This window comes from Pezoporus wallicus, unplaced genomic scaffold (assembly GCF_028554395.1).
Source record: "Pezoporus wallicus isolate ANWC-B61680 ecotype Strahan unplaced genomic scaffold, APGP_CSIRO_Pwel_v1 contig_161, whole genome shotgun sequence".
NCBI lineage: Eukaryota > Metazoa > Chordata > Aves > Psittaciformes > Psittacidae > Pezoporus > Pezoporus wallicus.
Window position 1 is genome coordinate 4,889,828 of NW_026642654.1, and position 288,358 is coordinate 5,178,185.

The 288,358-nt window shown below is 40.0% G+C and overlaps 4 protein-coding genes and 1 long non-coding RNA gene across 10 annotated transcripts; 2 read left to right on the forward strand and 3 right to left on the reverse strand.

Moving 5' to 3' along the window:
* The first annotated feature begins 11,490 nt into the window (after positions 1-11,490).
* Positions 11,491-21,900, forward strand: E2F6 (E2F transcription factor 6). Of its 4 annotated transcripts, XR_008975199.1 has the most exons (9): positions 11,491-11,674; positions 13,853-13,901; positions 15,253-15,469; positions 15,772-15,930; positions 16,987-17,101; positions 18,598-18,745; positions 19,497-19,643; positions 20,706-20,815; positions 21,522-21,900. XR_008975199.1 is itself a non-coding variant. In XM_057431830.1 (7 exons), exons 1-7 carry the CDS (start codon positions 11,609-11,611, stop codon positions 19,541-19,543), a joined length of 801 nt encoding a protein of 266 aa, XP_057287813.1. In that variant the 5' UTR covers positions 11,491-11,608; the 3' UTR covers positions 19,544-19,971. The 4 variants fall into 4 exon arrangements, 3 of the variants coding, with proteins under 3 accessions (XP_057287813.1, XP_057287815.1, XP_057287816.1); XM_057431830.1 differs by lacking the exons at positions 20,706-20,815; positions 21,522-21,900 and having other exon boundaries at positions 19,497-19,971; XM_057431832.1 differs by lacking the exons at positions 20,706-20,815; positions 21,522-21,900 and having other exon boundaries at positions 15,253-15,463; positions 19,497-19,971.
* Positions 21,901-35,726: 13,826 nt separating this feature from the next.
* Positions 35,727-138,043, forward strand: ROCK2 (Rho associated coiled-coil containing protein kinase 2). 3 transcript variants are annotated; one of them, XM_057431914.1, is made up of 34 exons: positions 35,727-36,173; positions 80,098-80,179; positions 89,949-90,049; positions 97,627-97,764; positions 100,216-100,476; positions 106,135-106,279; positions 108,738-108,876; positions 110,561-110,652; positions 111,500-111,659; positions 112,260-112,323; positions 114,040-114,119; positions 114,473-114,521; positions 115,247-115,382; positions 115,503-115,594; positions 115,845-116,091; positions 116,436-116,542; positions 117,203-117,362; positions 118,372-118,532; positions 118,943-119,127; positions 120,410-120,479; positions 121,828-121,931; positions 122,047-122,233; positions 122,577-122,670; positions 122,783-122,877; positions 123,526-123,705; positions 123,939-124,107; positions 124,492-124,674; positions 127,127-127,197; positions 128,177-128,265; positions 129,012-129,090; positions 129,300-129,561; positions 130,198-130,411; positions 134,610-134,716; positions 135,931-138,043. In XM_057431914.1, exons 1-33 carry the CDS (start codon positions 36,024-36,026, stop codon positions 134,701-134,703), a joined length of 4,440 nt encoding a protein of 1,479 aa, XP_057287897.1. In that variant the 5' UTR covers positions 35,727-36,023; the 3' UTR covers positions 134,704-134,716; positions 135,931-138,043. The 3 variants fall into 3 exon arrangements, with proteins under 3 accessions (XP_057287897.1, XP_057287898.1, XP_057287899.1); XM_057431915.1 differs by lacking the exon at positions 134,610-134,716 and having other exon boundaries at positions 35,729-36,173; XM_057431916.1 differs by lacking the exon at positions 124,492-124,674 and having other exon boundaries at positions 35,731-36,173.
* Positions 138,044-140,804: 2,761 nt separating this feature from the next.
* Positions 140,805-141,435, reverse strand: LOC130611257 (uncharacterized). The gene is made up of 2 exons (XR_008975200.1): positions 141,385-141,435; positions 140,805-141,340 (listed from the first exon to the last, which is right to left on the reverse strand). It is a non-coding gene; the product is annotated as an uncharacterized LOC130611257 (long non-coding RNA).
* A 442-nt stretch (positions 141,436-141,877) lies between these two features.
* Positions 141,878-152,038, reverse strand: SLC66A3 (solute carrier family 66 member 3). The gene is given in 8 exon segments (XM_057431817.1): positions 141,878-143,154; positions 144,995-145,036; positions 146,495-146,615; positions 147,818-147,875; positions 148,454-148,523; positions 148,974-149,056; positions 151,654-151,948; positions 151,951-152,038. Coding segments are annotated over 8 exon segments (846 nt in total). The 3' UTR covers positions 141,878-143,065.
* Positions 152,039-159,569: 7,531 nt separating this feature from the next.
* On the reverse strand, positions 159,570-163,805 carry CUNH2orf50 (chromosome unknown C2orf50 homolog). Its single transcript, XM_057431818.1, has 4 exons — positions 163,091-163,805; positions 160,892-160,931; positions 160,099-160,270; positions 159,570-159,984 (listed from the first exon to the last, which is right to left on the reverse strand). The coding sequence occupies exons 1-4, from the start codon at positions 163,348-163,350 to the stop codon at positions 159,734-159,736; spliced, it is 723 nt and encodes a 240-aa protein (XP_057287801.1). The 5' UTR covers positions 163,351-163,805; the 3' UTR covers positions 159,570-159,733.
* Between the last annotated feature and the right edge of the window lie 124,553 nt (positions 163,806-288,358).

Consider the following 288,358-nt stretch of genomic DNA (forward strand, 5'->3'; position numbering starts at 1 on the left):
CTGAAATGAAAGTAAGGAACCAATCTGCTGTCATGGTTTAAACTCAGCCACGCAGTCTCTCTCTCACTCCCCCCCCCCCTTCTTCCCCCCCTACCCCCTCCACCCTGCTTCCAAAGGGATGGGGAGGAGAATCAAAAGAATGTAACTCCCATGGGTTAAGAACAGTCCAGTAACTAAGGTATAACATAAACCACTACTGCTACCACCAATAATAACAATGATAAGGGAAATAACAAGGGAAGAGAATACAACTGCTCACCATCCGCTGACCAATACCCAGTCTGACCTGAGCAGTGATCTAGCCTTTCTGGGTAACTGTCCCCAGTTTATATACTGGGCATGACGTGCTGTGGTATGGAATACCTCTTTGGCTAGTTTGGGTCAGGTGTCCTGTCTCTGCTTCCTCCCAGCTTCCCCTCCTCCCTGGCAGAGCATGAGACTCAGAAATTCCTTGGTCAGACTAAACATTACTGAGCACCAACTAAAACCATTGGTGTTACCATCTCTGTTCCCAGGCTGAAAGTCAAAAGCACAGCACTGCACCAGCTACTAAGAAGGAGAAAAATGACTGCTACTGCTGAACCCAGGACACCTGCTCACTGTCATAGTAATCTCAATCACTTTGCCCAGAAATCAAGACTTAAGAAAAAATTATAATCCAGACTTGACAAGTCTTACACATTTAGCATGTGATTCAGCTTTTTATGCTTTCTCATTTGCAGCAAGACTTACAGCACAGTGCTCTATCCCCTCTCCCTCTGAAGGCACAGCAAGTACAGCTCTTGGCAAATGTTTTAAAATTAACCAAATGCATCTGACACTTAAATTCAATGCTCAGAAATAAGCTGCAGTGTTGTGCTAGAGCAAAAGGGAGTGTTGCCTATTTCCATGCTCAAGAGACTTGCACCTCGGTGTGTCTCACCTAGTTTAAAGACCAAAATTAATCGCATGTCTCAAAACCAGTGCTGAGCTTATTCATAAACCGAGGCAAAGTAAAGACCTGAACGCCTGTGTAACTTTTGACAATGAACCAGACTGCCAGCTTCAGGACTTTCCTTCCTGACATGTGGGCTGCAATATGCTTTTTAAGAACTAGTACCATCTTGCAGTATGTACAGAAATATGTTCTACCCACCTTCAGCATACACACTACTTTCCAACAGCCTTGACCAACCCAAAAGGACAAGAGCACCACTCCTAGGCTGTAGCAGAAATACCCTCAGAACTTTGTGTGTGCAACAATGTTTTTAGACCAGAAATAATCCTTACAATCATTAAAGCAACAAGGTCTGGATAAGTATCAGTAACCGTCTCAAACTTATGCTTTTTATGCTGCAGTTGATAAGAGGACTAAGTCAGAGCTCATAATTTGAATGAGCTTTTATTTTAATAACAGGTAAACTGTAAAAATAAGAAAGTTTAAAAAAGGAAAAATAATCAGATTTCTAATTTATTCTGATGCTAAAAGATCTAAAAATCTGCTAATGTTTTTTCTAGAACATTCCAGAGATGGCACACGTCAGCACAATTTCTGAAGGTCAGAACTTCTTCCTGATGGTCAGCAAAGGACACTTTAGAATGGACAGAGCATTTGGAAGTAACATATTTCCAGGACCAGAGGTATTTTAGCCAAATACAAAGCTGCTGAACTACTAGCTATAAGGTAAGTCATGTAATCTATAGCTTAAACCAACTTCAGTAGCAGAAGAGTGGTATGACTGGCATGACCGAGTGGGACACCAGTGACTGACTGATGGACTCTCAGCATATCTGCCAATCACTTGGAGAGGAGGTGAACAGTGCTGTGACAATGCTTGATGCATTGTACAGAGCAGAACAGTGAAATGACAGAAAATTATTCAGGATACCCAATGACTGGAAATTATTCAAGTTCCCGATGACTGGAAAAAGGGGACTATAACCCCCATTTTCAAGAAGGGGAAAATGAATGACCCGGGGAATTACAGACCAGTCAGTCTCACCTCTGTGCCTGGCAAAATCTTGGAGCAGATTCTCCTAGAAGGCATACTAAGGCACATGAAAATCAACAAGGTGCTTGGTGACAGCCAGCATGGCTTCACTAAGGGGAAATCCTGCCTGACCAATTTGGTGGCCTTCTATGGTGGGGCTACAGAACTGATGGACAGGGTTTGAGCAGTTGATGTCATCTACCTGGACTTGTGCAAAGCGTTTGACACTGTCCCACACGACATCCTTGTCTCTAAATTGGAGAGACATCAATTTGATGGATGGACCACTCGGTGGATAAAGAACTGGCTGGATGGCTGCACACAGAGTTGGGGTTAATGGCTCAATGTCCAGCTGGAGACCAGTAACGAATGGTGTCCCTCAGGGATCAATGTTGGGACCAGTCTTGTTTAACATCTTTGTTGTAGACATGGACAGTGGGATTGAGTGCGCCCTCAGCAAGTTCGCCGATGACACCAAGCTGTGTGGTTCGGTTGATAATGCTGGAGGGAAGGAATGCCATCCAGAGGGACCTTGACACACTTGTGAGGTGGGCTGATGCCAACCTCATGAGGTTTAACCATGCCAAGTGCAAGGTCCTACACCTGGGTCGGAGCAATCCCAGGCACAGCTACAGGTTGGGCAAAGAAGAGATTCAAAGCAGCCCTGTGGAGAAGGACTTGGGGGCGCTGGTTGATGAGAAAATGAACATGAGCTGGCAGTGTGCGCTTGCAGCCCAGAAAGCCAACCGTATCCTGGGCTGCATCAACAGGAGCGTGACCAGCAGGTCGAAGGAGGTGATCCTGCCCCTCTACTCTGCTCTTGTGAGACCTCACCTGCAGTATTGTGTGCAGTTCTGGTGTCCTCAACATAAAAAGGACATGGAACTGTTGGAACAAGTCCAGAGGAGGGCCACGAGGATGATCAGGGGACTGGAGCACCTCCCGTATGAAGATAGGCTGAGAAAGTTGGGGCTGTTCAGCCTGGAGAAGAGAAGGCTGCGTGGAGACCTCATAGCAGCCTTCCAGTATCTGAAGGGGGCCTATAGGGATGCTGGGGAGGGACTCTTCATTAGGGACTGTATTTACAGGACAAGAGATAACGGGTTAAAACTTAAACAGGGGAAGTTTAGGTTGGATACAAGAAGGAAATTCTTTCCTGTTAGGGTGGTGAGGCACTGGAATGGGTTGCCCAGGGAAGTTGTGAATGCTCCATCCCTGGCGGTGTTCAAGACCAGGTTGGACGAGGCCTTGGGTGATATGATTTAGCATAAGGTGTCCCTGCCCACGGCAGGGGGGTTGGAACTTGATGATCTTAAGGTCCTTTCCAACCCTAACTATTCTATGATTCTATACCCAAAGACTGACTGTGGCATGTTGCTGGCATATCTCATAGTAGTGGATGATTCAAAAGGCAGATTGAATTAAGTACTAATAAATTAAATCAATGGATGTGCAATAAAATATCTGCCTTATGGCTCCAGCAAGCCATAGTGACACCCAGGGCAAGAAGTCTGAGGCAAGATGCTGACAGTATGGATATACTACAGAGATCAGTGGAAGAGCAAAAGCAGCTGGCCAGAAGAGTCACCTATCCAGAGAGCAGGTGAAGAAAGAACGATACGAAGCTGCTCAGGCAGAAAGCAGCAGCCACCAGCACTGGTCAGGGAACTAAAGCTGGGTCCTGTTCTGCTGTCTCTCCAGTGCAGGAGCATACAGGTGCAATGGATATGCTAGCAGCATTAAGTGCAATCCTTTCCCCTCACAGAAGATAGTTCTTCCTCTTTCAACCAATGCTTTTGCCAGTATTTCAGCCATGAGCAGCAGCCAGAGAAGCAGGCAATCCCAAAGGTACTTCTTCCTTGCTACCTGCTTTTGTTGAAGTTCGGGGAAGAAACTCAGTGTGGGGAGAATGGAGGGATGTTGCTTCTAAAGCCACACTTCACAATATCACCTTTTGATGCTTTTTTCTCTGCTCTTCTCTGCTCTTGCTGCAGCTGCTAACTGAATGTGCATAATGATGGACTCTTACCCACTTAGTAAAGAGGTCCTTGAGCACTGTAGGCTGTTTTCTGAAAACATCAGCTCAGTACTTACTAGTTGTCAAAAAGGTGCACACAGTGTTAGGAAACTAATAGAGAATAAAGAAGAAAAGATCAATTTGACATTTTATGAAGCCTACAAGTGTAAACTTCATTGTTTACTGCAGACTTCATTGTTGACTGCAGACTTCATTGTCTACTGCCTGCATATCTGGTCACAGGATTGTAGGACAATTCAGATTTGAAGGGAGATGTCTAGCCCAATCTCCCCTCAAAGAAGGGTCAGCTATGAGATGTAGCCACAACATAAAAGTCTTCAAATATCTGTGCATCAGCCATGATTAGCACAAGCCTTCTACCTCAGACACTTCTAAGAATCTCTGCTGCTTCTTCATAGGCCTTTTGTAAATCATGTACTACTGCAAACAAGGCACAGGTGTGGTGCTGGATCAAAAATACCCAAATTCTCAACAGAGTTAAATTAGCAAATAAATGGTATTTTCACTCAAGGCTGACTGTTCCTCTCAACTTCCAATGATAAGACCACTAGATCTGGTTCTTGGCTTTGTTAGAACAGCTACATTATGAACTCCAGAAGCAAAGACAGTGATCACCTGTCCAATTTAAACAGCAGAGGCTCAGGTTTCTGAGCAGAGCCTACAGATCTGTCGAATAGCCCAAGGGCTGTCATGGCACCCATCAAATTCTGAGCTAGTCCAGAAGTCTCCTCTGTATGAACAGAGCAAGTACCTCCTTTACACATCTAACACCAAACACGAGCAGGATCATTCCAACTCAGGCATCAATATTAGCACAAGATTTCAATTCAGCTATAATCACTAAGACACAGTGTTCTGTTTTATGCAAAATACACAGAAGGTTTTGTTAAAGTTTACAGATACTCAGTGTGATTAAAATGTTCAAACAAAAGGCGAGTCTGCCTTCAAGAATTCACTTTCTGATACAAGTCAATATTTATTTTGAATTATTGATCACAATTAATCTTTTTAGGTGCCTATCACCTATATTTTAATTTTTATCTGCCTGGGCCTTCAATCTTCTTAAGCCTATCAATAAACTGGCAAGAAAATTCTGTTAATCATGTTACAAATATTATCTGAGTTAATATAAATTATATATGAGTGACAACATTTAAAAAAAATACTAAATATCCAATATATCCTTGACAGATAAAGAAAAGAGTATCTTGGGGATGGGTCTGTGTGAATAGTGAGATATTCTGGTAGTTAAAAGAATGAGGAAATAATTAAATTACACATAATTCAAATATCTATTGGAAATTTAAAAAATCTGCAGGATGTATTCTGAAGTTAGCAATGGACATATTCACAAACTATAAATGACACTAAGCATCAGATTCTTAGTAACTGATGGAATTAACCACCACCTAATCACCACTTTCCTAATTATAAAACTTAGTTGATGTTGAAATGCTAGAAACCAAGCCACCTTTGGCACCTTATGAAAACCACAGAAGGCACTTCATAGCTTTATAAAACATGCTAGTCATTATCGGAAGGAAATCCTGTCCAGTTTTTATGTCTAGATGTTGCATGAAATTCTCAACTTGCTTCTTCGACATCAATCTTTTTAATTATATGAGTCCCTGGTACTGAATATACAGTGTACAGAGTGATCCACCCTAAAAGAACAATTAATTTGGCCCATAGCATTTTCTCTCATTCTAGGATACAGGGGTTTGCCCACTTCTCATCTGAAATAGCACTCATAACCAAAACGCAGTTGTTTTCTGGTGAAGAATGGATACATCCAATCACTTCTTAAAACAAAAGAAACAAACAAAAAAAAAAAACAGAAAAAACCCCAGCAGCAGCAATCACCATATTTTACAGTGACAGTAAAAAGTTAATGTCTCACGCATTTTCAGTCATACGGCATGCTTAGTACATGGCCAAAGTACAGGCATCCCCATGCATGTGACTAAAGGTGACCAAAACTCAAAGCACCTGCCTGCATTTGTTAGGTGGCATGCCAGTCTGATTATTCCTGGAAAAAAAGTCATTAAATATAGCTATAAACAAACATATGTAAGAAGCTGAGTGTGTCACCTCAGTTAGAATGATGGCTACAAGTACTAGAAATTACTTCAGCTGTTCCAGAGTCAAGTTCAGAGACATTGTGTCAAACTACAAAAAGTCAAACTTGTGAAATGTGATACTATCTTTCTTTGATGAAGAAAATAGTCAGAAAACCAGATTTTTGTCTGTTTTAATTAGAGGAATAGGCTAGAATGCCTTTCATGCACATAGAGACAACCCCAGTATCACTGAATGTAGAATCATAGAATGTGCTAGAATATAAGCCTCAGTGCACTCATAAGAGCAAGATACTCTCATTTCAAGTAGGTGCTATAGAAATTTTTCATATTATATTTAATATTAAAATAATAAAACAATTATTAAATTTAAAAAAATGTAGTGGAGGAATCTTCATAAAAAGTGAAAAATAATATGTTTCAAAAATGCTTTGAAACTCAAGACATAAAGATAACCACCTTACGAGGACGTACTTCAGCTTTTCCATACATTTAAAGCTGAAATATACCAGGCAATTTTGCTCCTCCTCTGTAACTGCAAAGATAAAACAAAAATATTCATTCCCTGTTGCAACAGAAATCTTACTCTGTTTATAGACTCCTTAGTGTGGATGAGATTTTCAAGCAAGCTCTGTGAAGACCTTTGCCTAGAAACCCTTAGAGTCTTTCAGATGGGAGATGGCTTACTGCCAAATTTCAAAACCTTATTAAGAACATAACATTCAGCAAACCTTTTCAATAAAAGACAGTAGTGTTCATATGCAGCAAGTGCTTGCTATTTTCATTACCCTAGATTCACCTTAGAGGATACGTTTTCCATCTATATAATTTCTTTTCTGGATTACAGAAAGTGGGAGCTTCAGTTTATATTGTGTCCTAAAACCTATGCCTCCAACATGATACATACATCCATGATTTTTAATCTTACTTCAGGTGTATCATTCAGGACACTACAAAAAAGAATGCTGTTTAGGACTGTGCTGTTCAGATCTGAATAAATGACTTGATCTTCCTCATACTGACATGACAAAGTAAAGAAATAAGATTTGCCTTCTTAAATTAATGGATGACTACTCACCATGTAGTCACAATGGTGTCACAATTGGCACAATTGTTTTAGTCAGGTTAAGCAGAGCACATCAAGAAAGACAGTACTATTACCAGAAAAAGATTTAAATCATTACATTTTGCAGCATAAAAAATTACATAGCGATGTTCTACACCTTTATGCCCAATTGTTATGCAGTGCTGAGGACTTTAGTAGGACCTAAGTAGGACCTCGCTGAGCCTAGGAAGTTTATATAGACAGATTAATATACAAAAATATGGCTATATGGTTTAAACAGATAAAGCTATTTTTGTCTTTCATAATTTTGTATTTTTGTACCTTTGAAGGAAGGTATTTCCTCTGGCTCATCTTTTCAGTAATATTCATGCGCCTAATGGAAGATCCAGTTACAAGATTATTACCATTAAAGGGAAGATTGTATTTGATACAGAATCGTACAGAAGGCAGCCTTGGCTTTAACTGCAGTATGCTGGAACTACTATGTACATAAATAAAAAGATACATATCATATAAGGATATAAAGGCACCCATCAGGTGACAGAATTCCAAATTCAGGATTACATATATAGGATAATAAATATTAGCAGGACATAAGTGTAAAAACAAACAAAAGAAGAAAGTAACGGCTTTCAAAACAGGGTGGTTTTTTTTAATATTACAGTGGCAATATAAAGAACACAAAAAATCCTATTTTACATGAAATCCAAACCTTGCACCACAACTGTACTACATGAGGCTCATCAGTAAGAATTCTTACAAAGCAGTCTAATTTCAGGTGCTGAAAATAAAAGTAAAACCTACATGCCTAAGTAGTGCAGAGTAAAATACTAAATTACACAAGTACAGCATTTCCAAGGAAGTTATGTTTTTATGTTTTGGCTTTCGTATATAGTCCCTCAAAAATTGTAATGAAACCACTTTTCTAGTATGTCTTAATGTTAAAGGATCAGATTTAGGAAATGGAATTATTGCCCCCTGGTGGCAGATTAAAAATCAATGCAATCGAAGAAAACAATTTCAGATAAATAAGCAAATCTTTCATTTTAAGAATCATGTCTTGGACAATCAAAGTCTGAGGATATTAAAAAGCATGCAAAACCAGTTTAATATGCAATAAGATACCAGTAAATGGGGATAATTTACATTTTTATCTACAAGAGTAATAAAGACTGTAGGATAAATTCAATTATCAGCTTTATAAAATGTAAATAATAACACACTAAAATAAAACGTTCTGATCAACAGAATCCCACAGCCAAAACTCCTAATAGTCTGGTCAGTTACTCCAAAATCTAATTTTCATTTAAATGAATAATTAGGCTTTATAATTTTCATGTAAATATAGAAAAAAAATCCTGAATCTGCATTCATGTGAGGCTTTTCTTCACTCAGATATTCAGCAGCCAAAGACAGAGAAGCAGAGGAACAACAGAATTTGATCTTACGACTGGCTGGAACAACAACATAGTTAAAAGTTGATGCAATGTTTTCCACATGGGTTAATACAGAAACTTACGTATCCTGATCCTCAAATTGCAGGTTGTTAGCCTCCTTCCTAATATCTGACTACCCAACAATTATCAAAACCCTATTCAATGATTTCTATTCTGTATGGCACACTCCTTACATCACCCAAAACTAAAGCAGCCTGTTCTAAACCATTCTGCCGTTCCAGCTGAGAAAACAAAAAAAACACCTTTATCACGGTGGTTTTAAACAAACTGCGATTACAGTGGTAACATACATTAAGAGTATAACAAAGGGAGAGAAATATTAGTTCTTTATGGGACTATGTTTATCACCACAGAATAGTTAGCAAGGATCATGCTGCCTATACAAAAATTAGCATTTTTCAGTGATGTGTTGCTTCCATGACAGGAAAACCTTCTACATTTGCAGCAGTCTAAACTCTCAATAGAATACTGACAATCAAAATTTGCATGTTGCTTTTCATTACACAACTGAAAGCTTCATGTCTCCTGAAACAGGCATCACACTTTTGAGCAGCAGTAACATATTTTTTTCCCTTTTTTTTTTCCTTATAAATTTATTAGAGCATGAGAGCAACCCACCTTTGTTCCACACACCTCTTCAAGGACAACTATTACCATCCAAGTAGTTGCCTGAAAATTGGTTACTAAGAAGAAAACTCCATTCTCTATCAAGACATTTGGTGGATCAGTGGTGATGTAAACTACCCGAAACGAATGTCTAATCTGAAGGGGTCAGAAACAGTAGTTTAAACTGAATTTTTTCAAGAGTGTTATCTGACATGTCTAGTCTGGCGTATTAGAAGACGAATGAAGTTCTTCATGGTTTTGCATTCCTCACACTAGACTGGCAGTTTTACATGATGTCCAATGAGTTTCACATTTCTCCAGAGCACCTGCCCTGAGGACAGGGAAGTGACTGGGAATTTCACTGAAGGGGTAGGTGGGATAAGCAAAACAGTTCACAAATTCTTTAAGCAAAAGAATTCCATGGCAAACTTATCTGATGTACAACATGGTAGAGGGCAGTTAACCCCTGTTGTCCTGGGTTCAGCAGTACAGTCATTTTTCTCCTTCTTAGTAGCTGGTGCAGTGCTGTGCTTTTGACTTTCAGCCTGGGAACAGAGATGGTAACACCAATGGTTTTAGTTGTTGCTCAGTAATGTTTACTCTGACCACGGACTTTCTGAGTCTCATGCTCTGCCAGGGAGGAGGGGAAGCCAGGAGGAAGCAGAGACAGGACACCTGACCCAAACTAGCCAAAGAGGTATTCCATACCACATCACGCCCACTATATAAACTGAGGGCAGTTATCCAGAAGGGCTAGATCACTGCTGGGTATTGGTCAGCAGATGGTGAGCAGTTGTATTCTCTTCCCTTGTTATTTCCCTTATCATTGTTATTATTGGTGGTAGCAGTAGTGGTTTGTGTTATACCTTAGTTACTGGACTGTTCTTATCTCAACCCGTGGGAGTTACATTCTTTTGATTCTCCTCCCCATCCCTTTGGGAACTGAGGGGGAAGAAGGAGGGGGGGAGTGAGTAAGTGACTACATGGTTCTAAATTACTGACTGGACTTAAACCATGACAGCTGTAAACAGCCATCAATCAACAGATCAGCTATCTAATGAAGAATTGTGTTTTAAAGCAAGGGTTTTGTCTGACAAGCATTAGATACCTACTAAATGAGAGAATTTAAAACTAAAAGGAGGAAAAAAAAAACCCAAGCCAAACAACCCAAACCAAAACCCAGGTGATGCACAGTACAATTGCTCTCCACCCACTGACCAATACCCACCCAGACCCCAGCAGTGATCAATCCCTCAAAAAACCCTCCCCAGTTCACATACTGGGCATGACATGCTGTGGTATGGAATACCCCATTGGCTAGTTTGAGTCAGGTATCCTGTGTCTACTTCTTCCCGGCTTCCCGTGCCCGTCCTCACCGGCAGAGAAGAAGACCGAAAAGTCCTTGATCAGGGTAAGTGCTACAGAGCTACAACTAAAATATTTGTGTGTCATTAGCATTATTTGGATTGACTAAATCCAAAACACAGCACTGCACCAGCTACTAAGAAGAAAATTAACTGTTACAGCTGAAACCAGGACACCTTCTTACACTACAAAGTTATGACACAATCAGATTCTTTCACAAGAAAGCAATACTGATTATTCTCACACCTATTTAGGCAGGGTGCTCTCTCCTTGCTCACTGTGTACACGGAGTGAACAAAACCCTCTCTCCTCGCAGTAAACATAGCGGTGGGAACTTCCCCGTTTCAACCCACACCAGCCCAGCGCCGTGCTCAGGCCGGCCCTCGCCGGGGCAAACCGTCTCCTCCGTCGCTCTGGGAAGGCGGCAAGAGCGGAGGAAATGCCAGTCCAGGAGATACCCGGAGAAGTCACGCTCCTCCCGGCGTCCAGGGAAGTGTCCCTTGAGGAGCCGCGCGGCCGCCCGCCGTGTGAAGGCGGCACACACCCACGTGTGCGTGCATCACCTGCCCGGGGCCGGGACGGGCGGGAAACCCGAGCGCGCCGCAAGGGCCGGCGGGAAGGGGGAGCGGCCACCGCGCCTCCTCGTGAGGGAAAGCTCGGCGGCTTCACCTCGGCTCGCGTCGCTGCCCGGGCGGGAGGCTGTGCGCCTGCGCGTGCAACGGGGCGGGGGCTCCGCTCTCCCGCCCAACCGTGGTCTGGCGGGAGCGGGACGGGGGTGTCAGGTGGGGTGAGGCGGCCGTAGCGAGCTGCGGTGAGGGTGGGGGGGTCCCGGTCGCTCTCTCCTCCCCGAGGTGGGGTGGGGATGGCGGTGGCGGTGCCTGCTAGCGACATGGGGCTGCAGGCTCGCTGTGAAGGCCTCTGAGCGCCTTTCGTCTGTCGCTGCTCGCCTCGGTGAGAGAGCGCTCCCGCCGCGCTAGGCCGCGGCCGATCGGCCCGCCCGGGGAAGGAGGAGGAGGGGCCGGGCGAACATGACCAGCCCTGCCAAGTGGGAGCGTCTGAGGCCGCTGCGGCCGGACACACTGCGTGTGAGTGAGGTACTTGGCGGGTGGAGAAGGGAGGTGCTGTCTGTGGATGGGGAAAGGGCGGGACGGCACGGCAACGCTTTGATCCCACCGCGGGAGCCTCTGGGGGCATGCCCGAAGTTCCTCCCACTCGCCTGCCCGGCAGGAGATCACCGTGATGGAAAGGTATGTCAGGCCTAGCCGGCGGGCCTTCCATCCCTCGTCTGCGTTGTAGCAGGCTGCCCCGAGAAGGAAGCTGGTGATAGTCATAGTGCTAAAGGGTGGTTTTCTTACCTGTGGCTTGTTCATCGAATTAAGTCGCTTGTTGTAGCTATGTCTGAGAGAAACAGACAACAAATGTGTATTCTGTTAGGCTCTGAAGATCTATGATGTTCAGGTGGTCTTATATGCAGCTTCCACTGCTACCTTTTGTAGTGTTATGGGCTAGCTAACAAAAACCGGGTCCACTTTCAATTCTGTGGAACTTCTTAAAGGTGCTTATTTTTCATTAACCTTGGGCTACTTTTGCGCTAGTTCTTACACTGGAAATGGGAAATTTCTTACTATTTCTTACTAGTACTTGATTGTTGGGCTAAATATTGCTTGGTAGTATTGTCTTAAAGCCATGAAAAAGTTTACAGGCGTTTTTACATTAGTAATAGGAAATTCATTACTGTTGGAGATGATGATTGTAAGAAACAAGGGGTGTATAGGACAGTGCCTTTATATAGGTGTTTAGATGTGTCATGATGCTTTCCTGAATCTTCTCATAAATGGAGAAGTTGAGGTTGTGGTAATCATTAGCAGCCTTGGCTTGGAATACTGGAGTTTAAGACCCAGAGTGTAGTGAGAAAGGCTAGTAACAGAGTACAGAACCTGGATTCTAGCTTATTCAGGCTTCAGATTCTAGCTCAACTACCAACAGGTAGCTGGGATTTTTAAACTTGAAAGCTGGAGGAGCCAAGGAGATGGAGGCCTGTAAGGACAGGGACATCCTGATACTGATGACAAGTAACCTTGTGGAGGGATGGGCACAGCTATGTTTGCACTCTCGGAAGGGCAGAAAGAATACAGAAAGAAGTGCAGAAGACTCTATCAAAAGTCCTGCTAAAGCTCATGTAGATAACGTCCAAAGCTTTGAATCCACATGCCTAGTAATTTTGTCACCAAAGGTAATCAGGTTGCAAAATATAGTCATGTTGGCTATTCCCAATCACATTCTCCTTCATGTGCCTGGAAATAGCATCCAAGAGAACTTGCTTTGTGATTTTTCCAAGGGCCTGAAGTGAAGCTCACCAAGCTGTGGCTGACCTCCAGATTGTCAAAGATCATGAGAGCAACCTCTCAATGACATAAGCCAGCTTTCTCAGGATGTCAGCCACAGCAGACTTCAGTACTTGTGAGGAAGTGAACAAGAAGCTGGTGCTAGATGCTCCACAGCCATGCATAATAGGAGGCTGAAAGAAAATAGTCATGAATTGAAACAAAAAAAGCAGGAAAGGCTGCAACTTGATGTAGCCTGAATTTTTTTCACTATGAGGTTGGACAAGGCAGTGGAAAGGGATGCCCAGAGAGGTGTAGCCTCCATGCCTTGAAATTTTGAGGACCCAATTGGTTTACCCTTGATAGCAGCCTTGATAAGCTGCTCTGATCTAATGGCTGTTCCTGTTTGGAGTGGGAGGTTGAACCAGAGAGCTTGGGTCTCTTCCACTTGGAACGGGTCTGAATTTGAAAATACTCATTTTGTTAAATTGGGGCAAGGGGTAGAATTAAGTACCTGCTTAGGCTTGTCATGTCAGTGTCTTGACAAGAGTAGACTGCTGCCTGTCTTGTATCACAATACATAATTGTGATGCTGTATAACAGTGGCACATCTTCTGTATGTGAGCTGTTACATGGAGTAGCTGAAGCTCTTATTTGTAGAGTTTCTACAGGCATCTGTGTTGTGACCACTGCTTGAGCATTAGGGAGTTCAGTGGTGGTTCCTACTTTCCACGGCAGAGGAAAGTGTTCTGAGATTAAGGGCTGAAAATTCTGATAGAGATTAATGAGCATGTATCCCTTCTATCCAGTGACAGACCTTCACAGTAATACCTGTTGAATTGTCAGCACTCCTTATACCTGTAGCATCTAGAGGTGATTTGGGGATTTCTTCTGGAGAAGCTTCCTGTGTAGGTAGTGTTTTATGTCAGTTTTGTTTTTTTTCCCCAGCCACCAATGATCAACCTGAAGGTGAACAATGGTGGACAGGTTGTGAGAAGTAAGTTGCAATGTTCCATATGTGAAAATTATTCTTGAAGTATTTCATGCTTTTTGCAATGCTGAATACATGTTGTATGCAAGTGAGAAATTGATTTGTATCTAATATAGGCAGAACAGGAGGAATGTTGCACAGTAAATTAAATAGAAAAATATGAAGCAGCACATTCTCCGTAGTTTTTTCCTATGCTGAAAGTATACCTTCCCACTGCTATAAGGAAAATAATGTACAGGAAAAGTGAGTTAGAGAAAACTGGAACATCGTGCTGGCAAATGTTGTTTTCAAGTGGTATTAATAAATGTAAATACAAGCTTTAGTGAGTGTGTTGGTTTTGGGGTTGCTTTTTTCTCCTCACCAATGGAAGTCTCACACATCTCACAGTAGCACACTCCATAACTGAGTTCACCATGACTGGTGAACCTGTCACTTCATGTTAAAGAGTGCAGTCTCGCAGCCATAGAATGCATGGTATGCTGCGAGTAAAAGGGCATGTCTCCTTCATCCTTAACAGCGGGATTTGACAGTCTTTCATTGGCTCTAGCGTCAGATGAGTGCATGTGTACCACATTTGTTTGTGCCCCAAAAATATGTGCTTTTTTATGCTTTATGCATACATAAAAATGTAAAGTGAAACAACCTGTTCACCAATAACATTTCTGCAAATAGGCTGGTAATGGATACACTGGGATCCCTCTTAAATCTGTGGCGGCCTGGTATCTGTAATCTTTGTTGCATTAGTAAATTTAACAGTGGTATGACCAGTTCTTTTGCCCTTAGACCAGATAGTACAACCAGAGTTTGTCTGTATTTTAAGTTCTCATACTCCAGAACAGATTGGTCACAGCCAGGCTGAAACAGTTTCTGAAACCAAGCGAACTCCTGAAGCATGCCTGTATATCATTTGGAAGATCTACTGGTTAATCTAGGCTAAAAAGGCAAGAAAAAATATTTTAAGAGTGATGGAGCAGATGATAGAGCTGCAGTTCTCTGGCAGTGTCCTGACACTATCTGTAGTTAACCAAAGGTTTCATTGGTATTCATTCAGTATTCTGAGCTCATGGCCTACAGAACATACAGTTACACAGCTATTAATACCTATACCAGCGGTTTGAAGTCATGGATGTTGGAAGCATGAAGACGCATGCTTCTTATTTAGACAGGATCATTGCACACCAGTGAAAGTACATGTTGCTAATAGGCTTTATATGATGCCTTTACAATGTCAGTGTTAATAATTGCAGTGCTTTCAGACTCTTATCTTCATTGTTACTTCATCATTATTTTTTTTTTTTAAGGAGTGCTGCATGCTTGTATAGTAGTTCACTGTAAGTATTCTATCAAAACTTTACAGGAACTGTGAAAGTCAGAAAGCCTCGATTTGATGCATCCTTGGTTTATTTGACCCGAAAATTCATGGATCTTGTCAAAACAGCTCCAGACGGTGTTCTTGATTTAAATGAAGTAGCAACAACACTTGGAGTACGAAAACGAAGAGTGTATGACATCACCAATGTGTTGGATGGAATCCACTTAATTCAGAAAAGATCTAAGAATCTTATCCAGTGGGTGTGAGTTGGCTTTGAAACTTCTGATTTCTGAAAGAATGAAACCCAACAACATTGAGTAATGTTTATATCTTTGATAGTATTTTTAAGCATACTGAATTACCTTTAATATATAACAATATTTTAAGTTCTGCTGTATCCTTAAGCTTAATTACTGTGCTAACAATTATCAAGTGCAAAAGCACACTGAAGCATATTTCAGCAAAGTATCCCAGAGTTCCTGGTTGTTTCTGTTAGTATACTTTGTATTCAATAAACAGGCTCATATTTATATAAACATATTAGACAACTTCATGTTTTTCTAGAGGTTCTAGTCTTGACCAAGTTGTTGGAAAAGCACCAGAGCAGCAAACACTTAAAGATGAACTTTCTGACTTGTCAGCCATGGAAGAAGCTCTGGATGATTTAATCAAGGATTGTGCTCATCAGTTATTTGAACTAACAGATGACAAAGAAAATGCAAAATATCCTTTTATCTCTTGCATTACTTTAATGTGGTTTCTGTTGCAAGTACTTGGGTATCTAGTAATAACTGTAGGCTGGTACCACAGGTGTGCAGTAATACTTGATAATGAGTTTTTACGCTAGGAAACCTTGTGGTTATGTTGTATTAGTGCATACTAGTCAGGTGCCCTGCTTTACAGTATCATACGTAATCTAGCCTGTTCTCAGGGAGCCCGTACTTGTGTGACCTTTCCACTGCAGAAGAATGGAAGTGGGGCGGTAGTCTTAGTACCCTGACCATCAACTTGTTCTCTCCATTATAGAATAAAGATGACTATGTGTCAGGTCTTGACTTACCAGTGAGATTGAGTTGCTTAGTGAGATGAGAAAGAGGACCCAAAACAGAGTCCCAGTGGCCAGTTCCCAAGAAGATACAATGGTACGTTGGTTGTGTCCTAATACTGTTCTGTCTCTTGAGAGTGGTTCCAGTGCAGTCTTGTCTTTCAGATGGGCTTTGATAATTGAAAAGGCATTTCTTTTAATATGATATAAACACTGGATTTTTGGCTTGGCTTACAATAAGATGCTCTTTGGCTACCTTATGTAGCAGAATGTTAAGGCCCGTGCTCAAATGAAACGTGCCCATTTTCTTTATGATACCAGGAAAACTTTTCATTACCCTTTACCTATCTTGGTTAAGACAAGAATCCTGTAGTTTTCTAGGGAATTGTTTATGTGCATAGTTATTACAAAACAAAGTAGTTTCTCAAGGACAGTATTCCCTCTGCTTTGTGTACTTAATGACCATATCTGTGAAAACTGCTTATCAAATATGTGTGGTTTCTTAATATTGAATATTTTCATTTTTTTTTAAAGCTCTTTTCTTCCTATAAATAAAGAAAAAAGATCTTCCACTTGTTAGCTAATAGTTTTAGAAAGCCGGTATTAAAGTAACCTCAGCTGAACTATTTACCACTTTTCTTAAGATATGTTGAAGCAGAATATCAACTTAATATCATACTCTTTGCTTCTGCCCACTAGCAAATTACTGTACAGGATCCTTGACCAATGTATACACTAGCTTATGTGACATACCAGGATATCCGTAGCATTCAGACATTTCAAGAACAGATTGTGATTGCAATCAAAGCTCCAGAGGAAACCAAGTTGGAAATACCAATTCCTAAAGAAGTAAGTTTTGCACATTTCTCTCTTAAGGGAACAGAATTTCTCAAATGTGATTTTTGCAGCAGCATTCAGTAATTGTTTTCTTGTTTCTTTGTCACATACAGCAAATATTGGTACTTCATTGTTCTTGTTTCACTAAATAATGCTGTAGGGCTGGTAGTCCAAGAAACTAATTTGCAGTATTTTTCTGCTCACCTAAATTGTTAAACAACATGTCTGAGCTTTAGTTATATGTTTTTTCTAGAGAGAATGGACCAGCTGTAGTAAAAGTTACTTATTTCCACTACCAGTTTGCTTGATAATTACTAGGATAATGAAACTTCTGAAGAGCTGGTAAATGTTTGTATGCTAACATTTACAAATACTGTAAATCTCACTAAGCAAAACAGTAAGCCTGACTTGATAATGATCTTAACAGCGTAGAAATGCTTAATGAGTAGATGGCTATTGTTAGTATAATAATAAAGTATGAAATGCACAGTATGGTTACCAAAAGAAAATCTTTTGGTACTCTAATAGATCATGTCAAGATAGATTTTTCTTGGAGTTTGAGGGCCACTCACCATCCTCACCTCATGGTACCACCCACATCCTCCCACTTGGGTCATGCAGGGGAGCCTTAGCTTTGACCTCTGCACCCAGTCACACTGCAGCTGCATCAGGGATAATGTACTGGGAACACACTGTTTAAAGGAGTGCTGTGAAAGAGAGGAAATACTGTAAGTAAGCTTAAAAAAAAAGCAGCTTTAATTCTGGTTTCCTTGTGTGCATGCATCTTCTATACTGTTCTTAACTGTGTAGTCATCAAATTTGCCTTGCTGTGTGCACAGAAAGGGAGGTAATATTGTAGGAAAAGGAGATACGAATCAATAGAACCAGAAGATGTAGATCCACTGCATAGATCTCCAGGGGTTTCACTGTAAAAGGAGCTGGTTGTCATCCTATGAAGATGGAAAATGACAAGATTTCCGAGGCTTCCTGAAGCAAAAGAAGGCAGCATTTAAAAAGCTGTATTTTAGAGAGAAGAGAATCTTCTCTCTGGTCCATTAAATTTGATTAGCTGTGTGCCTTGCAATGTGACATCTACTGAAGAACAGTAAAAGTAATCCAGTTCTGTTGCTTTGCCATATTATGAAAGGCGCTGTGTGCTCATTTGTTTTCTGACCCTTGGCACTGACTTGTCAAGTATTTTGTCAAATTGTGTTACTCTTCTTAAGCATGTTGTAAATCTTGGTCATATATCTAAAGGTCTGTAAAAAGACTAAATAGATTCATTAAGTGCATGTTCATCCAAAGTGAAACCTTTTTAACTTGATGGTGCTTAATAATCTGCCTGCAAATCTATGTAATAGTCATAATTTATGTAGCACTTGTAATGAAATTTTAAGTGGTAATGGCATTCTTTATTCTTCATCCACTGGCTTTGATATATATGCAGAAATAGATAACTGATGCATATAGACTAAAGAACAAATTTTACGTAAGTTGCTGTTTTGTAGGACTGCATAGCGGTACATGTGAAGAGCACGAAAGGACCTATTGATGTGTATCTGTGTGAGGTGGAACCAGAGAAGCCAGGTGCCAAAACTTTTGAAGATACAGATACAGTCACTTCTGAAACTGAGCCCGCAGGTCCTCCTGATGAAGGTAGTGTCCTTGAGTTACACTTTTATCCCCATTTAATATTTTCTTTAAAGATGGTCATACCGTTCTGATAAAGTTGAAGACTGTACTGCACAAGTATAATTTTCTGAGCATAGTTTATGACCAAGATGTGTAGGAGTAAGTGAGATGCCTAAAAGAGGACTCTGTACTGTTGGGTCGGCTCACAGCAGCAGGAGGTTAGAGCACAGGGCATGTGCACACGCAGCAACGCACTCTTCTACTGTGACCCTTTTCTTCCTTTGCTTGTTACTGGTTTCCTGCCTGAGCTGTGCTCTCCAGATGGAACAGTGTGTGTCAGTTCTCGGCTGCCTCACTGCAGAGTCCAGCAGCTCGCTGATTGCCATAAGAACTAAGATGCTGTTTCAAACAAGAGAGTGTGCTGCTCTTGCTCATTGCTGCCCTGTCTAAGGGAGGGCCAACAGATGGGAGGTGGTATTTTGATCTCCTGAACCAAGATTGGCTGGAATATTGCCTCTCAAGAGCCCCAGTGCTGCAGGATGTTGTGATTTAAAAATAAACATGGCAGGAATTGCAGTAGCTCAGAACACAAAAGATAAATTATTTTTAGCAGTGCTGCTTTATAGTTGAGGGGAAGACCTCACTTTTTAGTCTTAAGCTTTTTTTTTTTTTTTGGTGGTCTTTTTTTTACTTTATTTTGCTTGAAAAATGGCTCGCTTTTATTTCCTACAGCAACACTAATCATACTCCTTTTTTTTTTACTTTCCTTTCAAAGTGAGATCTCTGGGGGAAGAAGAAAAACCACCTGAGCTGACAGATTAGTTACAACTCAAAAACCTAATAGGAAATGTAAATATCTGTATTATAGAGCTGCTCCAAAGCTTCTTGGATCTGCAAACTTACTGACCTGAAATGTTCAAAAGTGAAGTGCTTTCACAGGATTGCTCATCTTCCCAAGTCAAAGGAGGCCAGTTCCTAGAGTTGCTTTTAGGAGCTTTGTTTTCATAATTGCATGTAATCTACACACCTTTGGGAAAATGGTATTTTTAGCTTATGAAATAATTGAAGGAAAATATAGGCAATTAATTACTTCTAAAAATGACAATATTTGGAAGGATCCACAATCCTTGTGAGAATGTATATAATAAAAGCACTTTTCAGTTCTGAGGTTGCACTGCTACTAAGCAGGATTGTTGGATGTGAGAGTAATAAAGAACTGGTGTATCAGAAGCCTTCACTATAAGGAACGCGATGTAGACGCTGTTTGCATTGTTTGCATCCAGCTCTCCATGCAGGAGTGGTATGAACTATATGACCTGTGGTATGAACACTGAAGTTAAGTAACAGCTTTTTGTATATATCTGTACCATGTCTGTGTAGTTACTGATGTAGATTTGTTGAGATAGTTTGCATTTCTGCCTTTGTACAGCAAAGAAATAAAATAAGCTTATAAAAATATTACATAGTCTAATCAGTCTACTGAGATGTGTTGGGTTGTCTTTGACAGGACTCACTGGATAACTACTAACACTCAAATCGATGTGGAACTTTGAGGTCTGTTAGACGTGGTGCTGGCAGCTAGCAGTTAGATCTGATTCTTTTGATGCCACAATACTGTAGCAATTATCAGAAGAAACATGATGATCGACAACTACTTAAATTGGTCTCTTCCAGTTTCTAGAGTTTACATACAGCATAACTTTAGCCTACTACCATTATCTTTGTGTCTTCAGCTGGCAAAAATCTGTACAGTACTTGAGAACCACATCTGTATTCATCCATCTTTAGTATCTGTAAAATGAAGCTTCATAATTTTGGTACCATTATTTTAAAATGATATAACTGTTGCCATACAAATGTTGTATGGAAAAGTGAACTTCATTGTTCTCTGTGTGGGGAGGGGTGGGTGGTGGTTTTTGAATTGGAACTTCAAGTCCTTGTTTTCCCAGACACACAGTATTAACAACTATTCATCTACTCACAGGTGGAAGCAACAAAATTAATAAAGCCCTGAGGGTTTTAACCAGCAATTCTACGACTATTTTAGACAGATGCTGTGAAATTAAATGCCCAGTGTGCTACTGTACAAATAAGGTAGGGCAGTTGGCACTGAAGAGCTTAAATATGCCTAAATACAGATTGATTGTTTACCTGGTTTCTACAAGGTTCATGAGTTCCCCAGAATGCTTAGCATTACACTGTGTGAACTGGGAAATGCACCGAGTGTGAGCTTGTGTCAGGAAGTAATCTTGACTTTGTGTATGTGTGCTGCTGCTAGCTGCAGAATACAGGACTTCAGCATAGAGTGCTATTTTTCTGCATCTCTATAAAACGCAAACTATAGGCTGAGCTGTTACAATAATAAAAGCAAAGTGGAAGCATGTTTCATATGCAGATCACAATAGAAATGGGGAAGGTGTTCCTCAAGTGGAGCTGCAGCAGGGGTTAAATGACATCTTTCTGCAGGAGAAGGTTGTGCTGCTCTTTTAAAGCTGGCTTCTGGCTAGGTGGCAAAGGAGCTGTTTGATTTTTTTGCACTGCTGTTCTGTATTGGTTGGGAGAGAGGTCAGTGCCTAAGGGAAGCCTGGATCCCGCTACTGTGGTTCAACAACTGGGGCTAATATTTTCTGTGAAACATGTAAAAATTCCCAGCACCAAAAACTAATCCCAAATACTGTGCCTAGGGGCAATATTTTGTTCACACTTTTTACTTAAGTTACACAATTAGCCCAGTGAAATTGAATAAGCTGCAATATGGCAGTTATAACTATTTTCTTAAATACATTTATTGTCTTAATAGTGCACCTTTAGCAGAACAAATGGACTTTTGAAGGCTAAACCACTTTGTTGTTACTACTTGGATACAGTATTATGTATTTGCAGTACTGGAAAACAAGGTACTATATGAGGTCAATACACTAGCTGAGAGAACTGGACTTGAGGAAAGGTTCCTGAGTTATGCTGAACTTAAATACAAGTTATGAGCTCACTTCAAAGATAAATGTGATAGGGCCTTACTCTGAATCTGTATTATAATCCTTAATTTTTTTTCCTGAAAGGTTCTGAAAGATTATTTTTGATGAGTTCATATCTGTCCATTTTCAACATATTTGTATGTGTAAGCACTTCACTCAGCTGTTGGAGGACTCTGCCTGTAATAAATGAAAAAGCTCTAATAACGTTTTTGTCTTCCCTTCAATACGAATGGCTGAGCATCTGAATGCCTTAATCAGCAGCAGCAACAGCCAGGATCTGTCATTATAAAATGGTCTGGGTTTGCTGACTCTTTATCTGGAACAAACACCACAAGTTGCCAGTTCAGGCGGTGTTTGGTATGGGAAATGACTTGTCAGGGGTTTCAGATGTGAACTGCAGTTTTTAAATAACGTGATTTGTAAAGAAGAAGGGAGATTGCTTTAAATTATTGTCTTTTAGAAAGCACTTGTAAGACAGCAAATTCCTTCCTTTGAATAATCTTTTTGCTGAGTGTGAAGAGCCTCATTTAGAAGCTTAAATTACACTGACCTCAGAAGTCACTTTAGCTCTTGCTGTTTTCCAAGGTGAAGTTAGCCTGCTTGCTGGTGAGTTGGCTGAGCCTGCAGAGCTGGACTGGCCTGCAAACCACATGCGCTCCCCAGCCTGGCTTGATGGGCCAGCTTCAGCACTGCACTGGGACTCCGCTGACTGCTGAAGTGAACCTGTTGCTTTTGGTTCTGCTTCTGATCCACCAGCAGTCATTTGAGAGAAGCATGTTGAGGCTAGAACCACATAAATTATAGTTGATTGTGTACTGTTTATATAAATCTACATGAGGTTTTTCACATAGGTGTTTATTGAAGGACTAGGATACTCATTTGTAAAAAGTCCAGGTATATGTTCAGAAGGAAATCTTAGTGATGTTTGAAGAGAAGCTTGGATCTTTCCACGCATCCTGTCCATGGTTCTTTCCCTTCCTTCATCCCAAGCTGCCTAAGAGTCCACGGCTGTGCTGTCCAGACACCCCTCATCTATATGGAGGCATATGGTGGCTTCTCATAATGTGATCCCTGGATGAGGTTTATAATTGCCCTTGGATTAAGTGATGGGGCTGGAGGAGATGATCCTAGAAGTTGTAACAGCGCATTCAGAAGACACAAGCTCAGGATGTCATTAGTCTTTAATTGACTTTTATTAGATCTCTAATATTGCACAGCATCCTTCTTCAGAAGGCAAACTTGGCACTTCAGATAAAAACCTCAGGAATCTGAAAATCTGTGAGAAGCTATTCAAATTCCTGGAATAGTTTTGCTTACAGTCTTTTGTAGATTCTAGTACAAATCGTGCACTGAAGTGCTTTTAGATAACGCAGTATTCTTTTCCAAACAGATGCAATTTTGGCGTTGCAGCTGCCTTCTTTTTGCAAAGAAAGTCTGTCTTCAGGTGTTCTCAGGTACTAGGTTGTACTCTGCCTATGCTCTTGTTCAGAAGTGTCCAAAAATACACTGTGTAGAATGACGAATGAATGAACTCCCATTTTCCTGGTGAGATTCATGAATATTCAGACTGTTTCCGCCTGACCATACAGTGGCTATGAAAGTACTCTGATGGACACCCCACTGTTAGCTGGGCACTCAAGGATTAAACCAAGCTTTCCAGAGTTAGTTGTGATCTTGTCGTGATTCCTAAAACACCTGGGAACGCAGGACAATATCTGTGTGCTGCCCCCATCCCTTACACTAAAGCAGGTTGCACAGAATTTGTAGTCAGAAGCAGAGAACTGTGATTTACTTGATAATGCTAATCTCCACAAATCACTTTTTACCAAGCAGCATTCTCACCACCAATGCTGGCAACGCTTTAGTTTTGTGTAAGAAACAAATTCCTTGGGGCAAAAATCCCCCTAGTGTTAGAGACAGATTCAACTTTAACTGCCCAGCAAGGTGTAGAAGGCCTTCAAACTGGTGAAAAGCTATCAGAGTGATGATTTCTACCCTTATTTGGCTGAAGAGAAAAAAAACACCTTCAAAATGATGCAGAATGACCACATCCTGGGAGAGTATTTATGAGGGAAATACAGGGATTTGCTTCAAGAACTGTAGGATCAATTAGGGATTAGAGGTTTGAAAATAACAAAATACTATGAAAACACAAAGCGCTGCCTTTTTTTCTGAGATTAAACAAGATCAGTGGGTTTGATTTGTTTGGAAAGTACCAAAAAAATTGATAGCCCTGACCCACTGCATAGCACAAAAGGCAAATATTAATTACTGTGTATTTATTTATTAATTATGTGCTTCTCTCAGTTTGAAAGCCTCTAGACTGTATTAAACATGTACTGTGGATTGAAGCTCAGGAATCTGAAGTTCTTTTCAAACAGGATTTGAATTTCTGACATTAGATAATTACTCAATAGAGTCATTAAAAATATTATTTTCCAAATTAAAATATCTTTTATTTGCAATCTGTAAAATACTGTTCCTTTATACATGGAGAAAATATAGACTGTTATAATCTGGAGAGGAGGGGTTGGAAGGCTTTCCAGATATTGTCTGCGTGTGATATATGTGTCTCTGAGGATCTGTTGCCTAGAAATGAAAACAAGACAACAATAATTGTTTACGTAGATGTTGCCTGAAAACTTCTCAGGCATTTATGCTCCCTCGGCTGGTTTTATGCCCATTTTTTAAATTGACAAGTGGGAGCTATTTTGGAGGGGGGGGAGAGGGAAGTCTGCAAAACAGTGTTTGTGATTTGGAGAGAAAATCATACAGTTCTAAAGGGAAAAATGAAAAACCCTCCCAATGCTACTTAAAAAGTTTTTTATTACCTTTGAAATCAAAACCCCATTTGGATGGTGTCCAATTAATTGCTTCTGATCAGCTTAACAAAACTGAGGTTCAGCTAGGAATAGTCATTCAGCCATGTGCTTTACTGACAGCTTTGAAAATGACTCAAGTAAGCTGAATAGATTGTACTTGGAGCTGAATTGTTACACTTCCATATTTTGTGTAGGTAATACACAGTTTAAAGATAATAATGGGTTTGTAATACTGGTAGTTCAGTCAAATTATGAGATACAGAACCATGGTTATCACTAGGGTGAGATTTGGGGTGTCTGTTTCTGTATAGAGAGAATCTCAGTGTGGGCTGTCTTCTGAGGACAGTTGTACTCACATATAAGCCATATATCCTTTCAACACCACATCACAATGCTCTCAGGCAGCTTGCTGCCTCTGGACAGATCACTCCTCTGTGCTGTGCCTATTTCCAAAAAGGGGATGACTTTCTTGATCTCCTGTGCCAACTCCTCTCGGTTCTCCTCTGCAATGGCTCCTAAGAGTGTACCAGCTTCCCCAGAAAGGTTGCCCAGCACTAACATGGGCAGTGCCTGAACTTTGCTGTGCTCTGTGGAGCAATCACAGCAGGTACCAGGCCCTCCCAGCTGCTCTAGAAGAGCATTCTCTCTGACGACAGCACCCCAAAACTCCCTGCTGGCTTGGAAGACACTGCCCCAGTGCTTATTGATGCTTTCAGTCTTTAGTGCATGGCCTTTAACAAATTAAATGGCAAGATTAAATTAGCATCTTATTGACAATTTCAAGTGAGAAATTGCCAAAGTGTGCAGATGCACAAATAAATGTTCCTTATGTTTATTTTACATATATTGGATTTTTTTCCCTTTGGTATCTGTCAGTCTTGTATTAAGAGACAGGAAAATCTGATTAACTTTTAGTATAACCTGCATTTTTTTTTTCAATTATGACAAAGTTGTTCCCTCTCTAGGTTAAGTAATACGACACTGAAAAAAAAAAGCTTAGAAATAGGATTAACCCTTTCCTCACCCCCTTTTCATCTCCCAGTATTACAGTTGCCAGAGAGGAACTGAAATGGGTCCATCCTTCCAGCATCGCAGCTTGTGTTAAATAAACACTCTAAACAGCATGAACTGGTGCAGAGTTTCAAAGGCAACTTTGAGGAAGGGGAAAAAAGGGAGAAATTATCTGCTATTTATTATCTGTTTATGTCAGACATGTCCCAAGCCCCACACACTGACTGAAGCTCATAGTGTGCAAAGACACAATTATATGGACATGCTGAGCCAGGGGATGGCCAGAGCTGCTCGCAAACTTCCCAGAGGCTGTGGGGCCACTAGAGGGATGTCTACAACCATCCTTCCACCAGCTCCTGAATCCCAAACCACCACCACACATAAAATCCTAGAATCATAGAATAGTTTGGGTTGGAAGGGACCTTCAAAGGTCATCTAGTCCAACCCCCTGCAATGAGCAGGGACATCTTCAACTACATCTCTGAGCAGCTGCAAATGACACTTGGCATCAAATAGGAATTGAAAATGCTGTAAAGAATGTATCAAAGGGCTGCTCACCATGGCCTAGGGAAAATATTTGGAAACTACCCATCCCAAAGGATGCAGCACAATGCTGGTGCACCACATAGTCCAAGTGAGCTAACCAGAAACCTTCTGGTTGAACAGTTTTCCACCATCAAATTCCAATCTGGTGGAAAGCAAATGGTTTCCCCCCAGCTCCCTAGCTGCTGCTTTCTTTCCAGCACACCAGATATGACCCATACAAGACCTTTTGACAGCCCGAGTTCAAGAACTCCCCAGTCTTGGAAGAGCAGGGGATTTAGGCCATGGTGGTACCAGCTGACTGACTTGGTGAGCTATGCAGCCGCAATACCAGTCATGGGGGAGTCTTGGGTAGCTGCTCAGAAAATTCTGAAATACCTCAATTTTGTTCTTTTGTGTAGTGAAATCTCTGTTCATGTGCTGCTCTGCAGGCTGAGGCACATCTAGTGCTTGCTTCCGAGCTGGAATTCTGTTCTGCTGTAACATTTCCTACCCTTTCAGCACCTACAGCTAGATACATCTTTTTTATTTATGTTTCCTACGGTTTAGCTTGTATCTCGTAGCATGGCATCATCTATTCAAATGATCGACATGTTAGCAGTATGCTTCGTGCAAAAAATACTTTTTTATTTTTTTTTATTAGTTCTAAGCTAGTTGACCAGAAAAGGATGAAAATTTAATAGTGCAGAGCTCCCCCCTCCTACAGGGACCAGCTTGGAACTGATGGGATGAAAGCAGATGAAGAAATAAGCATTATCTGTATATGCTATAACGGGCCTGGTGAACCCCAGAACAGCGTTAAGTCAGCCCTAATTTATTAGTCTGGCTGAGTAGGTGGGTTGAACATTTAAAAGATAAAAATGTGTTTTAATTTAGGTGGAAAAGAAGCAGCATTGATTTTAAAAGTTGTAATAGCTAGAGTTGCATGATTTATTTATTTATTTAAATAGTTAATTCCCCAGGAAATGTGGTTTCAGTCATGTCTAAACTATTTGCTTCAAATTTGCTGAATAGTTTTGTCTGGAAAAAAAACAAAGGAGGGGATAAACTCTGTTGGAGGAAAGTCCCCAGTTACCCAACAGCTCAATGATCAGAGCATTTACTTAGGTAGCAGAGCCCCCATAGCAGAGGCTGTTTTGAAGCAGGCTATGTTCAATCCTTCCTGTTACCACTTTGATTTTGTCCAGACAGAGAGGGATGGGGACACACCTCCCAAGGGATCACACTGGTTCCCAGGGTGAGAAGCCCTGATTCTCATGCTCCTCCTCACTGACCCAACGAACTCGGTGCCTTTGTGCAGGGCAACAGCTTCAGTGCAAGGAAGAATTTCCCCTTTCTCCCACTTCTGGTATCCCCAGTCCTTTGAGAGCTTCCTAAGAAGTAGAACTGTGCTTCAAATTTCCTTGGACAAAAGTAGGATTTCCTTATTCTACATACCTCCATGCTATGAGACTGAAATAAGAGACTGCCTCTCTCCTTTCAAGCATCCAGAGCAAATATTCTATATTGGATCAAACAGAACATTTCATTGTCCACACAAAGAAATACCTTGAGGTTATTTTCTTTCAGCAAGGAAACCAGCCAGTTTGGTTACATCCAAACTGTGCTGTTTTTTATTATCTTCACCATGGGTTTTGAACAAAAACGTAACCTCTACAAAGTCTTTAACTGGTCATGAAATAGTTTGGTTTCAATTTCATCCAGCCTGCACAACGCTTCTTACAAACCATTATATCTGCAGCCACACCAACAAAGAACTGGAAACAGTGCTGAGGGCTTCCAACTCCTGTCCCTACATTGCCAGTCCCCATGTGTATAGCTCCTTCAAAATGCATTGACCACCCCACAGGTAGTTATTTTCTTCCTGCCTTTACTTGGATGAAGGTTGTACAACCCCCCAGCATTTACAACTAGAAACTTCCTTATTTCTCATTTAAGTTTTTTCATGACCACTTTACATGCATATGTCCTTCTGCCAGCACTGTTCTGTAATGTTCAGAGCTCTTAAGTTTTCTTGGTGTGGACTTCCTTGGTGTATCTGCCAACACCACCATATTCTCAGTCACCCTTCTGCTGGACTTGGCAAATTCACATAAAACAGGTTGCTTTGTTCTTTTATCTCTGTCCAATCCCCAGTTTCAGTTCCTCTCCTTCAATACAGATGAGCGATGAGCAGAACTATTTGTGTCCCAGCAGTGTTTTTACTTGATCTTGCCCTTACCCTATCTTACTTGTGTATTTTTCAGTAATTTTTACAATACCATTTACCCTTTTTAACTCCACGTTTCCATCAGCTAATGGAAGCCTGAAGTACTTCTCAGCTGTTTCCAAATGGCAAGTTCCCACATTATATCAGAATTTCTTACTAGTCCCCAAGGGTACATCCCTCTGTCAACTGTACCATTTAATTACATCCTGTCATTCCTGACATTGAGATAATCCAGATCTTCCAAGCAATATCCCAATCCTCAACCCTCTGTTGATGCTGTCTTCGAACTCTGTGTGAATCAGCAGAATGCTCCCTAATTTCATGCTGCTAAACAAAAAGGTTCCAATTTCAAAATGCTAAACAAGATGGACCGAGACTGGTCCTTTGCATTCCTTCCAAACCAAATCTTCAAAGATTCAACTAGTACCCTCTTATTTCACCCCATCAAGCACTGCTGTTTTACCTATCGTCGGCTATTTGTAGTCTAGGAATAGTATGTTATCCTCTGTTTTATATATAGATCTCCTACAAAGAATGTACATTAAAATTTGCCTTAGTAATTCCCACTAACTCCAGCCTTACCATATGACATTATTTGCTGAAGACAAGGTAAATGAGATCAGTGGCACTTTTTCCCCCATTTTTTTATAGTTGTGATTAGTCCAGTATGATGTACATTTAGACTCTTTGATTTTCTTCCATATCTTTGTCATTTGCCAGTAATGTGCTTTTAAACATTGTATGTTACTGAGGTCACAGGAGAAGTTTGGAAGTGCCATACTTGTCTCCTTTTAGGATACAGATCATACTTACTGTTTTCAATCATACGACATCATCCTGGCAATAGGAACTCATTTGAAGATCAGTTGTTACTGACATGAAGATGCAGGTTTAGTAATTTCAGAATTCTGATGCTTATCTGATACCAAATTTACTAAAATCTTTTTTTTCTTTTTTTTTTCTATTTGGTTGTAATTACCATTTCTATGGCAATTTTAATTTTCATACCTTCTGCTTATTCATTCAGTAGCTTGTTTTAATATCATCACCCATCACCAAGATGAAGTATTCATTTGGACTGAGGCAAAACTGAGATCATCTTTATGCTAGTGTCTTCACACAGTAATCCCATTTATTATTTGAGAGTCAAGCCTAGTAATAACAGTTGTTGAATACAACTGTCCTTCTTGTTGGACAAAATGAGAAATAGGAAAACAGTACTTTTTCCAAACAGGAAGAAAAAGATGATAGGGTTCCTGGATATTCCTTTTCTTTCCTTCTTTAGTCCCTCTCTGTGCCAAGTGTTTACTTTGCTGCTCGATTCTGATGTTGTTTACATACTAAAAGATGTAATTTCTCCAAGAGTGTAAACTCTTATCTGCAAAGCTATATCTTCACTAGTGCACTCACAATTGTTCTTATTTTACAGCCTCTGCAAGCTCCCCAAGAGCAGTCACAGCTACCATAGTTTTTTAAACTCCAGTAAGAGCTAGACTGCCTTTTTTTTCCCCACAAGTAACAGTACTAAGTCTTGATGAAAAGCAGATCGTAGGAATGACAGTGCTACTACAGAGACACATTATGTGGGTATTTAGAGATTCACACAGAACTACAGCACTGATCATCTTTATTTAGCCCATTCCATACAAGTCATTTCCCCCCTAATTACAGGGAGTGTTTGGTGGCTAGGGTTTTACTGTCACTTTCCAAGCCAGTTTCTGCATACTTATGGCTAAAGGCCAGATCAACAGAAAGATTTATTAGGTGCCTACAATGGTTCTCACATCAAAATCCAAGACTGCAATCCAAAAATACTCCTGTCAGTAGCCACCTGTGAAAGTTTCACTGTCTACCTTCTTGCCTCCACCCTGCTGAAAGTTCTCATCAACATCCTCCCTGCTTCTTCATCTTCTTCTTGATGCATTTTTACTGCATAAAGACTTCTTCAGCAGAATGCATCCTTAAAGAGGCAAAACCACACACAAACTTGCAAGATAATGGCTAGAAACTTTATCTGGAGGTGGAATACGCAGTATGAATTGCCACAGGATGCAGAAAGGAGAATATGTACATGGGTACTCAGATCAGGATAGATATGCTTGTTCAAACTATCTATAATCTGGGATAACTAGGGATTTGAGTGCATTTCCTAGAACAAGTTTTCTTCAGTACATAGTACAGAGTTTACACAGTACACAGACATCTAACATGTCTGATTCTCCTCAGCTTTTCTATAAGGAGCTTATTTGCACAATTCCAGACTTTGGGAGCCATTTTGGGAAGAAGGTGTTTAAATGTTTGATCTTAAATCAGAAATGCTTGTGTTCATATGGGTACATATTCACTGAAAGAGGTAAGTATTACAGGCACGCAAGTGATGGGATTGAATCGGTCCTTCATCCCTTGTCAGAATTAAAAGGAGGCAGAAATAAGCTCCAAGAAGCTATGGCCAGGACTTCCAAGGGACCAACAGCTTTGTACCCTGTACACTTCCAATTTTGCAGCCTTTACAATGTGTCATGTAAAGGAATTGCTGTGATAAAGCTCACAGCAGAAGTAAGAGTGGCAGAAATCCTCCTCTGCTCCAAGTTTCTGTGAGGTATAAGCAGCCTTACTGCAGCATGACAGGGAGGATTTCATAAATCAGAACAGCCCCTTTAACTTCTGTGACTTATCCCTATGGGCAACAAAGCCCTAAACTTCACCTAAATGCAGAAAGCAGCAAAGGAAAACTGGAGGTCACTTTGTCTTTACTCTCCAAGCTATGCTTACTGCAACTTTCCTCCTGGGACTTGCAGCAGAGAATCTGGCACATCAGCATCACGCAAGCATTTTAATTAACCTACATTTGCAGTTTCCCTTCTGTCTTCCCAATGCACCCAAGAGACTATGAAAACTGCCCTATTAACACAAGAAATGTTAGTTAGCTGGAGAGAATTATATAACAAATTAAAAGACAGGCAAAGACCAAGCCCTGAATTATCAGGACACACCCAGGCATTACCCAGCCAATTTTCACACCTCCTCTTCTTCTTTGATCCTCTGGTATTTGTGTTTAAGACACTGAATTCAACATAGCACAGACCAGACAGTACCAACAGTTCTGCATTGATCAGCTGTCATGCTGTTTTGAAAGAGCAGGAAGCACTGATATCTGTCATACCATACCTATTGGAGACAAAGATATATTCCTTCCCAAGTAGGAACAGCAGATGTAGGCCTTTACCTATAAAGTTTACCATATGAAGACAGTTCCTTTAAAATCCACTTGATTAGTTTGGTTTGAATTTAATTATACAGATGGCTGAGTGGGTTTGTAATTTTATAGCTGGCCTGTGCTAGTGATTGATGTGGTAGTGTCGCTGTTACTGAGGACTGGTTTGGAAATAAATGGGGTTGGAAAAGCTGCTTGTATTTAAAGCCGGTAGTTGCAATGCAACAGATGCTGTACTATGAATTAAATGGAAGACTGTTGAATAGTGTTTTTTTGTGGACTTTACATAACTATAGCATTTGCACCAAGACAACACTGGGATCAGAAAATCAGCAGTGTTGATGAGTATGGCTGACTCTGTGACCCCTTTAAAAACATGTGCTTTTGTATCTCCCAGATACAGAAGTCGTGTACCTTTCTTCCTGTTTTCTTTAACCTAAAATAAAGGGGTATTTTTAATCCAGAAAAATAATTTATTAGCCCTTAGACTGATTAAACACTAGCACATAAGAAAGGAAAATAAAACCCAAACACCACCACAATAAACTTATATTCCTTTCTGTCCCTACTTTATATTCATGAATCTGAAAATAAAGAATCCCTTATGCTAATGAAGTAAATGTAAATTATTTTCTGGAGGTAGAATGACAAACTTCAGCTACAACTTCCAAAGTCTCATTATTTAAAAAAACACCTCTTCTCCTATTTCCATCACAACAACAATGATCAGCTGTGACTGATGTTCAAACATCAGTGCATCACCCTGCAGCAAGGAGGGACAATAGTTACGCACCTTTGCCTGTGTAGCAGTTTGTCGTGGCTTAATTTTGGCAGCTTTCAAAGACTCTGTATTTGTTTAGACAATCTTTTTGTCCTCTTACTCTGCTGTCACGATTTGGTTCTCATTCAGGAAGAGAGTCTCTTCATGTCTCCAGGTAGAGACAGTCCATGGCAACTCACTTTTCCATGCTTCTGTTTTCCAAAATGGTAAACACAAAAACGGACTAAATCCACATGAGATGCTAATCCCAAATTTTAGTGCTCTAATGCTCTCTTTAAAACACCTGCAGAGAGTGGGAGCCCAAGATCATTTACAAAAGCCTTAAGAGTCAGTAGAAAGTGCTAAAAATGTAGCAGCCCTTTCCTAAAACAGATGTGCAGATGGGTAGTTTCTCTCCTTTCCCTTCTTTTGCAACAGCTAGTAGTGAAAGCCTTCCCGAGGTTCTGAGACAAACCCCTCTTCTTCCTGAGAAGGCTTGATCCCTAAGGAATACCCTAAAGCTGATGAGTTTTAATCACTAAGCCCAGTTTACTAATTCCTACAAACCTGCTCATGCATATGCAGCCAGTTCTGAAAATGGCCAACAGCAAATTTCTGACTGCCTTGGGACACCCAAGACATATTTGGACTGTAGACACCTGAAGAGTTAAACGGCATTTCAGGGAGGAGAGAGAAAGGCAAAGGATCCAGCTGTGGACTCACAGGCTTACACCTGCAGCTTGTACACTGGTGGAAAGCTTGGACTTTGCCTCACAAAACACGGTAAATACCATTTGACAATGCACTGCATCGAACTTCAAAACTATCGTGTGCAATCAAGTAAAAACAGTTTTTCCTTAGATGGTCACTGTTAGGGATAGAGGTTACCCTAAGAGACGTATGCCACTACAGGCAGAAAAGGTAGAATGGTAAAAGACTGCAAGAAGGTGGGGTTATTTTTCCTTTAGAACACATTAACTATGGTTTTGCAAATACTAAGGGAAGGATCTGACTTTTAGGTACTCTTTTTGCCACTTACCACTTATAAACCAGCAATAAAGCTTCTGCTGGTGATTTTGTTAAGCATCTGTGTCATGAAAAGGAATTCAGCTGACCGCTGTTGTCAACTTTTCTCTTGCAACAGAGCAAAACTTGTTTCATCAGCAAACAGGTATGTCCTGAAGGCTAGAGGAACAGATCTATTGGGCAAGAATTTCAAGAAGTTACTGCTTCTACACACTTGCTTTTGAAGTCACAATCACACTTGGTTTTGTATGTAAAAAGGGCTGTTACGTTTATTTAAGGATTTGTTACCTTTGTCTAAACAGCACCCTGGACAATGTCACTAAATCACATAAGCTAGATAAAGTAAAGAATAGTTTTTACAAAGCTTATATGCTAGGTAAGAAAAATGAGGAAAAGAGAAGCAACTTGTCTGTAGCCAAGGGGAAACCGAGAAGAGAGCTTAAAACTTCACATCACCTGCTACTTGACTCAAAGCTCATTGAAATCACCCCCAAAATTGCTGTTGACATTAGCAGAACCCAGCATGAGCTCCTTATTGATCACTGGAGACACCTCCTCACACTTGGCCTCTTGTCCAAACCCATTTTAAATACCTTCTTAAAAAAAAAACCACAAAAAAACAAAAAACCAAACATTTCTGCTGTGCCACTTACAAGAAGTTAGCCAGTGAGTAGGCTGTATGTGAAGAAATCCTGTTCTTTTAGGTAATGTAGAGTTTTTAATGGTTGACATGCCAAGCCGTGTAACTTCGGTACCCACATCCTAATCCTAGTAGCAACCCTACTAGCTGTTGCACCTCCTTTTATCTTGTTGCAATGTAAACTGCTCAAGCAAATTATGTGATTTTTCTTTTTGGTAGTGTTACAGTAAAGCAATCTAACCTAAGCAATCTAAGTAAATCTAATCCTACAATATAAATAAAGAGTGCCTCTCCCAAGCAGATTTTCACCAGAAAACTCACAAACGCAATGTGGTGCACTCAAAGAAGAGTGAGTCACAACACTCATCATAACTTCTCAAAATGTTCACGTGTGTGTGTGTTCCTGTCATGTTTGGGGATTTTGGTTCTGTGGACTATAATCCAGATTCCAGTTACGGGTTTTGGGCTGATGCTCAGACCTGATCTACTCTCGAGCTGGGGACTGTTCAGCACCATGGCTCTTACTCAGAATATCGGAGAGTGATCTCACTGAAAACCATGCAAGTGACTCACACATTTACTTCTCTTTGACTCCTCTTCCTTTCAAGTTAAAGTATCAGCCCATTTTTCTGACATCAGCTCACTGACATCCAGCTACCAGTTGAAAGTCAACACAATAAAACTAAAACATTAACCTTTCCTCCCAGAGGTCCCTCCACCTCTGTGGATGGCACTTCCATTGTCCCTGTCATTCTGGTCAGTAACATCAGCTCTGAGCTGCTGGAACCATAGTTTCATCCACAACGTTGGCCTAGGGACCATCCCTGCCATCCGAGTCACCTCCTCCATCCCTGCAGCCACAACAGGCTGGCAACAGCACTCTCCCAGCTACAACGTGCTCTTGCCTGGGTTTGTACACAGCGTCCTACCCCCTCAAAATGCCCACCAAGCAGTGGCAAGGTGGCTGTAACCACGTCCAGCATAGCAGGTTCTCTTACACAGGTGTGTAAGGCGTGTAAGGCGTGTAAGGCGTTCTGTTACACAGCTCCTACATGGTAGCTCTCCATCCTCCCTCTATTACCTGCCCTGAGCACTGCTGAAACACTGCTCACCCACTTTCTCAAGTGTTTTGGGGTTGATTTTGGAGTGCTTTACAGTACGCGGGCAGGATGAAGTCTCAGCCAAGATCACCCAGCCACCACACAGCCCCTTCCCTCTCCGGCTGCTGTGATCAGGCCCAGCCCTTCCGCGAATCCTTGCCCGCAGCAGCTGCCTCGGTGGCTTGCGGAGCAGGCGGTCATCTCGCTACTGTGGCCGCGGCCGGCTGAGCGCAAAGGGGCGGCCCTAGGCCTCCCCTTAGCCGCGGGGAGCTGAGCTCAGGGTTATAGTTAGGCGGTGAGTGAGCGCTGAGCTATGCGGCGCTCGCAGCGCGGCCTTGTGGGTAAGGGAGGCCGGGGGAGGAAGAGGCCGGGCCAGATCGGGTCGAGCCGAGTCGACCAGAGCCGGGCGAGAGGCGGGCGCCGCGGGCAGGCGGGAGTCGCGCAATGGAGTGAGCGGCGGGGGCGGGCCGGAGGGACAGCGGCGAGGCAAGGCCAGGCCAGGCCGGCGGTGCTCGCAGCTCCCGCCCGAGCAGCAGAAGAGGCGGAGTACAAGGAGCCAGAGTCCGAGTCGGTCGCCGCCTTCCCCTTCCCTCCCCGCTTTCCTCCCTCCCTCTGCTCTCGGAGCGGGCGCGGAGCCCGCGCGATGGTCCGGCCAGCGGCAGGGAGCGGGCAGGGAGCCGGAGCCCGCTGAGGGACGCCCCGAGCAGGGGGAGAGGCGGGGGCACGGCGGGAAGCGCTTCCTCCCACCTCTCCCCTCCCTCTCCCCGCGTCCGGGCGGAGCAGCGGCCGCTTCCCCGCGCCCTTCATGCCAGGGCGGTCGCGGGACGGCCAACGGCGGCGCAGTGCTCTCCGCTCCCGCCTCTCTGCCCAGGCCCGGCCCGCCGGGCCCCCGCCCTTCCCCGGCCTCTCCGCCGCGCTAGGCCCCGCGCCGGCCGGCCCCGCTCAGTCCCCTCCTCCTAGCAGCTGGGGACGGTCTCTCGCCGCCGCTAGGCGGGCCGGAGGATGAGCCAGCAGCCGGCGGGGAAGATGTCGGCGGCTCCCCTCGCTGCGGAGGCGCTGGAGCCGGCCGCGGGGATGCTCGAGGGCCGTCAGAGGAAGCTGGAGTCCATGATCCGCGACCCGCGCTCCCCGGTCAACGTGGAGAGCCTGCTGGTGAGGGGGGCAGCAGGGCCGCTCTGCGCCGCACCGCGCCGCGGGGGAAAGCGCTTGGCGGGGTAACAAAGGGAGCACTGCCCTCGCCTCGGGCGGGCGGGAGGAAGGGAGGGGGAAGGAAGGAAGGAAAGGGCTCCCGCGTCCTGGAGGAGCTTTCTTGGGGGAGGACGGAGGCTGCTTCCCCGGGGTTGGGGGGGGCGCCTCTCCACGCCCCCGGGCGGGCCGCCGGCGAGGGGCGCTGGGCAGCGGACGGGGGGCCCCGCCGGCTGGGAGTGGGCTCTTGGTCCTGGGTCTGTTCGGGGGGCACACACGGGACGGACACTGCACCAAGAGGCAGCGCTCTCCCTTTAGGTACGGCTTATTTTGGGGAAAGTGAGAAGCGTCTCTGGAAAAATCTGACCTGGGGAGGAAAGCGCCTTTTTTTCTTCATTTCCCAGCATCGTTTGCATCGTTTGCTTTCGCGCCTCGTAATCCTAACGTGTCCGTTCCCAAAGTACCTGCCTTTGTGTGCGCTGCCAGGCACCCAATCCCCATCTTCTCATATCCCCCTCGTACCCGCACCGTAAAACCAGCCTCTGGTGAAGCTGAGGTTTGCTGTGCGATGTGGAAATAGTCCAGGAAAAGGGCACGCCTAAGGGAGAAATGTAAACTGGGGTGGAGGGGAGTCCTATGGGGTCACTATTATTTTCCATTGGGGCAAATTGATTTGTCTGTCTTCTATTTCAAATAGCATGTTTCTGTGTAACTGTATGAAATAAAATTTCGTTTAGGTAAGAAATCTGTGCCCTCAGGAAGAAGTGGGAAGAGAGTTATATTTCCCCATTTAAAACATCCAAACCCTGGAAAGACAGAGGCTATTATTACTGCTGTTGCTGGGCTTCAGAGTCTTAAAACCTTTTATTTACAAATTTCCAATCTGTCCCAAGATTTCCAATGTGTCCCACTTAGGAGGAGCAGAAAAGGGGGCAGAAATCCCAGTCCTTCTAAGAGCTGCTCAAGGCGCTTCCATTGAGTCTCTTTTTTTTTCTGCTTTCAAATGACTCAGTTCTGTTTGGCCAAGAATACAGGAACTGACTGAACAGTATGTATGTCTGTGCTGTGTGGAGAATATAAGAATTTCCTATAACATCTGAAAAATGTTCTTCTCAAGGCTTGAGTACTGTATTACTTCTCTCATGGATGTTCAGAGGCATAATGACAGCCACAGTAGTCAGTGGAGTGGGAAATAGTGCTGCATATCTAACTGGATTCAGATAAGTTTTCTCCTAGGCCAGAGCAAAGAGAGCTGTCTCTGGGCTTTGCTCCCAGCATTTTCACTTTGGTATTTTGCTAGGAAAACTTTGACCTGTGGCCAAAAAAGAGCAGTTAAAAATAGTACAGTCATTTTGAAAAATGCATCAGGTTAATACTTAACCCCAATAGACTTCTTCACACTCTCTGCTTTTATATTCAACAGTGTTTCTTTTATTCCCTCACCCCCTCTGCCTTGAACATAGATACACTAAATCCCATTTATGTTTCTGAAGAGAAATTCTAATTGCAAAATTGAGACTGGGCTGCTTAGCACTTGATTATTTGTTTGTACTCTTACAATGATGACCACCACTTCATGTAATACACTGGAGAAATTAGCAAACCATGGGAGATTGTAAGCTGGATTCTGAATGTGTATTTTTTTTTTTTTTGGCAAAGTTCATCACTTCGTTCTCTGCGCTCTTCCTGTAAGTGTGTTTTACAGAAATATGATTTCTTTCTGTAATTATATTTTACTGGCTGCTAAAAATTAGCTGCCAGTAAAATATAATGCTGATCAATGAACTTTCCTAGCTTGTGCTTTCTACATGTCTGTGTATGAAATGATGAACTACTTCAGGCGTATCTATTTGTTTTTCTGGTTTAGAAAATTTGCAGCTGAGTTCCTGTAAAAGCTTTTTCTTTTGGGCTTTGGTATAGTTGCTTTATGCTATTTGACATCAGTTTTGTAATGGCATTCTGCTAGGCAGTCCGAGTATGAAAACATATTCAAATGGCAGAATTTACTAATTTACTAAACAGCTCACTTTAAGTGTAAATTATCATGACTGGAAATGTGTTTTCAATTAAAAGTAGAAGTACAGCAACAGAAACGAAGTGTCAAGGAAAACATCTTAAAAAGACTAGCTGGAATGCCACTATTTCATCCTCCAAAAATAACATAACCAAAACTAAAAATGTGGAATGGAATTCAAAATGGAATTCATTTCCTTACACTGCAAAAAGTCATAAACAGCTGCTATTCTGCATTTTGTATGCATGCTTTATTTTTGGGAAGTCGTAAAAAGCAAAAAAGTAACTGTTAATCTGCAACACATGGTGCAAATTTGAAAGACGTGAGAAGCAGAGGTAATAAGCTGCCTTCCTCTAGTTACCAATTCCACAGCTTATCAAGAAAGATTTTATTCAGTGGCTCTAAATTAAAAGACTTTCTTTATGTACCTTACTGAGCACAGGATGGCAGACCACATCCATCTCTTTCTTCAGCAGGAGAATCCATGAAGCCAAATGCATTGATTGATTATTTTCCTCCCATCCCTCTTTGGGCCTTAAGAGAAACCGTCAGATTTTCTAATGGGATTTTTGCTGTATTGTATGCCTTAACTCTTGTCTATTTATGCCTGTGTTGAGCATAATCATTTGTGTTTGATGGAAACATGCCTTTGAAAAAGACAGGTAGTCTCAATTTAGAGGCATTAAGAGATGGAGAATTTGCTACTTAGTTTATTCTGGTAGTTATGAAGGCAGAATTTAAAAACAATGCAAATTGAAATGTGTGGCATGATCACCATCATCCTTTTCCTGCTGGATAACTCCCCCCCCCAAACAAACAAACAAACAAAACCCCCAATATAGAGGACTTTCTGCTCATTAGCATGGGTCAGATGCATAGCCTGTATTTGATGGGTGTCTTCAGCAAAGATACGTACAAAGGGAAGTGGTTTTTGCAGCCTCCTTTAGACATTCACTGACTGCTCTTTTTCTTCTTGTATCATATTAAAAGCCTGTGTAAGGTTGCCTGTGCTGAGATAAATAACACTTCTATTGTCGCAGCTTTTTGTCATATGGTCTCTTACTCTTTTTGGTTGTGTAACATTGCATTAGTGGCTATGAAGACCTGTTTTATGTATTATGTTTACCTGGTGCAGATCACTTCGTAAAACTACTGTATTATTATTTGTTCTTCTGCCAGTATCTGTCATCCACTAATTTAATGAGGTGACATTTTTATGTGTACTGCATGTACACATTGATGGTAGTGCTTAGTGGTATTTGACCTCGGGTAATCTATAAGAAACACTTCTATAAATACATTCCTCCCAAATAGTTCCTAGTTGCTAGCTACATTTAAGAAGAGCCTAACAGTTCTCAAATACATTTGCGTACTTATACTTTTGCATATATGTTCTATCTACAGTATTAACTGTATTACACATGTTATTTAGGGGTGCATTGGTAAGTGTTGGCTGAACGCTGAATGTGTTCTAAAACTAGAACAGATAGGTCAATGTAGGCTGTGCAAAACTAATCCAGACCTCCACTTCCTTGCCATGTGTAATTGTATCACTTCAGCACATGCCGAACTCAACTGTAGAGTTTTATGGTGATGACGGACAGCTCTGATAAACCTTATCATCCTCATCCCTGCAGTTGTCTGCCTGGTCCTTTTGCTGGAGCTGCAGTTGCCTAGAGAAAGGAAATGGTGTCTGCCCTCTGTATTGTTCAGTGCAAGCCTTAGGATTTTAGTGTTAAGCTTAAGTGTTGTCATTATGCCAGAGATGTGAAGTGTTGACTATCTTCTGCCTGCTCTGCTGTGGTTGTGTCAGTGTTTGAAAGAGGGAGTTCTTAAAACTGTTAATTAGGCAGTGCAGCAGCAAAATTGTGGGCACAGTGCTGGGCTAGGCTGGGAATGCATTCATGTACTGAGAAACCGAGAGATGATTAGCAGGAGAGTGGTTAAGCATCTCAATACACATGCCTTAAAACTTAAAAACAAACAAACTGAACTAAATTGCTATTTGTGTCTTTAATAATAAAAAAAAAGCTGTCAGGTAAAGTGTGTATTTATACTAGTTTGAATATAAATAGGTGTTCATCTAAGTTGAACCTTACCATGGAGACCCTAGAATTCCACCCCTAACAAAAGGTGGCCTGCAGATACAGCAGTGACTCTGATCTTTTCAATAGGTGCATCTGTCTGTAGCAATCTCATCAACTGGATAGATAACAACTTTGTGCAAAGAATGTTAATTTAGCAGGTCACTAGACTGAGCCTTGTTAATACAGGGTCTCCAGGTCATCATGGTTATACCCCTACACTGAATTTTGGCCTTGTGAGCTTTCAGAGTGTTTCGCATTTAACATGGAGCTTACAGATTTGGTGTGAAAGTTGTCTCATTTTCCTGAATTTATTGCCATATAATTTTGAATCAGCAAGAACAATCTGTTGTGTTAATGTAAGCCAGCAAGCACAGGGAAGAGCCGAAAATGTAGCAGTTAGCAGGATCTGACCTGAAACTTACTGCCCAGTAAGTAGTTGAAAGGCCAAATGATTTCTGTTCTTGAAGAAATAATTTATTCCTTGTTTGTTATAGTTATTGTGCTGTTATTTCTCTCTTAGCTTCTGACTCTTTCTATAAATTTTCTATCTATAAATTTTTTATTTTTGATCTGTGATTTCAGAACATCTACTGCAGGGTTGAAAAAGACGAGCTTTAAAGAAACAGAATAGTCTTTTGTTGATTGTTCCCATGTGATTGATTTATATATAGCAATATAGTTAACTCAAAAGGGACAGTTCTGTTTTCTGACAGTTTTAACGTGTTCTTATATACTGTGTTATTCTACGCTAGGCTTAAAATACTTGTAGTTTAAGAAAGCAGAGAAGCCAGTTTGCTCAGCTTCAGTGCATTTACCACCACACATGAGATGCATGCAGATCTTGTGTGTGTACTCCCAAGAGTATGTTCACTCCCAGTATTTCATCTGTGTTGATCAGTTTGCAGAGTGGGTCATTTGTTCAGTATCTGTAACAGCTTAAGGGGTGGGGGAAAGAAAAGGGCAGCCATGCTGTCAAATGAGCACGGTTCTCTTCTGCTTTATATGTGATGGAATGAGAATCAGAAACTCTTTACTTTTCCAGATATTAGTAACCTCATTGTCAGTTGGGGATTGTGTGCAAATGCTGATATTGAAAATATTATTTTTTTTTTAAGTACATCTGCTATTTTCAACTAATGCCACAGAGGAATGACAGAGTGTTTGGCTGCTTGTCTAGTAATGCAGTCCATAACAAAAGCTGCCTAATTTAAAATAAAAAAAAAAAATGCTGCCACAGTAACCAATCTCTGCAGCTTTCAGTTGATGATTTCTTGCCAGTGTTTGAGCTACAAAATATGACTGGAATTGTATCACTGCCACAGAGGAACTGATGTTGGATTTTAAGGATGAAAATGATTGAAACTTGCTAGTGGAGTTTTACATAATGAAAGAATATATATATATTTAAATATATGTATGTTTTTATAACCCATACGCATGGGGTGTTTTGGGGGGGGGGGGTGGTTGGTAGGGGTGCTGCTATGTTCTGTCCAAGGTCGGTCTAAACTGTTATAATAAAAAGCACCAAGTGTTTCTGGTAACAAATCTATTTAAAATACTTTTGTCTTGGTACATCACATTGGTTAAGAACAAGAATACTATGTTTATATTGGCAGCCTTTGCTAGTAATAAATTTATTTTAATGAGTCTTTTGCTATGTAAACAGAATGGTGAATGTAATGCTTGGTTCCAAAGCCATACCTGCTGTCATGGAGCTTTTGCTGCTACAGAGTGAAACATCAAAGCGCTCCTCATACTGCCAGCAGCATCTTCACAGCCAGTGGCATTTAAGCTTCTTTAGTGCAGGTGAAGCATCACCTGCATCCTTATTTTGGAACATTATATTAATTACCTGCTAACAAAGTTTTATGACTGTATGCTTGAAGTGGTGATTTGGCTACCCTCTAATATGCAAGGGCTCTATATTTGGAAGATTATGATTCAGTGAATTTTGTCCTGATTTCACTAGGTTGGATAGTCTCAGTCAGTAAAGGCTGCTTATGTGGCGTGGGCTTAGCTTTTTCTTTTTTTCTGTGTTCATCTGCTATGGATACAGAGGGGCGCTTTTTTTTTTTTTTCCCTATTATGAAATATTGTGAATTTAGTTGGCTTGTTTCACATGAAAGGATGGGCAGAAATTCTTTATCAGCTTGTGAAACATCCCTCTTGTTCAACCTCTGCTTCTGTTAGGGGATCTAAAAGGTGATAGGTATGAGAAGAAAAACAATCTGGGTGCCACATACAAGTAATTTTTCATTGTTCCTGTTTTTCATTAATTGTATGTAGAATGATTTACGTAAGACAAATCTTTTGCAAATGATCACTAATTGCATTGTTTGTGTTTTCTGTGTGCCCAGTTGGAGACTTGGGTTTGATGACTGCTGGGATTTGATGTTAGTGTGCAGCAGTGCTACTTTAATACCATAGTCATCTCATTGTTCATTTCTGTTAGCAGGACAGTGTGGTTCAGATGGTACAGGCAGAGAGATAAATAAAAAGGATGGTGTGCAGCAGGATCTGAAGCCTAATATAATGCTGGTGCTGCATGTCATCAGAGAAATCTTTCTTCATTTCCAGCTGTATGAAATGGAGATGATGAAGCTTTTTTATTTGTTTAAACCTCTACTAGAGAAGAATTTAAAACTTAGAACAAACTTATGTGATATAAAAAAGATTGTCACGAGGAAACTTTATATGAAGGTGTTTAATTCTGAACCTTGAGGATTCAGATGACTGCGTGGTTGCTTTATTGCCTCTTGATTGTTCTAAATCACAGATACTGATTTATTAGTCTGTATTTAAAGTACAGAATAACAGGATCCTACATTAAGCAGGGTAAAGTTTGGGTGACTCATCCAAACACAAGAATTTTTTTATACTTTTCTTCAGGAGGAAATGAAGAGGAGGTCACATTCAGACAGGAAAGAAGGTTTGAACCATGATGAAAGAAGAAATGCTAATCTTACCAAATATTCTTCTTATATTTTTTTTTTGTAAATCTTAAAATGAATGTTGACTGACACCATCACCAAATAAATAACTAGAAGGAAAAAATGCTGAAGTTCCATACCTTCTTCTGAAGGTATTTAAAGTTTAACTAAAATCTTGATTACTATTTAAAGGCTTGTAATACATTATTGTTCTTTGTCCATGTCTGTCATTGCTGTTACGGGTAGTTGTCCAAAGTCTGTAGCTTAGTTGTTGATTAAGTATCAAATGTTGCACTCTCAACAGTGTAGATTTACCCTAGTGTGGTAAATCTGTGCTTTTGTTCAAGATGAAGAGTGCTGCATCGCTAAATTCACTGTAGTGTGTATGTACGTATCTGCAAAGAGATTATGCTCTAAAAGTTGTAATAGCATGTTCTTGTTGAGGGGTTTACAGTCGTTTGGCTTACCTATGCTATGAAAATGTTCTATTTCATACGGAAGCTAGTTTTAAACTGGTTTTCCTTGTGGTTTCTGAAACTGGTTTGTTCTGGTCTCTGTTTTCAGTTTAACGTGGATTGTCTTGAGTGTGAGATTAGGGGCACAAGCCTTATAATTTCTTGCATGTATAGGACAGGTTTTTATTTGTAAATTACTTTTAGCACCATCTGGTATACACGGAAGTGTATGTTGGGGTACTTCTAATATGTGCAGCTAAAGTCATTTGGAACAAGTTGTAGTAAGTAGATAGAAGATGTTACGGAGTTACTTAAGACTGTTTCTGGCCCTTCTTACACAATCATATGATCATGCCTGACTACTCAGTGCTTTTTTAGTGGAGTTTTTAAACCTTTGTGATAGAATAGCAATGAAGTCTCTCACTTTAGGAATAGAATTATTCTAACAGTGCAAGAAAATGAAAAGCAGGGAATAATACCATGTTGGAAGCTGTTAGTTTAGTGAATAATGAAAACCTTTCTAATGCCATCTGTATGCACACATGATCTGTTTCCATTAATGAACATTTCAGGACCTGTTCCTCTAACAGTAAAAGTCAGCCTGCTTAGGCATTAAGCCGTAGTTTTTATTTCTTGGCTTATTCAATTTAATGACCTCTTTAGGATGTATAAGTGTGTGTGACCCCTCCCCCCCCCCCCCCTTTTTTTTTTTTATTCTTTCATCTGAAAAGTGACTGAAAACAACTACTTGAATTACGCATGTATTCCCCATCCCTCTGGGTTCTCTGCTGTTCATCTCCCCAGAATTGAACGGTTTATCTCTTCTTTGGAAATGGCATTTATACCAGTGAGGGTGGGGAGCAGCAGAAGACCTGTTGTCAAAATCTTGGTGACAAAACCTGAATGTAGCAGCAAATAAGGTAGCAGAAACACCTGGTATATGTGTAGTGTTCGTTCTGTTTTGGGGATATGTTAAGCTTAAATTAGAAGGTAAATATTTAAGAAATAATAAATATACTAATACAAGCTGCATCTCCTGAGAAATATGCAATGCTGGCGAAGCCTTTTAATTGTAGATATCCAGCTATTATTTGAAAATAATTTTTTTAGGAATATGAAGAAAACCTTGAAATATGGACAGTATGATTAAGAATGGTTTGTACGTGTAGAAGCCTGAAACAGTAGCACCATGAGGCATGAATCACTTCATCTATTTTAATGGTTGGCTGCCTCTGAAGAAAGGCAGTTTAAGTGTCAAAATAAACTATTTCAGTGCTCTTCACTTTCTTAGCAGAAATACCAGTATTTTTCCTATGTGTGTGCTGCATGGTGTTTCTCAAGTGCCAGAAGTCCCAAATGTCCCTTGTCTACCTGTGAAAATATCTTAGACAAAATCTGGTATATTAAAAATGGAAAATAAACTTTCAAACTGGTTCTGTAAGTGACACTGCTCACTAGTAGAAGATTTCCTAGCTTTATTTTATATGACTCTACTGCAGGACTTTCTTCATCAAATCAGAAAGCCAAAGACAATGTTGAGCCCAAGTGTAGAGTTTTCTGCATAGTATGGTATGCTTTGGTTAGACTGTATTGCTTGTAGTATATTTGATAATACAGGATTCATGGTTTGAAATCACACTGGCAAAATTTATGAGGGAAGATGTACAGTATGTCTTTCAGACTTTATGTATATCGGTGAAGTTTCATTATACCTGCAACTCAAGTACTTTTTTATTAAACCAAAACCAAGCAGTGTACAATGAAGTTACTGCTGTTTATCAGCATGTTACATCAAATGGAAGCTGAATGTGAGGGAGGGGAGAGAAATGCCATTTTGTGTAAGATATGGCTTTTTGTAGTATGTAGAAAGCAGGATTGAAGAAAAGTCTTAACATTTCATTCCAAGATAAAACTTTCTAGTTATATTTTGATTTCAAGCTTAATTTGTAGAGGAAATAACCACCAGAAGAGTCTGCCATGTGACTGGACATCTTTCTTGGCACATGAGAATTATTCTTGGTTTTATACACCAAATAATTTTCTGAATTGTGGTATTGTATTTATTGACATTATGCTTTGGTTTATTTTCTAATGTATGAAATCTTACTACCTTTTTGTTAGTTGCCTTCTAAAATGGAAGGTGGGGAGAAACAAACATGCTTGATGCTGTAATAGCGTAGGGTTACTGGTGCTGAAAGTACATGAGAATCGTAACATTTTTTCTCTGTGTTTGATTATATGCAAAATAATCATGAATGTAAAATACTGCTGTGGTCTGTGAGTCTGTATCTATAATGGTAAATATAAAATATTGCTGTGGTCTGCGAGTCTGTATCTATAACGGTAAACCAGAGAGTGCTGGGGTCCTGCTGTGCTGTAGTTGGCATGGTATTGCCCTGTCCCTAGTGTTCTTGACTGTGGTTGTCCAAAAGCTGTGGTTACAGCATAGGGAATGGAGAGCTGATCAGCATGGTGGGAATTGATCTTCTTAGGTCTAATAGAAAGGAGAGACCGGCAGATACTATCAGAACCAATTCTTGCCAAAGCTTAAGGAAATTTTTTGAAACATCAAGTTACTATCTATGGGGAAACTATTTTCCACTTATACAACCGTGATGAACTTGAAATCTGTTTTCTGTTTTCCTTTTTTTTTTCCCCAAGTAACTTGGAATATTCACTTAGCCCTGAATTTCTTCCCACATTTTTGTTTCACAGTCTTTTTTTGTTTTAATCGTTTGTATTCCAAATTAAAATTTACACAAAAAGGGGAAAGTGATCATTTTGGAATAAACACAGGCTAAATAAACTGAAAAATATTCTTCCATTGGCTACCATAATATCATCTTGGATAGCATTGTCATTTAACTGTCTCTTTAGTGGCATTTAGGGATGTGGTTTAGTGGTGGACTTGGCAGTGCTAGGTTAACAGTTGGACTCAATGATCTTGAAGGTCTTTCCCAACCTGAATGATTATATGCTTAAATCAAGACATGGATGTCTTCTGCTAAATGACATGGGGATTAAGGCAACATTTCATTGCCCAATGTATGAAGGTAGTACCACTACCTTGCAAAGCTATTATCTCTTGGTAGAAAACATTTATACCTGTTGTAAGTTTTTAAGTGCCTGGAAGTCTTTCCTTGCAATAGTTTTGTCTTGAAAAGACTTTGAGCTAAGCCTACAGTTCTGAAGATACAAGGTATTTAATTGTCAGATTGAGACTGAAGTTCCTGAGGATGTGGGTTCCTTTGTGAAGATCTCTATCAGACACAAAGACCATTGGGATGTCTTTCTATCTTCTCAGATAAGCTCTGTCGTCATCCATGGGTAGCAACGGATTAGGGAAACCTTCAGATGGTGTAGGATGCAGTATCTGGTTTTGAATTACTTCTAGAAGCAGAAAGAGATGAGATTTTGTAGATAGGAACTTACCGAATAAGCAAGTGTGGTCCTTGGGCCTGCAATGTGGAAGTAAATTAAGCAGTAATTAAGACTAGCCTAGTTATTCTCAGGTAGTCTCAATGCTCTGAAGGAAGGAAGATACAACAAAGAAGGTGGCCCTTTTATTTTTAAAAAGATGGGCACAGCAGAGGACAGACATACATTCTCAGTGGTATGCATGTGCAAAAATTAATGGAGCCAACTTGGCTTTTCTGCCTTAGAAGTAGCGTATTTAGAAGAAGAGTAGACATGATGGTCTTTATAATTTAAATACGGTTTTCTGGAGTTTAATAGTGTAGATTTTATAATTTTTTTCTGAAAGGTGTGTATGTTTTTGTATTTAAGGGCTTCAGTCTTTAAGAATACTAGCAATCAAGTTTTTGTATATTTAACAAAAATACATTCATCTTCTAAGAGTTTGTGAATAAATCAATAAAATTGCACACTTAGTGGGAGATACCAAGCAGCTTTTGATAATAGAACAATAAATGTTCTATTATTAAAATGCGAAGAAGAGAGAAGTTTTTCAGTATGGGAAAATGAACCCGAGTGATCTCAGAAACTTTTTAACCTGTGTCTTTCTCCCTTAAGTTATATGGATCCATTTTAAACTAAATGGCTTTACGGAGTTCCACAGGTAGTTTTGCTATCTGTTAAACAAGTAGCTCCACCTTGCTTCCTTGGGGCACCACCTTGATGGTGACACAAATGTTTGTGCTGGTGTGTTGTGAATTGACTTGAGTAACCAGTCTGGATTAAAACTAACCTGAATCATTTTCCCAGTTAATCTGGGCAGATTTGCAGAACACAATGGTAACTACCACTGTGACATTTTAAAAAAGAGAAACGGCTCATTTCGATCCCAAGCCTGTCCGAAACAGACTAAAAAATCCACACTATGTCTCCTTTCGTCAAAGAACTAGGTTTCAAATGAATGGTGTGTTTATTAATTCAAATACGCAGGCTACTTTTTTTGAGTGCAAGCCATTATCTGTGTGTCCTGACACGATGTTGGTAATGAAACTTTGAAGGGAGCATGGGGACAAGAGCAAAGGTCTGTGTACTGTTGTACAAACACTGTAGCTACTTTCAAAATTGCAGAGAACTTCAGTTCAGCTAGAATCTGCTAATATAAATTTAGAAGAAAAAGGAACTAGAAAAAAAAGTGAAATAAGTTCTGCTATCACATTCAGATCTATATAAGAAAGTAGTGGGTAATAGCACACTGTCATGCTAGCCTGTGTATAGAGAAAATTGTAGAAACTGGAAAGTTTTATTTTTTAAAGGAACTTGTAAAAGGCCAATTCCTGTTAGTACTTGTCTATGCTTGAATTTGGGTAACGTGAACCTATTTTTTTGTTATTGTAGCCTGTTGCTTTAATCTGTTGTTTCTTTCCCTCTGTTTTAGGAAAAAACAACATTGTGTGTGTAAACAGGCTTGTTTTAAAGATGAATACTGGCTGATATTTACTTCTGAAAACAGTGGAATCCATCAGCGTACAAAATGCCAAAATGACTAATTTGAGGTTTTAGCTGCCAGTGCATATTTGGAACTTGTTCTTAGTGCCATGTTACTATTGCTCCATCTCTAATCTGCATTATGTTACACTGGCACAAGGAAGACAGATCAGTCAGCCTGCTTTGATACCTGACTGGATTAAATTTGTAAATTTATAAATACTAATTTTACCTTACACTTCTGCAGTTTTCTGATTCCATATTCTCACAGCAGGGGAAAAACATCAACTAGTAATGTTACGTTGCATCAAGAATTTTTAAGTTTTAAGAAAAAAACAGGGTTAGTTCTAGGTTGGTGGGTATACTTATCACAGATAAAACTATTCTGAAGTTTCCACAGAAAATAAATGCTTACTTTTACAGTTGGTAGAAGAAAAAAGTATTTTTAATCCACAATTGTAGAGGCTGGAATGGATCACTAGAGGTCATCTAGTCTAACCTTCCTGCTTTTGTTGGGCTTCCAGAGCTGGGTGCAGTACTCCAGGTGGGGGTCTCATGAGAGAATAGTAAAGAGGCAGAATCGCTTCCCTTGCCCTTCTGGTCATGCTCCTTTTGATGCGGAGAGGGTACGATTGGCGTTCTGGGCTGTGAGTGCCTGTTACCAGCTCATGTCTGTTTTTCATTCACCAGTACACCCAAGTCCTCCTTTGGGCTGCTTTCATCCCCAGCTTGTACTGATACTGGGGGTGCCCCAGTCTAGGTGCAGGACCTTGCACTTGGTCTTGTTCACCTTCATGGGGTTTACGTGAAGGATAGGCCAGTAGTTTACTGGAGTTACAACTGGAGTTGGTATTCTTCATTCTTTGTCTGAAAATCTTATGAAACTCTGTCAGATATGATTTATGGAGGGAATAGACACATGCAATGTCACCACACTCAGTTTTATGTTCAGTTTGTTTCCTATTTGTAGTGTGATACTAAGCAATTCAGAGCTCTGTGTTTGGTAACAAGACAGACTGAGGGGATGCAAAAACACTTTTTCCACCATTACAATACAGGAACCTTGACAGGGTCACTTTCTGTAGATACCAGATCTTCTGATCAGACATGCTAATAGAAATCTCTTTTCAGAAAAGTGTGTATCCCAGGGGATGGTATTAGTTAGTTATTTTCATGAAGTTCCTTTTTATTTTTTTTGACAATGCTAATGTGAAAGATCAAATACAGCAAATTGAAAACCTGTATTATTATGCTGTCCAGATATTCCTAAACCGTGACTTTATCGGCTAGTCACAAAAAAGGTGAAAAAAGATTCTCTGTCACACTGGGGAGTTTCTTTGGGTGTTTGGACTTTCTCTCATATCTCTCGTCCATTATAAATTCCTTTCCCTGAGATAAACAGCTGAGATAGATAGATTAGGGTATTTAAAAAAAAAATAATCATTACTTAACTAATCATGACAGTAAAAGAGATCCTTAAGAGAAGTTTCCTGAAAGTTCTTTCGAAGGTACTTTTTGGGCAGGAGGAGAGTTCTTCAGATGTATTATTAGGCTGTAGATTTTCAAGCACTTAGATTGTTTAGCTTAAAACATTCTAGTAAATATAATTAAGTGGCTAGGACTACTTTATAGGCCCAGATTTAGGCATGAGGTTGTTTTAGTCCAGAGGACAGTGGATTTTGGTGAGTGTTGCCAGTGAGTGTGTAATTATTTTTTTTTGGTCATGTCTTTGATTTGTAGGATGCTTGTTGTACTGATTCATTTTAACCTTTCATCTTAAAGCAACATGGAGCCATTTCAGTTAAGACTAACAACTGAGGTTTATTTCTTAGTAAGAATACATTTTGTTTAAGTGGATTCCTGACATCTTAGACCTGAAGTTTGAATGTGTGTTTTCTTACTGTGTAGTTCTGTGAGCTTAGTCATTACTGCTTTGAAGCCAAACAGTTTACCTTATATGAAATTTAGTAATACATTCAGTAATTTAGTGATGGGTTCAACTGACTTCCATGGAATGCTACCCGTTCTTTCTCAGGTATGTCATTGTGGTTTTTGGAGTGAGTTTTGTATGCCTCATGGAGAAATAATTGGAGGAAGAGGAAAGGGCAGACATCCTGGGCCCAGTGATGATTTAATTTTTTTCAGACTCCAGATGTTTTGTTCTGTTACTGGAATATTCGGGTGAAACTTGAATTGGAATGTAACAGGAATATTTACAACTGTGCCACAGTGATGAAAATCACAGAATTAAAATTACTGGTTTATCACATCTTTAAATAGGAAGAGATTTCTAGAAGCTTTTTATTATTTTTCTTAAAGGGTTGTATTTTTGAACTTTTTTCCGTAGTACTGGCAGCCTTTTTTTGAGATCACTGATTAGGAGTTACAGTGTGTCTTGTTATGCATATATGTATGTGTACATGGAAGTTTCTGTGTTATTTATCCACTTGGACAAATTTGAGTATGTAACACTGGAAATGATAATAAAAACTATTTTTCAGTGTTTATAGTGAGGAAATACATACATAACCTGTCTTTTCTTTCCTCTGTGCTTTTCAGGAAGTTTAATCAGGTGATATGGCTAACAGATGTTCTGTCCTGTTCATCTCATTTTATGAAGCATTTAGGGAAAATTACTTCAATTTTATATATAGTTTGCTCATCTTGGTGTGGGCTGAACTACCTTTGTTAGGCTAGTCTTTGAAAAGCAGTTTCAACCCAAACTGTCAAATAATAACCCACTGCTATCTTTCTCCCATTTCTTTCCATATGCACACAGGCCATCTTTAAAGAATAAATATACTTTTAAATTCTGAGATAAACTGTATTATTTCCTAACCACTTATTTTATAAGTAGTTACGGTAACTACTAACTTTTATATTGTATGTAGGAGAAACTTTCTGCCACAAACATCAAATGTTGCTGAAAGAACACCTTTCAGTGTTAGGAAATGCATTTTGAAAACAAGCTCAACATAGGTAAAGAAAACTGAAGTCTGTCTCAGACTTGCAGGGCTGGAGGCCCTCAATGCTTGTCCTTGGAGACTGGGGAATTATATTTCCTTTTCTGTAAGCTGTTATGCTGGCTTCCTTAACTATGATATCTAGTGACAAATATTGTAGCAAATAAGCAACATCTGACTAGGAAATGCAGCTTGCACTGGAGAACTTGGTGGGCATTTCTGTGATGCTTAATTAACGTGAAAAGTCATTCTCTAGTTTTGGATCAGTCTCTCAAAAGCTTAGGTTTCTGGATGGAGATGATAAAACTCATCTCTTTTTAGAAACCCTGTTTGTTCAAGATGCAGTTATAGACCAGGATCTTCAGGTGGGAGATTTCACCAGAGCCTTGGTAGTGTAAGGTGCGGTTCATGAAGACAGTGTTTCTTCATGAGTCCTAAGATCAGTATTCCAAGTCTAAATCAACCACAGGAGCCAGAGGCAAGTGTGTTGAGGGAGCCAGTCTGGCTGTGGAGGAATACTGCGGTGTTTTGGACAGCAGGACTAGGCTCCAAAAGTCTTCATGTCCATAAAATTGTATGGCTGTACTCCAGCCAAGATTTAAGATGAAGTGTATAACCAAGTTTTATCTGCAGAACGGGATAGGAAGTTGAGGAGGAGAATATGAACAGATTTTTGCAGGGTGGGTTTTTTTTTTGAAGGAGAGGGAGGAAAGAGGTTTTCAAGTCGACAGCACAGATACACAAAACTCCGGATAAGCAATTCTGTCAAACTAATTAATATAAATCCAAACAACACTTTTACGAGGGGGGTCATGACTATTGTCTTAAATAGAATGAGGAAGAAAAACTATTTGAAGAGGTGAAGTGATGGTACTATTTCTTTGTAGAGGATGGATCAATTTCAAATAGAATTATTTAAATGAGAATAGTTTGTGATTAATCTTTTCCCAAAATACATACTTACTGATATAGCTGTGTGTTAATTTGCAGCTGAATGTGACCCTTGTGCAATATGTCAGTGTGACTGTTACAAATTACATTTCCCTTTTTTTACTGTCTCTAAATTTCCTGCTCTATTTCATAAGGAGGTACAGTGTTAATGTTTGAATAGTGTTATATTCAATGAAATAAATACTCACTGTTCTGACATGTTGCTGCCTTTTTTTTTTGTTTGTTTGTCAGGAAATAAAAATGAATTTACTGGATGCCTCTTTAAAGTATGTAGGGAGTGTTTTGTTCTTCAGACATCTGTCTGTCTGCTTGGATGTGAACCATAACTCAGTGAAATGCAAAACATTTTCTGTGGGTAATCTAATAGCTATTGATAGTATTTTCAGCATATTTTTCTTGCAGACTTATGAAAATACCTTCTGTTCTTAAAATAGACTGATTAGTATGACCAGTATATCTTTTTAATTGAAGTTTTATTGGTAAAATAAAAGAAACAAGTTCTTTACAGTTCTTGGTGGGTTGGTTGGTTGGTTGTTTCTCCCCCACACTCAGTTTTTCAAGTTTGAATGAAATGACATTTTCACAGGATTAATTCCCTGTGCATCCAACTGATCTGTCATGGTTGATGTATTCTTTCTGCTGCCTTTCCACTGATTATTTTCCTTATACCTGTTTACTGCATGGCCAGATAAGGAGCTAAATGTCCAAAAAGGAAAACTGCAAAAGGCCTGTCCCGTTTAGCTTCCTAAACTGGCTTGCTCAGGATGGGAAAGGCATCGTTGAGGGTGAGGTGGGGATTTTTGTTTAGGGGACAGGGAGACTGGTTTAGACTGCCCTGGAACTTCATCCTCAGACCATGAATAGATCATTGCTGTATGCAAACTTATGCTGCTCGACTGGTTGCAGCCCTGAAAATTACTGTGGGTTGCTGTAATTAATTTACTCATTGTTAGATGCCTGCAACATACCCAGCTTTGGAAGCACATGGTAATGTTAACCTGCCTTAGAAGTTTGTTCTGAGAAGAGTCAGGTCAAATAAGTTCTTGAGACATCCATCTTAACTGCTGTGGATATCACATTTTACTTAACTATGGCATAGCTGAGCTTCTGATTTCTCTGCAGTTTCTATTGAAATGCTTCCTGATAGCATCAGCAATGTAATGGCTGTTGGGAGCAAATGGAAAGAAATAAGCTTCAAAAGGTTCTTTTACACTTGTCCTTGATACTGCATGTATATTAGATAGCCATGTAATGATAAATAATTCATATGAAAGTTATCATTTTCATTTGAAAAAAGTGAAAATTGATCAATCTTAATGAAAAAGTACAACCTGTTCACTAAATTCCGTCTTGGAATCCCTCTCAAACTACTTTTGATTATTTGTCTTCAGTGAATTAAAGCAGTTACCAACATATCTTAGATTTACAACATTTTCACATTTGTTATTTGTGGAAGTCCTCCAGGCTTTGTTAAAAAATGCAGGAAATAACTACTTTATCGTGTATTCCAAGTCATTTACTACAACTTCTAGGCTTTTTCTCATTTTATGTTTAACACAATCCCATTTAAATGATTTTAATCGACTGTGTTTAAAGGTAGGTTTCAAATTTCTCATATTTATTTTTTTTAAAACATGCATTTTTAAATAACTTTTATACATTCTGTATAGTTAATGTGTGCAATATCTGTTTTGTGTAAGTCAGACATTTTGAGATATTGAGACTTGGAGATAGGCAATGTAGGAGGGGGGATACAATACCTAGATTTTATTTATAAACCTCTTAGGTGGTTACTGTTAATGTCTCGTTAGGGAATGAATGTGTAAGAGGGGAGAGCTTGTATTAATGTTCTCATTTACATAACCTTTTTAATGAAAGGCTTAATTGGCTGAAAGCTGTATCTTGTTAAAGAGGTGAAATGACATTGAAATGACATCACACAGCTAAAACAAAGATTGGGAAGGTTTCTACACTAAACTATGAACTGCTTTCCAAGAAATTATGGAAAATAAATACTATGAATGTAAGGCTGCAGATTCATATGGCCACCCAGGCACTCTGTTGATGTTGGTGTTCTAAAACCCCAGTGGTTTATGCAGTGATGTGAGTCTCCTCAGAAGATGGTGCAAGGCTAGATCCTCTTTTTCTTTCCAGTGAAGTTTTTTAAGTGCTCTTAAATAATGCTTCTCTCAAACATTGTCTAAGTTACTGACAGCATTTTTCAGTTACATTGGCTACTTCTGTTGAATTTCACTGTGTAGGCTTGCTCACTCAAAAATTCTCTTTGAAGCATATGGAAGTTACATGTTTATAATAACGCTACAACTTAACTCAGATTGTGTCATAAGTGTAATACTTCCATAGAGAGTGCTGAGGTAGTATCATTCCATACAGTAGACCTCCAGAAACTCTTTCTAAATGGTTATTAATAGTAGTTATTTAGAATTTCTGTGTTTTTGTGAAGTTGGTGGGGTGCCATTGTTTAACACAAAATAGGCTTGACTATTGTATTTTGCCATTGTGTAGACTGAAAACTGAAAAACCTTCAGAGAGCAATCTAAAGAAGGCACTAAGTTCAAGGAGAACATCCTGGTGTCCTCAGGCATGTATGTGCATCTGAGGGGGAAAAAAGAACACCTGAACTGTTGTAATATAAAGGGAAGAATTCTGATAATTGTTTAAGAGCTTGACTTGCCTAAAAATGTCCCCAGTCTTCAAAAGTTTGTGGTCTTTTCAATCTGAAGGTCTGAAAAGGTCTTCTACTGCATGATGTGATACATTTCAGGTCAGTACAGCAGACCTCTTGTAATGAAGAAGAATTGTCACGGCAGCGTGGACTGTATAGATGAGTTTAAAAAGCTGTAAATCTAATGGCTGGTTATGACTTTACAACTCTGAATAAGGTATATGACCATGGTCAAACATTTCATATTAAGATCAGTTAATGACAAATCGTGTAAATAATATAAGATCAGTTTTGAAAGAATGAAATTTTGTCTGGGAATCAAGCTGAGATGAAGATACAGCAAGGAATGAAACCGCAAAAAAGCAGGAGACATGAGGAACATAGGAATGTGTCTTTGTTAAATAACTACTTCTGACATTGTATACTGACACAGACACTTTTTGAAGAAGCCTTAGATATTAAAGACAGACAGTTCTGCTGACTTCAGTAGAAAAAAAGTGAATCTTAACTGAAGTGCCTTATTGCCGCATGAAGCAGTAAGAAACTTTCAGTTTTTCCCTCATTTATGTAGCATAAAGAACTGGTGCAACTTAGTTTGCAAGGGGAAGTTGTGAAAGAAGTTACCTCATTTTCATGCTCACTGCGCAGAATAGCTTACCTCTGCATTTATGGGGACAGTACTTCATGTTCCTCTGTGTTGCCCAGAAAATCACAACATAAATTTCCATTGATCTTCAGGCTTCTATCTTAACTTTAAAGTGTACATTCAGTCTGTTTCTGTCCAGGGAAGGAGATAGATCTTTTAGTAGAATATGAGGTGCCAGTGGGAAGGTTGTGCAGCCGGAGGTGGTTTGTGGCATAGGGCTTTTGGAGAGGTTGTTGAAGGTCTTTGAATGCCTCCTCATTTTTGACTTGGTGAGAAAATTTCAAAGGAGGGAGTTAGTTTACCCAGATCATTGCTAGTTGGAAGAATATGTGTAGTTACAGCATGCCATAATTACATAATCACTCAGAAAGTGAGTCTGCTTAGAGCATTGTGATTTACGTTGCTACAGCTACATTGAGTGTAGCTGTACTTTTTTATGTTGTGAATGTCAAAGTGTGATGATATCATGTATTTGTTAGAGTTTTAATTTTGACATACACATAGTTTGGGTGAATTACAGGTGGCTGTGATACTGTTAAAAAATCCTGCTTTTGACACCAACATTCACACAGTAGCTCAAGCAGATGGCTGTGTGTTATGTAGCACCTTCTAAAATTGGAGGCAAATCAGGAAATTAAACAGTACATCTAATCATGTACTTACCAGAGGACAGTATTTGAGCAGCTGTTCCCAGGGGTGGGCAGGTGCCCTATTCTGCTTTTGTTCAACTACTTCCTGCAGTGAGTGGAAGATTATTTTAGGTGAAGCAAAGGCTGACTATAACTTCCTAAAGATTTGAGAAGGTGAAAACTTCATGCTGTTAACTTTGCACGTAGAATCTTAATTACAGCCACTGAGGGGGTAGGAATCAATATATAGCAAAGCGTGGTTGCAGGTTTCCATGAATATTATAAAGTAAGATTAGATTGCAAATTTTAGAACTTGGGAGATTTGTGGAAATGTCTTCTCAGTATGATTTCTACTTACTTACTGCTAATTTTCCCATCATAGTTTGTTGCTGTTTCTTTTTCCTAGCACTTTTTAAAATATAAAAACCATAAAATTGTGCTAGGAAGAGGTTTCATATTTAAAATACTTCTCCATGACAAAGGGGTTGAGTTAATATCTTCACTGGTATTCTTGTGAATTGAATAGTGCAAATGTAAATGTAAAATTGATATGCAAAACAACACATTCTAGCAAACAACCCTGATTTCTGGTAAACTGACATTCACATGCAATTGAAGGACAGCCTCCTAGGTTTGAAAATGCTTGTCTGTGGGTTTTGTGATTTATTTTATTTTCTTTCCCTTTTGTGGTCTTCAGACAGACAGATGTTATCGTGAGATAGAAGGGAAGAGCTGACAAGTACTGGTGAGGAGGCAGCTCCAAAGGCTTCTTGGCACAGGGGGAATTCTCATTTTCACTTCACATAAGGGGATGTCCACACTCTTGACTGTACCTGTGGAAGAAGGGAACCAGAGTGGCTGTTCCCTGCCTGTGGCCATGATTCCTGCTCTGAGCAATGCACTGTGTGTTGTGGATCCCTGACTGGCTGCAGGGGAATGTGGTGCTGCTTCCTGGCTGCTGCACTGTGAAGTGTGCATCTGTACAGCCCCTGCTAGTGGGCAGGGAATAGCTCTTGGCTTTGCTAAGAGTGCTTGATAAGCGCAGAGCAATATATCTCTTTTAAGCATGTATTTGTATATAGTATATTTTGGATATTTCATGGAATTGTAGAATATTTGGGGTTGTAAGGGACCTTAAAGATCATTTAGTCCTAAGCCCCTGTCATGGGCTGAGACATCTTCCATTAGACAAAGTTGCTCAAAGCCCCATCCAAACTGGCCTTGTTTGAATTTATTAAAGCCAAATAACAATCTGTAAAATTTGAATCAGCAAATGAATTATATAGTGAAAGGGTCAACTTTCATGCACAGTTCTGAATGATAGTGGTCAGTGAGGGTTTTTTCCAAGTTTAAAATGTTACAAGTTTATTACTTTGAAAGATACGTCATAAAAAGATACTGTACTTTCTTGTTTTACTTAAAGTACTCTTGCTATATACAGCACTTAGCACTTCTAACAAATGTATTTATACAACTGTAGACAGGGGACATGTCAAGTAAGTGCAAGGTTTTGAAGTGTTAGGGAACTCCTGAGCTGGCACAGCTACGGGTTGAGCAGAGAAGAGATTCAGAGCAGCTGTGCGGGGGAAGGACCTGGGGGTGTTGGTCAATGAGAAACTTAACATGAGCTGGCTTCAGTGTGCGCTCGCAGCCCAGAAAGCCAACCGTATCCTGGGCTGCATCAAAAGGAGCGTGACCAGCAGGTCGAAGGAGGTGATCCTGCCCCTCTACTCTGCTCTTGTGAGACCTCAGCTGGAGTATTCTGTGCAGTTCTGGTGTCCTCAACATAAAAAGGACATGGAACTGTTGGAACAAGTCCAGAGGAGGGCCATGAGGATGATCAGGGGACTGGAGCACCTCCCGTATGAAGATAGACTGAGGAAGTTGGGGCTGTTCAGCCTGGAGAAGAGCAGGCTGTGCGGAGACCTCATAGCAGCCTTCCAGTATCTGAAGGGGGCCTATAAGGATGCTGGGGAGGGACTCTTCATTAGGGACTGTAGTGACAGGACAAGGGATAACGGGTTAAAACTTAAACAGGGGAAGTTTAGATTGGATATAAGGAGGAAATTCTTTCCTGTTAGGGTGGTGAGGCACTGGAATGGGTTGCCCAAAGAAGTTGTGAATGCTCCATCCCTGGCGGTGTTCAAGGCTGGGTTGGACAGAGCCTTGGGTGACGTGGTTTAGTGTGAGGTGTCCCTGCCCATGGCAGGGGGGGTGGAACTAGATGATCTTAAGATCATTTCCAGCCCTAATTATTCTATGATTCTAACTGTAAAAATTCCTGCCAAAGTGGGAACAAGCAGGTGATACAACAGAAAATGATGCTACTGAGCTACTCTTAATTGCTTTCACTGCATTGGTAGATGTTTTGTCACGAATGATACTGGTAAATATTTGTTTATTTTAATGTATGGCATGTCACAAACTTAGATCTTGAGACCATTGTCTCTCATTCACAGTGTGCATTTTCCTGCTGAATTTGGCTGATAAAGGGATGGAAATGCAGCATTTTTGTTAAACTATCCTATTTCCCAATTAAGGAAGTCAGTTGCTTACCTGAGTGTTGAGTTTGCAGCATGGATGAGATACAAGCTGTGCCACTGGTAGAGTGAAAATTAGTAAGAGGTAGGAGAAAGGAAGTGCATTGGTGGTCTTAGGTGGTTGTGCACCTTCTCCAGGCAGGAGTTTCCTTCTAGAAGTCTACTGGCATTTCAGGTTACAGTGGGAAGTGTAAGTAACAGCTGTTGAGATCATCCACCTTGTCATTTGCAGTGCAGTGAAAATGATAAAGCCCTATGCTTATCATGGAATCATTTAGGTGGAAAAAAACCATTAAGATCATTGAGTCTGACTGTTAACCTAACATTATAAAACAACAAGCATTCATTTACAGATTATTTATTCCCATGTAATTCCCATGGATGTAATGTGGGGGATCCTGGAAACCATTTACAAATAACAAATCATATAATGTGTGATGTACAGTACTGGTGAATGATCTGAAAGAAATCTGTCTTACTGGCTCAATAGGCAACTTTAAGGCACATGTATTTTTCCATAGTTGAAACTGGGAAGAATTCAGATGAGAGGTCGTAAAATGTGATTGTTAATTCATGATGCTTTATTGGTGTGATATTTTTATATATGTATGTAGGAGAACCTGCAAAACCCTTATGTGGTCCTTTTATTAAAGACAGTTATGAACAAAAATTGTACCTGATTGCAATGCTGGTCTAGAATTCTAGCACTAGTCTGTGTTAATAGTATTTTAAAATTTTATGGGAAATCTCTCTTGAAATAAACAATTTCAGTTTCTCCTATGGTATGGTTCAGTGGTAGTTAGGCATCTAAATTTCTATTTAATTAATTTGCTGACATATTAATACAAATTTTAGTATATAATTATTAGTTGTCATACAGTTTGGTGGCAAATACGATTTAAAGACAATGCAGAAACATTGGTTTACAATTTGACTTAAATGAAAAGGGCATAGCAGTTTCATATGGTCCTCTCTTCTTTTGCCTGGTCTAAGTGATAATATTTAGAATTCCTTTCAAAATCACTTTAGAATGATCTTTGGCATTTACCTTTGTAACTCTTTTCTATCCTTTCATCTTCTTAACTGTTGACTCTTTTTCGTCAGCATTGTGTCTGCTGAAACTCTGGCCTGCTTTTTCTGGTTTATTTTTTAGTATAAACCTGATTTTCAGTGCCATGATTTACTGTACAGACTTGTTTGTTGATTTTCATTCTTCCAAATCCTTTGCATGAAAAGCTGGGATCTAGTTTTCAAGCCAGACATTCATCAATATTTATGATAATTAATGTTTTAGGTCTTAAGTATTTCCAAATTTGATGATTGGGGTATTTCTTAGCCTCTTTAATACTTCTTTGCCTACTCTTTTTAGAGAGAAACCCCCTAAAACCCTACTCTAAACCATCCCTTTTTAAAAGAGATTTTACATTGCTGCTCTTAGGCAAATACAGTTATATGTACTTTTCAAACAGGAACTCCATTGCCTGGTTATTATACAGATGTTTTTAAGTTAACTGTAAGATCAGGCAAACTGTCAGGGAATAATTGCATGTTAGTCAAGTTTCACAAGTAGCTGTATTGTGTGAAAACTGTAAGTGTAGTTCAGTGTTTCTGAAAAGTACATTTAAACTTGGGTGATTTGAGCACATAATCATAGAATCATAGAATAGTTAGGGTTGGAAAGAACCTTAAGATCATCTAGTTCCAACCCCCCTGCTGTGGGCAGGGACACCTCACACTAAACCATGTCACCCAAGGCTCTGTCCAACCCGGCCTTGAACACTGCCAGGGATGGAGCATTCACAACTTCCTTGGGCAACCCATTCCAGTGCCTCACCACCCTCCCAGTAAAGAACTTTGTCCTTATGTTCAATCTAAAGTTCCCCTGTTTAAGTTTTAACCCGTTATCCCTTGTCCTATCATTGCAGTCCCTAATGAAGAGTCCGTCCCCAGCATCCCTATAGCCCCCCTTCAGGTACTGGAAGGCTGCTAGGAGGTCTCCACGCAGCCTTCTCTTCTCCAGGCTGAACAACCCCAACTTCCTCAGCCTGTCTTCATATAGAAGGTGCTCCAGCCCCCCAGTCATCCTCATACTCCAAGTTGGAGTATTGTGTACAGTACTTACAAGAATAGAGGGGCAGGATCACCTCCTTGGACATGCTGGTCATGTTCCTTTTGATGCAGCCCAGGATACGGTTGGCTTTCTGGGCTGCGAGCATACGCTGAAGCCGCCTCATGTTAAGTTTCTCATTGCCAATACTCCCAAGTCCTTCTCCGCATGGCTGCTGTGAATCCCTTCTCTGCCCAACATGTAGCTGTGCCTGGGATTGGTCTGACCTGGGTGTAGGACCTTGCACTTGACATGGTTAAACTTCATAAGGTTGGCATCAGCCCACCTCTCAAGCATCCCTTCAAGGTCCCTCTGGATGGCATTCCTTCCCTTCAGCGTATCAACAAACCACACAGCTTGGTGTCATCAGCAAACTTGCTGAGGGCGCACTCAATCCCACTGTCCATGTCACTGACAAAGATGTTGAACAAGGTCGGTCCCAACACCGAACCCTGAGGGGCACCGCTCGTTATCTGTCTGTGTTTGGACATTGAGCCATTGACCACAACTCTTTGTGTGCGGCCATCCAGCCAGTTCTTCACTCACCGGGTGGTCAGGCCAGATGTCTCTCCAGTTTAGAGACAAGGATGTCATGTGGGACAGCCTTGAATGCTTTGCACAAGTCCAGGTAGACAATGTCAACTGCTCTACCCCTGTCCATCAGTTCTGTAGCCCCATCATAGAAGGCCATCAAATTGGTCAGGCATGATTTGCCCTTATGAAGCCATAGTGAAGTTAGGTATATGCTTTCGCAGAACGAAAGTTACATTTTCAGATAAATGAGTCAGCATAAAGGATTATTGCTTCTAGGAGTTCTATTTTGGTATCATATTTCCACTGAGAGTGATGGCATTCTGACTGAAGACATGGTTTAAATATAGAATTGCATACTGTGTAATACAAGGTGATACATAATTTAGCAGTACATATTAGAAAGGAAGCTGCATTGTGGGTTATTTCACCTTTAAGTCATTAAAATCAATGCACCAAAATTTTATAGTGCTGGATTTCTGCATTACTGCTTTTGCTGGTATGTTAGTATTATATTAGAAAAACAATAAATGTTTTTCTCTTTCATGTGCATACCATTGTCTTCCCTGTTTGGGCCAGGAACTCTTTTAAAGAAGAAAGAAGATAAAGATGCATGTCAACTTCAAAATGTAGTGGATTTAGACAGGATATTTTCTTGAGAGGTTGAAAACTTGTGTGTCCATCTGAAAATCACATTACAGGTCTCGTGGCTGAAAAGGTGAATGTGCGTAGTACAGCAAAAACTTTAATTTTACTTTATCTATAATGAACAGTGAGTGTACAATAGCTCAGGGACTTCTTTACTCTGAAAAATATATTTACTTCTAATTCAGAACAATTTCACAGGACTACTTCTGTTAATACAGATAAGTCTTTTGAGTTGGATTTGAAAACGGTGAAATTGTGCAGCTGATACTAAATTTTAAATTGATTTAGTAGTTGTGTCTGAAGAAAATGACATGAGTTCTCTTAAAGATAAATCTTATATTTAAAATATTGCTGCAACTTGAAACTATTTTCACTCTTAGCAATTAAAGGCTATATAATGCAATTTGCATTATGATTTTGAGTGTCTTCTATAAAGAGTGCAGTTTCCTTTGCTAATTTGATATGATTCCTTTCCAGAAATGCAAAAAAAATGATCTTGTACACATAAGCACACCAAACTGTTTGATTTGCGCCTGCCGCTCAATCTTTAGGAGGAAGAATGTTCTGGGAACTCGTTATGCAAATACCAGACCAAGTGTCCCACTTTATTTCAGTGTTAACAGCTAGAGTATTACCACAACAAACAGCCTTTTCTAACTAGAATGAGGTTTAACCAGCTGTAAAATCGATAATCAGTCATGATATTTCAGAAACTGCAGTTTGAGTGGTTTTTGCATTGTCTGTGTAGTAATGAAAATCAAGTTCTAGAACATTGAGTGTACCTGAAATGTTCTTTCTAAACTACCATAGAGAAATTTTACACACTTAGTTATGTTGGGTTTGTTTTCACCAAGTGAGAGATGAAGTTGCATGTGGGAAAGAGAACACAAAGCAGTATTGCATAGCCACATGTTCCATGCTGGATTATCATGATGTGGAAGCGGAGGTGAAGAAGGGTTGGGCACTCAACCTTTGTTCTGTTATATCCTAAGTTGCGATTTTTTTTCCTCTTTATGTATAATTTTATGTGTACGTAGCTGTAACACTACTCCCAAAATTTATGAGTTAGCTTAAAATAGATGCCATATGACTTTAAAATGCCACTAAATGATAAATAGTTTTCTTGTAATGTGTATTGCCAAGATTTGAAAAAAAATTGTTTTATTCCACATAGGGCTGATACTAAGTCCTTTCAAATGTTTCTGAAAGTTTTTAACCTGCTTTATAACAGTAGCACTTGGTTTGGCTGTTTCCAGAGCTGGCATTTGAAGCCAGCCTCTATTTTTTCATGTTTGAGTCAAAACACAGTGTACTGCTGGTTTCAGAATGGTTTATCTTCGTCTCTGTTGTTGAAGCTCTTCTCTTTTTCCTGGTGTATTTTTGAGTTTGACATGTGATGTCCTCTTTTGTCCAGGCATGCAATACTGCGGCTGAAAGACAGCCTCTGTCTTATTTACTTGTAATTACTTGTAGGGATTGAAGCAGCCTCTGTGGAAATAAAAAAAGACAGTTGCACGAAATATTAACATGAAAGTGGATCACTAGGTTTGAATCAGTTTGTCTAGCCTAGCTACCCTGTTTCTAGCAATAGCCAATAGCTCAGAAGTGCCTAGGACAGGGTGTGGGAGAAGGACTCCATGTACGTTCTCTCACTCTGTGCAGATGAGGCATTTTGAGTACTCTCTGAGGTAGGTATTGGTGTTTTTCTGTCTCATAGATCTTGACAACTTTATCTCCTTTGAATCAGATAGGTTTCAGCCTGTGATCAGTGATGACACTGTGATAATTCACAATGAAATATTGTTTCACAAAATATCCTGTCAGCTCTTCTAACAGCAATGTGTGGCCAAGTAACTTGCAGTAGTTCTGGAGATTTACATAGCACCCTGTCAGTAATTGAGCTCTGGTTGAAGCTATTTTAAGAAATGAATAAAAATACTCATCATAGGATAATTTAGGATGCAAGGTTCCTATGAAGGTCTTCTGGCCCAGGCTACTGGCAGACTTAAGCAGGTTCAAAAAGATGATGCTTAAGAATTAATTCGAAAATCTCCAGATACAGACATGCCACATCCTCTCTGGGCAACCTATTCCAACGTTTGACCATGGTAGACAAAAGGTTTCCATATAGCCAGCTGCAATTTTCCATGTGGCGACTTGTGCCTCTTGCTTCTTGTATCCCTCTGCCACAGAGCCTGCTGCTGACTCAGGGCCTGCTTCTTGTTCATCAGGGCCCTTGGATCCTTTTTCTCAGAGCCACTCACTAGCTGGCAAGTGTAAGTCTATCCTGGTGTGTGGTGGAATTCCATCTCACATGGGGGAGTCTGCATGTGTCTTTGAACTGAGTGAGGTTCACAGTATCACAGTATGCTAGAGATTGGAAGGGACCTCGAAAGATCATCTAGTCCAATCCCCCTGCCGGAGCAGGAACACCTAGATAATGTTACACAGGAATGTGTCCAGGCGGGTTTTGAATGTCTCCAGGGAAGGAGACTCCACAACCTCCCTGGGCAGCCTGTTCCAGTGTTCCGTCACCCTCACTGAGAAGAAGTTTCTTCTCAAGTTTAAGTGGAACCTCTTGTGTTCCAGTTTGTACCCATTACCCCTTGTCCTATCATTGTTTGCCACTGAGTAGAGCCTGGCTCCATCCTCGTGACACTCCCCCTTTATATATTTATATACACTAATAAGGTCACCCCTCAGTCTCCTCTTCTCCAAACTATAGAGACTCAGCTCCCTCAGTCTTTCCTCATAAGGGAGATGCTCCACTCCCTTAATCATCTTCGTTGCCCTGCGCTGGACTCTCTCCAGCAGCTCCCTGTCCTTCTTGAACTGAGGGGCCCAGAACTGGACACAATATTCCAGATGGGGTCTCATCAGGGCAGAGTAGAGGGGAAGGAGGACTTCTCTCGACCTACTAACCACCCCCCTTCTAATACACCTCAGGATGCAATTGGCCTTCTTGGCCACAAGGGCACAGTGTTGGCTCATGGTCATCCTGTCGTCCACTAGGACCCCCAGGTCCCTCTCCCCTACACTGCTCTCTAACGGGTCGTTTCCCAACCTATACTGGAACCTGGGGTTGTTCCTGCCCAGATGCAGGACTCTACACTTTCCCTTGTTATATTTCATCAAGTTATTCCCTGCCCAACTCTCCAGCCTGTCCAGGTCTCGCTGGATGGCAGCACAGCCTTCTGGCGTGTCAGCCACTCCTCCCAGCTTAGTGTCATCAGCAAACTTGCTAATAGTACACTCAATTCCCTCATCCAAATCATTGATGAATATATTAAATAATACCGGTCCCAGTACTGACCCTTGAGGCACTCCACTAGTTACAGGCCTCCAACTAGACTCAGCCCCATAGACTACAACTCTCTGGCTTCTCTCCTTCAGCCAGTTCGCAGTCCACCTCACTACCTGATCATCCAGTCCACACTTCCTCAATTTAGCTGTGAGGATGCTGTGGGAGACTGTGTCAAATGCTTTGCTGAAGTCAAGGTAGACCACATCCACCGCTCTGCCATCATCCATCCACCGTGTTATTTCCTCATAAAAGGCTAAGAGATTGGTCAAGCATGATTTCCCCTTGGTGAAGCCATGTTGACTGCCCCTCATAACCCTCTTATCCTTGATATGCCTTAAGATGGCACCAAGGATAAGGTGTTCCATCACTTTCCCAGGGATGGAGGTGAGCCTGACCGGTCTATAGTTACCCGGGTCCTCCTTCTTGCCCTTTTTGAAGACCGGAGTGACATTTGCTTTCCTCCAGTCCTCAGGCACCTCTCCCGTTTCCCAAGACTTGGTAAAGATGATGGAGAGTGGTCTAGCAATGACTGCCGCCAGTTTCCTCAGCACCCGTGGGTGCATCCCATCTGGACCCATGGATTTATGGATGTCCAGATTGCTCAACTGATCTCTAACCCATTCCTCATCGACTAAGGCAAACCGCTCCGTTGACCTGACTTCATCTAAGGTCTCAGGGGTGCAGGGCTCTTCAGGACTGCCTGCAGCAGAGTAGACAGAGACAAAGAAGGCATTCAGTAACTGCCATCTCTGTATCTTCTATCACCAGGGCACCCATCCCGTTCATCAGTGGGCCTACATTGCCTCTGGTGTTAGTTTTATCTGCCATGTATTTGAAAAAGCTCTTTTTGCTGTCCTTGACCCTTCTCGCCAGGTTTAATTCTAAGGAGGCCTTAGTCCTCCTAGCTGCCTTCCTACATCCTCTAGCAGCAGCCTTATATTCCTCCCAAGTGGCCAGCCCCTCCTTCCATGACCTGTAAACTCTCCTCTTCCACTTGAGCATACCCAGCAATTCCCTATTTAGCCACGCAGGTCTCCTGGCCCTCTTCCTTGACTTCCTACGTGTCGGGATGCTCCAATCTTGAGCTCGGAAAAAGCAGTCCTTGAATGCCAACCAACTATCTTGGGCCCCTTTACCTTCAAACAGCCTTGCCCATGGGATTTCCCCTAGCAATTGCTAGTTCCTCTCAGCCCGTTTTCCCAGTCTTTCCAGGTCCTTCTGAATAGCAGCCCTGCCCTCCAGCATAGCAGCTGCTGCCACTGGCTGTTGATACCCAGGAAGCTGCTGAAGGTACGTGGTGTCCTACCTTTTGAGTCATTAGTAAAAGCATTAAACAATATTGGTCCCATTATCAGTCCCTGGGGAATGCCAGTGGTCACAAGCTGCCACATTGGACATGATACTAGTGATCGTGATGATTCTTCAAGCCTGATGGTCCAACCAGCTCATCATTCCACCCAACTGATTGTTCATTACCCAATTGGCTTATGTGATTACTATGGGAATTCATGTTGAATACCTTGCTGGAAGTTCATATAAACAACATACACTGCTCACTCCCTAGGCGCTGAAAGTCATTCATTACATATTTCAGACAGGTTTATTAGGCACAATTTGCTTGTGATCCATTTATTCGCTTACCTTTTTTCTTCGGGAGTTTGGAAATGGTGTCCAAGGTCCTGAAGTTAACTGGTGGTCATGCCTGTTGTTCTGCAGATCCTCCTTGTTTCCCTTGTTGAAGATGAGCACATTTCCCCTTTTCCAGTTACCAGAAATCTCCCTCAGCTGTCATGACCAGACATGTCATGACCTGATGATGGTTTTGACTGTCTCCTTCACACACACACACACACACACACACACACACACCCCCGCCCATCCTGCCCCCAAATGGATGCCATCCAGGCTCCCTGACAAGGAGCTGTGTACATCCCAGGGGACAACAGTAAAAAAGTCATCAAACACCCATCTTCTGTCCCTAGGTGCCTTACCCCACTGAGGTGGTGTGCCCCATTTACTTCTTTAGCTGCTGATTTATTCATAGAAGCCTTTCTTCTTGTCCTTCACACCCTTTCATTGCCAGGATCTGAACCTGTCTTCATGTGCAAGAATGTGTATGTAGATTTGTATATTTTGGTTTTCTGGTGTAATTCTAAATGATTCCCCGTTTAAGAGAAACAGGTTTAATCACAGTCATTCAGATATTTACCTGTTTTTTTTAAACTTGGCATAGGATGTTCTGCTGTAAGTGAGCTGAAAATACGCTTATTTTATTATGGTCTTGTACGGCATTTGAGTATCTCACAAACACTGACAAGGTGATGTTTTTTCCCCATTGAAGTAAACTGTGCTGTGTATTAACACTGTGTATTAACACAAATATTTACTGATTATAGTTGGTTTAAGCTGCAATGTTTTGGAGTTTTTCTTTCGTGTCTGATATTATGTAATGTTTAGCTTTTTTTTTTAGATACAGTTCCTTGTGATATAACTTGCAATTAGCATTATAAGCTTCTGCAAATTGATTCATAAAGCAGAGGGTATAATAACACCCACTGACTGGGAGTTACAGCTAGATAAACAGATCATAAGTCAAGAGCTGTTATTTTCCTGTTTATGGTAGGAATTTAAATTGTCAATTGTGGTAGAAATTTTAAATTTTGTAATGAATTCTTCTGCTAGCAACTTCTACAACAAGGCTTTGCACTTAACTTTGATGTCTGTTAAACCTTGCCGTAAGTGGGTTTTAGTCACTAAACAAGTAACAGTTCTTCCTGACTAAATTAGTTCATTGATGAAGTAGTTGAAAAATCCGTCAGAAGATATTTCCTGCTCTCTTCTGTAGCCCTTTGCATCACCTCCTCTTCAAGGAAATACAGCCAAAGATCTTAATACAGTCTATCCACAACTTAGGGGAGTGGTTGTTTGCGGTGTGAAAGGCCTGACTGATCTCATATGTGAAATAGATAATTAATATAAATCCGTACACAGAACAAACTTGTCGCTTAGGGAGTGAAAAATGAGTAATTACAGCAGCACATTGCAGTAGGCACTCGCTTCTTCCAGCCTTCTGAATCAAGTCTCTTAGAATCTGCAGAGAGGAAGTTCCTATTCTTACTTCTTTGCTACTGCTTTCCTTCATACTTTTTTATAGTAAAGAAATTCCTTATTTAAGAACTATCTTCAAAAACTTCTGGTCTACAGGATGATTGACTTGTTGATACAAAACCCGATTTTAAGGGTGCTGACCTGCATACAGTGAGGTCAGAGGTAATTGTAGCATCGCAAAATGATTGAGCTTTGAAGACTTCAGGAGGTCATCTTGGTTCAACCTTTGCTCACAGCAGATATCTTCCCAAGTGTGGATCTGGTCTCCTTTATACGGGATAGCCAGTTATGTGGGTCTTATAGGCAGGGAAGGATTGCTTTTTGCCCCTTCGCTTTTTTCGGCAGGTATTTCAGGGATAAGAAATCTTCTCCAAATTATTTCAGACAACAAATACAATCTTACTCTTTCTGTTCCAGAGAAAAACATGGGAGATTAACACTTCTATTTGGACTTGTCACGAAATCCAGTGGGTTCTTTTCTAGTCCTAAAGACTGAGGCTAGTGACCTCTTAAATAGCTTTTAGTTACTGAAGTTGGTGAGAAAACTTCAATTCTTTGATAGTAACCCATCATCATGAATTTTACCTATGATGGAATTATTACCAAATGAATCCCTAGAAGCATATGTATTGAGTTTTAACATAAATCCTCCAGATAAGTTCCTGTTCTGCTTTAAAACTAGAATGTTGCATTAGTAGTCCCAACACTGTGGAATCAAAGTGTTATTTCTGCTATTTTACATATTTAGGCACATCTAATATTTACATATTTTAACATCTTTACATCCCAGTTTATTTTAAGGGAAAATGCATTATCTGTTTGGGAGACAAAATTAATCGTGAATTTAACTGCAGTCTGGAGTCATGAGTGAAGATTGCTCACAGATGCATGTTGGACTGTGGAACTATGTGCAATAAACGTGTGTATTTATTTGAAACTCCAAATGAATGTAATATTATGCAAGAAATGGGAATTGTGCCATGTGAACATACTGTCCTACAAAAAACCCAAACTTAAATACATTTATTCATACAAATTCCATGAAAGTGTGTTTTTTTTTTTCCAATTTGCATGCCCTTATTTATCACTAATAGAGAAGGTCTGTATTAACAAAGATTGTGAACAGATAGAACTACTTTCAAGAATGTCAGCCTTAGTAGTATTCATATTTCAAGAAAATGCTGTATATTTACTAATTACATATTTTTAAATTATTATAAATAATTTATTGTCAAATCTGCTTCTGTGAGGAAGCAGAATTTTAGGGCTGCTTAGTTATTTGGGTTTTTTTAATTAAAAACCTGTCCTCTTGCCAATCAATAATGCATGTATACTATTGCAAAAAAAAAAAAAAAAGGTATGTTTTCCTGATGTTGCTACTTCTGCCACATTTATTTTAGATATTGGTGATTGATATAAATGGATATATGTACTCATTTTGTTTAAATTACATTAGTTTTCTTATCGTGTCATTAGGAAGCTACTCATGCAAAGATAAACTTAAAAGAATCGTTTTGTCCATATTACTAGACAGAAGACCAAGAGTAGTTTAACGTTGAGCAAGGCCTTTTGACTCATTGTTATTTAAAATCATATTTTACCCCTTCTGTGTTTTTTTTCTGTGTCTGTTTACTACTGTCTCTTACCTGCAAGCTCCCTGTCTTCCAGCAGTCATTTTTACAACCATTGACTTTTCCAGCAGCTTTTCTTAAGGCATTTCCCTGTGTTACTATGTGAACATCAGCTAAATGATAGGACTTAGTCTCAGTTTTGACTGTTTCTATTTGACTTGAACTGCTTTTCACCTGGAGTAGAAATGGTGCCTTTTTCTGCTAGTGTATGGATCAGCATATCCTGATACCTGATGGATTTGACTTGGTATCTCTAAAAAAAACACCAAAAACCTGTTTCTCCATAATGCACCCAAGTTCTGTACTACAAACTTAAGATGTGATTTTGATTGTTTCACTTTTATTTATCACTTTTAACTGGAAATTCAGGCTCATGGAATTCTGGTGGAGTACTGCACTTACATTTTAAGAAACACGTGGTGCAGCTGATTAGAATACACTGCTGACATCAAGTATGAAGTAGGCAGGAGATAACATGATAGGCAGGCTATTATTTATTGTGCTAAAATGTTCTGAAGAGAGATTTTGAACAGTTGCTGATATTTTTAGTACAGGGAAATTTTGTAATCATTTGTTCTGAGTCAGCGATAAGAAAAATACAAGTCCTTTTATTATTTCTAGTCAATCAAGCTTTTGGGGAAGAGGATTCTAGATGGTATCTTGATTTTTCCTTTTAAGCCTTGTTATTTGGAATTCCAGGTACTGTAAACTACGTTGTTCTAACTTTTGTTATTTACTGTAACAAGTGTCTTTTTTAGTAATTAGTTTGTGTTCTTGCATCTTATTTATCTAAATAAATTAGTAAAAATATATGATAAAGCTATCTGCATTATATGAAGGAACATGTAAGAAATATATTTATCCAAAAATCAGCTGACATTGGAATGAAGGAATGAATGACTCTGATGGTGGAACATGCCACTGTTAGTTGCTGAAACAAACTTGACACACTGAATTGTTTGAGTGTACAGAAAGGTAAACAGAATAGTTTTCATAATGGAGAAGCAGGAGTGTATTTAACATGGAACAAGAGTGGCCTTCTGTGAAAACATGGCTTTAAGAATTGACTGTATGGCTGTCTCCTACCTCTACCATAGATGAGTGTCCTTTTTTATCTGTGTTCTAAATGTTACTTCTGATACCTTATTCATTTGTAGCCCTAGAAAGCCGTGATTAGGAAAAGAGAAATTAATAAGAAGCTGCGCCTTGCATTTGTATTTTTATGAAACAGCAGGTAATTCCACTTTTTCAGGGTGTCAAGAGAAACAATTCCAGACATGGGTTTGGTTTTTATTGCACTTGTAGCCTTTTTCCAGTTCTTGTACTATTCTGCTTGATTACTTAGAAAGTCTTCATCTGAACTGATCATAAATGCTTTGCTGTGGGAGAGTTAACAGTCAAAATTACTAGACAACTTTTGCTTTCTCGTTGAAGAGCTAAGCTTGCTGATAAAGGCCTTGGAAGGTTCCAGTAAATCAGAAATTATCTCCACTGTTATTTTAACAGGTTTGCAGTTCTAGGCTTGGGTGCACAGTGGTTTTTTGAATACAAATTCTAAAATCAAAGGTAGATTTTGAAGAAGCTGGAAACGTACAGTGACTTCACGTGAAAGTACATTATGCTGAACTACTGAACTTTAACACGGCTACAGTGATAACCAGCAAGACACACAAGACTAGTTTGATTTTATTAAGGCTTAAGGAAAAAATAGCAAGAACTGATTTGGGAAGAAAATGTGCATTCTTGTAATGGTTAAGTGTCAATCCATTGTTTTTTTTTTTAAACTGAATAATATTTTAGAGATTAAGTTGTATATTCATAGTCTACTTCTCTTTCTCAGTTTTTGCTCTTTGGCTTAATTTACTGCTTTTGTTTGTTTCTTCAGTTAATTTCTGAAAAGTTTTCAGGTAGGCTTTCAAGGAATTTAGGATGTAACGAGTAAAGTCCTCTTCACAGAGGCAGGATCCACAGCTGCATCTACTGTAATAAATATTTTTTTAACTTGTGAACTCTCATGAAGGTGATTTCTCAGCTTCATTGGGTAGGTTTATTACATCAGTACTTCACTAATGCTATTTAGATTTTTTTCCTAATCTGTAATGTCAACCTTCACTAATTTCATTAAATAAGCTCATTTTTCACATTGTTTCTGGGGATGTGCAGAGATGTCCATCATCATTGCTCATAACTGTTTTTTGTTGTTTGTTTTTTTTTTTTTTCCTGAAAGAAGTTGTCCTGCCTTATTAGGCTAACCTTTTTTTAAGTTTAAAGTCTCGAGTCTTTACAGTCTTCCCTAGCACAAATTGCTAATCACTTCCCTGCTCTTGTTAACTTCCCTTCAGTTCCTTTCCAGCTTGTGTTTTGCAGTCCTCTGTGTAGGGATGCAAAAAGCTGGACACAATATTCTAGCTTAGTCTGTAACAATACCAGCAAATGATTTCTGATCTTTATTTACAGAAGAACCTTATTTTCCCTGTGAGGTTTTATACAATACACCTCCTGTTTATACATCCTAGATTGGACATCTAGTCTGCTGTACCTTGTGTCTTTTTGTTATCTTCCTGTTTATTCATTACTTCCATTTTCGTGTTCTGTGCCTTTAACTTACATTAATGTAAATTAATGTTGGCGGGGATTTTTCTTCTCTTTTTGCATGTGATTATATTTTTTTTCTTCATTTGGAGATAAATTTAAATGCAATAAAAAAGATACTCAGAACACTGAGCTTGGTATCATTTGCTGATTTTTATTTGCTCTTAATAGATGCGGGTTTTTATTCTGCTCTTTATTGTGGTAATGAAAATTCTCTGTAGAACTGGAACATTACAGACTCAGGGGAGGTGGTTTTTTTATGCACTTTTCCAGGTCCTTATAATTGCTGAAGTCCTGATAATTATCTTTTGGACATTTTCTACATGATTTCCTATACTGTATTTTTTTTACTTTTCTAACAAGAATGGTGAGTCTTGTGTTTTATTCCTATGTTAAAAGGCTTTCCTTTATTGATTACATCATATAATCTGCCAGAAATCAGCTACATGACACTTTCATTTTTGAGAAGGCAAAAAAAAAAATTAACACTCTTAATGTTAATCTTGTGGGTGTTTACAAGTTGATTAATGTCTTGTTCTATTTCCTTCTCCCCAAGTATTGTGATATGTAGCTTGGAAAGCCCTCCCCCATTACAGAAGTGCTTTGATTTGTCCTTTTCAGTCCTGATAACCTCTCCTGTTCTCCTGAATTCACAAAGAAAATTGATTAAGACAGTCTCCTTAAATTAAATTTTAGACTGCATTTCAGTTGTTCTTACTTCCTCAGCATGTTTCTTCATGTGCCGTGATTTTCTTTAGGATTATTTTGTTCTTATCCCTTGTAAATACATCCAGATAGGTAACATTAAAAAAAAAAAACAAAAAAACTGTTGAAGCAAGCATGGAAAACTTAAGCCTCCTGTGCTCTCTTTGCCCTTTTTAACTCTTAATGGACTTTTGTTTTAATCTCTCTTATGCAAAATATGTTCCATTATTTCCTCTTGTCAGTTGTAAACTACAGCTTATTATACACCTTTGCCTTTCTGATCTTTATTTACAAGCTTTTGCTGTTCCATTGTGTTGTTCCTTAAAGTTCTTCTTATGGATCTTGAACAATTTTGTGATTATTTTGTTAGTGTTTAAGAACGAAGCTCTTTTTGGTATGTTATCATCCTGTGCTTACAATGGAACAGTTTGAAACTGCAATACCAAGGTGAATTGTATAAAACCATTGAAATCCACATGTAGGATGTAGCACATGAAATGACATTCCTTGAAGAGTAGTGCTTGTATGATGAAGAAAAATTTGCATTTATTCAGTAGTAGACGACATTAAAAGCCTTTCAGCCATTTAAAATTTTCAATATTTGTTTACTTTCATATGTAGAAATCAAGATTGTAAGTAAAACCTACTGTTAAGTAGTTACATATTTGTGGACCAACAGTTGCTTTTACGTTTCTCAACTGTACGTAATACTGTTAAATCTGTTAATTAATATTGAACTACTAAAGAACTCCTCGAATAGCAAGACCTTGCAGTGGTAAATGTTGGCTGCATTATCATGCCCTGAATTATTCCTTCACATACTAATTATGCTAAAGTGAGGGGAAAATTAACTGCAACGTATCATAATGATATGTAATAGTATAACATGGGGAAAATGGTATATTTATCTTACATGTAACCTTTCAGTTGTTTTTGTATTATATGCTCTTACTGATCTGTTCACCGTGTATCGGAAGGTAGACCAGAATTATTTAAGGGACCATTTGGCATATGGAAGAATGTAGTGGGGGTTTACTGCTGGTGAAGTCATTAGATAGATAGTTCCTGTGTGCATAGATTTAGGAAGTTCTGCCTTAAAAGTATGTAGGTCAAGTTAGAAAAATGTAATCTGAAGTTACAGACTTCTCTATCCTTCCTTTCCGCTGCATTTATAAATAAAATTTTATTTAATTTTATTTGAGGGTTTGGGAGGGAAAAGCCATAGGGTTTTGTTTTTCTTATATGTAACGTTTTAGTGAAGTTCTCATAGAACAGCATGGGTTTGAGCTGGGAGGGACCTTGAAGGATCGTCTGGTCCAACCTGTCTGCCATGGGAAGAGACATCTTTCACTGGATTACACTTCTCATACTTTCCAGTTATTGCAGGATTATGAATTGGTTCCTGAAACAACTGATACCTCTCCTGTTCAGCCATCTTATTTTTCAGTCATCCAAAGTTTTATGTTTTTCTCACTGTGAAAGCGAGGAATAAATCACAGTAGCCAAAGCTGTTGTGACACCCTCTTTATATGTGCATATCAATGTTAGACAGGTTCAAATACATATTTTAATTTCAGACATTTGTAACAGCAGAGCATGATTTAATTTGGTGAGGGCTTTGGTGGGATTGCCTGGAACTAACATCAATCTCATTATTGAGCAGCTGCCATTCTCCCTATTGCTGTCCCTTTTGTCACAGGAGAACATAAATATTTAGTTCCTTATCATGAACTTTTCTTGCCTGTTTTTTCTTCAGCGCGCTCATGTCTTTAACACTGCAGGCTGTTTGCTTGGAAAGCCAGGCTCCTGTGTTGTCCCTAGGGGTGGCGGCTGCAGCCAGGAGTGACCAGGAGCTCTTTTCCTGGTGTATGAGGATGTTGCAAAACTATCAAGTTTGGACTTTTCTCTTGGAAAATAATTTGTGGAGAACATTTTGGCATGTTTGCATGAGCAAAAGGGTTTTGATGGGGGCAGAGCTGTCTTTACCAGCAGTGCATTTGTTTGGAAGTTGCTATTTTTGGCCTGTTAGCTTCTGAGCCTTTTGTAATAGCAGAAAGAGGAAGTGAACAGTGAAATCCCTTTAATAACACATTTCCTGGTTGAAGTGACTTATCTGTGAGGCCGAGACAGAGGAGATGTCATTTCCTGGATTGCTTCTCTTCAGTTTGAACGGTCTGTTTTACTGTGTAATCTTTTGACCCAGCTTCTTAATTGTAGCATAATCTTCATCTTGAATAATGTAAACTAGATTTTTAATGAAAATGTAAACTTCAGGGAAAGACCCCTTGACAAAATGCTAATGTGCAAACAAGTCTTTCATAACCTACACATTGATATGAACTGGAAATCCCTTACCTTAAAATTACATTCAAGAGTTTAAAATCTTCTCTTTAAAAGAGTGTGATAATAAGGTTTGTTCACAGGGATAAAAATAATTAACACTATTCCTCCTGGTGCTGGTACTAATCACCTCTCTTTGATGCCAGCTGTAGCTGACTGTCCTCAAGAGTTAGGACACTTCCAAATAGTTAAGAACAGGCAGTTGTGCTGTTCTCAAATTTCTGTTCATTAATAGCTACTTGTGAAAATTGTTTCCAGAAGTCCATGAAAAGGAGGCAGAAAGAGCTAATAAAATTAGCTGCAAATATGGTTCTCAGTATTTATAGCCCACAGAAAGGCCATGGAATCAAAATGACGCAGGGGAAAACCAGTGACGTCTGAAATGATAATATAGAGCTCAGTTTAAATTGGAAGTTACGGTTGTTTTGGACCTTGTAATACAACTTTATTAAAATATCTGTTGGGGATGATAATTTTATTATTTTCCCTGACTTTGTGCATAAGTAAAGCACACTATAAATGTTTTACTCAGTCAACATCTAAAATACCTTTGCATGAAAAGCATTAAAGTATCAGGTGACTAGCTCCTCTGTCTCTCCCCCTCAGCCCCCCAAAACAAAGACCAAAAATATGCCTTGTTGATTTGTGTTAGCAGAGTGCTTTTAAATCTCCCTTAAAATGTTTACAGAGTTGGTTTTGATCATTAAAACATTAAAATATTGTTTCAATAGAAATGGGAGAAGAATATAAAAGGAATGATAAATAAGGTATTAGACTGTGAAGAGAGAGTAAGAAGGTGCTCAGAGCTCTAGAGAGCTAGTTTTGATTTTTCAGTCTGTGCAGTAGGAACAAGAACTGTAATTCATCGGAAAAATACATTCAGGACTAACTGTGAAACTAATAGCGTTAAGGTATTCTAAAGAGTAAGAATGACCCTTACTTTGATACTGTAAGTTGATACTGTAAAATACAGCCATATATTAATGCAGTTATATTGCAAATATGTTAATGAAAGTGTAGCTTCCAGTCATATTTGATGTTTGAGTTGGGTGTGGTGTGTAGGCTGCCAACTAATTGGAATTGAGACATCATTGTGCTAGGTAAAATCATAGAAGATGGCCCAGCTGTTCTCCATCAGGGCATTCCGTATGATTCTTTTCTGCAGTTGCAAGGTGAAGAAGCATACACCTGCTGACACGCTGTGTTACAGAAAGTAATAGCCTTTTCTGAAGGCAGTATTTGCTAATTTGGTATTACAGATTCTATTACGTTATTTTTATGGGAAGTCGCCTGAAATCAGTACCTTCCATTGTGTTTGCCCCAGGTTATTGGGCAGTTCTTGTGCAGTTCATGCAGTGACTAATCCATAAACATTTAAGTTGTTGTTGGTTTTTTTGTGTGTTTTTTTTTTTACTTTGGTTTGGATTTACTGCATTTTTTGTAAAATGTCATTAAGACCAGGTGCTTCTACACGTGGAAGTGAGTACCATGGCCTAGTGCGTTACCCCTTTATCCTTAATGGGTCATGCAGAGCAGTTGTGGTCAAGGCTGAAATAATGCCTATAAATATTGTTCTTAAAGTAATTAAGAAACTCTGTCTTCTTAATTGACTTTCATTTTTGATTATTAACACTTTCTGTTTCTTTTTGTAAGAAAATTCTAATACCTTCATAATGCAGTTCATGTTAAATCAAAGTGTAAAATTTCACCTTTTCTCTCTGTGGCAGTGTAAATACCTTTGGTGTGTATCACAAGATGGTTGAGGTTGGCAAGGACCTCTTGAGATCATCTGGTCCAGCACCTGCTCAGTGCAGGGCCAGCTAGGATAGGTTGCCCAGGAGTATGTCCAGTCAGGTTTTGAATATATCCACCAATGGAGACTCCATGACCTCTTTGGGCAGTCTGTTCCAGTGCTTGATAATCCTCACAGGAAATTGTGTTCAGGTGGAATTTCATATAGTTTAACCTTGTATCCATTGTTCTCTTGTCCTGTCAGTGAGCACTACCTTTTCTTCATTCCCTCCATCAGGTATCTGTACACAGTGATGAGATCCACTGCATTAAGTCTTCTCCAGGTTGAAGGGTCCCTGCTCTCTGAGCCTTTCCTCGTATAAGAAATGCTCTAGTGCCTTAATCTTCATGGCCTTTTGCTGGACTCACTCATTTAGGTCCCTGCCCTTTTGGTTTGGGGAGTCCAAAAGCGGATACTGCACTCCAGGTGTATCCTAACCAGTGATGTGCAGAGAGGAAGTGTCATCTCTGTTTCCCTCCTGACAGTGCTTTCTCTAATGCAGTGCAGGTTATTGGTCTTTTTTTTCCCCCTGCGAGGATGCATTGCTGGGTCATGATCAGCTTGTCCAATAAGACCCTCAGGTCCTTCTTTGGAAAGCTGCTTTCCAGCTTGTCAGTCCGCAGCCTGTACTTGGTGCCTGGCATTATTCCTCACCAGAAGCAGAGCTCAGCATTTCCCTTTGAAGAACTTTGAGATACTCTTTTCTGTCTAGTTCTCCTGCCTGTTGAAGTCCCTTTGAATGGAAGCATAGTGCTCTGGTGTATCAGCCCCCCCTTAACCCCTGGTTTTGTATTGTCTGCAGCGTGCGGCAGGTGTAATGAAGGTAATGAAGATATTAAGCAGTGCTGGCCCCAGTGCTGAGTGCTGGGGCACATTACTGGTGCCTGGCCTCCAGCTGGACTTGGTGCTATTAATCACGATCTTCGGAGCCTGGTCTTTCAGCCTGTTTTTAATCCACTTCACTTGCGTAACCTGTACTTTGTCAGCTTGTCGTGACACTTGCCAAGACACTTCCATTTGTTAGGTTAAATTAAAAAAAAAAAAATTGCAATCAGATAACTTAATTTTTTAAGCTGTGCTTAATTATTAATTCTTTCTGTGGTGAAAAGCGACATCTCCACACATGAGGTAGCCTTATCTGTGTATGTGCTTATTTAGGACAGTCTGGCATTCAAAAAGTATTTGATAATTATGGCCCTTGCCTTGAGCTCTATTTGCGTAGATGCTTTATTACAATAAGTTTAAAAAATTTCAGTGGTATTTGCAAAAAATGACCCCTTCCCAGATATATTAAGAAAATAGAAATAAATCAGCAGGCTTTTAGCTGTAGCATCAGTTATTAAGAGGACTGAAAAGCTGCCTAGTTCTGTTGGCAACCTATTAATAAATGTGATGTGGCCTCTGACTTAAGTCTCTGTGATGCCCTGTCAAGGTTCAAAAACCTGAAGAAACAGTCTCGGGCTTTTTCCTTAGAGCAATGAACAAAGCTGCCAGTTCAAGCAGATCGCTGGAGGTGCCGAGTATGAACGGAGTCTCTGGCTCTTCTTAGTATCTGAAAATAATTTTTATTTCTCCCTGTGTAACTAGAAAGGCCTTTGTGTTTTGAAGAGCAGTTTTTTAAGTTTTTCTAGGTTGCTGAAAGCTGGAATTAAGTCTTGTAACAGGTGTTTAAAATGCTATTTTTAATTTAGATTTTGGTGATCTCATCCCTTGCCATTTTAAGAGATCTCAGTTAATTTCTGTGGGGGCACTGATAATTGGTGGCAGAATAGCATGCAGAGTTCTGGCTTGTCTTCTCTTGAGTGGCTTAGAAGAAGTAATCTAGTCTTGTAAGCTTGAATTATGTCGTGAATTGTCATGTTAAGTTTAGGTTCTGTCTTGCTTCCAAGAAGAAGAATGTGCAGATGTTTTTTGAGAATGAGAAGATAGAGACTGATCAAAGCAATAATAGGGGTAATACAAACATGAAGGTTTTGAATATGCAGGAAAAGTGTAACGGAAGTAAGAGCACAGATTGACTTGAATATCTTAAATCAGTGTTTAATGAGTAAGATTACTTAGCGTTGAAGATTAAAACTAATACTCCATGAAGTCCCGGTGCCACACTAATCTGTGGTAATGTCTGTACTGTTTATAGACCAACTTGAAGTCAGTCCGTGTGTGTTAGCTCCTTTGGTGGTTTATAAACACACTTGAGAGCTTGTTTGATTTGCCTACTAGGAATGTGTAATGCGTGCTGGAATAATGTATCATCAGTCTCAGTGCAGTAGGTTTAAGAAAGTTGTTAATTAAGACTTTAGAACTCAACTTTTTTTTATTTTTTTTTTCCCCAGGATGGATTGAATTCTTTGGTCCTTGACCTGGATTATCCAGCACTGAGGAAGAACAAGAACATCGATAATTTCTTAAATAGATGTAAGTTGTGAGTAGCTCTTAAGTGACGACATTATGATCTCAGCTATAGGAAGCTGAGCGGTCAGAAATGCAGTAGTATTTTATTACAGAGAAATTTTATTTTGGGGGGTGATTGTATTGCTGAAAATATGTTGGAAAATAGCAGCTTAGATTGTATTTTTTCCAACTGTAGTTGGAAAAATTGGTTTTATGTTATTTTTTTATCTTAAGTATGTGCAGTGACGTAATTTGTGAAACATATCCCAGTTACTGTTCTTCAGGATTTAATTACTGAAAATGTCAAAATTGTCTATACAGTCTTGTTTAATCTAGCAGAGAAATCTTCTGTTGATTTTTTTTAAGACTAAATTATTGTACCTTAAAATCTGTTGGTGTATTTTTGAACCTTTGTGTAAATGTTTGTGATTCTTCCCAAATTAACTGTGGACAGGATCTTGGAGTTTATTTACTGTATGAAAATGGAAGACTTACATCAGAGTAGCTGTATTTTGTTTTGTTAAAGTGTTTTTTATCCATGTATATAAACAATTTTTTTTCCCTTGTAAAAATAGTGGATTATTTGCTTTAAAATGTGACGAGAGAAATAGCTCTTACCACTGAAGTGTTACTCTATGTGTGTCTGCCCTCTGTTGCTCTGGGACTCAGTTAAATGGTGGCTGGTGTAGTAATTTGTGGTGAGTTCTTATGTTTGGGAGTCAGTTCTTCTCCATGAGATTTAGCAGAGCCCCATAGCTGGACATACAGCTTTACAGTTGCCAGTAAAGTCTCGTTTGGAGAAGTCACTGGAAACAGAGTAAGAAAGAAACAGCAGATTAGAAAGGAGAGGCATACATTGGGATTTTTCTCACTTTGAGTTTATAGGAAATCGAGCAGATATTTATGAAAGAAAGGGTCAGGAACAGCACTTGTAAGTAATTTTGTTACCTGAAGCTATGCACTGTATGTGTGATGTGAGGGAAAAGCCCTCTCTACAGGAAGAAAAAATGACAGTATCGGTAACTTTCCTGGGCTGTTCAGATTCACTTTTACATTATTACTCTATTTTTCATTTGAACAAAATTAAAAGCTTTTCTAAACAGAAGACCATTATCTTCAGCCATCAAAACTAGCAGTTATGGCAAAACAGCTCAACCTTGGGAGCAGTTGTTTTTTTCTGCAGCCCCTGAACATTCTGTCTGCCTTCCTTTTTCTGAAGGCTGTTGCTCTTTCTAATCTAGGTTCTCTTCCCATTGTTGTAGTAAATATTATTAAGCATCTGTTGTGGCCTGCAGGCTACCAGCAATGGCTGAAACCCTAAAATATACTTTCATAATTTTATTACTGACTTTTTTTAAAAAACAGCTGACAGTTTACAGTTGAAATAGTCAGATACTAGTTTAAGAAAATCCTGAGATGTATTAAAAGAAAAATTCACAGTAGTTAATTAAGAGCTTTCAGGGGTGCACTTCATCCGTACCCGCTGAACTTTAGAAAAAGCATGTAAGAGCTGACTGTTCTGGCTCACACATTGTGAGGCTGTGCATTTCTCTCAAGAATCACCCATGTGACTTATGTCCTGTTTCTATACTGGATGGGAAAGAATGAAAAATAGTCCTGCAGATCTTCTGTAATTTACACTTAAAAAAAGAAAAAAGGATTTCTGAAACAAGAATTTTGTAAAAATTTGAACCTGATAATATTTTTGCGTTGCAACTGAAAGAATTAGTCTTAAAATCATAGAATAGTTAAGGTTGGAAAGGACCTTAAGATCATGTAGTTCCAACCCACCTGCTATGGGCAGGGACACCTCACACTAAACCACGTCACCCAAGGCTTCATCCAACTTAGCCTTGAACACTGCCTGGGATGGAGCATTCACAGCCTCCCTGGGCAACCTATTCCAGTGCCTCACCACCCTCACAGGAAAGAATTTCCTCCTTATCTCCAATCTAAACTTCCCCTGTTTAAGTTTTAACCCGTTACCCCTTGTCCTGTCACTACAGTCTCTAATGAAGAGTCCCTCTCCAGCATCCTTATAGCCCCCCTTCAGATACTGGAAGGCTGCTATGAGGTCTCCATGGAGCCTTCTCTTCTCCAGGCTGAACAGCCCCAACTTTCTCAGCCTATAGTCCTACCACAGTGATCTGTGTCAGAGTCCTCTCTGCACAGGTGTTTGTGTGGTTGTGGAACTGAGTAGAATTGATGCAAAGAGTGGGGTGGGTGGTTGGTTTGTTTTTTTTTTTAAAAACTAGTCAGGCAAAAGGAAAGCAAAGGCCAATTTCTGATTTTAATTTTCTGCACTGATACTTGTGCTAGCACAATGGAGCTGCTTAGGTGCAAGAAAAAACAGGACAACTGGGTTCTTACTGGCATTGTTGTTCTATGCAACTTAAAGATGCTGAACCCATAGCTTTTTTATTTCTTTTTGGAAACTCTTCTGAGTATAGCAATTATCAGTGGGACTGAAGAGTGTGTATACATGTGCTTGCTGCAGCCTCTCACTGTCTTGGACTCGGGATTGTATTAATTTATGGAACAGTAAGTTGTTGCTTTCTTTGGTTAAGGAACAGCGAGTTCTTGTCTCTCCTGATTTTTCGCAGCATCTGAAGGGCTTTAGCAAATGCCTAGATGAGAACTACTGTCAAAAGATTCTGACAGAATCTGATGAGCGGTCTGTGCCGTGGGCCTAGAGTCTGCATCCCTCCTTGAGGCTTCCTGAAGCAACCACATAGAGGTGGCAGGACTGTCTTATGAGCTAGCTCTCTATGCAAAGTGAAGCAGCTGAGGCAGAGTTGTTGCTTATGATTCTTCTAATCCATATTGCACAAATGTTCAGAAACTATGGAGAACACTGCAATAATCATCCTACTTCCAGGCTCACTTAATTCTTCCACAGTAACACTGAGAAGGAAATTTTTCTTTCCTACCATATTCCCAGGGGTTTGAACACACCCTACTTCAGACTTGCTGCAAGTCATTACTAATCAGGTTAAAGTTTTATTAATAGCTTATTTTAATTTAAAAATGAAGTATTTTGTGTCTCAGCTGAGACATTGGTATTCAGCTCAAATCACAGTTTCAAGCTGAAACTCAAATGTTGTAACTCACGTCACAAAGCTACAATTTATTAATTGCCCATACTATAGGAGTTTGGTGTATCCTGTATCTGTGACTGCTTTGCCAAAGCAGCTTCTTCACATGTTTAGTATGCAAGAAACTTCTTCATTGCCTGCTTTCCCTTAGTATTCTTATTTCTTACGACTTTCTTTAAGGCACTGAACCAAAGTAGAGCATGTCTTTATTTATAAGAGACACGTAAGTATCTCATGTAATACAACCATTCCTTTTCAGTCTTCTCTATTGCTTTAATGAACTGTTAGGATTCTGTTTAAATTGCTGCTTTTTTTTGAGTATTCATGAGGCAGGAAAGCATAATGTAGTATTTAGTTTCCAAAACAGTGAGAGGAATCTTGTAGTCCTCTGAGAGCAAATACTAGCTTGTTTATTATAGAAAAGAAGCTTGAGCTTTCCAGCATGGACTTGGTGTAATAAATATTTCTTGGTCTTTTGTTTTTTTCTTCTCATCTTGGCTATGGCAACAGGTTGAGTAAATTCTTCCAAATCACTTTTTCTCCCATGTTGAGATTTGATAAATCTTAGTGACATGTGCCTTTTGTGGTGGTTTCACATGCAGGTACTACATAGCCTGTTAACTCTTTAACAGAAAGTTGACTCCTTTAGCAGAGAGTTAAATAATTAAGCAACAGTTTTAAAGAACAGTTTAAAATATTTAATAATTTATAATATTATTATGAGAAATACAAGGGCATGAAGAATGGATGTTGAGGAAGTCTACGCAACAGCACATGGATTGGTGCCATCAATAGACCAGGTACAATCTAGAAGCCTAGATTCCCTAAATGGGTCAGTGACATCCTATGCGTTATTCAGCATCACTCAAAAATTGGAAATCTACTGTTAAAATTATTTGCTGATGTTTTGGAGGTTGGAAAACTTCTAGAGTATTAATGGCATGGGATGTATTTACAGTAGAAGGAACTTTTAGTACAGGTACGTCACTGGTGCAGCAGCTTTGCTAAATCCTTGAATAAACATCCTGGAAGGTTGTTTTGCCATTTTTCTCTTGTCATGCTTACTTAGAAGATCTCTTTACTAAGCTTAAATTCTTGCAAAAGTGACAGTTCTGTTTCCTTCCTTTACGTTTTGTTGCATTGCTTGAAGTTCCTGAGTCGTGCCAGCTGTGCGGTTAGCAACAGAAATGCATTTTCTGGTGTGGTGTTAATGCCTGTCATGACTGTAATTCTCTGTGCTGTGACACAGAGAATTCTCTGTCAGTGACACAGATAAAATGTGAGATGCCAAAGAAGAATCTTAGAAATTTAGTGCACTGTGGAACTTGAGTTAAGGAGCTGATTGCTCCTATAGTTTTCTTTTGGCTTCATTAAGGCCATTTCTTGCCAGGTCTTTGCAGTCACCTCTGCAGGTCAGGCTCTGATTCCACTCTTAATGATACTGTTCTGGTAAGAGTAGTGATGGGAGAGGTATCAAATAAGCAACTTCTCTCAAGCAGAGCATGAATTAGAGCCACAGTGTTTAAGAATGTCTTAGATGTATAAGCAGCTTACTCATCAGAGTTATTGACCACTTTTCCATTTGGGTACTTTGTAGATAGAAATTCAGTTCTGCCATCAGGCTTACTTTCATTGAGTCAGGGGTATGTCCTCTCATGTCAGAGGACTGTTGCTTTCTGTTTCTCTATCTTCCACTCCTTTCATCTGTGCAAGACACAGTACTTCTTGTGTCCCCTCTTCTTTGATCTGGAGGGGGAAACTATGCCTGCTAGTTTCTCCTGCTTCTGTAAGGTCTCCAGCAGCTTCTTGTTACTCACACACCTTTGACCAGGTAATATGTATACACCCCTAATTACTTCAGTCTTTCTGTTGTGCTTTTTGTTTGGTTTTGGGCAGGTGTGGGATTGCAGCAGTTGCTGGCCGTTCTTCAGTTTAACTTCTGGCTAGACTTTTGCCTAGGGCAGCAACTTTTGACTTAAATGTGCTCCATAGCATCACTCATTGACTGTTTTTGCTCCGGGTGGATAAAATTGCACTTCCTTGCATTTTTATAGCTCATATATACATGCCCCAGAACTGCCTGATATGCATTCTTTTTAACTTTTAAGAAAATAACCTGAACATGGGGTTTTATCCCCCTTTAAGAGCAGAAAAGCTTGGTTTTCTTCTCCTCCCTGCCCCCTTTTACTCTTCGGGTTCACGTATCTATTCCATTTTCGCAAGCGCTTGTAACCTTCAGCCACATTCTTGCTGCCAGCTGTCAGTGATGATCCAAACACTCTGCCCTTTCAGAAAGTGAAGCTTCATTTGTTTAAAGGTTATAGTGCCATTTTCGAGTAGTAAATCAAAAGCTGTCTTTAAATACTCTCGCTATCCAGCATTCCTGGTCCTTTCCTGGGTTAAAAGAAGAAAACTGAGTCATATGTGATGACATTCTCTCATTTTAGGGCTTTTTCTCAAATGTCACAATGTTTTTATGAGATTCCATTATATTCTGGGGTTGGGGAGTCCATCTAATATCTTCCTTTAACATTTTTGTTCTGCTGGGCTTTGTGCTGTTGCAAATTCATGAGGCTGTTGGGTACAATCTGTGCATATAGATATCACAAATGTACAAAGTCATCCATGTGAAACCTTCTAAAAATATAGTCTTCTGCTAGAAGTATAATGTTCAAAAGGTCTACTGCACCTTGAATTAGACCATGTTATGTGATACATGAACTAAATCATATGATCCAGCATGTTGTAATTACAACATTGCTTCAGGATTTCTCTGCGCTTGCTTTCTTGTAGCCAGATTTTTGTTTCAGGTTATTTCCATGCTTTGATTATCTGCTCCGTATCTGTTCAATTTTGTGACAAAATAAACAACCTGTCCATATAAATGATACCTCCACAATGTCTGCATCCCTAGATGATGTTTACTGTTATTAACTAAGATTATTAAGTCTTAGTTAAAGGAGTTAGGAGGGGCAACCTTATTGCTCACTTCAGCTTCCTGAGTAGGCGACATCAGGAGGGAGGTGCTGAGCTCTTCTCCCTGTTATCCAGTGACAAGAGGCATGGGATCGGCTCAGAGCTGTGCCGGGAGATTAGACTGGGCATTAGGAAACATTTCTTTACTGAGAGGGTGGTCAGGCACTGGAACAGGCTTCCTAGAATGGCGGTTGATGCCCAAAGCCTGTCAGTGTTTGAGAGGCATTGGGGCAATGCCTTAATAACATGCTTTGAATCTAGGTCAAGCCTGAAGTGGCCAGGAAGTTGGATAGGTCCATTCCAATAGAAATACTCCTATCATGTAGGATTTCTCTGTCCTCAGTGTTTCACAGGGTTGATAAAACTGGTAATTCCTTGGTTGGTTCTCATTGCTTACTTGATACATTGTTGGGTTTTTCATTGCTTAACTGCAGTGTTCAATGCTAAAGCCGTTTCACTGGAGCTCTGTTAATGTTGTTCATAATTTTTGTATTTTACTTTGAACAGAGAAGTATTCCTCTAATAATGGAGCTGTGTAAAACTGCACCCTATTTATCGACACGTTTAACTCCCTGCCATCTCATCTCACACATCTAAAAACATTTGAAACATCTCAGAAACATTTGAAAATAAATTCATGTGATTCTCCTCCCTCATGAGATGTAACATTGTGTTCAAATGAGTAATTGCACATTTTTTCTGACTTGAAATTTGCTGATACTCCTTCTCTAGTGCTGCTTCCTGTGAATTTGCATTTATCCTCCTTGTCTTGTGCCAGAGCTTTTGATCTGCAGTTAAGTCCCAAGCAGTTAAGTTCCAAGCAAGTCTTCCCTTCTCAAACTGCAAAATTAATTCATGTCATGACTGAAATAATAAACTTGGTGTGGGTGAAGCTGTTGCTGTCCTATGCTTTCTGTCTAAGCCTTCATGATTCTCTGTAGAAAACAGTCTCAGAATTCTCTCAACTCTGGATTACTTCACAGTCTTACTGTTACACTGAATGCAGCAGATCTGTCTACTTTTGAAGTTTTAGTTGCCTCTGTCATTACAGCTTTACTAGCAGTCTCTCTTCCCTCATTATTAACGGTTGTTGAGGGGTGTTGTTTTTGGTTTTGTTTGCTTGTTTATTTAGGGTTTGTTTGTTTTTTTAAATATCTCCCCTTTCTCCAATGAGTTTTTCAGTCACCCTGTAATTCCTCTGTGCAATCCATGTTGGCCTAGTTTGGCTACAAATATACTTTGAGATGCTGTCTTAGAAGTCACGGTACAGTCAAGACAAGGAAATGTGTACATCTCTCCCCTTATCCACAAGACAGACATTTTGTCCTGGGAGGCAGTCAGCTTAATCAAACGCAGTTTGTCCTTTTTTAGATCCATTCTGGCTGTTCTCATCCTTTCTTGCCTTTCAAGGGCTTGGAAGTAGACTCCAGAGGATTTGCTCCTTAATTATAATGCTGTTCCAGCCTGTAGCTTTCTGGATCCTCCTTATTGCCCCATGCGCATGGCATTTGCCCTTTACCCGTCATCAGTAGCCTCCCCAAGTTCTTGTGACCTTTCAAAGGTGATAGAGAACAGCCTGGCAATGGTGTTGACTGGCTTCTTCAGCACATTTGGGTGCGTTTGTCTTGTCTTATGGCCTGGCACATGTCAATTTTGCTTTATTGGTCCTTAACTCTGACTTCCTCTACTGCAGTACTTCACTGCCCCACGCTGCTGTTAGCTCTGGGGAGCTGGCAGGCATGTGAGCAAAGCTTGCCAGTGAAGTCTGAGACAAAAAACGTCATTGAGTACCTTGGTCTTCTCCAGGTCCTTTGGCACTACATCCCCCTACCCCACTGACAGCAGCAGGCCCACATTTGCCTGTTTTTTTTATTGTCAGTGTATTTATAAAGGCTCTTGTTTCCTTTCATAACCCTGGCTAGTTTCGATTCCAGATGAGCTTGGCTTTCCCAAGTCCATGCCTGGGAGATTTCCTGCTGGGTGCCCCTTCCCTGCTTCCATGTTCCAAACCTGGTTTTTGTGCTTGAGTTGAGGCAGAGGTTACCCTTTCAAACAGACTGGCTCTGTGCCATGCCTGCTCTATTTCTCACTAACTGGAATGAACTGTTCCTGTGCTGTGAACATAATCATTTTTGAAGATCAGCCCACTCTTCTACCCTCCTCAGTGGCTTCCCACAGGATCCTGCCTGTGAATTCCCCGAACAAGCCATCATCTGTTCTCCTGAAGTCCAGGGTCTGCTGTTTTCCTTCCTCAGTTCTCTCAGGGTCTTAAATCCCACTGTCTTATGGTTGCTTCAGCCAAGCTGCCGCAGACTTTGTCATCCTTGGCCAGTTCTTTCTGGTTTGTGAGTAATAGATCCGAGTGCCTTCCTGATTAGGCTTGTTGCTCAACTGGGTCAAAAGAAGTGTTCTTGGCATCTTCTGGATTGCTTGTAGCTTCCAGGTTCATGAATATGTAGGAATGGTTAAACTATTTACTGGATGCTCATTATCATTAACTCCGCTCTGACAATTTTATCTTTAATGTCATACTGAATTAACTGATCTCTGATCCCTTTTTGTTTTGCTTGTATTCACATGTGAGATCCCCTTTAATGCCTTTCTTGGGATCAAATTCCATGGGCTTTGATGCTAAACATGATCCCGCAATATACGCCTCTGCTCCTCTCTGAATATAAGCATCCACAGCTTTTCATACAATTTCTTGCCTGGTAGGAGTCTCACTCCACACAACCTGTTCACTTTGTTTTGTTCTTCCTCTAAGCATGTATGGGGGTAGTATCAAAGCTTGCCACGCTTAAGAAAGGTTACCTCCAGTATTATGGATTCTGTTCATTGCTCCCATTATCTTTTGTGCTTGTAATAAGAATAGATTTTTAAAATGCATTTAGGCAGGAATGCATTCACTAGTGTGCTACATTTACAGAATTGAAGAGTCTGGGACCTTGCATGTTTTTAGAAGTTGTCAGAGGTCAAGATTTCACTGGTTGCATTTACAGATTCCTACAACTGCCAGCAAGAAAAATACTGGAAGTTTGTCTACAGAATACTGCACTAGAGGATACTTCAACAGGGCATTGTAGACCTGATTTTAAAAAGGGCAGAACTACATGTGTAGTGAACACAAAAAACACTTTGAGGTGGCCAGCAGCTATGTAGACATACATAAACTTGAATCATTATTTCATATGGAATGAAGGTGAGTGGATTTCAAGCCATATGCTTGCATGATCTGAAGTTGTACGTGAAGGTTACAGGGAGATATTCCTTGTTGTTTGACTGCTGTTGAACCCTCCAGGTGTGTAGGAGCAAGTTGCACCTGCAGTGCTTTGGTGTGAACCAGGTACTTCACACCCCTGTGTTACTACTGGTGCAGTGTCAGTGAATCGTGGTGCAAGGAGTAATTGAAATTTCAAGATAGGTATCTCTGCTTCTCATTACCAGAGTCTTCCCATAAGCTCAAATGATTATTAGAGGTGTGAAACAAGAGTCAGCAAAACCCAAGAGACACTTCAGTTGCTACAGCTACAGGTAGATGGTTAGTGGTTTCCAACAGTAATGAAAAGGTATATTAATAGTGACTGTAGATTTCAAGAATTCCTAAGGCGGCTCTAAATATTTAAATAACAACTTTTTTTTTACTCTAAATGAAAAATGTTAGAGAAAATTCTTGCATTCTTCAAATACATGCATTACCACAACTTTCATTTGATTTGTTTTAGATGAGAAGATTGTGGAAAAAATCCGAGCTTTACAAATGAAAGCCGAAGACTATGATGTTGTTAAGGTGATTGGAAGAGGGGCTTTTGGAGAAGTGCAGCTGGTAAGAATGTAATGATTTAATGATTAGACAGATCTATGGCTCTAGCCAAAACCTTCCTCAGTCTTGCATGCATTATATCTAAAAATGCATTCTTACAAAGATGTAGTATTATTTTTATTGTATCATGATGTCATTTCTGTGCACAGTAGACAGTACATTTGAGTTTAAGACATGATGGATTCTCAAGGACTTAAAAACCAGTTTGCTATCCTTTGATCAAATGGAAAAGAAAGTTCATGGCAATTCTAAATTTTTTTGGACGCAAGCATCACTGTATAGCAATATCTGAAACCATCCTCTGAAAGCAGAAGCTAATAGTGTGACGGAAAAGCTTTTTTCTCTTGTAATTATGATGCTTTCATTCTAGTTAACTGATAACGACTCATGTAAGATTTATTTTTAAGGCGTTATCTACATCGTATCCTGTATAATATCTAATGTAAGAATGGCATTACTTTTGGATTTATATTGTGGAGAAATGTTTGGTTTTTTTTAAGGCAATCACAGAATCATAGAATAGTTAGGGTTGGAAAGAACCTTAAGATCATCTAGTTCCAACCCCCCTGCCATGGGCAGGGACACCTTACGCTAAATCATATCACCCTAGGCCTCATCCAGCCTGGTCTTGAACACTGCCAGGGATGGAGCATTCACAACCTCCCTGGGCAACCTATTCCAGTGCCTCACCACCCTCACAGGAAAGAATTTCCTCCTTATCTCCAATCTAAACTTCCCCTGTTTAAGTTTTAACCCATTACCCCTTGTCCTGTCACTACAGTCCCTAATGAAGAGTCCATCTCCAGCATCCCTATAGGCCCCCTTCAGATAGTGGAAGGCCGCTATGAGGTCTCCACGCAGCCTTCTCTTCTCCAGGCTGAACAGCCCCAACTTCCTCAGCCTGTCTTCATACAGGAGGTGCTCCAGTCCCCTGATCATCCTCATGGCCCTCCTCTGAACTTGTTCCAACAGTTCCATGTCCTTTTTATGTTGAGGACACCAGAACTGCACAGAATACTCCAGCTGAGGTCTCACAAGAGCAGAGTAGAGGGGCAGGATCACCTCCTTCGACCTGCTGGTCACGCTCCTTTTGATGCAGCCCAGGATACGGTTGGCTTTCTGGGGTGTGAGCGCACACTGAAGCCGGCTCATGTTCATTTTCTCATCGATCAACACCCCTAAGTCCTTCTCCACAGGGCTGCTCTGAATCTCTTCTCTGCCCAACCTGTAGCTGTGCCTGGGATTGCTCCCACCCAGGTGTAGGACCTTGCACTTGGCATGGTTAAACTTCATGAGGCTGGCATCAACCCATCTCACATGCGTGTCAAGGTCCCTCTGGATGGCATTCATTTCCTCCAGCATATGAACCAAACCACACAGCTTGGTGTCATCGGCAAACTTGCTGAGGGTGCACTCAATCCCACTGTCCATGTCACTGACAAAGATGTTGAACAAGACTGATCCCAACACCAATCCCTGAGGGACGCCACTCGTTACTGGTCTCCAGCCGGACATTGAGCCATTGACCACAACTCTTTGTGTGCAGCCATCCAGCCAGTTCTTTATGCACCGAGTGGTCCATCCATCAAATTAATGTCTCTCCAATCTAGAGACAAGGATGTCGTGTGGGACAGTGTCGAACGCTTTACACAAGTCCAGGTAGATGACATCAACTGCTCTACCCCTCTCCGTCAGTTCTGTAGCCCTATCATAGAAGGCCACCAAATTGGTCAGGCAGGATTTCCCCTTAGTGAAGCCATGCTGGCTGTCACCAAGCACCTTGTTGATTTTCATGTGCCTTAGCATGCCTTCCAGGAGAATCTGCTCCGAGATTTAAAAAAATTGTAAAATTATTTACATTGTTCATATTAGTATCAGTCAAATTGGTTGGAGCTGGGGAAGAATCCCCTGCAACTAGTCTTAAGACTGTATGACTCATGGGTTATGTGCAAATTTAGATGCAATTTATGTAGCAGTTAACAGCCTTCAATTGGCAATTATTATTCATTTATGTCAGGTTTTAAGGCAATTTCATCGAAGTGTGACAACATGAGAATGTAACTTTCTCTCCCCTATTTCCTTCTATTTGCACTTTTTTAATGCAGAAGAATTTATGAAGTAGGGTGAGGAGTGTTTCCAAAGATTCCCAAGATTCCCCTTTTCAAATAAGACTTTAAAGCTTTATCTTTATATGCTTTTATATCCTTGCTGGCAAGAGATTAAAACCAAGCCTTCAGCAGAACCTTTTTTTTTTTTTTTTTTGCGAAAGGGCTGCTGCAGGGAGCTTTGTAAGCTAGCAGTCCACTCATTGTCTTCTCACTGACAGTCATGTCAGATGGTTTGTTTTAAAGTCTTCTACTAGACATTTTTATCATTATATATGTATCCACTTACAGCAGCTAATAGAGATGCTCCTTTTCATTTACTTGCATGGGAAGTCATTGAAGAATCAGGTTGTAAGGAGGAGAGTTCCTCATTTGTTGAGGCAGGGAGGGAGAGATGAAGATTTCAATAACGGAAGTCAGGTGCATTTTTTGGAAGTTGCTCTGATGTATTTCCTGGGGGCATCCAAGAGAATTGTATTTTTAATGTGCTTCAGCATTCAAAATGCATTGGTTTTAGATGTATATTTCTAATAGCCTACAGGTTTTTATGAATAATTTCCATTTTCTTAACATTTCATTTCACATAAAATTTCTTCTCTGTTCTGGCTTAGAATGGAAACTTTTTTCTTAATTCACTGGGTCATGCACAGTTTAAAGTAGAGTTGATTTTTCAGTATATGCACTGCAGTTAGGTGCTTTGAGGGGTCTGAAGACAAACTTCTCATTTGCCTCATCATTATAATGTTGTGGTAAAATGCATAGTAACTTGGTCGTATAATGATGGTTTTGTTTTGGTTTTTCATTATTCCTATGGGGATTTTTTAATTCTTTATGTAAGCCCTTCAGGCCCCCAAATCGCGAAAGCTAAGAATGCTAGGTTCTGGAAGGGAACTTCTTTGTGTACATATAGAGCTCTTCTGTACTTCTTGCCAACTTAAAAGAACAGTTGGGGGGGGGGGGGGGGGAATGTAAAAAAATACAAGTATAAATCATAATGTTATGCAGTCTTACAGCTAAAAAGTAGTAGGTTAATAAACAAACAGCAATAGATCTGAACTAATATTAGCTGGTGATGAGGGCATACGTACCTAGATTTTTTGCCTCACAAGGTATGATACAAGTTTAAGCTATTGAGCTAAGCTCTGTCTATTTCTGCTCCATTCAGAATGTTAACACCACAGTTGCAGATGATGGATTTGCAGTAATCAAAATATTTTGCAACACATTCTGTGATCAAAATAGAAATTTGCTTCAGTGAGGGCTAAACGCAGAAAGAACCATAAATAAAACATGATGAAGTACATGGGTTGAATTCCTGAATGTCATGTTATCAGTGTGTGCCATTGTTCATAAATATTTGTAGCACAAATATTTGTTATGTATTAGAAATAGTTGACTATAACAAGCCAAATTTTGAGTTTATTCATATACAACATTAAATAGTCAGCTATGTCCTCCTTAATTTAATTTTGTTTCCCCAACCTTTTTGCTCCAGTCTGGCTTTTTCTTGTGAAAGAAGTGGTGTGGGAGAGACCAGCTTTCCAGATCCTAGAAGAAAAAAAAGCCACATTCTCTACTGTTGTATCATATGGCTAGATTTTTTTTAAAAAAGCCTCACTTTTCCTTCCTTATTCCCCTCAAAAATTAATTAAAAAAAAAATCAGCCCAGCCAAGTGAGCATCTGACTTTGGTGGAAAAACAATTTCCTTGTAACTTCAGATGTATTAAACTATTCTCAAGCTCTGGCCTCTGTCTTTGCTGGGTCTGTAGTGATGGGGAAGGCAAAGAAAATAATTGCCAACTGCCAGGTTGCTTCTGTTATGCAGTGCCATGAATAAAAGTGACTGGTGTCTAAGGCAGACAGATAAATTGAATTATGGTGCTTAATATGTTACTTGTGGTTTATGCAGAAACAGTAATTTATGAAAGCACATCCTGAGTACCTCTTGTTTGTTTTCAGTGAGGAAAAGTCCTATTGATTTGATATTGAAGCATCTTTAGTTCCCTCTCCCTGGTCTAATTATAAAGCTCTGTTAAGTTGCAGTGACACAGCAGGCTGACTAGATCATGTACTCAAATAGAAAACTAATGCAAGGCTAGCTCTTGTATTTGGGTAGCAAAGAATGGTTTGGGTGATAGTCTTCACTATGTGATTTCTTAGTGTTGCAAATCAGTGGTTGGTGCTGGTTTAGTTTTTTTCCATTAAGTGCTTTCCTTATTAGGTTTAGTCCCCCAGCCACTGCTGATGTGTACCTTGTGTAGTAGTATAAATAAATATAAATAAAGCAGTTGTGGTCTATAATATATATAAAAATATATAAATAAATATTATATATAATATATGGAATTATATATAATGTTATATAGAAATGATATATAATGTTATATGAAAATTATTTATCATATAATAAAATATAAATCTATAAATAAATATAAATAAAGCAGTTCTGGTCTATTACCTGAAAATTATCAGGGCATGAACTTCGATGCTCTATCTATAGTAATTTCTTAGGATTCTATTCAGGTAATTCAGGATATTTGTGATTATTTCAAACCTTAGAATTCATTTCACAACTCCACTCTAGGATCTCTATTTTCTCATATCATAAAAGAGATGGTACCATGATCAGTATGCATACTCAATCTGATAGCTTCAAATGGATATGTTACATTTTTGCTTACATGTAGTCTTCTGACATGAGTGCTGTAGAAATTGGGGATTTAGTTTGCATGTACTTGTTTTCTGAAAGTCTTAGGTTGATGAAGCAGAGTAGTGGGAAATTCTTACTTCTTCATGCATTTTCGTAGGTTAAACAAGGCCATGTTACTCAGTGCTAATGGCATGAAGGGATTTTCCTACCTATTTTGAGAGTGAGCTGTAGTGAGCTGCAGTTTAAATTTGGCAGTTCATTTAAACAGTTGGAAGAAATTGAAACATCATGACAGTTTAATACATGAATAATCTGCTATATGAGGCAATATATGTATGCACAAATATAGCTCTGGGTAAAGAGCGCAGTGGCTAGCAGCTAAACAGACAGACAGTCTCCAGCAGCCATGATGGTGATAAAGGAGTATTATCACTGGTAGGTCTGTGCACCTGTAAGGTGTCCCAAGACACCAGTCGTTGGGTGTGCCGGTATGCTTGTTGTTGCTTTGGTTCCTTCATTTTTGTACAGAGAATGAATCTCTGTTGAAAATACCTCAAGAAATAATTTAGCCAACTAATAACCTATTGGCACCACCCTCAGAAGGTGTACAGACTTTGGTTTCTGGTCCCTCTAGCCCTGTGCTTTGCTTCTCCTGTGCGAGTGCATCAGGCTTTTTTGACTTATCTGACTTATTCCCTAAATAGTGTGAAACAATTATTCTTGTAAATGAAGGCAGTGATGCAAACTACACACTGGCAAGAATACGTTACGATTTGAGGAACTGTAAACTACTGAATATGTTGCAGAGCTTTACATGAACAGTCACAGAAAATGCACCTTCAATTGAACATATTTCAATTGAATATCTTTTTGAGGTTGCTGGTCTTCATGTTTCTTGTGGTTTTGAGCAGGGTTACAAAAGCTCTGCTTTATGGAGTAAAGTTTGTGGTGTACCACCTTGTCTTTGTAAGTAATCCATGTGGGATTAGTAAATAGGAAGGAGATAGTTTTCAAAATCCTCTTTAAGGACACCTTCACTTGATGGTTATTAGTGTCTTAAAATATACAAGTTTATAGAGTTCTTGACACATGTAGGTAATGCATTTCTGTTTTGGTGTTTGGTTGGAGGTTTTTTTGATCTGCCTGTATAGAAAGCTGTTGGATAGTGCTAAACTATGCAAGATACTAATGCTAAAACTTTTGTACCTATATCTTGAGAGCAAAAACCTGCGATTCCAAGAACAGTAAATTCATAAATAATCCAGTTTCAGTTCATGTTCTCACTCTTTCCAAGATTACACACACACACACACACCTACTCCTGTTTCTGGAGGTCATTCCTGTTGGTTTCAGCAACATTAATGTTTACAGCTCCTCATGAGGAAGAGGCTGGTGTAAACCAAATAGGTGCCTCTCTGAAGCTTTGCACTGCAGCTGTAATGAACCTGAAACATTTACAGCTGTTCAGGAAAAGGGCCTATTAAATATTCTTTCAAGTAGCATAATTAAACTCGGACATTGTGTAAAACTAAGAGGTTGAGGGAGATGTTTTAATGTACTAAATGGGAGGCTTTTAAATGCACCAGAAAATCTTAACCATTTGGTTCCGATTTCACAAATTAGTCCACTGAATTTTTTATTTTCATGTGGAGAGTATACGCTGAAACTTAAGATGCAGTTCGATTTTTTTCTGCTGACTCAAGACAGCTGAATACTTCTCACCTTGATTTCAGTAAGGAATACTCAAGTATGTTAAAAACCTGGTCCTTTAGTAGTTGTTTCATAAAATAGCAAAAATCTTTAACAGAGCAATGACTTTACAGTCTGTACCTTAAGGATCTTGTTTCATATCGGTATTCAGATGAAGTTTTCAAAAATATTTTCAGATTTTGTCTTAAGAGTTCTAATTTCAGTTTTCCAACAAGATTTATGTTATTAATTTTACACCATGTAAAGTAAATTTAAGAACTACTTCAGCAACTGGAGCAATGTTTTTTTCTGGAAAAAAAAAAAAAAAGAATTGTAAGAGCCTGAAGTGAACTGCCTGCAGAATTTCTAACATGAGTAAATACAAGGATAGATGGTATTTAAATAAGAAAATACAAGCAGAGTTGCATTTTATTTCTCCTTACACAATGGAACTTTTAATGAGCATTTTCTTTTTATTCTGTAAACAGAAATCTTTTGTGTGTGTGTGTGTTCTGGGTGATTTGAAGTGCGCACGTTTACTCAGGAAATGTTAAGAGCAGCATCCCAGTTTTTTTAGGGAAAGATGGTACTTTTCTCATTCTAAGTTGTGGGTTTGGGTTTGTTTTGGTTTTTGGGGGGATGGTTGGTTGGTTGTTTTGTTGGGGTGGGGGTTGAGGTGGTTAGTTTCAGTTTGAGTAAGCAGACTACTGGAGTCAGCTCTCATTCACCATGGCTATGAAGATAAAAATGAGTATGTGCTTGTGTAGGTGCATCTTCAGTAAAACCTCCTAAGGGCTCCTGCAGCCTGAGGCGCATCCTTAAGCTCCTCTTCTGGGGTTGCAGCAGCAGCAGCTGCAGCAGTTGGCCAGGCTCTGGCATATGTTACTTCATTTGGCATCCTTCTTGTCCCACTCTACTGTATTTTTCTGAAGCAGCTGTTAGGTTTTTCTTTCCAGGTTTGGAAGTTCTCAAATCTTTATGGTGTAGAAAACTGGGTATATGAAAACCTGGAGGCATTGCATCCCAGAAAGCAGCTTGCACACAGGAAACATATACTATGCCAGTATTAATTTTTTTTTTTTTTTTTTTGCAAGGTACTTTAAAAACATTGTTTCTCTTCTATTTTAACCAACAGGTTCGCCATAAAATGACACAAAAGGTTTATGCAATGAAGCTACTCAGTAAATTTGAAATGATCAAGAGATCAGATTCAGCCTTTTTCTGGGAAGAAAGAGATATCATGGCCTTCGCCAACAGCCCATGGGTGGTTCAGGTAAGGATGATGAGTAGTAGTAAAATAATAATAATAAAGCCATACATTTTTCCCAGTCTTGAGCTGGTTTTGAGTTCACATTGAAACTCAAATCATGGTTTAGGTTCAGATTTTATTTTTTAAAACATGTTTGCAGCACTTTCTCCGAGTTCTATGTATTTGTGTTAGACAGTAGATTAATTTACATTTTAGTCACTACAAATGCATCATGAAACAATTAAACAGGTTTTTGAAATACCTACACAATTATTTGGAATAATAGGTTACCTTTCCAGCTCAGAAAAATCTGTATAGAAATATAGAAACAAATGTCAACATTGTTTCCATTCTTTCCTCATGATACAGTCAATGGATCACAGGCAATTAGTAGTGGGAGTGCTTTAAGTAGTTCTTCTCTTTTCATTTGTGATTTGGTAGATGGATGAGTGCACACTGGGTCTCCTGTAAGACCAGGAGGTTGTAGCAGTAGTTTGCTTGAAACCATTTTCATGTTTAGTGGTCAGCTCAGACGTAATATCCAAGTAATGGAAAGTTGACTTCCTCAGCTGGTTTTGAACACTGTTGCTTGAAGCTCTGTCGTGACATGTATCATCATCATGTTTGTAGTAGAATTGTGCCTTCTGGAAGAATAAGTACTGAATATTGCAGTTTGTTGTAACTTGTAAATTATACCAGTTAATAAATGAGAAATGAAAGTGTATGCTTAGAGAAACTGTTAGTACTTCAGTTTGTTAAATAATTAATATACTTAAATGCTCTCACATATATTGCCAGCTTCTGTGTATTTAATAAGTAAAGACTGGCCTTCAGGTTTCCATATGTTCTTCATAGCGCTTTGCCTTATGTATGCAAGAAATGCTTTACAAAGTTTTTTTATTTAGATGTTTTGCTCTTCTTAGAATATTCTGTGTTCTTACCTATATTCAGCAGGAATACTTAACCAAATAGATTAATTTTTATCTAGTTCTTTGTTTTTGTTCTCATGACAGTAGTTGTCTGGAATGATTTTTACTTTTCACTTGCAGCTGAGAGTAACAAGAAATGTACGACACTCAGTTTTCAAAGGAAAGTGTAGCAACTGTGCTATAAATGTGTGTGTTTGTAAATTGCAACTGCACTTTGATTCATTTGTCATTATGCTTTCTGTGATGAAGTGTACTCGTGTGTTATATTTAGGGATTGTGTCCAATGTAATAGGACATTGAGCTGGCTTTAAGAAAATGTAGGTCCTGTTCTGAGCTAGAAACTGGGACGAATCACACTGCTTCGCTGTGCTGCCTTTTTTCTGTGAAAAACAAGTGAAACCAGAGTACTAGATAATTTAGATTTTTTTTTTTCTTAAAGCCCTGGAGGGCAGTAATGAAAGTGCTATATAAAGGCATAGTGTTGTTATTAATTATTGTGTTATATTAATATCTTTACATGTGAGAATGCAGAGGGTGTTTTGGATTTTAATTTAGATTTTAATGACCATTACCATATATATTGTATATTTGTGAAAACAAATACATTGCAGTATATATGTATTTATAACATAGGTCTTCTGTCTGTAATATACAGTTAATTTTTATCTAAAGGTCAAATCTCAATAGTAATGGTCCTGCCTTTCATGGTTCCTCATCCTCTACAAACTCCCTGTTCCTGATTTTTCTCCTTTCCACACATCTTCTTTTGCAATTGAATTTTGTGTGGGTAACTTAAAGGTGTGAATGATCTTAGTTTTTAATGTAAAAGAGCAGTATTCCCTGAGAAATAAAGTGAGAGACTTTCAGATTGAACATTGGTTAGTAATGCTTTTGTTAGTTTGGGCTGTTTTCAGACCTGGTGATTGCTGAGTGAAATCTCTAAAACTTCAGCCCCGTATGGCTAAACTTACTTTCACTGCTGTGCTAGTGGGAAACATACAAGCTGCAACCTATACCAGACTATTATTTTATTGTTAAGCTTAATTTCTTTGTATTGTGTTATAGCTGCCTTCAGGAGCATTTTTTTTGTTTCTTATTTCAGTATATGTGTTGATTTAGGATAAAATCAGAAGTGACGTGTTTTTGTAAAGTTGTACAGAGATAAGGAGATTTAGATGCTATTCACTATTTTGCTATTTTCAGATCAATACATGATGCTCCCTAGCTCAGATTTGGTATTTTGCATTTTGACTCAGTGATAATTTTTAATGCCAAGAAACATGCATATGTAGAAGCTCACACTCCTGAAATAATCAGGAAATCGTCTTTCATTTTCTTAAAATGAGGGGCTTTTGAAGTTCATTAAATTTGAAAGTACTGTCATAATTAATAGAAAATGTAGATTATTTAAATACACAAAATAGTTACATTAGTCTTGAAAACATATACTCAGGTTTAATGAAACTTCAGGTTAAAGTCCTTTACTCTTTTTCCTAGCTGTCTCTAAGAAGTAATTTTGTTTTTTTTTCTTTTTTTAATGTTGCAGCTATTTTGTGCCTTTCAAGATGACAAATACTTGTACATGGTAATGGAGTACATGCCAGGTGGAGATCTTGTAAACCTCATGAGCAACTACGATGTGCCTGAGAAATGGGCCAAGTTCTATACAGCCGAAGTTGTTCTTGCTCTTGATGCAATTCACTCGATGGGCTTGATACACAGAGATGTGAAGCCTGACAATATGCTTTTAGATAAATATGGGCATCTGAAGCTGGCAGATTTTGGCACTTGCATGAAAATGGATGAAGTAAGTATGCTACTGAATAATTGATCATCTGTAAAACTGTAATTCTAAGGTTATTTTCTTATGAATTACACTATCCAAAGGGATATTCATCAAATTGTACACTTGGTTGGAAAGCTATTCCTTGTTTCCTAGTTTTAAATACAAGAGTGCTTTAAATAGTGCAACCTCTTCTATAATAAAACTCTTCTGGCACACAAAAGAACCATGTAAACTCACTTTTTGTTATTTTTCTTTCTGTTATTTTTGAAGGCATGTGTGTTTATGAATTTCTGAGGTTAATCTTTTTTTGGCAAAAGCGTGTGAGACAACTCCTAATTTGGAACATTAGTAACCTTGAAATAATTCATAAATGACATTTTTCTGTAAATGAAATTATTTTTTAGGCGCAGTACGGTCCCTATTTATCTTTTACTGTCTAATTGTTCTCATAGCATCCTCTAGTGGTCATTAAAATGTCACAGTAAGGCAGCAGTGGCATGTGTGATACACTGAATAAATTTATGTTAGCTATTTCTCAAGATGTCATACATTTTTAACTGTTCAGATTTTACTGTGTAGAGCCATCATAGTTTTCTGATGAGATTGTATAAGAATATTTTATTTTTTTAATAAATAAAAAAAGGGTGTAATACTCTACATAGACTTAAAAATTACGCTACCTTTAGGAGTTTGCACTTTTAACATCTTCCCTGACAAACAGTATTATGCTGTAATTTATGCAGTATATTCTGGTGAAAAATTACAACATTCTAAAAAAAACTATATATGAATTTGCATAATGATTTGCTGGGCCTTAGGAAAGTTTCTGTACTAATGTTGGCAAAAAGCATCCTTCTAAGTTCATTTGCTTTAATACATTAGATATTTTTCTGTATTGTTTAGGAAGTGTTCAATGCAGTCTCTGCAATGTACTTAATTTGTGTTTGCACCATTAAGTTAATGTCTCTTCAGGGGTAGCTAGATAGAATCTAGATAGAGACAGAAGTACTGTCTCTGGTTTGGGTTTGTTGGATTTTTTCCCCCCTGTGACCCTGTGACAATATATCAACTTAATTGAACAACTGCAGCTGTTTATGGCGATTGAGTGCTCTGTTTAGTTTTGCTGATATTGTAGTTATTATTCTAAAGGCATAGATTGTTTACTCCATTTTGATGGTTTACGTGCCTGTATTTTAGGGTACAATGTTTATTTTGAAAAAATTAAAAGTAGTACTTGATCTCTTCGTTTACTCCTTAAAAAAATGAATCTCGGTTTTGAGCCAGTAGGCAGTCAGCCTTAAGGGAATTTGATATTCATCATAAGAGACAATGAAAAAAAAAACCAGCTCAAAAAGTTCATAGTATAAATCTACCAAGAAAGGATGATCCTTTGTGGTATTTTAGAGATCCCAGAAATGGTAAACCTAAGCCTCTTTTCCTTTTTTCCTTTTTTGTTGTTTTTGTTAACAGAATGGAATATTAAAATGTGGATGCTCACATTATAAATGTGAGAAGTGCATGCTCATTTCTTGTAAGGAATTTTGGTGAGCACCAGTTTGGACTGGGTATCATCAATGAAGCAGTGATTTCCTAAAGACGTTAATTTTTTTAACAGATTACATTTTAACTTCTTTGTGTTTCTCAGACTCAGTGGAATGGCAAGTATCTTTTATACAGGAAGCTTTACAAGTTGAGAGGTTCTGGATTGTCTCCAAATCTCATGCTACTTCTTACAAAACATGAACACATCCCAGCTGTGTAAATATGATACTGGTGTTGGCAGGATGATTTCTAAAAAATATATGCTTACTCAATACTTATTTATTTTTTCTGATTTGGAGTTCTTTAAGCAGTTGTGCACATTAGTATTTTCCTTGTGCTGTTGAGAGCCCAGGAAAACTCTGCTGCAGTTTCATGAGAGACTTTTTTTACCTTTGCTGTGGACTTGAATTCGGTGTCCTGTTAAGTTTTCCAGGCCAGTCCAGACCTCTGGAGCAGAATTCCTTCTTACCAGTATGTGAAAACAATTGCTAAGTGGTTTAGTGATCTTTTCTCACATAGGAGGAACTGGTCTATTTATATAATTCAGTTGTGATGGTTTGGGGGTTTGTAGGCTCCTTTCATGTTTTGCTTTTTTTTAAATCTGCAACAAGGTATTTCTGCAATTGAATAAAGATTGGAGTTGGCCTCAAAGATTCCTCAGGTCCAAATTGTGGTTCCTGTTTGTTTGTTATTTAGGTATGATAAGGTAACCCAGGGCAGGTTTCATCAGACTAATGTTCAGGTTTTCTGTGAGAAACTAAGCTGTAGTTGGCTTTAGCAGGTACCGTAGAGTCCAGAAGTGTTGCTGGGCTATAATACTGCCTTGTGCTAACTGTTTTAGAAGAGCACAGGTTTATAGGTATCTGTTGAAAAGAGCTGTGACCAAAAGGAGGCAAGTTTACCATTTGGGATTATCACCTCAGCTCAAGCAGTTCAGCTGAAAGAAGGGATGTGTACCCTTTCTTAGAACTCAATTTATTTCTCACTGAAACTTGTCCAATACTCTCCTGGATCCTTCTTGCTTCAGTTCATTGTCTGCAGCACTCATGCAGTGCTAACACCTGATCTGAGCTACCCTAATGTTTCCACAAAAGTACTCTTCAGCTCTTGTTTACAGAAAAGAACTTCCTGAGAGAGTTGAAAGCCTGGTTCTCAGCCTTGGATCAATACAGTGAGTCATTCACGTCTGATGGAGATGCTCTTGAGACTGAAAACTAAACTACTTTGTCTTCAGCAATATAATAGTTCTGAATGATGCTAGGAAGCACTCCAGCCTCACTGCTAAGCTGTCCCGTAAGAACATGCTGTTTCTGCTGGACAGCCTTTTTAATCTTTGCACATCTCTCACATAGTTGCAGAAGATAAGTTCCAAGATCCGCCTTGATCTTTTTGAGGTGATGAGAAAAATGCTGGCCTGAGACTCCCAAAAGGAAGCTTTGTATGAGAACTGCTATAGTAAGTGTGCTTCTTGTGCATAAAACAGGTTTAGTATTCGAAACACAGGAGCAACACCTTGTCCAGAGAAAACAGCACGCTTTAGATCTCTTCAAATGCTGAAGTACAGAAGGCAGTAGTCATCATGCAGAATGTAGGGACTATTGAGATGTCATGTACTGCCATGTATTGCACAGAGAGGACTTAGCTGTTTACTTGGCTTTGATGCCAGAGATCATAGAAGCTAGTCTGACTGTGGTGTTAAGAGTGTCCGGTACCTACAAATGCATACAGAGCAACACCCAAGTTTTTTGAAAGAGTAAGTGTGCAAATGAACAGAAATCTGGGAATACCATATTCAGTTGATAGTGGACCAACCTCCCCAGGGACGTGGTAGAATCCCCATTGCTGGAGGTTTTCAAGATGCAGTGGGACAGGGTGCTAGATAATCTCATCTAGGCTCCCTGTCCCATGACAGATTGGGCCAGATGATCTTTCACGGTCCTTTCCAACCCATGCTGTTATGTGATTCTGTGAATGCCTTTTTAGATTTGTTCCTGAGACAGAAGGTAGAGAGTTTTATGAGGTATAGAGAGATAAAGTCCATTGAAAACTGGTGTTAGCATGTAGCAGGGCCCTTTCAGCTGCAGAAATATATTTTGGGGTTTTTTTGCTATTCATTTTTTTGCCATCTTGTCTGAAAACTTAACAGCGTTTTTACCTGGGGTTCTTCAGCATCTGTAATGTCATTGGAAAGAACCAGCCGTCAGACTTGGGTAGGGCTAGTGCTTTTTTGGCAAAACCCTTGCTTTGTTTGCATAAGACTTAATAAAGTATCAACATGTATAACATTAAAAAGCGCGTATTAATTACAGAGGAAAGGGAAATGAGGTGTTATTAAGTGCTTAAGTGTCAAAGTGACAAGGCTGTGACTGAAGCTGCAGTCTTCATAGAAATCTTTCAGAACTGTGACTTGGTTTTTAAAGAAGCTTCTTACACAGGGAGAGATTCAGGTGGCTTCAGCCAGTCTTCACCGAGTGAAGATTCAGACTTTCCCTTGTTCTAGTTTTGCATTTGGCTAAGGAGGACATCAACATGCACCAGTATCAGAGTCCTCATTAAGATGCCGTAGTCCTACTAGATCAGCAGAATCACGTGAGCCTAGAACAATTCCTCCAGTGCACAAAGCAAACTAAGGCTAAAGCTTCAGAGATGACCTGTAGGTTAGTGCATAGAGTGCTGTTACAAGCAGGATTTTCAAATGTTTCCTGCTGCATGCCAGATGCAGTTTTGAATGTTTTCAGCTTTAGATTTATGGAAGCTTTGGGCTTTAATTTCCCAGTATCAGAATGTGTTCATCTGTATTGTCCTTTGTCCAAAGGATGCATTAGTTCTTCTGGAAAGAATTAACTTCATTTTCTTATTCCAGGATGATCCAAGCTCTGTGTTGTCTGGTTCATAGTGTAGAAAGCAGAAGTTAACCTGATCTTTATTCCGTACCTGGCAAGTTAAAACTTCCTTTAGGTTTTAGCTTCAGTGTGGAGTTCTAGAAAATGGTAGGCATTTGGTGGGAGGATATTTGAAGAGACTCCTTAGATCTCTGCAGTATTTAGTCATCCCTTTAGTTTTTCCCTGCTAATTTACTTTCTAGGATTCTGGTTCACTACGTAAATGAAAGCTTTTGGCAGTTCATATTGTGTATGAAAAAAGTACTGTAATTGGATGTCTGATTTTTAAATGTCAATACGATTCCCAATGCAAAGGGATTTTCTTCCTTTCTTTAATATGTATTTTGACTTTATATGTTGCTGCTAGTATTTTGTATTAATATTCAGAATTAATCTGTATTGCCATTCGTGCTGATAGCAAAATGCAGAAAGAACTTTGTAAGATGACTTAGAAAATATTTCAGCCTGAGAGACAGGATAAAAGATGAGTGTATTTTTGGTACTTCCCTAACTTCATCCAGGATTTCATTTCATTCACCCATCTGGTCTCTCTGGAATGAATGCAGTGAACTTGATTAAAGGGAAAAAGGCTTATAATCGTGCCTCAGCATGCTGGCAGATCTGACGATGCTTCTGCATCATTTTGGTCCTGCAATTTTAGTCTCTCACTGTGAAGCAGAGGATGAAGCATCATTCCATTAATACAACTCTGTAAATATGTTAATAAAAATAGCTTTTAAAAAAAAAATAAGCTTTGCTATCTTTTATAAATAGTGTTTCTTTTTTTTTATCTTTAAGTAAAAAACAAGGTGTGACTATAAAAATTTACCTATTAGTTGATTTATTGTCTGAATTAGAAACAACTGTTACATATCTGCTGTGTAGGGCCTAGAACTCACAGCTTGTCAAAATCAATCTGAAGTTTTTCCCTGAATTCAGTGAGATAAAGAGTAGTGTGATATAATGTGAAGGCTCATATTGAAACCAATTGTAAAAATATTAAAATTGGTCTGGTTTTGAAAGATATAACCAAGAAAGAATGCTATGGAGTAGTCAGGGGCGAGCACATTACCAGCAATTGTCCTTTCAGTCCTTAAGCTTCTGGAGTGAAAAATGGAGTCTTTCAAACACATTACTCAAAACAGATATTTTGGGCTGTATTTTTTATGTTTTTTTCTGGTCTACTAATAGACAAATTGTGTAAAGACTCAGAAGTATTTTCAATTGAGCTGTTTGAATTCTTACTGTTGCACAGACAGGTATGGTGCGCTGTGATACAGCTGTGGGAACCCCTGACTACATATCACCTGAAGTTTTGAAGTCACAAGGGGGTGATGGTTATTATGGACGGGAATGTGACTGGTGGTCTGTAGGAGTTTTCCTTTTTGAGATGCTAGTTGGTAAGTGGTATTTCTTTTGCTCATCACATTATCGTTGAGTCTTAACTGTGCCCTCAGATGTACTTCACTGCAGGGGGTTGGTTGTACTTCACTGTCTAACAGCTTCTGACTTTTGGGTGATGTTGTTGCTTTATTCCTGTTCGCTTTTCTCTCTGGCTGCTTTTTACTCTTTAGGCTGCAACAGCTGTTTGCGTGCTTGCTGAGTGATTAGTTCCCTGACTCGGTTCAGCTTAAAACTTAATTCTTAGAATAGTTTTAACTGGGGTCAGCACCTCACCATCTCATGAACATTTATGCCACCTCAGGGGCAGTACTGAGTTTTCAGCAATAAAGAGATGGGAAAGGAGTAGGAAGGGCACAACTGCCCTTCTCTCTTTCTCTTTTTTCCCCCAGTACTAGCAATGGCTTCTATTAGATGAAAACAACTGTGAAAGTATTGCTTGATTCTTTCTTTTATGCTTGAGTCAGGATTTTCCAGTAAATTACACTGGACTGCTATGGCAGCTAACATTGAATATAATCTGTTAAGTAGATGAGTCATCTGCATCTTAAAATGCAGTGAGGATCAGTATTATAGTCTGGTAGCAAAACACTGATTATAGAAGGATGGAATCAAGCATATAATTATTAAAAATCCAAATCAGCATGTTCTGGGAATATTGCAGATTTGATATATCTGGTATCCTGAGCCAGGAAAGATGTTTGGATGTATTAGAGAATCTCTGTGTCTTTCAGAATTAAGGCATTTTGACTTACAAAAAGCATGTTTTATAATTGTCTCTCATAAACAATTTTAGCAATAAATAAAGTTTTTCTGTTATTAAATATTTGACATAGCTGTCCAGAATATTTTGTCAGTGTCTTATTTTTCCCCGTCCTTTCATCTGAGGGAGGATTCTCCCCTTCTGAGGAAAACATTTTTTTTTAAAAAAAAAGGTTACGTACTTTATCCATATCCTCCACATTTCTAGAAAATATATATATATTGTTTGTATTTGTGTATCGCATTCTGCCTATGGTCTTCTAAAACATTATGCTTTAAAGAAAGCACAGAAAGCATCCTCTTGTTACGGTTTTAGTAAAGACAGTACTAATGAAAATGGTACTGCTTTTTATTGTGCATTTAATTAAAAGCTAAAGTATAAGTCACAGGATGAATCTTAACATTAATTCAGCGATTTAGGATTGTTCTGAAGTGTGTCCTAAATAAAAACTGTTTCTGAGACTAAAGAAGGTTTGGAATGAGGGAAGCAGCAGTGAATGTCAGTGATCCCCTCCTCCAGTGTGCTGATGTAGCAGCCAAATGAATTCACTAGAAGTCTAGATGTTTTAATTCAAGCTGGTGTGTCCTAATGTCTTCTTTTGCCATAAAATGATAGACTAAAGGTAGGATTCTTGCATTTAGCTTTCAAAAAGACTATAAATGTGTTTTGTCCATTTGTCTGTTTATACATTTTTTCACATACTTAGATTTTGACATTTTCAGTACCTTGTTGGAAGCATGGAGTCAGTATACTCACTGCCCTCCCAGGTGATCCCTACCTGCGCACAGCACACGGGACGGAGGAAAGAGGCTAGCTCATGCAATTGATTGGTTGTTCACCTTCCTCATTAAACCTGTGGATTAGCTGTGGGAAAGCATTTATGTAAAAGTTGCAGCCTCTTCATTACTGACTGGAACCATTTGTATATTCAAAATGTTGTCAGTTAACTTGAATGTCAGTTATCTTTATTGCTACTCATTCTTTTCAGTTGTCCCAGTTTTACCTATCTTAAGGATATTCCAAAGAAACTAGACTTAACTGAAGTCAATACTGCAAATCTAGGGTTTGAGTGGGTGAAGAAAGTCTGTGATTTTAAATGCACCATGCCCACTGTGGGCACCCAAGCTAATGTAATTTGTCAGACAACAAGATTTATTAATATGGGTTTAACAGTGCAGTAACACACTTTGAAGGCTCCTGCTCAGAGCTGATTTGCCTTAGGCACCTCTAGGGGTAGTCAGAGTAGACCTACATGCCTCTGAACCAGTCTTTGGAGAGCTTTGGTGGAGTCTTTTGAACAAATATGCATTAGCAAATCTAATGAGTTTCAGTCCATTATTCCCATGGAAGCACTTAAAGATGGGGATTTATCTGGATGTCAGCTGTCATGTAAATTAGAAACCACAGTGACAGTTTCCAGGTAGAACAAAAGATGTAGTTCACTGGGTAAAATTTTGGTAGTGGCATGCAGGATGGGAAATGATATAGTTTGTCACACAGGCATTTTAGAGAAGGAACATTTTTAGTAGTGTACCTTACTTTGTCCCTTATGTTCCCTTTACTGCTTGTGATTTTTCAGTAAAACACTATTTTAGGTAAAAGTGCTTATAGACTTTCCTTTATGTATTTGTCTTTTTCAACTTATATGACTTGAACATGACTCAAAATCCCAATCCATTTACTTTTCTTTTCAGGTGATACTCCTTTTTATGCAGACTCACTAGTAGGAACATACAGTAAAATTATGGATCATAAGAACTCATTACATTTCCCGGATGATGTGGAAATCTCTAAGCATGCAAAGAACCTTATCTGTGCCTTTTTAACTGATAGGTAAGTGTATGCATTATTCTGGAACTGGTTTTATTTTGGCTGGTAATTAGTATGTATTGTAAAAATTAATTCCTTCCATTACATCTCCTAATCTCTGTTCAAACCTCTTCTGCAAAGTCTACTACTCTCTAGTTTTTCTTCTGGAGTGTTTTTTCCAGGTATCGTGTTTTATTTCCATGAGCAGTTCTGACAGCTCCTGTTAACAACACAGTTTGTGCCACACAAATCCTTCTAATTGTAGTGTGTAATATGTAACAAACTTGTAAGATTGAAAGTGATTTGTAAGCTCCAGCGCAGGGACCAAATTGTTGTGCCCAGTGTTTAAGCAGGTGTTACTTTAAAAAAAGCAAATATTTTCGTAAAATAAGCATGTGTATACTGAATTTAAGCTTTCTTAGAATGTTTGAACTTTTTTTCATTTGCTTTGCGTTGCATTGACATGAATAACAAATATAAGAAACCAGCAATGATACTGTTTTGGCTGTAAATAAATCCTAGAGGACGCCCATTGCAGAGCTGAGACATTTATTGATACTAAGCTGTGTAAGCTTTTTCTTCATGTAAACATTTACATTCTTTTTAATTCCAGAAAGCAGAGATCGTCTTCAATTACTCTCATTTAAAAGAACATCACTGTAGGTCCATGGTTAACTTTGGATTGATGATGCGTTCTTATGCTTTCCTGTGGCCACCTGAACTTGGTTACAGCAGAGCAGCTAACCTTTATAGAATGAGGGACTGGGGGAAAAAAATTACCCTGTAATGGTTTTTGCATTCAAGGAGAGATTGTTTTCTCTGTTGAGCAAGGTTGCGGTTGCTCAGGAAGGATATGCTCTAACAGCGTTTTTCACCCTTAGTAGCTGAAGGGTAGAGAGCAAATACGAGTAGAATTTAATAATGTAAATGTGGCGAGGTGTACTTCCACTACGTGTGTCCGTCTTCCTGTTTATATTAATACAGAGCTCGAGCGATTTATTTGAAACAGATGCCTTCTTTCAGTATGCGTGATCACTGCTGAAACACTTAAAGAAGGAATAAGCATCGACCCTATGATTTATTAGTACTTTTACACACATTGTTTTTATGTCCTGTTTTTGCAGATAGTTTTAAGAGAGACTCTTGCAGTCAAACTAAAAGTTTCTTGTTGCACTTAAGATTTACTTCACTGCAAATATCAGAAAAAGATATGTCAGGGTTAGTTACGGGGCAGAGGATGAAATTCTTAAGATTTTTATTTGAGTCCAGCTTTGAATAACTGTTCTGTGCAGTAAGTTAGACCTTCCTTCACTTGCGTCTTAAGGTCTGTCATGTGGTTTGGCAGACATGAAACGTCTGCAGTTCTTTTTCCCCTCAGGGGTTTTGGGGTTTTGTTTGTGTTCTTAGTTTTTTCTTAGCTTTTGCTTCAGTGCTCTCTTTCTTGCTTTACTCCCCACGTGGACATTTTAGCAGTCGTGGGGAGAGGGCGTGCTAAGAACCAGAGTACATTTTATATGAGAAACTACAGATCAGTGGTTGGTGGTTTTTGATTTGTTGTTAATTGGTTAAATTTTGTCAACCATTAATGTGGTTAGCACAGACAGTCTTTACTGAAAGTTTCTTTGCTGCTTATGCACAAGTCTGAAGTTAAATAACAAAAAAGTGCTGTTTTTCCTAATGTGAATTTTGCTTTAATTGCTGTGTTTAGGGATGTGAGACTTGGGAGAAATGGGGTAGAAGAAATAAAGCATCACCCTTTCTTCAAGAGTGACCAGTGGAACTGGGACAACATTCGAGAGAGTAAGTAATTTAGCTTTAAAGTTCTATTTTTATTCATTATTTATTCATTATTTGCAATAGTAGAAATGAAAACAAAACCAACTTTAGGCTGTATAAATTAAGTATTTTCTATTTACCAAGAATCTAGCTCAAACTTCTGTATTTATCATTTGTATTATAAAACCTCTTATCAGTAAGGGTTAGTAAATACACATTTTCTTGCTGGAATTATCCTCACTTTTATTATGCATTTAATGTATCTATTTCTGGTTTGAATGACAGAACTGTATGTTTCAGAATTCTAGGTAAAAAAAAATTACATGTTAACTTCTGTTTCTTTGTGGCTTTTGATGTTTTGATTTGGTTTTTTGGTGTTTGGGGGTTTTTTTTGGTGTTTTTTTGGGTTTGGTTTGGGGATTTTTCAGTCTTCTGGTAGTTAAGACAGTAGTTTGGCAGCAGTCTTGTCAGTTTTACTGCTTTTCGTTTAAGGCATTTTGAACTTGATAGGTTTAGAAAGAAAAATGAGTATGCCAGTTCAGATTAGGAGCTTGATCATAACTTCTAAAGTGATATATTTACTAAAGTTTCTTAAAATGTTGAGTGTATTTAATATTGTATTCATTAATGTGATTACCTTAGCAAATGCATTTTGTGCCTTAGATAATACGTGCATTAGGCAACCAATGTAAAAATAGATTTCTCTAGAAAAAATTGTTCACAGTAGTATTTACAGATCAACTGCATGGTTAATACATACTCAACTCTCAGGACACCTTTATAGTATAGTCTTTTTGACATTATAAAGATACCTGTATATAGCAAGTGGCTGAATCTTGGAGTGAAGTTGATCTTTTCTCTCCTGTTATAGCTGCTGCTCCTGTTGTTCCTGAGCTTAGCAGTGATATAGATAGCAGTAATTTTGATGACATTGAGGACGACAAGGGAGATGTGGAAACCTTTCCGATCCCCAAAGCCTTCGTGGGAAACCAGCTGCCTTTTATAGGATTTACCTACTATAGAGACAATTTGTATGTGATACTTTAATATGCATTTGTAGAAATAGACCTGCAGATTTTTCTTATATCCTATTCTTTGTTTCACTCTAGATACATAGTTTATTCATTGAATTATATTCCTGTTCAATTGTGGAGATACAAAATGCAGAGTTGAAGCAGAAGATATCATTTGCTACTATTTTGATTATTTTTATAAACTTGAGTAAACACAGTTATTTTTTTATGCACAAAATTATATTGTTTCTTAAAGTCTTTTAGGCTTAAGATCCTAATACATATGTAATTTAGTTCTAAAATGGCTCTTTATTAGTAGCTTTAGTAAAAAGTTTACACGAGATAATACTGTGCTAGGACTCCACTTGAATAGTTAAGAAATAGCTGTCTTAATTAAAAAATTATGCTATGGATTTGAAAACGTGATATATTTCACTTAAGAAAAGATTCAAATCAGAAAGATGCACTCACAATGAGATAAAACAAGCTTCTTTCTGAGAACAGCGTTGGACAAATTAAGACTTGAGAGAACTGATTAAAATGAGTTGATTGGCAAGGCTTCCAGAGTTGTTCAAAACTTGAATAAGAGCTGGAGGGATTTGTTTTTGTTTTTGACAGGTTGCTAAGTGACTCTTCTCAGTCTTGCAGAGAAAATGAATCTGTGCAATCTAGTAAAAATGAGGTTAGTCCTTTTTTTTGTAAGTATTGATGGTATGATGTTTGTTAAGGCTGTTAAGAAAAGATGAAGTCTAAAATACATTTTCCAAGAAATTATTTTTTGGAGGGGGGGGAGGGGGGTGTTTGTCTTTTAGTGATTCTCAATAAAAATGATATTTTCTATTTACAGGACAGCAAGGAGGTAAGTACATTATTTGAATTTTGAAAGGAAAAAAAAGTTATATAAAAAAATAATTTATATGCGTGTGAAGTAGCTTAAATGTTTATTCACTGGTTGTGTTTTGAAACAGTTATACTCAAGTATTAAGGTACTATAGTATAAAGGTATATGAATACAGATTTTCTTCTCACATTCTTTTGGCATCTCGGATTTGTTTGGAAAACAAACATGTAAGGCTTTGTTTGCCACGAACAGCATCGCTCTTGAGAGCATTGTGAATTCTGGCTCCACACTTGCCTGAGTGATTCATAACTGATTTGTTCAGAGTTAGGAAAGGTAAATCGTCACCTGCAGTGACAAAGAAATGTTTAAATCGTGCTCTCAGTTGAAGTAAGTGTATGGAGAATGTTTATTGGGTTTTTGAAGATTGATAATTGAATTTAAATTTGCAGATAACAGGAGAATGCTATGGAATTTTCATGTAGTTACGTCATTATGTTACTTAAAGTTTTGTATTATTCAAATGTAGATAGTGTATTGTTAACATTTCTTAAAATTAAAACTCCTTTTCAAAATTTAAAAATAAGAAAAGGAAATGAATATATTGACCAGCATAAATTTAAATGCAAATGTTTACTAGACTCCATTTCTTCCTGTCATTGCTGAACAGATGAATAGTTTTAGAGTTAGAAACACACAGTGTGACATCTGTGATACTTGCTTTATGTTGTGATAGAAAACGATTTTTTTTTTTTTTTTTAGAAAATTTGGGATTTGCCTTCTGTCAGTTTTTCTCACTCATTTTCTCAAACGATGAATCTCTGGTTTTGATGTCCCTTTCAGTGTCCCTGTTCTGGGACTCTTCTAATTGTAACAATTGTAAAGTGTTTAGAAAACCATGTTTTACATTTCATGCTTGGGGTTAGGGGAGAAGGGGGAATGGAGGAAAATAAATGCACTTGAAAGCTGAAGACATGAGACAAATCCAAAATTAATTATTTATAACTTATTTCGTAAATATCTGGGTACTTGACTCAGAATTTTTTAAATATTTTGATAAGTAAACCAAAGCATTCCTAAGCCTGAAAAGTGTTTGTTCGCTTTTGTATGTATTAGAGTAAGAAATTGTTCCTTATGCGATGTCATTGAATATGCTTAGTAATAGTCGCTGAATATTGTCCAGTTTGGTCATGTGCCCCCCTTTTTTGTTTTGTAATTTCATTTAGAAAAGACTATCCCCAGAATTCTGCTGCAGTGCAAAGTGTCTGTCTACAGAGAAGGAGTACAGCAAAGGGCCAGTAACAATATTCTTTGCAGTGGAAATTTTATGACTGACAATCTGTGACACATAATTCTGTGATGGTTAGACTTCATGCAGCATGCATCACATTTTGTTGCTATGGATCTGTATCTTTAAAAACATCAGGATTAGTACCTTGTAAAGATATAAGATTGAATTTTCCTCATGTTCCCTTTTTCTTGTTGTTTAATTGAATTGCACTCATTTTATGTGATAATATTTTTATATGTGGGCCGTGCTTTTTTTGACATTTTGCACAGTTTCAGAAAAAGCTAAACAAGCTGGAAGAACAGCTCACTAATGAATTACAAGCCAAAGATGAACTAGAACAGAAGTACAGGTGAGACTGTTTTGACGTGTTTGGTGTGTTTATAAAGAATTTTTATTACACCTTTTGTTTTTGAATGCTTGAAAGCATTTTAATCCATCTGGGGATTCCTGATCCTGCAAGCAGACCTCACTGTAAATTGCTGGATAATTCTTCCTACTCCTGTGACTACTGTTCTAATTCTATTTTTTTCGCCTGAATGCTCCATAAGAATCTTTCTATTGTTTGAATGATTTCCCCAGTCCTTGAAGTTTCATGTGATTGCTGAAAATAGAGTATCTTACTTAAAATTAATGAGATAGATCCAAACATTCTGGTTTCTGTATAATCAGCAGGGTTTAAAAATACTTTTCAAATTTCTTCAGGTCTACTAATACTCGTTTAGAGAAGATAGTGAAAGAACTAGATGAAGAGGTAAGTCTGTAGTTATCTCTTATTGCAATTAGAACTTTAGTATTTGTGTGTGGCTTTTATCCTTAGGAAACAGCAAATTACTTCTGAGTAGCTGCTATAAATACACAAGCAATAAGTAATACTGATTGATTTCTTGATATTCACAAGCATGAAATTGTTGTCACTGCTTAAATATTTTCATTATGATTTTTGTACTACAGCTGTACACCTATTCCCAGAATTCTTTTTTTACTGTGTTTTATTAATTTGGTGGACAGTGTGATATAAATATCCCATATAAGATTCTAAAAAGTGAAGATGTGAGAGCAATGTTGCTAGAAGAGGAACGCCATTCTTTGCATTGTTTAGTGTCAGTAAAAGGACGCTATTTCTTCCCCAGCTTTGCACCTTAGTGCTACTACAAATTTATCATATCTGTAGTGGATGTGTACAATTTAATGTATCATTCATCCAGGCACAAGTCAAGACCTTACATTACATCTGTGTTTCTGTGCCTCTGGATTGGCTGCTAGGCAGGTTTGCCAGCTTTCATCAAATCCAAATGATCAGGCAGTCTTGAAATTGTAGAAAAATTATGGCTATAGTTGTCCTGGGCTGTGTTTTTAGCGGGCAAATAGCCTGTGTCTTTCTCCATTACTAACTAAACTGAGCTGTCTTTTTTGTCATGTAAAGAATGCCTCTCTCCTGAATGCAGTTAGTGATGTTTATTTCTTAAATGTATCCAGATAACTTCAAGGAAGAATGTAGAGTCTGCAGTCAGACAGTTGGAAAGGGAGAAGGCTCTTCTTCAGCATAAAAATACAGAATACCAGCGAAAAGCAGAACATGAAGCAGATAAGAAGCGCAATTTGGAGAACGAGGGTATGTTGAACCACGCTTGAAGGGTTGTGCATTGATGTGGATTTTTAAGAGATAAAAGAATTATAGTTCAAATGGAAACTTTTTCATGAGAGTGATTTACAATGTTGAATTTTGTTCTAGTCAACAGTTTGAAAGACCAGCTTGAAGATTTGAAAAAGAGGAATCAGAACTCTCAAATATCCAATGAGAAAATCAATCAACTACAAAGACAGGCATGCCAACTTTATACTTGTGTATTTTAAAATAATAGCTGTTTGAAGTACAGATTTTGTTAGTAGAGAACTGAAATGTGTAATGGAGTTTTAAATGCTGTTCATTCTTGTCATATTTTGGTGTTCAAATTTTGTAATCATAAAATATACTCCTTTTTATGTCATTAATTCATAAAATATAGTATTCTGTAGTATCAGTGGTAGTTACTGTATTTTAATTGTTTCTGAAGTATGTTTTTATCGTCTTTAGTTGGATGAAGCCAATTCTTTGCTGCGGTCAGAGTCTGATACTGCAGCCAGGTTAAGGAAGAACCAGACAGAAAGCACGAAGCAAATCCAGCAGCTGGAAACTAATAATAGAGAACTACAAGATAAGAACTGCCTGCTAGAGAATGCGAAACTCAAACTGGAGAAGGACTTTCTCAATCTTCAGTCCGCTCTAGAATCAGAACGGAGAGACCGAAGTCATGGATCAGAGATTATCAGTGATTTACAAGGTATTCCTGCAAATCTCAGGAAGATACGCCTTTTTTCTTGTTTCAGAAATAAAAAAAAGGTTTGGTGATGTTACTTGAGCTTCAGATTGTGACTAGATCAGTGTGCTGTTCTATACAATGTTACGTAAGTGTGGACACCCATTTAAGAGAAAATTTGTAATAACATTTATAAAATGTTATTGATAATTTTTAAAATCACCCCAAAGGGAGTGACTTAATGGTCAGAATTAGAAGCTATTATGTTTGAAAAATTGTATCTCTAATCTAAACTGTATCTCACAGTAGGTAAGTGCATTCTTTTTTCACACCCTGCCCAGACTCATTGATGTTTCGGTCATTTTTAGGTCGAATATCTAGCCTCGAAGAAGAAGTAAAAAATGGAAAGAGTGCATTAGCCAAACTGGAAACGGAGAAGAGACAGTTGCAGGAAAAGCTTACAGATTTAGAAAAGGTAGGAGCACTTGTAAGCGAACGTTGGTGTTACATTCTTATGGAATCTTGCAATTTGCGCTTTTATTACTTGAGACATGGAAATAAAATTATTCAAAATTAAGCCTTGTTTTCACTTTTTATTCTTTACCTTTGATTTTTTTTTTTAATTGTTTTTGCAATTTGAGAAGTAGGGGAAAAAAGACACCATTTCCCTTATAATCGTAATACGTTATACTTCTAATGTGTAAAAACATATATTTCAGTGTATAGCTTAACAGTGCAACATTTTATCTGTTGGGCATTTTTTTAAATTCTCAATACTGCCAAAACCAAAAAAGCTTTTGCTACTTTTTTTTTTTCTGACAAATTTATCATTGAAACAAAAGTATTGAAAAAGTCCTCCATAAACTCAGTCTCTGAGCTACTCTTATTACAGAACGTTCGTTGTTAAAGCAATAATTCTGTAATTGCAGCTGGGTACAACTGGGGATGCTGTGCATTTTTTGAGCACTTTGCCATCCATAGAAAAACATTTGTAGAAAGGAGTTCTCAGCTCCTTAGAGACTGAGCTCTTTTCTTGGCATACATCCAAGCAGCATGTAAGTGTGGTCCAGATTTTTGTCTTTAACCTGATCTCTATATTTAATGTTTTATTTTAATATAATTTTTTCTTTAACAGGAAAAGAGCAACATGGAAATAGATATGACATATAAATTCAAAGTTATGCAGCAGAACCTCGAACAAGAAGAAGCTGAGCATAAAGCCACAAAAGCACGATTAGCAGACAAAAATAAGATCTATGAATCTATAGAAGAAGCAAAATCTGAAGCCATGAAGGGTATGTTTTTTACATCGCAGTTGGACTTAGGTGTAAATGATGCAAAGTAGATAATACAATCTTTTGATGCTAGTGAAAGCCTAAGTGTAGGCTTTTTCTCTTGATTCCCTTACTCTTTTAAATACAGTTAGTATGGTAAAACTCAGTTGTAGCCCCTTTGTCAGCCCCTTTGCTAGGTTAAAGACACACTGGTTTAGTCTCAGAGTGAAACATTCTGTTTCACACTCCACTAATTCATTTTCTGTGCTAGTGCGTGCTGAATTAATTTTTCTTAAATTTATATCACTAAAACTGCTTGAAACATTTTTGTTTCAAGTTTATCAGTGTTCTTAATCAGCATACTCACACTTTTTTGTGTCTTCCTAAATAAATGTCAGCAACATAATGATTTAAATACGTAGACTAGATAGGGGTAGTGACTGTGCATATTGTGGTGCATCTCATGACAATTGGAATCCCTTGGAGAAAGGGATAATTACCAAACAAGTCCAGAAGATGGGTCTTACTTTTAAATTAAATGGGTTATGTTTCTTGCGGTTACTTAAAATGGTAACTACAGATCCTGTCCTTCCAACAGCAGAGAATTCACAAAAACTGTGAGCATGCAGATGTTCAAAAGAAGCAAAAATGATTCGGTGATACTGGCTGAATCACTTGCAAGATCAGCTTCCTGAACAGCTTTCAAATTATCGTAGTCAAAGCAATACTTCAGTAGATTTAGATGGATTATTTAAAAAATCCACCCTTTTATCCATCCCAGATTTGCTGCTGTTAAACTGGAAGTTATCTTGGAAGTCAAAGGCAGGAAGTGGCTATCGGACAGGAGTGCTTGCAAAAGCGTCCTGTGGGCGTGGGTTTACTGTGAAAATTTTAATCACTTTGCAGCAATATTTCTCCCCAGTGTTGAAAGGATAAACGTGTTGATTACTGTTACTATGGTCCTTCTCCCTCTGCTCTCCAAAATCTGCTGGTTTACACTGACTAACATATTAAATCTCTTGCTTCACAGAAATGGAGAAGAAACTTTTGGAAGAGAGAGTTTTGAAGCAAAAAGTAGAAAATCGGTTGTTAGAAGCTGAAAAGCAGTGCTCCATGTTGGACTGTGATCTCAAACAATCGCAACAGAAAATCAATGAGCTCCTTAGGCAAAAGGATATACTAAACGAAGATGTAAGGAACACTGACAAAAGGAGTCTTGAGCCAGTATTTCAGTATCCTAATATTTTCCTTGTTATAGCTGTATTTAGGAGTATTTGTGAATGAAAATGGCAGAAACTTTTTACTTCTCTGTATTGGGAGCTTTAAAAAGTCTGCAGAGTGTGGTTTTATGTTTCTGAAATATTTCAGTGTTATTAATCTAAAAAAGGTTTTCTTCTTGAATGTAAAATGCTGTGGGATTGACATGGAAAAACTATCTTATTTATTGTGTGCTAATGCCTTTACTCAGGAAACAGCTTTGACTTATCAAAAGATGTGAGCATGTTGTACAAAAATGTAGAGGAAGTCAATAAAAGAAACTGTTTAAATGTTGCTTTCCTGTGTAGGTCTGTAAAGTTCACAGGTTTCTGTTTATTTTTCAGGTAAAAAACTTGACATTAAAAATAGAGCAGGAAACACAAAAGCGCTGTCTCACTCAAAATGACCTCAAGATGCAAACGCAGCAAGTCAACACCTTGAAAATGTCAGAGAAGCAGTTAAAACAAGAGAATAACCATCTTCAGGAAATCAAATTAAGTCTGGAAAAGCAAAATAATGAACTCCGCAAGTATGCAGTTGCTCTACATTTTTCAGTAATGTTACTGATTTGTAATTGTTTTGGGGCAAAAGCTGAGGGCAGTATTAATTCTAAAAATATGCTGCACAAAATATGCTCTTCTGCAGTCCAAAACTTAATTGTTGTTTAACAGAAATTACAGTGACTCTACTTGAGATTTGCCCCAGTGACTCAGCAAAGTATAGATTTGTTGGAAGGGATGTTTGTTGTCCTGAAAATCTTAAAAAAACCCAAGCTTTAAACACAGGAGTGTGAGGACTTCAGAGAAACACTTCTTTAACAGAAAGTCTAGGTACTGGGTTTTTTAAATGATGTACGACACTAGTGAAGAGGAACGTTTCTGGCATTTAGTTCAGGAAAGCTTATTAGAGTTGGAGATGAACCCTAATACACAGCTGTGAAGCATAACTATTGAAATATCTAGTACTAGAGATGTTTAAATACATCTGATGGACCTGCAAATAGGACTTGTTCTTCAAGGTCTTACAAGAAATATTTGCACCTGATAATAAATATTTTTTTAATTTATTGAGCAACCTGATCTAATGGAAGGTGTCCGTGACAGAGGGGTTGGAACTTGATCATCTTAAGGTCCCTTCCAACCCAAACTGTTCTGTGATTGTGTGATATTATGATTATATATATATATACTATATAAATATATATTTATATGTATATAAAATCCCTGTGAATGAAAAGCCAAGTATAGCACATATATCAGATGAATCTTATCCTTAACTCCTTTATGACTTTTGATAAACATCTCCTTGTGCCTTATCTTTTCTTTCAGCAAGATGCAGCAGAATATGTGATGGTTGCTGTAATGTGAAAAACCGCAGAAATATTTTCTGCTACATTACTGTCCTTTGTTACAGGACTGACTTGTTTTAGTAAGAGATGGATTCCAGAAGTGATGCGTATTGAAGAATACAGACATGTTTTCACAGATTAAGCTCTAGCAAATAAGAGACCAAAGCAATGTCAGATCAGTGACATTTTGCACAGAAATAAGATTCAGTCGGTGTCTGTTTGCTTTGTCAGTGTCTCTGACTGGTTAAGCTATGTGACACTGTAGTAATTACTGTGTTAACAGTATTAAACTAACTTATTAGTGCAGTGTTCTCAGCTGTGCAAATGAAAAAGGGAGCTGGTATGCAGAGGAAGCCTCAGGTTTAACAACTGAAGATCTTAAGAATGTTAAAGCTGTCTTCTCTATTTATTGGTTTGGGATACCTTCATATCTTTTATTTTGAAGTATGCTCTTCCTTCCTAGGGAACGTCAGGATGCAGACGGACAAATGAAAGAGCTTCAAGACCAACTGGAAGCTGAACAGTATTTCTCGGTATGTTTTATGCTTCTTTATTTTTATACTAATCTATGTACTAAGTTCAATGTTAACTTTTTTTCTTTGTCCTCAGACATCAGGTGTTTCACATCCCTAACCTAAAGCTAATTCTTTTTCTTGTGTCTGTCTTCAGTCTTGTCTGTATCCTTGTCATCACTCCTTGATCACTGGGTAGTATGAAAGAGCTCATATTAAGAAATATCCCAGCTTGGTAAGGGAGTCCCAAACACATTTCACAGGGAGGGAAGAGTCAAACAGCTCATTCTTCCACAGTGTGAATAATTTTCTGCATGTTTCAAGCCTTTTGCATTCATCATCCATTCTATTCTCCATGCAAGAGAAGAACTGTATTCTCTGAATCACATGGTGTGACAAAACTTGTGCATTTAAGTCTTGGAAGGGAGTTTTTGCATTACAGCCAGACTTCGTAGAGATCAATTGGGAGTTCTTGCTTTATTGTGGTAAGGTACAACAGAATAAATGGGTATTTTACATACCCATTTATTCTGTTACAGTACTAGCATAAGGAGGTTAATTTATATTAACGATGCACAGCCAGTCACATTGCAGGTAGAGGACGAACGGCTTGTCTCAGAATTAAAGTTAAGATTTTACTGTGATGCTAAGGTCAGTGAGGGGGAAGACTTTTTGAAGTTTCAGTAGGTGAAAAAGTTGTGCACATTAAAGGAGAGGAAGGGAGAATTGAGGTCATTTGGCTGCTGTGGATGGGCCAGAGAGGGACAGTCTGTCTTAAAATCCCTGCGGGAAGTCCACTTGGAGTTGTCTGTGAGACTACCTGTATTCAGTCATTTGAACATACAGAGCAATACATTTTTTGTTTCATTTCCTTTAGGGCTCTGTGTATTCATTTAATTTTTCTTTAAATACTTTTCCAGTCTGTTTTTCCTTTCTTCTAACTGTCATCTTCTTTTCAGGGATTTTTATGGTTCAAGTCTAAATTTAACATACCTACCTATGTCAGACAAAGATTTAAAATACTAAAGAAAAATAATGGTTTTCCTTGCTTCTGATACTTCTGAATTTCTATCAAATAGTGATTTTCACATTTAAAGTCCCCTTAACAGTATTTTTACAAGCGTATAAAATGTATATCATATATATATTCATTCACAAGTACATAAGGTTGACAAAAAAGTGAAATAACTGAAATATTTGTGACTTATGATGACTTTCAGTTAAAGTTAGTGGAGGCATTGCACAATGACACTATTAATTGAGTGTATGATTAAAGAATTGCATACAATTTCATTTTATGTCATTTTTTGTGTACCTTCAAACTAGAATGTGCAAGTCACATCCTCTTCTTTCCAACTTTAAATTCTAGACTCTGTATAAGACGCAAGTTCGAGAACTTAAAGAAGAATGTGAGGAAAAGACCAAACTTTGTAAAGAAATGCAGCAAAAGATACAGGAGTTACAAGACGAGAGGTAGGTTCTACTAGTTGTACCACTAATACGTAAAAGATTAGGGTAGCATTTCATTGTTGTCTTCCCGCCCCATAACCTGCCATATAAGTTAATAATACATATCAATAATTTGCAGAGACTCCTTGGCTGCTCAGCTAGAGATTACTTTGACAAAAGCAGATTCAGAGCAACTTGCACGTTCCATTGCTGAAGAACAGTACTCTGATTTGGAAAAAGAGAAGATTATGAAAGAGCTGGAGATTAAAGAGATGATGGCCAGGCATAAACAGGAACTTACTGAGAAAGATGCCACCATAGCCTCTGTGAGTTATATGAATTGTAATTTTAGTAGAGGCTTACATGAGTTTGCATTTTACTTGCAGTTTGAGTTATCCATTACTATTTACCATACTTAAAGGTAAGTGATAAGGAAGTAAATCTGACATTTTTAAAATGTTTATTTTCTATGAAAGAAAGAAAAATATCTCTTACGCTGTTTCTTGCACTGAGCTCTCTGATCATTTGTTCTTCTGTGCCCCTACCCCTCTTACAGCTAGTCCTGTTATCTTTATCCTGGTTTCACTCTAAAGCAGTTTCTTCTGTATTGTAGTGCTTTTGTATGCCAAATGAGTTTTTGTTACATGGTTCTGTATGCTTGTTTTGTAGTTGGAGGAAGCAAATAGGACACTAACTAGTGATGTGGCTAATCTTGCTAATGAGAAAGAAGAACTGAACAATAAACTGAAGGAAGGACAAGAACGTATGTATTCTCTGAAATGTAACTTAATTTGAAACCAATTTTGTTCTTTAATAGTACTATTTTCTTTTGAAATGAGCTTTCACAGATTTATTTTTTTATTACCTTGCTGCAGAAATTATAAAGCTAAAAGAAGAAGAAGCAAATGTGGGAAATATTAAAGCACAATTTGAGAAACAGTTGTTGAATGAAAGAACATTGAAAACCCAGGTAAGCAATTATCTAAATGAGCAAAGAGCTAGTATTCATGAATCAAATAACTTTCAGTAGAGATCTTTCCATGGTAAACTATACATCCTGTTAATGCTTTGCTCTTTTTTTCACCCTGAAACAAAATATATTGATTTTTTTTTTTCTTCTACTAAGTAGACTTTCAGTGTAGTGAAACTGCATCCTCATGAGTTACCAGGTGACCTCCTACTCTAGATGCAGTCCACCTACAATAATCATAATTTAAGTCAGATGAACTCCTATTTTACTGTTTTCCATTTTGATTTATATTCCTCTATAAATTACATAAAACAGTAGATTTCCAATTTTAATCTGGATTGTCTTTTAGAACAAGTGACATTATAATCCAGAGATATATTTTGGAGTTAACTAATGAAAATGGAACAGATTACTTAAATGAATAGAAGTGTTCACAGCTAATGCTTGCTCAAAGTGAAAAAGTCATCATTACTTTCTTTTCAATTTTGACTAATATATTGAATTAAAGCAACTTTGTAGTACAGGACTACAGAGGTCTTGGTTTACAGTTAAAGTATCTGTTCAAGGACAGGAGAAAAGACTTTCTTCGTGATGTAACTCTGTATTTATTAGTGCGGGTTTTGTCCTTTTTTTCTTTCCCATGGGAAGGCTGTGAATAAACTGGCTGAGATCATGAATCGGAAGGGTCCAGTGAAACGTGGAGCTGACACTGATGTACGGCGGAAGGAAAAGGAAAATAGGAAACTGCATATGGAACTGAAGTCTGAACGAGAAAAGTTAACCCAAATGATGATCAAATACCAGAAGGAAATCAATGAAATGCAGGCGGTAAGATCCTTTTGCAAATACAAACACTGATAGCATTTTCTGTAATTCTCATTGAATTGATACAGGCTTTAAGGTAGTGTATACAGCCTCTCTATTCCTGAATTTCCCATGATCAAAAGGAACACGCAGTATCTATATTCATATTGGCTGCATAGTCTCTGAAATTTTCTACTTACATTTTCTCTGAGTAACTATTATGATAATAGGAAATCTTGTGATCTGTTTGCTTGCAGCAAATAGCAGAAGAGAGTCAGATACGGATTGAACTCCAGATGACTCTGGACAGTAAAGACAGTGACATTGAACAGCTTCGTTCACAGCTGCAGTCATTGCACATTGGTCTAGACAACAGCAGCATAGGCAGTGGGCCTGGAGATGCTGAGGCAGATGATGGATTCCCTGGTATGTCACTTTTATTAATATTTCCACATTAATTGATTTTATATCAGTGTTTTACCATAGAAGCTGAAGTATTAAATTAATGCTCTGATGATTCTGTGGCTTTTCATCTTTATGTGTTTCTACCTTCTTACCAATGATTCAATAGTGATCACTATCCATGTACTAAATCTGTCTGTAATCATAATTCATCTTACATTTATTTAAAGAAATTTCTTTTAAGAAGTCTATTTTACCCTATTAAAACTAAGTAATATTTTTCTACTTTATTGTGATGATTACTTTGCGATTACTGTGTTACATGATGAAATGTAAAACTAATACTCTCTTCTTAGAGATCCTATTTTGACTTTTCTACCTTTTTCCTCCTTTATCCTTTATGTTTAGTCCATATCACTCAGTCCCACACTATGGAATCCATGTCCTTTACCTACCAGCACTCTTCTACCTCTGTCAGTATTGCCACTAAGCCTTCCAGTTCTCGCATGCTTCTCGATTCTGATACTGATTCTGACTCAGAGGAAGAAGCTTTGTCTTGTTCCCACAGCCCTACAGAAGTTGATAGCACAGGTGACATCCCTGAGAACTGTTTGGTTTTGTTCTTACTGTGTACTTTTCTCTGTTTCAAAACTAACGCTATTAATACATTATTTAAACAAGAAACCCAACGTATCAAATCTGGCAGTAAACATGCTGCATTGGCGGTAAACATTGCAATCAATGACATGAAAACGTTTGCATGAGCAAATGATTGGCCTGTTTTCTCTGAATGTTACAGATGCTTACTCCCATTTATAAAACCACTATTTTTATAAAGGCATTGAATAAATGAGGCTTACAGCCTTGTTTTCTAGGTAGCCTCTATCCGGTATCTGCCAATGTCTGTATGACCCTGTAAGATACCAGATACCAGAAAGTTCAATCCTTGTGTTAAGACTCCCCACCATCTAAATTTACATTATTAATCTTAGAAATTCAGCATTCTGAGCATTACATTGTTTTGCCTTAATTTTTATCTTATTTTTGATTCTTGTATGGAAAGGCAAGCAGAGTTTACTCTCATACATAAAGCTTATAATGAAGTGATATGGCTCTGGTAAAACAGCTTTGTATTACTAATGGGTACTCATTTTGTATGACAACACATACACCCTGTTAACACTAAACAGAAGTATTGATCAATGTCAGAGGTGTGGGGTTTTTAATTACATTCACATTTCTGTATTTCAGTTGAGGTTCCTTTAAAGTCTTGAATACCTTTCCACTGATGGCAAAACTTGTTTGGGGATATTGCCATTGCTTCATCAATCTAGAGTAAAGAATAATGCATTTCCTCTGTTTTCATTATTCTCTGTTTTTTGCTATTTTCTCATAAAAGAAAATTAAGTACATACATAAGTTTTGAGTTGTTAGCTGCTGTTGTGGTATCTGCATGGGTTTGTTCTAAAGAAAAAATCGTATCTAAGGACTTTTTGCTGACATAATTACAACAGCTTTGAGATACAGTGGTTGTGTTTTCTTGCGTTTTTTCTCTCCTAGTGCTTATAAGCATGTACCGTGAAAATGTGGGGATATTCTGCATTTCTCTGATCCGTTAGTATAGAATGGACACCAGGAATGAAGAAGTGTAATCAGAAATTTATTTTGTTCAATTCGTGCCATAGGATTAGAGATTACAGAGAAAGGGAAAAGATGAATGTATTTGGTTTTCACACCATTAACAAACTATACATGCTTCTTGGATGGGGGCAGAGGATTTTTTTTGCATCAGCATTCTGCTTGCCACAATTTAAAGTGGCAGGTGTGAAGCAAAGTACACATTATAGAATTACTTCATTTATAGTAGCTTGGTATGTATATTAAAATGTGCCTTCAACAGGAAATACTTACAGGGGAATAAACTTTGAAGACAGTGCATGTCTGAATAAATAACTGCTTCAAGTCTCATTAGACAAAATAAGGATTCTGTGAATATCTAATGACTATCTGTTGCACTCTGTTAAACATGGGCAGGAGCCTGCAAATGCCCTATGATGAGAAAGAAAATGGCTTTTGCAATTCTGGAGCATGTTTATGCTCCTTACATGGTTTTGTTTGTTAAGGCTTCAGAATTTTTTGACTTGGAGGTTCCTCAGCAGCAGTAGAAATTATCTGCTAGGCTGGGAAACTCATTTGAAAAATATTATCGTAAATGAGTGGTTCCTCTTAATAAAACATAGGGGAAAGAAATGCCTGTATTAGGTGCAGCTCTAAAAATAGGGCCCAAGGCTATGCGATACTGTGTATTACCAAGCGCTAGGAAAGTGTGATCCTGATGAGCTTTTGGTTACCACTGAAATGCGTATGACAGACAACAGCTGAGCTGTTAATACTGTTGATAAATGCAATGTGACTAATGTGCCAGTGTGATATAAAATACTGCAAGTGTGTGAAAGGGCAGTTGAGCTTAGGCAATGTATAAGGATTGGCCAAAGATGACTTCTTTTGGATGAGATAGCCTAGGAGAGTTAAAAAAAAAAAAGAAATTTGCAGAGCAAAAGATATGAATTAGAATAGTAAACTCCTGAAATTTTACCTGGCATATAGAGGATATAAATTATTTGTTGTGGTAGTTTGCCCTTTTATGTCTTGACCTGGATGTTGTGTGGTCTGTACTAATGTCTTCAGATGCTATTTTAAAAGGCAATGTTTGATAGACATAAGCATTTTAAGTCTTGAAAAAATTACTAAAGGGAATGTGTATGCTGCAATTGCAAGTTTGCTCTCCCCCTTCTTCCTCATGCCTACTACTTCTTTGTGATTGCATCATTGCTTATTGGTTGTATTCAGGAATACTCGATTTAACTTGTTCCAGAACAGTTACTGTGATAAACTTTGTAAGTTTGTTGTTTTAAATAGTTCATGTTCTCATGTTTGCTTTGTTGCTTTCTTACTGATCTTCAATAACTATTTTAAATGCCCAGTAGTCTCTAAAATAATGTTGTGTGAATATTTATGTTCTTCAATATATACTTTTTTTCAGAATCAAGATTGGAAGGCTGGCTATCGCTGCCGGTTAGAAATAACACTAAAAAATTTGGATGGGTTAAAAAGGTAAGAAAACCAGATCTGTGATCTTGTCTCATGTATTGTCTGGATTTAAACATACTGCAGGCTTTCAACACATTAATCTTTCTTTCATACATGTTCTCTCATTACTTAAATACAACTGAAAATATGTCAGCTGATATAGCTACCTCTGGGGAGGAGCATGTTAAGACAACTGTAATAGATTAAACCGCTTCTTTGTCCAGTCAGATGTGAGAACAGCCATTCATGATCTACAAATGTTTGTAGATTCAGGCACCAGCACTCCCAGCAGTAATACATAGCTGGAATTCAGCAAAGTCTGGAAGCAAATGCCCATGACAGATTCTTTATTTAGGAGATAAAAATAACAACTACTTGTCTGCCTTGTGCAGCCTTCACTCATCTGCTGCTTTTGAGTAATCTCCTTGATGGTTCTTTGCCCAAAGAATAACATATACATTTTCATACCAGTTCATGTGCTTCTCAGTCAGACTCTTAATGTGGGACAAAACTGAGGAAATAGGAGGGCTTATAGGTAACTAGCTTTCTTATGAAACTTACTATCAATGGTGCTAGATGTAACAGTGATCCTTGTGAATATGATCCCCATTAGTTATGAACTACACATGTAAAACAGGTATCATGACAATTACTCTCACTATCAGTCCAATTGAAAATTAATCAAATAGAAATGAAAAGCTTTCATCTTACTGTGTTCCAGACTTTAATTTTTATCTCTTCATAGATAACTGAAATCTGTTTAAATATCAGTTAATCTGATAACATAAATTGATTTATCAGGTAATCAGGATTTTGTTTGTTTTGCAATTAATTTATTGGTAAATATAGCCTTAGCATACAGTTCTGTTGTCTATTTAGCTACTATTTTATAAAGCTGTAGAAAAATATTGCTATGACAGCTGTGGTAATTACTGTGACATCTTTGACATCTGTGGTGAGCTGGATTAAAATGTGTGTTTTCTCCTTTTCTGTTTCCTAACAGTATGTAATTGTAAGCAGTAAGAAGATCCTGTTCTATGACAGTGAACAAGATAAGGAACAATCTAATCCTTATATGGTATTAGATATAGAGTAAGTATTACCATATGAGATTCCTTCTGATTTGTAGGTGAACTTTGTCTGAGAGACTTTGGCAAAAGGCCTTTTGAGTTCCAGCCTGGGAGCACAGTGTCAAATGGGATGTACTTGTGTAATCTGACTGCAGAGCTGGGACCTCAGGATCCGTTGTGATGAATTGTGCTTGCTGTAAGTAGTGGTGCAGCAGAAGTGGGGTGCTGAGTCTGATACATGGTGCTGCACTGAGCTCTCATGTAACTGAACTGCTTCCACAAGCTCAGCTAGGTGTACCTCACTGAAATGTTGTAGCAAAAAACATGAAGAAGACTGTAGCAGACAGGCTATAATTCTCAGTGTTTGAACATTCTTACTTACAGCGTGTCCTTACAGGTGGGTTGTATTAATTTATTTTCTTACTAAGTGCAAAATGTGGAGAGGTTGGAGCATGGGAAGAGGATTGTTAGAAAGCCACCACCAAGCATTAACAGTCACATGATGCTGGGTTTTCAGTGCTTTTAACTTACTTTTTTTAATCTGAAAAATATAGCTGGATACTTGTGACTTCTTTTTATTTAGGGTTTGGGGAAGTTCATGTGTAGGATTGAAAGATAAGGCTTCAATCAAGTGATTAGAAATTTGACCTGACAAATCTATAATGGCTCAAAGTCTTAATGTGGTTTGTTGTATCCTAACTTAAATCTTTCAAATTAGATTTCTTATTTTGGTAACAATTTTTGTCCTATTGAAATAATTTCCTGTAGCAAACTCTTCCATGTCCGACCAGTCACTCAGACTGATGTGTACAGAGCAGATTCCAAGGAAATTCCTAGGATATTCCAGGTATTTAAATTAATGTTTTTAACACGGTAAAAAAACAATCTCACACGTTGTAAAAAATATTTTCAGAACTTTGTCTAATTAAATATTTACTAAAAATTGATGGAAACAAAAAGATTATGATGCAGTTTTTCAATCTTTATACTTACGTAATGACTATGAATTTACATTTATCATCTAGGAGTACTGAGATTATTTTGCTTTGATTCTAGATTCTATATGCTAATGAAGGAGAGAGCAAAAAGGAACAGGAATTTCCTGTGGAGCCCATGGGAGAGAAGTCAAATTACATTTGTCACAAAGGACATGAGTTTATACCTACTCTTTATCACTTTCCAACTAATTGTGAAGCTTGTATGAAGCCACTGTGGCATATGTTTAAACCTCCTCCTGCTCTAGAATGTCGCCGTTGCCATATCAAATGTCACAAAGATCACATGGATAAAAAAGAAGAGATTATAGCACCTTGCAAAGGTAAGTGGCAAGTGTTTGAATACACACATAGTTGCTGGAGTCATAAGGTGTTCTAATAGATGAAAGGATTCTGGTAATGACACCAACTAAGCATAAATAGGTAGGGTTTTTTTTATTAGTACATAGCCATCAGAACCTTTCTAAGGGTGTCTACATGAGGATCAGCCTATTGCTGTGAGTTAATGGCATGTGGCCAATGTACATACATGCCCACTGTGTTGTCAGCCTTGTGCAGTAAAGCATGATAGATTGAAGACTGCTCACAATACGAGTTGTGCTGCATTGCTGTGTGAAACAATAGTGTTAGTGCATGTTATGAAATAGATAACATTCAATGAAGTTTACTGTGACTCACATTACTTGTTTTCTTGGGCACATCTCTTTGTGTTACCCTTCCCTGTTCTCTTCCATGTGAGTGTGTATCTTCCATAGTATGAAGTTGTTAGCCCCCGAATGTAAGGGGGCACTGTCAGCAGCCGGGAAACTTAAGGTTTGGCAAAATTGTTTAGCTTTTAATTTCTCTGCTTGATTCTCATTGTGTTGGCCGTGGTAGAACGTAATCTGTCAACTAATTTTTGATGCTGGGACATGTTTAGAATAATAACAGTATTTTTATTTTAAAAATTCTTACTGCAGTGTACTATGATATTTCAACGGCAAAGAATCTGCTACTGTTAGCTAACTCTACAGAAGAACAGCAAAAATGGGTGAGCCGACTGGTGAAAAAAATACCCAAGAAGCCTCCAGCACCAGACCCCTTTGCTCGATCTTCTCCCAGAACTTCCATGAAGGTACAGCCAAACCAGTCCATCAGACGACCAAGTCGACAGCTTCCTCCAAACAAACCAAGGTGACACAAGAGCTGCTATTTCATTTATTGGTTTAAACATCTGACTACAAATAATGTCAATCTGTTGATAAGGATAATTGACCACAAATGTTGTGGACTATTGACACACGTGATCTAACATGTCATCTTCTATAAACCTCAGTTAAGTTAGGAGAGCACCATGTTTGTTCCCTTCTTTAAAGGACTTTGCATTACCTGTTAATTAATCCTTCCATACTGATAATGTATTCCATTGCTCCTACGTGTAATAGGTAGAACTTGTAGCATCCTACAAGTCTCTGGCTTAACAGTTCTTGTGAACTGGCAGGGAAAATGGGGTTTATCTAGGCAAGAGTCAGGGAGAGGGGCATGAAGGTTAAGAAAAGAAAATTAAAAAGAAAATAAGGCTTGACAATATTAGAGTTGGCCATTGCTGTAGCTTACTGGAAGTTGAGCAGTGAAGTTAGGTGCTTGTGGTTCTAATGAACCTTAGAGAGAATTGAGTGCCTTCAAAAAAGCAATCTAGACAGCCTTGCATGCACCAAAGACTACATGTCTTTTGTTTCTTATTGCTTGGTTTGGAGGCATGTGTTTGAATTCCTGCCCTGCTCTTAGGTTAGACACCTGATTGCAGATTTGTCTGTTATTGTGTGTTTTCATCTGACCAAATCTGTATATCTCTGCATCTGACTTCATTTACAGTTCATGTTTAGGAAGAGTTGGTTTTAGGTTTCCCATCCTCTTAGTGTAAAAAAGGAGCATGCAGCATGTTTCTGGATGTCTACAGTGAAAATCTAGTTCAGATGAATCTCACGTTTGCGTCTCTGCCCACATGGGATGTACATTGTGGAGCCCATTGCTGCAGTGAAAGTCATTTGTCTGAGCTTCATTTGTGCTTCTTGAAAGAGAGCAGGAAGATTGGACAGGGGGCAGGGGGAAATCATCATTTGTGAAGTAGCTGGAGCACTCACCAAAGGGTTGAGAGTAGGTTTCAATCCCTTACTCAGCCTAGGACTTATGCTGATGTTTCATCATTCCTAAAAGAATAGTCTTATCAAGTTCCTCTGATTTGGGGCAAAAAAATGTCCATACAAAACCTAGAAATCTATTACTGGATCAGTTTTAAGGGGCAAAACCCTACAGTGTATTGTGGAAGTGACAGCATTCTGCAGGTAGTGCTCATGTGATTGCACAGCAGAATTTTGGAGGGGGGGGGGGGGCAGTTTTCTTTTTTCACCACCCAGAGCACTTGCTGATACTTGGTTATATCAGTGCCCAGTTGTTGACAGCCTGTGTTTGGTCTGACTTCTTTTGTTTGATGCAGTATTCCAGCAGCAGTGGGCATTCCAGCAAAGGCTTAACATTTCTCTCCAGTGAAGTAGTTTGGCAGTGGCTAGGCAGTTTTGCTGCCTTGCTCCTGTGACTAGACTGCCACCAGTACCTAAACTGGCTGGTTGAAAACAGGGTTGGGTGAGTCACCAGGGTTCCAGTAGAGAACACAGGGGAAGTGTGCTCTTACTGGGATGCTGCTGTTGTGCCTTATGCCATGAAGAGTTAGATCTTAAAACAGTACTGGTATTTTAATGTATGGAAATGCATAGCAAAATGACTCAAACTCTTTCACTTTCTTCCTAACCTCCATATAGTCTAGTTTTTGGTGATTTACTATACATATTTAGAAGAAAGTCAGATCTCATAATTTGGATTTTAAATGCTTAGGTATTATTGTAACTATGAAGGTAAAAAAATGTTTTAATCACTACTCTTTATGGACCAATTGAAGAGGTTTTTTGTGCAAAGCTAAGCAGAATATCTATGATAGGATTGAACCATGAATCAAGGAAACATACATGATAGCTTGGGAACAAGTAGAAAGTTGACAAGTTGACATAGAAATGGTGTATTATAAATTCTGATTCTTTTTCCACAGCTAATTTTGGATGTTCTAAAAATAATCTTTCTAACACCGTTCTTTCAATCTTCATGACCTCTTTTACGCAATGCTGTCATAACACAATATTTACTTTCACCATTCTTTTTAGTTGTGGTCCTCCTCTACTACAAATTGGTCTTGAATGGGATTTTTTTAACTATGTATTTTGTAATGGTGGGAAAAGGAGGAGGATGGATATTTTGGTGTGTAACCCATTTTATTTTTGCAGTTAAACTTTCCAAGTGAGCTTTGCAAATCTAACAGATGGAAAAGTGTAGTTCTGTGAGGTCATGTCACATGTCATCTTAATAATGCAGGTTGCTTCAACCAGTGGAAATTTGTATGGATTTAAACACTTTTAATTAGAAACCGCATCCTTGTATTACTGTAATTGCTATGGCAAATTTATATCTGACTGGTGCTACTATGGGGCTTTCGTGCAAGGACTTACTGTATGGAATAATAATTTTCTGTTACAAACTTCATTAGGAATTAGTTAAATCTGGGGACTGAGTGGCTGGGCAGGAGCTGGAGGTGAGCCAGCAGTGGGCCCTGGCAGCAAGGAAGGCTCTGGGACTGCATCAAGAGGAGCACAGCCAGCTGACTGAGGGAGGAGATTATGCCTCTCTGTTTACTCCTTAGTCTGCAGTAAGATACTGCCTCTGCATTTGGGCCCCCAAGTTCAGCCAGTGATTGACAAACTGGGAAGGTCCAGCGGAGGCCACCAGGATGGTCAGAGCAGAGGCTTGAGGGAGCTGGGCTTATTCAACCTGGATGAAGGACAGCTCCAAGGGGGTATCAGAGCAGCCTGCCCCCATCCCTGCAGGAAAGGTATCCAGGAAACAGAGCTGGGCTCTTCAGTGCTGTATGGTGGGAGGGGGAGAGATGAGGGGCTTGGTTCACCCAAGACAGATTCCAACTGGATAAAAGGAGAAGCCAACACAGAACCCAGGAAGAGAGGCAGGCTGGTGAGGCTGGATGGGCTCCATCTCTGGAGGCTTTCAGTACCTGACAGAACAAAGCTTTGGGTAGTCTGGGCTGGCCTTGTGGCCGACCCTGCTTTGAGCAGGAGGTTGGGCTAGAGGCCTCTAGAAGTCCCTTGCATCCTGCATCATCCTGCAAGTGCTGTCCCTGCTAGGAATTCTACACAGTGATTGTTTCTCCAAGGTTTTCACAGCTGTTATTCTTCATGATGATTTAAGAAAGGGCAAACTAGTCCCAGATACAGAGCACATTAGTTTCTGGTTATCCATTCAGTTGGATTGTGCCAAAAGGTTTATGCCAAATTAAAAAAAAAAAAAAAAATCAACTTTAATACATTGTAATGCCTAATAAATTCTTAAAGTGTTTTATAAATGACAGTGACCATAGTTCATATAACAAATGAATATTGAGCCTTTTCGGGTTTATAGCACGTTTAAAATTGTAAAATCTTTAAAACCTGAAACCCCCCCAAATCCATTTTGTTTAAAGCATCTGATTATTGTTAACATCGTACCATGTTGCAGTTAAACACACTGAATGCTGTCTGCTCTGTTAGGGTAAGATTTCTGTCTCTGCCTGCTATGGCTGACATATAATCCTGCTTTAAAACCCATTGAGGTCACTGGAGGAATGATTTGACCAAGTTTCCTTTCTTGTAGCTGTAGCAATTGAGAAGTTTGTACTTAACGTACTTGTCTAACATCATTCGTAACAACAGAAAGATGAATGCTTCTAGACACCGATTCATCCTCTCCCAAAATAAATGCCTATAATACGTAAAATGACTCATTTGCTGACAAGGTTTGACTTGCTGGCTTGCTTTGTTCTAGAGTGACCATAGAAGGAGCACAGGCAGTGATGCCTAGAAAACTAGTTGATAGCTTGTCTGGTTTTGGCATTGCTTAGCTTTAAATAGTGAGCTATGTTTTATAGGGTAATCCCACTGTATTTCGGATACAATAAAATCCTACAGTATCTCTTTGTAAATTCAGATGATGCTGGTTTATTTGATAATGTAAATCTTGGTCTCTTCATAACATTGGTACTGAAATTTTGGGGGAACTAAACCCAGTATGGTAAGTGTTCTATAGAATTGAATGATTTGTGAGATAAATTCCCAATTAATACAACATTCCTGGCTTACATGAACACTGACTGACTCTTGATAGTCCATGATAGGTGAAGGAAGGAACCCACCTACCTTAAGTCTTTTACTTAAGCAGGTTTAGTGGTAACAAATGGAATTTTGAAGTCTTTTACAGAAGTGTGACCCACATTAAACATCAAACCCTCCTGTTGCAGATTACTTGATCTGGCATTTAAGGACTGGGATTGGTCATTTGATGATGTTGATGATATTGATGGTGATGATGATGACGATGTGTTTGATTTCTGAAGAAGTATAAGGGGTAAATCTAAACAGAGAGGAATGGATTTGTTTGCCTTTGACTACAGCATGCTTATATTGGACTTAGTTTCTCAAAGCAGAGAAAACACAAGATCTCATTTTAATATTTTAAACAGTAAAAATGAGATTGTGTTCATGATGATGATGATGACTTTTTAAAGAAACCATTTTTATTAAAACTTTGACAGTGTTTTTATCTCTCTAATATTAGGTGTTTTTTCAAAATTCATGTCTGCCTGCCTGAAAAATACCCTAAATCTGTTGTCAGAGTAGTTGCTCACCAACAGTACCAGTACTGCCAACCTCTGCAGATAATTCTTGAAGGCTAAAAGGGAGATTGTAGCTGAAACAGAATTGGTATTTGCAAATACTTTTCATTTTTAAGCTTTTAACATAAACTGACTGGTCTACGGCTAGCAGACATGAAGTCAACATTTTGCCTTTGTCCCTGTGTTCTGAAGTGAGTTTGACTTGGCTTTTCTTTGCAGTGCTGTGCTTTTTGGGTACCTAACCATGCATTTGAAAACTTATGTAAACAAATGGGATTTGCAGCTTCTGTGACATGGTTTCCTTGACTGCTTTAGAAAAGATATGCCCATTTCATTGACCTAATTTGTCCTGTGGCTTACTTAAATATGCAGCGTGAATATACTGGAAATAGAGATAACAAAACTTTTCTATGATAATTATTTTACAGTTTTCAATATTTAATCATTTTACATGTTGATGCAATGTTATGTTTATACAGGAAAAAAAAACAAATGTTAAATTCCTGAGGATTCTTTTAAGTAAGGTGTGACTCAGCCTCATAAAAGAATGGGGGATGACAGCAGCAGTAGTGTTGCACCTCAGTTGTCTGTTCAGTTATATGAGATACCAGCTCTTGATTCAACCTGCTTAGTGTTTATAATAACACGCATTATGTTAAATATATTGCACCTTTATGTATTAAAAGCCTACAGATTACTAATCTTTTGGAAATGACTGTTACACTGTGCATATTGTACTTTACGCTCATACATTACAAGGGGATTTAATCAATTTGGGATCATAATACATAGGGGTGTACTAAAGTAATGATGCTGTTGAATGCAGAGGAATGATGTTTTCCACAAATATGCTGAGCCCATCTTAAATGAAGACTCTGAGGAAGTATATTTGTGTCAGATTTACATTTGCTGCATTTACTGACCAAACTTCCTGCTTCTTTTTCAGCTAACTGCTTTCCATGAATGCAGACACAATTCGAGGTGATAATTTTCTTCCTGTTACAGCAAGACTGAAACATATCCCAAAATATATTAAAAATATATATATTTTCCTGAGAGATTGTGTTATATATATCAGAGGTTTACATTTTTGCTGCAATATAAATTACTAATCTCTGAGGGTTTTCCTGTATTCCCCTGAGTGACTGATCAAAAGAGGAATGGCTGGTAAATAGTAAAACGATATATTAGGTAACCTTTTAAACTGTGTTCCACAAAAGCTTTCTTGGCAAGACACATACACTACATTTCACAAAAGGATCGAGAGAAATGAATATTAAAATGGAAGAAACTGACTTTTCAGCTTTCATAAAGATGCCACCAGCATGTCTGCAAGAAAAACAGGAGGAGGATCCACCACAGTGATATAGACTGCATCTGTAAGAAGTGACCATTATACTGTGTATATATATTGTACTGTAATACTGCAAGAGGGTTTTAAAAATCTTTCCACTTTATTTTTTTATGCTTATTAATCAGATACCGTTACTTATTGCAGTTGCAACTATGCACTTGTATAAAGCCATAATGTTGAAGTTTATATCATTCATACACGTCTATCAGAAGCTGCATGTCAGTGTTCAGCAGCTAGTACAAGTTTGAAGTATATACTAGTTTCAGCTACATCATCATGGGCAGTCCTGGTTTACCTGTCTAATTGCCTTAATTTAATTCTTTTTTTCCAAGTTTTTTGCCCATTCTCTCTATTTAAGAAAAAAAGAAAGTTTAACAGCTCTTAGGATGCAATTTTGCTTTGTGGCAGAAAAAATAGTGCACTATTTTTACACCTAGTAAGTATATCAATGTCAGCCTATTTTGAATGTATATCGACTGGTTTTAAGGGTGGAGGAAGTGTTGGTTACAGAAACAACATCTGATACCATTGGAGTTACCTGACCATTTGCTTGTACATGTAACTGCTCATCCAGCCCTTTTTACGAACCTCAATATTAGTTATTGACTTATATTAACCCTCATTAAGTGCTATGAAACTTCATTTTGCCTTGTTTTTGCATACTCTCCTAGATGTGTTTTTTATTTCTGGAAAACAAGAAAAGAATCTGTGACTATTTTTACATTTCACAACACAATAGCCGAGGACTGTCACAATCTTTAAGTAAAACATACTGTAGGTGTATTTTAAACTTTTAAATCTGGTTCTCTAGCACATAGCTGTAGGCATAGATAAATATTCCAGTAGTGTGTCTTGAGAACTGACAGCTGGGAAGAAAAGGCCTCAGAGGCACTTAATCCGACTTTTTTTTTTTAACTTGGAGTTGTACAAAAAATATAATTTATGTGGGCTCATTCATGATGTGTTCATAATTATCCCAGAAAATGCATGTTTTATACAACTACAGTATGCGATGTTAAACATATTGACAGTAAAAAAAATGTAGTCTCCTATTTGGTCTCTTTATATATATAAATATATATATATTTAAAATATATATATATAAAAAATATTGTGTGGGAGTGCAGTAATTTAAAATATGATCTAACACTTCAATGAAGGAGGACATTTCACTTTAAAAATTGTTTGTTTGTATTTTGTTTTAAAGCGTGTTGAATTGTTTGGAAGGATAGGACCATGATTTATTTAACACTATCATGAAGGGTGGACTTGGAAACACTGAAATACTGAAAACAAATAAATATATTTACATTTTGTAACCTCTGCTACAGTTCTGCTTAACAGAGCCAGAATGTATTCAGTCTTCTAGTTATGCACTCGCAAAGTAAACTGTTGTTTGTGAGTTCTGAAATTCAAAACTAGAACTTTCATACCATTTCTGTTAGGTATTATAAGCCAGCACACAGCTACAGTGTTTCTTCCCTGCTTGTTTTGATTTACAGAAGTATGGTATATTTTTAGGCAATGCAGATTTGCATAGAGTACAACATTAAAAATGTATACAGTAAAACTGTTTCCATTCACTGAATGCATAAATATTTTATATATATATATAAAAGTTACTTTGTGGGAAGTTCTATCCTTTTCTGAATTGGAGAATATTATATATATATTTTTAAATAAACTATTTGAGTAAGGTAAAATAGTTCCTGAACTTGAGAAGCTGGTAATTAATTGAAGTATTTAAATACATAGGCAAGTGCTTTGGCAGATACGGGAAAGGTGAGGGCTGCTCAAAAGGAAGCCAGGCAAAGCCTGTGTGTGGAGGAGGCACAGGCTCCTCAGGAGCTCTTTTGGCAGCCCATCAGGGGCTGAGGCTGTTGCTGTTTCTCTCCTTGGCTTGCCCACGTAATACTGTGAATCCCTGGGGCCCTTTTAAGCTGGTAATTTTAGGAAATGTAGTGTATTACTGTATTGTGGCACTCCTCTGTTCTCCTTCATGCAGTTTGTCCCAGAACAAAAGAACAGCATGAGTTCTGTTGAGCTGCAATGTAGAGATTATTGGCAAATGGTATGATGTACACGAACCTTCTGCCTTCTGGTTTTGTACCCAGGACACAAAAGAGCAGCAAAGCTGCTCTTCTGTTCTTGTCCTGCTCGAGACAGAGCTTCCACCTGCTGATCTATGGATTGCAAAGAACTTTTAAGCATTAGTTCCTCAAAATTACATTGTTTTCTTATTGTCCAGTGGTAACCTTTTAAAGTCTTTGAGAGAAGAGCATATTCCTGAACTAAGCAATATTTGTCTAAGTCACTGATGATTAAACACTTTCTGTAACAGGGCTGTCCCAGCAAAAGTATGATGTAGTGTAAAAACCTGCTTATTTTACCCTGGTGCAAAGACTGGATTTTTTTTCTGGGACAGAGATGGTGCTTGCCTCAAACAACTTCCAAGGTCGAATGGGATAGTCGACAACTTTAAGGTGTCTATATGCCTGGTCTTACTATCTGGCAGGAAGCACCCGAGGTCCCTCTAGACTCAGGTCTCTGAAGTTGCCACGGTCTTACAGTTGGATCCAGCACAAGTGATGAGCTGGCAGGTTCTTGCAGTGATACTTACTGTGACTCCCAGACACCTACTTGACCTCAACAGCCATCATCTCCGAGAACTCTTTTAAGTGTCTTAGAGAACTCTGGCTCACAATCAAGCAAATTAAATTCAGTGCAAACCAAGAATTTAATAACATCCCATTTTAAGGGTTTTTTCAGCTTGCTTACATCCCAAACTGGACATCAGTAAACCATTATTAGTGATGAAGGTATCGTTTCATGTTCTGCTTCATACGAATTGTTTCATGTTCTGCTTCATATGAATCTCGAATATCAAAGAATCTGGAAAGGAATAAAACAAACCAGCTTGAAAAGAATTAGCAGGGAAGTAATTACTGTTTATCATCATAGAAAAAACATGGCTGGGAAACCACCTAATTTAAACTGATTTCCACATCTGTGTAACTCTTCTTTTGTAATAGCTCTTCCTGTGGGCTCTGAGGTGTTATTTCCTTTTTTCTTTTTCCCTATTACATATGTCCTTAAATGGATAATGATTGTTCAGTGCAGGAAGTGTCATTTTACCTCATTTAAAGGAGTGAATGAAGACTTTCTACACATTATATGCTGTTTAGGACCTTTTAGCTAATAGTGAATGACTTTCTCCAAAGAGTCAACCCACTCTAAAATCCAGTTTTGAGCTCCACCAGTTGAGTTGTGTGTCCACCTCCCCACTGCATTCCTTTCAGTCATATTGTAGTAGTTCAGGTTGGCAGAATCAGGCTATGGAGCAGCTGTGTGCACAGCATAAGGCAGTGTAAAAGGCTCAAGGGTCAGGCACTTCCAAGCAGTCCAGGCACTGGCGTCTTCTGCTGGATTAGCGTAACACAAGGAACAGGTATGTCTACATGGTGTTACTCTGCGCAGAGTGCTAAGCGTCACAGAGGCCCATAGGGTAGGGGAGAGGATGGGTTTGCATTTGTGTGCAACGTTCCTGTTCACTGAGGACAGTTCAGAAATAGGCTTTTGGGAACAGTAAACTGTACTTGTTTTCCATTGTCTGTATCCTCACTTTCAGACCAGCAACCTGCTGTCTATGGAATCATGCCCTCACTCTTTTTGGGGGTAGTAAGTCTCAGGATAAACACTCTGTCTGACTGTTAAACGTGTGGCTCAGTACAGCTTGTAGCTTATCAAACACAGTTGCAGCTCATCGTATTCATGGCTGGAGACATTTGGGGTTACCTGGTGGGCTTCACTAGAGTTCAGACCTTGTCCTCTCAGTCAAGAACGCTCACACTGACACAGTCCTGGCAGGATCTGCACTTTCTCACCACGACAGGAAAGGCTGCATTACCTTGTGAGCATGTTATAAACTGGTGCAGGGAGATACTAAGTGTATAACCAGGCACTTGAGCAGGACCTGCCAATGGAGACATGTCACCTCCTGCCCTGAGGATGACAGACACTTCCTGCCTTACCCACACTGCAGTAAATCTGCAGTGCTGTCTGGCCCTTCCTGCCTTTGGATTGCTGCTGCATCATGTGGCAGACAATTTGCTGGCCTCTCCCGATGCTGTTGAATGACAAGTTTAACAAGATTTATCCTCCCCTTGTTCTTGTCCTTTAACCCAGCCCTGGAGGTTACAGTTTATGTACTGGAAAACCACAGGGGCTGCGCCCTCTTAGGGCTTGCCCAGGACTTGAGCCTATGTCTGCCTCTCCAAAGTGACAGAAATTGTTCTCTGGGGAAAAAAAAAAAGTGTGTAGAACTTTTGCTACCTTCTGATTTGTTCCATCTCTCTTGCAGCTTGAATGAGAACTCGTGGTCCAGCTTTCCAAGTCCACAAAATTACTTTACCTTAAGTTTGTGAATTCCCCAGCCTTCTTTTCCTCAGTCTTCCCCCCCCCCCCCCCCCCCCAGGTTTCTAAAATGCTTTATTAAAAATATGTTAAGTAATGTGTAGAGAAGTTTTCTTAATCACATTTTCAGCATTTTATGATGAAAAAAACCAACTTGCAGTGCTGATCCTCAAACTGAAAATGGAGGCCTTCAATTTGCTACAGCATCATTCAGGAGTATAAAAGAAGTCACTAACAGAGAAGGTTTGGACTTTACACAAATCTTTATCAAGAAGAGGCTTTAGTTAAGAAAATGAGATGGGAAGTGTTTTGTTCTTTTCAGATGCTGGAGCTCTTTAGTATTTTGCAGGTGAATGCACAGCCTGATGTTTCAAGTATTAAGGTGAAAACTGCCAATTAATGACCCATAATGAGTATTTAATTTTCTCTCCATATACTGAAACAAAATAAAAATTAAATGCAATGAAATTTAACTGTAAGAATGACATTGATCAGTCATGAAGAACAGCATTTATTAACAAGACCTGGAAAATACATCACATGCCACCTGCCACCATTTAGACAACTTCAGGTATCTGACACAGCTTTACTAGAATCAGTAACAGGATATTTGCAGTTACTCTCTCAACCAACATAGAGACATGCATACATTTTACTGGAGCAGTGAAAAGTGTTCATCTTCGAGCGTGCCCTCGAGAATGTGAGATACGTGAAATCATGTCCACAGATGCATCTCTTCCCAGCACTTTCCCACTCAAATGGGAAAGAGCAGCTGTGCTCTCTGATGGTGAGGTCTCGGTCTGACTGGAGTGTGCTCTGGCACAAACAGCTACTTTTGCTGTTGCAGAGAAAATCCCCCTCTTCCACAAGAGTCCTGTGATTCAGTGTCTTGCAAGGAAAACCTGCCTCAAGTGATGTCAGTAGAGTCTGTCACTAGTTATCAAGGGTGTCAAGATCAAGGGTGCCATGATTTTAACTTGTCAATAATCAATAATACTGTAAGAACTCATGAAATACCTATCTTTTCATTTTGGAAAATGAATTTTGATTGTTCTCCAAACAATCAAATTGTTTGGAGTTTTGACTGGAAAGGCATTACTTCCAGATCTGTTAATAGTTCTCAAGATTTTACCTTTTTAAATATCACAGAATCATAGAATAGTTTGGGTTGGAAGGGACCTTCAAAGGTCATCTAGTCCACCCCCTCTGCAATGAGCAGGGACATCTTCAACTAGATCAGGTTGCCCGGAACCACCTCTGGCCTGGCCTTGAATGTCTTCAGGGATGAAGACATTCACATCCATCACCTCTCTGGGCAACCTGTGCCAGTATGCATATTGATTAGCATCTGCAAAGTAAAAATTTAAGTGAAGCCTGTATGCTCTTCAGCAAACTTAAGACAGGCTAAAAACTGACAGAGCACAGAGCAGTATCTTAACTGTGAACCACTGGGGAGGAATCAGTGCTGCGCACCTAAAAGTGCACGTGCGGCTAGGCCACTCTCCATAGGGACTGCATTTGGGGAGCCTGGGTATCGGTTCAGGAATTCCTGTTTGAATGCAGTTTTTAACACTGTTGTTCAAAGTTTCATTAATTACTACACATTCTAGTCTCTCCTGTTCCCAAAACTGTATGTTCAGTGAATGAGAGCTTAGGTTGAAAAATTAAAATTCAGAGCAGAGGTTTTACTCTTATCCTAATCAAAACTGGGTGTATTGAGGAAAGTGACTGGGTATCCTGTGTCAGCTGTACAAACCGCTATTTAAGTGTTTCATGTAAGCACAACAGTCCCAGCTGGATTTGTGACTTAGCAAAACACATTTAGAACTTGATTTTGGATTTGGCCTTTAGTTTTCTTCATCCTAAAATACAGATAGTTAAACTAAGTGAGTTGCTTGCAGGAAGACAAACATCTGTTGTTTTTCATACAGCAGATGAAGAAAGATGAGTTGCTATGTTGATGCAAAATTGAAGAAAATCGCATATATGTAACCAGAAGTACTGAAGTGATACGAGAATATATAAACATCTAAATATGAAATACCTTGTTCATTTAGTAAAAAATCCCATAGAAAATGTGATACCAGTGAAGCTTGTCTTATATGACAAATAAAAATATGCTGCTTAAATTAAGTATCTATCTTAGCAGAATTATTTCTAAGAGAAAACAAGCATGACCGTACTAAGTATGCTTAGGGATGAATACCAGGCTTAAGAGAGAGACAGGGAGCTTCCTCGACCTTTCTTCTGTTGTTTAACCTTAATTGTGTCAAGGGTTTTGATGGTAACTGTGGTATGTGCTGAGGAGTGTCTTCTAATCAGTCTTTTTAGTCTTCCTGTAGTGCAGGATTGTGGCTGTGACCCAAATATTGAGAATGAGCATGGTTATGAAACGGATGAGAACTAAAAGGGGGGAAAAAAAAATATCTTGTAAGCATAAATCAAAACATGTCAACTGTGGTCATTTTCAGAGGACAAGCTGTTTTCTAATCTTCCCTGGTCTGCAAATAGGCTGGGTCCCATTCTGCAACTCTTTTCAGTCAATTAATTCAGGAACACAGAAGCAATTTGAGTAAATATAGCAGAGGACAGCATTTAACTTAAAATTTATAGTTAAAAATAATATGCTACAGTACCTTTAACAGTAGAAGTCTGGAGTAGCCTCATAAAAATGTATATTTACACCAAAAATTAAACTCAGTTTCCTCTCACGTGCCCTTTATAACTGTGCGTGTTGTTTACAATAAAGGGATTATTCTGTAGTGTCACCTGTTAAGTTTAGACTTTGGGGAGACAGGAAATACTTGTATCTGTGTGATTTTAATGAGAGAAAATCTGACAACTGAGAAAAAAGTAGGGTTTTTAACCAAAAAAAGTCTCTGCCTGTGAGTGCACAATTGGAAGTGTAGGTATTGCTAATACACATTTGATATCTGCAATATTCACAGAAATGTGCACAAGATTTATTTTGAGAAATACGTGATATTTGACAGTTTCATACACCTGTATGAAACCAAGAGGAACATGCCAAAGTGTTCAGTTAGAAGTTAAATTTTAATTTCCCATTAGATCAGCACAGCATCAATGTTTGCTGCCATCTTTTTCATGCCCCAGTTCATCCTGTGCTGAATTTTTAAAAGCAGCTGCAACCAGAGCCAGCTTTTTACATTCAGGATGTTTTTCTCCCTTCCCTCCTCCCCTAAATACACCTCTCTTGCTTCTCTCATCAGTGTAAGTGTGTAGCTGTGGGCAAACTGAACTTGATAACTGATCTAGACTAAACGTCTGCGTGTGCATTATGCCAATTTTTTGGTGAGCCAGTTAACTGCCTGGCCCCACAGACTCTTCCTCTGGCAAAGAGAAAGCAGCAAGCATAGGGGTGGAAATGAGTGACTGAGCCAGGGACTTCCTTTTCCTGAGGAAGAGCCACTTTAACTGCTTGTAAAACCACAGCCTTATTGTGCTGCAGTGTGCTGCTTAAAAAAATAAATAAATCCATTCTAGTGCTGTTTCTGATGAAACAGGAGTTTTGAACCAGAACAAGGACCAAATAAAGTACAATGTGATTTTGTTACTTGTCTTACATCCACCAAGTCTTGTTTTGAACCACTTACTGAAAAATCTGCTGTATTCCTTAGCTCTTTCAGTTTTGTCAGGATGGTAAGCAGCTGTTAAATGAATCTGCTTTATGATGAAGGCGGATGCAAATTACATGTTTTAAGCCAGTTTTTTTATATCTTACCAGCCTACTATTTCATTTTCAGCCTGCAATAAACTTTCTGAATGTGCCTAAAACTATTGATATACTAAGAGTTCTAGAACTTTAGATTTCTAGAAGAATTTTTTATTGCACAAACCCCCCAATAAGAAGCACTTACTATTGGAAAAACTAACACTCAATTATCACAGTTTAAGTTGTATTTTACTAAATTTATTTATTTATGTATTTAAATATTAAAGATTTTTAATGATTTATTCTGCTACTTTCATAATTAAGTTGATTTTGTAATGCTTTTACTGTTTGAAAAAAAATAATTCTGGACCACTTGTCACCAAGCGATAAGCGTAAGCAGGTTTGTTTGTTTGTTTTCCCCAGGTATTTCACTGATGTGTAACCCTGTGCTCCTTTCTTAGCTTTAACTTCTTCCCTCACAGTGCCAGTATACCAAGTTCATGGTTTGGTCTTCTGAGACCAGATAACTGCATTACCTTGGAAAGACAGGCAATTCCAGGCTTTACTCACCCCCAAGATCATTTGTAGTCACTATGGTTGTAAATATCCTTGCTGTAAATTGAATGAATTCTTATTAGTGTATTAGATACAACATGTTTATACCCTCAAAAATGATGAAATATCTATTTTTCAATAGAGGATAATCTTGTAAAATACTTGCATAATAATATACTCTGTAGAGATATTCCCACTTTCTGTGCATCACTGTTTTAGCTTCGGAGATCAAGCTCTCAAAGCTGTGTGACATTGTATTAATGGTCTTTTTTAATGAGAAAATGACTGATATAATTAGAATTTTCTGTCTCTCTCACTGTACTGGATGTAGGCAGAGTTTACTGCTCCTCTTTCTGTTCAGCTCTCTCCTCTGGTAGCTGCTACTGAGCTACACCCACAACCAAGTTAGCATGACTTGGCCATTGTGAATGTTCACGTGATTGCTTTTAGGCTTCTGCAAATAAGAGGAATCCAGCTTTCCTACCCACAACAAATCTAAACATTAATTATTTCACATTTGCAGCATATTAAAACCATTTAGAAAGTTCACTGCCATTGTTCAGTGAACATACCACAATTCATAATTATGTTTCACAGGGCAATACATCTGGCATCACTGTGTTTTACAGTAAGAACATTATGAACAAGTTTTGCGAATGTGACAGACTTCTGACAAATAGCTATAGAAGAACTGTTCATGCAAACCACTAGCTAGTTAACACATGAACTGTACAAATCACTGTTCTTTGCATGTTCTTAAATTTGCCTCTGTTTAGAAACATTTACACATAGTCACAGTATTAAAGGTATTTAGCAGTAAGTGTGTACCTATTTAGAATCACAGAATAGTTAGGGTTGGAAGGGACCTTAAGACCATCTAGTTCCAACCTCCCTGCTCACACTAAACCATGCCACCCAAGGCTCTGTCCAGACCAGCCTTGAGCACTGCCAGGGATGGAGCATTCACAACTTCTTTGGGCAACCCATTCCAGTGCCTCACCACCCTCACAGTAAGAACTTCTTCCTTATATCTAATCTAAACTTCCCCTGTTTAATTTTGAACCCGTTACCCCTTGTCCTACCACTACAGTCCCTAATGAAGAGTCCCTCCCCAGCATCCTTATAGGCCCCCTTCAGATACTGATGACTTCTCAGAATTAGTGTTGTCCAACTCAAAATTTAGTACCTTTTCATGCTGGATCACTAGTAATTTTATTAAATCCTACAACATTGAAATTGTTTCTTTGTAAAGACACTCAGTTATTTCAACTGTACCACGTTATCTTGAGAATATTTGCATGTTTTCTAAGTGAAAATGTCATTGGTCTCAATGATAAAACTTGACTTCAAGACCTGTGTTGTATCTGAGTCCCAGAAGTTGGCACTGAGGGGAACCCTATTAGGCAATATTTCTACGTACTATGACTGAGTAAAGACCTACTGAATGAGGCAATAAGAGGTACTGCTTTAAAAGAGGAAAACTCAGTGATTCACACCGAGTTGCCCATTGCTTACTTGCGCAGGTATATGCAGACATACTCCAGGTCAAGGCGCTGACTTGTCCAGAATCTTTTGTCTGCCAGAGACACTGCAGCTGAGCCAGCTTACTGGCCGCACTGATGAATGTACACAAATTCTGAAAAGCAGATTAAAAAAAGGAGAAAGAACCTCTGTCTCTGCCATTGCACTACCTCAGTGTTTAGCTTATGGCTGTTAGTATGTAACTCAGCAAAAACCGTGACTAAGTTTTCATTTAGAATAAAAAACTGTACATGCTTTTTCAGTATTTGCCAACTCAAGCGTTTCAGCTTCTTACTAAGGAACCATAAAGCAAAAAACTGAAGTTGCCAGAAGAGAGACCAATTTCCAAGGTACTGCCGAGAAAGAAACTCAAAGAGCACAACTGCTACTACTGTTGGCAAATGCTTGAGAGAGGCAAATACAGTAAGAAGCAAACAAACTAAAAAGCCTCTCAACCTGCTACATAAAACTGTTTATACCAGTTAGCTAAAATGAGACTGGTCTAGTCTAAACAGCAAAGTTGATTTAGACCATCTGTTACCATTATGTCTGGCAAGCTAAACCATCAAAGAATGAGAAAACTAACTAGAATGTGTGGAAGATTAGTCCAATTGGTGGGGAAAAAAATGAAGGGAACAGACTATTCACTCTGTCATCCTTTTGAGGGGGGGATTTTCAAAGGCAGCAGGTAGAGGGGACCTCCACATGCCCAGATTTCCCTTGCAAGCAAGGATCACTGTTAGGCTTAGAAGCTTTTATCCTCATTTCTATCATCTTTTGCATTAGCAACTCCAGTTCATCTCAGTTCAATTTTAACTTTCTTCTGATTATAAGGGGAAAAAATTCTTTAACCTACGTAAGGCATTATCAGATGGTAGCTTCCTTGCAAAATTCTAGGCCAAAAGGGAAAAAAGATCTTGTGAAATATTTAACATTCCCTGTATCAAATGCTTTGACTGATGCTCTATTGCTTTCCTCTCGTGGTAAAGTTTACTAATCAGGATTATGACATTAGGACTAAAGAGGCAATACTTTTTCACCAGCTTAAACCTTTGCTAGTTTTAATTAAGGCACCACAATTAACAACCTTAACCTCAGAACATAACTCCACCAACCCACCTGAGCCTCTTGCCAGTGCTACTCACAGAAGTGAGAACCAGCTGTATTTGAAAACTGGCTAGTTGTTCTGAAAGCTAACCTAAACGATGAATTCTTCTAAGGACAAATATAAGAAGAGATTTCAATGATAAAGATTTCCAGAAAAAAAATCTTTATTTCATATGAAGACCTAATTTCAAATAATCATGCAGCACTTACCAAGGCCAGGTCTATTATCCACTTCCGAAGTGTTATCATGTACCAGCCCCCCCAGAATCTTACATTATGTTAAGGTTCATAGCACTGAAAATTCTAGGATTCCAAAACTGCCTAGGGAATTAGATTTTTTTAAACATCTGGATAAAATCTTACTGAAACTTTTGTAAGACTATACAATCTACATAAAACATTAAGCACTGCTTGAAACACTAAGTATTCCTATTCTTCACACTGTCTTTGGTTGAACAGTGCCTGGAGTTTCTCCAGAGCTGCTCCAAAGCACAAGACTTGAGATTTAAAAAAAACCTCAAACACTGCTGTATTCATCACAGCAAGTACAATTTGCGTGGATAGGAATCCAAGAAAACAGATTCATCATTTCGACCCTGCACCTCTAGCAAAGATGGAAATGAAGCATTGCTCTTACTCCTTATCAATCAGTTGTGGTCCTTCTAAAGCACATAAAGCTTATGTCTTGTAGATATTTTACTGGGATCCCAGAAATCAGCATGTAATGTGGAAGGGTGGCTGAAAATTATTTACAACAGTAGCACAAAACAAATGACATCATAGCTGCTATGCAAAGAACTACCAAACAAGCTACATACACCAAAATTCCCAGATTTCAAAGGATACATGACTGCATAGAACAAAGCTCGTTTCTTGTTTCCATTGAAATGCAGAATAAACAAAAGAAGAATGACATCTGAAAGAAAGAAAAGATTGCTTGTCACAGAAGGGAGAGAAGGGTCCAAATGCACCACTGGGTGCCACATCTATGGAAACTTGTATCTTACGGGGTTTTGTCTCTCAAATTTGATTGTGTCTAAAACAGTGCAAACTCCAAAATGAAGCTTTTCTTAAGAGTCTGGAGTGTTTATAATGTTTTTCTCCCACGTGGAGTTACCAGATAAAGGAGGAACTTACACTGCAACTCCATGTGTGTATTAGATCTTTTTCTTCTACCCAATAATGTTTTCATAAAATTTATAAGAATTCAATTACATTGGAGATGTTCATTCCCTCTTTTCCCCAGTTCCAGCTAGAACTGGTCAGTAGATTAACATCACTGCACTGGAGTACTGCACCTACATGCAGATCCTTCGAGTGCTGAATGAGCCCTGTTTTATTTCCAAAACATGGCTTAAAAAATTACCTTGTGCAATGATGATGGGATATTCCAGGTATGTCTGCAGGGGATAACCATAATAGATCTGGTATCTCAGAAACACAAGGAAGCTGAACAGAAAGACACAAAACAGTGTGACTGCACAAAGGAACAGGACAGATCCTTCACAGCTGGTTTGATTGTGCCAAAGGCTCCAGATAGGTGTAGCACCTGTTGTCAAACCGATCAAATGAACATGAAGCCAAAGTGCAAGGCTGATGATTCGACAGTCTACTTCTGTCACCCTCCAACAGAGTAAGATGTAGAGAGCTGCCCACACTTCTTGTCCAGGTCTTCATGTCACAGTGTGTAACGTGTAATTTTATTAATTACAACTGATGACAAAGAGAGACCAGACCTAGAAGATACCTTCACTTTGCAACTGCCTTGGTGCCTCTGCGATAACTCTTGATTTCTTTCTTTATGTTTGCAGTTCAATCTATACGTTCAGCAAGTTTACAGGAACAGAAAACATCTTCCAAGGTGTCTAGACCACACCGATTGCGTAGTGTAGCTGTGCTGCTTAGACTAAGAGCCTATTCTTTACTGCATAAAACAAAGACAGTTCACCTTCCTGCCACTCCACAATAAAGTATCGAAAAGGCATTTAATTTTTATGATGTTTTCTTTACTGTCTTCAACTTTCATGCAAGCCCATGCAGACAGACAGAAACTTGAAGGCTGCATTAAAAAACAGAAAGGACTCTTAAGGCATAGTTTTATGTGAGGAAAAATTGATGGGTTTCCAGTGTACAAGGATGTAATAGGGAAGGAACTACTTGCCTTGTAAGAAACTGGCTTTTACAGAATTCAGAATTTAAATATCAGAACTTCCTAGAAGTCTTTAGGGTCAAACTGGACTCCTTGCCATCAGCACCATATTTCTGTGTCACTCCTCTGCCAGGTCACTGCATGCTGACTCCGCAGAACCATCCCAGTTTATACCAGTAGCTCCAAAGCTCCCTGCAGCTGCAACATTTCTAAAGGTTGTGGGATAAATAACCTACTAAATAAACAAATAGTCCTAACAGAAGTTTAAAAAAAGCTTTGCTGCAATTCTTTTAAAATAGTTCTGCCCAGAGCAGTTGCACATCCTGCACTGGTGTGGGTACTGTGGTTATGACCCAAGTGCTGAGGATATACTTACGGCTTCTCCCTGCTCTTCTGAAACGTTCTTAAAAAGCCTTTCTAATGCACACCAACTCACATGATTCATTTTAAAACTGCTTTCTGGCTGGGCGGGAAGGTTAGTTATCTCTGCTGGAACTAGAATTTAGCTCACTACTCTTACGTGTAAGGGTAAAAAGCAACCACAAGGGCTCAGTGCCATGGATAAACGTGGGCTACAAACAGCCACAGCAGACACCAAGACAATTCTGCACAGCTCCATGCAAAGAGGTGTCTGTATGTCCAAGCCTCTGCAGTGCCAGAGCTGGGTGGACAGTTGCTGTGCACCTAACCGAAGATGAGGCACAGGTGCTTTCAGAAACAAAGTCTAATTTTTGTGAGGTGATTTTTCTGAATAGAAAGCCCTTTTCTGGCTTGGTGTGGATGGCTACATGTTCTGGCCATCTCCATTCCTCAGTACAGCAAAGATGAGACTCTTCAGTGTACTTTCTCTCACATGCTTGTACCCACATTTGAATCACAGAATGGTTTGGGTTGGAAGGGACCCTAAAGCTCATCCAGTTCCAATCCCTGCCATGGGCAGGGATACCTTCCACTAGACCAGGTTGCTCAAAGCCCCATCCAACCTGGCCTGGAACACATCATGTACATGAATGTGCATGCACATGCACTTTACTTATTTCTCATTCCATGCAATCCTATTTAAGCAAGATTTAACAAGCCTAGCCCATGTAAGCTTATTACAGACTGACAAATCTTTACAATTGGACACGGTTTATAATTTTCTTAAAGAATGTTTTACATATTCAGATGAGAGAAGCCCGTCTAACTAGTACAATTACCGGCACAACATGGCACACAGACCATTTAATAACCTAAATACATGACATAAACCAAACAGCAGGTGTTCACTCCAGCCGCACTGCCTGTCTCACGCTGGTTTGGGGTAAGTTTAAAAAAAAAAAAAAAAAAAAAAAAAGCCGAGTTTCCCTTTAAGCAACAGCGCGGAAACACATTAAAACGGGAAGTTTCTGCTCCAAAACGCCTGTACGCCCAACGAATGCAGGACACGGCACACTCACATGACAGGGGAACCGGGAGGGGGCAGGCTCAGCGGAGGCTGACCGTGAGTGACAGTAAGGAGCAGTTTCAAACCGAAGAGAGCAAGGACTGCTCTCCGACCCTTTCAAACCGAAGAGAGCAAGGACTGCTCTCCGACCCTTTCAAACCGAAGAGAGCAAGGACTGCTCTCCGACCCTTTCAAACCGAAGAGAGCAAGGACTGCTCTCCGACCCTTTCAAACCGAAGAGAGCAAGGACTGCTCTCCGACCCTTTCGCCCCGCCACTCAACACCCTCCTGTGCGCGGCCGGCGCTGCTAAGGCAGGAACTCCATTACCAACTGACACCGCCGAGCGTCCCGCCCGCAGCTGAAGGAAGCCCCGCCGAGGCGAGCCCCAACGGTCCTCTCGCCGCGCGCCGCCCCCGCGCTGGGAGGGGGAGCCTCCATGTCGCCCCCCGGCCTCCCCGCCGCGGCCTTACCCGGCCAGCTCCAGCAGCAAGCTGCCCGTGCTAACCCCCCGCGCCGACCCGGCCGCCAGCACGGCTGCCAGTTGCGGCAGCTTGATCACGGCGCACACGGCCCAGGTGCTCCAGTGTGCTAGCTCCAGCAGCGTCGGCGCCATCCTGCTGCGCTGCACACCCGCGGCAAGCCGAACTGGGCAACCCGCGGTGTGGTGCGGTGCGGCGTGGCGGGGTGTGGCGGGGAGCTCGGCCCGACCCGGCCCGGCCCCAGCCGTCACGGAGCGCTCATGGCGCCCGCGCTGCCCGGGGCGTAGGGCGTGGGGCCGTGGGCTCGAAGCCCGCCCGGCCTGCAGGCAGAGGAAGGCCGGGCCCGGCCCGGTAGCCGGCGTCCCAAGGTCGGCATCAGGCCCGCGTCTCGCCAGCCCAGAGGGCCGCTCTTGGCAACACCGGGAGGGCGGTGCGGTTTCCTCAGGAAGGGGGAGTGCTTCCTGCAGCACGGCGGGGAACGGGGAGCAGGTGCGTGCGGGAGCCGAGTCTCCCGGGTGTCTCCATGCCGCTGGCTGTGGGCCTACCCACAGGTCACGATCCTCAGTGTTGGGGCCGAGAAACTATGAGCGTTGTCCCTGGACTTATTCTTTATTGCCTTAAATAAAAGCCACAAAACAGTAATCATCATATGCTGTGTTGGTTTAAACAGTTAGCCATGGGTTGTGTTCATCTAGGACTGGTGATCGGCTCATGGTTTGGACCTGCAAGCTGGGTTTCCATTTTCTGACCCAAAATGGAGTCACCAGTGTTCCAGCTCCCATGGTTTCAAGACACACTGGTGCTGGTTGCAGCAGCAGCAGTGGTGTGGTTCTGACAGCAGTGGTCTTGGTTGCACAGAAGGAAAGTTAAGCAAAAATAAATGTTTCTGAATGCCAGACTTGTCAGCTTATCAGAGATGGAGCAACTTCAACGGAATGCACACCTACCCACCATACACAGTAACGCACAGAAACAGTGAAGCACAGTCCTTAAAGCTTCCATACTCGTCAGTTTGTCAGAACTGAGCAAGAGCAGTTATCCAAGGAAAATGCATTCGTATTGATCGTGCACATACATGGTTCTTTCGTACCAGTATACCATTAATCAGATTTTTACCTACAGCATAATTGCTTTAACACAAGGGATTATTTTCAGGCATAACATTTCTTCCTTTTCATTTCAGTGGAAGTTTCATTTCTGTATGCCTGATAGTTCTTAGCGCAGTTTAGTTTCAGCTCTTTTGCATTTCTCACAAATTGTTTTCTGTTGTTTTGATAATATGATTTGACAAACCTGTTTGCATTCATTCCACATACCTTTTTGTGGTATTTTAAAACACTGTTTGAATTCTGGGTCATGCTGCCCTCTGTAATTCAGTCATTAAAGGAGACATTTAGAAATACATAAAATCTCAAAACTCTTGAAATAAATGCCCCCCATACAGAATTTTTATTTAAAAACTGTGTTTCTGTTAATAGAATTTAAATTAAGCTGTTCAAAGACAATAAGACTCCAAAGGAAGAAATGAAAATTGTAATATAAAAATTAAAGCTGTTCCAAAATCTTCTTGGTAAACCAAATTCTCAGCCTTCTGGAAGTATTGTTTACTTGAAATAAAGTGGAGTAAGGCATTAGAGAAGATGAAGTTACCTCATTTAAAATGAGATTTGGGGTGTAGTTGTGTCTGTCACTTCAGATAATCTGAAAATAATAATATAAATACTTAAAGTTGTGTATTGCTGTGTGGATGCTGATCCAACAAGATGCAGTAAAAATACCAATAGAACGCACTGCCTTGTATCCTACTAGAGTCATCAACAAGCTGAACTGACCTTAAGCTATTAAGCAGGTCCATGAGCATTTTTTCATTCAGCTATTTTTATATTTAACAAAGACAAACATTTAACTTCAGTCAACATTTCAGCTTTTTTAAAAATACATCCTGCTATGCACTGCAAGCAGTCAGTTAAGCAAAGTGATTTAAAGATAATCTTCTATATCTTTTTACTGGCCACTTAACTAGCAACTTGGGGAAGAAAGAGCCATCACAGTGCTGGGCAGCCCCATTCAAGGTTATGACCAAAAAAAAAAAAATTAGAAGAGTATAAGAAATTCTTCCTATTCTGCTTATATTACTTAGTTTCATATCAAATTCCAGACTCTTCTACTTGATAAGTTGCAGAGGAATGCAGAACCACTTTAAATTACAATTCAGTAATAAATTCATTACAATTGAATCTACAGCACAGATTGTCTGTTTCACAGCAGGTGGGCAGTGGTTTAATGCTGTTGCACTTCAAGAAGGAATGCAAATGTTGATTCCCATTAGAAACAAAAAGAAGGAAAATAATCTTTCTATAAGAACCAAAGACAGAATGCCAAACCAGAAGAATTTTTTCCAATAATGATGTTGGCTTATCATAGTTGAGTTTTTAAGCAAAACGATGTCTTGAATTTTGTGGGTTTGCAAGGAATGCAGAGTGCACTCTGGCTCATTATTTCCTCAGCCTACCATGCCAGCAGGGGAATAGTTCACTTGATAGATAATTGGTAGTTTAAGCTTTAGGTTAGCATAAAGAAAGTTCCACAACTGAGGAACCTGTGGGGATGGAGACAGCTCCCTAGGAGATGTGTGGAGGAAGCCTGGGAGTGGACAGAGATGGCCAGGGACAGCAGGCTGTGGGAGTCATGCTCACCTGCCTTGAGAAGGGAGTGTGAACACCCTGTGTGAACAGGGACAGCCTGGGGGGTGGGGGTGGTGGGAGGTGAAGAACAGAGGAATTTTGATATACCTGCGCAGTTGCAAAACTGTGACCTCTTTGGGATCACAGGGACAGGGTGGCATAGCTCATGATGACTGCTGTGATGAAAGGATGCTAACTTGAGTAGTAAGGCTGATGCAGAGTCATCACAAAAGCTCACCATAAGGAAGGAGTGCTGAGAGACTCCCCAGTGGCAGAATGACTGTTTCAGCACTGTTAGGAAGAACCTCCTCTTCCTAAAGAAGTCCAATGGATCCCTGTATACTTCATTTTTGAGGTTATGTTATACAAATGTGTGTGGTAGGAGTGTAAAAGAAACACTGGAGGTTGCATGTAGTTCATTAGTTTTGTGTGTAGTATGTTATATATATTTGTGGAAAATTGGAAACATGGCTGCATTTATTTAACATTTACTTGATGTTAGGCTGAACAGAAGTATCACCAATGGAATGAAACTACCATAAGCAAAAAATCCCTGGACCTTGTCGTCTCAGTGTTTGCTCTGTGAAATGGTTTATTTAGTTAACTGAAGGCCATTCTGGGTAATGGCACGTTATGTAAAATAATAGGATAGCTGAAAAGTAGTACTTAAAGAGCCTAAAATGTGAAACACAGACTTAAAAACCTAACCCAAAAGCCAAAGAACTGGAAGGAGCATAAGGGAAGGAAAATATTAACGAGTTTGTACTGGAACTCCTTAAATGAGTTTTCATATTAAACTTGAAATTGTCCCTTTTATGTAGAAAATCTACATTGAGCTTGTAGCCCAGAGAAGAGGTTGAACTGTAGCATTTGGATCTGGAACTAGTACTGTTCTAGATCCATGCTTACCTCTGAATTACTCAAATTCAGTAAGAGTTGAGTGTGAGTACATTATGGCAGCCCTTTCTGACATCTTGGTGTGCGATGCCTCCTGCATTCTTGCTAGACATCTTATGATGCTCCCAGAGCTTGCCAGTGGATCTGCCAGCACTGTGAGGAATAGCCACAGTATGTATAATCATGCTTGTTCCAGTGAAGACGGCTTACTGTGTCTGAAACACTGCCATGTACTGTTTTCACCCTGTGGCTTTATATTTGTCACTGGAAAGCCATTAAGTAGCCCTGTGGTAATACAGTGCTAGCAATGTGTCAGTGTTCTGTTAAGTTTTGCTATAGAAGAGTTGATATAGATGTTGTGTTTTCAGTCCATTTGGCTTTTAAGAAATATAATTGTGTTACTGCTAATAAGCACTGTAATAGTTTTAGATGGTTCTGTGCTACATCATTGGTTTGGTTTGTGTCTCTTTCTGAGCAATAGCCGTAGTTGAAATAAGAGTTACTGCATGAATACATTTCTTAATTCACAGATCACATAGAATACATCCAGTGATGATAACTGATCATTAGTGAATGGGGAAAATAGACATAGATTTGAAGTGATCAGGTCAAAGTCATAGAGTGAAACCCAATCTCATAATTTTTATAGCTATCATGCCTGTATATTTGCAGATTACTTCTTAATGCAATTTTTCAATCAGTGTATGCCAACTGAGACTTTCCTGTGGGCATTTTCCAGTTAAGAGACATTTTCGGCAGTTTTGCTCCATCAACCTGGCATGAAGGTCTTGTGCTGAGGTGAGACTGTAACTCCTGATACTTGGAAGTTCCATTTAGAAGAACTGGTGGATACGTACAGCTTCTGAGAGAGTCTTTGAGAAGGTTACAAGCTGAAGTCAGTCTGTGGCATCTATGCCCTGTGACAGAAGAGGGCTGTGGATGGGGCTGCAGCTGACAGAACTGTACAAGCACCTCTTCAGCCTTTGGCAGAACTTCTGAGTTTCTTGGAGAAGCATTTGTGTTTCAAGGAATTCATTCAAGCAAACATGGAGTGTTCTGAAGAGAGAAAAGCATACCTGAGTTTTAAGAAGGGCATCCTGCTTTAAGAAAGTTTTATTGGTTTCTGTCTCAGCAGGATTTAGGAAAAGCAGCTTGAGACCCAACAAACCAAAAAGAACAGCCCACTTCAGAAAACATTGTCTGCTCTAAGATGAACTTCAGGTCAAAAATTTTGTTCTATAGAAAGGAAACGTTGTGAATGTGTATACACATGAATAATACATGCAAACATATGATGTCTGGACTGGCAGTATTGTCCTTCTAAGGTTCATACATAATTTTCTTCTCCTATCCTTATTTGGAAATCTTACTGTTTATGTAGTAATTTCCACAGCATGATGAGACCACTGTTGTAGGAAAATCCGTGTAGTTATTTTGTTTGTTTTAGAGTAATTTCTACATCAAGAAACAGTTTTACAGTTTCTAAGAACCACAGTTGGATTTACAGGAGTCACTGATCTTATGAGACAACATAAGTGTCTCATTTTCATTTCTTCCTTTGGAGTCTTATTGTCTTTGAACAGCTTAATTTAAATTCTATTAACAGAAACACAGTTTTTAAATAAAAATTCTGTAGGGGGGCATTTATTTCAAGAGTTTTGAGATTTTATGTATTTCTAAATGTCTCCTTTAATGACTGAATTACAGAGGGCAGCGTGACCTGACTGCGGGTGAGGTCTCTCAATCAGAACTACACTTCATTAGTAAAGGCTTCCTGAAACTGTTGAAAGAAAATTAGTTGCTGCCATTGATCCACGGGACCTAAGGATATGAATGTGCTCTTTGAGAAGTGTTCTTGCATGGCTGTCAGGAGGGCACTAGTCAAGTGTCTTAGGTGTGTGTGATTAAAAGAAAGAGGCACATCTAGACTTCGTGAAAAGCATTTGCTGTAAGTAATTAGAAAAATCAGAAATAAATTTTCTATCAACAAGTTTAGGTGATTAATATGTATTTTAGAGGTGTGATCTCTTTAAATCTGGTGTAACTGAAATAGGATTTTCTTTTTCTTTTTGAATGTGTTTGAAAAACCAAGTTTGCAAAGTGTTTTTTGATCCCAAGAACTCTGGGGTAGTCAGAAAATTGGTGAAAAGCTCTTCAGATGGTCATTCAGTTCAAGACAAGTTGTATTTAATATATCACTCTTGATGGATGTGTGTGTTTAACCTTCACACATGGAGATTCCTTGGGGAATCAATTCCAGTGTTGTATTAGCCTTACCACTAACTTCCCAAAAAGTGAACATGATTCTGCCTTGCTGTAATTGAAACCTTTGATATTTACTATTGTCTTCCACTCATGTGAAGTGCAAATGTTACCTTTTCTCATTCCAGAGCTATAAATGTATCTAAAGACTATCTTCTTGCCAGACTGTTTCTTCCTCAGATTAAAACCAATCTTTTTTAATTGTTTTATCATAAGCCGTACCTTTCTGTACTCCAGTTACCATCACAGCTTCTCTAGACTGCTTAGTGGCACACATTTTTAGGGTAAGACCTGAAAGGTCTTGCCCAAAACTGTGAGACGTACTTCAGCTGAAACAAAGCCAGTGTGAAGTGGAGGGATTAAATCATGCATTGCTTAGACCATGCTCTTTCCCATATCCTCCAGTTTGAAGGAACTCTGGAAGAAGGATTCTCTGGATTCACACACGGAAAACAAAGTCAAGAATCTGAAATTATTTAATGTCGCTTGAAATTGACGGGGAATTGTGTAACTTAGCGTCCTTTTCAGTAGATAACCTGATGTGGAGTGAGTGCCATCTGGAGGTTAGGAAACGTGGAGCTCTATACGCTTTCATGCTGGAAAACAAAATCCCCATGCTTTATAAATGAGATTTCTTACATGAATAGGAGTTTAAGCCTAACAGATACTGGACATCTGCCACTCAGTACAGAGTTTGTGACCCATATCAACACTTGAGGCTGCTCAGTATGTCTCCAAGTAAGGCATGCAAGTGTAATGATTCTCAGTGTTATGCTGTTACCAGTAAGTACATAACCTCTTGAGTGGCCTGTGTAGTTTTGGAAGATAACGCAGGGACAAGGAAAGGTATAATCTTCTCTTTCCTCTGCTTCTTTCAGATGTTTGAAGACAAACCAGTTCCTGGTGCAGTTTTCAGCTCACAGGAGGGAGCAGAAAGCATTTTTGCTGAACAAGATGACTTTTTCAAAAGCAGGTTCCTATTTGGTGTCTCTGAACACAGTTGTCTATCAGAATTCATGTCTGCATTGACTGGAATCAGTCCACTTGGGCTGATTGCATAATATGGTCTCCTTTTTTTAGGTAGCTTAGCTGTCATCTTGAAAGCCTTAATCCTGCAGTTCTGTCTGTGTTGGGAAAGCCAGGAGGAAAACCGCTTGGTGCTGTGACTTAGTGACTGGGATTTGGCTCTTCTTTCTACAGTGTCTTTTTCCTCCTCTCCTCTCCTCTCCTCTCCTCTCCTCTCCTCTCCTCTCCTCTCCTCTCCTCTCCTCTCCTCTCCTCTCCTCTCCTCTCCTCTCCTCTCCTCTCCTCTCCTCTCCTCTCCTCTCCTCTCCTCTCCTCTCCTCTCCTCTCCTCTCCTCTCCTCTCCTCTCCTCTCCTCCTCTCCTCTCCTCTCCCTCTCCCTTTCCCTTTCCCTTTCCTTTTGTTTTTTTTGTGTTTTTGTTGTTGTTGTATTTTTTTTCCAGAAACTCTTTGGGTGCTGACAGTGATGACACTTGTTCATGCCACCACTTGTGCTTTTAAACTGCCTTCTGAGGTCTAATCATAAAAACAAATAGACTTAGTTGCAAAACATAGGTATATACATCTCCACCTCAGTGTGGTGAGAGACTGCCACCTGTTGTGTCAAGGCAATGCTGATGGCTTCTATGTTGATCTCCACAGAGGACTGAGCATGATCCTGCAGAAGCTACATATAGCTCAAAAGGCCATATGTAAGTTATTATCAAAGTTTGCACCTATGTAATGGAGATGCACAGGTGAACAGGCTTCAGGTATTGCATTGATTTAGCTTGATGTAGGTTTCCCTGGGCAACCACAGATTTTAGGAACTCTGAACCTGTTAAATTCGAGGTTGATGATCCTAAAAGTGTCAGACAGGTTGCTGAGTCAACACTCCTTCAGAGCAAAATGTGAAAGCCTGCTTCCTTGTCAATTAGTTCCAAGAGTTAAGGGAATTTGAGAGCAGCATTTCTAAAGAATCAAAAATGAAAACCAGTGTGAAAAAAAATTGTTCTCCTTTCCTCAGCAGGAAGGGATGAAAAAGCACAGAACACATCTCACGTGCCTTAAATTTTATTATTTAGAGCAAGCTTAAACATGCAAATGGCAGAGCTGATGAATCCTTGGCCAATTACATTAAATGCAACACGCTGCTGATTTTATTGCTCTGACTTTCAGAACTGAAATATGTTGTTTGTGTTGGGACTCATCTGAGCAGATCTTCATTAATTGTTTATTTTCAGGAGATAAAAATTTAGGAAGTAATTGCCTTTTGGCTGTAATCTTGATCTTTCTGGTGTTAGTGGCAGCCTTACTGTAGGCTGCATGGGAAGATGGATGAGGTCTGTAGTTCCAACCCTCTTTATATGGCCCAGCCACCCAAAATACAATGAGGAATGTCTCCTGTGGCATTGTTGGACAACATCCATCTTTGCTGTTGAAAGAAAATCCATGCTAAAGAGTAGCATTGGTCTCTCTGAGAAAAAGATTGAGGGATTTTTACCTGCTGTGGAATCTGTTGGCTAGAACCATTCAGCTTGCTTTGTTACTGTTATATTTTTACCAAAGTGCTAGGAAGGCTGGAGCTCACCATCAAGTTTCCTCTTTCGTGCACCAGTGCTGAAGAAGTAATCCATGTTTACCAAATCCCTGCCAAGTTCAGTATCCATTCGACTGCCAATAGTCTGGTTGGTTGAGTTGGGAACTTTGCTTGAGAACACAGGCATATAGTTTGGCAGTGGCTTCTGCTCCTTTTTCTTACCCTGGATAAAACAAACACCATTAATAAGTTTTCAGAATTACATCCATTGCTTGTTACAAAAATACAAGTTACTGAGGTTATTTATAACATCACTTTTGCCTTCAAAGTTAGAGTTTGAATATACTTAAAAATGTCATACTGAATGTACACGAAAGTGCTGAAGAAGTAAACAGTTGTTTTTTCCTGTCTCTTTTGTGGGACTAGGATAACACAGGGAAATGAATAATTTTCAAATGTGTTGCGTAAAATGTCAGCTGAGACAGAAGTTATCCTGGTCTAGAATGGTCATGAAATGGGAGGTATTTTGTTTCATTTTTAGTTAAGTGTCTTGGATTTCAGCATGATGACACGATCTTTTCTCCTAGGAGGCTGGTTCTTCACTTGTCTTTCTAGGGAGTTGCTAATACTGAAACAGATTGAACACGTGTGTGCTGTATTTCTTTGCTGCATAGGTAGCAGATGAAAGGCACTTCAGTTCTCTTTTATTTTTCCTGAAGATTTTAGTCTGATAGCATTTGCCAATTATGCCTAAGTATGCTTCAATTTTAAATACTAGCATAGCTCAAATGGGTGAAAACTAAAAAGAACCTGGATTACAGTTGAATGTTTGTTCAAAGCTTACCATTTGGTCGTAGTCCTTTAGGAAACTCCAGTTCTGGTACCTTGGGGTAGAAGTGAAAAATAGCAGTGTGAAATTGACTGTCTTTAGCTAGAATAGTTAATGTTGGTCATATTTGAATACCTATTTAACTGCTCAATTTGATACTTAGAACCCAGCTCTTATACCTGCAACCTCTTTGCACCAAAACCTGTCTCTTCTGTGGTGAAGCACAGGGTTTTTTTTTATTCCTATAGGAACCTCATACTATGTGAGGAGTGGAGCTTTTTTGCAAAAGGAAGATGAGCCTATCATGTCCACAGTGTATTCCTTGTGCAAATGCAGATGAATAAGCAAAATCCTGAGTCACTCTAGCAAACTTTTGACCCATGACTTGAGCAAGACAAAGATTCTTATTTTCTAAGTAACAGATCCTCTGCTGGCAGAAGTCCCTGGTAGGAATACCCAGAGCTGTATTTGCTGCAGCCAAATGCCCATGGGAGTATTTTGTGCAGATAGGCATCTGTGCTGGGAGTAAACTGAATCAGAAGGCCTCAGTTTTGCTCTTCAGCTTAGTTCTATACCTGGTGTGGGACTGCAGGGCAAGTCCTTTCATTTTCTGTCCTTTGGTTTCCCTGGCCTGAAATTGAGAAAACAAAAGTTCACCTGCTATTATAAAAGTGCAGTGAGGCCAAGAGAGAAAGCAGTTGCCTACAGCTGTATTTGCAGCAGGGCTCAAGGGACACCAGGGTTGACTCTCTGAGCTGGTTACCTGCGTCTATACAGTGCTGCATCTAAGCTCACCGATCTTGTGCTGAATGTACATCCTTCTGAGTTGAGCTTATCTCTACAGAAGAGCCATGTTCCCCGTTGAGCTAGGAGCATTGAATTCCTGTGCTGCACTGCCCCGTCCAGTGCATATACACCCTAAGTGCATGTAAAAGCTAAGTTATGATTGTCGTATTTATCACTATACCTTTTGGTATAACGGCACAGCACAGAGGTCCTAAAATTTTTATCTTACTATGCCAGCCACTATTTGAACATACAGATTTGGGTGTTACTGGATGGTGTTAATTACTGAGAAATGCTTGGCTCTCAGACATTTACCTATATCCATTTTAGGTCAGACCACCAACACATAGCAGGCTTTCCCCATCATCAATTCTGGTAGGGGATACAGAGCTGAAGGGCAGTGCTCTGCAGGCTGTAGCATTTGTAGTCTGCTGGATCCAGCTTTAGGCGTCTGTCCTTCACATTCCCGTCCTACCCTTTTACAAGAGTTTCTGTCTTTGTAGCTAAGATTGCAGAGCAGAACATGCATCAGCTGAACAATCTGTTACCTTACTTACCCATGAAAATGAGTTTGCACCACTGTTCCTGACTGTGAACCCCAGGGGGCAGGTACAGTCTCTTCTGCTGCCTTAGCTAGGGAACAGGTATGGAATGTGCTGGGCCCATTGGACAAGAGTCTGAATGCACAGCTGGAGGAGAGTAACATTGCCACCATGGCCCTGGCTTTGCAAGAGTCCTGGCTCAGCCTTTCCCTCCTGAGAGTGATGTTCTTTTTCCTTCCTTTCCCTTAATTTGTCTAGTGCACAGTGGGAGCTGCAACTGATTTTGTTTTTACAAAGGATATTCTTCTAACAGGAATGTTCATGCTGTGTACTGAAGTACGAGCATAAACACTCAAGATATGTGGCAGAGACAGGATCTTAATTTTGGGTTCCTTAAGGTCACTGTATACACAGTTAAAGCTTAGTTTGTATGTGTGTAGTTCAGTCTACTCAAACACTGTAACAATGGGGCATGGCCAGTAGATTTACAGATTGGGAATACAAAATCATATTTTGGCAGAACACTCTGTTCAACTCCCATTCAGCCATTTCCAAGAATATGAGAAGACATGATAGTATCAGTGTGTCTGCAATAAATTATAAAGGTTGGCACATTTAAATCTTCATTCTGGAAATTTCTATAAAGCTAAAAGATACTTAGCATGCAATTTTTTGCATCCCTTTCAGCTTAAGCCCAGCATGCCAGGAGATACTAGATTTTGTCCAGAGAAGACAAACAGAGATAATAGGGTCTGATCCAAAGTCCCTGCAGAAGAAAATTTTCTTTCATAGTATAGGCTTGGGATCAAGCCCCAAGACTGTCAGCGAGCATCAGTACCAATGTCAAGATGAGTAGAAGAGGCATGAACTGGAGCAAGTGACTTACCAAATCTTTCTTCCTCTCTGTTCAGCCTCCACAGACTCTCTCCAGATCTTATCCTGTTGAACCTGGTCTTGCTGCAGTGCCGACTGCTCATCTGCCCAAGCCTGAGTATCTGGTTGTGCAACAACAGATCTTCTGAGCTGTGTGCTGCCAAGAGACACAGATGGAGCTAAGGCTGGTTGCCCCAGAGATGTGGTTGCTGGTTGCCGAGACCTAACCAAGATATTTCTTCTGAATCCAGAACCCTTTCCCAACTTGTCCATTTTGGGACTCACTGTATCCCAGTATCATCAGGTATATTGTGAGTGTTACGAATGTTAAACCTATTTTTACACTTTTAAAGCTTCATCTCTCCTAAGTTTTCTTTTAGCTGCTGATTTGGAGTGCTTTCAGAAAACAAAGGTGCACAGCAGCACTAACAGGCAGTGCTCAGTGCTGTTTTACTTCCCTCTTATTTAATGCTCATTTCCTACTGCTTTATGTTGCTTTGTTGCTTGCTGAGGGAGTTCTCATGGTAACTGCAATTTTGTAAGAAACGGCTGTTACTGAAAGCCATCAGATATCCAGCTGTACTCAGCAAACTCCCACTTTAAGAGGGGATTACTGCTGCTGGCAGCTGAGACCACATTCTATTCAAATTCCTCAGAACAATGAAGTCTGGCTTAGTAGCAAAGGGTGCTGTGGAGATTGCTGCTGAGTATGTGAGGAGGACTTTTGTTGTTGTTATGTAGCAGAAGCAAAACCTGAAAGCTGGAAGCAAGTCTGACTTGTGAATATTCATCAGAATGGGAGCAGAGACCCAGTGGGACAGCTGCTGGGGCCTTGAAATAGATTTTGGGCAGAGCTCGTTTGTTTAAAATATTTCAATGAATCTGTGCTGAAAGCTTCTTATTTACAGATTAAAAAAAAAAGGGCAGCCAGAGATCACCAAAAGTCCCTTTTAAGTATTTAGAGATTTCTGCCGAAGGTATTAAGCAACTATAAGTAGTTTTTAAGTAACTATTAACATTATACAGGGTTATTAGCATGCAAAGTGAGAATTTTCAAAACAGTGTCCAAAATCTCAGTGTTTGTCTTTACAGTCAGCCTGTTAGGTTTCTGTGGTATGAAGTCACTTCCTCAAGTATGTGTGACCTTGCAGGAAAATGGAGTATTTTAAGTATAAATTTCCTCTGAAATTCTTGACTGACTTGTTTTGAGTAGTGTGGATTAGCTCCAGATGAATTCTAGCCTCTTGCTTCATCTTCCTGGTAAATGCTAATGAAGTTTGAATCTACTTTTTCAGGGGATTTTGGCAAACTTATTTGCTTTCAGTGTTAGGAAATGCATGCTGAATTTAGCAAATAATTGCTTTTAAAATAGTTGCAACTGTACAACCCAAACACTTCATGCATGAAATACTTCTATATTTGGAAAAATTATTCTGACTTGAAGATTGCAGTAACATAAGAAGAGGTAAACTCCACCTCAAACCATAATTTTTGCTTTGGGTTTTAATGAAATTTTAGTAGACTTTTTGTTTATTTGCTCATTTTTCTGAGACAATTGAAACCTAAATAGTGTTGTTCATCTGTTTCAACCCCCCCAAAAAAACAAAGTCTTGTATTCACGCAGCATTATCCTGAATTGAAGAAACGAAATGTTTGCCAACCTAACCTGATGGTTGTCTCTGTTCCTCTTGTGGAATCTGCTTATTCTGCTGCATTTGTTCCAGGGTCCAGTCCAAGTTGGAATGTGTGCAGCTGGTTGGAGAATGGGGTTTTAGAAGCATGTAGCTGCTTTAAAAGGAAGCTGAGGCACATTTGGAAGACCCAGTGCATTAATCAGTGCGAATAGGATTTTTAGCTCCTGATCAGATCAGGGAAGGATCTTGATGAGAAATCTGTTCCTATGCATGGAATGCTTTTTATTTCTTGTTTACAAAGTTCTGGTGTTATTTCAATTCTAATCTTTCCTTGAAGTCAATTTCTTCAAATTAAACATAATAATAAAGATGGTTATTGAGCTGAGTACATAGCCTCCAAATGACTACTTGTAGCCACTGAATAAACTGGACCAGAAAGATTACAAGCAGGTATACCTATGACAATGAGTGGTGTCTGCAAAGATGCAGGAGCTTTAACTACCATAGTTTTGATGCAGGTGTAGGGCTACAAAATGTCTTTCAAAACATCTTACTGAAAGTGAATTCTTAGGTTACAGAGAGCTCTGTTGGCCTGAGACTCCACAACCTCAGAAAAGAAGAAAGTCTTAACTGTTTAGGACATCTGTAGGCTTAAACCAAAAATAAGCTATGAATCAACATGGAGGCATTGGACACTTCATGACGTTCAAGCGATTTCTCTGAAAACAATAGATGGGAATGGGATCATGGCTGTTTAAATAAATTGGAGTTTAAAAAAATATGTATTAATATGACTTTAAAATGTATCTGCTGTTTCCAGAAATTGGTCACTAAAAGATGGTAATTTAAAAATTATCCTATTTTCTGTTGGGACTAGAAGACATCAGAATGTGGTTGTGCACCATTAAAGAGCATCCAGGTGATTGCAAGGTTGACATTTCTGGGTGCTACTATAGATTCCTTACTGGATCTACTGTTAGCCCATTTAGGCCATTTACTAGAGTGGCAGCTTGACAGAACTGCTGAAGAGACTGAACTGTTTCCTCTTGTATTACCATCTGCCAGTTTAACATTTTATTTGTTCATTATTACAATGTGGGGCATTTAAGCAGGGAGTTCATTTCGATTGGTACACCTGATCTACTGCATACTTCTTTTCATCCTGCAGTACAAGAGGTTGATGTTCACTATGGCTTTGTGCCACATGTTTCTATGTAAATTGATTATACCATCTTATTTTTTCTGGTTAGTGACATGAAACTTCAAAAAAAATTATGAGTGTCACTGTAGGAGGTGGTGCCTTTGCTTAGGAGTTCATTTAGGGATTAGTTTATCTGACAAGCAGAGTTGGTGCCCGTCATTCTGAGGAAGAACTTGACTGAGGTTCATCTTTTGTTTTTTCCAGACAAGTGATGATACGCACTACAAATTCATCTGTGAAAAATATGTTACTTACTTACCTCTGTCAAAGGAAAAGATGTCTGGAGAGGCTTTTTATGGAGGAAAAGGTACAGGTGTTTAGACAAAACATTTTTGTTTGACCACAAGAGGGTATTGCAGTATAAGTTATGTAAGACTTCAGCTAATGTTTGTCTTTGTATGCACTGCCTTATTTTTAAAATACACAGTAGTTAAGAAAATCTGAATTTTTATGCCAGTATTTGACATCCTTGTCCAGAGGCAATTTCTGAGCTGCTCATTCTAAATTTTGGTTTGGTTTTATAGTAACAAGTTTCTAGAAGCTCAGGAAGTTCTCATAGATTTCAGGGAATTCAGAGGCTTATTCTAAACCACTGTAAAACTTAATGGAAATTGCTTGGCTAAATGCAAGAACGTATCAGTTACAGAAGAGAAATAATAACATGAGATGAATGTGTTGCTGCTTTGGTTGGAAGTGCTTGTTGGTCCATGATGGGTGCTGTCAAAGTCACTGAGACTCTGATCTGATTTTCCCCTGTGGTTCTAATTGCAGGATAAGATCTGAAATCTTTCTTAGCTTATTTGTGCTTCCCAGATTTCTCCTTTACATCCAAGTCTTCTACAGTTGGTTTGCACTGTTTTCATAAGTCAGTACTGTGTTGGGATACTTGCCTACAAAAGTTATCTTCTAAACTTGTGTTACCAAATGTTTGTCATGTTCTGTACAGTTAAGACCATGGAAGAGGGAGCTAGAAGGATGTCTGGATTCTACCTCTTCTAGGTCTGCTGCTGAATTTAGGAGAAGATGCATGGTACACCTAGCTGTCTCTCAACTAGCCAACCTGTAAAAGAAGAAGGATCACAGCCATTTCACATTATATGTGAAGTGCGGATTAGTGATTTGGTGGACAACAAAGCAATTTTCATGTAAGAAATTTTGTGTATGTGAGATACTGCAGAGATTTAAGAAACACGCACATTTGGAAACTCTCTATATTGTGTGAATATGAGGCAGGAGCAAAATTGTCAGCTGGCAGAGAGGGCATCTCCCTGGAGACCTCAGCTTTTCAGAGCTGATCACCATTCAGAAGATCTCTGCCACTTCATATATAGTATGGAGACCCCCATTTAATTTTCCAGTATGAACAGTATTGCCTGCCCCAAACAGTGACATTCACATTGTCACCGTCATCTTCCTCAAATCAATAAAAGGTCAGTCAAGTCACTTAAGACTGCAGGCTGGAAGATGGGCCATGTTGACGGCTAGTGGAGCAGTGTGTTAGGTGATTGGTCAGAGGATGCTGAGCACCCAGCAGAGATGTGGTAGATGGCAGAGCAGAACTGTGCTGCCTTCTCACTGGCCCTAGCCTTTAATCACCAAGGGCCCTAGAAAGCTTGGAGGTGACAAATCCTGCTGACAAGCTGTGTCTTGGTATGTCAGGAGCAGAGTGCTTGGGTTGTTGTACGGAATCAAACCAAAAACAAACCCTGCAAACTACCACTTTGGAGTAAAACTCCTGTAAACAATTATGTAGCTGCTCATTTAAGGGCATCATGTGTGAAGTTTTGCCATAGCTTTCAAAAAAAACAGATACAAACTTCTTTCTTGTCTTGATGGAGTTGTGCAGAGAGAGCCTGGGAAGTTAAGCGTCTGTTGCGTCGGCAGCATACAAATGCCACTGGGGGAATGTCTGCTTGCAGTGACACAGAGTCTGACACTTTGAAATAAAATCAAGGCTGTAATGCAAATTGTAAAAAACCTGTTATATTTTTTTTCCATCCTGTTAAAAATTATAGTGTCACAGAATACATTAGGCACTGACAGGCAGTTTGCTTTATTTGAAACAGAAATGATTTATTTGAAAAAATACTATTTTCTTGAAAAAATATTAAATAGCAGCTATTTCATAGACTCTCCAGGCCTGTTACGTTAGAGTCTTCTGCTTAAACCTGCCACCTGAACAAGGTGAGGGAATTTCAGGGAGGGAATGCTGCAGGGCTGATGTGTGAGTGGGGATGTTTGAGGAGGAAGAACTATGAGTATAGGAAGGTGTGGCTCACTGGCTGAGGAATGTTTTAAGTTGATATTTCACATAATGTCAGTCTTAGAGGCTAGATCCTGTCAGAAGTGCAGTATTGCATGAACAATCAAGGTTGTCTTCATTAGTCAGTTGATAAGTCACATCCTCACCACAGCAGGGAGCTCCGGTAGCTGCATAGTGGAGCTTGGCTTTATTCTGTTTATCCTCTCTGTTCCCTTGCACAGTTCCTTAGCAGGTCGAAGAGAAATTCAGTGTATAAAGTGATGAAGTCCTTGTGAAAGGGCTGTGCTTCATGCTGCTTGAGTACCTGGGGCAGCAATTTGACCTCTGAAGTCTGGTGTAGCCCTGCTTTTCCATGCTTCTGCTATATACATCTGTTAATAGTATCAGTTTATGATCAGTTTGTAACAGTGGAGGAGAAGATGCTTCACGAATACTACAAAGATACAAGTTTCTCTCTCTGCTACCTGGGGCACTATAGTACATACAGACGTATTTTATCATGTGAATTGCAATAGTATATCACTATATCTTTCAATGCTCAAGATGCTATTCAGTTATTTTTTTGATTCTTCTGTGCCTGCACTTTAATACACTAAATGTTTCATTTACCATCTGCTCACCATATTCAAAGGACATTAACTTCTGTTTTGATGTGAACTACCAAAAATTCTCTGCTGCAATGTAGGCAAAGTTTTCAAACTGTGGTACCTAAAATTTGTTTTAAGTTGTGTCTTTAGCTATTAAATGAAAGGGGCCTGTTGTTCTTTCAGATGCTCTTAACCTTTGCAAGTTCTGTTGGCTGAGAATTGAGCTATTTCCTTTTAGCTTTTTTCAAGATAACTGTCAGAGTCTAAAATTGAGAATCCTTGTCTGAACATGCCAATCACAGGCTTTCTCTGTTTTTTAGCAAAGCTTTTAGCATCTTCATTGCAGCTATTAGTGTAGGTTTCTATCTTAACTGTAGAAGCTAGTGTTAAGTCACACTTCATTCTGGTGTTTGTCCAACTCTGACTGTTGGGAATCAGAAGGAAGTTCTTCCTAAAGGCAGGATGTTCCTGTAATTGTGTGCAGGGGAGGTTGTGCATAGCCTTTTTTTTCTTTTTTTTTGACACACTAAAATGTAGTGGCAATTTTCTTGAACTCATAGGAGAATTCAGACCTGAAGGGACCTCAGGAGATCTCTAGCCCAATTTGATCCTCAGAGCAGGATTAGCTATAAAATCAGACCAGCTGCTCAGGGCTGCATGCTATTGGTCTTGAAAGCTGCACAGCCTTTTGGGATAATGTGTTTTGCCACTTGGCTCTCCTCATTATGAAGTTTTGCCTTATATAGAGTCAGAACCTCTCTTGTTTCTGCTTGTGCCTGTTACTTCATTCTCCCACCAGGCACTGCTGCAAGCAGGCTGGGTTTTTTTTTCCAGTAACCCCCTTGCAGGTACTGGGAGACTGCTCTTGGGTCTCCCCGTGGCATTCTCTGCTCCATGCTGACCAGGATTTGATCACCAGTCACATTACCTGTGTTACCTAGATCTGTCAGATCTTTGCCTAACTCACTGCATTCTTTGTCCCTGCCTGATTTGACCATGTACACTGCTTGTGTCCAGCAGGACAGATGCTACATGAGACATATAAAGAAAAGTAACAGAGTATCAGGAATGTGCAGTCTTGTTTTGCCATTCTTTTCTTGGATCACCTGCACTGTTCTGTAGTTCAGTTCAGCCTTATTCCTTCTATGGTTGTAGAGAGAATCTTTGTTCTGCTGTGGGAGCTGGAAACTTTTGCTCCCTGAAGAAATGGACAGCCAGAACAATGAAATCTTCTGGATGTGTTTGGAGCTTTGTATTTTTAGCTCAGTTGTGCAACAGTTCACATGCAAATACTCCAACAGTAAGGAAAAACTGAAAGGAAAACAGCTGTGTCCCTACACCTTAGGGCCAGAGCAGCCAAAGAGACTTGGAACAGCTTTCAGACCAGACTGTCATTGTACCAGATCCTTCATTAAAGATCCTGTTACACTTTAATGAAGGGAATGGGAACTTGGCTCTTAGCATGGGCTACTCCAGTTTTCAGGACAGGTCCCAGGTTTTAGGAAACCTTTTGCTTAGGTTACTACTTAAGAAAGCTTACAAAGCAGTGGACAGCTATGCAATTAAAAATACAGTTGCAGAATTAGGATAAAATCCTACTTTCTTACTACTGACTACATAAGGAGAAAAAGGCAAGGCCTTATCCTACTTTTTGTGTGAAATATCTACATAATGTACACATGTGCAGTATAAGGATTCTATATCTCTCTTTAAAAATCCAGCTTTGATCCCAGTGCTGACATAAGTGCACCTCCCAGCCTCTTCCACACAGAGAACATAAAAACACTTTTCAGCAAAACTGAGATTGTGTAAAATAGTTGACCTGTTCAACCTGCAAGAGTTCATCATGAATTATAATGAGATCAGTGAATCTTTGCTGAATGCAAAGCAGGGTTTTCAAAATGCTTCCAGGATCTGGAGTCTCGGGATAGAGAACAGAGTAAAGCCAGCAGCATGACAGTATGGAGAACCCTATCAGGTGAGGTCTCCTACAGCTTCCAGCATTCCTGCGGCTTAACAGCAGGAACCTCAAAGCTCTGGGGTATTGGGGTACTGTGTCCTTGGTTTCTGGGCAAACTACTCATATTTTTTTTTTTAAAGTGGAATAGATAACAAGCAAAATAGGGATATTCATGTGTGTTTCTTCATTCTTGATGATCTGCTGCAGCATTCCATGTCACTGGCAGTTTAAACCGTAAAAAGAACATTCTGCAAATATTGGTTCTTGTCTGCCGTGAACGCTAAGGATCCTTTAAATGTATTCTAAATTGTTTAAGATTGACTAACGTATGCAAAATTGGTCGCATCAGGTGAGTTAGTCACACATAGAGGCAACTAGAAAGTCCTAGGGTACTTGAGAAATCCATGCATAGCAAAACTTAAAGAGACCTATGTCCTTCTATGACAGCAGGAGAGAAAGGTGGGAAATCTGGCCGTTGGATTGGCCTGGATGACTATGAGTGCGTCAGTATTCACATCTGATGTCTGGTTAAGAGTGTTTTACAAGCAAATCTCCTGGTCATCTCCACTTACTATGTTTTGGATGGGGTGGTCTTGGAGCATGTCAACTCTGTGGGCCCCTGGGTTGCTGCTGGAAGAGAAGGCAAGCCGCACCCACTCTCCAGCTGCTCATGGGTGAAATGCTATGGTCCAGGAAAGAGCAGGCAGCTTCTAGCTTGCAGAGTGTGTTAAATGTCCTTGTGAGTATTTAACAACAGTTGGTTTCACTCCACAGATACACATGGCCTGCTACTGCAGACATTCCCTAGACCTTCGTTATCTATAAGGTCATTGGAGACACCCTTATGGAGCCCTACATGCAGATGTTCAAAATGAGATTTCTTGATATGAATGAAATGTAGAGCTACACCTACACTAGGAAAATAGCGCCAGGCCTGCTCTCTGGATGAGAGTCAGAAACATTCCACGCCTTAGTAGAAGAAATTTACTATTGATTGCCTTATATTGCACGATATTTTATGTTACTTATTTGCTGTTTTAAAAAGGACTTACCCAGGAGTAAAAGGAGAAGTTGGGTGGAGGACTTTGTAGAAAAATAACTTAAATTTCCAGTCTTGTGTTAGAGGAACATATATATGGTTTTGTCTACTCGATATGGTTTATATTCCTAATTCCAGCCATTCTTTCATAAGATTGTTTTCTTATATACTTGAACCTGGCAATTGGAGGATTAAGGATGTGTCTGGACTGGCTTTTTTGCAAGTCTGATTATGATAATCACCTATGCCATTAGCATAAAATAAAAAGCAGAACCTTTCTTATAAGTGTAGTTCTAGTAGGAGACCAGTTCACAGGAACCAAAGTTTTGCTGGTGAATGAGAATATCCATTCTGGAAATAGCCTGCACCAGCTCCGGAGTTAAAATGGTGCCCTACTCTTGCAAAAGGCTAATTTAGGGATTTTGCAAAAAGCATCTCTGTGTTGTACCTGTTTGCTCTTTGCTCTTTGCCCATTTCCATTCCTCCAGGGTCAAATTAACTTATGGTGATGTGAATATTCACCTAGGCTGCATACTGAACTTTCACAAACCTACAATTTTGCAAGAGGACTAGAAAACATCAACAATCAAAGCAGACTTTTCAAATTGCTTCTCCTTGTTAAAGCCTTTATCACAGAATACAGGTTAAAGTACCATTTTTTACCTAAAAAAAAAAAAGGAAAAGAAAGTTTATCTTGCTTTTCTACATACCTTTGTTTCTGGTGAGCATTCAAATTCATTTCATTAGAATAAGGACTTCTCAGAACTGTGGTGTGTAATGGCTGCTTTACTTTATACTTTCTGTTTTATAGGCTCCACTGTCGGTACTGTTGTTAGATGGGAGAAGTAAATAGACTGTGAGAAAAAGATCTCACCATAGCAACCCTCAGCTTCTGTTTACAGTTCAAGTAAACGGCTGTGCAGCAAACGTTTCTGTCCTGAGGAACTTTCTAAACCAGTACACTAGTTGGTTTAATAAGAAAAGGATTAATGCAGTATGCAGAAGACAAATTTGCACTCTAGATTTAAATGGTGAATAACTTAATTTTCTAGAAGCTGCCAGCAAATAACACATCACAGCCACTCCATAGGGAGAGGGTATTTTCTTACTTATGTATTATACAAGCAAGTACATGACAGTTCAGAGGGAGAGGTTCATGTAAGCACTCGTCAGAATGTGAGTTCTCCATTAAAATCAATATTAAAGCTCCCTTTGTTCAATGGCAGCAACTCTCTGTGTGTTTTGAAAACTAAACCTTTTGGTTTGTCTTTTGATTAAAGAAGAAACTTTTGCTCAAGCAAAACTTCTATTGACTAAGCTGGGCATTTTGCTCCAGAAAAACTAGTACAGTAAGTTAGATGCCTCTGAAAATCCTGGCTGCAGCAGGGTTTAGACCTTTAAAGGATATGGCAGGAAAGGACATTCTTTCCTGTCTGCAACTGGTACTAGGACAATGTTTCTAGCAGTGCTCTGGATTTGCTCTGTCTTGGTTTGTGGTTTGGGTTTTGTTTGTTGTTTTTTTTTTTAAATAATTAAATTGGCAAGATTTTATTGCAAAGTGCAAGTATTCTTCTGTATTCCTTAGGGACTTCACCCATGCATGTTGGTCTTTCTTCTGGCTTGCCTTTATGATTGGCTGGCAGCACGGAAGCACGGTCAGGGGAAGGGGTAGTCTGAGATGGAGTCACCGTTTTGGAGGATCTTGTATCTGGTGAGGCCTTTGTGGGTTTTGACGTGGAAAGTGGCTGGAGAAGCTGATTAGGAGGCAGATATATAGTGATAAAGTTATTACCCCACTCTATTCAGTGCTTGTGAGGCCACCCCTGGAATACTGTGTTCGGTTTTGGTCCCAGTATTTAAAGGGTGGTTGTGAAGAAGCCAGAGACTCCCTTTTCACAAGGAGCCACGTGGAAAACACAAGGGGCATGGGCACATGTTACTCCTGGGGAGATTCTGACTGGACACAAGAGGAAAATTTTTCACATTGAGAACAATCAGCCACTGGAATAATCTCCCCAGTGAACTGGTGGACTCTCCAACATTGGACACTCTTAAGATTCAGCTAGACAAGGTGCTGGGACATGTAGTCTAGGTCATGCTTTCCCTAGAAAGGTTGGGCCAGGTGATCCTTGAGGTACCTTTGAACCTCATATTCTGTGATCTATGTTATAGGAACCAGGTGCCACCTGTTTAGGCTGGGGGTGGTGGCACACTGTATCTCTTGAGGTATTGACACAGAGTGGGTATTGGCTGGCTGGTGCCAGAGAGGTGAGAAGCCTGTGGGGCAGAGCATAGGGCAGTCCTGAAGTGGGTTAGAGAGCCTGGGGCAAGCCATTGGGGTGAGGTGTGACATGGGTGGTGAGAGACAGGTACGCAGGTGTTGGGACAGTATTGCAGCAGGACTGGTAATAATGGACATTTTTGGGTATGTGGCACCCACTGGGGAGCTGTGCTTGTGGGAGTGAGCACCAGGAACAGGCCCCCTCTGCACAGGGAGCTGAGGAACAGAGGTGGTTTTAATAAAGAGTGGCTGGGGAATTGGAAAATCCTCAAGGTACCTCCTCCCTGATAGAAATGATCAGAAAAACAATAGCTACAGAACATCATTGGAACATGAGTCCAGGGATAGTGATCCCCACAGAGCCTCCAGTGCAATATTTGTGCAGAGTCCTCCTGCAACACACACAGGGGCAGGTTTGTGCCTCTCCTCTCCCAACTTCCTCACATCATGTAAAGATTACTTAGGCGAGGGAAAAGTCAAGCTTTTTTATATAGTGCTCGCTGCTATAGAAACCACTAGCTCTGTAACAACATGCCCTGCCATGGAGGCACAGCTGGCGGCAGCTCCGGACCAGCTTATGTTGTAACCTGCACAGTCAGTTTTCGGTATTTTCAACCAAAGCCACTTTTTTTTTTCAGTTCTGGACTGCCCTTCATCCTTCACTTGTGCAACGTGCAGCTTTTAACATTGGAAATAAAGGCACCAAACATCTGGAGGTTTTTACGCTATAAAAGAAATCCATAGCATTGTAGTATAAAGGTTTATCTGCAGTTTGAAGTCTGTCACAATGTGTGGATGACATTAAGCCTCTGCCAGGTTGAATTATGGCTGTAACTTTCCCTGAAAAGTCACTTTCAGCCATCTTTGTGTCTCTCCAACAGGAAAGAAAAGGCAGCATTAAAGGAGGTGATACATGAAAAGCATTGTGTCTGCTAAGCCTTTCATGATAGTGTTAAGATGTCTTTAAAATGACTGTAACACTGATGAATATTTCTGAAGTCAGAGGAGGTTGGAGCTGTCAGCTTTGAGGGCAGAAAAGCAATCTAGTATTGATCTTCAGTCAATAGAGCAATCCTGCTAATGCTTGTAATTCTAATTTCTGTCACTAGAAAACAAACAGAACAAGAAGAGAGAAGATGAACGTAGAACATCCCAAAGACATCTGAAGAAAAAAAGTGCTAGAAGTGAAAAGGAGATTGAATTCACAAAGTGTATTAAAGGAATAGGTGTGCTTGCTTCTTTAGAGGTTACAAGATCTCTAGATGAAGAAAAGTCAGTTTATTAAAATCCAAATTCTGGATGTTACAGCTGAGGCAGTATTTCAGAAGCATTTATCTGAGAAACAGATCTGCAGATAAATACTCTGATGAGAACAAAAAAGCAATGCAGAAGATACAGTACAAAATAAAGCTCTCTTTTTAATGACCAGGCTTATCTTGTCTTGAGCATTCATGTGGTCTGTGTCCTCACTGAAAATAGATGTCCAGGAAACCCAAACAGTGGCTTTCTGCAAAGGTGAAGAAGATGAGGATAGGCCACAAGGACAGGGTCTAAAAACAGTTGGTAGCTTCCACCACTAGTACTGCTTCTGATTCATGCCTTATCCTCCCATCCTCCTGAGTGGGCAAACCTAGAGGCCAACCTTCTTTCCCCCAACCCCTTTACGTGATTTTTTCCAGTGGCTGCACTATGTTTAACTCATGCAAAACAGAATCCCAAAGTGTGGGCAGGAAAGTGGTAGGCAGGTGGTGTCAGCAAGATACTTTACAGACAGACTGAGAGGGTTCCACCTGTGGTTTAGCAAAGCCTCCTCCGGTGACCCAGCTGGGTTTATTAACCCAGCCAAGCCCCTGCTGCTGCTGGCCTGAGAACTCCTCACAGGACACAACCTTGCCCTAGTCTTGCGCCAGGACCCTCCCAAGGATGCACACAGAAGCTTGTTGCAGTACCAGGGTTTGTTTGGCTCCCAGTGCTAAGGGATTAATTGAACGCTTTTTGGCACAGGAGGAGGAGAAAAAAGTCCTCAATGTTCTTACAGACATTTTGCAGTACCCAAAGCTGTCACTTGCTCCTCTTCCCATTTCACAGAGACACACTCACCTCCAGAGGATCTTTACCTTCTATAGAGGTAATCTTCATCTTACAGCAAGTTTGTCTTTGTTTTGCTGTTATCTGCTTCTTTCTTCTTCAGATGCCCTAAGCTTATATCCAGAGGTAAGTGGCTAAAGTTCAGCTGTTGATACTGTGCTGTTGGCCTCAGCAAGAGTTTGCATTTGACTTCTATAGCATTTAGCAATGGCCCTTTTGTGAGGTTTGACCTGTTCTTTGCTCACGCGGAGCCCTTTAGAGAGTTTAGGCAATTAGGCTGCTTATTTCAATAGGGGCTTATTTGCAGGTTTAGGAGCTGGATTTATTTCAGAGGAACTCAGTGTTACACTGGTGAAGTACTGAGTAGGGCAGAGGCAAGGCAAGGATTGTATGTGGAGCTGGGGACCTGCTGTGGAAGGGAAGGGTAACAGCTTAGAATCCTGAGCCCTACTTCTGCAAGTTAGAAGCTAATTCTGTAAGCTTTCACATTGCTTTATCTAGTTCCTCTCCTTTCAAACACTAGGACAGACTATATGCCCAGCAGCCTTTTCTTTGGGTAAGAGATGTTGCAGGGGAAGAAAAGTCACAGCAAAGTGTTTCTCCAGGTACACTTGTGTACCTTCTGTAAGCACAAGGTGTTCTTGACTTGTGAGACCAGTACACCTTAAAGTACAGAGAGGCAGATATGTGGGATTGACAAACTGCCATACACAAGTTACTGGAAAGTGCAAGCTGAAAGATGCTGGCCCACCATCTCTTCTTTGAAAGCATTAGCCAGCCTTCTGAAGGTCTTTTTCAGAAGTAAAGACGCTTTAGAAGTATTGAAGTTCATCCTCTAGTGAGATGAGGATTCTGACAAGCTGCAAAACCAAGTCTCTCTAGAAAGACTGCATGATTTACACTCCCACTTGTTCTTAGTTTTGAATAATCTAGGATTATTGCTGCCAGACAAACTAAATTAGTCCTGTCATAAGCTCTTAAAGCCAGGCAATAGCAAAACCAACTCAAGGGGTTTTGTTTTCTTCTTTAATTTTTCAGGGTTTCGCAAGCTGTGAAAATGATGAAACACCTAAAAGAGTGTGAGAAGACAGATTGTATAGGATTTATACTAAGTAAGCTTTCTGGTGGGAAGCATGCAATTATATATTATGTACTGTCAGCACATGGAGCGCAATGGGACTGTAATTTTACCTATGTCATTTCCCCTGGTTGCCAGAGAAACCATAATAACAAAAGTCAAAGTGCTCTTGTCCTTATTGATCTTCTTAACAAACTCTCAGAAACAAAATCAGATGTTATAATTATTTTCTCTTTGCTAAGCTGATATCTGATGTGACACATACCGTTGTCAAAATTAGCTGGTTTACCAGTGCAGAAATCTAGGCATACAACTATATATAAAAAGCTACACTGAAGGAAATGGAACAAGCACATTAAATAAAAGTAGTCATGCATATGAATGATTTCCTTTGCCTTTTCTTGAAAATCTTTTCTGAAGGACATAGAAATGAGAATAAAAGCTGCCAAGATCCAGAGAACTGGTCCTCATAAGTTTTAAGGTGAGTGAGTTAGTGACGAAGGTCTTGTTGATTGCTTGCAGTGTGTAAGCTGTGAGGAGCTGTGTTTGGGGAAGAACAGGAGCTCTTTGGAGACCTTATGTTTCTAACCACAGGCCAGAGCAGATTTACTTGGCAGCCTTGGGAAATAATGGCAGTGTATCTTGGATGGAATTCAGGAGATGCAGGACAGGGAGGACAGTGGCAGAGACCTTTTGGAGGACAAACAGCTCTGAGGCAGCAGTAGGGAAGAAGGAAACCAGAAGAACATTTCAACCCTTCTGCCTTTGGAACCAGTGGCTGAGCAGGTGGCTGAAGGCTTTCTCCTTCTCCCCTTCATCCTCCTCCTCATCCTTCTCCCTGTCATAGTCATGTAGGGAGTAAAGTCTTTAGGGCTCTGTGGAGGAGTCCCAGAGTGGTGGGGTAGTGGGACCACACCATGGGAATGCGGGAAAGCTACCCATCTGGCAGATCCTGGAGTTAAAATTTACTATCCTTTGAGGAGGGGTGCTCTGCGCCTGAAGCAGCAGTATCTCCATGATCGATGTAATCATATTTTTCATCTGGAAAACTGGGGCTACAGATAAACAGGGAGCAGTGTATAAAATGAACCTAGAGTGGCTGCAAACATGTCCCATGCTATTTCTGCAGCCTCTTGTAGCAGTGGCCTGTGGCCCCATGTGTGAGAACCTCTGCTGAGTTGTAGGTACAGAGAAAAGAGACCTCTTTTTGAGTTTTACTATTATTGTATAAATAAAAGTACAGGAAAGCCAGAAGGTGTTTATTTTGTAGGTGAAACTGAGCAAAATATCAGATTTGGTCTTTAGTTAATCACGGAATGGTCTGAGTTGGAAGGGACCTTAAATATCATTTAGTTCTAACCCTTCTGCCATGGGCAGTGACGTCTTCCACTAGACCAGGTTGCTCAAAGCACCATCCAACCTGGCCTTAAACACTGCTAGGGATGGGGCAGCCACAGCTTCTCTGGGAAGTGTTTCAGTTTTAGGACTAGAGAGGGTTTTGGTTTTCTGGAGCATGCAGCCAATGAGTATTCCCTCCCTCAGGTTCTCATGTTCACCCATGAAGTCTCTCTGTCCCCATTGCCCTCAGATGATGAGCAGTCACGGTCTCCCCATTGAAATACAGCTATCCTGGGAGGCTGGGGCTGGAAAGGCTGGCGTCGGGTCAGGAAGGTGCATGGCATTGACAAATGTGGCATACCTGTGGCTGATATACAACTTTTGCTGGGAACTGTGAGATTAAAAAGCTGGTTCAAATTTATTCAGGGTGGTGAATGCAAAGCAGGCCTGACCACTTAGGAGCTTCCAGTGCAAGCAGAACAGTTCAAGTTGGGTTTGTGTGCATATGTTTGTCTACCCTTTCCTAATGTTAATGGAAAGTGAAGGTTTTCCCCTCATTTTTGGGATAATTTTCTCAAGTAGGTTTAATAGTATGTGAAGAAGAAATGACACCTCCCTGCCTGATTAGCAGCCTGCAGCTAATTTGTAAAGAGTTTTTCTTAATAACATTTCAATTATTCTTCCCACTGAGGGTGAGTGCAAGATATAATTTAAGTAAAATTATTACAGCCCTATTTTTAAATGTACCCATGCAGAGTAACAGTTGGGGTGTCGAGTGGCTCTGGTGTTTGGAAATTATGTCCAATAGCCCTAAGAAAGCATCAGAGAGCTGTGACAAGCATATGAGCAGCCCAGGTTTGTGTCCAAGAGAGATTTTGGGTCTCTTGTCTTGATGGAGATTTGATGAAACTGAAAAGAAACCATTTTTAAGCAGATGATTGGAAGAACAGAAAGCATTTTTCTTACTGTATCATATAATTAGTAGAAGGAACAAGGTGGCTCCCACTGGCCAACCTCCCTGCTATAAATCCTCTCCAAATAAAATTTCATCAGATCTTCAGTAACATCTTGAGAAATCTTTCACCACCAAAGTCCCCAAAGATAGCCAAATAGTTTGCACATTACAACAGAGCCACTTAGGGGAGTGGAGGTGGTTTTCAGCCTGTCCTCTTCCTATGCTGGTTTGAAGTCTTTTCACAGGGCATCCATACCGACCGCTGAGGAAGCAAGGGAATCATAGAATCATGGAATACTAGGTTGGAAGGGATTTCAAGAATCATCTGGTCCAACCTTTCTTGGCAAAGCATGACCTAGACTAGATGTCCGTGCACCCTCTCCAGCTGAGCCTTAAAATTGTCCAACACTGGGGAATCCACCACTTCTCTGGGGAGATTCTTCCAGTGGTTGGTTGTTCTCATGGTGAAAAAATTTCCTCTTGTATACAGTCAGAATCTACCCAGGAGTAATTTGTACCCATTACCCCTCATCTTTTCCACGTGACTCCTTGTATAAAGGGATTCTCTGTCTTCTTTATAGACACCCTTGAAATACTGAACATGGTGGTAAGGTTTCCCTTGGGCCTTCTTTTCTCTAAGTTCAACAAACACAGCTCTCAGCATTTCCTCATAAGGGAGGATGGAATTCCAAGCTTACTGCAAACAGACTTTTGCATCATGTAAGGCATCGAGCAAATCATCATCCATCAGGCTGTGGTCAGTGGCTGGTGAAACTGGATCTGAAATTATTGCAAGGTCTATCATTAGAGGCAGTTATTATGGCATAGAGATTATTTTCTGTGTGTATCATTTTGCCATTATTTTCTACTTGCTATGCAAAATGTCTCTTGACTGAAATACACTATCTTATCCATCAACAGCACAGTTCGTTGTGACCATACTGTGTATTTTGCCTGTAGCTGGTAATGGGATCATAATTGTGTGACTGACACAGCAAGCAAAGAAACCAGCTGTGTTTTTTTATGTTGATTTGTAGCTTATGAATGTATATGAACCTGATCATTTTAATGAAAATTTGACTCAAACAACAACCCCAGCATTTTGTACTATTATTTTTTTTTTCTTTCCTTGTTTCCTTATACATAATGTTGGGCCTATTTTATGCTCAGACAACTGGTGAAATTCTTTACAAGTTCTTTACAATTTCAGGATAATAAATCTCTGTTTGACAAAACATTAAGGATTTTTTAAAACTGCCATTCATTCAGCATATGTAATTGAACACATACATGTTCTATGAATACATCTGGATACATACATTATGCATGAATGCTTCCATATTACACAAAAAATGCTGAAACAAACCAGTTTTTGATCTGATTCCAAGGAAATTCCTGGACCAAGGCATCCTTTATTCTGATTTCCCTGTGGATATATGAGAAGCCCTAAGTTTTATGCCTGTATACTGTTTCTGTTGTAGATTCACCCTCCCACTGAGAAGGTGCTTATTGACCTTCAGGGATACCTTGCAAGCAGACGCCACCAGCTAGTTCAGGCACAAGAAGATGATCACAGGTGTGTTCCTGTGCTGCAAAGCTCCACCGAAGTGGCAGCATCTGGTCCTTCAGGTAAAAACCTTCTCTGAGAGACCCTGTTCCTGGTACATGGGATAGCTCTTCAGCTGTTCCTGTTCTCCAAGGTGATGTGTTATGCTGGACAAACACAGTCATAGCTTAGGACTGCATCTACACACCCCTGGAAGACACCCTTGTCCATGATGTTTAAAAGTTTTAAGAGTCTATTATTCAGGGCATACATAATTTAATACAAATAATAGTATATGAAGAACAGTAGGCAGCTTCCTTTCTTGGCATTAAGCCAGGTAAGTGAGACTTCTTTAATTTTGTGGTATTGGAAGTGATTCAAACCAGACCTCCTGTACTTACAAAGAAATGCCCTTTGTACACAGCGGAGTTTAAGCACCTTCCTTATTAAAAAGTCATATCCTGTTTTCTTGAAGTCAGCAGCAGAATTCCCATGATCAGAAAAAAAACAATCAAATGAAATCCCTAACCAGACAATGTAGAAGAAAAGCACATTTGAGTTACAGTTGTTGCTTAAGGGTACAACCAAGCTTTGAATGTGCTGCCCTGCTTTCAGGGTGCAGTCTGAAAGCAATCCTGGGCTCCTTGTCTGAGCAGTGCCTGCAAAAAGCCCCTGGGGCATCGTCGGGTGGGAGAGTTGCTGCCACGTGTTCTCCCAGCAGGTCCCTTCTATTGCTGTCGTCAGTAGGAAGGGTGTTACTAGCTCATTTCGGGTGGTGTTTTGACAAGATGCTGGATGTGCAATCTCACAGAAGGGCTAAAAACGGCAGTGTACTCTCAGCACAGACAGGCTTTTGGTAGAGGTTTGCTGCCAAACTCCAAAGTCTCTAGCTGCTCATGGGTAGAGAGGCATTTTTTGATTCTGAGTTTATAACTTGGCTGCGTACTCTCTAGGTGCAGGTATAAAGCAGTTCCCAAACAGTTGCTTCCAAATTTCAATATTTTGTTGGAAAAAGTTGTAAAAAGTCCTCCCCCCCTCCCCAAAAGAACCCCAAACCAAGCAAACAAAAAAAAACCCACAACCCCAAAACCAGAAAACCCCTCCATGAACAAATAATATGAAGGAGAAAAGAATTCTACTCTTCCAGAAATGAGTTTCCAGAAATTGTTGAGCTGTTTTGGTAGAATGTTAAAAAGAATCGTTTTGAGGTAGAGATCTGACAGGGAAATTTCCAGTCATAATCATTAAAGTTTATAATCACATAAATTTAGAATCACAGAAAACCTGGTGTTTATAACAAGAAGGTCAAGACACCCTGACCCCAGGCAGTACAGCCAGTCCCCCTGGAACAAGTTACTGATCTTTGCTCAAAGAATTTGTGGCTATTGCTTTCAAGTGTGCTTGCCCTTGTAGAGTCATGCCAGGGGAGGTTTAGATTGGATATGAGGGAAGATTTCTTTCCTGAAAGGGTTGTCAAGCATTGGAACAGGCTGCCCAGGGAAGTCACCATCCCTGAAGGTATTTAAAAGATGTGTAAATGTGGCACTTAGGAACACGGTTTAGTGGTGGATAGGGCAGTGCTGGGTTAACAGTTGGACTCCATGATCTTAAAGGTCTCTTCTCTCTTAAATGATCCTATGATCTGTGAAATGCTGATCACCTGCCTGAAAAAGCATCATTTAATGATTATTAGCAGTTTGAGCTCTTGTTGCTTTTCACTTGCTGGATAACAGCCGCTGGGGAGTTCTGGCTATGGCTCCATGCTGTGCCCGGATAGCAGGCAGCAGAGAGGAGCCAACAGCCATGCATCCATCTCTGCCTGCTGCAAGAAAGCACAAACCGCAGAGGAATGAATGAATGTCTTCCTTTGCATTTCCAGCTGCTCTGATTTTTAGTTTCCTGCTGTGTTGTGGAGGTGCTGGAATTGGGCTTTCTACTGAATTAGGAAATTGAAGTGATGGGTTGATGGCATAAATATACATGAATTCCCAAAATAATGAACAGTACATGTTCATACCCAGAACATTTTATACTAGAAAATACATCAGATGAAACTCAGAGCCTCTAAATGAGTCTTTAATAAAACAGCAGGTTAATGAAACAAAATTACAGACAAGGTTTCGTGATAGAATTGCAAGTCTGATAAGCACATCCCTGATAATTTTATTCTACTGGAATATTCCCAGGGTCTCTTTTCATCACAAACCATGAAGGACCAGACATAAATGGACTGGAAAACATCATTTAGCAGGCTGTTTCTGTCCCTTGCTTATGTGATGACTCTTCAGTGTGTTGAGTGTTGAGGAGTTTCTGATTTATTTTGCTGGCAGATTTAGCCTGCACAGAGCCTGAAATCACCTGCCGAATTTAGGGGCAGCAGAAGGCCCGTACTCTGCTCACAACCCATGCTTCTTTTCCCAGCAGGAGCAGAGGGCAGGAGGGCAGTGGCAGGAAAAGCTCCAGCAGTATGTGTGGAATTGATGGAGAGAAGAGCATTGACCAGGGATGAAGAGGGTGCAGGGTCAGTGGTTACTGTGCAGCATCGAAGGAGAAAGAGAGGATGCACCTTTCACAGTGGGACTTTCACAGAAGCACTTATTAAGGTGAGAGGTGATGTGGGAAATGGGAGTAAGGCTTAGAAATATTGGTGAGAGCAGCTTTTGGAGTTGCTGGCAGCTGAAGGTGGAGAGTAGAGATTAATGAGGTTAAAGGAGTGGTTAAAAGGTTGAAAGGTGGTGGATCAAAAATCAAGAGGGAGAAAGATGAACAATGTCTGTGAAACAGAAGAAAGATAAGCACCAACCAGTATGGGTGTCTGGTGCTACCCCGTAGCCTGAGCTCTCGCTGTCCTCAGCTTGACTTTTACAAAATGATGCTTCTTGACTTTATGGGATCGCAGGACTCTTCTGGTTGAAAGTGGCCTTATGAGAACATCTGATTTTTGCATCATTTTCCCTTCCCCCTCTCTGCCTTGCCTAAGTTTTTCCTATCTTTTATATGTGGTGTTATCACAATGTCTTTGTGTAGATATAACCCCTATATTACAAATAACAGCACCACCCTTCCCCCCCCCCCCCCCCATTACTCAGAATGTTCAGGCTTGTAAATGCACAATATCTTAGCAGCTATGCAAGGGAAAAGTCAAAATACAAGGTAACGGGACTTCTTCTGACTTTAGTGTGGTTGCATCCATGCTTATGTTTCCTAAATCCCTCCTGTATCAGCAAACTTCTGTGTTACTTACTTGAAGCATGCTTGCTTGTTGTTTTGTCCAAAATTCATCACAGGTGTAATGCAAATGAGAGGTGAAGCATGATACATCTATCTTACGGCATGGAACAGCTTTGTGTGACAGCCTCTCTCAGACACAGAGAAAGGCAATTCCTGGAAAGTAGCACTTGCTTTACAAGAGCAAGCAGTCAGCTTCCCTAAATTACCCATCAGCTCCAGGAGAGCTGTGCTCCTTTTCTGTTTTGTGTTATTATTCCCACTATTATCATTATTATTTTCAGATTTACTTTTGCTTTCTGAGTTTTGCTAGGGTACCCCTACTAGATAGAATCATAGAATCAACTAGGTTGGAAAACACCTTTAAGATCATACCACAATTACTGCTGCTGTGCTGTAGTCAGCAGGACTAGTGGGCTTTGAAGAAACCAACTGTGCCTAGAAGGTGGGAAAACTGCTCCTCTGGAAGGAATAGGAGAGTATTTAAGAAGGAATAGGGTGTGCTTCGTCCTAAAATACCAGGGTCATTAATACAGAGAGCCAGAGGAAGCAGTGATTCTCCTCTCAGCTAGGGTGGAGGCAGTAGGGATGACTGCCCAGCCCTTCCCCTTACCCTTGCTGGCCTATGGGGAGGGTGGCAGGACTTGTCTCCCCACTTATCTCCTTCACATGACTTTGCTGAAGGACTAAAGCACTCCCTTGCAGGGCTGCTGGGGTTCTCTTGGCAGCCTGTGGCATGGTTCCCAGCACCACAGCCGCACAGATCAAGAACAGGAGCCAAAGCATTGACAAAGCTGCTCCTGATTGCCTTGATTGCTGCACATTTTGACCTTGTCAGTGGGGATTCATGATTGCTGTTGGAGGCTTTCATGCTGCAAACATGGGTTTCTAACCCTTCTTTTATTCAGGGGAATTGTGCTCTGGAAAGACAAAGTGCACATGCTGAATGGGGAAGAGGAAAGACTCTGATCTTTTGCTTTCTGCCATTCTTTATGAAATTCCCTCTTTCTCCTCAAATGGGTCTGTTTAAGGGTATGTTAAGGTAAACACATATACATATATAGAAGTAGTACCAGTGATCATAACCATCATTACTTCTGGGAAGTAATTTTAGCTCCCCTCTCCATCCACTGCAGATGATTTTTAAGGGCAAATGTCATTTCAAGGCTGTGTGTTGACTAAGCCTTTCGAGTGCCTTTGGTGGACCACAGTTAATGAAGCACAAAAGAATAATCATCTGGCTCTTTAGAGAAAGTGAAATTATAGGCTGTTGTAAGCCAAAGTGCTGTGGTTTCCCCAGTATCTCCTTCCACTTGATCCAAAAGAAAGCCCTTAACAGAACAAAACAAGCTTGCATTTGAATGTTTAGCTGCTATGAGTGGTTGAGCCTGGATCCAATATGCACACAATTTTTCATATTAAAAATATACATTCCTTTCCTGTGTTTTCTGCAAAGTGAAATGGGAATGAAGGCAGACTCCAGTCGAATTTTAAGTTGTCAACCCTCATTTCTGAGGATTATTAAAATTTGGCAGGATGGGTTTATCCACCCTGAGCAACTTTGGCACAATGAGCCAGGAAACAATGGAAATATTGGGGGAAAAGAAAAACCAATTAAGACCTTCTGCCTCATTTTCCAGACCTAACTGTTAATGGACCTCTGAAAATAAAATACATCTAAGCTACCCTTGGGCTGCTCTTCACTGCTCAGAGAGATGTCTCCAAGATGCTTCATTGTCCGCAGGGCAGGCAGGTTGCTGATAAATGACCAAGTGACAGTGCCACTGTAAAACAAGAAAAGGCAATAAACTGGGTTTCCTGTAAAACAGAGACCCATTAGAATCAGAAAGATGCTTTTCGCATGAGCACTCCCTGAGAGGCTTGAGTGTTCACAGTCCTCGCTGGCTGAGGAGCAGAGCGTGCCATTGCACAGCTATAATCTCACTTATATTTTAGCATCCAGGTCAAGTAAACAGGAATGCCTGAGGATTTTTGTTCAGTGCAGATTCACAGCCACATCAATAGATCTTTTAAAAATTATTCTGCCAGCATTCCCTAAGGTTCTACCTCCATCCTTTCTGTTTCATAGACATATTTCTTACAGGCAGCAGAAATAGAGCCTGCCGTTTTGCTGAGCAGTAATACTGGTACCTTCTGTCTTGACCTTGAGTCTTCTATGTGATATACCTGCCAGTTTACAGAGGTGTACTGAGATTTCTCTCCAGTTCTCCTTCCTAAATAATCCAGTTCTGTGTCAGTGCTACAGTAAAACTGTATCTCTAAAGCCAGACTTTGATGAACCAGAAAGACTCTCTTTGTCATGCTCTGCACGTTTTCACATGTGGCTTTTTTTGGATTGTAGCTGTAATAAACTCTCGGAGGAATAACCCTGGCAGTTTGGGCACATCTCTGCTGCCAGCTGTCTAACAATAATCTCAGATGTTATTCCACCATCTGAGATGACTCATTACTGTAGGAATATTTGAAATTCTCCCAGTCCCATTATTCTGGACCAGCTATAGGGGAACAAGTCACATTTCCCTAAATATGAATATCAGGTTAAAAGACAATTGTTTATTGATTCTGTGTCTTGACTTGATGCTCAGAGTTCAAATATTTACAGACTTCCACTTTGTAAGACTCTTTTCATTATGGAAAGTAAGTCATGCAATTTAAAGTAAGTGCAAATTAACGAGATGAAGAGCTCAGAGTGTTTCTCCAAATTAAAGAAACACTAAGATTTAGTAGGTGTGTAGGTTCAGTTAAAATTAAACAACACAATTTTGATTCAGCTTGGTGTATCATTATTATCCAGCCACAGACTAATGAGCTCTCCATTCTTCAATGGGACCAGTTTCATTTTACATGAATACTAATTCCTTCCGTGCAACTTTTGCAGCATCATCTCTCCAAAAGCTACTGAGGGTTATGCAAATTTAGCTTTGCTTGATTGGAAAATCCAGGGGTTTACTTATTCTTTATTTATTCTGGGTTTATTTATTTATGCTCCATCCCTGGCAGTGTTCAAGCCAGGTTGAATAGGGCTTTGAGCATCTTGGTCTAGTGGAAGCTGTCCCCGCCCATGGTAGGGAGTTTAGAACCAAATGATCTTAAGGTCCTTTCCAATCCAAACCATTCTATGATTCTATGACTTTTTATGGATTATTTGTAGAAGAGCAGCACTTCCCAACAAAACTCACTGTGTCCTGACCAAGTGAGTCAATTTGCTTGGGTGTGCTCAAACTCTCTGACAGCTTGCTTGCAGGGGCAGCTCTGCAGCAGTCTGGCTCTGAGGGCTCCAATACTATAGATTAACCTTTCTGGTTCTACATCTGCTCAAGCATGGGATGCCTGTGCCCAGTGTATAGAGTGTCCCGATGAGCCTGGAAACACCAGGGAGCCTCTGGGCATCCTGCACATAGAAGGTGAGTGCAGCATTTCTAGGCAGTGCAGGACTTGGTACATCTGTGTCCTTTCAACAGCATTTGCTTTCCCTCAGTTCTTTCCCTGGTAGATTAACAAGACTTTCAACACCTGCAGCTTCTTCCCCAGGGAACTCCTTAAATAACTGTAATCAAGATAGCAATCTGAGAGGAGGATCTGGCTGATTATAAGTGTTTCTTCTGTTGTTCTTCTCCCATAATCCCTTATATTGCATTGCCCAGAAAAGGGAATAGGGATATTAACAGTTCACAGCCTACCAGAAACATGCTGAAACAAGTCTGGCCACTCAGAAACACCCACAAAATGTTCCTGTCTCCCATTATTTTTTATATTTTGTGACAGAAAGCCAAATCTTAATGTGAAACTGATGCAGAAACTATTTAAGAAAAAAAAAAAAAGGTTCTTTGTACACTTAACATGAAAACAACAATAACAAATGCTTTTGTAAAGCAATTGGATCATTCGGGGTGATTTCTAACACTTTTATTTAGCACTACAGAGGCTTATATTAATATAAAGGTCCTCAGTGTCAGACCAATCTAATCTCACAGATCAATAGTCTAATCTTTCTCATTTCCTGAATGTCAAACCACTCTTCTGACCTTCCAGGTTCTTTCCAATAGGGACAAATTAACACATCCTAGTACTTTTTCTTCTGAGTTAACAGGAGCTGAGATTTGTTTTTGTGGCAAAGGCAAATCATTCCTCCTTCCACTGTGATAATTGATAGTGTCCTGCACCAGTACAGGCTCACAGAAGTCCTGTCACTTTCTATGACTAGTGCAATTATGGTCCAAATTAGAGGGTACGTTCCTGTTTAGTTTTCTTAATAACAAGCACCGGTTCTTCTGCTGTGACTTCTGAGGCTGAATAGATGCTTTTTAAAACAATAACTGATGTGTCAGCACTATCATTGGTATATTTTAAATGCTTATTCTTAAACATGGGATAGCTGGTGATACTTTAAATTCTGCCTCAGACCTTTAGATAAAATGTTACTGTCTTTCTGAAAGCCTGAAGAGGCATGTTATCCAGAAAGTGCAGAAAGTTGAACTTAAATTGAACCATTTAATAGTTAATTTGGGATTACACAAATGTAGCTTCATAGAGGTCCTGTGGAATCAGGCTTGCTTTGCAATGGCCATTGTTATTTGCTGGGCAGAGACAACAATCGCGATATGACTTACTGTGTTTCAAATGATCTGGAGGGTGTTAAAATCTGCTGCTGCTGCTTTAAACCTGCAGCATGCTCTGGAGGACCTCAGATCCTGGAGATCTTCCCACATGCACAGTATGGCATGTAACTGCCCTCCCAGCATTGTCTTCCTGGAAGGAATTGCCTCCTGCTTTAGCTGTTTTGAAGTGATGGTTTTGGAGGTACTGTGCCTCTCTTCAGAGAGTCTCAAAAACCTTCCCCTCTTTACTGCATGCAGGACAGTTAGCAGCTATGGTGGAAAAAAACAGCTGTGTCCCTGGATGAAGTTACAGATATTAGGGCAGGGATTCCTTGTGCTACTAATTCACATAAATGTATACTCTTCTGTGCAAGCATTTATAGACATGCTAAGGTTTCTAAGCTCTAAGTTCTCAAGAAGCTCCCAACAGAAGCTGGTAGCTGGAGGCTACAGCAGGCTTTCCATTTCTGAACTGCCACAGGGCTGGTGGAGCAGTTTGCTTTTCTCTTTGATGCTTCCTGTGGCAGCATCTGACTATGGGACAGCAGCAATCTTCTCATTGCATCTTCCCTGAGTACCAGGGCAAGGCATGGGTGTGGAGAGGGAGAAGGGTCCTCCAAGTACAGTCATTTCTGTACAGAAGAGTATTAGAAAAGTCTTTTTTTTCTGAGCTGTGGTTAGAGGGAGAATCCTCAGTGCTGGGTCAATGGTACCATAGGTCGGGAATGATTCACAGGTTTTTAATGAGCAAAGGGGAGATTACAAAGAGAGGGCCCCTGTAGAAACCTTGACAAATTGTTCTCTGTGTGGTCCCTGAGGCCCAGGAAAGACTGAGGACATGCAACAAGCACTGGCTGAGAAAATGTTTGCAAGAGGAAAACAAGAGAAGAGTCTTCCCTCCACCCCAGCTCGTTGCAGTAACAGCAATTATAGAAACGGAGCCATGTTCCCCGAGGCTGCACATCACTCAGTCCTGTGCTGTCAGGCAGCACAAAGCTCTTCCTATACTTTATGCTGTGGCTCTGAGCTGTCTGAAGAGTTGCAACACCACAACATTAAATGTAGCTATCTGGGGGTTTAGAATAAGTATTTGAAACCTGTTCTCTTCTTTTTTTGGTAGAGGAGATAGTTTCATAAGGAAGAGTTTGCAGAGAGCTCACATTGTTTGAGAAGCTATCTTGACAACCATCCCAAATACATTTTTACTGAAGTTTATTTCAAGTAGCAGATATGATAATAGAATCATAGAATCACAGGATGGTTGGAGTTGGAAGGGAGTTTAAAGATTATCTAGTTCTGGCCCCCTGCCATGGGCTGGGACACCTTCCACTAGAGCAGGTCGCTCAAAGCCCCATCCAGCCTAACCTTGAACACTGCCAGGGATGGGGCAGCCACAGCTTTCTCTGGACAGCCTGTTCCAGTGCCTTGCCACCCTCACAGAAAAGAGCTCCTTCCTAATCTAAACCTACCCTCTTTCAGTTTAAAACCATTCCCCCTGTCTTGTCACTACATGCCCTGGTAAAAAGTCCCTCTCCAGATTTCGTGCAGGCCCCTTTAGGTATTTGTCGTGGTTTAAGCCCAGCTGCCAACCCAGAACCACGCAGCTGCTCACTCACTCCTCCCTTCCTCCCCCTGCTCCTGGAGGGATGGAGAGGAGAGTCGAAAGAATGTAACTCCCACGGGTTGAGATAAGAACAGTCCAGTAACTAAGGTATAACACAAATCACTACTGCTATCACCAATAATAATAATGATAAGGGAAATAACAAGGGAAGAGAATACAACCGCTCACCACCCGCTGACCAATACCCAGCCCGACCCAGCAGTGATCTAGCCCTTCCGGATAACTGCCCTCAGTTTATATAGTGGGCATGACGTGCTGTGGTATGGAATACCTCTTTGGCTAGTTTGGGTCAGGTGTCCTGTCTGTGCTTCCTCCTGGCTTCCCCTCCTCCCTGGCAGAGCATGAGACTCAGAAATTCCTTGGTCAGACTAAACATTACTGAGCAGCAACTAAAACCATCAGTGTTACCAGCGCTGTTCTCAGGCTGAAAGTCAAAACCACAGCACTGCACCAGCTACTAAGAAGGAGAAAAATGACTGCTACTGCTGAACCCAGGACATTACTGGAAGCTGCTCTAAGGTCTTCTCAGAGTCTTCTTTTCTCCAGGCTGAAAAGGCCCAACTCTCTCAGCCTGTCTTCATAGCAGAGGTGCTCCAGCCCTCTAAGCACCTTTGTGGTCCTTTTCTGGACTTCCTCTGATCTAAGGTCTCATTCAAGATCAAAACCAGTCAGAACAAATGGCCAAGGACAGGAGCTGATAAAACATATGTGAAGGCATGCACAGAAACTGTGAGGCTGTGATAATCCTGGGAAGGCTCTTGCGATGTACCTGTTTCTATAAGTGATGGTGGTGACGAGGTATATTACTGTCCTGCTGATATTGATTCCAGATATGTTCTTTCCAACCTTTCTACTGTAGAAAAGAAGTTGATGTGGCACAACTGACTGCTTTCAGTCCCTAAAAGACAACAAATACAGCATGGTCCATCAGGGTAGCATGCATGAGACCTGATTTACATCTGCTTCCAGCTCACGACATATCTATGGCTAAATACCTCATCCTGCTGTGCCTCTGGCTCTCTTCATGCATTTACATGTGTTAGGGTGGGTTTTTTTGTTTTCTGGGTTAGTTGAGCTCATTAGGATTCACAGCCTTGGGCTTGCAAGCCTTGTGTATATGCAGCACTCAATGGGCCCTGGTCTCATCCACAGCCTTCAGGGTAATGGTGATAACACAGTAATGCCAAAGTGATCTGGGGAGAGATCCACTGCTGTTTTCTGAAACAGAGATCTGTATGGGAGGATCTCTTGCATCTCCTTTACTTTGAACTGAGTACTTTGCTGCCTATGAGTTGTCTCTCTACTATGCTCAAAAATACATCAAGTAAATGGGAAAGATTTTAAAACGTCCCAAGCATGTTACACTTTTTCCTCCCAAGAGGGGCCACCTTGTGGGTATGAATTCCATCATTTATTTAGGTTCAGACCCTACTGAAAGTAAGATTTTCAAGTCTGGGGACAGAGAAAATACTGGGTGACTTAAGTGCCTACTCACTGAATTCACATACCCACTTGTTACCATGAGCGATTGCTTATTCATCCACAACGTAAAATGTAATAATTTAAAAATGCCAAAACAATTGCAAAGAGCAGACAGCAAAAACTGTAGCTAGGTTATTCACAAATGGAAATAAATAAACACATAATGTAAATTATGCATTGCACTCATTTGTTCAGCTAAAGTAATAATGTTGTGGGCAGCAATAGTTACTCTTACAACCCGTACAAAAGAAAACAAATTGTACCCTGACAAGAACATCCCCAGGAAATTAATATGATGACATTAGTAACCGTTTTATGGAAACCTGGAGAACTTTTTAAATATATTATAGAATCCTAGAATCCTAGAATCATAGAATAGTATTCAGTAATGTATTTCTTTTAGGAATTAGTAATGCAGTTTTATTGCTCTCAGAAAGTAAGTGGAATCTCTTTAAAAGCAACCCCAGCATTACACTCCTGCCCAGCCCCAAATGGGAGCTTTTTCCTGGAGGCAGTCCACTAACAACGTAAAAATGTCTCATGTAAAAGCTGTATGTATTTCTGACCCTGTCAGCTCAAGCAGATGCTATGGCATTAGTTATGTGTGAATTGCAGATCCTGTATTGCCTTAATTACACTATCTTTGTAATACTTTATTTCACTTACAATTGGGAAGACCAGGTTGCTCAAAGAATTCAGAGACTCCAGGTCTCTGAAACCATCAGCAGCTTTGCTTCCTGTCATGCCCAGTTATTTCTGCCAGTGCTGTGCTGGGTTTTAACAACAGCAAGCCTAGGACAGGCTTTGAACAGGAAAACTTTGGAACTGGTTTAAAAGAAGAGACTCTGAAAATGAACCCTCCTTGCAAATGTGGCTTGGCAGAACCTGCTGTGCAAAAATGGTGGTGCTTCGCCTACTGCCTAGGACTATTAGTCTGCCAACACTGCAGTGGTTTACAGGAGGATTACCTTTGCTCTTGCACACTGGCTCACCTCTGCTGAACAAGAAAAGATTCAGCTTCAAAATCCAAGATTAAACCTCATGAAATACTCCTGCAAAGGCTGCACATGCATAGCTCTCTGGCAACCCATACTGTCTCACTAAACCACAGTCCTTCACTGTTGTAGCAGATAGAACGTCTCTGTAACATGTTCTTTTCTGTAGCAATACGTTTTATTTTGTTCAGGGAATATCAGAATAAAACCAGCATTCATTAATGAAAACACAGACGAGGAAATTTCAGAAACTGCTTCTGGGCAATTTTTTTCTTGGTTTTGTTGTTTTAGAAAAAAATTGAAAGAAGTTACAGAAAATATTTGACAATAATAGGAAAATATTTCTGGCACCAATCTTTCTTTAGGCAAACCCCAGTAGTTTCCCTTGTGTGTTGTCATAATATGTATTTTGCTGGAGCCGGGTGATAGAACAGTGCATGCCCGAGCGCTTCTGGTGGGGTGGGCACTGGGCATTTCCATCAGTGCCGTTACAGCAGTGCAGGACACCCAGTGGGACCTGTTACTGAACAGTGCTGCTACTGTCCTGGTGATAATGTTGTGTCTTCCCTAGCAGTTCTTGTTGCATTCAGCATTGCCCATCTCAGATTGTGGTCACATATTCAGCTTCTTCCTCTGTTGGACCCAGTGTTTCCAGTTTCCAGTATGGATAAGTAAACATTTCCCTTCCACTGTAATGGGGTAGAGGGTGTTTTTCAGTGTGTCCAAGCAGTAAATAAGCACATTAGAGTAGTTGGTAAATAGTTGAAGACCTAAAATTTTGCAGCAAGCAATTAAATGCCGTAACTATCATTATGCTGAGATCACATTTGCTATGTTTGCTTATTAGCTCATATCTAAGAAGCTAAACAGTGCCAGGACCAGCTCTCTGTGCAAAACCATGGAGAGGAGGAGAGTCAGTTCTGGAGCACGGGAGTGCAATAGCACAGCATGGCCTGGCTATGTCAGTAATGCCATGTTCTTCCTAACACTGTTCAATTTACTCGTGTGAATTTTGTTGGGTTTAGCAGAGGAAAAAAAGAATAGCTGACACAGGGGGCAATGACTAGGACTGAAAGTGTATGAGAAGGCAGCAGTGGAAAAGAGGCAGAGGCTGCAGAAACACTAGGTGAAAGGAACACAGAAACAAATTTCACAAGGGGCTTTAGAGATTACACAGGCAGCTGGTGATAAATGTGACATATGATTAAGGGAGTGGAGCATCTCCCTTATGAGGAAAGACTGAGGGAGCTGGGTCTCTATAGTTTGGAGAAGAGGAGACTGAGGGGTGACCTTATTAGTGTATATAAATATATAAAGGGGGGAGTGTCACGAGGATGGAGCCAGGCTCTACTCGGTGGCAAACAATGATAGGACAAGGGGTAATGGGTACAAACTGGAACACAAGAGGTTCCACTTAAACTTGAGAAGAAACTTCTTCTCAGTGAGGGTGACGGAACACTGGAACAGGCTGCCCAGGGAGGTTGTGGAGTCTCCTTCCCTGGAGACATTCAAAACCCGGCTGGACACATTCCTGTGTAACATTATCTAGGTGTTCCTGCTCCGGCAGGGGGATTGGACTAGATGATCTTTCGAGGTCCCTTCCAATCTCTAGCATACTGTGATACTGTGATATTGAGGAAATGGGATACTTGTCATGTGAATGTCCTTGCGATCCAGAGGCCAATGTTTTTGGAGTAGACATCATCCAACAGTCCTTTGCTTCCATCACTACCTCATCCAGTTACACCAGTGATTTAGATCAATTGCAAACAGTGTATGATGGATTGACTCCTAACATCAGTGTGACAGCGAAAGCCCTTTGCTAACCTTCAGATGAGCAGCTGCTGTGAAAAACTAAGGTCCCTCTGAGCCACACAGTACGAGTAAACTAAAGATGAGGACATGGGGCAGGGCTGGCGTGTGACTCTTCATGCTGTGGGACTGCTGGCATGTCCCTGACACAGCCTTGGGGCAGCTCTGCCTTGTAGCACCCAGGCACAGTGCAGGGGTGAGCTGGATCTCCTCCAGGGAGTGTGGGTGCTGGGAATAACAGAGTTTATGTATACAGGTGAAAGCCAAGTCATACCATTCACCTTCCAAACTAGGCAATGTGCTGGGAACAGAATGGGTTATTCACTAAGGTACATGGAGCATATTTGGACAGAAAAAATTTAATTCACATTTCTGTGAACCACGACAGCATTGGAAAGTCTGACGCTGTTTACAGAATGGTTCTTTGCTGCCTGCAAAAGCTGTGCTGCAGAAAGCTAGTTGAACTACAACACAAAAATGATGCTTATTCCCTTTGGTCATTTTGTATGGCTTTCACCTAGGTAAAAAGAGTCCTTAAAAAGCTGGTTTTTTTCCTTCCCTTCGTTTCATGTAGTTAATAAGAATCCTGATAGAAATGTCGTCCACTGGAGATGTATCCCATTCATGAGTGCATCCCACTCATCCTTCTTGTGAGTTGAAAAATAAAGTGTTTTGATTTTTCCCGAAAGCTCAGTGTTCACAGTTTTCACAGTGCTTATGATACTATTATGTTACAAAGGTTTTCTTATTCCCAGCTCTTTGATTAGAAAAGCTGCTGCCTCATACATAAAGTTGCAAGAACTTGGTGTACTTCTGATGCTGTGTTGGCAGTGGAACACATTAGAAGATACTGTATTCCATGATTTTCCATTAAAAATGCAGTGCAATGCACTGTACTTAAAGGAACATTAATATCAAATGAAAACTGATTATTATAGTAAAATTTGTTATCCATAACACAAGGAGAAATTTCATGACCAATAATTAATGATAAGCAGGAGGTGAGAACGTGCAAATAAACACAGATATGACTGGGTTACAATACTTGTGGCAGCTCATCGCCTAGGCATGACATTTACAATTTTTATTCCAATTCTGATTTCTTGGATGTAAACCCACATCTAAAATAAAAATAAGACAGAGCATCAGAATTTGAAATAAGGGATATTTTCCAACTGGGAATTAAAGGTATGCTTCTATGCATGTGTAGTTGTTACTGTTTCCCAGGTAATATTGATGGACTCATCAACATGCTGATGTAACTTCAACACACTCAGTGGGGAAGCAAAGGGAATATTAACACTGTCCTGCTGCCCACTGGCATGTATAAAGTTTCACAGAGAAAGCACAAATATATTAGTATTGATAGGTAACTTGCAAATTATCAGCAATGTACCAAGATCTTTTCTAGATCAGAATGCAAACCTCCCCAACGTACTTCAGTTGACACCTAAGTGCATCACATACACTGAAACCTGTTGCTACACATGGAGAAGTGTTGGTCCACTTCGGTTGGTCATCTGTCATTTGTTTTTTGCTGATTCGTGACTGATAACCTGAGCCCCTGCCTTCAAAGGAGCCAAATAACAGTAATCAAGACACCATTTATAATTTTTACATCCTCCTGCTAATGGAATAAATGCTTTGTGAATATAGGGAAGGGAAAGAAGGGGAAGGTAAGGCAATGCAAGGGAAGGCAAGGCAAGGCAATGGAAAGACTATTGCTGGTGTGAAACACTGTCTTTTTTTCTGTACGTTTTTCCTTTACTCTTAGTGTTTACTGTATGCAGGAGGAAAACACTCCCCAGCAAGTTGGAATGATCCTGACATAAATCATCAGACCATTTTTACAAGTCATTTGTTACAGCAAGTTCTTGTTAGAAGGATGTTAAGTAGTTGATGAGATCTAATGATCTGCATTTGTTTCTTTCATAGCTTACAAATTGCCACCTTGTAAGACTGTCACTTTAGAGATTGTATTGTCTCTTCCCGGTGTATTCTTACCCTGCTGAGAATTAACATGCTCGGAGGTTCTCACTCTCCTAAGGTGTACCTGCAGGAATGACTGCTTGGGCAGGACTTCATAAACAGGTCCTGTTACATCAAAGAAAAAGTACACAAAGTGAGTATAATACTACTTACTGTGAAAAAGGATGACAGTGATACCCATCAGTATTTCTGGTGTTGCCTTTGAGGACCAAATGCCTATGGGTTCAGCTTGTTTGAAACCCCTATATACCTGTCTCTTTGATCATCATTTCAGTTCTGTTTTACAAAACATAGCAAGCGCTCCTTGTTCCCTTTCTCTGCACTTGGCTGTTTGGACTCCTGATTCAAGGGGCTGTCCTCCTACTCCAAGGTGGCTGCCCTTGGTCATGACTTTTTCAGGCTGGAGAGTCCTAATCTTTATTCTCTTTTATGGAGTCACTTTGTACCTCTTCTCATCCTGTTCCCTAGCACAGTCACTCCATGCCCACAGTGGGAGGAGGAGCACAGACCAACACATGCCCTTCTTTTAGACATTTGTGTAGCTGCACTTCAGAACTGCTGTTATTTTGGTCATCCCAAGGTGGGCTCGGTGGCATCCCCTGTACTCCTGGAGTGGGGCACTGCAGACACTAGCCTGAGTCACTTGAATAAAATTAACTCTCCCCTTTGTGTTCCATCCCCAGCCATATCAAGCTCAATTCTAAATTTAAGCACAGAAAAGACAAAGAAAAAAGTGTGAACTACTCCATATACTGTCAGAGAGAGAGGTAATAGTCATATCTTTTAACCACCAGAAAGCTATTGGTTTGTGGCTGATCCAGTCAAGCCAAGTTTCCATTACGTGTCTGTTAGGTAGGGTTTTAACACTGGTATGAGTGAATGCAGGATCAAATATCATCATTATTTTAGCTATTTAATAGCATCTAGATACCAAATTTAGTAATATCAAACTACTGATAAGAGAATGAGAAGTGAGGGCAGATCCTGAGCTGGTATGATCTCTTTTGTCTCAACTGATCTCAAGAGAGACTTAAGCCAGGTGTGAGGTGGTCTGTATGGCATCTGCTCCAAAAAGATTCCAGCTGTGCTGTATATATCATATATCTTGTGCAAAGACTGTATTATAAGGTGTAAGCAGGAGCAAGGATTAAAGCCTCTGGCCATATTCTTTCTTTGCATAAGAGTTCCAGGTATGTCTGCTCACCAGAAATGTCGAGAAAACCTGGTGGAGAAAGGCCATCTGGAGGAGGAGAAGACTGTGACGTATTTAGTACAGAATAACAAAGACTGAGAGAGGATAAATGTGTAAAGTAGGCAGCCATCATTAAGCCTTCAGGGGTACTAGTGACTTCTCACTCTAAGTCATACCTCTCTAGGTCCTGATGCTAGAGTTAAAACTTCTTTCTTAGTTTTAGGTCATCTGACACAGTAATTTACATTCTTATCTCACTTCTAGAAGGAGTTAATTATGATTCTGAAATGTAATAATACAGTATCAGTATTAGCAATGTTGGAAAACTTAAAGTTATTTCAGTCAATTAATCTCCCCCTAAAGGATATTTTATTCAAAAGTGGTTTGCAGTACATAATACATTAAATTGTATAAGTGGGTGCCAATAAAACTGTATTCACATACTTTAGGTCTGAAACTGGACATTTAAAGTCTGCTGGTTTACAATGGGAGATTGCAGGACTATTTTTTAGTACTCTAATCTTGGCCATTTCCATAGGCATTTGTCACTATTTCTGTATAAGCCCAGGAATCTTGCCTAGTTGGACACTTGTGAACAATCCTGTAGCATTGCCAGTGGCTGTGTGCTTGATGACATGCAAAAAAATTCCTCATCAAGCCAAGCATCCAAGACCAAATTTGTGCTGAAGTATTTGCAATAGTGTGGAAGAGCTACGTTAGAAATCAGTACAATCAGAGTAACAACTTGTTCCTTTCTAGAGCACTACGAGATCAGAAAATGAATTTGTGTTTCTACAGCTGCACTACAACACTGGCAAATACACAGGCAAACACCTCACAGGAGAGGAAATAATTTAAAGAAACTCATTTATATTGTGTTAGGTATTGTAAGGTGTGAGTAGTTGAAGTTTTTAACACAGTGTGATGCAAAATTTATGTTGTTTTTAGCAGATAGTAGGCTTTGTGTGTAGGCAGCAGAAGAGACAGAAGAGGGGACACATGAATCTTCTGTTCTCCTGAATCAGCATCATTAGGCTTTTCCTTGGAGACTGGCAAGCAAGGAAAAGCCAGGAGAAGCTGAGCATGTTCACCCATCACCTAGTGCTGGCAGCCTGAAAAGGCTGGGGATAAGCCCACATCCCTCTGCTCTGCGTGTTTCATGGAATCACAGAATGGTTTGTCTTGGAAGGGACCTTAAAGATCATCTAGTTTCAGACCTTCTGCGACAGGCAGGGGTACCTTCCACTATACCAGGTCGCCCAAGGCCCCATCCAGCCTGGTCTTGAACACTTCCAGGCATGTTCCCCATGTTTCTTTGTCTGTGCCTTTGGAAAAGGCTCCAGGGGAGCAGAATAGGGTGCTCTGAAAGTGTAATGTGCTTTTACAGAGCTTGCAGTGTGTGGTTGTGTGTTTTCCTGCCAATAGGCCCCATCAGATAAAGAACACCCCAGCATGGAGATCAAGCCCTTCCTTGCCTGCCGCTGAAGCTCTGGGTCAGACTGAACTGCCTTATGCGATATAGAAGAAAGCCATCCATGTTCCTGTCTAGCAGCTGCTATACGTTTCTGTTGCCATGATACAACAATGAAGTTATAACTTTATTCAAGATTAGCTATTTTTACTGTAATTACACAATAGGAAATTATTAGACTATTCTTCCCTCCTTCTCACCCACAGTTTATTTATATGATGCTTCAGGTGCACGTACTGAGACCCCAAGCACTCAACTGCTTGTGGCCTGGGGCTGCTGCTCTGCCAGGGGGTGTGCAGTGCTGAAGGTATCATCAGTCTAAGGGATCTGCTTGGTGGCACAAGCAGCAGACTGCAGGCAGGAGTCCAGCCAACAGTGGCATGCACCTGTGCTGGAGCTGTGCAATTAATTTACTGCAGAGTTATTGAAGACTTGGATCAAGCCTGCTTTGAATCACTCTCTGGGAGGGAGGTTGGGATTGTCCCTGAAACTCCAGGGCATGGGATCCCAGCAGGGCAGAACATTTTACTGCCCATTGCCCGGTTAGGTGTGGTGTGGGCACCCAGCTGTGGTTTTCATTGATGACTGCTTAAGCCTCTCCACGAGTGTAAGGGCTTGTACAAAGCCATTGGAGCTGCATAGGGTCCTTTTCTGAGATTTTGTTTAGGGTGCCACTGTGCACACCACATCAGGGATTCCTAAGTCTTTCTCCGGACGTGGCGGCACATGGCTGCTGTAGTTCAGGTCAGAAGTAGTAGTAAAAACAAGGACTTAACTGTGATTTTTTTATTACCATGATTCTGCAGGGTCCTCAGTCTAAGATCCCTATGAGAAAAGGTCTATAGAATTTAGCAGAAAATAAAATCTTAATAGATTTCTGCAGATTTTTAATAATCCAGTATGATACAGCTCTGGAATTGTACAGAACAGCAAAGGAATCATTACAAGATAATGCACTTTTTGCTGCTTCTGTTAGGCCTTAGAGACTTTTTGCATGCCTGCTGCCCTTGTTTTTTCAGGAGTTGTGTAGCTGGTGGGTGCAGCAGCCTGTACTCACCTCTTCTTGCAGCAGATGCAGGGGAACAGGATTGCTAGCAGTTCTGTGTGAAGACAGGTCTATGAAAGCAAAGTGGATGGGAAAACCTGTCAGGCAGTTGCCTTAGGGAGCATGACTGCCAGTGATGATGGACAGGCAAGTGAACATACTGCATGATAACCAAATGCTGATGAGATGCTCAGGAGGGGAGCAGAAGAACATGTAGGCACCCAGGGACTGGAGCTGTATCCAGCCCAGTTGTGGGAAAGGGCATCAGGAAAATGAAGCCCAGACACTCCAGGCTTCTTGATCTGTCCAGAGCAATCCAGCCATCCTGCAATCCAGCATCAAATGTAAGAGTGTTACCGTGTAAACCAGAAGCAAATATAATTTCACAGCACGTGTCTCATGCAACCAAGGCAGCTCTGTGCTGGACTCCACATCTGCTTTAAAATTCATAAAGAGAGAAAAATCCTTTAAAAAGGACCTTAAACAAGAAGAGTATGAAACCCCCATCACTGGACATGAGGATGTTTTACCATTGCACCTGCCGCTGCTTCAGTTTATTAGTGATGGGTTTCTCAACTTTGCAATACTGATTCTTTTTGATGATTTTTTGGCCATTGGTTGCATTGATCCAAAAGAGAGATGATGTTGAGCCAGGATTTGAGAGACATGGATTAAATTTTGAGTCTGCCTCCCCTTCTGTGGGGCTGCATCTGACTCAGTTTCTGCATCCTGCCCCCGATCACCTCTTTGCACTGGCTACATTTGGCTGCACAACTGAGACCTGTCTGGAGCCCCACAGGTTTACTTTCCTTTCATCTTTGTGTTGTATTTGATCATGGTTCAGGGAGAAGACTCTATGCTCATGGAGTCTTTTGGCTGCTTTCAGTGGTTAATAATAAAAATAATTTTTTAAATGGCCCCTTGGAGAGTGGCATGAAAGAACATTTGAAATGATGAAAATTTTGGAGAATTGAGCACTTTATTTGCTGTTTTTTACTTGTGAAACTTCTGGTCTTGGTGCCATTTTTGTAATTCTTCAATTTACAAAAATGGATTGAACTTAATTCACCTAAACTTTTAGCTATCTTAGGGCATTTCAGGACTGAATTTTTCATAGCTGATAAATAATAAATGCAGAAAGAAAATGAGGTGAATCATTCAATGCAGGGCATTAGCAGCAATTCTAATTTCTGAAAAATAGGCATTTAGAAGTGAAATAAATAAGAATGAAAGAATGAGAACCCTGCTCCAGCACCATTGCTAACTCATAGGGAAAATCTTAGAAAATTTGTAATTGCTCAGCAGTCTGATAGAGAAATGCCACTAAAAATGTGAAAAGTACTGTATTGGTACATGGAAATTATTTGCTGTATGTAAAGAACTAATGAAAGAAATAGGAAGTTAATCTAAAAAATAGAGACAATGGCTAAATTATCACCTTTACCCACTGAGGCGTATGAACTGCATCAAGTTATGTGAAATGTTCAATAGGGTCTGTTACCTCTACTCTGATTTTTTTTGGGGGATTAAACCATGACATGTTGCTATCAAATAGACCTGTCCCAGATCTTAAATGTCATTGTCTAATATTAAAAACTAACTCCATATTTGGCCATGTAAGTGTTACCTGCTCTTCCAATCTGCTGAGGACCAGTTCACTAAGCAGAACATAGATGGAGATCCAGCTACATTTAGCTTGTTAAATTTAGGCATCTTGCGTTTGGCATTTAGCTTTCATTTGATCAGAATTATTTCACAGGATGTGCTGTCTTTCTCTGCTAAGGCACATGCCAGCATTCACTTCCATTAACATATCACTCTTAATCAAATCCAGTGTTCAGAAGTCTCTGCATCCCATCATCTTGCCAATCATTAATGCTCTTCACAGGAGAGTATTTTTGCCCTTCTTGGTATGCCAGATAATTTTGCCTGAGTCCTTTGAGACCCTAAGGGAACACATCACTTTTGGTGCTTTCCATCTGCTTGCTGAAATTTCCAGGACTGCAGTCCATTTGCACTCCTCTGTGAGACCAAGCACTGGCAGGAGTCTTATCTTTAAGAAGAAAGCAGACTTTTCATGGCTTTAACAGTAACACTGAGAAATTAAGTATCTAGTTATGAAAGGCCAAGCTTGACACTGCCCTTAATCCAATTAAAACTATGTTTGAAATACTGTTGCTATTTTGCCCTAAGTTATTAACCAGCGCTTGGAAACTTGCATTAGGACAATCAAGAAATAATGATTAGGGTGTGTCAGAAAGATCTTGGGTTTATAATCAGTTAAGGCCTACAATCAGTTAAGACCTATAAATGCAATTATCTCCAAGACCAGAATTCTTCATTTTCAAAAGACCAGTCCTGTGGTTTATTATCACTTTGTAGCAGCAGATGCTAGTTGAGCAATATAAAGATCTTAATTACAGGCAGAAGTTTATGCATGAAGAGATTAAAACGAAGTAAAAATTTGCTGCTTAACATATTTTATCAATTTTAAGGATTCTTTTAAAGCACTTGATGCCTGTTTCCTCAGGTCATTGTGTTTACAGATTTTTCAAAATTGTATCTTCATTTCTCATTTTGGGAGCCAATTTTCTTTTTTTTTTTTAGGGTTCCCCTTTTGATTTATATTTCGCAATGCACAAAGCCACAGACCAATTTCTGACATCTTCCCAAGTTGAAAGTACTTTTTAATAACTGAAATCTACATACACAATGGCAAGGAAGTTTGTGTAAATTCAATTTTATTTGACAAGTTGTCGTGGTTTAAACAAGATTATAACTATGTGGAAATTACTTTAATGGGCATAGATTAGGTGGTTTCAGACAGAAAGCTACTCTGAAGGAAATCTACGTGGAGTTCAGAGGAGTTATATTGTTAAGAACAATAAAATTTATTTGCAGTTGCTCTTATGGATTCAATCATTTCAATCCTTGGGAATTTGCTCAATGGGAATTAGCAAGATTAGGCCTTTTTATATTATTAATTCAGTAAGAAGTTCCTTTCATTCTCTATTCCACATAACTCCATCCTTTCCTTGCAGGTGCCATGGTTCTTTGAGCTTTCAGGTCTTCAGGTTTAACTCTTCAGGTTTAATTCAGAGAGACTACCTTTCTCTCCCTGCATCTCATCTCCCCAAGTTTATCATCAGCACCCCCTGCCTAATTATCAGACTCACTTTTCATGTCAATCAAGGGACGTTCCCATGGTCAAGGCTCTGTGGCAGTGCAATTATGTCTCTAAAGAAGAGCCATTGCAGGAAAACCCAGTGTATTTACCATGGTTTAGAGTAGATCTGCCTGAGAGCTGTATGATCCAAATAGAGTTCCAGCCATTGGATCAGACTAGTGTAGTGTTGTTCTCATTTTTTGTTCTCACAGAATTGATTTTGGTCTCAATTGAACATATAAAAACGGTTGCCAGCATTGTTTGCCATGGGTTCTCGCTAAAATCATGTAATTTCTTGTGCACAAGACTGCAGATGGGAATGTCAAGTGTGGGAGGAAGATGTGGAAAACCAAAAGAGGGTAATGACAAAGCTGGAAAATGAGATAAGGAAAAGAGTTTGGGAGGGCAAGAGGATGTTAGGACAGTGAGCAGCTGGGGAGAACTGCATGGAGTAAGGCCAGAGAAAAAAATAATAAGAAATTGGAGGGGCCCTTAGCAGGAACAGGAAGAAATACCATGAGAAGAGCAGAAAGTGGATTTGCAGAAAGTGGAATTCTAATTGTGGATGCAATAAGAAGCAGATGTGGTTTCCTTTTCATGAAGGAAAATGTGTACATGTGACTCATTGAAGGCAAATTTGCAGGTAATTGTGACTCAGATCTGCAGTCAAGAGAGTTAATTTTCTCCAAGCTGAAGTTCTACCAGCTTCAGGATCCAATCATCTCTGCATGTGTCATTAAAGTATTTGAAAGGCATTTTTGAAGATATCTACACTTACCTGCGTTGTATCAGGCCAACAACATGCAGTATCTAAGATCTCTTAGTAGGTCCAGCCTGTTCTTGACATCACATTAGATGAGGAGGTTGAATGGATCACGATGTTGAGTGTCCATAGCAGTAGGGGGGACTCACAACAATCTGATTGTAACTCAGTTTGGATATACAAGTCAGTGGAGACTATGCCAGGCACCACACCTCTTCCAGGACTGGCCGGATCGTGTACATCACATACAGGGATCCTTCCTTCCTTCCCTTTTGCAGACCAGGCAGAGACATGATATCACTGCATTTCCTCATGGCACACACCAGGTTGAAGTTCTGAATTTCAGACCATCTTTTGCATTCTTGTGTTATGGTGCCTTTTGTGGGGGTTCCTTCCCCTGGGACATTCCCCACCATGCAATGTAAAGTGGAGTTCAACCCAGTTCTCCTAACTGGGGCAACTGAAATAAATTTAGCCTAGGCTTCATTTGAAATCTCTGTAGGAAAAAAGGCACCTTCTGGTAGTGCTCATATATTCTGTTATGGATAGCTAGAACAGTTAGGGTGCTCCCAGGTTGGACTTTGGGGATGATCTGCACCTGCTAAAGTTAGAGAGAGAGAGGTGAGAAAGGCTGACTTCAAACTGGCTGTCCAGTGCAGACTAGCTGCCCAACTATATGGTTAAAATTTGATGAGATAAATCTCAGTGTATAATTTGCATTCACATTTACTTATTAATTAGAGAGTTTATTTCAGTTCATGGTAGCAACTGTATTAGGAAAAAGTGTGGGTTTGTTCCCTGTTGTGGCATCAGAAACAGATAGTTGAACATGGAATTGGTACTACGTTTAAATTTGTAGAAGATTAGGTTGGATCTTTTCCAGAGATATGGCCATTTTTTTTTAAATCTGCTTGGTACTTCTGAGTTATTGTTGAAGATCACAACTTCTATTCTTCCTGAAGGTATAACAGATGTCAAAACACAAATTGTTGGGAAATCTGGTTGGTTGTGAAGGGTAATTTTTCTATGAAAAGATTCATTACTTACAGACCAGACTTCTGTATGAATTTGAATTTCTTTATTCTTACTAGAAGTTCTATAAATAAGAAATGCTGCTTTCTATTGTTTTCTGTTGTACCAAACATGGGCCTCTTCTTAAAGCATGTCTTTCAGCCAAGTATTAATTCAACAGATACACTTGTCTTTCTCTTTTCAGAACCTTTTTTAAGATTTGTGAGGGCAAATAACGAGTTCCTTTATGGTCCCTTAATAGTCAATGGAAATAAATAGGCATTTTTATGATGGAAATCATTGCCCTGTTCGGGATGCTTAGCTGGAAATGAGATAAATCACATCCTGTCAGCGACTGTTTCTCTCCAAGGCAGTGTATACTACTAGATCATACATATTTGGGTATGAGCCCACCCTCGTTCTGTTGTTATCTATCTATCTATCTATCTATCTATCTATCTATCTATCTATCTATCTATCTATCTATCTACCTACCTACCTACCTACCTTTGCTGTGTGTGCATATATATATATATACATATGCACACAACACATATATAAGTTTGTCGAATTTTGTAGTCATGCTACTTCTGAAGCATAATTTTTTTGTAATCTCCTGAACTTTTACTTCTTTTTTCTATGCATCAATATTACCAGGCTGAAATCCTTTCTTTTCTTGGTTAGATAAAAAGCATTCCTTTCATATGTCTTTGTGTGGGACCATCTCAGCCTCAGGGCAGGGAAGATGGAAAGAAGAGCAAGAAGGCTGCACAGCTACAAAGCTATGACCACACTGACTAGTAGGAGAGCTTGAGAACTTTACTCAAGACTTCTGATGGGCAGATGGGAGGCAAAAGCCCCTCAGGATCAGGAAGCTAACAGTTGGATTTTTTCTTAGATTTAGAGAAGAACTTCCATTGGAAAGCTACTGTTACATTTTTGAGCTGCTGTGTTCTACAAACAGTGCAAGCCTTGAAGTGAGCTTTGAAATTAGTGATCAGTTTTGTCTTCTCAGCTTCTAAGGCAAGATTTGAAGTGCTATAGGCTGATGCTGATTTTTTCTGAATTCCTTTAGACTCTTACGACTGGTATTGGATTTGAAATATTTGCTATTTATAACAAACATTTGGGATATCTGCTGTTCGTATTTCTCTTGGCATTTGTATCGCATCTGTAGATAAAGGGCCAGTGTCCAAGGACATAGCATCTCTTTCTCCTCAGGCTATTCATTCAAAGATGTAGGGAGAAGGGAACCCGGACTAGGTATTTGTTTTCTTTATAAAGAAATCTGTTACCCAGGCAATTAAATTAAATGTCATGCTAAAGAGTCTTTTTTTTTTTTTATTCCATCTTTTTAAGATGTTCCTATTCTCCCTCTTTTTCTCATGTGTCCGAATGGGCAAATAATCAGTCTCCTCTGTCTCCTCTGCTGCAGTTCATTAACCATTGCTGAGCCGTAAATTGAGATTCAACACCATGGTTTCCTAAATTGAGAGCAGGCTGAGTCATTAAAAAACAACTGAATACACAATATGGTGGGATGTTACTTTCCAATTTTGTCACAGATGAAGACTCCTTTACTCAACTCATTAATGATTCATGCAGTATCCTTGATATCTGGAGACTTCATAGCCATTTTGGCTGCTGTTCTAAATATAATTGGTTGAGAGTGCTTAATTTCTTAATGCTTAGCATCTTAACTGAAATGTCTTATTCTTCTGGAAAAGAGAAGAGCCTGTGGGACTGGTGTCTTCTCAGTTGCTAAAAGCAGCTCATCCAGAAAATGTCTGTTGTTGCTCTTCCATTACATCAGAAGCAGAAACTCTGCAATGAGTTCAATCTTTCCAGCCAAGCACAAAACCAGCAAAAAGGCCTGCCATTTGCCCCAGATGCTTTTGCAGCACCCAAGCAGTCACTGGCTGGTGCTGTCTGCTTTTACACTTCAGTTAGGGCTTGTCCTCAGCAACAAACTTGTGGATCCACCCAGTTTCATGCCTTATACTTGAGACGAAGTTGTCTGGCCCTCCTCAGTGACCCCTTCCACCATATTTCTGTTTCACTATGAGTGATATCTTGCAATATGTCAATCTTTACTCCATTTGCCACATACATCAGGTCAGCATGTGTGTCATCTCCTGATCACTTGTGTCCAATAAGTGACATCTCAGGGCCAAAGAGGCAATGATGTAGCAAAGCCTGGAAGAAACCTGTCTTGAAAAGCATTGTGAAGTTATGGAAAAGTTAATCTTTTAAGCCCATTTCTACAAATCAAGTTCTTCAGAGAAGGAAGTTGTTATTGTAGAAATTTTCTTTGGATGTTTTAAGTAATGTGTTGGTGTCTAAAACACCGTTTTGTTTGTTTGTTTGTTTGTTTGTTTGTTTTGGTTTTGGTTTTTTTTTTGTTTTTTATATTAGACTCTGTGTTCTTCACACCTATGTTTCCCGACCATCTGGAGTGCTAAGCCTTTGTTCACCTTCCGTTTGCCTATAAGCAGGCAGGTAATCAAAAAAAGGTGCTAAACCCACAGAGAAATGGAAACTACCCAGAAGAGAGAAAACTGTTGGTTAGCTACGGGCAATGAAGAGACCAGGGAAAAGGAAAATTGGAGATAATCTTCTATACCCACTTAGAGAGTCCTAGAATCCTTAGTTCCTTACCTGCTGGGGGAAAGAGATGTAAGGTAGGTAGCTTCATTCAATCATACTGTTAGCAAGACAACATTTCTCTGTGCCTATTTAAGGCTCTAGGGTGAAGGAATGCATGGAAGACTGGATGAAAAAACCCTTACATTTCTAAAAAAGCCCCAAAACAGTAATACTTGAGGCTCTTAGCTAACAGGAACAAGAGAAGAGACCTGAAGGGAGATTGAATTTGCCTCTGAAGAAACTGTTATGGGGATGTAAATGGTTAGTGACTACTCAGATATCATTCATAATAACAATTACTCTGTCCAACAGCACCACAGCCGTCCTAGCCCCAGTGCTGCCTATTTTCTGTCCTTTGCAGACCTCCTTTTCCCTTGGGGAGTTGGAAGGCTTGCTGTGACACCATGCTAAGGTCTGAAGGCAGAAACCCTATGCACAGCTTGAGGGACCAGAAACTTTGAGTCAAGGAGCTGATCTATCACCTGGGAAAAAATTAGGAAGCATAACAGCAAATGGCATTTGGGGAAAAAATTCCTTCTTAAAGGTGCTCAGTGAGCTGTGAGATAGACAAGGCAACATCCTCCAAATGCATGGTGCTGGCACCTCTGTCATCCAGCCGCTTGTGCTCATTCCTGTGCTGGGCATGAGACACAAGTTCAGGTTTTCCCTGCATTCACAGTTCTTTTGAGCTGCAGGGGCTGGGAGAAAAGAAATGCCTTCAACCTGTCTTGCAAAACGAGCCTCACAGCAAAGGCAGCTATTTTCAAGGTGCTATTCTGATGTCACTCAATTCCTCTCATGAAGTCATGGCTTAATGCTTGTTGCTATAGCAACCCGTTAGTCTTTTTTGCTGTTACTCATGAAATACAAATGCCTACAGTTGTGTCACTGTTGTGAAGTTCACCTTTAAAATGTTCACTTTAAAACCTCTCTCCTGTGCAATATCTCACTGGGACAAAGCACACAGCTTCACAGAAATGTTATTTCTGAAGAAGAGCCAGTTCCAAAGCACCGTGTGCTGTCTGAAGTAAAAAGCTAGTAAACTATAAGAAAGAGCATTCTTTGAGTGAACCAGCATTTTAGCTGAAAGCTTTTCCCTTTTATGTTCAGTATTTCCCAAAGCTTTGTCAAGAGCTCATTTTATCCTTTTAGTTTCTGCTTTTAAAAGTCTCATTCTGTGTAGAGACGTTCAAACTAAGCACCTTTGATTTCTGTGGCCAGGCCTGCAGGCCTTTCTGTATCTGTATTTTTTTTAGGAAAGGTGATAAAGAGCAAGTGCCCTAAGGAACTGCATTTATCATTTTGGAATCAGTCCGAATAAATATTAAACAGATGGAAATATCAAACAGATGTACAAAACAGTCTTATACCTTAATAAAGATACAGAGCTTGGCTTGTATCCCCATGTAGTCATATTCATGTAACAAAAGTTTAGCTATGGGATTCATGAGTCAGTGTTTCTACTGTCAGGTTTCTGAAATGTGGGCTGACAGCACTTAGCTTGGCCACTACAATAGCACAATATCCAGAGTAAATAACTGCTGAAATGTTTTTCAGTCCTAGATCCCACACAACATCCTTGTCTCTAAATTGGAGAGACATCAATTTGATGGATGGACCACTCGGTGGATAAAGAACTGGCTGGATGGCCGCACACAGAGAGTTGTGGTCAATGTCTCAATGCCCGGCTGGAGACCAGTAACAAGTGGTGTCCCTCAGGGATCAGTGTTGGGACCGGTCTTGTTCAACATCTTCCTCGCTGACATGGACAGTGGGATTGAGTGCGCCCTCAGCAAGTTTGCTGATGACACCAAGCTGTGTGGTTCGGTTGACAGGCTGGTGGGAAGGAATGCCATCCAGAGGGACCTTGACACACTTGTGAGGTGGGCTGATGCCAACCTCATGAGGTTTAACCATGACAAGTGCAAGGTCCTGCACCTGGGTGGGAGCAATCCCAGGCACAGCTACAGGTTGGGCAGAGAAGAGATTCAGAGCAGCCCTGCAGAGAAGGACTTGGGGGTGTTGGTTGATGAGAAAATGAACATGAGCAGGCAGTGTGCGCTTGCAGCCCAGAAAGCCAACCGTATCCTGGGCTGCATCAAAAGGAGCGTGACCAGCAGGTCGAAGGAGGTGATCCTGCCCCTCTACTCTGCTCTTGTGAGACCTCACCTGGAGTATTGTGTGCAGTTCTGGTGTCCTCAACATAAAAAGGACATGGAACTGTTGGAACAAGTCCAGAGAAGGGCCACGAGGATGATCAGGGGACTGGAGCACCTCCTGTATGAAGACAGGCTGAGGAAGTTGGGGCTGTTCAACGTGGAGAAGAGAAGGCTGCATGGAGACCTCATAGCAGCCTTTCAGTATCTGAAGGGGGCCTATAGGGATGCTGGGGAGGGACTCTTCATTAGGGACTGTATCGATAGGACAGGGGTAATGGGTTCAAACTTAAACAGGGGAAATTCTTTCCTGTGAGGGTGGTGAGGCACTGGAATGGGTTACCCAAGGAAGTTGTGAATGCTCCATCCCTGGCGGTGTTCAAGGCCAGGTTGGACAGAGCCTTGGGTGAGATAGTTTAGTGTGAGGTGTCCCTGCCCATGGCAGGGGGGTTGGAACTAGATGATCTTAAGGTCCTTTCCAACCCTAACTATTCTATGATTCTATGAGTCTAAGAGCTGGTATTGCCTCATTGCCACATCTGAGATGAAGACTTCTCAAATTGTAGTTTCTATTTCACTATTGCTTGAGCACGCTGTTCTTGCTCTCCTCTGTTTTGCTTCAGTTACATGATCTGACCTTGGTATCTTGTGATCAGCTTTGTTAGCACCATAACTTTTTTGAGAGCTGGAGATGATGGAAAGATTTGAATGGCATAACATAGGAGTGTTAAAAAGAGTGATGGTCAGTCTCTGTGGTCCAGAATGTATTCCCTATTTAGTTGCATGAGAAACCCTAGTTGAGCCCTTAATTTGCAGGTGCATATTAAAGCTGTATATATAGAAGGAGTGTCTGGACAACAGTGTCCATGTCATGATCAGCTCCTCAGTGTGGACCAGGCAGGTGCTGGTCCAGGGGCTGGCTGCGGCAATCAGGTTTCTTCCTTAAGGCATTTCATCAGATTTCTCTGGATTATCAGGCAGCTTCTCCTTCTACAGCAGATGTTAAATTATGCCCAAATCAGCTATGCATTACCTGAAACTCTAGTAAAGACAGCAGTGTGAAAATCTTTGTTCCACGTGAAAGACTTAGTTTCATGACTTCTGGGTGCCAGTGACTCTGTGAAACCTGAACTTCGCTGTTTGTTAGGGAACAAACCCCACAAATACTCCGTTTGTAGCTCAGTCCACCAATTCTTGTCCTTCATAGTTATCAAAAGAAACACGGAAAGGAGAAAGATACCTCATCTCCATGTACCTGTTAGACTGAGCATACTACTGCCTTCTCTCTCAGTTCCCTTCCATGTAAAGTATTGCTCCTTGTTTGATGAATTTCTCCATTTGCTGTTCTCAGATTGTCAAAACAGATTGTGACTCTCACAAATATATTGCAAGTAGTTGCCAGATATTTTTATATGCTGTACTTGAGCTGCAGTTTAATCCTGGAAATCCTTGTGAAATTTTGATTAAACTATTTCATGATGTTAGAACCCCCTGCTTGGACTTGGTAGGTTATAGTTTACATTTATGTCCCCATTCATATCAATGGATACACTCAATACTCTGTAATATTAAAATCATATAATTACAAAATCATTTAGGTTGGAAAAGTCTTTTAAAGTCATCAAGTCCAACTGTTAACTCAGCACTGCCAAGTCCACCACTAAACCGTGTCCCTAAGCACCACATCTGCACATCTTTTTAAAACCTTCCGGGGTGGTGACTCAACCACTTCCTTGGGCAGCCTATTCCGGTGCTTGACAACCCTTTCATTGTAGATTTTTTTCTGAATAGCCAATATAAACATCCCTTGGTGCCACTTATAAAAGATCAAAAAATGGAAAAGGTTTTCAGAATAATCTGCGTCATATTGCTACAATGTGCTATCAGGTGACTTAATGAACCTCTAAAAGGTCTCTAATGTATGTTATTTCCTCTGGACAGTGTATGTTGTGAATTAATATTCAATCACAAAAGGGTGTCATGGTTAAACATGCAAGCATGCATTTGTTGGTTTGTTTGGGGACTTTCTGCCTGGTAAAGCTGTGATAAAAAGTGGTCAGATTTGTATTTCTTGCTATGGAAGTTTTATTAATAGTTCTGATTTTACCTGTAAAAGATGTTTCTTTCACAGTAAATGTTATGTACCCAGGAATAAATGCATCATAGCTACCTTGAAAACTAGAAGCAAAATTTGGTGCTCTCAAATCAGTGAGGATTCAGCCATGGATGTCACCAAGAGTGAGCACAGACCAAAGGTTTGCAAGCTGCTAGGGATTTTGGAATCAAAACTTAAAGGGGCTGACACTTCAAGTTAGAAGATTTAGAAACTCAGGTTATCCCATCTTCTCATGTGCACACAACTTCCTGGTTTCTTCCAGGCTGAGTGACTCACAGTAAAGAGGACTTGTTGCTGTTTTACAGTCAAAACATTGGCTAATTCCCAACCTACAAAAGCTCCTTCTTCATTGCCTGTTAAATTTCTTTAGTCCATCATACCAGGTTGTTAGTATTCACTAAATACTTTACCAAATGGAGTAGTCCCAGAGGCAGGCATGGTGAGGGTGCTGCCCAATGTCTAAGTGGTACAAGAAAACTTCTCTTTCACAAGACCCTGACTTTTGGTGGGCAAGTACCATTTCAAGCCATTGACTATACACAAAAGGTATTTAAGCGGCTGTGCCCTGACTAGTCTTGAGTTATCTATAGACTGTTATTGTGAAAGAATTTATGCAGTGATTGGAGGATATCTATAGAATATGGAAATTTTTGCACATGGATCACTACCTCCATAATAAGACCTTCTTTTCTATAGAAACCTACACTGTATAATAAGAAATAATAGCTCTCTACAGATTTTTTTAAAATAAATTTTAATAATTATTCTCCTTCTTAAGAATTTAAAATAACTTGAAAATCTATAAAGTGGGGCCCTAGGCATTTTTTCAAGAGATAACGTTCAATTCCCAGTGCTGCTGCAACTACATCCTTCAGCAGTCTGTATAATGGCCTTCTCTTATCTAAAGGAAAGGTATTCCTGTTTTCCTCTTACATAACAAGGTTCATTTTTCTACAATATGGGATTATCCTTTTTGGTAGATTATTTCTAGCCCTTCGGATATATTAACCCGCAAATATATTTCTCTTTGTGCTGGTAGCCAATGTTACTAACCTCTAAGACAATCCTTGCTCACTGATGATGAAAACTGTACTCTAATTCCCAAATTTTTAGGGAATCGCAGTGATCAAAGACTGTGTCTGCCAAGCACATAACATGCTGCTTGTGTGGTCTATAAAATTATCAAATTCCTCTAAGATTAATCAACTGTCTTAACAGAGACAAGAAAACTTATTTTGCTATGAGTTACATTCCCAATTAACAGAACTCTAAATAAAATCACTGGAGAAAAATAACAAACCACAGTATGTTTTTTTTCTTTGTTTTGGGGTGTTTCAGATGGTTGAGAGCAACTAACAACCTTCACTTTGTTAGGCTTGATGTCCCTGGTGAGTTTTTAAAGTTACCTGTCTGTGCTTTTGTTTTGCTAGAATTGCACTGCTTTGCCAAGCTTTCCTCCTGAACCTCCTCCAGTGAAAGTACTCTCAGGAAGGGACATGGGAAAGCTCATTTCAAGTTGTCATCTTATAGAGTTGCCCATGCCTGACAGTGTCTGAATCAGGTTTCTTCCTTTCTCTCCAGTTCTTTGCCCTGAAGGTTTCTCATCAACTTTTTTAAAGCCTTAATGGTCTGAGTCAAAAGCCCATTGGGTGCTGTGAATGAAGCATTCTGGGTTTTTCTGGAGGTGGAGATATCACAACAGATGCAAGACTTATTTCAAACTATCTAAATTATGCATTGAAATCAGTATTCACTATATAAAATATTCATTATACATGGATCTTGCCAAACTCACATTTTTTGGTTTATATCTTCTTCTTAGAGATAACACGTGACATAGCAACAATTTAAAATTTGACACTTGGACCACTTTCTAAGTTACTCTCTCCCTCTCTGTTTCTTTCCTTTAAATCCAAAAGAAGAGACAAGAAACCTTGAAATAGGTAGCGTAGGATAACAAGTTTCTCGGGAGGATTCCAGTAGAGACTAAGCCCTGAAGCATTTAGATAAAGCTCTGTCACAGAAAGGTAAAAACAGTCCATGAGCCATAGTTCAAAAAGCCCATCATCTCTTTCCTTCTAAGAACCTATAAAGTACATCTCTCACGCAATACAAGAGCATTTGCCTAACAGCATCTTTGTATTTATGTATTAAAAGCATGAAGATGCTGAAGGGGTTCTCAGATGTCATAAATGATATGTCATTTGGGTAGTAAGTAGCCTTTAGACATTATGAAGGAGAGTGATAAAAACATAATTCAGCTTCTTTTAATATTCATTCATTTCTCTTCCTGCTTTTCCTTTGTGCTCTGTGCAGTTGACATCTAGATTGTTTACAGAAAATGAAAATCAAGTAAATGGATGACCTGAGTATATCAGTAGAAAAAATGTTCACCACAATTTTGGATTTCCAGAAGAAGAAATTATCTGTTGTCTCTGAAAGTAAATATCCATTAAGGAGCTGCCTTGCACAGTGCTTTCTTTTGGATTTGGGAGAGATTCACTTTCATTGAATCATAGGATCATTCATGTTGGAAAGGACCTCAGGAGGTTGCTAGTCCAGACTCCTCCTTAAAGCAAGATCAGATAGAAAATCAGACCAGGCTGCTCAGGACTTTATTCAGTTAGGATTTTCTCAGAGTTTATTTTTCCTTGTTAGATAGCAGTGGTGTTCTTCTGAAATACTATGTGCAATACAACAGTAATAGCTGTGTGGAATAGAACAACCTGCAGTTTCTTAGACTCCCTTTATAACATACATGTCAGCTTTCACAAGTGCCCTGGGCATTGTTGGCTGTCAGGTCACACCTGAAAGTTACAGAAAGAGAGCTTGAAAGTTACAGAATACCTCAGTTAATGTTAAGTGCTAATAGTATTATCATTGTAATGGTCAAAGGATACAGGGAAGTAATGCTTGTAGGTACAGGTAACACCTATATTTAACGTCTTGTTAGACCAAGAAACACAGCTGAATAAAGTTCAGTTTCTGGTTGAGTCCCTTTTTCATTTTCACTTGAGGAGCTCAAAAGAAAAGAACTTCAAAAATAGCAGTAATATTTGGTGAATGGACTGAAGGAGGAAGGAAAGCAGAATATTCTTTGGCAATGGAAGACTGCTTTGAAATCCTACATGGAAAATACTGGAGAATGTAGATTCCCTGCAGTATTTATCAAACATCTGACATTTTAAACGCTCTTAACTCTGGGTAGCCCCACAGGTTCTTCTGTAGAAAGATGAATACTAAAGCACAGTGAAATCAACAATTCATTGGGAAACCAGGAACCGGGGCTGAAAACAGCAAAATTAATCCTGAGGAGAAAAGGAATTGGAATGATTTTTGTTTCCCATTTTGTATATAGAGAGTTCAATAAATGGAAGCTGTGTCAGTTGGGAAAAATAACATTAAATGACATCAAGTTATACCCAGTCAGATCAAACATATGTAAATATAAGAAACTTCAAGTTTCATTAATCCTACTCTTTTGCAGGATACACAGAGATCTACTGTCTTCAAGTTGAAAGCAAAGGTAAAACTGTGAGAATGGTGACCATTTTTTAGCAGTGAAGGTGGCCATTTTAAGCTACTAGCAAAGAGCACAAAACTCTTCCCACTCTTCAGTCTTTGATTCAGAAGAACATCCATCTTGAATATATGCTGTAGAGCAAATACAAGTTTGAATGTATGAAGGAATTACTGGATAAAGCACACCCCAATGGGAGCTGATAATGGGATCTGATAGCCTGTTATCATGGGCAAGCAATGAACCAGGGGCAGGATCTATCCAAGTGTTCTAGCCAGAAGCAGAATGAAAGAAAGCCAAAGACAAAGCTGGGAAGAAGCTTCAACATGGCTCCAAAGTCCATCCATATGGGTGCACCTATAGTACCACTCAGATAGGGACCCACAGCTGACATAGGGCTAGTCAGATGCAAGTGCAATAGGAATTTTTTACAGTTGAGCAAAGGAGGACCAACACATCTTTATATCACAACAGTTAAATGTTCATTTTTATTGAGTGTTATTCCAGTATCAAACAGCCTTCCTAAATAATCCACTAATATCGGTCTTTCATCATAAACTCACTTGCTTAATCCCATGTAGGCAGTAACAAATGGCAAGCTGTGCCTGACTCAACCATTTTTCTTGCACACTCTCATTATATGCATTTGGAATCAAACTGCTCTATACCCTGCTGAGTAGCCTTTACAAAGCATGCTGCTTCTCGGGTAGGGTTCAAGGAGAGATAGAGGAATTCAGACTTTGCATGAACAGAAGCCAGCCAATTCAACTGGATTGAATTTCCAAAGTAAGGCTAATAATTTTGGTACTGAAACACAAATAATTACTGTTATAATTGTTTCCTGGTCTCCACAGGTGTGCTGGCTGCCTCTCAACCTGAATGACAGAACCAGGACTCCTGGTTTAAAAAGCTCACAGCGTTCCTGCTTCTGCAAAGTTCACTGAAAGCCAGTGGGAATAATTTTCATAGATGCGTAAGTCTCCTTCTGAAAGCTTTACATTTGCTCAGATGTCTGGGAAAATTTATTCAAGGTTAAGATTAAGTTACCAAGACAAAGAGCATACTTGGTCTCTGTGAGTGATCTGGAATTCAATGCAGCCCTCCTGTGTCCCATGAGAACATTAAAATGGTCATACAGGTTCAAAGGAAATACCCACCTAGCCCAAAAGGGCCTGTCAGCAGATACCTAAGGAAGCATAAAAGCAGAAGTCTGTGTGATATATCTTCCTGCAACCTTACCCTACTTCCGCTAATTCCAGCTCAAAGGACTTCCTTCCTCTGCTGGTCCTGGCTTGTCTGTTTAGTAACCTCCAAGGGATCTCTCATGTCATTCCTCAACTTCCCCTCAAAACCAGTGTTTACCTGATATTTCCTTTCATTTTCTTTGCTGTTTTGACTTCTGCCAAACACTGAACTGATGGATTTAAGTAAATAGCTGCCATTTCCCAAGGCCTCGCTTCTGGGTGGTTACACTCTGCTCAGAAGCAGGCATTTTATTTGTGAAGCATTTGCCATCATGTGCACCTTTTACATTAATCTGTATTGCACTTCATCTGGCATTTTACTGCCTCATCACTCATTTTCCTAAGGTCCTTCTCTAGTCTGCCCTTGTTCTTACTACCTTGAGCTGCTCTGCATCATCAAGAAACCTTTCCAACACTCTGACATTGTTGCCATTGTGATGGAGATGGTCTGGAGGACTTTGGGCCTGGTGACTGCTTAGGTGTGCTCCTTTTATCACTCTTTAAGGTTCTTCCTGTACACAGGACTATATTCTATTTCAAGCACACTCCCTCATATAAGACAAGCAAATTTTAAACCCAGAAATTTCTTTTTTTGGCTTTTCTTTTTCACAAAACATATTGGTATCTTTGTTTTTCAATGTTTAAAACTGATTTTCATTTTGCCCAGAAGGCAAATGGTATTACCTACAAAAACAGTGTTTTGCTTTGTAGCTTCAGCATATGTACATTTCTGTGTGTTCTCAGAAATATGTGTATGGAAATACTGAAATTAACATTTAATGCGAATGCATTTGACTCTAGTTTCAGAGGACAGCAGTCTTTCAATAAATGTTATACTTTCAGATGTGGCTAATGTCAGAAATGTAAGAGAAGAACTAAACTTCCTGTTCAACTTTTTGCCTTTCCCATGCTATTTTATTTTCACTTCATAGATGAAAGAGGGACTACAGGGACTAAACATGCTGAAGACAGAGGCTTTCCCTTTATGAAGTTGCAGCTGCAGCATAATGGACAAATAAAGTATTAAATTGCTTCTCTTGTATTAAAGACAGTTTTAATTTTTAGAAATGCAAGCATTTCTAAGGGGTCAATTTAATTCATAGTTTACTGGTGCATGATTACATTCAAGAAAAGTGTCCATCCTTCTCCAAAATGCAATAATCTGTGTATTCTACTTTGTGACCACTGTTCAGCTGCATGCAGAAAGACGTTTTTCTCCAGGCAGATAAAAACCAAAACAAATTAACTTTCTTAAAAGCTCAGTAAATCCTAAAGCCTGCCAAACATTACTGATCTCCTTACGCTCAACAGTGCTGCTTAAGAAGGGAGACACCATTATCATGTATATTTTTCAATGAAAGACAAGTTAATTCAACAAAGATAAACCAAGTTTGGATTAACAAGTTGCAGTCACATTAATAAGTATTTCATCTGTTGTCATGACCTATTATAAATTATGTCTTATTATGCAATTCATAATCACAAAATTTTCCTGCAAAGACTGTAAAGGTTTTTATATCAGTCAATTCATTTGTGCTCATTCCTTCACAGAGTTGAAAATATTCCTTCTTAGACCTTCTGCATTAAGATTTGGACTACACTAGCAGCCACCATGTCTAGCTTGCAAATGCTCTCCAAATGTCTCGGACTTCTGAAGTCAGAGACTTCTAACATGTTCTGGCTAACCCTCATTTAGTAGTTTTAAAGTTTGTGTGAGTTTAAACCTTTGAAACTGTCACACTTCATCAGACAACAAGGAAAAGATATTTCAAAATGAACAGGCAGTGGTCCAGTACAAAGACTGGAAACATATAAGCTGAAGACCAGTATTTGAATGTGATCAGACATCTGTATGTCCTATGACTGCTAATACCAGTATTGCAAAAATGTCATAAGAACTGTTTCTCACAGTGTGTTAATGTTTTAATTTAGGATTTATCTCTACTAAAATACGAGACCCTGCTTCAGAAATATCACTGCAAATCTTTGAAGGAAGAAACTTGATGAAAGAGTTATATTTAAATTGTACAATGGGTAAATTTTATTCTCTCAAGACACTGTTCACTGCTTCTGCCTTTATTTTAGTTAGCTGCCTAAATACATATTTTATCCTAAAGTTATGCTTTGCATTTAGCTAGATGTTTCGTGATGGTAAAATGAAATACTTGTGTATGCACATACATTACATGGGGCCTTAGCTTTTTAACTCTTCAAGTTTCCTCAGATGCTCATGTCTACTCACAAGAAGATAATCTGTCTTCCACCACTGTCTTTACTCTCTCCATTAGACAGACTGAGGGCACCTGCCTGTGGTGAGGGCACCTCTTGCGTAACCGGGGTTGGGGAAGCCCAGCAGTAGTGTGTCCCTCCACATCTGCTTAGATAATGCTGCCGCATTTGGCATCCAACATCAGCGTTGCCAAGAACAATGAATGTGTGAAGCTTCTTCCACATGGATTGGAGATGATGTGATCAGTAAATACTGACATACAAAACCTGTATGAAAGACCAAAGATGGTCCTGCATGCTAGATCAAATTCTTTTATGGTAGTCAGTAAATTCAAGGGAAGTGTATGAATGAATAGTTATAGTTGAAGAAAGATCTGATGTGATAAGAAAAAATAAATTTAGATAATATAATATATATTAGATGAATTAATGTAAATTAAGATGATATAAGGCAGGATTAAGCATGGAGCTCTCCTGCATTTATAGCTATAAATAATGCATGATTAGATTATTACAAAATTATCATGTTACAACATTTCAGCTATTTTATATGGGTCAATCCCTAACACTTTGAGCTGATATAGCCTTTTGCTCTTTTGAGCAATTCCGCAGCTTCTGCCTGGAAAAGGCAGCTTCATGCACAGACAGTGTGTTAGTGCTGTCTCTTGGGAGAGGAACAGGGAGGGAGGTGGGCAGCAGGCTGACAGAGCAAAAGTATATGCATTTCTCTCCAGAATAAGTAGAAAGGACACCGGGGAAGGAAATGAACAGACAAAGGGAGAAGTGATGGTAAATTCAAGCTATGGAACTGAACAGCCGCTAGATACTCTGAACTCATGTCAATTTGGAAATGCCACTGAATCCTTCTCATTTCTGTGATAAGCCTCATAGAGCCAGACAAGTGTGCCCTAAGGAGTGTCTGAAACCACAGTTGTGGCTTAAAATGGCATTTGGGGATTGAAAGAAGATGCATAACCCCTCAGTCATGGCACTAAGCTTTCCCTGTGGAATGTGAGACCCCACCTGGACCAGGCACTATTTGGATTGACAAAATCTGTCAAACAACTTTTACTTTCTCCCCCAAAGGTTGCTCTCTATGGGGACAAGGCAAGGGGGCTTTTCCAGGCTTGGCTTGGCTTGCAGTGCTGCTCAGATGAAACCTGTTCCCCCACTCCCACTTCACTGAGCTCCACAGGCAGCATCCCCTTCTGAGCTTACCGACTGGGTCCTCACTGCTCAGACCAGGCAGAGGGAGCAGGCTGCAGGAAAAACCTTGGCTGGGATGGGGATCTGCAGCTGCACTGGGATACATTTGCATCCTACATTGCTCCTGGCGTGCAAACCATTCCCCAGACTGGAACTGCAGGTTTGCAAGGCTTAGCAGAGAAATTGGAAGGATTCAGTGGCATTTCTGTACTGAGATAAGGTCAGAGTATCTAGAGACTGATCAGCCTATAGTGTGAAACGCTTCAGTTTGCTCTAATTCCCTTGCCTTTATGGCTGGAGTTAATAATTTCCTGATGTCCCCATATGGTGCCAGTATCTAATATAAATCAGAAAATAATTAAATGCACCAGAAGTCCTTCAATTCCCTCTGCTGCTAGTTTATCCTTCCATAAACTGGCTGTTTAAAAAATCCCTTCTTCTGTCTTTCCTTAGTAAATAGTAGAGCAAAAACTTGCATTGTCTTTCCAGCTAGAAGCAGCATAGTTCTGCAATGAGGCAGCATAGATGGCAAGGAAGAATGCTAGAGGTAGACCAAGAGTGAGCTCAAATTAATAAAAAGGGCTAAATGTAATTGCAATTTACTTGTAAAGTGCTTATTGCTTTGGAAGTTATTTTATGCACAAATGCTGTAAATAACTCCTGTCTAATGTAAGTGAAAAACCGTAAGACTAAACTTCTTTTGGCTGTCATGTTACAAATTTGTACATGGTCAATGCAATGCTATAGACAGGTTCTCCCATACCTTCATTTACTTTAAAATGCTTTTTCATGTGATACAGAGAAATCAAATATAAGCAGTTGGGGAACAGCTTAGTATTCTTTGTTGGTTGCGGTCTGGCCCAGGGGTCCCACTCAGAGCTTCAGGCTCCTGTGATACTAACTGTCATACGTGCGTGCAAACAGTGACAAATTGGTTTCTGCCCAAGGAGCATAGAGCTTGCTAAAAAGAAAATAAAAAAATAAAAAAAATAGAGGCTGTCTCCTCATTGTACATTTACATAGTACTAATCTGTCAAGTCTCTTGAATCTGGGACAGGTTCCCACAGCTGGCTTTTGCTCCATGCTCCCCCATGGCTATGCACTCTGTTGCCTGTTTGCAGAGCTGCACCCCAGTATCTCTGCTGGGATCTGCCCACCATTGGTTTGTGGTGTAAGGCATGTGAGGTACAGGAATGAAAGAAATGCCCCAGAGTTGTGCAAATATCAACAGCTCGCTGCCTGATGGAGACCTGCCCACAAAGGAAGATGGTAGTACTCCACAGAGACAGCCCCACGGTCATGCTGCTGCCCAGGCTGCTATGGTGTGGTCTGATGCAGAGGGCTGCGTGCACACTTAAAGGAATAAATCCAGAGATTTCTGCTCAGGAGTACAGAATAGGAGATGTCTTGAAAGATACAAAATACCCACAAAGATTGTTGGAACTTGAGGACAAACACTCAGTGTGAAAGCATGTTTATTTGTTTTGTAAAGCTACTGGAGCTAAATTGATACTTCAGGGACTGGATGTTAATATCCAGTATATCACAAGTGGATTATTGCCGCTTATCATTACTTGCTTCATGAATGGTTACAGACTTCTTTGAAATCCCCAGATGACTCCTGAGAAATAAACAAGCAGACGTTGTTCTGTATTGCAAAAACCTTTAGTTTCTAAGACATCAGGTGCTTGGTACTGACCTTGCCGCTGAACCTCAGGCAAAGCTACCTGAGGCAGTTGTAGACTGCCAGGGTGGATCTGCAGCCTGGCAGACCTTTTTTTAGCTTGACCTATTTCTAATTATTTGTGTATTTTTTTGTTTTCCAGATTTCTCTTTCAGCTGTCTGGGCTTCCATGGGCCAGTGAGTGAGGGGTCACTTCTGCGTTCCTCAAATATGTTTGAAGGAAAATCTCTCCAACTTTAAAGGAGAAAGAGTGTGCAGAGCTAACCCCCTTGAGGTTATTGGATTAATAGATTTCTAAAGCAGAACTAGGAGAAGATGGGAAAAAAAGAGGGAACAGCATCCAGCAAATAAATATGATAAACTGATTTCTGGAGGTGACATTTTTCTCTTCTCTGTTTCTGGCTGTCAGGGAGCAGCAAGGGCAGGCTGCTCTGCAGGGAAGGGGAGCTGGGAGCCAAGGACAATGAGAGGCTGGCACAGCAGCAACCTCACTTACTACAGGCATCAAAGCAAGGTGAGCAGATTGGATCAAATGAGAGTCCAGCGAGTACCAGCAAGTCCTCAGCAGGTCTCAGTCAAGCCAGGAAGCCAAGTCTAATGGTCCAGATCAGCGAAACATGAGAATGGATGCAGACATACCTATGATGGAGGCGTGATGACTCTGATAAGGACAAAGTGCAAGATTTTCAGTTTAGAAGAATCCCACAAATGAGGGGAGGGCATATCCAGACAGTTCCTCCAGCTCTTTCATTTCAGGCCACTGGCTAACCTCTCTCATCTCACCCTGGCCCTAAGTAACCAAACCCCTCGGATGGCCTTCAGATTAACAGCCCAAATCCAAATGATTGTCCTGGGGTTCATGTTTTGCCGTGGGTCAGCAGAAATGCCCAAGGAAGCCCTATCTCACTGCTGCCAAAGCTTGGTGGTAAACCCAGGTACCACAGATTAGGTGCAAGCTGAAAAGGAAGGCAGATGATGGTATCACCTGACAAGTTCCCGTGGGTTTTTATTGCTTCAATCGCACATTCAAAGGCATGACTCAGTTGTGTAAAATATGCACTGTTTAAGTCTACTGACCAAAATTTTCATTGGTATGAAATACTCCTTCAATCTGCATTCACTGGAACTGCAATAGGTTATGGAGATCTGGTTTATACACTGTTTGCAGGCCCCACTGGTTGCAACTGCAAACAGACTTCACAGTAAAAAGGCGCTGATCTTTACAAAATGAAGACAGATCATCCCTGTGGAAAAAAAACCCACCAAAACAAACTAACAAACACAGCACTTCCAGAAAATATATTTAGTCAAACCTTGCTTCATCTGTACCTATGCAAACCACACATTGCTAAATAAAATGTCAGGAATGTCAGCAAAAGATTTTACCCCAAGCCATTTGATGGCATTTTGGATTGACTGAATGGTGCCCTCTGGGGCACTAGTTCTAAAATACAGTACAGATGCTCTCTGAAGTAAAACAGTTTTAGAAATCTGGATGGAGAGAAAATGCAGAGCTCTATAGATTACAGCACAGTGTCTCCCCCAATCAGCCCAGCACTGCTCATCCTGACATTTACTGTATTGCTTTTATCTGAAAGAAACAGCATCCTGCAGCACCTGCAAATAGGTCTAGTGGAATGCAGAAGATGGTATTTGTAAGGTGCAGAATTAATGCTTGAATGTGCATTTTAAAGACCATTATTTTGGACAGACCTCTGCTTTCAGAGAGTCTGAGTGTCTATTTTGATTGTGACAATCCTCTATCCTATCTGTATATCTTTCTAGGCAGCTTTCACACTCTATTTATGGAGTGCATACATTACTTGGGACCTCATCAATAATAAAGAATCCAAATATGTATGCTGAAACTGTGATATTTTTTTCATTTTATATACCAGGATACTGCAACATTCTTGCACTGTAAAGGGCATGAGTGAAATCTGACCATCACTAAAGGCAATTAAAACTCAAATTGAGGGAGGGGTGTAGATGCTCTGCCTCAGGACCTTATTGTGATGAAGTAGGAAGGCTCAAGGCTGGAATGCACAGAGCATCAGGCTGGGGTGTGGAGACTGGAAATACCTTTACACAAGTCAGAGAAAGGAGCAGCCCTACCCAGAGCCCTTGGAGAAGGTTGCCTGAGGAAGGAGAAGGTCCCAGTGGAGATGGACGCTCAAGGAGGCATGTATCTGAAGTTATGCTGTTTTCCGCATAAGTAACTAATCCCTAAAGGTCTTTCAAAAGACTGGCTTGACCACTGGCTCGACTTCACTTTCCCAATGCGCAGTCATGCCTATCTGTCCTGGATTCAGCAGTAGCAGTCATTTTTCTCCTTCTTAGTAGCTGGTGCAGTGCTGTGCTTTTGACTTTCAGCCTGGGAACAGCGCTGATAACACCAATGTTTTTAGTTACTGCTCAGTAATGTTTAGTCTGACCAAGGACTTTGTGAGTCTCATGCTCTGCCAGGGAGGAGGGGAAGCCGGGAGGAAGCAGAGACAGGACACCTGACCCAAACTAGCCAAAGAGGTATTCCATACCACAGCACGTCATGCCCAGGATGTAGAACTGGGGGCAGTTACCCAGAAGGGCTAGATCACTGCTGGGTCGGGCTGGGTATCAGTCAGTAGGTGGCGAGCAGTTGTATTCTCTTCCCTTGTTATTTCACTTATCATTGTTATTATTGGTGGTAGCAGTAGTGATTTGTGTTATACCTTAGTTACTGAACTGTTCTTATCTCAACCCATGGGAGTTACATTCTTTCGATTCTCCTCCCCATCCTTCCAGGTGCAGGGGGTGAGGAAGGCGGGGAGTGAAGGAGCGAGCTGCACAGATGACTGGGCTTAAACCACGACACTGTCACAGGGAAACTGCTGAAGAAAACACACAGAAAAGGTACACATTAAGGAATCCTTTCTAAAAAAGTATTTAACATGTGCTGGACCCCCACAAACACTGCTGATTTTTCTTTCCCTTTATTTAAGATAACCTCTGCAGTTCAACTGAGAAGGCAAATCAACAGACCAATGTTGGTCCTTCACCATTTCTTATCATGAAGGCTTTGGCATTGATGGGTAGCTGAAGAGCTTCTTGCATCCACACTTGTATTGCAGCAACACGCCTGTATTGCAACATCTACAATGGACCTGCAGGTGTTTTAGGATGTCTTCCTTACAGGTCCTTCATGTGCTGCATGCTAGTGAGAGCTGAGCTAATCCGCTTTTGAGAGTGGATGCTCTCTTCCACCCTTTCCCAAGGTGGTGGCTGAGGCCTCAGCTAAGCATCCAGTGTGCAAGTAATGATGGGCTCTGAGCTAGCAAATGCTTTCATGGAGGAGGACTGTGGACACTGGCATTTTTTGGCATGCCCTTTTGTCCTGGGTTCAGCTTAAACCGTGACACCCCTGCATAAGATTTTTCCTCTTGCTGCAACTTTCTAGTCTGTACTTGACACCTGGACCTGGAAGTTTCATGGACATCAGCTCCACCTATTTTTTTATGCCAAATGACCATATCCTCCCTAATTTTATGTCCTTAGTGGGACAAAGATTCTGAGCTATGTGACCTGTTTATCTTTGACACCACATGACGCCTTTTAGAGTAGCTTCTGTGAACTGTACAGGGAAATACAAGTCTCACAGCTGGTGTTAGCCATGTGCAGGACTTGAGCAATTTTTTTTTTTCTTCTATTCTTTTCTGTCCACTTTTCCTTTTCCATCCTTTGTGAGTGAGTGTGGTTCCCCTTGTGTGCTTTGCAGGAGTACAAATAGAGTGATTTGCTGGTGAAGAGGTGACGAAACCAGTAAATGCCATTATTATCTTTAATGGAACTATGAAGATAAAACTATATGAGCCTTATTATCTGGTATTGTATGCACAGAAGGTATAAACATAATTGCAGTGGACTTTGGTTATTGCATCAAAAGTATTCAGTGGGAATATTAATGGATTGAACAGTATAATCAAAAAGAAGGATGTAACATTAAAAATTTAATTTCATTTTTTAAAGAGAAGCTTATCCCTCTGAGCATGTGTCTGGAAACATTCTGATTAAGTCCAGCAAGTTTTAATACCTGCCCTTTATTTCACCCTTTTCAGGCAACAGAAGGAGAATTGTAATACTGACAACTTTTGAAGTCTAAAAGATACAAAAATATGACATTTCTTACAGCAAAGAACATGAAAGATGATCGTTTAGAGAAATACCTATATGCATTCCTCTGACATGCAATTCTAGGAATTAAGCTGTTTTCTTTTAGGTAAATCTCCTTGGAATGAATGGAGTAACTCTTGGGGAATATATTATATGCCTGAAGTTTGTGACTCTACATTGTCCCTGTGCTCATTTCAACCAATTAGCCCATGAGGGCTCTAATGAGTGATTAGATGAAAAACCATTTTTCAGTTTTCTTTTTTTTCCTACCTCCTGTTCCTTCTGTGATTTTAAAGATAGAGATTTATGATTCTATTTTAAAATGAAATTTGCAAGCCTATAAAATTCTTAGAACAAATTCTGCTTCTTGCTCCTTCCTTCCCCAGATGTCACTGTTTATCCACCAGAGTGGGTCACAAGGCTTGGCTGGATATGTTTCCAGCTAGTCATGCCATGACCCTTTTTTGTCACGTCATCATCAAAAATCTTCTGCAGAGGTAATTCAGGCCTGTTCATTCTTTCTATTGGAATATACATGGTCTTTCTTCCAGGTGTGTGAACTCATCCTAGCCCTGACTATGCCCCAGGTGAACCTCCAGACAAGTAGCTGTGAATCATAATGCATGGTGGGTTAGCACTGACAAGTTGCTGTAAATTCAAATGCGTGGTGGGTTACCACTGACAAGACTGTGGTGATTTATGAAGGAACTCTTAAATACTTGACTTCCTAATAGAGCCTTATTTCCAGTTGCAGTGAGTACGCTTCTGTCTGGTACTTACAGGTCTCAGAAATGTGAAATTGTTGTGTCACATCTGAAGATTCTGGATTACATCTTCCAAGGAATATGCAAGTCCACCTACAGGTTCAATGCGATGTCTCTAGTTTTTCAATTTCATTCTTTCTTCCTGTGACTCAATTACTGCTGAAACGACACAATGGCATTTTTTGAATGCATACTTTACAAACTGAGATTGTATCTGTGCCATCGCTGGCACCAACACAGTGAAAGCTGTGTTTGGAATTAAGTGATGACTTGGAGCACACCAATGATTTTCAATTTGCTAACTAACTACTTGCTCAGTGACAAAACTCTGTCTGAGAGACCTTTGTGATTCCTGAATGAAACTAAAATTTTAAATGGTCCTTCTAAATGATAAAACAACAAATATCTGTATGATGTAACAGCAGCATAGATTCAGTAGAGTGCTAAGTGTTATCGACAGCCTGCAGATGTGTTTGGCTTTACAGGGTGTGTTTGGGGCAGATTCTTTCCCTTGTTGCTTACATTACACATGGTCCATGAATACCAGGGGGAATGATCCACCACTGTGATGGAAGAGGAACTCCTCTGATATAGGCACAAAGAAACCAAAACAATTGCATTGAACACAAAATATGTCGGAAGGAACTCCATTCACCGATAAAGGATTAAGAAGTAAGGTCAGAGAAAGAAATGTAAGATTAAGTAAAAGAATTAGGAGAAAGATTAAGAAGTAAGGTCAGAGAAACCAAGACCGAGAAAGGCATCAACAAAAATGTATCTTCTATGTTCTGCTAGGCAGAATTTGGGCATAATAACCTGATTTTGTGTGATAGAAAACACCTGTTATTTTCTCTCTGAGCCTTGATTATAAGAATGAATGAGAAGATTTATTTTAAGGGCTTTTGATTGATTGGGCTGGGGGTGGGAGGATGTGCAACCTGTTTTAGACAGTGAGATGCAAAACTGATACAGTTATTAATAAGCATTTGTGGTTGTATAAGCTCAGAGCAGTAGCTGCTGGCATGAAGACCACTCTGTGCAAGGTGCTGTACTAATGTACACAGACTGACTGCCCCTGCTTTGAAGAACTGACCTCAGGAAAGAGGTGCCCACTTCTGTTTCTCTATCTTGAGCTTCAGTTGCCAAGTTGGGCAGCTAGGTGCCTTCTCCATGATAACAGGTGTCTAACCCTCCTATGCTAGTTTACAGGACCCCTGTGATCAAGGGTTCATATAGATGTAAGATCTCTCAATATTTTGCATAGGGGCAGAACATGCCCACGCCATGTGTGGAAGCCCTGCCAGAGCAGGGATTGTGCTTATGGTATTGCTTGCTCCAAGTTAGCTTCAGGGCAGGCAGTTGTGATGTCTTGGCTTTGGGCATTGAGGTTGACTTGTGCAAGACAGGAGAGAGATGCTCTTTTCTGCTGCCCAGGCCCTCCCAGTGCATAGAAGACCAGCACTCCCAAACAGACCCTCCACACCACTTTTTGCAGAGGACACTGTGCTCTGGTCCCTTTGGAGGGGATATGCAGTGCAGAGGAATTCTGCTCCCACCCTTGGCTCCTGCAGCCTGGCTCTCTCTAATGCATATCAACAGTTGAGATTTTTTTATTTATTTATCTGTTTAAGGTTGGGCTTCTGTGAATCTGCTGGGAAAGAGAGACTCTGAAATGAGCTGCTTAAACTTTTCACACACTTCTTTGTAGCCTTACATTCGTGAAAATAAATCCTAGGGACACAAGTACATTACGATATACAAACTCACCCTCTGAGCTCCAGTGAGTCTATTCTTCCACTGCAGCGCAGTACTGTGAAATCAGAATATATTTCTTATCTTCAAAGCAATACTATTCTGTGCTGAAGCACCTTCTATTTCCCAGCAATCTCTCTTCTTCCACTGCTTTTGTTTTTAATTGACTGTCTTTTGACAGTCAGAAACAAATTGAAGCCATGGAAGTAAAAAAAAAACAAACCTCAAACCAAAACCCCCACCCCACAAGCTGATTTGTGTCTGGTTAAGGTGAGATACTTGTCACCTCCTAAGAGGACTTTTTTTGGTTTTCCTGAGACTTTGTGGTAAAACACACTCTGAAGTTGTGCTCTAGATTTAATTTTTTATTATTTTTGTTTAGCTCAACATGTCTTGGAGAGATTAAACAGAAGAGTATCTGAAAGTGAAAAATCCAGTGCCAGTCACAGATAGAAGAACGTGATATGTCTCCTGTTAGTCCCCTTAATCCCTGACAAGTTTATTCTTACAGGTAATTTTTTCTCATTGCCATTTAGGATGCTGAAACAGAAGTTGATTTTATCTTAGCATGTAAGATAAAACCTAAAACTTCTATCTTTCTTAATCTCAGACAGCGCAGTTTTAACTTAAAAACATGAAAAAGTGTAGGACGATGAACAAGAAGTGGCTGGTATCCTTGAATGTCAGCTGAGTGGTTCTGGCTGATGCTTTTGGGCAGGACTAGGGTGCTCTGTGGCTTGCCCCTGTGCTGGGCAGAGAGCATGGCTGGGCCAGGCTGGGAGGGCAGGCAGAGCGGTGTGAGTGTTGCTGTGGGTGCCAGTGGTGAAGGGGGCTGCAGCCACCACTTCTGACTTCAGAGAGGAGGAGGGCTTGAAGAACATTTTTTCCTTATGTCCTTCTGTAGGTAACAATGGTGTTTCATTTTCTCATCTTGGCTTTTCTTTTTAAAATCACTTTTATCTCCTCGAATGCATGATTTCTGTGACAACTCTGGACAGTCTTCACCTCCATGGGCTCCGTTTGCTGTTTTCTCACTTCTTCTAGTTAATGGCAGGTTGGACAGATGAGGGACTGTATAGCCTATCAAACAATTTACCTCTTTAAACTAAGCTTAGCCTCTAAAAGGCAAGAAAAGAAGAAATAAGTTGAGCTGCACAACAGAAGCTGCAGAACTTCCCTGAATTAAATGCGCATTTCCCTGACAATGCCCTAAAGCCGAATTATAGGAAAAAAAATAGGAATAAAACAAGCATGTGTTATATTTCCTCTGAGAATTTCTAGCCTTCATCCTCCACTGTCAAAAGATTTCTGAGCCTGCACTGCCTTTATGTATTTCTCCTCAATCCATAGCATATGCCAGTGACTGTAAGGCTGAACTGGAAATGTTCTCTCCTAAAGAATCCCTGCACAATTTAGCTCAGGCATTATGTCTTCCTGTATCTTTCTACTGCAGCTTACAGAGAGTGGCAAAGGCAGTGATCAAACTCTCAGCCATTTCCCAAGTGAGAAGACAGAGCACGATTTGAATCACTTGCAAGATGCTTCTATTTCCATAAAGTTAATGTAAGCCTTTCAGTGCTAAATATGGAAGGTAAATTGTTGCTGCCTCTAGTCTATGATATCGCTTGGGTTGCCATTGCAAGGAAGGGACAACTTTTAACAGCAGCAGTTGTGAGTGATTAGCGAGTCCCCACCTTTTAAAATCACAGCATTACAATCTGCCAGAATGCAGGAATTAGGCACTTGGTCCCTAATGCCTCTCATGGCTCCCATTTCCTCTCTGGTATCAATTTAGATTTGGCAATTTGTTTGGCATTTTATCAGTGACAGCAGAAAAGTGTTAGAATCTAGGTCTGAAGTGGTTCCTTCTGAACTCCATGTGGTGGTGCTTGTTTGGTTTGTTGGGGGGTTTTGGGTTTGTTGGTTTGTTGTGTTTTTTTTTTTTTTTTGGAGGGGGGGTGGGGTGCTTGGTTCCTTTCCTTTCCTTTCCTTTCCTTTCCTTTCCTTTCCTTTCCTTTCCTTTCCTTTCCTTTCCTTTCCTTTCCTTTCCTTTCCTTTCCTTTCCTTTCCTTTCCTTTCCTTTCCCCTTTCCTTTCCTTTCCTTTCCTTTCCTTTCCTTTCCTTTCCTTTCCTTTCCTTTCCTTTCCTTTCCTTTCCTTTCCTTTCCTTTCCCCTCCTTTCCTTTCCCCTTTCCTTTCCTTTCCCCTTTCCTTTCCCCTTTCCTTTCCCCTTTCCCCTTTCCTTTCCCCTTTCCTTTCCCCTCCCCTCCCCTTGTGCTTCTGACCTTGGTTCTAACCATGTATTTCCCCTTGTACTCACTAGACACAGAATGACACAGAATCACCCAAAATGTGCCAGATGTGGATTCTTTTTTCATTTGGGTTTTTTTTTCCTTTGTTGCCTCAGAGGATGCCTCCCTAGAGAGTGGTGATCATGGGCTATCTCTCAAACACTGCTCCTGACCCAGTCAGTGAATCAGAGATATAGCTGACTGCATCTCTGAATGCAACAGCTAAAACACCAGTGTGTTATCAGCATTAATCTCAGACTAAAGCCCAAACACAGCTCTGCACCAGCTACCAGGGAGAAAATTAACTCTACCCCAGCCAAAACCAAGCTGCTTCTCACTGGATAAAGGATGTAGATCACCTGCACGCCCTCACTCTCCAAAGCCTGGGTACATTTCTTAGACCAGTTTGCCTGTCGGACACTTTGTCCTCTGCAGTTGTTGCCTTAGCCTCACAAGTGATCACCATTCAATCTAATTCCCATGAAGACTTTGTCCTTGATAATCCTAATAGATCTTATTTTCCAGAGCCTCACTTCTCTGATGGTGGGAAAGTCCCCTAACTGCCAAACTGCGTATACAACCCATGAGTGCCCAGCCTTTGTACTTATGCATTCATGTTTTCTGTTAGCTTTTCTCCGTTCATTGCCCAGCTATGCTTTTGCAGTAAATATCTTATTTCAGCCTTCATCATACTCAGCTAAATAAGCTAAACTGTTAAGTTTCATCTGTAAAAGAAGCTCCTCTTTAGTCTAGTCATCTCAGTTATCCTTTATTCATCTTTTTGAATACACGTGACTGGAATACTACATGATCAAGATAAGGCTGTTTCACTGCAGGAATCATTTTGTATTGTTTGACTCCAAACAAAACCTCTTAGCTTTTAATTCACTTTGAAAAATCTTTTGCTGTTTTGTTTTTTTTTTTTGTGGGGGGGTGGGGCGGTGGGGTTGTTTTGCTTTTTTTTTGATTTTTTATTTTTTTTTTTCCTAATTGGGTAGGTCTCTCCAGAAACTGCTTTTGAGTCTTTTGTTTTGGCACCTGTATTGATAAAACAATTATTATACTGCTAGATGTTTTCAGATGTTGTTTGCTTAGTCACTGTATTTACAAGGATTCTTAAAACCTTGAAATGCTTCTGTTTTCTGCTGATATAGCCTTCCTGCAGCGCTAAAATGCCAATTAGGCCAGAATCCATGACCTATCAATCTAAATGGGAGAGACACCTTAGTACACATGAAGATGTAGGTCCCTGTCATGATGCTAGTTTCATAAGCTGTTTGGAGTGTGTCTAAATGCAGTCAGTCCCTCCATACATTGGGTTAGCATATGCCATTTAAAGTCTCAATATTGCAGCTGCTAAAGACAGAAATGGGGAGGAAGAGCTCTGTCCTGTTGCAGACTGGATTGAAAAGCCCTTTGGTTTTCACGCACTAGCAGCTGTTGCAGCTTTCAAAGCCACAGTTCCGAGAGCTATCCCCACCCTTGTAGACATAACTGGGGGTAATACAGCTGAGCAGGAAATATCATGGGGAAGAGATCTTCAGACCTGTCCTTTTTAAAACTCCAGAATTCATTAAGAATTTGGTCACAGGATATCTGGCATTGCAGGTGCTTGCAGATTTATACATGAATATACATATGCATGAAAGAGGAATGCTTCCTCTTTCATGCTATCTCTCTGCAAGTGCTGGTTATGTGAATACAATCGTTTTCATGGACACTGGAAAACAAGCAATTAGGAAGTAAAAGCCCTTCTGCTGTCAATGGATGAAGTGACAGGAACCTTAATTATGCTTGAATTCACAGTAATAAAATATTCAGGAAAGGAGAAAATTATCAGGGTATGAAAAAAGAGGCTTTTTTTCCTTATTATGTTGTGAGATTGTTCTGGACATGGGCCAAATCTACTTCGCAGTGATGCTGATGTAAATTAACAGAAACAATGTTTACTCACAGTGAAACCTTAACTTGCATCATTGTAACAGAAAGCGGAGCTTGACCCAGTGGGCTGGTGATTTTGACCGGCTGCCTAGTTGCATGTAAAGCAGTTGGACCAATTGTCCTCTGTATCTTTGAAACCTGAATTCAAGGCCAGGGCTGAACTGTAACCTTAATTTACTGCTGAGAGAGGCTGCACAATGCCAGAGAGAAATGCAGTCCCCAAATACCTTTGTATTGCAGATGTATAAGTCCATAACCAGATGTCATGACTTGAGTCTCCCTCAGTGGGAGTGAGAGGGAGCTCTGCAATCCAACCAGAAAAAAACATACGAAACGTAAATGCAGCCAACTGGTCACTGATTACATCAAAGTGAGTTAGAGAGATGCTGATCAGAGAGTTCTGTCTAGAAAGCATACTTCAAACAGCTATTCGTTTCTTGTCTGATCTCTAGTCACTTTCTAAATCATTATAGTTTACAAAAAAATTTCAAAGCTTCTTTTTGAAGTGTTAATTGAAATGTACAGGGCAACATTTTCAGCAGTGAGTGGTTTGCAAAGTTTGAAACTGTATCTGTCACCCTGTTTTTGCTTGGTGGCTTGTAAAAGGGCAGATAATTGACCACTGAATTGAAAAAGAAAAGGAAAGAAGCAAAACTGAAATGTGGTGGGATTGCCAGAGCTGGGGTCAGTTCCTAGGTGACATGAGAAAGTCACTTCAGTCTGGTGCAAGTACTGGAGGCTTTTTGGGGTGGTAAGTGCGAGATCAGTTTATAAGAAATGATATTAGAAAGTATGGTTATCAAAGCTTTTGTTAAGTGTAATGGCTTGTGGAAGGCTAACCCATATAAAATATTCCTTAAGGTATTACTTAATTAGAGCTTTATGTTATATTCCTGAACTTGTGTCGTGGTTTAAACCCAGTCAGGTAACTCGTTCACTCACTCCCCCCCTTCTTTCCCTCCCCCTACTCCCAGAGGGACGGAGAGGAGAATCGAAAAGAATGCAACTCCCACGGGTTGAGATAAGAACAGTTTAGTAACTAAGGTATAACACAAATCACTACTGCTACCACCAATGATAATAATGATAAAGGAAATAACAAGGGAAGAGAATACAAAACCTCACCACCAGCTGACCAATAACTTGCCCCCCCAGCCCCGACCAAGCACCGACCGATACCTCCTCCAACCCTGCAGTCTCCCAGCCCTTCCGGCTAACTCCCAGTTACATCCTGGGCATGACGTGCTGTGGTATGGAATACCTCTTTGGTCAGTTTGGGTCAGGTGTCCTGTCTCTGCTTCCTCCTGGCTTCCCCTCCTCCCTGGCAGAGCTTGAGGCTCACAAAGTCCTTGGCCAAACCAAAACACCACTCTTATCAGCTCTGTTCCCAGGCCGAAAGTCAAAACACTGCACTGCACCAGCTACCAAGAAGGAGAAAAATGACTGCTACTGCTGAACCCAGGACAACTTGTCAGCTAAATGTCTCACTGAATCACTCTGGAGTTACTCAAAAGCCAGTTGTTTCAGCAATTGACTGATGCTGGGGAAATGTGAATTTTCAATATACCCAATGCTGGTTTTTAATAGGCATAATTTTAATCAGAACTGCTCCTAATTTCTTAGCTCACAAACTGGGATCCTGAACCTAACTGGATAAAAATAAGTTATTTCTATAAGAAGAAGACCAGACTTTAAAGATAAACCGTGAAAAATCTTGTCTTAGTAAGTTAAAGCAATCCACGGATTTTTTCCTACTCTTTTTTTTTTCTTTTTTTCTTTTTTTGAGATTGTAATTGAAAAAGAAAAAGAAACTAATTGCAACTGTTTGTGCAAGATCCTGGGAGTACCCAGCTGACTGACCCATCCACTTATTTATAAATTAAAACTAAAGGAGCACAAGATACTTTGAAAGTTAACAGTCTTTAAATATTGAGTATTTTCTCTATACAATCATATTGTCTCTGTTTTCCAGCAGTTTTCTGAAAAAGCCCTTTCAAGTACTTTGTATACTGTAACAATAGGATAATGCAAACCTGTAGTAACAAAGCTGTTTATTCTGGCTGGGCAAAACAATGCTTTAAAAAGGTTTCTAAAAATGGTTTTATTACATGACCTTTGAAGAACAGACAAAGATAAACCAGATAATATAAACAACAAACAGGGAGAATTGAAGATGCCAAAGAAAGCCAGAGAATCGCTCATCTGATTTGTTACAGTGCCTTTGCTGAAATGCTTAAAATAATATGTTGATAATAAAATTTTATTATTATTTTTTTCCACAAGATGTTCCTTTGAGTAAAATAATGCGTAAGTACTAATGGTATAGAACTGAGCCTGTGCTTGGGTGTTAGGCAAGATGAAAAGACTTCACTCTGCTTTCCAAATGCTCTTCTTTTTTACAGTATTTATTATGTGGAATAACCCTCTTTAAACTTTGAATGAAGCAGTGTTTCAATCACAGACTGGCTTGTCTGAGGAAAAGGTCAGTCTCTCTAAATGTCAGCCAGCACTTCCTTTTGTATTTATATTGAATTCAGTGATTTATCTGGTGTGTTTCCCAGCAGATCTGTTTTTATACAACTGGGTTTAAAACATAGGCAGTGAGCTGGAGCAGGTTAATGAACAGTAGATGTGGGTACAGGATGATTTGGAAAAACTGCAATTTTCTCAGCTCTAACAGGTTGAAATTATGTATTTTAGGTATTTCTTTTCTGCAGTATCTGCATATCTCATTTCACCAAATCCCAACAGCACTTTCAAACAGGGAGGTGCTGCTTCCTTCAAGTGGTATATGTTGATGAAACTTAGACCCTCAAATCCACTAAAATCAGAGAAGTATTGAAGATGTGACAGGTTTGCCTTTAGAAGACATCTCCATCTGAGATATTGTCACCTATGTCTCCCTTTGTGGTCACTGAGAGGATATGACTAAGGATATCTTTTCTGAGAAATATCAAAATCATATACAGTATTGAGTCACTTTAAAAAATAGGTGCATGAGTTAAGATCCTCTCCATTTAGGTACATGAATTATACTCTGTTCTTGGCATCTAATGGAGCATACCTCCAAAAGCTAAAATTCACTTTATAATTAACAGGGAAAAGTAAGTGCCTTTGAGAACCTCCAGAGAGAAATCCAATCTGCTGAAACGAAGGCAACCAAATTACAAGCCTGGTTCCCAACCTGTGTAAATAGCTGCTATATCCCTTCACTGAGGTAATATATCAAATAGATAGTAAAGGGCAATAGTGCCAGCTAAATTTAGTAGTCTCCACCTATACATGGTGTCCAAATATACTATAGACACTGTAGGGTGTCCTATCTAGTCTTCAGTTGATGCTAGGGAAGAGCATGGGTCTCCCATAGATCCAGTGTCTTACCTGCACTATCACATGGACATCTTCAGTACCTCCTCCAATGGCACTGCATACATGTCTGGGGAGAGTTGAATCATGCCCTAGGAATGACTCATCTTGACTGAACTGAGATTTCTGCACAGTGGAGGTCTACATTATCATTAGTTACCCACAGTGGTCTTTATAGTCCTGAGAGAAACTGGCACTTTAAGAGTGCAGTTCATCAACGTGTTTCGAGGTCTACAGGAGTGCAATAAATTGCACCCTATAAGTGACCTTTCTCTTCACTGAATATAAAGGGAGTGGAAAGTTGTCATCTTAAATGTATATCATTTAAGATTTTAAAAAATCCTATGCTCAGTAATTGATTCAAAAACAAATCAATAATATAAAAACAACTGGCTTTCTTATTGTTAATACCCTAGGTCAATCTGTCTTGACATGCTTCTCTTTAAGGAAATTGTTTATTAAAAAATCAACAAAATATGAGGGTGGTTTAAATAATCCTATGCCTTTCTGAAGTCATTTTGCCCTACTTAGAGATAAGAAAATAGTTACAATATGTTCCCATACTCCCACTTATTCCTTTTATGTGCAATTGAAGTTTATTATTCTATTTTTTCTCCCTTTTATCTTTCAGCATATATTTTCTTTACAAGTATTAGAAATTCTAGTGTAGTGGGAGGGAATGAATTTAAATGGCTGATCTGAAAGTTTTACCCGATTTCTCTTTGTTTGTCATTCCAAAGGCTTTTTTTTTTTTAATAATTTTTACTAAATGATTTCAAATCTCTTTTGATTTTGATTTGTGAAAATGTCCTGTTGAATATTTATCATTCCCCACCAAACAGATGATTACAGAGCAGTTTTGTTCTCAGTCCTAAACAAGTCATCCCATCAGCTTTTAAGATGAAGTCTAAAGGATGGTGAAGTTACATTTAAACTGAAAAAGGAATTATAGTGTCATAAAATGGCTTGGGTTGGAAAGGACCTTTAGGCAATCTAGTTCCAACCCCATTGCCGTGGGCAGGGACACCTCACATTAGATCATATTACCCAAGGCTCTGTCCAACCTGGCCTTATACGCTGCCAGGGATGGAGCATTCACAACTCCCCTGGGCAACCCATTCCAGTGCCTCACCATCCTCACAGTAAAGAACTTCTTCCTTATATCGAACCTGAACTTCTCCTATTTAAGTTTGAGCCCATTACCCCTTAGTTTTCCTTAGGTAAGTTTAACATTACCCCTTAGGTAAGGTTAACATCACTGCAAATTCAGTCAAAGGAGAGTTCCCATTTGACTCCTTTGACACAGCACACAGGGTACTTGTGTAGTCCTTCAGAGTCAGAATATGCTGGCTGCAGTTAATGAGTTCAGCTGATTAATGATCACTCTGGGTCAGTATGGCTCTTTTGCTGTCTCTCTAGTTCCTTAACAGCTTCACTTATTCAGCTCAGAAAACACTCTTTAGCTACACAGAAATTCTCCTGATGTATTAAGATGAGAAGGCTTGATATGTACCTAATTCAAACCTCAAAATAGTTTGCTTTTTACCCCTCCCATTATGCGTATGGGAAGATTGTTCCACAGTCTTACTGCTTTAAGGAGCAGGAAGACTTTTTTGGTATCTACATTCAGTCTATTAAAAGACAATTGAATGCAGGTGTTGGATGTTCTGCTATCTGTTGAATGAAATTGGTATCCTGTCAGTTATGGTTTTGTTCATATTACCTGCGCTAATCTCAGACAGCAGTTGTTTCTGTGCCAAGAAGACATTTTCCAAGTCAGACACCCTATAAGTGCTTCTTATAAACAAAATTAAAACAAAACCATCCTGATTTAGAAAACTTTTCTTTTGCAAATTCATTTGTTGTGTATGAAATGAAATTTCAAACCAGTGCAATTTCTTTTTAAGTGGAAGTCCCAAGCTCTGTTCAGTGCTGTTCAACATCTCAGTACCAATTATGGTGCATACTCAGACTGAGCCAGCAAATTTGCTTTGACCAAGTCTGTGCTGTGTGTAAACACAGGCCTTTCTGTGCCCAGAGTTAGCAAACTAGCAGTTTTCATGCATACTGAAGAAAGATTCACTTAAAGAGATAATGTTACAGAATAATGGATTATTCCCACAAACCATCTGTTCTGCTCCTACGCTAAATTAAAAAAAAAAAAAAAATCTGAATTCAATTCCTTTGTTTTGGTTAAAGGTTTCTTTGCAAATTATTGTTTCTGAACTTCAGGAAACAGAGAATGCCTTAACAAAACCCTGGATTGGAAGAGAAATGTAATTCTTCCCTGTATACTGTTAATAAATGGATGCTAGTTATCTATGGGTTGTTAACAGTTTTAGAACCTAAACCTCTGTAGTTTTGCTGTAAAACAGGGAAGCTATTATATCCATCCTGTCAGAGGATTCAAGAGAAAGTGAGTAAGAAAACCCCAGGGTATGAGATCTGCCATTCATAAGAAGCTTCAGCACTACTTCTCTGATTTAGGAAAGCAGCATGTTTTTAAAGACATATCTTTGGTGCCATACTTCACTAGCTGTCTCAAAAAGCATATCTAATTTTTTCCTCTGGGAAATGCTTTGCACAAACTTCAAAGTTCACAAAATGCAGGACCTAATCCTTCCTTGCTCTTCTGTCTGGTCCCTCTCTCTGCTCTCTCTCAGCCAAGCTCCCCTGCCACCAAAGGGCCCTCCAGTCGGTCATCAGGATGTCCTCCATCCTGCTAATTGGGGGGGGTGGATTGTAAGAAGAAGGGTACCCCCACAGTACTGGTACTCCCTGATACCAGCCATGCAAAACTTATGCTGGCTATCACAAGACAGCCCCAGCACAGGTCTCTCTGATATCCAGGGACTGATATTTAAGACCCAGTCTTAGCTAGGCAACAAATGTGGGAACCATATTTCCTTAGTACCTGTCTTCCACAGCCCCACCTTTTAATACATCAAAACTAAGTGTTGTAGTGTATAGAATAAATAGAATCCTCCTTGATTGGGCCCCAGAAGAATGCATCTCAGGTGACTAAGAATGGCTAACAGAGAAGAACTGCTAGACCAACAGAGTACTTGTTATGGCAGTTAAATTTCTCTACCCTTTACAGATTTATCTGTCCTGCCTGCTCCACATTCATGTCTTCCACGAGTTGAGACATGGGTAGGAAGGACAGCTTGCCTTCTCTGCAACATCCTCATTCTTGCTGATGGTATTATTCCTTTATCATGTGCATAGTAGAGGCTAGAGAAGGCACAAGAGAAATATCACAAGCTGCTGGGTATCTTGCATTTGATAAAATCTACACAGTAGACAACTGCAAAGCCTGCTCTTGAGGTACCAAGAGGTGTGAAGAAGAGGTGTACTTTCATTTCTAACATGTTACAACTGCTTATAGCTACTCCTGTTCAAAACCCAGCTGAAACAGCTGTTGTCCATTGAGTCCATTATGTGAAAAGCTTTTTCATCTGCTGGTTTATAGATGAGTACATCAATTTACTATGGCTGCTTGTGTTGACCTGAATTAGGACAGAGGGTTTCAGAGTCATCAAAATAAAAACCTTCATGGATGAAGAAGAGCTGATGATTTATACTTCCCTGCATTTACAAGCTGAATGCATTCAGTGTAGTAGACTGTATTTTCCACCTCTGTAATGATAAGAATATTTGCCTGGATTCAGTTCTGAGCGATTCCCAGCGACAAAACCATAAGGGAAGACATCCCTACTGTAACAAGAAAGGTTTATAGCTTTCAAATGGATGAGGGGTTTATGCTTATAGATACCAAAATTATTTATCACATTCTGTGTGCCTTCTTTAGGGTCAGACAAGCAGCAAGATCATAGACTTTCTGTAGGAAATACCTCTTTGCCCAGTACCATCAGCAGTCTCCGAGGACTACAGGATCTGTCAGATGCAGACAAATTATCAGCATCATGACAGAATCTCCTTCAAAATCCTGATTCCTTTCAGGCTTTCTCCTCTGGATCATGTTTTTTTTAGGAAATGTAAACTACAAGATGTCTTTAGAGTGCTAACAAATATGGTGCTACTTCTTAATGTGTGTTGCTGGAAGAACTGGCTTCCATAACGCTGTCTTTCAGCTTGTCTTTGAGACAGGCTCATGACTCTATCTTAAAATGTCCATTAACCTGGATTTGCTTCTAATCATATTAAACTTAGTACTAGTTGAGATTCTTACCCTTTTTGTCCTTCCGCACCACCCGTGAAGGTTACCTCAGCATGTGGCCATCTCAGGCGCCATGAACTCACAGCTTTCCTGGGTTGGACTTCAAAATCAAAAGAAGAAAATCCAGTTTATCCAAGAAAAAGCACCAAGTTCATAGTAGTCATTTTGGATTCCAGGCCACAGAGAGTTTCTCTCTCATAAGACAGGTAAAATCCTGTCAAAGATCTGTTCCGAAAAGTCCAAGCTCAACAGCTCCAGAAGTCCCGTTCTTGGGAAAGAGGGTTACTGTGGAGGAAGTCTGAAATTTTTTCCTACAGTCCCACCTAAGTCTTCAACTCCCTCAGTTCATGCTGGTTGTTACTCATCCTGTCCACTGAAAGTGCAGATCCAAATACAGACAATTTGCAGCACATATATGCTGTGATCCTGGCCCACTAATTGCTTACGTTGAAGTGTGGAAATACAATGAAGTAATTCAAATACCATCATGAACACACATTCCCTTACATACCAAAGGAAAGGAGCAAGTACTATGTTATTTAATATAGTCTAGTTCAAAATACTGTAATTTAAAAAATTCATCCTAAGATAAATAACCTGTGAATGAAAACTCCCCACAGAAAAAAAAACATCCAGCACTAATGTGCAGGAATGGTCTCTAGTTCTGTAAAGCTCACATGAAACTGGGAACATTTCTTTTTGCAACTTTGTTCGTTTATAAAGTGTCTGTTGCTATAGCAGTTAAATGCTAGTAATAAACACAGATAAACAGAAATGCATGTTATCAAAAGTGTGTTGTAATAGTTAATGCCTGATTTTATTCATATTTCCCAAATAAATTTGCATGCCATGATCTGGTGAAAGCATTGGCCATTGAGATTGCAAAGGCCATATATCAGGACATTTTCATTTTATTCCTGTCTTCACCTGAACTGATATATAAAATCCTCTGAAGTTTCCACTGCCATTTAGCACTTGAATGGAATAAATATCTGTAAGAATGTTTTGGAAATTTGTTATCTGGATGTCTAAAGCACTCAGCTCTTGGGATGAAGGACTACATACACTATCAGTACAGAAAGACTGCAGTCATGGCCTAATTTGGAAGTCGTGTGTTTAAGAATACAAGAGCATACACCAGTGATCTTGAAGGTCTTCAGGACATCATGAGCCTAGGCAAGGAAAATGTCCCGGAAATATGTCCCATATCGAAAGCCCTCATGATGGCGATCCTCTGATATTGTACCCAAATGGCAGGCAGAAGCCATTTCAGGCAGAAGGTCCTTAGCCCTCCACTCCTGTGTGCATTGAGCTACCCTCTGAAAGACCTTCCCAGGGATGTGCCTTTCTGCTGGAACCAGATCGCTCCCACTGTAGTGGTGGGAGCACAACAGTGCATAGAAATGACTTCTCAGATGTCTTGCTCATCAGCATAGATAGTTCTGGAAAGAAAAGCAAACAGCATTTGTCAACAACAACTTTAATAATTGAAATAAAGTAAAATATAATTATAATAATTTTAATAATAAGTAATGTTTTAAATAATGATAACTATCATATTTATTATGATAATATGAAAAAAAAGAGAGAGGAATAAACCCCAAGACAGACCAGTGATGCACAATACAATTGCTTACCACTTGCTGACGAATACCAAGCCTGACCCAAGCAGCGAATGGTCCCTTTTGGGTAACTCCCTCCGGTTTATATACTGGGTGTGACGTGCTGTGGTACGGAATACCCCTTTCGTAATTTGGGTCAGGTGTCCTGGCTCGGCTCCCTCCTGCCTTCTTGTGCCCCTCCTCACTTGCTAAGCATGAGAGACTGAGAAGTCCTTGATCAGAGAAAGTGCTATTGAGCAATAACTAAAACATCGGTGTGTTAGCAGCAGCCAAAACCAGGATACAAGGGAACACTCCTGGAAAAGTCGGAAATCTCCTGCTGGCCCTAGCACCACTCCTTTAGCTGCTGCTTTCCATGTCACTAATGTGCTCAAGCGACCTCAAATGGGATAGTAGATGCATGTTGATTTTTACACTATTATGCATTATGTTGTAATATGATGTCCCAGGCAGGCTGCACCACAGGGGCATTAATCCCCAGCTTCTCATGGAGGTGCATTATAAAGCCAGTAGAGCACATAACTGGGTACATCCTCGATTAGCAAATATATCCTTACAGATCCTGGCTGGCACTCCCCCCTTGGCAGGGTGGGGGAGAGAATTGAAAGAGCAAAGACTAAAAACTTGTGGGTTGAGATACTAAGTGAGAGTTATTTTAATACAAAAAACAGAACTGCATGCAGAAGCAAAGCAAAATAAGCGTAGAGCACTCTCAAGTGTAAGCACTGCTCAGCAATAACTAAAACATCCCTGTGTTTTCAATACTGGTTCAGTCACATATCCGAAGCCCATATGGTCTGCTGTGAAGAAAATTCACTGCATCCCAGCCAGCCAGACCCAGTACATATCCTCATATATGTTTCTAGCATAATTCCTTTTTTTTTTAATCACAGCGGTGGTGCCAGTATTGTTAGCTATGGGTCGTTATTCAGCATTTAGTGTAGAATAGCTAATGCTTTTTCATCAAAAACGCAGAGCTTTTTTCTTACAGAGAGCTAACCAGCAAGGGGCTGTCTTTCTTTGCAATATTCCAGCTGAAGACTTACCCAGTTATGGCCTTTTCCTTTAGCAGCTGGAACTACATCCCATTGAAACACGTGGGTAGGAAGGCTTTTGGTTAGGAGAGGCAATGTCGGCAATAGCATCACATACCAGCTGTGAGAATTGGAGTAAGATGCACATTAAAATAATTAGAGACTCATCACTCAATTTGACTAGGTGCACTTTGTTTATTTCAAGTGGAGGTTCAAATGAATTAGGTTTGACTCTGATTACTCTGATATTAGCTAGACAGGAGTGTTTGCTGACCCATGAAACAATGTTATTCAGTCTGAATGATTCCTAGATACACATCAATAATATATTCCAAAAGTAAGCAGTTTAAAATATCTAAATGCAGAACCCAATCTTAGAAGCAGACAGTGATGGGTAAAGCTGATAGATTTTTCTTCCTTTTATATACAAAAGGAAGAACTTTATTTATTCTTTTTGCCATCTCTGTAACGAACCCAAATTCTTTTAATAAGATTTTGGTGTATGCAGTTGCATTTCAAGAATTGAAATGCCTGCTAATGTACCAGTCAGTGAAGTGCTGGAGGAGGACAATGGTGACAACAGAGCCAAACTTCTCTGCTGCAAGGGGGAAATAACCATTGGAAGGAAGAAAAAACAGTCGAAGACCACAGAGCATAGGAAATGATATTTTTGCCAGTTTTGTAGGTAATAACAGATTTTCCATTGTGGGAAAATATCTAAGCGTTTTCTCATCTTCAGGAAGATGTTGTCAGTAGCATTTACTGGAATAAACCTCTCTAAAATGCCTTTCACTGTGTTGAGTTCCTCAGTTGGAGGCTACATCTGTAAATGAAGGAGGATCCCTTGTGCAGATCTCCCAGGACTAAGTTCCTCACTAACTGATGTGAGATATCCCACTTCTCTCTGCTGTGTGAAACTTAAAATACAGAGCTGGGGGTGATGCCCAATGTGGGGCACAGGAAGGGTCCCACTTCTGCTGTCCTTCACAGAACAGAGGTGCCCCACGCTGCTGCTCTTCTACAGCATCTGCTCCATCCCCAGGGCTGGGGACCTTGTCACACTCTCTCCCAGTAAGAGTCATTGCTGTCAGCCTAAGACATCACTGCAGTGCTATCACTAATGCTACAGAGGTTGTCCAGGTGATCCTGGACAAATGACAGCCCCCAGGCAGCTTCAGGGTGTGCGTGTAAGCGGCGAGGAGAAGCAGACAGTTATTTGTGACGCAGTTCACATATATATAGGACTGGTATTCTTATTTGTGACGCAGTTCACATATATATAGGACTGGTATTCAGCCACTCCTCCTTGGCACAACAGTATTGGTTAGCCCCACACAGTTTCCTCCACGTTCTCCTCCCATGTCCGGTCTCCGGTTACCTGTGGGGGCCACCCCCTGCCTTGCTCGCACAGTCTTCCAGGGCTCTATGGTCCTGCTCCTAGAGTCATTCTGCAACATGTGCGTACGATACAGGATAACAGAAAGGGAGCCACTAGTGTATCTCGCCTTACCTAGACATATTTGAATTACACTGTAAAACCCTCCTAAGCCTCCCTGCACACAATACAGACTCAACCAAGACAAGGAAAGGCAGCACTACATTTATCTTCTTGTGAGGTACTGAAAGCAGGAGCTGCTCTCCTGCTACATTTCAGCACAAGTATTGACAAGTCTGGTCCAGTCTGTTTAAGTGGTTTACCTCATATGATTTTCCACATTCAAGCTGAGGACATTGTAACAGGTCACTCTGCTGGAAGTCCTCATAATGCCAGCTGTTCCCAAAGCCAGCTGTGGCTGAGGGTTATCATAGAATCGTAGAATAATTAGGGTTGGAAAGGATCTTAAGATCATCTAGTTCCAACCCCCCTGCCATGGGCAGGGACACCTCACACTAAATCATGTCATCCAAGGCTCTGTCAAGCCTGGCCTTGAACACTGCCAGGGTTGGAGCATTCACAACCTCCCTGGGCAACCCATTCCAGTGCCTCACCACCCTAACAGGAAAGAATTTCTTCCTTATATCCAATCTAAAGTTCCCCTGTTTAAGTTTTAAACCGTTACCCCTTGTGCTGTCCCTACAGTCCCTAATGAATAGTAAGCTATTAGATTTAATTTTCTCTTTGGTTACAAAGACTTAAACCCATTTCTTAGCTGTGTAACATCTAGTGGTAGAATGATGCTATATATACATATATGTATCTTACTGGTTTGGGTATCTGGTATCTGCTTTTATGGTTAATTCTTTCTTTCTCTTCTGGGTGGATAACAGACACCAGTCTACTCTTGAGAGTAAGATAAGCAGTTGCTTCATGTTCTGCATGATACACCTTAGCTGGATGGCAGCAAAACCAGAATTGGGCATGAAGTGTGCAGTGCTTTGGTATTAACGCATCTCTTCACATGTACAACTACTAGGAGTTCATCAAACCTTTCCTCCCTCATAAGTGAGGACCTAATTCAAGCTTCTCACACAGAAGGTTTAGGCGAGCTTATGTTTTCAGTCCTTATTGCCGAAGTACTTTATGACTTGAGGCTAAGGATATGCAGAAGGCTGCTTACAGGCTCCTGCAGGCATGCAGATGTCTGTTGCCAGGCTTCATCCTCTGTTACACCATTCCCATGATAAAGAGAAAGGTTGTTTATGCAGAATTTACCAAAATAATCACCCTGAGACCCTCGAAAAAACTCCCTAAGGACCAGGGTTTCGTCACAGACCTTGTTGCCTACAACTCTAATGGAAAAGTTCAAATTTCAGCTGCTTTTTCTGCCTCAGCTATATCATAAATTTGTCTATTTTTAAAAATGTATCTATAACTGTCACAACACACTCTTTCAGAAAAAGTAACTCTTCCTCATCCTGCCAAAGGAAAATCCCCAAAAGATAAACCCCATATATGAGAAAGGTAATTATGTTGATTAACACAGTGTGGGAAAACCTTTAGGTAATACAGTGATGAGTATAATGGGAGCTTTGATATAGAATAAAACAGAAACCTCTTGTAGCCACATAGTTCATGTGCATTGAAAATGTTGTATCTATATATATTAATATTTAGGTAATTTCATAAACAAAAGGTTTCAAGCAGCACATTTTGCTCTTACAGAAACTTTCTTACTTGGTTATCTGTACATACAACAGCACATGGGTACATGTTCTATGTATGTTTATTTTTGTATCCAAAATGGCTCACAAAACAGCTCTGAATAGGAGAGAGTAATGGAGGTGACACCACTGGTAAATCTGTCCAGCAAAATGTATATTCCTGGAGATGGTGTTAGGTTGAGGTGAATATTGGTTACTGGGAGAAAAGCTGGCTTCACCTTGTACTCTTTCTGTATCTGCTTTGTTATTTTGTTACGTATTTCTGAGCTCCTACACCAGTGTTTTTTGCAGAGCTTCAGAACATGATGGAACGGTGCTTTAACAAGTTTTAGATCCTGAGAAACAGTTGTGAGGTCTAACAGAGTATAAAATGTGGTCAACTGCCTAGGAATGCTGAGCTGGATGGGCTCCAGCAAGCGGTACAAAGGCTGTCCTGGCCTCTGGTCCTCAGTAGGGTAGACTCACAGAGAAGAAGACCACTCTCTGCTGTTTTCTGGCTCTTTTCTTCTATCACTGTCTATCCACGTATCTTGTGAGTAAGTGCTTTTTTCAGTCTAAATGCACTACTTAAAAATGTATCAGATATCCCAGGAGGAGAAAGATACCAGATATCTTCTTGTTCCTTCTAAGTTTCTTCATGAGTGGATAAAAAAATTGCTCACAGAAGATCCCTCAGAGGGGCCAGCCAACAGACTGGTTTGTTAACTCCAACACACTGTCTTGGGTGACTCCAGGTTTGCTTCTGAGGGCTGCAGAGTACCTGCAAGTGGAACTGGAACTACAGGGTCTTAACTTCAGCACTCATCCTTTTATTTACCAGCTATCTGGTGCTTTGTACCCATCTAGTATTGATGAAGATGGGGAGTTGTGCTGGGGTGTCTGCAGAAAACTCCCTTCACATGGTAGTCAGGGTGGAAAGGGGGAGTAGATGCTTCAGGCTGCCTCCTGCTTAGAGTCAGTGCCTGCAGAGGGGCCAGGGACAGTTCAGGCAGATGATTGTGCATTGTATTTCTCACCTGCCATCAGTGAGAGTTTGGTGCTTGCAGTGTGAATGCCTCGTCAAGCTCTGTAAGTAGCTATATCTTAAAAAAAAAAACTCTAAAACAATTTATAGTTATTTCCTGGCTGGATGCTGTAACCTTGAATCTTCCTGTCATATTTTACTTTCACAAAGCGTAGAAGTCAACAATGTCCCCCAGGGTGTATGTACAGTTGAGATGGGGTTCTCTCCAGCTCCTCTGAAAATCTAACTGCTGCGGAGGTGAAGCAAGATTCATGTTCACAGTAGAGCACTAAGAGTCTGATGTAGCCTCTCTCCTGGGACTTAGGAAAATCTAGGTTCTGGTTCTTGACCCCTCAAACAGCTTCTGTATATGACTATTGCACCGATGTGTGCCCATGGGAGAGTGCCTTCTAGCATGTTAAGCTGAGAGTGCATAAAACCAGGATCTGTCTGAGCAGCTGGCTCTAATATTGGCATCCTTGATGGGAGAGGCTCAAAGATGGTCTCTTTTTCAGCCTGTGCACTGTGCAGGGAGAGAAGATTGGAGTGTGTGACCTTCACTGTGCAAAAAGACAAGTGAATCCCAAGTGATCCACACCCCTGCTTCTGCTCCTCACTGAAAAGCAGGAACTATTCCCAGTTGCTCTGGCTCTGGTTTCTGAATGACAGTAGCTGTAAGAAATGGTGAGTCATCTGCAGCACATGAAACACCCTGCACCCTAAGCATGCCTCTGGCATTGGCCACCAGGGAGTGTGGTCTTGAAGCACTTCATTTGTGAGTCCTAAAGGGATGGGGCAGTGATGGGTGGGTGCTGAGCTGGTGGCATCTGCTCAGGCAGTGCTGTGAGGGCTCCAGGAGCCTCCAAGGTTCCACCACCTTCCACTGTGTAGGAAGCTCCTCCCAGTGCTAAGGGCTAGGGAATGGTTATGGGAATGTCAGCAGCAATATAGCACCTGTTCAGCTGTTGCAAGAAGAAAAATCTTATAGCATCTGAAGCATTTTGCTGTTCCCAAGTCAGCGGCTCATAATACTGAGATAAGGAATGCCAAGGGCACAGCTGTATCTTTGGGTGGCTGTAAATATGCTGCCTTTACCCCAGGATGCTGACATTGCTGAGTCACTGTCTGAATCCTACCTCATACCACCTACCAGACCCTTGCCCACTGTGTGTCCTGGAGATAAATATCATCCTTGAGGGTTTTCCCCTTGCCCACGGTGTGACTTGGAGATAAATATCATCCGTGAGGGTTTTCAGCAGCTGGCAATTCAAACTAGCTGATAGATTAAAAGAAAAACTGAAGGTATCCAGCTTTTTTGTTTTTTTTTTTGTTATTATTATTTAAAAAAAAAAACAAACAACAAACCCAGACTTCCAGATGAGATAGGAGAACAAAATCCACTGCTGCTTTGAGTGGCTGGCTTATGCAGTGAGGAATACATTCCCCTACAAACTGTCAAAGGGCTTCTTAAGGAAACCTCAAGGAAACAGCTATGTTCAATGGATATCTATTAATTCTGCAAAATAAAACAATAAAGTGCAGAGAAACTCTGGGTAAAAAGCCTTGAACTCAACAGCGGTTTAATTTTTTTCCATTTTTTTTTTTTTTTTAGTTGTCCTTAAATAAATTGGTGTAAAAGCAAACAAATTCTACAAAGCTCGTTCCTGGCTAATTTACCACTGAGGGTGTTTATAACTGTGCAATTGCATGTAAATCCAAAAAGAACTAAAAAGACAGTCTAGCCGCAGACTGAGAGCTCATTTATAGGCACTTTTGAGGTTTTATGAGGGTTGTTACTGCAACATTTAAGCCATTTATGAGATAAATGGCTGAGATAAAATCCAGAGATCACTGTTTTTTAGAGCTCTGAGGATATACAGTCACAGAGCAACTTCTTACAGATAGTTTGTGAAGGGTGGTTGCTTTTGAAAACTCAGTTAAGGTATCAGATCCTCTGTCTCTGAGCCCATTCACCCAAAAATGAGGCAGTAAAAATTTGGTGCCCTGAATAAAACCTTACTGCTAATTCACACCCTCTCTATCATGCTAGATGGCTTCAGAAAGAGACAGTTTTTAGCGAACCATGGCGAACAGAATTCATCAAACTTTTTCTCCCACCATACCCCGCTGTAATTAAGGGAAAATGCTGCAATTGAAACTTAATGTGAGGTTTCTTTTGGAAGAAATAGTATAACAAGATAACAGAAGAGTTTGTCTCTTGCAATCTCTAAGGTCAGTGCTATCTTTAAAGCCTGTCTGGGAGCGATGTCACCACTGTTGTGCTGTCTGCTTTTGAATCTATGAGATATAAACAGGAAAAATTCTGTTACGACTTTTATCAATGACTTTCCTACAGAAGCAAAAACAAGTCCAAGGTCTATGAATCTCATAGGATTTTGCATAATGGAATTTGCCCAGGGATAATATCTGGACATAAAGGACTAGAATTAAGGCTAAGGGCTATGCATTGATCTGTGCTACTTAATTAAGCTGTGCTCTGACCTCTGTGTCTTAGTTGTTGATTCTGCGCAGTTGTGAGGCTGGTCATTGCCATTGATTTGGCCACACCTGCTAACTCTCTCCCAAAAAATTCCCAACCATTATCTCCAAAATAAAAAATAAATACTTTGCAAGTGCCGGGCAACTGGAGAATGAGAAAATGTGGACTATGAGCCCATGACAGCTGTCATTCATCTTTGTTCCTGGTGCTAAGGGGGAGGCAGGACTAAGGGTTCATCTTCCCCAGGGGAAGCTGTATATCAAAACCACATTAATGTCTGCCACTTCTGCTCCCCAGCTGGACATTGTACAAAAGACAAAATGGTTTCTCAGGAACCGTTTAAGGGGGACAGCTCTGTCTGAAGAAAATGAAATATCAGCAAAGGAGTGTCTGAGAATCAGCCTGATGAAAGGCTAGTTAGTGAGACAGATGCAGGCTGAAAGAGGTGGTGGATATCAGCCATGAAAAAGGTGGTCTAAAAGCCCAGAGGTACTCTTCTAAGAGTACGGCAGCAGAGTATGGTTATATTGTGGGGTGATGGCAGTTTCTGCACAATAGACAGGGTGCTCCTAGCAATAATTTGCACTGAATGCTGAAGTATCTTCAATCAACCTAAAAGATGGGTAGGTGGCTTTGTAGAAGAGAGAAAGGAGGAGATTAATGGTGGTGTAGCAAAGCTATAAAAGCTTATTGAGCAGTGCAAAGTTACAGTCTTTGATCTGGATCACTGAAAACTGTTCTCTATGCCATTTCTCAAGTAACGCACAGCAACCTGAATGCTGATGACAGCAGCTGAGGGCAGATAATGGTAGCTTTCAACAGTAGCTGTCTTGCTTTGATGAGACACATGCCTGTAAGAGCCTTGGACTTCTGAAACTGGTGTCTCCTTGAATGCAGGCATTCTAACACAAGGAACACAAGATGAACTAATGCTCTGCAGTGTTTACAATATGATTCAGCTGGGCATCTGTGTAACTGCTCTGTCATTCATGAAGGCATCCTTTTCCTAAAGTACTTTTGCAACATGCCCAGAAGGTGAGAAGTTTGGGATGAGTTTGGACTGGTGGTGGTAGCAGTGGAGTATTTTTCAATTATTATTTTCTTCCAACTTATTCCAAAATACTAGAAACCCCATCTAGCTAGGAGAAAATGTGCAGAATTTGATAGCTGCAGCTGCAGCAGTATTATCTCTCCTATACTGTACTGTTCTGAAGAGCTGTTAGTTAAAAATGGAAATGACTCATGTTCTTTGCCTCTAAAGTTGTATTTGATAAGGATCAAGAGGCTTTGGTGATGAAACTAAATAGGCCAGTTATTCAAAGGTAGCGTTCCCGAAATAAAGCTTGCAAATACTTTAATGTACAACTGATGCATTTCAAAGGACTCTCACGAAAAGAAGTAGTGTTAGTGTCAGACCCAGATTCTTGTTAGGAGGATGATGGAGGACAAAGCTCTTCAAAGAACTCCAGTGTACTAGGATAGACAGAGCTTAATACTCTCACAAACTCATTTCTTCTCTTACCTTTGAGAAAAATTTCCTTCAGATAATAGACAAACAATAAGAGCTAATACAAACAGCTTCTGGCTGCAGGAAATTATATGCTTCTCGTGGATTATGAGCATTGCAAATTACCTGTGGAAAATTCAGACTAGAAGTAAAGATTAGTGAGTATGCAGTGACTGTTTCTGAGGTTGTTCCAGATAACCATAATTCCTGTGTAGTTACTTTCAGCATAGGCTTTAAAGCATTCTGCAGACATTAATTACTTCCACCTACCATGCAGCAGGACAAGAGAAGAGATGATGACACAAGGAAAAGTAAGAACAGTATGAAACAGTCTGCATGACTATTAGAAGATACTCTGGCTAGGCTGAGTTCTGTCCTTAATGCTTTGTGGCCTTCAGTAAAATGGTGCCAACTTCCAATTATTTTCAACTGGATTCCTTAAATGATATCCACTTCAATGGCACTATATCCATGAATGAGGCCAGTACAGGAAATAGAGTGCAAAAGAAATGTAATTAAGAACAGTTTTTCTCATGGAAAATGTATCAACTCTAGGCCCACTTACAGTCAGTTGCTTAGCAAATGTTTTAAGTCCTTTTGGGCATATGGAGCTGTAGGTCTGAGTAGCCTTAATTACTCCTCACTACCCCGCCCTGATTATCTAATTGCGCTGTAAGAGTCAGTTATCTACTAAAATGTCTTCTCACTTTTAAAACCCCCATGTTTTGGGGGTGAAAGGACAGAAGAGAATATCCCTGTTTACAAAGTATCCATGGCCAGAGTTTTAGTACTGAAGGTATGGGAGCCTATTTGCTTTTTAACTAAGTCTCTTTTATGTTGAGGCCTGTGTTTATCAGGCATGTAATACATCAACATAATTTTCTGAAGTAAGCGCAGTCCTGTAGAGCCCACTCCTGGAGCTGTATGAAGTCATATGGAGACAAGCTCCAGTCATCTGGTACAGATGTCCCCCTCCTCTGCCCTCAGGCTGAGACATGGCACTGATGCTGTGTCATTACCAGGGGGTACTGCTACCGTGGGATGGACGTGCGGTATAAATACAGTTCCTCTGAGGTCCTGCTAGTTTGTGCCTTATTGAGCTCTTCCATCTCACAGCAAAGCCCAAGAAGGGATCCTCATGTGCTTGGCAAAAAGAAGAGAGCTACAGTAGTAATGTCACCCTTGCCTTTTGAAGATGTTCTATGAAAGGGGAAAAGAAAATAAAAAACTCCTCTGACAGATCTATCATACTTTCAAAATAGTTGAATCATTCTCCTTAACTTACAGGAGTCTGACAAAGATATTCATAAATATTTCTCCTATTTTTCTTCTGAAACTTATCATCTTAGAGCCTTTGAAAGGTGCTTTGAAACTATAGGGGATGAGTATCTTTCTTGCACTGGCCATGAAGACTTAATTCTTCACAACGGTAACGGGGGTATGTATGTGTCCAAACATATTTATATCTGTATCACACTGGAGGTTTCGTGTTGTAAGGACTTGAGTGGAAAGCTTTTATTAAATGAGCTGGATCACATTAGGCTTGTATGGATTCCAGTGTATCAACATTTCTAAAGATGGACCAAATTGCAGAGTTTTGAGCAAAGGTTAGGGTGCATACTTGGACCTTGGAATCTGTCCTATTGTTTTAATTTTAGAAATGCAGATATGAGCAGAACAATTCATGTACCCTGCTCAATTCACACTACAGAAGTAGCCAAGTATTTAAGTAGATCTGCTATTCTTTATACTCTTGGGTAAAGAACTTTCTTCAGTTCTTGGAAGATTAGAAATGAAAAAAAAAAGAACCTAATTTCACAGCAGTGTTCCCTCCTGAGCTCGTTCAGCAATTTCTATCTGTCATAGCTGACCTGCAGCAGTCTTCCCTCTGCAAGTCCATTAAACAATTTCTGATACATGTTGTGAAAATCAGAACTGAGCGGAGCATATTTTGCATTCTGTCAAAGAGCTGCAAGCATGCAAGGCTTCAACTGTAAAAGTGGCATCATTCATTAGTGGAAAACAATCTGAAGGATCCTGATATCTTAAATAATTATAATTGTGTACCTCTTGAGTAAGGCACATCATATTTTGAAGGCTAGTAACATCAAAACAGAGGCTCATAAAGAACTGTTGCTGTCATATTTCAGTGACTATTAATCCAAAATAATGAATGCTTATCACAAATACTGTTAGACACACTCTGGTCAGATCTGTCGTTATCTCAACCCTTCATGCCCCACATTGGGTGCCAAAAAGAACTGTTGTGGTCTAAGTGCAGCCGGCAGCCCAGAACCACGCAGCTGCTCGCTCACTCTCCCTGCATCCTCCCCCTGCTCCTGGAGGGATGAGGAGGAGAATTGAAAGAATGTAACGCCCACGGATTGAGATAAGAACAGTCCAGTAACTAAGGTATAACACAAATCACTACTGCTAACACCAATAATAATAATGATAAGGGAAATAACAAGGGAAGAGAATACAACTGCTCACCACCTGCCGACCGATACCCAGCCCGACCGAGCAGTGATCTGGCCTTTCTGGGTAACTGCCCTCAGTTTATATAGTGGGCATGATGTGCTGTGGTATGGAATACCTCTTTGGCTAGTTTGGGTCAGGTGTCCTGTCTCTGCTTCCTCCCAGCTTCCCCACCTCCCTGGTAGAGCATAAGACTCAGAAAGTCCTTGGTCAGAGTAAACATTACTGAGCAACAGCTAAAAACGTTGGTGTTATCAGCGTTATTCCCAGGCTGAAAGTCAAAAACACAGCACTGCACCAGCTACTAAGAAGGAGGAAAATGACTGCTACTGCTGAACCCAGGACAGTTGCCTATAAAACTGACAAACTTCAAGGGTGCATGTGAAACAAAGCAGAGAAAATGTCTCTTTTCCTCTATGATCAATAATAAGTTGATGGAAGATGGTGGCATGAATTTAATGTTTTGGGGTAAGGATGAAATATTCTATATAATATAAAACATAACATTTAATTATGTTAATTCAGGAAAGGTCTTAGACATGTCACTTAGTAGTCACTTAGACTACTTTATGACCATGTCAATTTAAAAAATGTAGAGAAAGTAATAGATCACATTTGATATCCTTTCAAAGGCCCAAACCAATGAAGACAATGTTGAGACTTGTTGAAAGGATCAGTGCTTATAGTAATAAGCACTGATCACTAAAAACAAGTCAAAGTAATCCTCTCTTGACCTGACTCTAACAGCAGTGAAATAAGAAAAATGTATGAGGTGCCCATCAGTGTACTGCTGGGCAAAGTCTCCTTTAGTTGGTACAACAGACAATAAGTCTCTCTATCTCTACTGGGTCTTTAGAAGTTCAGTCCTACGTCCTTCCCTGCCTGCCTCTTCCCTTGTCCCATGAAGGAAACTATAGGAGATAAGTATCCCACATTTCCCAGTCTCGTGTGTTAGTGGCCTTGGCCATGCAGTTAGACTGTATCAGTTGTTGAAGTAGATGCCTTGATAGCAGAGAATGGCAAAAGGCAGGCTCACACCCATACCCTTCTTGACCTCGCCTACCCTTTCTAAAAGACTTTTCTCCAGGAAATCCCACTTATCTTGAGAGTCATTCTTCCACTTTATTTTTCTTAGCTCCATCAATAATTTTTATTAGCTCCATCAACCAAAAAACCACAAAGGTTTGTACCAATAAGAGCTGAGAGAGCCATCCAGGCATCTCGTTACTAGCAGACTGGATAGAAAAGAGGAGGATCAATTATCGAGTTCAATACTATGTTTTAAACTAGACATAGGCTCCCTGTGCTGACATACCAGCTGCTCAGCACCCCTGCTAAACAGCCACTCCAGCTCTAAGCACTAGCTTTTTTTTTGAGGCAGGATAGGCCATCTTGAACCCCACTGAAGCAGGAGAGCAAAAGCCATGTCTGGTGTGAGAACTGGAGCACTTTAGTACTGGAGGGCTGAGTCGCTTCCCTCAACTGCTATAAGCAGTGCTGTGTGTGCTAAGTTCTAACCCTTTCTATTTTTCACCTGAGCAGTCAAGTGGGGTTTTTTAATGAGATTGAGGTTCCCAAGACCCTTGAGTTCTGTGGGTGTTACCTGAAATGGACTAACAACTAAGGCTACTTCATCTCCCTTTTGAAAAAATGTTGGAGTGCTGTTGAATTGCGAGTGGGATCAGGAGTCATAGATGCTTGGTAGTTGGCATAATTTAGCCCATTAGTAAAATCTGACTGAAATAAGGGGTAAAAAAGTGTTTGAGATTTGGTCAGAATGGCTGAGCATGCAGTGCAGGAGCTTAACATGCTACCTGGTCTGCTGTATTTCTCTTACTTTTGTCTCACAGCTTTGAACAATGTTTGACAGGGGAGTTGACTTTTGGACACTAAGCAGAAAACTCCTGGGTATTTGCAAGACTGAAGTTTGATTCTTAACTGCGGTACTTGAGATTCTTTTCTGTAGCTACTGAATTTCTATGAAGCAGTCACACTGAAAGATTTTAGACCAGAAAGTAATACATGCACAGAATATTATACAAAAGAGAACTCCTAGGCTTTCTGTAATGGTGTTTATGCATGTGGGATACTGTGAAAGCTTACTTTTGAGGGGGAAGAAGAGAGGAACTTGTCTTCTCTTCTAAGATTATTGGAAGTTGAGCAGCGTGTGAAACCCAATTTACAATTGTCATGGTTTAATTAAGCCCCACACAGCCACTTGTTCACTCCCTGGCAGTGGGATGGGGGAGAGAATTGGAAGAGTAAAAGAGAAAACTCGTGGGTGAGATAAAGATAGGTTAATAGGTAAAGCAAAAGCTTCACCACCAGCAAAGCAAGACAAGGAATTCATTCAGTGCTTCCCGTCAGCAGGCAAGTGTTCAGTCATCGCCAGGATTCCATCACACGTAATTGTGACTTGGGAAGACAAACACCATTACCCTGGACATCCCCCGTTCCTTCTTTTTCTCCCCTCTTTTTATGCAGAGCATGATACTATATGGTATGGGATAGCCTTTGGGTCAGTTGTGGTCAGCTGTTCCAGCTATGTGCCCTCCCAATTCCTTGTGCACCCCTAGCCCGCTCACTGGTGGGGGGGGGGTGAGGAGCAGAAAAGGCTTTGACTCTGTGTAAGCCCTCCTCAGCAACAGCTAAATCATCCTTGTGTTATTAACAATTTCCAGCACAAACCCAAAACATAGCCATATAGTATCTACTTTGTAGATAGCCAAAATCAGAACAACAATCTGCTGTCATAGTTACTTAAATTGTAGAAACAATCCAGTTTTAATATTTCTGAAAAAAAAACTTTAAGATAAGAACTTCTGATTTTTAGCTGTTGGTTTTGGACTGTCTTCTAAGTTTCAGACAAGATCTGTAGCCTGAACACAAAGTTTCAAACTGCTGTATGCCTCCTGTGGCAAACGAGCACTTTTATGAATTTATTCATTTGTCTTCCGGAACCCCACACAGACTGTTAGGCTGTTATGAGCAAAACTATTATGAGAAAACCTGTGCTACTGTGAACTAGAAGGTACTGATGTGTAGATGTACCTTCTGAAAATCTGCAGTGTGGGAACATATACTTACTTATTTTGTTAAGCTCAGGTGTCTGGTGAGAATGACTTAAAAGCCTGTTGGCAAGTAGATTTCTGAAGTGGGAATAAGATGATGCCTTTGCATGACTTGCCAGTGAAAAGTTTTCATCAAACTGTCCTGTAGCAATCAGAAAACCTTTTGAAAATATTTAAATTTTGGTAATAACCTAAAGGGAGTTTATTCGTCATTTGTATGCTTAAACAAGGCTTATTTTGAGTAAGTTCTTGGATGCCTGTTTAACCTGTTCATTCTCTTAACGAAGCCCCCTATTACCGGTTCTACTGTGGGCTGGACTCAACCCTCCCACATCCTCTGCTGCTTTGTTACCTGGGTAGCCTCACAGGACTCTCTCTTAAAAAAATAAAACCAGCTAAGGAGAGCTAATAATGAGCAGCATGTTGACAGATGGGTGGTGCACAATCCGGGAAGTGAAAGATGATGAATAAAGAGGGATTAAACTAAACCCAAGTCCCATTTGGTCATGCTGATGGGAGTTTTTGAGCCTTTTGATATATTGAGATGTCTTGAGAGAAACATAAAGTGGTGGGTTGACCCCAGCTAGCAGCTAAGAACCCATATATCTGCTCAATCACTTCCCTTTCAGGTGGGATAGGGAAAGAACAGGAAAAGCAAAAGAGAAAATCTGTAGATCAAGATTGTGTAACTTTAATAAATGAAGGAGAAAGGAAAAAGAAAAGAAATCATGCAAAGGCCTCCTACAAGCTGACTGATGTACCAAGCAACAGTTACCTTGGAAGACAAAACTCTCCATCTTTTTTATTGCTGAGCACAGTGTCATATGGCACGGAGCACCCCTTTAGCTAGTTTGGGTCAGCTCTATTTGCTGTGCTTCCTATCAACTTCTTGCCCACTTCTGACCTGTTCACTTGGATTGGACAGACTGAGAAACGGAGAATGTCCTGATGCTGCGCAACTGTTCAGAAATATCCAAAACCCTGCTGTGTTATCAACACTTTTGGTTACAAATCCAAAGCACAACACCAATATGGGCTGCTATGAACAAAGTTAACTCCATCCTAGCCAAAGCCAGTACAACAGCAAATTCAGGTCTGCTGATAACAGAACTTTGGTGAGCAAGCCAGTGGCAGGTGCATTTGGTTTTGGTTATTTTTGTCTTTTCCAATAGGCAGGTTTCGCATGATCTGAAACAGTCTTGCTTAGCACCCATGCCTTGTAGAAGACAGCATATACAGAATTGCTAGAAAACAATAGGCAAACTCCTGTTTTTCTCTAGAATTCTCACCTTTCAATTTACTTTTTTTTTTTTTTTTTAAAATCTCTGTCAGGGTTTCTCACTCTTTAGGTCTCTAAATTTTGTTATTCTTGATTTAAACTCTATGCTATATTTATACAAGCATGCCTTCAAAATTCCCATGTGTTCCATATCAAGTACTGATGAACAGGCCTGGCAAATAGAATTTGAATTTTCTAGCTGTTTGGGTAAATGTGAAGGATCATAATACTTTCCTTTAGGAACAGGGATAAAGCCGCCATCTCACAGTTATTTTGAATTCCTGCAGGTTGTTTTTTGTGGGTTGCCTGTTTAGGACAATGATGTAGTAAAATGTGGTTATATTTACTGAAATCACAGTGCTGACCTCCAGCCCATTCTGTAAACCCTGCTGCAAGGAGACTTCCAGTTACTGCTTCTTGCCAAGTAGTAATGAAATTAGTTCATAATGTGATGCTCTAATGCAGTTTGCTCCACAAAGCCATTTGGCTAATCACTCCAACACAATAAAAAATGAAAGCCTTTCGGTATTTAAGAGTGAATTCGGAAAGCTATTCCCATTGAGGTAATTGCCCAATGTTTAGAGATGGGCAGAAGTGGAGAACCTAGGGACAGAGCATTCCTGGGGTGTGGGAGTGGTCTTCCTGCTCTCTAAAGGCCAGAGAGGTTTCTGTAAGTTTTAATGGCCAGTGTAGTATCCAGTCTTACTGCTAGCTCCAGTGCAAAGGACACAGCTTGGATTGAAGTTGCAGCCCTGGGGGAACACACCAAGTGATTGGTGAGGTGAAAATCGAACAGGCTAATTTTGCAGAGTCTTCATTTCACAGATGAGGTCCTGGTGTCTGTGAAAGTTTGCCTTTTAAAACCCACAGCTTAAAATCCATGCCAATACACAGGCTTACACATAGCCTGTAGACTGAGGGAGGCTAAGTGGTTCATCAGGTCGCTGAGAATGACTTCTCTTCCTTGCTTTCACCTGGTGTTCTTTTCATTTATGTTGTTGTATCTCCTGCAGTGCTACGGACAACCGCATGGCCCTTCTGCCCAGGCAAGGGCTTCTACTTGTGCTACAGAAAGTCTGGGAAAAGCAAAGGTTGGAAGGATTTACCCCAGTTCAGAAGCACTGGAATCTTCCCTTGACAGTGTATGCAAATAAATGGCAAATAAACTTTGACTTTGAGCATGTCACTCTCTTTTTGTCACCTCCAAATTTGAATACCCCAAAGGGACTGTCACTTCCTTCTGGACTTGCCTAAGATCTCTGTGTGTTTATCACCTCTGCAATTAAATTAAATGAAATTCTTAGGAGTGTAAAGTTTTAATTCAGTGTCCAACACAACCCAACTCCTGAAACAGTGTCTTGAGGCATGTGTACATGGCCTCTCTGTGAATAGTGAATGGAATGACTGAAAATGAAATTGCTGACCTTTCAATCCTACATTAACCCACTATAGAGGGAGCTTTCTGGGAGATGAGGAAAAAGTGTATTGGATCATTACCCCTGCCACCTTCGGAAGAGTGAACTTTCCTCTGAATTACTGCCTAAGGATCTGCCAACAACTTTCCACTTTTTAGAAAGGGTTTCATAGTTCCCTGTTGTATTGTCTTTGAAGTAATGGACTTTACATGTCCCATGGTAGAAATGAGGCAGGATTTAAGACAAGGCAATTGTCTCAGCATCCTGTCATAGCTACTAGTTGAGAGTGCCTATTGCTCAAACGCTGCATAAGCACTTACCTTGTGAAAAGTATGATATCCAAGGGTGACTTTCCACTACATATGGAAACATTTCATTGCCATTTGTATGATGCTATTTGAGCTCCAGGTTGAGTGCTTGGCTCCTTGACAGCACTGTTGTTAGGACAGCGTCCAGCTGGCTCTACGAAACCCAGCTATCAACTGTGTCAGTAGGCATGCTCTTCTAGCAAATGTCTTGGTCATCATTTTTTCTGCTGAACCATGCTTTGTTCTTGCTTTTTCTTCTGTTTGAGTAGAAGTAAGAGGACTTGTAACTGTACCACCTTTCAGGAAATGTATGCCTTTCCTATGTGTAATTCCTTTGAAGGTTCAAGTTCAGGGGAGTTCCTAGTTCTGCAAGCCATTCCAAAGATACTTTTAAAGTGAGCTGGAAGTAGCCTGAAACAATGGGTAGGGCTCATGGGCCCTGGATTAGCAAGTAGGGTTTATCAGGTAGACCCCCAACACTTCGTATGGGAGATCCAGTCTAGATTAAGCCCCTTAAATACAAGAAACTACATATAAAATGTCTTAGTTCTCATTACCATTAATGAAGATCTAGTAAAAGCAATCAATGAATGATTCAGCTGTCCAGCCACTAGGTACCTTCTCTATGGTAAACTGAATTGTTCTTCAGGCTCCAGTGACTGCAATGGGAGCTTAGAAACCTAGAGCACCTGAAAGTTCCTAAATTTAGGTGGTTGTGTCAAACTAATTCCATACCAAATGTTCCCTAGTCAATGAATAGCAACAGGCAATTTTAAAAAGTGCTTAATTTGACCCATTTTAGAAGTCTGAAGGGAATACATGAATTTCCTCTTATCTAACAGGCAAGTAAGGTTATACCTTTAAGATAGCTATAAAGTCAAGCAGTCCTAAAACTCTCCGGTTGATTCATTCTATGACTAGAACCTAAAAAAAAAAAAGTTATATTTCTTGATATATGTTACCTGTTTTTATTTTTAAAAAATGCGGATGGGGTGGGGGGAGGAGGCAAAGAGAAGGAAGGGGAGGGGGAAGAATATACTTTTAGGCTCAGTAATTGAGGGCAGAGAAAGCTTTTTGGTTTTATTCTATATCAATATTTAAAATGTTGGGTGGTTTGGTTTAGATTTTTCTTTTTTATAAAATATATAATCAGTGTTGTGCTCATTTCTGTAAGATGTTTTCCAAACTAAACGTTTAGTAGAACAAAAATGGTTGATTTTCTATGTTGTGTATATGTAGAGTTAAAAATGTATATCTCACTTCTCTATTATTAATCAAAACTGCCATGTTTAGTGGTAATACCTGTTTAATTCCTAATAGGAAAGCAAGTCATTACACAAATTAAAGCTGTGAGACCTGCATAATACTATGAATAGCGACTATTAAAAAAGGAAGGACTAACACGTTGTGTGTCTCTGGCCAATAAAGCAATTCACCTTTAATTGAGAAATCCTTTCTTTTCTGTATAGGCATGAAATAGTCTGTCTTCTCCATTTTTTGGTATACATTACTTTAACATCACTTTCATTATTCCTTTTGATACAAGCAGTCTTCAAGATATTGTAAAATGCCTTTTTTGTAATTCTAAACCAATCTTCATTCTTCTGAAATCATGACCACTTGAGCAAAAGGTGTGTGATCAGTAAGACTTTAGTAAGGCAGTTAATATAAATGGAAAAGCTTTGCATCTAATACAAAACCTGTGTCTATGTCAAGTGATGCAACGAAAATCAAACATCCTAGAGAAGTAAAAACTCTTCACAGTATATCTCTCTCTCACAGAACTTCAGTCACTAATGAAATGGTGCTGAAGAATCCTTTTAAGCAAGCTCTAATTATCGACATTCACTTGACATTAATTCCTCTTTATTATCTAGTAGATACACAATTAATTTTACTGGTAGGCTTTTGCTTGTCCTTACAGTTTAACTGTTTCTTCTGGAGTGCACATCTGAATGAATCAGTCAGTGAAAAAAAAACCCACAAAAACTAATGAGCTTTATAGGAGACTTGATTTAGGGAAACAGAAGTCAGGTCCTCTGGTAGTTTCCCACTGAGGGTGCAAATGTTTTCCTGAACTGGGTAAAGTGGATAACTGAGCTAGAGATGCTCAGTTATTTCTCTAAAGAAATCTCCTGCTTTGACAAAGTTCCCAAAACTGATTATCTTCAGAAATGCTGTTAATCTCTACTGAAAACTGCCTAAAGAAACAACTAAGTTCTATTCAAAGGGGGAAATAAGTATTGTCTACCTTTCAAAACCATTGAGTTTTACATTATGTTCATGTGTATATCACTTTTCTGGTCACTTTGTAACCAGTGACACAATACGGATACCTAAATCTTGCAGGTTTAGGCAACTCACTAAGAGGCTGCAGTGATACTACTTGTTCTGTCTTCATCTTCTATAACACTCTTGATTAAGAATTCTGATATTTCAAAGTGACACCCTGTCTCAGACCTGATTTTCCCACATTTTAGAACCTCTCAAAAATAATTGGTTTAGAATCATGTCAGGAATGGCAGACTTTGTTCTTAGAGAAATACCTCAACAATTTGCCCTATCCCCTTTTTTTCCTACTAATAGGAAAGTGTTGGAAAAAGAGTGCATTTTGGTGCTTGGCATGGGGGGAGGTTCTCAACTGATTCATTTATCAAGACTTGCACATTTCTATGTTATGCACGTACACACACATGCATCTATTTTGGTATTGAAGCAAGTTCCTGATAAACATTTTTAAATTCTTATTTTTAGCTAAGATTCTATTTATATAGCACTGACAATGTGAAGATAAGCCTGAAGGCAAAATGAGACTTCCAGCAGAATAATTAGTTTCTTTGGAACAGCAGGCAAACCACTTGGTAAGAGGGTGTAAAAGGGTTGTAAACTACATGCCTGCAAGAGAAAATGCCTCTTGGCTCAACTGGTGAGGCAACACGCTCCAGTTTCCCTTGTAATTTGGATGACTCAGGAGGACTTTGCACTACCACTGTGTATTTGTCTACTATTACTTCATAGCTGTTCAGTTATGAAGGACCTCATGGATTCAAAAATCTGCTTAAGAAGAGATGTGATTGCAGGATCTTTTTATAGACACAGGTTTACAGTGAGCAATCTGTGTTATCAGATGGAGACATTTTTAGTGCTTGTGCTTCTCAGGTGGGCAGTGTCACTAGCACTGATCTGTACTGTAGCATGTTTTCAGAAGTGGAAAATCCTACCATTACAAGGCTCATGCATGTGGTGTTGGCAGAGAATGGGGATCTCTGTGAACATGTGTGTGCGTGCTTAAATGTGTTTAAAGAAATTCAGAGTTTGTAAATATGGAGAGAGTAAGTCTGCATAAGGTTGGATGTGATAATGCTGCATGTTGCTGTTGTACATGTAGGTTAACTCCATGGGTTCACAGTGATTTTTAGTCTGGGGCTAAAACTGGAAAACAGGAAAAAAGAACTCAGCTCTAGGCTTTGACATCATTGCCTGTACACTTCTTTCAGTGATCACATCTCTGTCAGTCAGTACTGGGACCAGTGCTGTTCAACATCTTTCTTGGTGACATGGAGAGTGGGATTGATGCACCCTCAGCAAGTCTGCTGATGAGACCAAGCTGTGTGATGCAGTTGACACACTGCAGGGGAGGAATACCTTGACAGGCTGGAGAGGTGGTCCAGTGCAAACCTCATGAAGTTCAACAAAGTGCCTGCATTTGAGCAACCTGGTCTAGTGGAAGGTGTCCCTGCCTGTGGCAGGGAGTTAGAAATAGATGATACTCAATGTCCCTTCCAACCCCAACCATTTTATGGTTCTGTGATTACCCAGATAATTGTTGAAGTGCAGAAAAATATTTTAGAATAACTCTGCAGAAAAATATTTTAGAATAACTATAATTAGCAATGATATTTTGTCTCAGGAAAATATTTTGTCTCTTTTGCTAAAGATCAATGCCAGGATTTTAGATGTTAGCTTGCAGTGAACAAGCACTGATTAAAGAAATCCTTTTGTTTCCTTACTGAAAAGAATGTATGGATTTTTATGAATGTGAAAAGACTAATTTTTTTTTCTCTGATACAATTTTACACCTACCCTAACTTCCATTTTTGCAGTCTGGATTTAGCGAGTGAGCTTTTACTCATAAACAAAATTAACTTCTTACAAAAGGCCAGGTGCCCCAGAATTGGATGTGATGCCTCTTATCCTTCATATGGCAGCTCAACAATCAAACATGAAGGATAGCTGATATTTTTTTCTTTATGCCTGATAGGAGCTGTGAGTCTGCCTGGAGTCACACTGCTTCAGATACAGAGTGGCTGGAAGTAATTCTTATTAATGAAATTGCCAAGAGCTCTTGCAGCTAAAACTCACCATAAGCATTATTTTAGCAGCTTCATTTCAGGAACAAAAGGACATTTCTTTTACAATATGACCTTTTTCTTGCTTCAAGGAGCTCTATATCTAGGAATTATTCAGTCTTTTCATTTATGAAATGCGTTACGACATGCACACAACTCTGTACATTGAAGACTAAGCTCAAGGCAGCTTTGCATATGTATAACTTGGAGCAATCTAGTGTGGAGAAAACCTATTTGCACCAACAATTGTCTTAGAAGATACCAGTCTGCTAAGCTTAAGGAGAACAGGACCCTAAATACCACCCAGTTGTAACTTCACTTGGCTGCAGCTCTTGCTGGGTTATCACCCAGGGGCCCTGGAAGAAGTGGAACAGCCATTCCCATGTGCCACCTCTAAGGGTCCATGTTGCTGTGCGGTGAACTGGGGTGGAAGGTGACCCTGTCCCCCTGGCATTGTATCACATTTCCACACCTTACTTTGTCACCCAGCCAGGCAAACCTCTGCCATCTTCAGGCACTGATCAGAGTTGGACAGAAAAAGCTGGGGAAACAGGGGGTCACCACCTGGTTTTGGATTTGGACTGGTTCATGTTGTCTTAAGCAAGTTTTGAGCAGCAGCCTGAGGCTATGGCTCTGAGAGCAGTATTTTTATTTCTCTGGCTCCCTAGAGGCCACAATGCAAACAAGGGCGCAGAGCAGGGAATAGAGGAGCTGGAGGTGTGTTTGTGTGTTTGCAGGGATCTGCAGCACAGCTGGGCTATCCACCTAGGGGATGGGAACAGATGGGACAAGAGCCCTGTATGCTGGTGCTGCTGCAGGAAAGAATGAAATGTGGAGATAAACCTGAACTTTGGAAGTGCATACTCATGAGCTGTGTCCCTGGCTGAAGAGGAACTACCTCTGTGGGCAAATAGGAGATATAAATATTGGCAACTTTTGCTCCCTTCCATAGGCTCTGGAGAGATGACAGGTTCAGGAAAGTAGCACCTTGGTGACCACTGCCCAAGGAGCATCCTGCCTGTGAACTCAGTGCTTCTGCAGAACTTTTCCTGCTTTGCAGGAAAGCTCTCCATCCAAATCACTGGAACAACTTGGCTGACACTTTGGGACCCCTTGTCCCAAACCATGGTGAAGAAGTCCCAAAGCAAGGTGAAGAAGGGCTGCACCTATGACAACTACAGGAAGTGGTCTCTGCCTTTGATAGGAATTTTCTATTTCTCTCTCAGATCATCCTCAGTCACATATATGACACTATGCCTGACCGCTGCTGCTGATGTTGTCTGCAGCACAGAGCCTGAAGCAGTGAAGAGCTGCTGCAGACAGCACAAACTTTGCTAGGTGCATTCTCTTGTCACAAAGCAGGGGCAAAAGCCAGTGAATTATAGTGAGTAGCACATCACTGCAGCTTCTTTGGAATGGATCCAAAGCCCATTAAAGGCAATAGAAAGACTCAACTTCTCCACTGTGCTTTAGAAACTATTATCCTTTATTTCTTACAGGAGTCTTGTTTCACAGTAGATAGCACGCACTGTTACAAATCACTCAGAAGAAACAGCAAACACTTACTTAATATAGGGTACCTAAAGGTGCACATTCAAATGTATCTTATCTGGCCAAAGCATATAAAGCTATTTCTGGACAAAGTTTTCTGCTGCAGACTTCTGCCCTGTGTTTCTCTCGATAGTTTACAACCTTTCCTTCTGAAGTCAAAATCTCAGACTTACTGGCACTCTGAAAAATGTCTGTTATGCTATATATACCTTCTATCAAAATAAAGACCAGTGTGCTGGAAAATAACTTTCATTTAAAGGTATTTCAAGCAGGTCACAAGCTAATCAAACAAGTTGTGACTCTCAAGTGTTAGTTACCCCTCATCTAAACAGAGCACAGCTGTGTGTGGGGTTTAAGTTGAATAAAGTTACTTGTTGCTACATGTCTAATCACCAAAGAGAAGGATGATCCCAACCCTGTGCATACTGTCTCCCTTCCAGCTGCCCACTGAAAAGCTCTGTACAGTAAAAGTGTAAGTACTACCCATAAAGGTACTTGTTCTTCACGACCTCTTCAAATCATATTGTAAAGGTAATGGAAAATTCCAGCTACCTTAAATATAAACTGTTCTGGAACATAGAGCTAACTTTATCAACCCAACAGATGATACTTTTAGCTAGAAGAAACAACATAAAGCATGGGCACTGAGATGAAGCTGTCCCTGCTGCACTGAGCTGTGTGATCTCCGGAGGGCACATTTGCCATGTGAGCAGATGCAATGTCCTTGGTGTAAATGGCCCAAATTGTCTATTTGCTCAGTCCTCTGGGTGTTAGTATTCCCCCTTGTGAATTGCTCAGTGAAAGTCAACAAGACAGGCCTCCTTCTTCAAGCAAGTAGTGCCACTGGTGCTCATTCAGTGTTATCTCTCCCAGATTCTGTTACAGTTCCACTCAGAAGAAAATCATCTCTCAGGTTAAGTGATAATCCTGCTGGTTTTGTTAGGAGAGCAGGAAGCATAGCTCTTGCCTGCACCGCAGGCAGTCACTTTGCTGCCAGTCGTGATACAGATTAATCCAGAGGAACAGCTAGGATGTTCTACTGATAGCACAGGAAAAAATGTACTTGCCGTTTCAGACAATGAGACCGACTGCTGGACTGGGATCCCTTCAAGCCCCCAGTCAGATTGCTGTTTGGCCTCCAGGTGCTGGTCCTTACTTCTGGGTACCCACATTTCTTCCAGGAATGTAGTTTTCTCTCACTTCTGATGAGGGAATAAAATATTGGCACAAAATTGGACAGAGAAATGGAGAATAAGAAAACACAAAACCTGTGAGAGGATGACAGATCACTTGCAGTTGGCCAAAATGTTGCACGGCCAACGTCCTTCCTGCTGCTCTGTGTACAAGGGAGGGGTAAAGATCTCCCTTGTGCTGCTGGGCACAAGGGAGGGGTAGAGATCCAACTTGCTTCTTAGTCCATTGCTGGGTTCCCTGTATTAGGCAAGATGTTGCTGAAGTCATAAAGTATGTCAGACTGCAGGATCAGACCTGAGACTGGCATGGGGTGATGGCCGCTCAGGCAGTATGAAGTGAGTAAAGTCTTCTGAGCATCTTTCTTTAAGCCTGTAACTTACCTGTACATGATATGTTACTGCCTGTTGATCATAGGGAAGACAAAGCCTTATTCATATAACAGATTGATACAGTTCAGAAACACAGTTTTGAATAATTTACTTCTTTATCTTAGACTAATAATTTCATTTTGGAGTTCCCACAATAAAAATGTAAGAAGAAGAGAGAAAACCTTCACAATAATCTTTGTAATAAATGCAAGTTTTACTTTCTCCTCACAAAACAATATCTTTTGGACTACAGTTTTCTCCATAGTCCCTCTGGCTTTCTTGCATTCACCAAGAACCCCTCCTTATTACCATTCAGACTTTAAACCAGAAAGTTTGTATGAGGTCAAATCAATTAGCTGAATAAATCAAGTCAGGAAATGAAGAATCATCACTCTTCAAAGCAGGCTTGTGACAGAAGAAAAACATTTCTCTTAATTATTTGGTTCTTATAATCAAATACACTCAAAATGCTAGTCTTGAAAAAAAAGAAATCAATCACCTATAAGTCAAGCTAAGTTTCTGCAGCTATTTCAGTGAATGTACTTGCATGGGGTGGAGGCTGAATAGATGTGGCTTTGAGTCTTTACTTAACTGTATTAGCTGTTAAGTAACAGGCTTAACTGTATTAGCTGTGGTAGTTACAGGCTGTAGACTTGCAGTGCTACCAGGCAAGTCTCCAGGGGATGGAGAGCTGACATGGGTACTTGTGATACCTTCTGAAAGAGTTGTGCACTGGCACAGAGCTGTCTGAACTGGAGGCTGTTTCCACACGTCTCTGTTACTCTGAGAGACACAACTGATGCCTTCCACACCCCCTGGATGTGAAATAAGCAATCAGCTCTGGGATTTGTGCTGACTCCCATGCAGAAGTGGGAGGAAAGTTGGCAGTACCCAGCTGTCCCAATGCAGGAGCTGCAGGGTCTATCCAACCTAGCTGTTGCCTTTATATTTAAACCATAGCTGGAGAACTACCTTGACCCAGTTAATTACAGTTTTAAAATTGACAAGGTGAGATTGCCAGGAAACAGAATATAAAATGTTGGAAAATTCACTTTCATTCATATCCTGGCCAAAGAGTTGGTTTCACTTTTCTCAGACATCTGACTGGTTATAAAAACTTTAATTATTTGATAAGTCAGAGACACTTCTTGTACCAAGAAACTTACATTTTAAATTGACAGAACAGAAAATAATTAGAAACTAAGGCCCAGAGAAATTCACTGCTAAAGAAGTTAGCTGAAAACTAATGACAGGAAGCTCTGTTCGCTGCTGTGAACTCTGTGTGTGCAGAAGGGAGCTTTGGGGAGGCTGGTGGAAAGAGAACTGGACTTCTCCTTCCACAGATATTACACATGCCGACATTCTGCAGGCACAAGTAAAATGTCTTAGTTGTTGGATTTCCATATAATTATGTTCTCATCTGCTAAAACCATTGGGTTTGGAAACTAATAGTCTTATTATTTGGAAATTTTGGGTTAGTGAGCTGTATCAGGTGTAGTCTCATTGCTGCTGACGCTGCACTGCTCTAGGGCTGCCTTCTGTGAAGGAATGAGTGATGCCGAAGTAAGGAGCTGCTGTTCAACTGTCTAAATATATACTCTTTATAATGGGCATTTCAAGTGAAAAATGAATCATAACAAGAAAGCAAGCATGAGAAATATTCACTTCATTTACCGTTAGATTCATAATTTGTTAGAGTTATGGAAAATATATTGAGATGTAAAACTGATGAGTTCCAGTTGATCATGTCTGGATTTTGTATATTTTACATTTATAAAATTTCTCAGCTGGGAGGCCACACAAGTGTGTTCCTAGTCTGAGTGATGAATTTGATCCATGCTTTTTGTATGTGACATGAAAATAAAGTTGCATTGATCTGCACAGTCAAGGAGGTATTGACTACTAAGTTGAGATCTCTTTCACTGTGAGCAGAAGTGGGACAAGCAGCCCAAAAGTTTCTACTAATTTCTTTTACTGTAGTGCGTGCACACAAGTGACAGGGCACAACAGGCTGGCCAAAACCCACCTGGTTAAACCTCCTGTTTGGTAATTAGATTTTTATTGTATACTTGGACTACAGATGGCTCAAAACTGTCATCCACAATCTGGAATAATGGCAAATTTTCCCTTCCCAAAACTGTCAATGCTTTGGAAATACTGCCTAAATTGTTCCCATAGCAATCAACCCTGTTTCCATTGCCCTTTTTGAAACTAACTCCATGACAAGCAGGACAGGGCTTGGCAAAAACAGCTGCATCCAAATACTGCATTCCCTGGCAGCGACAACCTCTCTGCTATGACCTTAAGGAAGCCACTCTAACTTCCCTACCTCTTTGAAGCAGCCTTTGGACCCTCAAGAGTTTGTGCACTGTAGACTAGAAGTACCTGTCCTTGGCTGTTGTTGGCAAGCAGTTCACAGTGGTTCCTAAAGACTAGAAATACAATGTGTTGGAATAGTACAGCCCATCCTGTTTGATGTGTTATTATTATGTATTATTTCAACATGTACTTCATGTTGCCAATTGTATTCTCTGTAATATTACCATCTGTCCTTATAGCCTCCTTTTGATTTACTGCTGAATGATGAGAGTTGGAGCACTTCACACACACCTGGCACCTTGTCATTATCGAATTAGCTATCTGTTCAAGTTTAATTGCGCAACTTTTTAATATGTGAGTCCACTCCTCAAAGGTCTCTCAAGAAGAGACCTTGAGACCCCCTTTGGGTCCACCACTACTCTGACATGTCCTTTTTCTCCAGGGAACCACATTTTTGAAGTAATGTACATCTTGCTGTGTAGCTGGAAGATGAAGTTCCCAGCACTGCATGAGCTCACTTTAAAGGGATAATAACCTTTTTAATGTTAGGTATTAAATTAAAATTTTTCCTTGACTGCATTAAATACAAAGTTTTTCTTGATTTCAATTGGTTTACTGCTAAAAGTTGATCCTGATCTCTTTTTTTTCATAAAAAAAGTCTCATTGTATTCTGAGTAATCAAACTTCAGGGGGTAAAAGTTTCACATTCTCACGTTCTGTGTGCCAACACTCATGGATGGTTTGGTGCCAGTAGCAAGAAGCTGCCAAACCACACAGAAATGCTGTATCCTCTGAGCACCTTCAAGTAGTGGAGCTTTGCTCTCCGTGATGACAAGTGACATATTGCTTATTAAAGATAATATTTTGCCAGCTCCCATCCCTCACTCCCTTTTTCCCCTGCAGTTGCAGAGCTAGTGAGGCCAGGCTTGTCTGTCATCTAGGCAGTGTTTGGGGTTTTATTTTTTTATAATCTGCTTAGTTGTGTATCAGGAACTTTGAGGGTGCAGTTACTATGCATCAGAGGGGCAGGCCAGTCAGTCCTGCCATGCAGATAAAAACACCACCAAGACCTGGAGGCAGATGCTAGACCATGACTGCCTTTGTGGATAAACTGCTGGAGCCATCCCTGGCATTTGGTACCTTTGCAAAAAGGTGGTTTGGATGCAGCCACCCTACTTTGAAGGCTAAGCATGTTTAGTTGCATGGAGATGGCCATACCGTGGCATCAAGACACAGAAAAGTGTAGAAGTAACCTGAGTATGCAGGGGTGACTGATCTCTTGCTCAGCCTTTGGCAACTCCTTAGGGCTGTGCTCAAAGTTAGTCCAGCATGTGGGACCCACTCAGAGGTGAGGACAGCAGCTGAGCAGAACTCATTCATTTTAAAGCCTGCCTGACAATAACATTTGCTTTCCCATGTTGACATCAGGAAGTTTAAGACCTGGATTCAGTTTCTACTTCTTCCTGAACTGGAGAAGATCCGCATCCTACTTCCAGCTGAGCACCTGGCACACTGGGTATGTACAACAGAAACCACCTTTCTTGCTTCTGAAGTAAGGTGCCCATGTGCAGATCACAGCAGGAGAACTAGTGAGACAGAGGTGACACCTCACCACAGTGCTTCAGCACTAGGTTGACAGTGTGGAGAGCAGGGAGAATTGAAGTCTGCTCCCCAGTCCCACCTTCTAGGAAAGAAAACATCACTAATGGCTGTACTCTCTTTGGGCTGGAACTTAGGCTGTCAGCATGTAGTCTCTGGAGGATAAAAAAGTTAAAGCAACTCCCTGCATTGTTCACAGATCCCAACAAATTTCTGGCAAGAGCTGGCTTCTGGATCCTTAACTTGCATGCTCTGGGTTGCACATATCAATACCAAGGTGGCCACTTCATTTTTCATGTTGTGCTTAAATACACCCATGTTCTGTCTAAAGCATTGAAGTGAATTGTCTGAATGTTGCTATGAAGTAAATGGGAACTTTATGTGACCTGCTTGAAAAAACAAATGCGAAAATTATTTGGCACAGAGAAGCCCAAATAGGACATTGAATGTCAGCAAAGCAAGCAGTCCTGGAACTCACCAAACCTCATTCTTACCCCATGCAGGTCTCTGGCTGCTTCCAACATGAGTATGTTTGCTGCTGTTACGATAAGCTTCCTTAACTTAGGTTTAGGAAATATTTATTGCCTGCTACCTGTACTCCATATACTTGTCATTTTGAAATAGAGGAATGTATTATTAATTTGGGTCATTTTTTATTACCTGTTACTTGGGAGAAGAGACAGATCTCCACCTCAGTACTACCTCCTTTCAGGTAGTTGCAGAGAGCAATAAGGTCTTCATCCTGTCTCCCTGTACTCAGACCCAGTAGCATCAGTAAGCATGAATTCAGAGATCAGAGAAGATTACATTGTGCTTCTCTCACCATCCACTTTCCTTCTCCTCCAGCCCTGTGAACTTCTAAACAACTTAAAGCATGGTAAAATGTGCAAACAGAAGTTTTGGCCAGTTCTGAGTTCTGTCTAGACTGGGTTTCCTTTACAGAAATTTAAGTTCTGATACTGTCAACCTACTTATTTCTGGCAAAGAGCAGGAAAAACTTCTGTGAAAGATGGTACATATTTTCCATCAAGGAAGACTGTTTTAAAATCACAAATGAAAAAAGCACAAGAGAAAAAAAAAAGAACCAACAAAAAAACCTCAAAAGAAGTAGCCTCTTACTAAGAATTGAAGTCCAAAATGAACAGCAATTCCTCTAGTTCCTGGGAAGCTGATTTATGATTTAAAAATCTGAGAATAGCTGTATCTGATGAATAGTAGAGGGAAAAAGGAGACCTGGTGTGGTTTAAACCCAGCCAGCCAGCTCGTTCACTCACTCCCCCCCTTTTCCTCCCTTTTCCTTTCCTTCCCCCCCCCCGCCCCGATTTCCCCACTCCCAGAGAGATGGGGAGGAGAATCGAAAGAGTGCAACTCCCATGGGTTGAGACAAGAACAGTCCAGCAACCAATGTACAACAGCAATCACCACTGCTACCACCAACAACAACAATGATAAAAGAAAATAAAAAGGGAAGAGAATACAATACCACCCGCTGAAAATGAGTCCAACCCAGAAGACCCTGTGTCCTTCTGGGTAATTCCCAGTTACCCCCCACCCTGGGCATGACATGCTTTGGAATGGAATATCTCTTTGGCTAGCTTGTGTCAGGTGTCCTGTCTCTGCTTCCTCCCAGCTTCCCCTCCTCCCTGGCAGAGCATGAGACTCACAAAGTCCTTGCTCAGGGTAAACATTACCGAGCAACAACTAAAAACATCGGCGTTATCAGCACTGTTCCCAGGCTGAAGTCAAAACACAACCCTGCATCAGTTACCAAGAAGGAGAAAAATTGACTGCTACTGCTGAATCCAGGACACCTGGATATATGTAGCATCGGTCTTCATTCTAGGAGAAATTTTCAACACCTAGAAAATTCAGGTCCATCATAGAATCATACCTAAAGAACTTGTACATACCAAAGTGCTCTTCTAAATTTTACAGGGTTTGTAGAATATTTTTCCTTATGTTGTCACTCCTTACCATTTGTAGAGCAATGAAAAGCTGTTTCTTTTCATTTTGAAGAGTTAAAACGAGGGACTATAGGAAAAAAAGTGAAGTCCAGTATTTTTATTGGTCTTGCAGTCTGACAGATCTCTTGGGAGAGGAAAAATAACCTTTATAGGTATCATCTACCTATCTGCTAGCTGTCTACCATGAAACTGCGTTAGGCACTTGTGATTTGTTTAGATTTTCCCTCATAAGGGATACTTGGATGGCTTTTTAGAGGGCTGATAATTAAGAAAAATAGCCTCATGCTTTCACTCTGGAGACGGGGAAAGTAAACAATTCAAATGTTACATGCCTTCCTTCTAACAGGCTTGATATCATGAAGGTGTTTCCCTAACTGGCTCACAGATGAGAAAGCTGTGACTTTTTTGTCTCTTCTGCAGTTAATGAGGCTGCTCCTCCATTTGCAAGCGTATTCACTGCTACCACTCTCTAGTTTTAAATTTAGTTGTAATTATATTTTTTTGTGGTGATGGAACTGTTGCTCACCTTGGGGAACAGAGAAGCATTCCCACATCAGCATAACCTGATAAAGAAAATCCCCTCCTTCAGAGAGAGAGAAATAGTTGACAGGGAAGAAGCAAATATTTAAAATGTTGATTTTGGGACCGGTTCCATGTCTGGATAAAAGTTTGGACCATTTTCCAGTGTGGCCAGCCTGGTTTACACAGTGTTTCTTTCTTGCCTCAGGGAAGCTGATATTAGATCCTGCTAAAAGAGGGCACCTTAAATTTAATTCAGGTTTATTATTAACTACTAGTAGTATAATTGATATTTATCTAAGATGAGAGAGAAGTGTGAAGAGTACAGAGGCCAATTTATGTCATGGCCATCATAATAGCATTCTAAATAGCAAGAATTAATGATGATTCTAATGCTCTTTCTCTGACAAGAGAGATGCACGATCAGTTTATCTGAAGAAGTATAAAGGGCAAACAAGAAAATATGTTCAGTGAAAGTCCCAGGAGATATCTAATTACTCCTGGAATTAAAAACGGGTATTGCAGACTGCACAGCAAGTTACTGAGACAGTTACAGTGTGACAAGGGCTCCCCAAAATTGCTTTTTTAATTATGTCAGAAAAATGTGTTTAAATCATCAGCATGCTAATATGCCTGGTGGGTTTGGGAACATTTATTTGACTTTCCATGATGAATTCATGTAGCCAGTCAATCTGTTATTTCTAAAGACCCTCATATCCAAAACCCTGTTATTCCTGAAGACTCCTATATCAAAAATCCAGTCCTCCTCCTTTCCAAGGGATGAGGGAAGTCTCTGTACCATTCCATGGCATTCTGGAAACAGTAGAGAGCTAAACATTACACTCAAAAGCTTCTGAAAAGATGTGGGCTTTAGTGTTTACTGAAATCATTCCTCCTTAAGTTGAAATAGGGTTATGGAAGCACCAGACAAAGGAAATGCTGTGTGTGGGATGAAGCCATAAGTTAAAATTAACCAAGGTAAATACTTTGTTTCCTTGGTTTCCTATGTCCTTAAATTTGTAAGGAACTTGGAAAATAATGCAATATGCAACATGGATAAAAAAATATCCATCATCGTTCTGTGGAAACATGAGTGATAGTAAAAAGGGGCTCCTCCTTCCACAGGTGAAGTAAATAATTTGTTTCCTCACCCACTTAGCCTTTTTATGTCTCACTAGCAGAAATGTTTAAAAGAGCTGAGCATTGTTTGGTGTTTTGCATTTACACAGGCAAAATATGCTGGAGAAATGAGGACAATTTGTCAAAATCATATCAGGTTAAGAGTGAAATCTGACAGAAGAACTGGCTGGATGGCCGCACACGAAGAGTTGTGGTCAATGGCTCAAGGTCCAGCTGGAGACCAGTAACGAGTGGTGTCCCTCAGGGATCGGTGTTGGGACCGGTCTTGTTCAACATCTTCGTCGCTGACATGGACAGTGGGATTGAGTGCGCCCTCAGCAAGTTTGCTGATGACACCAAGCTGTGTGGTTCGGTTGATACGCTGGAGGAAAGGAATGCCATCCAGAGGGACCTTGACATGCTTGTAAGGTGGGCTGATGCCAACCTCATGAAGTTTAACCATGACAAGTGCAAGGTCCTACACCTGGGTCGGAGCAATCCCAGGCACAGCTACAAGTTGGGCAGAGAAGAGATTCAGAGCAGCCCTGCGGAGAAGGACTTGGGGGTGCTGATTGATGAGAAAATGAACATGAGCCGGCTTCAGTGTGTGCTCACAGCCCAGAAAGCCAACCGTATCCTGGGCTGCATCAAAAGGAGCGTGACCAGCAGGTCGAAGGAGGTGATCCTGCCCCTCTACTCTGCTCTTGTGAGACCTCACCTGGAGTATTGTGTGCAGTTCTGGTGTCCTCAACATAAAAAGGACATGGAAATGTTGGAACAAGTCCAGAGAAGGGCCACGGGGATGATCAGGGGACTGGCGCACCTCCTGTATGAAGACAGGCTGAGGAAGTTGGGGCTGTTCAACGTGGAGAAGAGAAGGCTTTGTGGAGACCTCATAGCAGCCTTCCAGTATCTGAAGGGGGCCTATAGGGATGCTGGGGATGGACTCTCCATTAGAGACTGTAGTGATAGGACAAGGGGTAACGGGTTCAAACTTCAGCAGGGGAAGTTTAGATTGGATATAAGGAGGAAATTCTTTCCTGTTAGGGTGGTGAGGCACTGGAATGAGTTGCCCAGGGAAGTTGTGAATGCTCCATCCCTGGCGGTGTTCAAGGCTAGGTTCGACAAAGCCAACCATGGGTGACATGGTTTAGTGTGAGGTGTCCCTGCCCATGGCAGGGGGGTTGGAACTTGATGATCTTAAGATCCTTTCCAATCCTAACTATTCTATGATTCTATGATTCTATTCTAAGACAGGATTTTGGATCATGGTTATAGATATGCTTTCCAGCATTTGTACTCACTGCTGTGCAACTGATTTTGACTTATTGACTGTAAATGCAATAACTTTCTAAAACAGCTCAAATTTTAGGTAATACAATGGCTCTTCCTTTGGTGGAAGCAGAAAAACTGCCCAAAGCCTTTTGATATGGAGGTGGCTCAGATTAGTCGGGGCCCTGTCTCATCTTCAGCATCATGCTCTGATTGAATTTTCCCCAAACCATACTACCTCGAAGTTGTCTTTACTTTTTTGTTTGTGCATGAACCTATCAGGAACCATAGTTCAACTCCTCCCCTTCTTTTTACAGATCTCTTGGTTACTGTTTCTGTCCCACATCATAATTAAGACATCTGGATTCAAGCAGCTTGTTCTTTTTTCCATCACCTGAGAGCAAAGTGGTGTAACTTTAAGAAACAGTGTATTTAGAAAAATTGTAATGAAAGATTTTTTAATATTTCATCTAATTAATAAATTTTAATTAATATCTTGAATCAATAATTCAAGATTGAAAAAATTACACATAGCATTAAAAACATAACATAACAAGAGCAGAAACCCCATTCATCTTGTTAAACATAGGAGTACTTGATAGCAGTAGATCAGAGCTTGTTCTACCTGGGCAAGGAAAACGCTCTGAAAATTGTGGTTAAGAAGTAAACTTCTTGGCAGCGCAGTTAAAATGTGTGTAATCCATCAGGAAACTGTGTATAGAGTCACCATCTAATATTTGGAAAAGGTGATTTTTTTTTTTTTCTTAATTACTGATTTTGCTAGCAGGGACAGGTCATTAACTTTGTCTTGTTGGTAACATTTTCTTGTGTCACCTCACACTGTCACCTTCTGGCTGTAATTTACTCTTTAGCCTGAAAATATCTCTGAGAGAGTGAGCAAGACACTAAGGTCTAACCAAAACTCATTTAGGCATGTGGCTGCTGTTGGTTGGCAGTTGGTACCTCTTTGCTGGCAGTGTACTTCTGCCTCTCTGATCACACCATCTCTTTGATGATGACCCCTCTCCCCAAAAGGCTGGGCTGAGACACTGAGAAAACAAAACAGAAATGAGGACATTGTCCAATGGAAGGGCAAATCACAGCATTTTGTGTTCTAGTTTAATAATGAGAGACATATCCATTTGAAAGGCTTGTGTTATTTTGTCTGAGATTTGTTTGATTTCTTTCTCTCCACTGAGACTTTTGCAGCTAAGATTTCAGCACAAAGTTATTTTTTCAGCATGACCCCTTGTTACAAAAGCAGGAGTTGGGAGTTGCAGGAGCTGGTGTACAGCCAGAGGATAGGTCAATTTTTGAAAGGTAAGTAGAAACGGCTGGACATACAAAAGAAAGCAGCTGTGTGGTTTCCTGCTCTCATAAGGGCTGCTAGAGGAATAGCAATGTGGATGGTGTGCACATACAGGGGAAGTTGCTTCCTGAACCAGAGTAAACATCCCAAGAACTGTATAGTTTGTAATAAGAAGATAGGAAAATATGACTGAAGAGTCTGGCTGGAGGAAGAGACCAAAAAAATTTGATTTGTCATGGGCAAAATTTGACCTGGATTTGCTGTGGCAATTCAGCAGCTGCAAAATGTCAGTGACTGTTTAAAAAATTATCTTGATGAAATCGTCAATTAAAGTTTCAGGATGATTCAAAAAAGAGGAATTATTGACCATCGCTTGAACTCTGCAGGATCTTTTTCCACCTTTGCCAGGTCCTGCTCTTACTCATCAGGGAACATTTTGGAAATGGATGTTTGATTTGTAGCAGAGACAGCAATAAGAGAGGTGAAGTCAGATAAAATAGTTTGGTTGGATTTTTTTTGCTGTTGACATTGAAACTTCTGACAGTTCCTTTAATTGGTCTTTTCTGTGTCATGCATAGGTAGAACTGGAAAAGTAGAGCTTTTCTCAGGGATGCTTCCATGTGAAATATATATTTTTTTTTTTTTCAGCAAAGGATGAACACATGAAAAAGGGCTTTTTCTTTCCCCACACTCATAAACTTTCACTCTCTTCCTGCTTTTTTTAGAGCTGAGAAATAGTATTGAGTGTGGAGAAGGAGAAAAATACATTTCATTTTTAAAAGTAACAAGTTCCCTTTTACATGCTTGACAATGATTTCCAAACACGACAACTTATCTTGAGAAGTAACACTACTAATCCATTCCTACCATTTCACAGCTCGTAAGGCTACAGGTAAAGTCCATGTGGAGAGTGAACATGCTTCTCAATTCTGCAACAGGAAACTTTGGCAAAAATCTTTCTGACACTTTTTAACTCTTTTCTTTCCATTTTTACAAGCTATGGCTCTGTCTGGCAAATAGCTTCTCCTTTAAAACACGGTCTTGGTCCAGTTATACTTTCAGATGAAGAGTATGTTGGAAAAATGTTTGTTGTCTCTCATTGTGAATGTGATGATATTCCCTGAAGGTTCCTGTAAGAGGCTTATTGGTTATAACCGATTCCTCTTCCCTGGAAGAGAAGATTTAACCTCAGAAGCCAAATAGCCACAAGATCAGAGAGTCAGCTTATTGAATCAGTAGAAAGCACTGAAGAGCAAAAGCTAAGACTTGGGGTAAGATACACAATTCCGTACATGGACCTCCAGTGCATCAGACACAGTTTGAGTGCCAGTGTTCAGGGCATCAGTCCAGCTCCAAGTCCTAAGCCTGATCAGATCACAAAATGCTATTTAAAAAAAAATATATTTTAAGGACATGAAGTTCTTGAGCTGAGTTTGCCCAGCAGTGCTTCTGCCTTGACTGGCCTAGTTTTGTAGACAAGTATCACCTGCCTAAACCAGTGTGTGGTCCACAAACAGCTCTTCCATGACTACATTGCCAAAGGACCCAGTATGCTGGGCTGAGAATGGTGTTTCTACACATCATCACAGGACCGTGATCTGCTCTGAAGCTGGCAGGTGATATCACCTGATTTTGGTCCTACCATCTCACTGGGTAGCTGAGAAGCAGGGTAAGCCCTGCTGCTTTGGGGTGCCTGGCCATTATGCTTCCAGCTGGAACAATGCTTCCCACTAAAATAAAAAGCACGTCCCATCCCCCTGATACTGGGAATCTGCATAATGCATGTGAATGTGTGAACATGTGGGCTGACCTGTGCCTGCACCTGGACACACTAGGGGTGCCTGTGGTCTTCCCGAATCTTACAGCTCTCTCCTAACCAGGGTAATAACATGCATGTAATTTGTTTCCTTATTGGAGCTGACATATCATAATTGAATATGTGAAGATATCTCCTGCAGATGCTGCTTTAAACTTCCTACACTGTATATTGATAGAGCATTTCGGCTGTGGGTTGGCTGAATATGTTAGAAAAATGCCTCCTTTTGCTTATCTGGATAATGAATATCTTTCTTGCTAGACAATGGCAAGTGAACATCTTTCTTCTACACTGGGTTTTACATAACAATTTCAGTATTCCATTTTAAAAAGCCTGTGTATCTGTGGATGAATCTTGGTTGTTCTCAAGTGAAATATTGTGAATCAAATCATGATGACAGAATCTTGACTATTTAATTAACGTGTTAGCATGTATCTGTAATGCTTGATTCTTACAAAAGGCAAAATTAACAATTTCATTTAACTATGTTGTTCTCAGTGGAAAAGAGCACACTTAAATGCTCCAGGGTGCTATTTACACCTGCTTAATTACTTGTATTTACAAATTATCTAAATTGCCTTGACACAGAGGAGGATGGGGAACACAGTCCATGAATAAAATTAAAACTTCAGACTTCAAAAGCCAGTTTGGTATGATGTCTATGTCAGAGGTGATTTGGAGTCTGTTCCTGTGAGTGATAATCCTTGGTTGTTTATCCATTATGCTGTCTTGGACCAGAAGACACCTCAGTTTAGATCAAAATTGTCATTTTATGTCATGTCAGTAGAGAAAGAGGGAGTGTTGTTATGATTATGTTTTATGGGAGTGAGCATTGGAAATTAAGGTCTGTTGTCATCTTTGGACTTGGCATATCTGTCTCATGGTAAAATCACTCATGCCCATCTATTTCCAAACCCAGTGCTGAAATGTGTAGCTTTTTCTACCTGTCAGGGTGAGCACTTTTATTTAAGTAAGGGCTTAATATGAATACATTTTGGACCTGTATTTTAAGTTCCTGAGTGACTCCATTTAATTGGCCAAACAGACTGTAGCTGTACACTGTTGAATACCATGCTGGGATCCAAATTTCATGGCTACTTTTGTGACCTGGTAGCCAGGCAGCCCTGATCCCCTTTCTGTACCAAGTACAGGATTAGGTCTTATTTATTGCCTATGGAAATCAAGACTTATGGCCTTTGTAAGACGGTAATTTTCTATTTGTCTTAGAGAAAGGATCAGTTTTAAGTGAGGTGCTTTGCATAACTCACACTTGAAGTTCATGGTGTGTTTTATAAAAGGCTGAATTCCCCAGTGACAGTGAGAAAGAGAGCTAGCACCTGGGAAATTGTTTCAGTGGGAAAAATGAAAAGCGTGTCAGTATTGAATGGAATGTTTCATGTAATATAAGGATTTGGGAATTGGCTAGAGACATATAAGAGATTGACCAAATACAATGCAGGCAAAAAATAAAACATAGATGCATTTAGATAGAAAGTAGTAATAAATCTCTAGACAGTTTGTTATTAGTTGTCCCATTAAGTACCCCTGCTTCCTTCTTATTTCTTTCAGTAATTCTTAACTGTTTCTTAAGAGCTTATCTGTAAAAGAGTGAAGAACGTTGAACAAACAAGTTTCAATTACCTTGGTGAGAGCAAGAGAAGTTCTTTAAAGTCAGAAGTAGAAGAATAGCCATCCTTTTATGTCCTTTGCTTAGAAATCACATATTAAACCGCATAGCTCCTCTTCGTGGTTCATTAAGAATAATAGATTTTGTAAGTGTATTCCAAAACAAAGTTGAAGTTCTCATATATTTTTAAAATTTTATTAAGCCCTAGGTGAGGATACTGCGTTATTGATTGAAATCTCCACAGATACAGAAACCAACTTATTAGTCTCATTACAGAGGAACAAAAGAGCACTAAAGGAGCAAATTATTTTCTAAATTTATTTTGTAATTATCAAAACAGAATGCATATAAATAAAATGAAATCACATAAAAATGAAATGTAAAAGTCATAGTAAAAATTGTGTACTTTTTTAGATTATTTTTTTAGGAGTTCAGAGCCATGTTCGACATAGGCTGCACAGTATTCCCTTTTCTTCCCACTTTGGTGAACAATTACAACTATAAGATCTGTGCAAATTAAAAAAAAATTAGTAGAATAACCAACTCTGAGGAGAATAAATGAAATGTCTTCAGATGAAACAAACATAAAAAGCATAACTTTATTTCCTGAAAATAGATAACCAACAGATTATAAGTTTATGAAATGGTGAAGATGATTAGAACTGGGTTATTAGCCTGTAATCCCCAGTGCTGGAGGCAGCTCCTCCTGCACTGCTCTCTTCCACCCAGGACTGTTATCTGCAGGAGGCAGAAAATTCTTGCTCAGTGGAAGTTTCTGGGGGCACGATAAAGAGTGAATAAAAGCATTAGTAATGCTTAGAGCTCATGCAAGATGATGAAGCATTCAGAGTCTTTTCTGTCCCTTCATTCATCCTTGCAACAACCCTTGCAGGAGTCAGGAAGGTGTTACTATCTTTACTTTTCAGCCAAGAAAATGAGGAAGCAGGGTGTTGCGGTGGAAGTACAGGCAGCTCGGGGGGAGAGAGTTGGTGCCAGCTGGGTGAGACAGCCCTGTCATCCCTCCAAGCAGTCTTGGGTCCCAGCAGGAAGATGTCCTGGTCAGTATGTAAGCACTTAGCACTCATGTGGTTTTGGCAGCTGGTGTCAACCGGGCAGAGCCAAATCTCCATGGACATCACTACTGATTCTTCTTTCTCTCTTTCCTCTAGAACTTCATCTAGCTCTTCTCGGCATGCAATGTTATTTTGGGTTTATCTTGTCAGCAAAGTATCATATTCCAAAAAATAACAATAGAGGTGTCTTACTCTAAGATGAGGGAGTCTGTTGTAATTACCTGAGTAATTTTGCTGGTTTTATTCCACGTCTCTTCCTTGTACAAACAAACTTGTAGGTGCTTGTGAAAGGGCTGTGGCACAACGCTTAGGACCTGAGCTCTGGGACTGCTTCTTTTTTTGTTTCTTTCCCACTGAAGCTTTTCTATTTTGTATAAAGCAATTAACATTTGTTGGACCAGCATGGAATACTGTTCTGGAATAAGAGACTGACTCGATACCTACATGGTACATTGGGTTGTACAAAATGCAGAAGCTCTCAGCCTCTAAACAAGTGAAGTGTCACTCTCAGAACTGATGCTTCTTGTGCTGGGAAAGTTCCTCAGGACAAAGACAGGCCAAAAGCAGAGAAACCTGCCTTGACATAGCCTGTAGCAAAGTGGTTGAAGTAAGGGTGTGAGTTTGAACCTGGATCTTCTACAAGCCTAAGTATCTGGCTGGTTCTTGTATTTAACCTTCCTGTATCCAAGGTCCTGATGAAAGATTTTGCTTTGCATTGGCATATTTGTCCCAACAATTTTGGCAAAGTACAAATCACAACGAAAAATATTTCAGCAAGAAGTCTCAGATCAGGTCATCTTTAAACCCCCTCATTGAGGTTTATGGCATTTGGGTTAGGATGTCCTACTGTAGGTCATTTTTGCTTCCATACTTACAGTTAATTGTGCAATGCTTTTAAAATATTATCACCCAGAAAAAAATCATAAGTAACATGTGCTTCATCACAAGCTACAGAAATTACCTGCTTTCAAATGAAAGTATTTTTAGAGGCCCTCATGTAGATGACAGGTCACTGTACTTGGCAGAGCAGGCAGCATTCAGAAAGAACAAGCAAGGTCACAGCAGAAGACATGGTGGGTGGCATGAAAGAGAACGAGGCATAAAATAGCTTGATTTCATCTTCAAAGTCTCTTCCCAGCTTCACTGACACTTTTTTTTCTGACAAGTCCCTAAACTAATAAGCTATGAGAATTAAAATAAGGCTAAAAGTGTATAAAAAGTAGATGTCCTGCCCTGGCACACAAGGTAATCCCTGCGGACAAGTTCCTTGAGGGTTTTATGTTCAAGAAAGTACACAACATGGTGCAGGCATGATGTAGCCTGGCAACTTTAAGCAGAAGCCTGCTGCTGCTTCAGGCAGTCACAGTAAAAAAAGCCAGCAGCAGAATGAATTACTTACTGATGTGGAAAAGGATCATGAAATTACATGATATTAGAGCCCCAGGTATGCTTCCAAGCATGCTATGGTGCTTGTGCTTCACTGTTTCTTCTCTGAAAGCCAAACTGTGATCTATAATGATATTCTGAGAAGGAATAGAGCGGACAGATTATTGCCAGCCCCATTTAGTTCCCCCAGCCATTAGCATGAGGGGAGTCCCTGCAGACAGCTCTCTTTTTAGAAGTATGTTGGATTTCCATCAGCAGCAGATGAACTGTGCAAACCACTTACATAGAAGATGTCTATAATAAGCTAAAATAATTTCAAATCCTGTGAAGAGGTGGTAAATGAAAGAAAAACATTTCTGATAAACAAATGGAAATCCTGCAATGTATCTCATGTGTGTCTGAACTCCGACTTTCTTTAATGTTCCTGTAGAAACACTGTCTTTGTATTAGTATTAACTGAAGGTTTAGAGTATGAATCAAATTATCCTGAAAACCAAATAAAATAGTTTGTGGAAAGAACTATAGTGGTGCATTGGCCACCTAGGAATGCTGGGCTGGAGGTTTGAACAAATAGAAGATGACAAGTAGAGGACCATATACCAGGTTGGGGAGAACATTCTGGCATCTTAATCATTAAGAATTGTAAGCTGAGGACAAGGAAATACAAATTTGATCTGTGCGTTTTCTTTGTACACAATATTATGGAAAAGCTGGATCTAAGCAAACTGTTTTCCCTCCTTGCTTGCTTTCTACATAAACATTCTAATTAACAAAAGCGGACATCCCCATGTGTCAACTTCACAGTGTATTTTTTCCTGACAAAGTGAGTTAGTTTATGTAATTAGTTAAAATTCTTCTCTGATATGTAAACAAGGGCATTGGCTGTGTTTAAAAACGGTATCCTAATTATATATTTTAAAAGTACTAATTCATATTTGGGTATTAAACCTTGCTGCTAGATGCAGTGTAATTACATTTATCAAAAGCTTTCTGGGAGCCAGCATAGCTCTTCAAGGCCAGGTTAATTAGCTTTTCTGTTCCTTGTTGGGGGTTTCATTTTCATTTTGAACGCTCCTAACTGATCCTTCCTCTCTGTCATTATTGCCTTATATCAGGATCTTTATGTAGTCTGAAATTTATTTCTGAACATTCATATCACTTGGAATGGACATTCTTGGTGCTCCCCCTTTGACACTGAATGGGAAATGCATGTATGGAGCCTACTTTTTCTCCACAGACCATATGATTTGGCAGCCAGGCTTTTGGGGGTGCACAGCACCTGCTCAGGCATCTGTTTTGTCCTTGTTTTCACTGAAATGCAGAAGAATTTCTCCTTTTGCAATTCTTTGAAGTGAAGCCTGGCTATTTCCCTTCCTATGTTCCAGTTCTTAGATAAGTAAACAGTTTGTATCATGGATTAAAAGACCTGAGGATGAACTGGGAAAAGAGAAAGGAAGGGAAAGAGGAAGGGGAGAGAAAAGGGGAGGGAAATGGGAAAGGAAATGAGAAAAGGGAAGGGAAATGGGGAGGGAAATGGGAAAGGAAATGGGAAAAGGGAAGGGAAATGGGGAGGGAAATGGAAAATGGAAAGGAAGGGGTAAATAACCATCTCAAGTGTTTGTACAAAGAGCCTGAGTGAATAAAAATTACTCTCTGTATACATGGGACTCTTCATGTTGGTTTTGAGTACTGTGAAGGTCCAGGTGCCACCCCTGTGCCCCTTTGAACCTGGCTTAGCAGCTGGTTTTATAATAATCACTCCAGAAGTGCTCCTTTGCTGGATCCTGAAACTGCATGTGGTAAGTGACATTCTGGGTCCCCATTCCTGCAAAAGCCCTGTGGTCTCAATAGGTAAGACAGGTGAAATAAGCACAGAATTCCTAATTTTGCTTTCTGAGGGCAGTAAGGAAAGAAAGTCTTGCCTTATGCCTCCTGCTTTCTTGTGTGTACCTGAACACCCCAATTCTATTCCCTTTTCTTTATTAATGAAAGACATTCCCCATGGAAGAGCAAATGAAGCAATAATTAGCTTTGAAGGTTGGTTAAGTGCCAAGCTTCTGTCAAAAATAATCACATGTCATTGCTTAAAAGCAGTTTAACAATGATCAAACTACTGTAGTCCAGATATTAAGCACATTTTAAACAGCTTTTAAAAAGTTATAAATAACTTAAAACCAGGCAAGTAAATGCAGAAAACGAGAATGGAAATCAGAATAAGGCCATTGTCTTCCACATATTACTGTAGAAGAGTCAAGCTGCAAGTGTTTAAATTCACATCCTAAATTCTTCTAATAAGAAGCGTGGCAGGCTTCTTTAGCTTCACTGCTTTCTACTAACTTTAAATAGGGTTAGCTTTTCTGATTAAGTTATATTTCAAACAGCCATTTAACTTTATTTTTCTATCAAGAAGTTTTTATTAAAATACAAAAAAAAACAACAAAACAACAGAGAAGATCAAACTAATAAATTTGGCTGTCCAAATTTTAAAATATTTGTTACCAAGTTGTTGCTTTTAGCCCCATTCAAGTGCCTGCACTCCCATATGATTAAAAACTGGCATTGCTGTTGCTATCTTTACAGTGCTGGTTTTATACCAATGAATCCTCCTACATAATAAATACACATGCTGTGTACACCGTGACACAGAAACAGCACACTTGCAGGAGTGAGCTGTGGGTGCAGACCAGCTCTTCAATCCACTGGCCAGCCAAGAGTCATCGTTTTTCAGTGTCAGTCTCTAACTCTTTTTTGAGTAGTTTTACATTCCTGGCCCCTTTATGTTAACATGACATTTTAGTAATAGGTGCCATTTCATTAGTCATGGGTATAATAAGCTACAACTGGAGTTGTCTGAAGACACAGGGTAAGCCTTGCACCTGGGATAGCCTGAGAAATAGAATCACAGTGTCATAGAATAGTTTTTACCAAGCACATGTCCAGCAATGTGGCCATTCCCAGACAAGCAAGTTCTTTTTTTTTTTTCACATTCACATATTTTCTGCATTCAGAAAATATTTAGCTGATAGTTTGTTCTGAATATCCTAGAAAGTCAAAGCATGAAATATTTGTGTATATCTTGAAGGAGCTGATGTACTGCATTGATTTAGACTGTTCCAACCTTACTGAGGTCTCAGGAAAGAAACTCATTTTTGTCACTGGGGCTTCATCTTGTTATTGAGGCATTATTTTGCTGCCTTGTAATCTGTCAGCTAAGCAAATAGAAATACTGGATTCATAGTGAAAAACACATTTCCATAAAAGATGGGGGTGTCTGTTAGGATTTTCTTTGTGTCCTCCAGTTGAAAACCTTATTATTGTCACTAATTTCCAAAAATTTCCACAGCAAGGCTTGACTTCGGTAATTAGGAGGGAATGGTAATAAGGGGGAATGGTTTTAAACTGAAAGGACGTAGATTTAGATTAAACATTAAGAAGAAACTCTTCCCTGTGAGGGTGGGGAGGCCCTGGCACAGGCTGCCCAGAGAAGCTGTGGCTGCCCCATCCCTGGCAGTGTTCAAGGCCAGGTTGGATGGGCTTGGAGCAACCTGATCTGGAGGAAGGTACCCCTGCCCTTGGTGGGGAGATTGGAACTGGATGAGCTTTAAGGTCCCTTCCAACCTGAACCATTCTATGATTCTATGATAGTCAGTGCCAAATAATTCCCCAGCTCACTGCCAGATTCTGTTCCCCAGTTCTCTGTACCATGTGACAGGCATTTCAGTCCAGGGTTTGGTGGAGTTTGTATGTTCCCTAATACCACATGAGAACAAGCTGTGTATGGTCTGGGGACAGTTCACAATGACTGAGCCCACACAAGATCTTCCCATATTGTCCTGGCAGGCCCTGTAGCTTCATGCATCTCAAATCTCTATCAGACTGTGCCTTAATCCATATATCACAACACTTTCAGCATTACAGTATTCGGTTTTGCACACAAGAATTCAGTTTTGCACAGAAGAACTATGAAGTCATCTGCAGAGATCCCTTCTTTCAAGGAATTTAACTGATATATACACCTACTGCTGGAAGCATAGCAGCTTCATAGCAACTTTTTTCCTCACATCCAGCTATCATCCAAGTGTATCTCTAATTCATAGTTTCAAATCCCTGCTGATGTTCTGTCACTCCCTGATCCAAAGGTGAAAGAAGCAGAGATCACAAGCTTAGTACCAAACTCTCTTCTTCCTAATATGTCTTCTTAAAGAAATCCCCACAATTTATTACCTCTGCTCAATACTAATGATAAACACTAAAGATTTATGGCTGTATGGTACTGCTTCCAGAGGAATTTAAGAACATTCTGTTAACTTTACTGTGTAAGTACTCACCGGTGATAATACAGTGACCATTCATCAATTTAGCTAGCGCACCCATTTCTTGGAGAGAATGCAGGAGCTCACATTATGTACAACAAAGCCATTTGAGATAGGAAATAGACTGTACTTAATTGAAATTAAAAACATACTTAGTCAGGAAGAATGCAATTGCCTAAAATGGAATTTGGCCAGGAGATGAAAGCTAATCTCATTCTACCCAGTGTCTACTTAACCTCATATCTTTATAGGGAGCTATATAAAGAGATTCAAAACATTTATGAAAAAACAGGATACTATTCCCACCCCTCCCCACATGCACATACACAATTTACTCTGTGATATAACGACTTGCTTTTTTTGACATTGCAAGTTGCTTTGTAAGGTAAGATCAGGAAACTTGCAGATATAAAAGATACAGTGGGAACACCATCCAAGACTGCGGAGGTTGAAGCAAGAGTGAAATGCAGGAGACAGTGCAGAAATGTGCTACAGTCTGGTAGAACTATTAATCACAGACTCTTCTGCTAGAAAAAAAGGTTGCAGCTTTTCACCCTTTCCTCATTTCCACATC

Bases quoted from the DNA above. Each gene is read 5' to 3' on its own strand.
- E2F6 (XM_057431830.1), top strand. From the start codon at position 11,609: ATGACCAGCCCTGCCAAGTGGGAGCGTCTGAGGCCGCTGCGGCCGGAC. The intron at 15,470-15,771 runs GTGAGTTGGCTT...ATGTTTTTCTAG, and splicing joins AAGAATCTTATCCAGTGGGT to AGGTTCTAGTCTTGACCAAG. The intron at 18,746-19,496 runs GTAGTGTCCTTG...TTCCTTTCAAAG, and splicing joins CGCAGGTCCTCCTGATGAAG to TGAGATCTCTGGGGGAAGAA.
- ROCK2 (XM_057431914.1), top strand. From the start codon at position 36,024: ATGAGCCAGCAGCCGGCGGGGAAGATGTCGGCGGCTCCCCTCGCTGCG. The intron at 114,522-115,246 runs GTAAGTCTGTAG...AAATGTATCCAG, and splicing joins TGAAAGAACTAGATGAAGAG to ATAACTTCAAGGAAGAATGT. The intron at 120,480-121,827 runs GTATGTTTTATG...TTTAAATTCTAG, and splicing joins AAGCTGAACAGTATTTCTCG to ACTCTGTATAAGACGCAAGT.
- CUNH2orf50 (XM_057431818.1), bottom strand. From the start codon at position 163,350: ATGGACAAGTTGGGAAAGGGTTCTGGATTCAGAAGAAATATCTTGGTT. The intron at 160,932-163,090 runs GTAAGTCACTTG...TTCTACCCCAAG, and splicing joins CAGAGAGGAAGAAAGATTTG to GTACCAGAACTGGAGTTTCC. The intron at 159,985-160,098 runs GTGAGCTCCAGC...TCTTTTTCTCAG, and splicing joins ACGAAAGAGGAAACTTGATG to AGAGACCAATGCTACTCTTT.